General features: G+C 43.2%; 2 protein-coding genes and 1 long non-coding RNA gene across 4 annotated transcripts; 2 read left to right on the top strand and 1 right to left on the bottom strand.

Annotated features, from left to right (window-relative positions):
* The first annotated feature begins 15,611 nt into the window (after window positions 1–15,611).
* LOC117502348 lies at window positions 15,612–27,251 on the top strand. Its single transcript, XR_004558275.1, has 4 exons — window positions 15,612–15,624; window positions 16,664–16,667; window positions 21,665–21,669; window positions 27,146–27,251. It is a non-coding gene; the product is annotated as an uncharacterized LOC117502348 (long non-coding RNA).
* Window positions 27,252–68,393: 41,142 nt separating this feature from the next.
* dld (deltaD) lies at window positions 68,394–84,758 on the bottom strand. Its single transcript, XM_034187472.1, is given in 13 exon segments — window positions 68,394–70,121; window positions 72,722–72,905; window positions 73,031–73,769; window positions 73,876–74,055; window positions 75,943–76,122; window positions 76,125–76,158; window positions 76,260–76,429; window positions 76,513–76,643; window positions 76,775–76,835; window positions 80,874–81,131; window positions 83,234–83,294; window positions 83,880–84,179; window positions 84,291–84,758. Coding segments are annotated over 13 exon segments (2,358 nt in total). The 5' UTR covers window positions 84,345–84,758; the 3' UTR covers window positions 68,394–70,115.
* A 15,389-nt stretch (window positions 84,759–100,147) lies between these two features.
* fam120b (family with sequence similarity 120B) lies at window positions 100,148–196,471 on the top strand. 2 transcript variants are annotated; one of them, XM_034187484.1, is made up of 15 exons: window positions 100,148–100,245; window positions 106,718–106,865; window positions 109,138–109,328; window positions 109,836–109,969; window positions 110,186–110,308; window positions 117,351–117,542; window positions 117,817–118,093; window positions 118,780–118,960; window positions 120,490–120,591; window positions 124,159–124,331; window positions 136,214–136,306; window positions 159,747–159,953; window positions 160,165–160,318; window positions 195,626–195,905; window positions 196,023–196,471. In XM_034187484.1, the coding sequence occupies exons 2-15, from the start codon at window positions 106,730–106,732 to the stop codon at window positions 196,051–196,053; spliced, it is 2,274 nt and encodes a 757-aa protein (XP_034043375.1). In that variant the 5' UTR covers window positions 100,148–100,245; window positions 106,718–106,729; the 3' UTR covers window positions 196,054–196,471. The 2 variants fall into 2 exon arrangements, with proteins under 2 accessions (XP_034043375.1, XP_034043381.1); XM_034187490.1 differs by lacking the exons at window positions 100,148–100,245; window positions 106,718–106,865 and having other exon boundaries at window positions 109,215–109,328; window positions 109,812–109,969.
* The last annotated feature ends 91,887 nt before the right edge of the window (window positions 196,472–288,358 follow it).

The raw sequence follows: 288,358 nt of genomic DNA, 5'->3' as shown, positions 1-288,358 counted from the left end.
CATCATCTGGGTGGCTCATCTAAACTTTCTTTCTTCTTCCTGATCCACTTCTCCATTTCTTTCTCTCTGTTATTCTGTTGTTCTCCTTTTCACTCTCTCTCAGATTCCTCTATCCCCTCTTCCTTCCCCATCCAGTGCACAGAGGGTGGATACTGGTAAACACTTCCTTTCTCCACGAAGTTACTTCCTGTCTCTGGAAATCCATTTTCCTCTTCACAGCTGCTACAAATGGGGCAGCACAGCGGATTAGTGGTCAGCACAGTTGCCTCACAGCAAGAAGGTCATGAGATCTATTCCCAACTGTGGAATTTGCATGTTCTGCCTGTGTTTGCGTGGGTTCCCTCCAGGTGCTTCGGCTTCCTCCCACATCCAAATACATGCAAGTTAGGTGGAATGGAAACTTTTAATTGTCCGTAGGTGGGTGTGAATGCATTTGTTTATCTGTATGTGATCCTGCGACAGACTGGCATCTTGCCCAGGGTGTACCCTGCTGCTGGGATAGGCTCCAGCCCCTGTGACCTTTAATTGGAGTAAACAGTTGAGTGAGAGTGAGTGAGCTTCTACAAACGACACTGAGAATTTCTTACGTCTGTCACAAGACATATTTCATATGTGGCAGCAAGCTTTTAAAAAACTGAACACTATTTCCATCTTTTTGCCTTCTCTCTTGACACAAAACATTCAAGTCTTCCACAACATTTGCAAATCATTACAGTCTGAGCAGTGTTGGTTCATTATTATGGTGACCTTTGCCCTGGAGGTCATAAAACCAGTGAAGGGGAGCATGAGCTGGTGAGGTGAGGTCCAGGGGTGTGTGCGCATACCCCATCTACTAAACTGTGGAGCTGCCCTATGTCCTGATTGGCATCCACCCAGGTAGACCACCGGTCCGTCTCCATCTGTTTGCTGCAACCAGGTGATATGTAGGCATCCCCTTTGACCTTTTCCAGCTGCTGTGGTCTGATTCATGCCAGAATAGTTACACAATGCCTGTTTAGTTTATTTCAACATATTCTGTGTACACTGTTTTTGTTCTGTGTGTGCCCGGAAGCAGACAGACCAGATGCCCCTTTAATTTTTAGAAGAGTGCTCCCACGCCCAATAAAAATAAAAATAGATGTATAAAAATTTCAACTCTAACTGTAAAAGCATGCATCAAGTATCTTTTTCGTCACTTTGGTTCAGAGGTCCAGCTCTGTGATCTCCAAGAAAATGAGTTTTTCACCAGTGCTCCCTCTACGACTCAGGCTCACGTGTGTGGTGTGTCATGCACCTCAGGCACTAGCGATTTTTAGATACCTTTAAGTAACTTCTGCTGTTAAAGTCATTACAATTAAAATAATAAACGCTACCTTAAAAGCTCTGCTGAACAGGTAGAAATAAAAGGCAGAGTGTTGTGATGCATTAAAAGGTTAGTTAAAGTCCTCCAGGCAGAAACCTCTTTTTGTGTTGTTAATAATTCCATTAATACCCAGCGGTGGATTGGCTATTGAGAGTACTAGGATTTTTCCCGGTGGGCCAATCAATACATAGGCCGATGGCTGCCCTTTTTTTCTTGGTAACTCTCCCGGCCTGCAATATATTTTTTGTAGGATACTTCTGGCAATATGTACATTTCTCAACCAATCAGAAATACACAAAGGGGTGGAACATGCATGGCTCTACATGTGACGAAAGATGCCTGAACATGACTCTATGAAGTCTGAACCACCTAACCTGGGTTTCGGGTGTTTATTAAGTCATATTTGTAGGGACGGCGCAGTGATTCTCCTAATGGTTTACTTTGTTGTGGACATTATAAGTTATGAGCTGCGTATTTTTCCAGTAATGATAATTAAGTGGAGCTAATGGGTGAAGGTACCGAGAGCTGCTAAAAGTGCAAATGCCATTACCATGCAACATTAACCCTCTGGAGTCCAGGGTATATTGGGCATTTTTGACTACTTTTGGTTTTACCTTTATAATTTACCTTTAAAAAGTGTTTACCTGGTCTTGTTTGGTGTCATTTTTTTTTCAGCACAACCTCACCTGTTTGACTTTACAGTTTGTCATTCATTCTGACCTACTGTATTAACACAGTGAACCTAAAATCATACAAAATCATAAAATCCAAGTAGAAAAAAGTTTGTTTTTTGACTGAAAACCACAAACTTGTTTAACAAATCACTTTCATAACTTAAAATGTAAATATAAATTGTAAATTTCAAAACATATGTACAAATGTAGCAAAAAAACAAAGTTAAATACAACTATTTACATAAATGCATGTTACATGCATTTATGTAAATCGTTGGCATTTCAGGCATTTTTTGTACAATTATTTACAAAACAGTCAGATTGTTGTGTGGGCCGCTGAAGAGGAGGTACTGCTGGCCCACCACCACCAGATGGCGCCCTGCTTGGAGTGCGGGCTTCAAGCACAAGAGGGCGCCAGAGCCACTGGGAGTGACAGCTGTCACTCATCCTCAACACCAGCTGTCACTCATTCATCTCATCACCATCACCATAAAGGCCGGACGGCAACTCCACCTCCTCGCCGAGAAATCTTCTACGACTAGAGGTAACCTTCTCTGCTGTGATTACTGTTAATCTAATATTGTTCTGTGTGCAGTCGCATGCCCGTGAAGACCCAGGAGAGGGACAAACGGGAGCTGCACGAGTAAAGACGTTCCTGGAGGTGGAGGTTATCCCTCCCGGAGGAATTACTTATAAAGGTTGCTGGGTGTGAGGACTCACACTCACCACCTTCTGTTTCTGTCTGCCAGCAGTACCAGGGCCGACAACGGAGGACAGAGACCACCTGGGGACTCAGGGCTTGGCGGCTTCGGTGTTCTTCAGGCCGTTGGTGGTAGAAGCAGTGTGGCCCCCGGCTCTTCGTTCATCCGAGGTCTCCTATCTTCAAGCCTGCCCGCAGTCCTCCTGTGTATGATTGGCATCATTATTCTTGTTTATATTCCGTTGTGTTCTTTCGCAACATTAAATTGTTACTCCTTTTCTTATCCATTGTCCGTTCATTTGCGCCCCCTGTTGTGGGTCCGTGTTACGACACCTTCCCAACACAGATATCACAATAAGATTTAGAATGTAAATATAAATTGTACATTTCAAAAACATATAGTACAGGAAATGCTAATGCTAATCTATTTACAAAACAATCAGATGTAAAAATAAGATGCAACACAAATTATTTGTGCCATTCAGAAAAACAATTCCTGTCCAACACAACACAGAGGGGCACATCGCAGGCCTGACACTTCCACAGTGTGTCACTCCTCTTGTTGTCCACCTGAAGACACTGTTGGTGATCAAACACACGTAGGGTTAGAGAACAACGTGTGGTTAGTGACTTCTGATTGGTGGAAAATTCACGAGCCAGCCAACCAATGAGGAAGAAGGAGGCATATTTCTTCCCACCACGGTCGCTGCTACAGTAGAGAAGGAAATGATGCTTTTGGCTGCGTGTGGAGAGGGAGTTTTTCCTTACCACTGTCACCTGTGTGCTTGATCTTGGGGATGGTAAGGTTAGACCTTACTTGTGTGAAGTGCCTTGAGACACATTTGTTGAGATTTGGTGCTATATAAATGAAATATTCAACTATTTAGCCAGTCAGCCAGCATCCTCCTTGTAAGAGCAATACATTTACTTTCCTCTTTTCTTGGCTACCACACTCACTCATCTTCAACCACTTACTCCAGTTAAGGGTCGCGGGGGGATGGAGTCGATCCTAGCAGACATAGGGTGTGAGGCGGGGTACACACATACAGTTAGTTGTATGCAAAGGTTTGGGCACCCCTGATGATTTCCATGATTTTCCTTTATAAATCATTGGTTGTTTGGTTCAGCAATTTCAGTTAAATATATCATATAGCAGACGAACACAGTGATATTTGAGAAGTTAAAGTTTATAGGATTTAGAGAAAGTGTGCAATAATTCTTTAAACAAAATTAGGCAGGTGCATAAATTTGGGCACAGAAAAGATACATCAATATTTAATAGATCCTGCTTTTGCAGAAATAACAGCCTCTAAGTGCTTCCTTTAGCTTTCAATGAGAGTCTGGATTCTGGTTGAAGGTATTTTGGACGATTCTTCTTTAAAAAACATCTCCAGTTCAGTCAGATTTGTTGGTTTCCGAGCATGGACAGCCCGCTTAAAATCACACCACAGATTTTCAACAATATTCAGGTCTGGGGACTGAGCTGGCCATTGCAGAACATTGTACTTGTTCCTCTGCATGAATGCCTTAGTAGATTTTGAGCAGTGTTTAGGGTCGTTGTCTTGTTGAAAGATCCAGCCCCGGCGCAACTTCAACTTTGACACTGATTCATAAACATTGTTCTCAAGAATCTGCTGATATTGACTGGAATCCATGTGACCTTTTAACAAGATTCCCAGTACCTGTACTGACCACACAGCCAATGCCCCTTGTTATGTCCAAATAACTCATTTTGAGTTTCATGAGTCCACAGCACCTTATTCCAAAATGAAGCTGGCTTGTCCAAATGTGCTTTAGTATACCTCAAGCGACTCTGTTTGTGGCGTGTACGCAGAAAAGGCTTCCACTCCATTACAGCATCTCTTTTTGCAAAATGCGCTGTATAGTTGTACGATGCACAGAGACACTATCTGCAGCAAGATCATGTTGTAGGTCTTTGGAGCAGGTCTGTGGGTTGACTATAACTGTTCTCACCATCCTTCGCTTCAGCTTATCTGAGATTTTTCTTGGCCTGCCACTTCAGGCCTTAATTAGTACTGTGCCTGTGGTCTTCCACTTCCTCACTACGTTTCTCACAGTGGAAACTGACAGCTGAAATCTCTGAGATAGCTTTTTGTATCCTTCCCCTAAACCATGATGTTGAACAATCTTTGTTTCAGGTCATTTGTGGGGTGTTTAGAGGCTCCCATGTTGCCACTCATTAGAAGAGATGTAAAGAGGGGAAGCATTTGTAAATGGCCACCTTAAATACCCTTTCTCATGATTGGATTCACCTGTGTAAGGAGGTCAAGGGTCAATGAGCTTACCAAACCAATTTTGTGTTCCAATAATTAGTGCTAAATGTATTCAAATCAATAAAATGACAAGGGTGCCCAAATTTATGCACCTGCCCAATTTTGTTTAAATAATTATTGCACACTTTCTGTAAATACTAGAAACTTCATTTCACTTCTCAAATATCAGTGTGTTCATCTGCTATATCATATTTGATATATTTAACTGAAATTTCTGATCCAGACAACCAATGATTTACAAAAGGAAAATCATGAAAATGATCAGGGGTGCCCAAACTTTTGCATACAACTGTATAGACAAACAAACACAAGCACACCTACGGACAATTTAAAGTATCCAGTCCACCTAACCTGCATATTCTTCAATGTGGAAGGAAGCCAGAGCACCCATGGAAAACCCACACAAACACGGGGAGAACATGCAGACCCCACACAGAAAGAAAGGCCACAGGTGGGAATCGAACCCATGACCTTCTTGCAGTGAGGCAACAGTGCTAACCACTCATCCACCGTACTGCCTTCTTAGCTACCTATTATACATTTATTTTAGTTAAGACTTGACAACTTGCATGGATCTTGTTCAGTAATCACTTAAATAGTGGATACATCTTTTGTTGTCTGCCTTTCAAAGGACTCTCTATTTGTACCTTGCTGCCAGCCTGCCAATGCCATGACAGTTTCACTGTCTATGAGTGAGACAGTGATAAATAAACACTCTTAAATCTTAAATCCTTTCTCTACCATCCTTCTTAAGACCAAGTGAGCAAGATACTGTGTATTTATCATTTATTTTATTCAAGGCTCCAGAATATTAAAGGATTATTTACTGAGGGCAAAGTCTGTACGGGAAAATATCAGACCGAAGTTTTGACAGTACGGACCGAGTGTTAGTGAAAAACACAGAGATCTAATATTCCCGTACAGACCAAGCAAGCGAGGTTAATAATTTGTTTATTATATGGCTACTATATATAAATAAACATGCAAACTTACAGTATCGCCCGAATATGAAAGCTGCTGATGGCTTGTAGTCAGTCCTGTTTGCTTCACCTCCATGTCGAACTTGCTAACAGGTGGTCCGGTCGTTAGCTGGTAAGCTTTCAATCTGTGTGTTTTTTATGAAGCTGTTTAGATATTTATGGAGTATTTTCATGACCAACTTGGTTTTTCTAATCGTGTTTTTAGCTTTCTGGTTTGTAACAAATGTGATACGCCTTCTGGTGTTGCTGACCGAACGGTCCACTCTAAAAATCGGTCCGTCCTGCCTTCACTGCGCATGTGTCATATCTGTGCGTCAGCCGTGGTTCACCAATTATCGCCTTGTTTCTGCTTAAAACTGCACCCCAGTCATCATCTATCATCAATCATTTCCACATAAATTCAGCATTATTTCAACATAAAAGACAGAGGAAGCGATCAGAGTGATGTAACCAGATGAGCTGCTGCTGCTGCTGCGTTCACTGCGCCTCCGTAATTTCAAAGCGTCAGTAGTGACTCACTGATTATCACCACGTTTCTGCTTAAAACTGACTTTAGAATGATTTAAGAAGTTTTACTTTATCATCTGATGGTTAATAATCACATTATTCCCTTTGATCACTTTGGGTGTAGAGAGTCAGTCTCAGACAGCTGCTGTGGTCCCAAATGACACATGCGCAGTGAAGGCAGGACGGACCAATTTTTAGGGGGGGAACCGTTCACTCTGCAACACGGGATATCAGACCAGAAATCAGCCAATTAGAACGTGCATAACTTTGCAGCCATATAATAAAAAGGGATATTGTTCAGTATAGTAGTGTTATTAAGGGCTTGTGTGATTAAATATACTTCAACAGGGGAGGTTGGGGGTGGGGGTGAGTTGGCACAATATCTGCACGTGGATTGTAGTGGTGGGCCAGTCTGGACCAAAAAGTGCAGGGCCAGTCCCAGTCCAGCCCTGTTAGTACCTGATTACATTTTTTTGTGTTCTGTGTTAATATTTCATTCAGTTTACTAAATATTTTTGATGCAATTACCTATTGCTGGATTGATGCAGGTGCGTAGTTTGTCTTAATTTGGAAGTGTTGTGGGCTGTGTTGTCTACAGTACTACAGAGCTGTTTCTTCCCGTTTGTTCCAACTGAATGGGGGTGGCCATAGTGCAATTTTATATAAAACTGTGGTCAGAACCCTTTGCAAGAGGTTTGGTTGTATGTATTTGTTTTAGTAATGGGGTTGTACCAAACTGTGGTTGAGAGAGTGGTTGATCATGGAGCCAAGGAATCCTTATGTTTTCACATAATAACAATAATGATAATAATAATGACTGAGCAAATGAAGCTTAACAAACAGCTTTGTTACAGCTGATAAGCTGTAATAAAATGCAATATGTCTGTACAGGACATTCATTAACTGTCAGGAAGTGGCATATGTGCAGACAGCCTTTAAAGCTGATGTAATTCTACAGCATACATTCAATATTCACACTGTCTTAAGGAATGCATGAAGACACCCGGGTCACACAGTAACATCACAATAAATGCAATTAGGCACTTTGTCTTTGCTATCACAACTCAATTTGTCATAATTGTTTCCGGGATATTGCTGTTGTTCCTTCCCTCCAAAAAAGAAAAGTACAGTGTCAGTGTTTGTGTCCAAGGAAACACTCCCTCCAGGAGGGTGTATTTGGTCTCTTTTATGTTGGATGTCATCCGATGTGTTCATTGTTGGTCCGGCCTCCTCGCTCCCATCTGCTTCTGCTCATTAGCATGGAAACAGGACGAGGAGTGTTTTCACACATACACACACTAGCCATTAATCAACAATTCAGAGCAGGGTCCATTCCCACACATACACGCCGCACTGATCAAAACAAAGGCCATACACACACAAACACAATGTCTAATCACAGAAACATTGTGGTACACAATTTCCTCGGCCTTCGTCATGCCCTTCTCCCCAAACATTTGTCTAACACACTGGCCAACCAAGAGAAGACTTGATGACATTTTTTAAATGTTAATTAATGATGACGTTCCCGTATTGGCCTGTCAGTAGATATTAAGCTGTACTTTTTTCCTCTCCATTTTATCAATTTGCAGGTATTGTGTAAATTTGGTATCAGATATGTCCCAGTATTATGAATGTGTTGTGTGGGCCACTGAAGAGGAGGTACTGCTGGCCCACCACCACAAGATGGCGCCCTGCTTGAAGTGCGGGCTTCAAGCACGAGAGGGCGTCGGAGCGACCAGGAGTGACAGCTGTCACTCATCATCCGTACCAGCTGTCACTCATCCACTACTCATCACCACCACCATAAAGACCGGACTGCAACTCCACCTCCCCGCCGAGAAATCAACTACCAATCAGGTAATTTTCTCTGCTGACTCGAACGTCGAATAATAATCTGAACTTCTTTGCAGCCGTTTTCCTGGTGTTTACCTTATCTGTGGGATTGGCGTTTGGTGTGACAGCGACGGCTTCGCCTCACACCCCAGACCAGATAAGTGGTTAATCAGGAGCTGCACGAGTGTGTGATTGGAGGTGGAGGTGCTCCCTCCTTACTGCATACAGATTGTGGGATTACTGAGTGTGCGTCCTCACACTCATCTGGACTGTCTTTGTTCTCTGCCAGCAGTACCGGGTCTGACTGCTGAAGACAGCGGCCACCTGGGGCGCAGGGCTTGGCGGCTCCGGTGTTCTTCAGCTCCGTTGGTGGTGGAAGCTGTGTGGATCCGGCTTCTCTCTCGCCAGGCGTCTTCTATCGTCGAGCCTGCCCACACGTCACCTGGTGTATGATTGACAGTCACTATATTGTTATTGTCTGTACATCGTTGTGCGATTCACAACATTAAATTGTTACTTTTTGGCTTATCCATTGTCCGTTCATTAACGCCCCCTGTTGTGGGTCCGTGTCACGTCACTTTCACAACAGGATTTCTCGGCCAGCGTCATGGATCCCGAGGGGCGTCAACCATCGCTTGAACAGCCAATGGGAGAGCGAGGTGCACAGGCAGGAGGCGTGTTGGGTGAGCTGCAGCACATCTTAACCGCCTTTACCGCTCGGTTGGACTTAATTACTGAGCAGAGCAGTGTTCTCAATCGTAGGATGGAGGCTCTCACCGCCCAGGTGGAAGCGCATTCTCAGGGCGCTGCTGCAGCACCTCCTCCTGCTGACCGTGTGCCAGAAACAGACATTCCGCTGGTCGTTCAACGAACCCCCCCACCTTCCCCTGAAGCATACATAAGCCCTCCGGAGCCGTACGGAGGCTGTGTGGAGACGTGCGCGGACTTCTTGATGCAGTGCTCGCTCGTCTTTTCACAGCGTCCCATCATGTACGCAGCAGACGCCAGCCGGGTGGCTACGGCGCTTTGGGAGCAGAATTCACCGCTCCTAACGGTTTATACTGAGTTTGTGAGGGAGTTCCGACAGGTGTTCGACCACCCTCATAGAGGCGAGACCACTTCAAGTGTGCTGCTGTCGATACGGCAGGGGCGTCAGAGCGCAGCAAAGTATGCAGTCGACTTTCGCATCGCGGCAGCACGAGCCGGCTGGAATGCTGTTGCGCTCCGCGCCGCCTTTGTAAATGGACTGTCTGTGGTCCTTAAGGAGCACCTGGTGGCGAAGGACGAGCCGCGGGATTTAGATGGGCTTATTGACCTGGTTATACGGTTAGACAACCGATTAACGGAACACCGACGGGAACGAGACGAGGGGTGTGGCCCGGCTCAAGCCGTCCCTCTTCCTCCTGGGTCCGAAAGGAAGCCGACTTCCCCACGCTCTGCTGCCAGGGCTGTCCACGTGACAACAGCTCCCCCTGCTGACGTTGCTATGGAAACAAGCAGGGCCAAAAAACGATCAGATCAGAGACAAAGGAGGCTGATCCGTGGAGAGTGTTTTCTCTGCAGCTCTCCCGAGCACATACAGAGAGAATGCCCCAAACGGTCACAACAACAGCACTCGTCCTTAGAGACTGGGCTAAGGGTGGGTCACAACACCCACGTGGGGAAACCCCGACGATCTGCACGAATCCCAGTCACGATCCTGAGTGGGGATCTAACCCTTCACGCCCCAGCACTGGTGGACACGGGGTCAGAGGGGAATCTGCTGGATAGCAGATGGGCAAAGGAGGTTGGGCTCCCTCTAGTGGCCTTACTGTCACCATTGTCGGTGCGGGCGCTAGATGGCACCCTTCTTCCACTAATCACACACCAGACACAGCCAGTGACATTGGTGGTGTCTGGGAATCACAGGGAGGAGATTGTGTTTTATGTAACACCTTCTACCTCCCGAGTGATTTTGGGTTTTCCATAGGTGTTAAAACACAATCCCCGGATTGATTGGCCGTCTGGGGTTGTGGTTCAGTGGAGCGAAACCTGCCACCGGGAGTGTTTAGGATCCTTGGTTCCACCCGGTGTGACAGCTAAGGAGGAGGTTTTTGTCCCTCCCAATCTGGCGGCGGTGCCAGCCGAGTACCACGACCTTGCTGACGTCTTCAGCAAGGATCTGGCACTCACGCTGCCCCCGCACCGTCCGTACGATTATGCCATTGATTTGATACCGGGCGCTGAGTACCCGTCCAGCAGGCTGTACAACCTCTCACGTCTGGAACGCGAATCAATGGAGACCTACATCCGGGACTCGTTAGCTGCCGGGTTGATCCGGAACTCCACCTCCCCGATGGGTGCTGGTTTCTTTTTTGTGGGCAAGAAGGACGGCGGACTCCGTCCATGCATTGATTACAGAGGGCTGAACGAGATCACGGTTCGCAACCGATACCCGTTACCTTTGTTGGATTCAGTGTTCACGCCCCTGCATGGAGCCCAAATTTTCACGAAATTGGATCTTAGGAATGCTTATCACCTGGTTCGGATCTGGGAGGGAGACGAGTGGAAGACGGCATTTAACACCCCGTTAGGTCACTTTGAGTACCTGGTCATGCCGTTCGGCCTCACTAATGCGCCCGTGATGTTCCAAGCATTGGTTAATGACGTCTTGCGGGACTTCCTGCATCGGTTTGTCTTCGTATATCTAGACGATATACTCATCTTTTCTCCGGATCCTGAGACCCATGTTAAGCATGTACGTCAGGTCCTACAGCGGTTGTTGGAGAACCGGCTGTTTGTGAAGGGCGAGAAGTGTGAGTTCCACCGCACTTCTTTGTCCTTCTTGGGGTTCATCATCTCCTCCAACTCCGTTGCCCCTGATCCGGCCAAGGTTGCGGCGGTGAGAGATTGGCCCCAACCAACGAACCGTAGGAAACTACAACAGTTCCTCGGTTTTGCAAATTTCTACCGGAGGTTCATCAAGGGCTACAGTCAGGTAGTTAGCCCCCTGACAGCCCTGACCTCCACAAAAGTCCCCTTCACCTAGTCGGATCGGTGCGAAGCTGCGTTCAGGGAGTTGAAACGCTGGTTCTCGACTGCACCGGTTCTGGTGCAGCCCGATCCCAAGCGCCAGTTTGTTGTTGAAGTGGATGCCTCTGACTCAGGGATAGGAGCCGTGCTGTCCCAGAGCGGGGAGTCCGACAAGGTTCTCCATCCATGTGCCTACTTTTCCCGCAGGTTGACCCCAGCTGAACGGAACTATGACGTCGGCAATCGGGAACTTCTTGCGGTGAAGGAGGCTCTTGAGGAGTGGAGACACCTGTTGGAGGGAGCATCGGTGCCATTTACGGTTTTCACGGACCATCGGAACCTGGAGTACACCCGGACCGCGAAGCGTCTGAACCCCAGGCAAGCCCGCTGGTCGCTGTTCTTCGGGCGTTTTGACTTCCGGATCACCTACCGCCCCGGGACAAAGAACCAACGATCTGACGCCCTGTCCCGGGTGCACGAAGAGGAGGTCAAGACCGAGCTGTCAGACCCCCCTGAAACCATCATACCCGAGTCCAATGTCGTGGCCGCCCTTACCTGGGACGTGGAGAAGACCGTCCGGGAGGCCCTGACACGGAGCCCGGACCCGGGGACAGGTCCGAAGAACAAACTGTATGTCCCACCAGAGGCCAGGGCTGCGGTCCTTGACTTCTGTCATGGTTCCAAGCTCTCCTGTCACCCAGGGGTGTGAAGGACCGTGGCAGTGGTCCGGCAGTGCTTCTGGTGGGCGTCTATGGAAGCCGACGTCCGGGAGTATGTCCAGGCCTGCACCACCTGTGCCAGGGGCAAAGCTGACCATCACAAGGCCCAAGGCCTCCTCCAGCCTCTGCCTGTGCCTCGTCGCCCCTGGTCTCATATCGGCCTGGACTTTGTCACGGGCCTCCCGCCGTCCCAGGGCAACACCACCATCTTAACAATAGTGGACCGGTTCTCCAAGGCAGCCCACTTCGTGGCCCTCCCGAAGCTCCCGACGGCCCAGGAGACTGCAGACCTCCTGGTCCACCACGTCGTGCGTCTGCATGGGATTCCATCAGACATTGTCTCGGATTGTGGTCCTCAGTTCTCCTCCCAGGTCTGGAGGAGTTTCTGCAGGGAACTGGGGGCCACCGTCAGTCTCTCGTCTGGGTACCACCCCCAGACGAACGGGCAGGCAGAGCGGACTAACCAGGAACTGGAGCAGGCCCTCCGCTGCGTGACCTCCACGCACCCGACGGCCTGGAGTGACCATCTGGCCTGGATCGAGTACGCTCATAATAGCCAAGTCTCATCTGCCACCGGCCTCTCCCCGTTTGAGGTGTGTTTGGGGTACCAGCCCCCATTGTTTCCACTGGTGGAGGGAGAGGTCGGGGTGCCCTCGGTCCAGGCCCATCTGAGGAAGTGCCGTCGGGTGTGGCGTACCGCCCGCTCTGCCCTGCTCAGAGCCCGGACGAGGGCTAAGGCCCATGCAGACCACCGGCGTTCCCCGGCCCCTGCATACCAGCCCGGGCAGGAGGTTTGGCTATCCACTAAGGACATCCCCCTGCAGGTGGAATCCCAGAAACTTAAGGACAGGTACATCGGACCATTTCCAATACTCAAAGTCCTCAGTCCGGCCGCAGTGAAGCTGAAGTTGCCAGCTTCACTGCGGATACACCCCGTGTTTCATGTGTCAAGACTCAAGCCCTGCCATACCTCCCCACTGTGTGCCCCAGGACCAGCGCCGCCTCCTGCCCGGATCATTGACGGGGAGCCCGCGTGGACGGTACGCCGGCTCCTGGACGTCCGTCGAAAGGGCCGGGGGTTCCAGTATCTGGTGGACTGGGAGGGTTATGGCCCCGAAGAGCGCTCCTGGGTGAAGAGGAGCTTCATCCTGGACCTGGCCCTCCTGGCCGACTTCTACACCCGTCACCCGGACAAGCCTGGTCGGGCGCCAGGAGGCGCCCGTTGAGGGGGGGGGGTCCTGTTGTGTGGGCCGCTGAAGAGGAGGTACTGCTGGCCCACCACCACAAGATGGCGCCCTGCTTGAAGTGCGGGCTTCAAGCACGAGAGGGCGTCGGAGCGACCAGGAGTGACAGCTGTCACTCATCATCCGTACCAGCTGTCACTCATCCACTACTCATCACCACCACCATAAAGACCGGACTGCAACTCCACCTCCCCGCCGAGAAATCAACTACCAATCAGGTAATTTTCTCTGCTGACTCGAACGTCGAATAATAATCTGAACTTCTTTTGCAGCCGTTTTCCTGGTGTTTACCTTATCTGTGGGATTGGCGTTTGGTGTGACAGCGACGGCTTCGCCTCACACCCCAGACCAGATAAGTGGTTAATCAGGAGCTGCACGAGTGTGTGATTGGAGGTGGAGGTGCTCCCTCCTTACTGCATACAGATTGTGGGATTACTGAGTGTGCGTCCTCACACTCATCTGGACTGTCTTTGTTCTCTGCCAGCAGTACCGAGGTCTGACTGCTGAAGACAGCGGCCACCTGGGGCGCAGGGCTTGGCGGCTCCGGTGTTCTTCAGCTCCATTGGTGGTGGAAGCTGTGTGGATCCGGCTTCTCTCTCGCCAGGCGTCTTCTATCGTCGAGCCTGCCCACACGTCACCTGGTGTATGATTGACAGTCACTATATTGTTATTGTCTGTACATCGTTGTGCGATTCACAACATTAAATTGTTACTTTTTGGCTTATCCATTGTCCGTTCATTAACGCCCCCTGTTGTGGGTCCGTGTCACGTCACTTTCACAACAGAATGTACACAAAGAAATGCACAATGTGCACATTTCTAAAGTGTAAAGGCAAGAAAAGAACATAACAAACAGCCTCCATGATGGAATGAATTCCCTCTGAATTCCACAGGTTTAAAGTCGTATAGTAAGAATATTATTGCTAAAAATGACATTGATACAGAGAATATAGCCTCATACAAAATGCATAATATGATGCAAAAAGAAGCTTGAACTGTATCGTGGAAAGTAAAGGAACATTTACAAGAAAGTGGTATATAAGACTGCAACAAAAATACATTCTTGAAATGTGTGTAATCACATTAAATACAATGTAGAAATTTAAATTCTCCCCACAGTGTCATAGGGCACTGTGAGATCTGTAGCATGTTTAATGCATAGCTCCATTTTCAAGGTATTCTCTTGAAGCACTTTACAGATGTCTTTCAAAAAGTTAAAGTGCATATCTCTGGTAAATGAAATGTCAAATGAGCTACCTTTTATAAATAAATAAAGAATTATGAAAATATTTAGGAGAAATTTAAATAGGAGAAATTAAATAAGAAACCTGGGGAATTTAGCTTGATTTCATCTGCCGCTGATAAAGGGCAGATGAAATGTCACTCTGTGACAAAAGTAGACTTCTGTGACATTATGTGAGGCACTGCCCCCTCAAACCCATACATTGAAATGGTTGGAAAGCCGGAATATTTATAGCTTGAAATCTGTTTTTTTATATACTTTGACAGTGTATATGTCGATATGGTGAGCAGGTGTGTTTTGGGAGCATGCAGCAACAGCACTCGTGATTTTATTAGGTGGACAGTTTTCCCAAAGATAAGATTTTGAGAAGGAAAGTGGGAGCCTTTTTTAAGTGCTTCTCAGACAGACTGCACAGATGAAGCCAAGCACAGCGTGGGAGTGGTCTTCAAAAAACGGATCTGACCATGGATTCTATCCTATGCATTTGTGTGGCCAAGAGAACTCAAAGCCTGTTGCCTCTCCTGAAAGCGTGGAACTGGCCTTGTTAGTGGTTGGTGCCACCGCGTTGTGTCATACTGACCTTCATCTTTGATCACGGAGACTCAGAGCAAACGTGACGACGAATGACGACTGTGACCACTGTTAACAGAAAAGGCGTGGCGTGGACCAGCTTCCAGCTGCTTGTGTTATTGGTGTGTGTATTATGGACCACCATGCTAATAGTTATCGGGAGCCAGCGAGTCTGGTGGAGGAATGGCGTTTACTGTGGACAAATGAACAGTGTCACTCAGCTGAACATTAATTCTACATGACTCTGCAAACACAACAGGAGTAAAATCAGCAGCGCGGCTTTGAGGGTGTGTAATTATTACTATTATTATTATTATTATTCAATCTTATTGAGACATACAGTGTGTGATGGTTTTTTGTTGCTTTGTTTTTGTTTTTTTTTCTCTGAATACACCAACAAGTTACAAAGAGCCAAAGACAGACATATGTTGATCGTAAAATACAAAAATTTGAGTTGAACGCCGTATTACATTTGTAGACAAAAAGCAACCTGGATTCATGGTGTAAGCATGAAGAGGACTGTACCTGGATGCAGGCGGGGTGACTTTCAGACAGCTATAAGTCAGTTGCCGACTCTACATAACAATTGAGGATAAAAAATGTCTGAATCTGTCGTGCATTTTTCAGACACACTCTGGCTTATTTTACTTTAATAAATTATATCAGGGTCTGCACAAGTTGGAGTTGGAAGAAATGATCTGTAATCTGTTATATAATTTTTTTTAAAAGACAGTGTTGAGTGAGAAATGCCCTTTCCTACACACTTCCACGCACAACACGTACATTGTTTTGTTTATTTGTTCGTTTTTTTTAAGAAATGTGGATTAAAGTTGCGGTAAGAATAAGACCAATTTTGGTCATGTGAGCACAGCCACCAGCCACCGAATACATGAGAAATGTGTGAATTTTTGTGCATTACTTTTTTCGTATGCTTAACTAAGGGTTTTTCCTGAGGATAACTTGCTAGGTTAGTTTACAATTAAGTACAATACAATACAATTAAATAATACAGAAATTATATTGATCAGAGCAGTAAGCAGTCAGGACATTAGGAAATTGTGTATACAGTGTCTTGCCATCTGTCTTCCTCTCTACCAGTATACCTACTGTACCTACTAGTCTGCCTCCCTTCCTGTCTATCTAACCACTCACCTAGCTTCCAACCCAACTACCAACATACCTACCTTCCTATTTATCTACAGTTAACAACAAATATACCTACCTTCCTATTTATCTACCAGTTAACAACAAATATACCTACCTTCCTATCAACAAGTACGAGGTCTGTTAGAAAAGTAACGGACCTTTTTATTTTTTGCAAAAACCATATGGATTTGAATCACGTGTGATTGCATCAGCCAAGCTTGAACCTTTGTGCACATGCATGAGTTTTTTCACGCCTGTCGGTTGCGTCATTTGCCTGTGAGCACGCTTTGTGGGAGGAGTGGTCCAGCCCCCTCGGCGGATTTTCATTGTCAGGAAATTGGCTGAGTGACTGCTGCTTTGCTGCATCAAAATTTTTTCAGAAACTGTGAGAGACAGCCAGGTGGAAACCATTCGGAAAATTCAGATGGCTTTCGGTGAAGATCTTATGGGCATCATACAGATTAAGGAGCATTACAACCGGATTAAAGATGGCCCACAGCTACTGAGGGCGTGCCGCGCTTCGAGCGGCCATTGACAGGCTGAAATGACCAGATCATTTCCAAAGTGAAGGCTGTGTTCATCCGGGACGTTGTCTGACTACCAGAGAAATGGCAAGAGAGGTGGACATAGCACTTTTTCGGCACATTACACTGTTACAGGAGATTTTGTAATGAAAGACGTGCGGCAGAATTCGTGCGTCAGGACGGAGCCGCTAATGGCGTAGAATAAAAACCACCTCCGTGTTGGAAGTCTCATGGGACATGCCCACCTCTTCCACCATTCGGAAGATTCAGACGGCTTTGGGTGGCTTTTCAGTCGAGTGAGTATCCGAGAAATTGTCGAAGAGCTGGGCATGCCACAACATGTCCTGTGAGACCAACATGGAGGTGCTTTTGTTCCACGCCATTAGCGGCTCCGTGGCGGATTCCTCTGCTCCTGTTTTCATGACAAAATCTCCTTTAACAGTGGAATGTGCCGGGAAAGTGCTATGTCCACCTTTTCTGCCATTTCTGTAGTAGTCAGATGACGTCCCAGATCAACACAGCATTCAGTTTGGAAATGATCTGGTCGTTTCAGCCTGTCGATCGCTGCTCGGAGCGCGGCGCGCCCTCCGCCATTGTGCGCCGTCTTTAAACCGGCTGTAACACTCCTTAATCTCTGTGATGCCCATAAAATCGTCCCTGAAAGCCATCTGAATTTTCCGAATGGTGTCCACCTGGCTGTCCTCTCACAGTTTCTGGAAAATTTGATGCAGCGCTGCTCCAGCCATTCAGACATTTCCTCACAATGAAAATCCGATGAGGGGGGAGGACCAGTGCTCACTCAAAGTGTGCTCACAGGCGAATGACGCAACCGACAGGCGTGAAAAAACTCACGCATGCGCACGAAGGTTCAAGCTTGGCTGATGCAATCACATGTGATTCAAATCCATATAGTTTTTGCAAAAAATAAAAAGGTCCGATACTTTTCTAACAGACCTCGCCTGGGCTACAGCGCTCTGGGAACAAGACTCACGGATCCTCTCCACTTACACTGGGTCATAAGGGAATTTCGACAGGTGTTCAATCATCCCAACAGAGGCGAGACTGCTTCAAATATGCTGCTGTCTATGAGACAGGGACGACGGAGTGCAGCTGAGTACGCAATCGACTTCCGCGTTGCGGCAGCGAGGTCCGGTTGGAATTCAGTCTCACTCCGCGCCGCCTTTGTAAACGGGCTGTCTCCAGCCCTAAAGGAGCATCTGGTGGCTAAAGATCAGCCGGTTAGACGGGCTTATCGATCTGGTTATTCATCTTGACCATCGGTTAGAAGAATACAAGCGGGAGCGAGACGAAGGGCGTGGTCGGGTACACGCCGTCCCTCTCCCTTCCAGATCTGAAGTAGCGCTGTCCTCTCCCCGCTCCAAAGCCAGGGCTCTCCACGTTGCACCAGCTCCCCCTGCTGACGAAGCTATGGACACGAGCAGGGCGAAAGTGAAAGTAAAAGAAAGACAAAAGAAGCTGGCCCATGGAGAGTGTTTTTACTGTGGTTCAAATGAGCATGTGCAGAAGAACTGCCCCAAACGGGTAAACTCCAATGCTCACCCTTAGAGATTGGGCTAAGGGTGAGCCATACTAACCATACGGGCGTTCCACAAAAATGCGCACGACTCCCAGTCACAATCCTCTGTGGGGATTTAACGCATACTGCTCCAGCACTGATTGACACCGGATCGGAAGGGAACCTACTGGATAGTAGTTGGGCTAAGGCAGTGGGGCTCCCTCTGGTGGCCGTTCCTTCGCCATTGAAGGTGCGGGCACTAGATGGCACCCTACTACAAGAAATCACACACCAGACATGGCCTTTAACCTTGGTCGTCTCTGGTAATCACAGGGAGGAGATTGTGTTTTATGTAACACCTTCTACCTCCAGAGTTATTTTGGGCTATCCATGGATGATGAAACACAATCCCCGGATTGATTGGCTGTCTGGGGTTGTGGCTCAATGGAGTGAAACCTGCCACCGGGAGTGTTTAAGATCCTCGGTGCCACCTGGCGATGAAGTTAAGGAGGAGGTCAGAGTCCCCCCAATCTTACGGAGGTGCCAGCTGAGTACCATGACCTTGCTGACGTCTTCAGCAATGATCTGGCCCTCACCCTGCCCCCACATCGACCGTATGATTGTGCCATTGATTTGATTCTGGGCGCTGAGTATCCGTCCAGTAGGCTGTACAACCTCTTACGTCCTGAGCGCGAATCAATGGAGACCTACATCCGGGACTCTTTCGCTGCCAGGCTAATCCAAAATTCTTCATCCCTGTTAGGTGCAGGTTTCTTTTTTGTGGGCAAGAAGGACAGCAGTCTCCGTCCATGCATTCATTATAGAGGGCTGAATGAGATTACGGTTCGCAACCGATACCCATTACCTGTCTTAGATTCAGTGTTCACGCCCCTACATGGAGCCAAAATATTCTCGAAGTTGGATCTTAGGAATGCTTACCATCTAGTTCGGATAAGGAGGGGAGACGAGTGGAAGACGGCATTTAACACCCCCTTAGGGCACTTTGAGTACCTGGTCATGCCGTTCGGCCTCACTAACGCCCCAGCAACGTTCCAGGCTTTGGTTATTGATGTGCTGCGGGATTTCCTGCACCGATTCATCTTCGTATACCTAGACGAAATCCTCATCTTCTCCCAGGACTCTGAGACTCATGTTAAGCATGTCCGTCAGGTCCTTCAGCGGTTATTGGAGAACCGGCTGTTTGTGAAGGCCGAGAAGTGTGAGTTCCATCGCACCTCTCTGTCCTTATTGGGGTTCATTATCTCCTCCAACTCCGTCGCACCCGATCCGGCTAAGGTAGCTACGGTGAGAGATTGGCCCCAACCGGTAAATCGTAGGAAGCTGCAACAGTTCCTAGGGTTCACCAATTTTTACAGGAGGTTTATTAAGGGCTATAGCCAGGTAAGTAGCCCCCTTACAGCCCTGACCTCCACCAAAGTCCCCTTCACCTGGTCGGATCGGTGCAAAGCCGCGTTTAGGGAGTTGAAACACCGGTTTTCAACTGCACCAGTTCTGGTGCAGCCCAGTCCAGTCCCTGTTCTGGCATGCCCGCCAGTTTATTGTTGAAGTGGATGCCTCTGACTCAGGGATAGGAGCCGTGCTGTCCCAGAGCAGGGACTCCGATAGTGTTCTCCACCCTTGTGCTTACTTCTCCCGCAGGTTAACCCCCGCCGAACGGAACTATGACGTTGGCAGTCGGGAACTCCTGGCTGTGAAAGAGGCCCTTGAGGAGTGGAGACATCTGTTGGAGGGAGCTGTGGTCCCATTTGTGGTTTTCACTGACCACCTGAACCTGGAATATATCCAGACCGCCAAGTGGCTGGGCCCCAGGCAAGCCCGGTGGTCATTGTTTTTTGGACGCTTTGACTTCAAGAATGTCCAGTCTGACGCCCTGTCCCGGGTGCATGAAGAGGAAGTTAAAGCAAGGCTGTTGGACCCACCGGACACCATCATACTGGAATCCACTATCGTTGCAACCCTCACGTGGGACGTGGAGGGAGTTGTTAGGGAGGCCCTGATACGACACCCGGATCCCAGAGGTGGACCATCCAACAGACTGTACGTGCCACCAGACGCTCGGACTGCCGTGTTGGACTTCTGTCACGGTTCCAAGCTCTCCTGCCATCTGGGGGTGCGAAGGACCGTGGCAGTGGTCCGGCAGCAGTTCTGGTGGCCGTCAGTCGAAGCCGACACCAGGGACTACATCCTGGCATGCACCACCTGCTCCAGGGGCAAGGCTTCCCACCAGCCGGAGAAGGGGCTCCTCCAGCTGTTGCCTGTGCCTCGTCGCCCCTGGTCCCACATTGGCTTGGACTTCGTCATGGGTTTCCCTGCCTCCCAGGGGAAGACAGTCATCCTGACGATATTGGACCGGTTCTCGAAGGCGGCCCACTTTGTCGCCCTCCCGAACCTCCCGACTGCCCAGGAGACTGCAGACCTCCTGGTCTACCACATCGTGCGTCTGCATGGTATCCCCACGGACATTGTATCAGACCGTGGTCCTCAGTTCTCCTCGCAGGTCTGGAGGAGTTTCTGTAGGGAGCTGGGGGCCACGGTGAGCATGTCGTCCGGGTACCACCCACAAACTAACGATCAAGCAGAGCGGGCTAACCAGGACTTGGAGCAAGCCTTGAGATGCGTCACATCTGTGCACCCGACGGCCTGGAGTCAACACCTGGCCTGGATCGAGTACGCACACAACAGCCAGGTGTCGTCATCTACCGGCCTCTCCCCGTTCGAGGTCTGCTTGGGGTATCAACCCCCGTTGTTTCCGGCCATCGAGGGAGAGGTCGAGGTGCCCTCGGTCCAGGCCCACCTCAGGAGATACCGTCGGGTGTGGAAGAAAGCCCGTTCTGCTCTCCTGAAGGCCCGGACACGGGCTAAGGACCATGCGGACCACCGACGTTCCCCGGCCCTAACATACCAGCCGGGGTAGGAGGTTTGGCTCTCCACAAAGAATATCCCTCTGCAAACAGACTCCCCAAAACTAACCAACCATTACATTGGACCCTTCAAGATCCTTAAAGTGATCAGCCCGGTTTTTCATGTTTCCCAGATCAAACCTTACCACACGTCGGACCTCTGCTCCACGCCGCCTCCTGCCCAGATCATCGATGGAGAACCTGCCTGGACGGTGAAGAAACTCCTGGATGTTCGTCGGAGGGGCCAGCGGTATCAATATCTGGTAGACTGGCAGGGGTATCCCCAGAAGAGCGCTCCTGGGTGAAGAGGAGCTTCATTCTGGATCCCGCCCTCCTGGCGGATTTCTACCGGGAGCACCCAGACAAGCCGGGGCGGGTGCCAGGAGGCACCCGTTGGGGGGGGGGGGGGGGGGTCCTGTTGTGTGGGCCGCTGAAGAGGAGGTATTGCTGGCCCACCACCAGATGGCGTCCTGCCATGTTGGCAGCGTTTGGGCCCCCTCTAGAGGCCCAAACGCTGAGAGGAACAGGTTTTACAGTGGTAAGTTCTGTGGATCCGAGAAAACTGATTTGTATCTGTAACACACAGATCAGTGTCCGTGGACTTATAAAACTTGCTTGTCGTAAAGAAACAAACCGCTTTGCGATAAGCATTTAAAAAACCTCAGTGACGATCACGATTACAGAGTACACACTAACACCCCCCCTCCGCCCCCCATTATTCGCGGAGTTTTCACAGCCCTGAGTTTATAACCATTAATGGATAGTTTCTGCCGAGTGCAGATAAAATTGCTCATCGTTATGCTAACCCCATGTTCCTGCCACGGTGCTGTGATGCGGACCACATCTGTCCCAGATCCGTGACAGATATGGGCTGTAAATGGTTGGTCTTTTGCGGATCTGGTTCAGATCTGATCTGGATCTGTTCCAGAACTGTAAAGTGGAGCCGTACCAGATCTGGGCCAGGGTGCAAAAGTTGTCTGGACCGGATGTGTTTTCAGGATTGGTACCGGATATTGGACTACATCCGGCCCGGATCCATTTGCTGTCTGGGATTAATTCAGCTGTGGTTTTGTCGTACTCGTACTTTCCTACCATCATACATGCCTACCTACACAGTAAATTTTGCAGAGTAAAATTTACTCTGCTGGGATAACATTTGGTCCCAGTCCAAATAGAGTTGCTAAATCAGCTCTATCACAGTGTAAAATCAACTCTTATTGGAGTAGGAAACACTTCATTTCACAAGATGGTAGAGCTGATTTCACTCTAGAATAGAGTGTATTTTACTCTATTTAGACTGGGACCAAATGTTATCCCGGCAGAGTAAATTTTACTCAGCAAAATTTACTGTGTATCTACCTACTGGGTGACAAAAGACAAACCAGCATACAGAGTCAAATTTTGGGCCACCATGTGCCACCAGAATACCTTTGATGCTCCTTGGCATTGATTCAACATGTCTCTGGAATCTTGCTGGAGGGATGAGATATGATTATTCCATGATGACTTGTGGAGAGTGCTGACACACTGGTCCAAAACCAACTGGGTCTGGTCAGCATTTTTATACATGCTACAGAGCACGGGTAGGTGTTAAATGTTTAATTGTACCTTGCAGTACACTCATGTAGCAGCATCGACATTCATCTTTTTTCGTCTCATTTATGCCAATTTTCTTGTAATGTGTCACTGTGAGTGGGTATATTGTACAACCTGAGCACAACATATTTCAATAAAAATATGAATATACCTTTAACACATCTAAATAATTGCATTCATAGCCAGACAAAAGAAGACAAATAAAGGGATGATACAAGAAGATTTCCAGTCACTCAATATCTCTTGGAGTTCAAATAAATGGAAACAGCATGGTACAGTATGCTCATTTTGATGTAGACTCACTTTGATAACAGAGTGATAATATGCAAAACATACTAGTAAGGGAAATGTCCAAGAACCCAGTGACAAATCTGAAAGAGTTGCAAGTGTCTGTGGATGTGTAGTGGCTCCTGTGCATTGTTTTTGACTCCTCCCACTCACTTCCCTTGGAACACATACTCTCATTCTCCGGAATGGAAGGCAGACACTCTGACCAGTCGGCTAAAACCCGGGCTCTGGCTTTGGCTATCAGGGGAGTGAGGCCTCTTGACTACCGCATGCACAGTGACTCCTGCTGGCCTCTGTGTCACAATTGGAATAACTGGTGCTTTTGTCTATTGCTGCAGAGTCGCATTTACAAGGACTGGGGGCATCATAGTCTTGATCCACTTCCTCACTCAGCTTCTCAGATACTGCAATCACTCCATCCACTGATTCCCCAAAGATCGCAGCACTGACCACAAAATCAACCTCTGTAAATTTTTCCTCTCCAACAAAGGCACCTAAACTGCTGGTCTCCATAACTCTACCCTACATACAGTCTATATACAAGCACGGAACAGGCTACGAACCAGAACACATCCATTATGAATGCAAAATTCACTGGGAAGACATCTGAGACTCTGCCCCCATCCTGCACAGCACTCACAGTACCTGTATATACGCCGTCTATGACATCCAACAAATTTTCAGCATGTCCCAATGAGCAGCCCAGTCAACTAAATCAAGCTTTTAAGAAAATCAGCACAGGCTACAAAAGAGCACTATCATTCAATAAGCACAAAGAAAAAAGAAAGCTTTAAAAAAAAAAACCCTGAAATTTCAGCTGTGGTCTACCAGAAAGCAGAGAGCCAGGTCTCTCCTTTCTCTGCCCTTGACCAAGGCGGTGTCTCTACATTTGGAGTTTGGCATACACTGTACATTTGGCAGCACAGGGCTTAGTGGTTAGCACTGTTGCCTCACAGCAAAAAGGTCCTGAAATCTTGGAAACTTTATCATTTCCAAGGTCTCCCTTGCAAAAGAGATCTCGATCTCAATGGGACTAACCTGGTTAAATTAAATTAAATTAAAACCAAGATCTGGAGTTAAATGGTAAATGGACTGCATTTATATAGAGCTTTTCCATCTGCATCAAACGCTCAAAGCGCTTTACAAATAATGCGCCTTGTATGGCAGCACCCTCACATTCACCCCGATGTCAGGGTGCTGCCATACAAGGCGCTCACTACACACCGGGAGCAATAGGGGATTAAAGACCTTGCCCAAGAGCCCTTAGTGATTTTCCAGTCAGGCGGGGATTTGAACCAAGGATCTTCTGGTCTCAAGCCCAACACCTTAACCACTAGACCATCACCTCCCCTAAAGTTGGTCCCCAGGTGCCAGACTGTGGCTGCCCACTGCTCCTAGTGGTTGGATTGTGTCTAACTGTAATTAAGATTGGTTAAATGCAGAGGAAATAGACAAAGAAATATTGTTGTATGTATGCACAGTGACACCAAAAGGCTCTTCTCTCTCTCTTTTCGTCTAAGCCTGGATTTCATGTCTTTGGGTTGAAAAGTACTTCTTTGTACCAAGTCATATCTAGGAGCATGTACTGGTGCAATGCTTCACTGTATCCATAACACCACAGAACCACCTTGAGTCCTGGATAGCAACCACCCAGACAGACAACTGGTCCATTTGCACATTTCTAATATAAACATCTGTTTGCCACAGGCAGGTGAAGTGCGGCCATCCTCTTGGCCTTCTCCTGCCAATGAAATCCTCAATACTCAGGAGTCTATGTGCTGGATCATGCATAGAGGAATGTGCTAAATGACCAATATGTCCTCATCTTAGTCTCCCAAAGTAATTGCTCCTTTGACATAAAGTCTTTCCTACAGCACTCAAGGATACTCCAACAAGACACGGTACAAAAGACATCCAGTCCTTGCCTTATTATATAATCAGTTATTACAATGTGTTTAATGAATGTTGAAAACAGAATTGGACATTTATCCTTCTGTTTCAGCCTTCGGTTGGTCCTGGTTCTTTACCTAGAGCTATTTTAATGTATAGCCTCATGTGTTATTTTCACTGAATTGTTTCATGGCAGAGCTGGTGACTTTCTTAAAATGAAATAGCTTATTGATGCGATGAAATGACATGCTATGTGTCTGTGTTGTGTGTGTCATGTGGGAGCCTATGGGCAGTTGTGTCATGTGCCTTTTGAGATTAAATAAATAACACAGAGCCAAAGATTACTGTGAGTTGACATTTTTTTTTTTTTTTTAAAGATTGTTCTTTCAGAATATATGCAAGTTATGTGTCAATCACGTAACATCCAAACGTGTAGCCTTTATTCCTGCATACGGTATGTGCTCACATATATATATATATACACTATAAGCGACGGCTGTGGCTGAAAGTTTGGGGGGCCTCCTAAATCTCCATGTCTCAGCGGCCTTAAGTGGCATTAATGTGCTCCTGTTTGCGATTGTTCGTTGGAGTTAACACTCTACATCTGGCGTGTCCAACCAATCGGTCGCGATCGCATGAAAAAATAAAAAGTCTGTCACTGGACTCGAGAGGTTTTAGTGCTGCTATAATGGACTGATGCAGAAGGTGGCAGCAATGCAGCAATAAGAATGCCGGCTGCTGTTAAATACCAAAGAAGAAGAAGAAACGCCATAGAAGACGGAGAGCGAGGTAATCAGTATTGCCAACTTGGCGACTTTCTCGTTAAATCTGGCGACTTTCCAAACCCTCTTGACAACTTATTTTCTCAAACACTACTAGCGACAAATCTAGCTGCTTTTCCTTGCATCACTGGAGACTTTTCTGGTGTTTGGTGACTCAAGTGAAAGTGAAAACACGTATTAATCTAGTGTCTGTTCTCACTGAGCGGCAACAGGTCTCCCCACCTCCGCTGCAGCTGCAAAGCACTGAGCAGAGGGACAGCTACAATCCTCCGCATTCAAAGTGCAAATGAAATGCATGCACGATGCCTCAGCAGCTGTTCCCGCATTGAATGGCAAACCTTGATCGGACTCAGTCAGCCTACTATCTGCGCCGTGCACCTCTGTGACTAATTAGTCTCGACATTGAGAAGCCCTGACCTTGAGAAGTTATTTTATTTTGAGAAGTGATGGCCAATTTTAATGACAAAAAAAATAAATCAAGACTCAAGCACTACTGAGGTGTAAATTAGGATTTAGTACAATTCTATTTGCACCACATTCATCTACACAAATTTAATTTATATTAGAAACATCTACTACTGTGGTGCAAATTAAAGTTGAATATCCCCTTATTTGCACCATCATTGTGCAAATAAAGATTTGGTAGTTCTCTATTTACATCACTGTGGTGTAAATAAGGATTTAGTGTGACCAAATTTGCACCCCCTGTGGTGTAAATAACCAGTCTGCATGCAGACAGAGACATGCTGCTGCACACAGGGGTAAATTTCTGGAACGGTTTTCCAAATTGTTGTCCGAAATTAAAGAATTTCTGAAATGAATGAAGAAAAAAAAAAAATACAGGGACACCCTGTAGCTACAAGAATACAAGGAACTTGGCTCTGGTTTGAACTGTATTCTTTCTGTACAAGTAAGTCCCTTCAGCTGCTCCCTTATTTTTGCACTCGGGGTCGCCACAGCAAATCCAAGGTGGATCTGCATATTGAATTGGCACAGGTTTTACGCCAGATGCCCTTCCTGATGCATCTCCACATTACATGGAGAAATGTGGCAGGGGTGGGATTTGAACCCGTAGCCTTCTGAACTGAAACCAAGCGCATTAACCACTTGGCCACCAGCATGTATAAAAATACACTAAACACTCACATCCACAATAAAAAAATGTGCAAATAAAATGTGTGCAAAGGAAAAACAGACAGAGTGAGTTTTTTGTCAGGTTAAATTGTTCATCAGTGTGATGCCTGTGGAAAGAAACTGTTCCTGTGTCTGGTAGTTTTGATGTACACAGCTCTTTTCTGCAGACCTGACAGTTTGTTGAAGTCTGTGCCTGTCATGTTTGGAGGCAGAGAGAAAGCAAACAGATGGAGATACACAGGACAGACTGGGTGATGGATGTGTAGAAGATGATGAGCAGTTCTTGGGGCAGGTTGAACTTCCTGAGCTGTCTCAGGAAGTACATCCTCTGCTGTGCCTTTTTCCTGATGTGTCTATGTGAGAGGTCCACTTCAGATCTTGGGAGATAATGGATCCCAGGAACTGGGAAGTGTCCACAGTAGACAGTGTTGTTGAGGATGGAGAGGGAAGGAGTGATGGCGGGGGTGGGGTGTTCTCCTGAAATGCACTATCATCTCTACAGTCTTGAGCGGGTCCAGCTCCAGGTTGTTCTGACCACACCAGAGGACCAACTGTTCCACTTCCTGTCTGTATGCAGCCTCATCACCATCCTGGATTGTGATGGTGGTGTTGGCCGCAAACTTCAGGAGTTTAACAGAGGGGTTTCCTGAGGTGCAGTTGTTTGTGTGTGTATACGTATATATATATATATATAATATAACAACTTGCTCTGCCAGTTTTGGCATATACCACCATCACTATATATATGCAGACAGGTGAAAAAAAGAATGACAAATGATGGATCAAGGAGTGGCTATGATGCTTCAAAATGTAGCCCGATTTGCTATTCGGGATGAACGAGAAGGAACGGTGCTCTGTGTAATAACCCTAATACGTAGCTACAAAGGATCAGCTACTGCTTCATTCAGATTGGGACTCTCAAAGGCTCACTGTTTGTTTTAACTTTGTATTTTAGTTGGTAAATAAATCCCATCCAGGGAGAGTTGTAGACTTACATCCCCTTCAGGCTACAGTATACTGATATGAGCACCATCACAGATCAGCCTCAGGGCCTGGACAGGACTCAGGAGAACCACCTGCAGGTTCAGAATTAGGTTTACCCTCATACCCAGGATGGGGCAGTTTGTGGTCCTGATCAAAGTCACTTTGACACACAGACAGGAGTAATGGGGATTTCATCCTCTCACCCTTTGGTTGCTGGACGACCCACTTCACCTTCTTATTGATGGTGTGTAATAATGTACAAATGTTTGACCAATTTCATGTCTACAAAGGAAAATCAAAAGCAGGTTGAGCAGTTTCCTCTTCTCACCTGCTGCTAAAGAGAAGGTTCCTGATAAAACCCAACGGAGCGAGAGAGATAGAGAGACATCTGCTGTCTATCTCGCTCTCTCCCCTCCTGTGTCACTCTGTGGCAACATCTGCTTCCTTCGCTGCTCTTTCCCATCATGAAGTGGGCGTGTCTTTTGTGTTGCCCCCAGCACCATTGTTCTAGCCAATCATTGTCCCAACCAAGTTGTTCCCACGATGCACCAGTAATGTCCAGAAGGCGCTGATAGAAGCTGGTGTCTGTGAAGGAATGACGGTCGCTTTACTACTTTAGCCCCCAGGGAGAAATGACAATAAAAACAACAATTTCTCATTCATCTACTCAAAGAAAAGTGAAAAATGTCTTATTTTCAAACAGGTTGGCATCAACTCGCGTACTAAGACAAAAAATGTTGCTGTTTTGAAATTTTGTAGGAGTCCTGCACACTTCAACACAGTCAAAGAGGAAAGCCAGAAAAAGAAAGAACAGAGGGGGCAAGAGAGAAGGTGATTCATGAAGGAAGATGGAGCTCTGGGAAAAGATCAGAGCCCGGTCCCTGGGGAGCCGCAACAGATGAAGTCGCTGAATAAGCTGTCCGTCATTGTGTGACTTGGGCTGCTGTGGTCACTTCGTTTGTTCAAATGCAACAATGGAGGATGGCTGAGAGAGAAATCTGTTTTCCCACAAGATTTAGCCAAAAATCTGTAGTGGCTAGTGCTGTGTGCAGGGATTAGCCCTGGTGACAAATTGTAATGCTAAATAAAAACAGAGGAGAGAGCAAAAATCAGCCACTGTGATGATGGTTTCTTTTTTTCACAACAATTTCTTGTATGTGCTTTTTTTTAATGAAAATGTGAATACAAGAAGTGGGGAAAAATAATTCATTAATTTTCTAAACCCACTTATTCCAATTAAGACTCATAGAGGGAACCTGCACAAACACAGAACATGCAAGCCCCACACACAAAGAACCAGGCATTTAAACCTCATACTTGTGAACCACAAAGCCACCGTACTGCCCATTGCAAGAAATATTTGTTCATTAATTCATATTCTATACACACTTATTCCAATTAAGAGTCATGGGGGGAGCTGACGCCTATCCCAGCAGTTATTGGGTGAGAGGCAGGGTACACCCTGGACAAGACACCAGTCTATCACAGGGACAACACAGACAGACAAACACATTCAGATTCTCTCTGACACCTACGCTAAATTTAGAGTCAACAATCCACCTAGGCTCCGTGTCTTTGGAAGTGGGAGGAAGACAGAGCACCCAGAGGGAACCCATGTAAGCACGGGGAGAACATACAAACTGCACACAGGTTGGATTTGAAGCCGGGTGCTTCTCCTTGTTAGGCAACTGTTAGGCACTGCAAACTGTCATTGGCAACACCATGAAGCCACCGTGCTGCCCGTACTAAAAATACATTTTGAAAAGTGAGTTTAAAAAGGGATGAATGAGTGCAAGCAGGACAGCTGTCATGAATAATAGTTCCACAATATGAAATCCATCAGACAAGTCATAAGAACGGCAGAAAAGATCATTGGTCTCCCTCTGCCCTCATTGGATGATGTTTTTAGGACTCGCTGCCTCCACCGAGCAAGCAGTATTCTGCAGGATGGAACACACCCCTTACATCACCTTTTTTCTTTGCTTCCATCCGGCAGGCGTTATCGGGCCTTTAAAGCCCACACCACAAGGCTGAAAAACAGCTTCTTTCCTCGAGCTGTTACAGAACTGAACAGACACGCCCAAGCTTCAGTTGAAACAATTGCATTATTCTAATTAAAATAAGGATGGACATGTGCAATTATTGTTTTAATTATTTTTTAATTTTAGGTATTTTATTACTGTTTTTATACTATTTAAGGGGTTTTATTAAGTTGGATATTTTTACTGTTAATTGATGTTTTAGAGGGATACGTGCAATATGGGACATGTGCAGCATGGGATAAGTGTAATATGGGATAATGACAATGTGGGTTTAGTGCAATACGAGTTATGTTTGTCTCCGAGCTTGACACCCCCCCCCAATCTCCTGATGTCTTTTTTCATTGGTCATTGTTTATGAGGATGCACAAGCAAATTTCGTTGTGTTGATCGCTGTGCAATGACAATAAAGGTGATTCTGATTCTAAGAATTACTGTGCATCCAGAAAGTTTCACAGCACTTCACTTTTTCCACATTGTGTTATGTTACAGCCTTATTCCAAAATGGACTACATGTTGTGGTTAGCTCCCCCATCTGTGTACTTTTAATTATGTTCTGTATGTATTCAGTTGTTGGTGAATAATTTTAGTATTATTATTTTCTGTATGTGTTCATTTAGTGATATTTTCTGTATAGCTTCAATGGTTCATTTCTGATCTCTGTCTGTGTCCTGGTGGTCTGGTCCCACGCATTTCACCCCTGCATCCTCACCTATCAGTCTTGTGTCTTCCTGTTGCACTCCTTCGCATGTTTGAGTTCCACATTGCTTTTCTGCTTTAGCTTTGTTTTTTGGTTTTGGTCATTATAGTTCTTAGTCTTTGTGTTCTGATCACCTCCTACCTAACAGGGGCGTAGGCAGAAATCATAAAATGGGTGGGCCCAGAAAAAATCAGACGGGCCCAACCTTTGGGGTTGTAGGTAAGGTGTAGGTATTATAATACACCGTTTGAAAAGTATGCCTCGTTTGGACATCGCAAGCAACGTTATCACTTAGCCTACAGCACTGGCAAAGTGAGCACACAGACGTGACACGTCAGACACAAGTATTCTTCATGGATAATGCAAGCTGCAGTGCAGCCCCCCCCCCACACACACACATTCAGTGCAAGTCTGGTAGCCTACTTGGCTCGGCCTAAACCCAAAATGTCAATAGGCATTTACATAAGGCATTGTTTCAAAAATGAATTCCAAGTTTAATGATGAACACATCTCAGCCAACTGCACAGACACTGTGTGCACAGTTACACAGACGCAAAGTGTCAGACACAAGCACCCCATGGACAATGCAGGCAGCAACTCTTAAAGTCCTTTAAAATAAAAACTCAAAATATATCTGCAACATGAAAACAGGTTGGCTCGGCGGCCAAATTATGAAATTGATAAACGATAGAAACGATGGCTCGGCAGCCACATTAAAAACCATCAGAATGGATACCAACATGATTCGTGGCAGTTGCAATATAATATTAACAATTAGGCCTATTTAGAAGAAAAAAGTAATTAATGGTCTCACACTTACAAGGTCTGTTAGAAAAGTATCCGACCTTTTTATTTTTTTCAAAAACCATATGGATTTGAATCACGTGTAATTGCATCAGCCAAGCTTGAACCTTCGTGCGCATGCGTGAGTTTTTTCACACCTGTCGGTTGCGTCATTCACCTGTGAGCAGGCTTTGTGTGAGCACTGGTCCACCCCTCTTGTCGTTTTTTTATTACGAATGAATGTCTGAACGATTTGGAGCATTGCTGCATCAATTTTTTTCCAGAAACTGTGAGAGACCTCCAGGTGGACACCATTCGGAAAATTAATATGGCTTTCAGGGACGATTTTATGGGGATTACACAGATTAAGGAGTGATCCAGATGCGCGGAACTCCTCCGCACGTCTGTCTCAATGTGCCGAAAAAGTGCTGATGTCCACATCTTTTCACAATTCCTATGCTAGTCAGACGACATACCGGATCAACACAGCGTCCAGTTTAGAAATGAACGACACATTCCACTGTTACAGGAGTTTTTGTCATGGAAAGAGGAGCGGAATTCCGCGCATTGCGGTGGAGCCGCATGGCGCAAAGCAACGCCGTGATGAAGCCTCACAGGACATGTTGGGGCATGTCCAGCTCATGCTGAATTTCTCGGATAATCACACGACTGAAAAGCAACCGACAGCCGTCTGAAATCCACCTGAAAGCTGTCCTGTGAGACCAACATGGAGGTGCTTTTGTGCCACGTCATGAACGGTTCCGTGGCGCGTCCCTCCGCTTTTCTTTCCATGAAAAAAACTCCTGTAACAGTGGAATGTGCCGAAAAAGTGCTGATGTCCACGCCTTCTGCCTTTTTGTGAAAGTCAGACGACATCCCGGATCAACAAAGCCTTCACGTTGGAAATAATCTGGTTGTTTCAGCGGGGTGTCAGCCTGTCGATTTGCGCTCGGAGCGTGGCGCACTCTCAGCAGTTGTGGGCGGTCTTTAAACCGTCTGGATCACTCCTTAATCTGTGTAATCCCCATAAAATCGTCCCTGAAAGCCATATTAATTTTCCGAACGGTGTCCACCTGGAGGTCTCTCACAGTTTCTGGAAAAAAATTGATGCAGCAAAGCTCCAAATCGTTCAGACATTTATTCGCAATAAAAAAATGATGAGAGGGGTGGACCAGTGCTCACTCAAAGCGTGCTCACAGGCGAATGACGCAAAATGACAGGCGTGAAAAAACTCACGCATGCGCACGAAAGTTCAAGCTTGGCTGATGCAATCACACGTGATTCAAATCCATATGGTTTTTGAAAAAAATAAAAAGGTCGGCTACTTTTCTAACATACCTCGTACATTTGATGAATCCTTTTAATGCATGCTACAGCAGGAGATGACGGGGTTTTTGTTGAACTCTCTTATCACATCATCATAGTCCAACATTTCGGTCAGTTCTCTTTCAAGGGAAAGCACGGAGAGTGCATTCAGTCTGTGAGTCAATTTGGATGTTCTGGTGGACGTTTTTATCCGATTAACAATAGAAAACAGCTGTTCGACAGTGCATGTTGTTATTGGCATTGTGATGAGGGCCCGCAGAAGACTATTTATTTGAGGAAAAATGTGGTCCCTCGATTATCGCGGGAGTTACATTCAAAAATAACCTGCGATAAACGAAATCCGCGAAGTAGTCAACGTTATTTTTTACAATTATTATAGATGTTTTAAGGCTGTAAAACCCCTCACTACACACTTTTCTCAAACAGGCATTAACATTTTCTCTCTTTTCTCTCCTGTGTGAACACTCTCTTTTCTCTCTTGTGCAAACACTCTTTTTTCTTCTGTGCGAGAAGATTATAAACAGACACACGCAGAACACAATGCGCGTGCTCTCCCTTCGCTCACTGCCTCCCAAGGTACGGATGTGGGACCCGCAAAGAATCCAAGTCCTCTCTCGGTGGCCACGGAGCTCTGCGGCTGCGATCAACATCCGGATCAAAACAGCGAGCATAGTCTCTGGACCTGTTGCCAGATTTGGCGCAATTCCGCACAGCAGACAGGAGGGCGGTGGTGTGATTGGCCCACTGCGGCGTTTACTGAGCCCGCAGAAAGCACATCGGAGGCAGTGAGAGCAATCACGGTGATGCCGACCGGTACCGCGAATGGCCCGCCTGATAAGGAGGCAGAATACAATGCGCCGTTTAAAAAAAAAAGCATGCAAAATTGCACTAAAAAAAATCTGCGAAACTGTGAGGCCACCAAAGGTGAACTGCGTTATAGTGAGGGACCACTGTACTCTGAAAATTAATTAATAAAAATCACAGAAGATGAACCAGATTTTTTTGACAAAATTTATTAATTGTCGCTCAGTGCTAATGCAATACCATATCATAGGAATACAATGAGGCAACAACAGGTGACTGTCGAGTGTCGACTCAGCCTTCTTATTGGATGGGGCGGGCCCAGGCCCATCCAGACCCACCTTTGGCTACGTGTAAGCCTCTTAATGTCACTATGTTATGTCTTTCACTCTTGCACTTTATCAACTCCTGAGTTCTATATTGGTTTGTGGTTTTATGATTTCTCCCCTCCTTCAGTTATGGTTGGTTATTGTTATGTTTTATTTTTGTTCACTCACCTTCAGATGTGTGTTCCGTTGTTTTTGCACCATCAGTATTCTGTTTCATGGTAGTCACCTTTGTTGCTTTTTTTAATTAAACATTCGGATTCCCCTGGTCTGCATCAGTTCTAAGTCAGCTGCTAGGTGCCAGCCAAGGCTGACTTTCCATGTCTATCTTCTATTCAGAATCAGAATGAAATTTATTGGCAAGTGAGCAGAGGTGTAAAAGTCTGGCTTCAGAAAGTAAAAGTCCAGCCACATATTTGTTCCATCTTCCTAATAAACCAGCTGACTGTAATTAGTTCAGCTCTTCAGGCAGATGGATGAGGTAATTATTGAGATCACCTGTTTTAGTTCTACAGGAAGAAGCAACATATGGGAGGGTTTTTACTTTCTGAAGCCGGAGTTTTACACCTCTGCAAGTGAGTGCTCACATACAAGGAATTTGATCTGGTGTTGTTGGTGCATAAACAAGAATAAAAAGAAAAGTAAAAAGCACTTCGATAAGAAGTAAAAGATTCAAACAGTCAATTAGGCAAAACTCTATGTTCACTGTAAAATAAATAAATATAACATACTGGAATGGGACTGTGCAAAAGCATGTCACTGGTGTGCAGATGTACAGTACCTTTCAGTGCAGGGATGACCAATCTGTACTTGGTGGAACTGGGGGAGGAGGGCAGGGTAAATGGGGTCTCTGGCATTATTTATTAGTCTAGCTTCAGATGGAAAGAAGCTGTTTTGTGTCTTGAGGTTTTAGTTCTGGTGGACCTCAGCCATCTGCCAGAAGGGTTGGTGACAAAACGTTTGTGTCCTGAGTACGAGGGATCATCCACAATCTTCCTTGATCGCCTCAGGGCCCTGGAGGTATACAGGTCCTGTAGGGATGGCAAATTGCAGTCGAGCACCTTCTCTGCTGTGTGGATGATACGCTGCAGTCTGCTCCTGTCCGTAGCAGTGGCAGCAGCATACCAGACAGTGATGGAAGAGGACATGATGAACTCGATGGCAGTGTAGAAGTTCACCATCATTGTTTTTGGCAGGTTGAACTTCCTTAGCTGCCGCAGAAAGTACATCCTCTGTTGTGTTCTCTTGATAAGAGAGCTGACGTTCAGGTCCCACTTGAGGTCCTGTGTGATGGTGATCCCCAGGTAACGAAAGGACTCCACAATAGTAGCTGGAGAGTCACACAGGGTGATGGGGTTGGCCAGGACTGGGTTTTTTTCTGAAGTCAACAACCATCTCCACTGTCTTGAGGGCATTGCGCTCCAGACTGTTCTGTCTGCACCAGGACACCAGGTGATCGATCTCCCGTCCATAGGCAGACTTGTCCCCATCATAGATGAGTCCGGTGTATCATCCGTGAACTTCAGGAGCTTTATGGACTGGTGACTGGAGGTGCAGCTGTTGGTGTACAGGGAGAAGAGTAGAGGGGAAAGAACACAGTGTTGGAGAAATCAGTACTGATGGACCGTGTGTTGGAGTCGTGCCCTCCCAGCTTCACATGCTGCCTCCTGTTGGACAGGAGGTCAGTGATCCACCTGCAGGTGGAGTCAGATATGCCAAGCTGAGAGAGCTTGTCCTGCAGGAAATCCGGGATGATCGTATTGAAAATAGAGCTGAAGTCCACAAACAGAATCCTGGCATAGGTTCCTGGGGAGTCCAGATGCTGGAGGATGAAGTGGAGGGCTGTGTTGACAGCGTCGTCTACAGGCCTGTTGGCTTTGTAGGCAAACTGCAGGGGATCCAGGTGTGGGTCAGAGATGGCCTTGAGGTGTGTGAGGACAAGGCGCTTGAAGGTCTTCATTACCACAGAGGTCAGGGCAACGGGTCTATAGTCATTGAGTCCTGAAGTTCTTTGTTTTTTGGGGTCAGGGATGATGGTCTAGGCCTTGAAGCATGTTGGCACCTGCCATGTCTCCAGTGATGTGTTGAAGATGTCTATGAACACCGGGGACAGTTGGTCTGCACAGTTCTTCAACATGGACATGGATAGAGAGATAGAGTCAGGTCCGGCTGCTTTGCGTGGGTCTTGTCTCTTGAAGAGTCTGTTGACATCCATCTCATAAATGGAGAGAGGCATGGAGGTGGAGGAGGAGCTGGTGGGTTGGAGCTGATGGTTGTCATTGGGAATGGTAATAGGACTGTCCCATTGTCTTGTTCTTGAATTACAGTGTCACATTGTCTGTTCTGTTCTTGCCCTGATTCCCTGCACCTGTCATCAATTAGTTGATTCAGTATTTAAGTTCTCACCTGTTAATTAGTCCCTGCGGTTTCATTCTCTTTTGTCTGCTCCCTGCCCTCTACATGAGTATTGTATATTTTGTCATGCTTACCTGGGGTCTTCAAGTGCGTTCAGCCCTAGTTAGATCAGCTGTCTCCTTGTTTTTGGGCTACCATTTTTGGATTTACTTTTGAGTGCCATGTCTTTACTTCCTGAAATGATTTGGTCTGTTAGCTCCTGTCTCAGCCCAATGAACCACATGGATTTTTTTGCCACTTTGCTCTGTCTGCAATTTTGGGTTCGTCATTAACAATGCGTCACAACAGTGCATTCATTTTTTTTCTTCAAAATTCTACTAACAACACCCCATAATGACAACATGATAAAGGTTATTTTATTATTTTATTTTTGCAAATTAAAAAAAAAAAGGAAGAAATTACATTTACATAAGTATTTACACCCTTTGCTCAATACTTTGTTGATGCACCTTTGGCAGCAATTACAGCCTCAAGTCTTCTTGAATATGATGCCACAAGCTTGGCACACCTATCTTTGGGCAGTTTTGCCCATTCCTCTTTGCAGCACCTCTCAAGCTCCATCAGGTTGGATGGGGAGCATTGGTGCACAGCCATTTTCAGATCTTTCCAGAGATGTTTAATTGGATTCAGATTTGGGCTCTGGCTGGACTGCTTAAGGACAGAGTTGTTCTGAAGGCACTCCTTTGATATCTTGGCTGTGTGCTTTGGGTCACTGTCCTGCTGAAAGATGAACCGTCGCCCCAGTCTGAGGTCAAGAGGGCTCAGGTTTTCATCCAGGATGTCTCTGTACATTGCTGCATTCATCTTTTCCTCAATCCTGACTAGTGTCCCAGTTCCTGCTGCTGAAAAACAGCATGATGCTGCCACCACCATGCTTCACTGTAGGAATGGTGCCTGGTTTCCTCCAAGCATGATGCCTGGCATTCACGCCAAAGAGTTCAATCTTTGTCTCACACCATGTGCCTTTTCCTCAGACGTGACTTCCATCTGGCCACTTTACCATACACTCTGATTAGTGGATTGCTGCAGAGATGGTTGTCCTTCTGGAAAGTTCTCCTCTCTCCACCAAGGAATGCTGGAGCTCTGAGAGGGTGACCATTGGATTCTTGGTTACCTCCCTGACTAAGGCCCTTCTCCCCAGTTGCTCAGTTTAGACGAGTGGCCATCTTTAGGAAGAGTCCTGGTGGACCCAAACGTCTTCCATTTACAGATGATTGAGGCCACTGTGCTTATTGGGACCTTCAAAGCAGCGAAATGTTTCTGTACCCTTCCCCAGATTTATGCCTCGAGACAGTCCTGTCTCAGAGGTCTACAGACAATTCCTTTGGCTTCATGCTTGGTTTGTGCTCTGACATCCACTGTCAACTGTGGGACCTTATATGTAGACAGGTGTCTTTTCAAATCATGTCCAATCAACTGAATTTACCCCAGTTGGACTCCACTTAAGCCATAGACACATCTCAAGGATGATCAGTGGAAACAGGATGCACCTGAGCTTAATTTTGAGGCAAAGGCTGTGAATACTTGCGTACATGTGATTTCTTAGTTTTATTATTATTATTATTATTATTATTATTATTATTATTATTATTATTATTAATAATAATTTTGCAAAAATCTAAAAAAAACTTTCTCACATTGTCATTATGGGGTATGATGTGTAGAAAGTTGAGGGAAATAAATGAATTTCATCCATTTTGGAATAAGACAGTAGCATAACAAAATGTGGGAAAAATTAAGAACTGTGAATACTTTCTGGATGCACCATAAATACACTGTACATTAAAAATAGTAACAAAATGATGCTAGTAGCCTGCTTTGTAATTGTCAGCATGTTTGTGGTACAGTGTTTGAAGAAATATGACCAGCTAGCTGTATTTTCCCCGCTGAATATACCTGTTCATATTAACCCTGCAAAAGTTAGTGCCAGTTTGAACAATGACCAACAATGGCAGACTTGCAATCTGAGGTGATGTTTAAAGCACAAGTACCAACAGTGGGTCACAGTTGCAGCTGTTCTCATTTGTGGCCACTTGAGCCAGTCAGATCTCAGACGTGAAGCAGAGTAGGTCCTGCTTGCCGCAATACTTGGATGGGAGACCACTTGGGAACACTATGAGCTGCACGTTTCTCCATGTAGAACTGGAACTGTGTCAGGAAGGGCATTTGAAGTAAAACTTTTGCTAAATCACAATGCAGCTCTGTACTGGATCCACTGTGGTGACCCTGAATAACCAGAGGCAGCTGAAAGATAACAAACACTGGGTAATATGTCACTTAATAATGCAGTTATTGCCAATTGCAATATATATTGTACATAGCAATAATAATATGGATGAATGCATTATTAACTACATGATGCAATTTTAAAGGAAAAGCCTGTTGGGAAAGTGTAGTGACACACACCCACAACAGGGGGCGTAAATGAACGGACAATGAAAGAGTCGAATATGAACACTTTACTGTTGTGAATGAGCACAACCACAATACAGAGGACTACAGAATTTGAGCAAACAGTCAATCCACAAAGGTGACGTGTGGGCAGGCTCGAGGATAGAAGACGTCTGTCCTGAGAAGAACCGGAACCACACGATTTCCTCCGCCACCGAACCTGGAGAATACTGGAGCCGCCAAGTCCCGAGTCCCCAGGTGGCCACCGTCTCCGAGTGTCGGATCTGGTACTGCTGGCGAGGAGCAGAAACAATAAGATGTGGGTGTGTGTACACCCAGTAACAACAATGGTGGAGATTCCACCTCCACCTCAAACACAGAAACACAGTAACGTGCAGCGCCTGAATGACTACTTATCGAGTTTCATGTGAGGAGTGAAGAGCGTCAACTCCTCCACAATCCGCAAACCCCAGCTCCAGCTGTGAGTAATCACCAGGTAAGTCTGCAAAAAATCTCAAGAACAGATTACGTGCGTTCGGCACAATAACGGCTGAGAGTTTTACCTTAACAGGTCGATGATATCTCGGCAATGAGGTGGAGATGACGTCCGGGTTTTATGGAGTAGTATGATGAAGTGAAGATGGGTGACAGCTGTCATGAGTCCGTGGCGGCAGCGCCCTCTCATGCCTGAAGCCTGCACTTCAGGCAGGGCGCCCTCTGGTGGTGGGCCAGCATTACCTCCTCTTCTGGTGGCCCACACAACAGCACCCCCCCTCAACGGGCGCCTCCTGGCGCCCGACCAGGTTTATCCGGGTGTCGGCGGTAGAAATCGGCCAGGAGGGCCGGGTCCAGGATGAAGCTCCTCTTCACCCAGGAGCGTTCTTCGGGTCCATACCCCTCCCAGTCCACCAAATACTGGAACCCCCGGCCCATTTGACGGACGTCCAGGAGCCGGCGCACTGTCCAAGCCGGCTCCCCGTCAATGATCCGGGCAGGAGGCAGCGCCGGACCGGGAGCACAGAGGGGTGAGGTGTGGTGTGGTTTCAGTCTGGACACATGGAAAACAGGATGGATCCGCAGTGAAGCTGGGAGTTGGAGCTTCACTGCGGCATGGCTGAGGATCTTGAGGATTTTGAATGGTTCAATGTACCTGTCCTTCAACTTAGGGGAGTCCACTTGGAAGGGGATGTCCTTTGTTGATAACCACACCTCCTGCCCGGGCTGGTATGCAGGGGCCGGGGACCGCCGGCGGTCTGCATGGGCCTTAGCCCTCGTCCGGGCCTTCAACAAGGCAGAACGGGCGGTGCGCCACATCCGACGGCACCTCCGCAGGTGGGCCTGGACCGAGGGCACACCGACCTCTCCCTCCACCACGGGAAATAATGGGGGCTGGTACCCCATACACACCTCAAACGGGGAGAGGCCGGTGGCAGAAGACACCTGGCTGTTATGTGCATACTCGATCCAGGCCAGATGGTTACTCCAGGCCGTCGGGTGCGTGGATGTCACACAGCGGAGGGTCTGTTCCAACTCTTGGTTGGCCCGTTCTGCCTGTCCGTTCGTCTGTGGGTGGTACCTGGACGAGAGACTCACGGTGGCCCCCAGTTCCCTGCAGAAACTCTTCCAGACTTGAGAGGAAAACTGGGGACCATGATCTGAGACAATGTCAGTTGGTATCCCATGCAGATGGACGACGTGGTGGACCAGGAGGTCTGCTGTCTCCTGGGCTGTTGGGAGCTTTGGGAGGGCCACGAAGTGGGCCGCCTTGGAAAATCGGTCCACTATCGTGAGGATGGTGGTGTTGCCCTGGGACGGCGGGAGGCCCGTGACGAAATCCAGGCCGATATGGGACCAGGGGTGATGAGGCACAGGAAGCGGCTGGAGAAGTCCTTGGGACCTTTGGTGGTCTGCCTTGCCCCTGGCACAGGTGGTGCAGGCCTGGATATACTCCCGGACATCGGCCTCGATAGACGCCCACCAGAAGCGCTGCCGGACAACTGCCACGGTCCTTCGCACCCCTGGATGACAGGAGAGCTTGGAACCGTGACAGAAATCCAATACTGCAGCTCTGGCCTCTGGTGGGATGTACAGTCGGTTCTTCGGCCCAGTTCCGGGATCCGTGCTCCGTGCCAGGGCCTCCCGGATGGTCTTCTCCACGTCCCAGGTGAGGGTGGCCACGATAGTGGACTCCGGAATGATGGGCTCCGGTGGATCCGACAGCTCAGTTTTGACTTCGTCTTCGTGTACCCGGGACAAGGCATCCGATCTCTGGTTCTTGGTCCCGGGGCGATAGGTGATCCGGAAGTCAAAACGTCCGAAGAACAGTGACCAGCGGGCTTGCCTGGGGTTCAGCCGCTTGGCGGTCCTGATATACTCCAGGTTCCGATGGTCAGTGAAAACCGTGAATGGCACAGACGCTCCCTCCAACAGGTGTCTCCACTCCTCAAGAGCCTCTTTCACCGCAAGGAGTTCTCGGTTGCCGACGTCATAGTTCTGTTCAGCCGGGGTCAACCTGCGAGAAAAGTAGGCACACGGGTGAAGAACCTTATCGGTCTCTCCGCTCTGGGATAGCACGGTTCCTCTCCCTGAGTCAGAGGCATCCACTTCAACCACAAACTGGTGGCTAGGGTCGGGCTGCACCAAAACTGGTGCAGTCGAGAACCGTCGTTTCAACTCCTTGAACGCGGCTTTGCACCGATCCGACCAGGTGAAGGGGACTTTTGGAGAGGTCAGGGCTGTCAGGGGGCTAACTACCTCACTGTAGCCCTTAATGAACCTCCTGTAGAAATTTGCAAAGCCGAGGAACTGTTGCATCTTCCTACGGCTTGTTGGTTGGGGCCAATCTCTCACCTTGGCCGGATCAGGGGCGACGGAGTTGGAGGAGATGATAAACCCCAGGAAGGACAAAGAAGTGCGGTGGAACTCGCACTTCTCGCCCTTCACAAACAGCCGGTTCTCCAACAACTGCTGCAGGACCTGACGTACATGCTGGACATGAGTCTCAGGGTCCGGAGAAAAGATGAGTATATCGTCCAGATATATGAAGACGAATCGGTGCAGAAAGTCCCGCAAGACGTCATTAAGCAAAGCTTGAAACGTCGCGGGGGCGTTAGTGAGGCCGAACGGCATGACCAGGTACTCAAAATGACCTAATGGGGTGTTAAATGCCGTCTTCTACTCGTCTCCCTTCCGGACCCGAACCAGGTGATACGCATTCCTAAGATCCAACTTTGTAAAGATTTTGGCTCCATGCAGGGGTGTGAACACGGAATCTAACAAGGGCAACGGGTATCGATTGCGAACCGTGATTTCATTCAGCCCCCTGTAATCAATGCATGGACGGAGTCCGCCATCTTTCTTGCCCACAAAAAGAAACCTGCACCCATCGGGGAGGTGGAATTCCGGATCAGCCCGGCAGCTAATGAGTCCCGGATGTAGGTCTCCATTGATTCGCGCTCAGGTCGTGAGAGGTTGTACAGCCTGCTGGACGGGAACTCCACGCCTGGAATCAAATCAATGGCACAATCGTACAGACGGTGCAGGGGAAGGGTGAGTGCCAGATCCTTGCTGAAGACGTCAGCAAGATCGTGGTACTCAACAGGCACCGCCGTCAGATTGGGAGGGACTTTGACCTCCTCTTTAGCCTGTAAACCGGGAGGAACCGAGGAACCTAAACACATCCGATGACAGGTTTCGCTCCACTGAACCACCACCCTAGATGGCCAATCAATCCGGGGATTGTGTTTCAACATCCACGGGAAGCCCAAGATCACTCGGGAGGTAGAAGGAGTCACAAAAAACTCGATCTCCTCCCGATGATTTCCAGACACCACCAGAGTTACAGGTTGTGTCTTGTGCGTGATTAAAGGGAGAAGGGTGCCATCTAGTGCCCGCACCTGCAATGGCAAAGGGAGCGCCACCAGAGGGAGCCCTACCTCCCTAGCCCATCTGCTGTCAAGCAGATTCCCTTCTGACCCCGTGTCCACCAGTGCTGGGGCTTGAAGGGTTAAATCCCCGCTCAGGATTGTAACTGGGAGTCGTGTGGAAATATGTGTGTGTCCCACGTGAATGTCTTGGCCCACCCTAAGCCCAGTTTCTAAGGGCGGGTGTTGGTGTTTTAACCGCTTGGGGCAGTTTCTCTGCAGATGCTCACTCGAGCCGCAGAAAAAGCATTCCCCGCGGGCCAGCCTCCTCTGTCTGTTAGGTGGTCTAAATGTGGCCCTGCTCGTGTCCATAGCTTCGTCAGCAGGGGGAGCTGTAGCCACACGGAGCGTTGAGGCTGTGGAGTGTGGGGAGGGCGGAACCTTTTTGGACCCGGAAGGGAGAGGGACGGCGGGTGCCCGGCCACGTCCTTCATCTCGCTCCCGACGGCGTTCCTCCAACCGATTGTCTAACCGTATAACGAGATCAATAAGCCCATCTAAATCCCACGGTTCTTCCTTTGCTACCAGGTGCTCCTTCAGGCCCGACGACAGTCCGTTTATGAAGGCGGCGTGGAGCGCAACGTTATTCCAGCCGGACCTCGCAGCCGCGATGCGGAAGTCGACTGCATATTTGGCTGCGCTCCAGCGCCCCTGTCTCATTGACAGCAGCACTGTTGAAGCGGTCTCTCCTCTGTTAGGGTGATCAAAAACCGTTCTGAACTCCTTCACAAACCCAGTATAAGTGGTAAGGAGCCGTGAATTTTGCTCCCAAAGCGCTGTAGCCCAAGCGCGTGCCTCACCACGAAGCAAGTTAATTATATAAGCCACTTTACTGGCGTCAGACGCGTACATTACGGGACGCTGTGCAAAGACGAGCGAGCACTGCATAAGAAAGTCCGCACACGTCTCCACACAATCCCTGTACGGCTCTGAGGGACTTATGTATGCTTCAGGGGATGGTGGGGGGGGTCGTTGAATGACCAGTGGAACGTCTATATTCTGCACTGGGTCGGCAGGAGGAGAAGCTGCAGCAGCGCCCTGAGCGCGCACTTCCACCTGTGCGGTGAGAGCCTCCATCCTGCGATTAAGGATGAGGTTTTGCTCAGTCATCAGATCCAACCGAGCGGAAAAGGCGGTGAGGATTTGCTGCAACTCACCAAGAGTCTGCATCCTGCAGACGCCTGTGCACCCTGCTCTTCCGTTGGCTGTTCAACAGATGGGTGATGCCCCTCGGGATCCATGACGCTGGCCGAGATATCCTGTTGGGAAAGTGTAGTGACACGGACCCACAACAGGGGGCGTAAATGAACGGACAATGAAAAGAGTCAAATATAATACAATAACGGCTGAGAGTTTTACCTTAACAGGTCGATGATATCTCGGCAACGAGGTGGAGATGACGTCCGGGTTTTATGGAGTAGTATGATGAAGTGAAGATGGGTGACAGCTGTCATGAGATAATGAGTGACAGCTGTCACCCCCGGCTGTGTCCGTGGCGGCAGCGCCCTCTCATGCCTGAAGTCCGCACTTCAGGCAGGGCGCCCTCTGGTGGTGGGCCAGCAGTACCTCCTCTTCTGGCGGCCCACACAACAAAGCCAAACAGTTGCTTATTTCCTTTTCAGCAATTTACAGTATATGTTTAAGAAAATAATTTTATTTGAAAATGAAGATTGTAACTTGATAACTATTTCATCTATCAATAGGTACAGTCGGACATCCGGGTCCCTGATGCGCGCGCACATGGCAGCGCACATAGTAACCAGCGAGCCGCTGAAAACAAACTGCTGTCACGTTCATTTCCTACTTGACACCCATCACGCTTGCAGCGTTCTGCCATGGCTTTTTCTACTTAATATACACCAGCTTTCACACAGAATGTCACAATCGTGTGTTGCAGTTGGCTGTACCAACCACAATAAGTTAAAAGATCAAAAAGTGTGTTTTTTTCAAGCTCCCAAAGCACCACATTCTGCTTCTCTCCTCATTCAGCTCGGCTCGCAGGAACGCATTCTGTCTTCAGTTGTGAGTTCTCCACTCTCAGGCGTTCCAACTCTTCCTTTTAGGACACCTGTTCCATATTTAACGTAATCATGTGACGTTGGACAAGGCGAGTCCTCATGGTCACTCAGGACAGCTGGAGGCAGGAACTCTCTGGGTGAGGTTACTGCTGTAGCAGGTTCACCAAGAGAGGCAGCTGCAGGAGGTGAGCCGAAATGAAGCTTTGACTTCGCCCTCATTGGCCTGGGGCGTGGCTGGTTGAGACACTTCACATTTCTGCTTTGGCTGCGGCTGTAGCGTTCAGCGGCCTTTGAAGCACTAGTACTGCCGCACACGATGGTGGCATTCCTTGTGAAAACAGGTGTATATTAAGTAGAAAAAATGTGGCAGAACGATGCGAACGTGATGAACGTCAAGTAGGAAATGAATGTGACAGCTGTTTGTTTTCAGCGGCTCGCTGGTTACTGGAAAAACCAATGCTGAAGTTCTCAATGAAGTGATGTCCCAGATATGCCAGTCGATTGCAGAGCTCTCTTCTGTGACCATGGTGATGGCAAGAGTGGAACAGCCTGCAGACACAAAAAAAACCTGAGGTGCAACAAACTCAATCAGAAACCCAAACTAAACCATCTGCTGTTACAGTAGTGTTCAGAATAATAGTAGTGCTATGTGACTAAAAAGATTAATCCAGGTTTTGAGTATATTTCTTATTGTTACATGGGAAACAAGGTAACAGTAGATTCAGTAGATTCTCACAAATCCAACAAGACCAATCATTCATGATATGCACACTCTTAAGGCTATGGCATTGGGCTATTAGTAAAAAAAAAGTAGAAAAGGTGGTGCTCACAATAATAGTAGTGTGGTATTCAGTCAGTGAGTTCATCAATTTTGTGGAACAAACAGGTGTGAATCAGTTGTCCCCTATTTAAGGATGAAGCCAGCACCTGTTGAACATGCATTTCTCTTTGAAAGCCTGAGGAAAATGGGACAGTTCACAGTGAAGACAGTGAAGCATGGTGGTGCAAGCATCATGATATGGGCATGTTTCTCCTACTATGGTGTTGGGCCTATATATGGCATACCAGGTATCATGGATCAGTTTGGATATGTCAGAATACTTGAAGAGGTCATGTTGCCTTATGCTGAAGAGGACATGCCCTTGAAATGGGTTTGTAGCGTCAACAGCAGATGCTACTATTATTGTGGACACCCCCTTTTCTACTTTTTTTACTAATAGCCCAATTTCATAGCCTTAAGAGTGTGCATATCATGAATGCTTGGTCTTGTTGGATTTGTGAGAATATTCTGAATCTACTGGTACCTTGTTTCCCAGGTAACAATAAGAAATATACTCAAAACCTGGATTAATCTTTTTAGTCACATAGCACTACTATTATTCTGAACACTACTGTATGTTTCCTCCCTCATTGCCAGTTCCTGTTCCACCAAGGTTCCCTTCTGCTGCTGAAGCACAAGACAGAGAGAGGTGTTCCCTCTGCATTTTGACTGGTGACCTCAACCCTCCTGAAGTACAATGCTATGTGGTTGAGCATGTTGTTAGGAGTGGGAATAGCTCTGTGCATGTATCACACCGACTGAGAGCATTTTCTGGTAAAATGTCCCAGCCAAATCATGAGACAGACTATGACACATTAGTCCTGCGAGATTCATCCATATCAGACCTGCAGTGCACCAGACTAATTCATGACAGTCTATTGCCTCCTGCCTGTAATATGGTGAAACATCTGAACCCTGACACATTACCTGAGGTTTATGTGCAGCATCTTGACTCAGCTTATGGAACTGTGCAGGATGGAGGAGCTATATGCTAAGTTCATGGACACCTACCAAGACCATGGGGAAAAACCTCCTGCTTACTTGTACTGTCTCCAGGTGGTGTTGCAGCACACAGTAAAAAGAGGTGATGTTCCAGAGAGGGATATGGACAAACGACTAACTCAATTCTGCAGGGGATGTTGGGACAGTAATTTAATATCAGAGCTTCATCTTAAACAGAAAACCTTTGAACCACCTACATTTGCTGAATTTTTGCTACTGCTTAAGACTGAAGAGGACAGAGAAGCAGCAAAAACACTGAGGATGAAGCTGCACTTGGGAACAACAAACCAGAGAGGCATTAAACATGCCCAGTTTGCACATACCAGGGGAGAACATAACCTTTGTACTGTCCTAACCACTTTGACTAGGCAAATGGAAGCTATGAAACAACAACTTGCTGTTTTAACTGCATATCAGACCAGCAGCAAACCATCTTTTGTTAGCAGCCCCACTCCAAAGGCATGTGAGCAAAAGAAAACTCGTAAAAATATGAAGCCTGTCACCTCCAACCTTAAGCCTGGGTTTTGCTTCCACTGTGAAAAGGACCCCAATGTGACAACGAGCCCAATTCATCATTACTCCGTGCAAAGCAGAAACAATTCAGTGAAAAACAACAAAAATAGCAAAACTGAAATCCCTCTGCCTCAGAACATTTACACTAGTTACAATTCCTGTTGAGCGGCAAACAGGAGCTGAGCTGGATCAACCTCAAAGAACAAACAGACTGTTAAGTGTGCAGAGTTACAGTCAAGGACAGAGACAAAGACTAGAGTGTCAGAGGGATTAATTGGATCCAGATGCACAGCAGAGGTCTACATTGCTGGTCGCAACTGTCAGTGTCTCCTGGATACTTGTTCCCAAGTCATTACGATTCCAGTTTCATTTTATAATGAGCATCTTGCAGATCAGCCAGTCCACTCACTCAATGAACTGCTTCATGTTGAGGGAGCTGCTGGTCAGTGTGTTCCATACCTTGGTTATGTCAAAGCCACCATGACGTTTCCAAAAGAATTCCTTGGGAGTGATTTCACAGTTTAAATGCTTGCTCTTTTTGTTCCTAATGTGAGACCTGAATTTCCAACTTCAGTACTTACTGGCATGAATACACTTGAAATCTTGTATGAACAATTTCAGACCACTTCCTCTCAGAGTGATGCACCAGCAAACCTATAAGGACGATCTTGGTGTGGTGACCCTACTCAGTAAATCTCCTGTGCTCATTCCAGCAGGTCACACAGTTGTGGTTGAGGGCTCTGCCAAACTGTCCAGGCCAGCTAGTCAGTGTGCTCTCATTCAGCACTCGGTTTCAGGCCTGCCGGGTGGCTTATGTGTTAGTACCTGTCTGGTTGCTCTGCAAGCTGGATCACTCAACAAAGTTCCAGTTGTTGTGTCCAATGAAAGGGAGCAAGACACCTTCATACCAGCTCTGAGTGTCATTGCAGAACTGGGAGCCTATGAGTGTATCCTCTCGGAGCACCATGTGACCAGCTCTCCTGCTCATGAAACATCAACGGCACCCCTGAAGTTAAATTTCGGTGAGTCACCAAAGCCATCTGAGTGGAAGGAGAGGATTAGAACTAAACTGAATGCCATATCCCAAGTTTTGTCACATCATGACTTGGACTTTGGGTGCACCAATCATGGAAAAATATCACATTAATCTTCATGACAACACCCCTTATAAACACCGTGCAAGACCCATCCATCCACAAGACCTGGAGGCTGTTCGTAAACGTCTCTGTGAGCTTCTGGACATTGGCGTCATCAGGGAATCAGAGACACATTCTCATCGCCAGTAGTTGTTGTCAGGAAGAAAAATGGAAACATTTGTCTATGTTTTGACTACTGCAAACTTCACTTGCAAACAGTTAAAGATGCATATGCTCTGCCCAACTTGGAAGACTCATTTACAGCACTCACTGGATTAAAATGGTTTTCTGTGCTTGATCTCAAATCTGGGTATTATCAGATAGAGATGGAAGAAGCTGATAAAGCCAAAAACTGCCTTTGTTATGCCAATTGGATTTTGGGAATTTAACCGGATGCCCCAAGGGGTTACAAATGCACCATAAACATTCCAAAGACTAATGGAAAAGAGCATGGGTGATTTGCACTTAAAGAGGTCCTAGTGTTTTTGGATGACTTGATTTTATTTTCTAACACCCTTGAGGAGCACGAAAACCAGCTGAGAGTGCTGAACTGTTCGAAGGAGTTTGGATTAAAGCTTTCTCCAGAAAAGTGCTAATTCTTTCAACCCTCTGTACGGTACTTGGGACACATTGTTTCAGAAAAGGGTGTCAAGACAGACCCAGAAATGGTTGCCATCTTGAAATCACGGCCAATTCCAACTAATCTGAAGACCTTGAGATCTTTTCTGGGATTTGCTGACTATTACTCTCAACAATCCCACCCGTGAGTATTCACCAACACATAACCCCATCAGAATGAAAACCAAGAGCCCACAGTTCAATCCCAAGCAGTCATTCGGTTCCAGGTGGAGTCCTGAGTGTTAGTTGGCTTTCACCACACTAATAGATAGACTGACCACTGCACCAGTCCTGGGTTTTGCTGATCCTGTGTTGCCTTTTTTTTTCCAAGATGGCGCTGTCGATGCAGCTGCCTGTTATTTCAGCTCTGCCCCCTCTTTTCCTACTTTTGCTGTTTTTAATACTTTTTAATAGTGCTTTATTGTTTTTATTTGCAGTGGGTGGCACCCTGTGCAAGTGTGCACATGGTAAACCCACTTTTGTAACTCTTGTGATTACTTTTCTGCTTCTTTCGGCAATTTTTGAGGCAGCATGGGGAAATCCTTTTGTTCCCGGCTCCGGACGTCCCATTGTTTACAGCCAGGATCAGCTGCTTGGTCCAAGAGACTCTATGTACAGTGGGCCGGGTCCCCTCTATGCTGAGCACCTGGACATACCTGCAGACATACGGAGGAGACGGAGAGGCTGCAGGGGTGGCTGGACGAAGTGGTGAAGGACTTATATTCCGTCTGTGGTCATGGGGAATGTAAGATCCCTCCACAACAAGACCGAGGAGCTAGCGGCGCTAACCCATTTCCGAAGGCTGTATAAAGGCTGCACTCTCATGTGCTTCACGGAGACGTGGTTGGATAAACATGTACCGGACTGTGTTATCAACATGAACGGCTTCACACTTATCTACGCGGACAGGACGTTAGCGGAGAGCGGGAAGAAAAGAGGAGGTGGGCTCCCGTTTATGTGAGTGATAGATGGTGCAATGCAGCTCATGTTCATGTGAAGGATCAGATCTGCTCCTCGGACATGGAGCTACTCGCAGTGAGCATGAGGCCGTACTATCTCCCACGGGAGTTTGGAAGTGTGATTGTGCTCTGCGTGTATATTCCTCCCTCTGTAGACGCCACCACTGCCTGTGAGCGGATCCACAGCACAGTGACGCAACTGCAGACACAACACCCCCGCGCGCTCCTCCTCATCACAGGGGACTTTAACCACACCTCCCTCTCTGCCACCCTCCCCATGTTCACCCAGTATGTCACGTGTAAAACCAGGGACAATAGAATACTGGACCTTTTTTATGCTAATGTGGAGGAAGCTTACACCTCCACCCCCTCCCCCCACTCGGACGCTCAGACCACAAACTTGTCTATCTGCTCCCCCAATACACACCCAGGGTGAGAAGAGAGCCACTGCAGAAAAGGTCAGTGAAACTCTGGACTGAAGAGGCCACTGAGAGGCTGAGGGACTGTTTCAGAACCACAGACTGGAGCATGTTTCAAAACTCTTATGGTGAAGACATCAATGGCCTGACCCAGTGTGTCACTGACTACATGAACTTCTGTGTGGAGAGCACTGTGCCCACCCGGAGGGTACGGTGCTTTCCCAACAACGACTCCTGGGTGACCCCTGAGCTGAAGGTCCTGATGAACCAGAAGAAGAGGGCTTTCAACTCGGGAGACAGAGAGGAGCAGCGTAGAGTCCAACAAGAACTCCAGTGGAAGATCCGGGCAACCAAGAATGAGTATGGAAGGAAGAAGGAGGAGCAGCTGGCCCAGAACAACGTCAGGGACGTGTGGAGAGGCCTCAAGACTGCCTCCGGATTTGGGCAGGGTGCCAGCAGGACTGCAGATGGAGATTCTTGGTTTGCAGAGGAGCTAAACAGTTACTTTAACCATTTTCGCTCCTCCACACCTGTCCCCCTGCCTGATCCCGGCTCTCCACACGTCTCCAGCAGCCAGCCCTCCAGTCCCTCTGACCCCTCACCTTCTTCCTCCTGGTCAACTCCACTGCACCCCGGACTTTGTCCCTCCTCTCCGTGGACTGTATCCAGCACCAGACCACTTCAGCTCACACCTCCCTCCCCCTCACTGTAACTCCATCTGAGGTGAGAGGCCAGCTCCTGCTGCTGAAGCAGAGAAAAGCAGCAGGACCTGATGGGATCTCCCCGAGGCTGCTGAAGACCTGTGCAGATGAGCTCTGTGAAGTCCTCAGCCACATGTTCAACAAGAGCCTCAGCCTGGGGGTGGTCCCCACCCCGTGGAAGACCTCTCGTGTGGTCTCGGTTCCCAAAACACTGCACGCCAAGGAACCAACCCACTACAGACCAGTTGCCCTGACTTCCCACCTCATGAAGACCATGGAGTGGCTCGTCCTGTCTCATCTCCACACCATGGTGAGCGATATCCAGGACCCACTGCAGTTCACCTACAGGTCCAACACTGGGGTAGCTGTCATCTACCTGCTGCAACGACTCTTTCATTGGATTCAGGTGTGTTGGAACAGGGAGACAATTAAGAGTGTCAGGAAGGTAGATCTCGAGGACCGAACTTGGGCACCCCTGACCTAGAAGATTTCAATATGTAACATTAGACAATCTGCTAACATCTGTTATTCAAGCCTTAATGCACAGTCTGTCGTGTGCTATGGCGACCCATCCTAGCCCTTCGGCCATCTATATTGTGTAATATTAAGATGCAGCGGGACGTGCATGGATTTAAGGAGGGAGGGTGTAACACAGGGTAAAATTTGCTTAGTACTGGTGGCTTAGGTTTTTCCTACACTCTTCTAGCCCTTGAACGTATCAACATCATTTGATTCTAGTCATAGGGTAGTGTTCAGCCAACCAGATTGCGTGGAGCGATAATATAAGCCTGTTCTGGCTTCCTCTCATGAGATGTGTGAAGTGGAAGCCAGGTAACAGAGTTACTGCCGATAACAACTATCTGGGAAGCTGGAGCTGTGCAGTTTGCTGTGCAAAGTGGATATTTTGCTGGATACGGCAAACACGCACCTAGCGCTATTTGACCGAATCTTCTTGCTGATTGGCTAGTTCAAATGACGTCATCGCAGAGGGTATTTCAACATGGCGCCGTCCTTGGCATTGGGTGATGGTGCTAATTTTTCATCTTTAAATGCCATTTTGGGTGCCATAAATTCGTTTGAATCGGAACAGAAAATCACCTACTGGCGGAGGGATTCTATGCCGTTTTGGGTGGCATGCAGTTGTTTGAATCGGAACAGAAAATCACCTACTACCGGAGGGATTCTTGGACACTAAAAGCAGCTCACTCGAGGGATTCTCGGACGCTAAAAGCAGCTCAAAAATGTGGCATAGCTGTGCCCAAAATTATTTCCACCGTGTGGCGAAAAGTATTTCCACCGGCGCTTTTCGCCACGCAGTGGAAATCATTTTGGGCACGGTGGAAATAATTTTTGCAGTCTTGGTAATTTTATGTGTTGGGCGGGGATGATAAATAAAACCTGCAAATTCAAGACAGAATAAAAACGCAAATACAGAAGTCCACGTGGCACGTGTGTTTTTCCTGTTTTTTCTCTGTCAGTGTCATGTCTGCAAAACCTTCAGTCAGTCCACCCCTGAAAATAGTGAATGGTAAAATATGCCAATTTTCAATAATGAAAATCAATATCCATTATCGAGCTACTATCATGAAATAAGGAGATCTTAAACTCCTATCGCTTTTAAGTTCCCACTGGCCACGGCCGTTCCATTCCGTCGTGAATAAATTTAGATGGCCGGCAAAACATCTCAACCCGCCATTTTGCCTGTGCCGCGTATGGCGAAATATTGTCCAGTTCAACTTTGCCGAGGGCGCCGCCATGTTGAAATAAACTCTGTGATGATGTCATTTGAACTAGCCAATCAGCGAGGAGATCTGGTCAAATAGCGCTAGGTGCGTGTTTGCCATATCTGGCAAAATATCCACTGCCTTTGCTGTGCACTGAACTGTGTTGGAATTGGTGAGTGTTGGACGGATTAGCATTAGCGGCTAATGCTAATATGTTATGAGTTCATGTACCCACAGAAGTGCTAATGTCTGTATTTTGCTGGGGCGGCCCTGTGAATGGAAGAATTTAAAGCACACCTGTGGATTTAAATACCATGTATTTATTCATTTGATTTATTGTGATTTAGTTGTGTACACAGGAACATGAAGTGAACTGTAAGATTAAGCTAGCTAATTAATCTTACCTTGAACTCCTACTGGTCCTGTTTATTTAATGCAGGCCATGTGACCCTGTTAGGGTTGGAAGGGTGGCTTTTGCCAAATTAAATATTTGTTCCATTGAAAGAATGTAAAAACATTCATTATTTGTTTTATATAATGGCTAAAACAGATCCTTGTCATTTGATATTTTATTAATTCATAAACAACAAAAAAGGGACTTACATTTTGGTACGTCACTGCACTGAATTTGTGTACTTCCAGAAAAAGAAGAAAAAGAGTTTGTGTACGATCCTCACTCCAGCAAAAAATCAGGTCTGACATCAACAATCCAACATGAACTTTAAATATGAGTCCAAAAATATTCTGATGATGTTGTCCGTGATGCTGTGCACCAAATTCGTGGTACTTAAAAAAAAAAAAGACTGTGTACTTCCTCACTGCTGTGAAAAAAATCACATCAGAAATTAGTCCAGCTATTTCATTCTAACTCCTCTGCCTCAAATGGCTTAGAGCGCAATGGATTTGTTTTGCATGTGAGCATGTTGTGTGTGTGCACACGAGCGTGTGTGTGTGTGTGTGTGTGTGCAGAGTCCAATGGTACCAAACGTATGGAACCAAATTTGCACCCTAAAATATAAGATGCATAGAGACACATTTTTAACATCTGAAAGATATGTATTGCTACAGGTTAGATTAGAAAAACATTATTAATCCTCAAGGGGAAACTTAATTGCCACCGTACAGTTCATACATTACTGTCAGGATTAGGACTATGATGTCTTGATTGCCTTGCTACATTTTTGGACCTTCTGCATGTTTTTGGACCACGCCCTTGCCTGATGTTTTTGATACCGTTACTGTTTTTGGTCTGCCTTCTTGTGTACCGAACCCTGAAAGTACCTGCAGTAAAACCTTTTCAAAGTGACTCGCCTGTGCCTGAGCCTTGCATTTGTGTCCTGCCATTTCGTGCCACTGATATTTTGATAGACAGGAAATAATGGCGGCACGGTGATCTTGAAAGAACGACCTGGCCAAACATGGACGCAGCAAGCTCACCCCATTTCAATTGGCAGTGCGTGCACACAGTCAGCAGCGGGAAGACGTATTATCCACACTGTGCACCAGACTTGGTGAACCAGCCAAGCACCAAGATACCATGGTGTCTGCGTTAAGCACTCAGGTTGAACAATTGATGGCCAGACTAGATCAGCAAGTTTTCGCAGTAATGCACATTGCAGCTCCTGACAGCCCCCTTCCGGGTTCATCAGTTCCGCCGTGGTTTTCTGTGGAGTCAGGAGACATCACACCATTCATCACTGTGTGAGTTGCATTTTGAATTAATGGCATCTATGTTTCCATCTGACAGAACGAAAATCGCTTTCATCATATCTCACCGGATGGGACGGGCGGCAGCCTGGGTGACAGCAGAATGGAGCAGGCAGTCAGAGTCTTGTCAGGCTCTCAGCTCATTCACCACAGCTTTGCGTCAAGTATTCCAGCATATGTCACTGGGTCGAGAGGCAGCATGATTGCTCATGAAGATAAAGCAGGGCACACAGATGGTGGCAGATTACACGGTAGACTTCTGCATCCTGGGTATCCAAAAGTGAGTGGAATCTCGCTGCTCTGAATGATTTTGTTTTTCAAGGACTCGTTGATCATATCCAGGACCAGCTGATCGCTGTGGAACTCCCCGATGCTCTTGATGCGCTGATCGCACTTGCTATCAAAGTGGACCAGAGGATGGTGGACAGGGTTTGGAGGGAGACCTGTTCTCTCCGCAAAATGCCCACAAGAACCAAGCTTTCGTCCCGTTTGCATGACCCAGTCAAGTTTCAGTCCATCAAGCGTCACAGGTAACGAGTTCAAACAGGTGCAATTAAGACAGGTAAAGAGTGCAGAATAGAAGAGTTTCTTACAGAAAAACTAACAGGTCTGTGAGAGCCAGAATTCTTGCTGGTTGGTAGGTGATCAAAGACTTATTTCATGCAATAAAATGCAAATTAATTCTTTAAAAACCATACAATGTGATATATATATATATTTTTTTTAAGATTCTGTCTCTCACAGTTGAAGTGTACCTACGATATAAATTACAGACCTCTCCATTCTTTGTAGGTGGGACAACTTCCAAAATTGACAGTGGATCAAATACTTATTTGCCTCAATGTATGCAACAGCTAGAGCAACAACATCAGTATCTGTATCAACTGTCCTTATCAGTATTTTCCTGCTCATCATCTTTTACACATCCATCATCCAGTCTGTCCTGTGCATCTCCATCTCTGTTTGGGTTCTCTCTGCCTCCAAACATGACAGGCACAGACTTCAACAAACTGTCAGGTCTGCAGAAAAAAATCTTCGGAGCCAGCCTGCCCTCCATCCAGGGCTTATACCGGTCCAGGACCAGGAACCGAGCTGATAACATCTCTACAGACCCCTCACACCCTGGACACACACTGATTAAACTCCTCCTCTGGTCGACGTTAGAGAGCTCTGTATGTCAAAACAACGAGACACAGGAACAGTTTCTTTCCACAGGCCGTCACACTGATGAAAAACTTAACCTGACAAAAAACATCACTAATTCATATACTTCATGTACAACTTCAATCTGTTTGTCTGTTTCACACATTTTTTTTTCTTATTGCACTTTTTTTTTTACTTTCACATTTTATTTACAGATTTTTACTGTGAATTATTCAGTGTTTAGTGTATATATTTATACATGCCGTACAGAGAGAGTGCAGCTCATACCAAAGTCAAATTCTTTGTATTCTTGTGAATACTTGGTGAATAAAGGCTATTCTGATTCTGTGGCCTTGAGCAGAAGCCTTGTATTAACTTCTTCATGATCAGTTGGATCAGTGCCAACAGAAGCCATGTAACTTGGTCTGTTGCTTACATTCACATCTGAAGTTGAAACAAACAAGACACCTTCCAACTCCAGAGAAGCAACTTCTCTCCCAAGGAACTGGAGTAGCTCCACTTTGTTTTCGATGCAGCGCAAAGAAATTCTGCCAGTTAGTGGGAACAACAATGTCAGGAAGCAACCTTCTTGGGATATGTGGGCCTCGGAACACAACAGATTTGACCCTTGTCTCTTGGTCTAGAAGGGCATGTATGGTTATCTCAGCCATTATGTAACAATTTCTCGGCTCTGGTCAGCAGTATATCTGGAATACACATGGGATCAGGTCAATATATTTCAGTCCTGAAACTCCCACTGCTGTACCAGAAATAAAAATAGCATGATTAAAGTGCACATTATAAGTGTATTTGCATTACTGTGATTACTTGATTAAGCTATATGTCAAGAACTGTTTGCTGTACAGACTTGGTCTTGGGCTCAAAATGTGTGGAATGTCCATGTTTATATTCATCAACAATACATTATTAGGTCCTAAAAGGTCACAATTTTGAGTTATAAGCAAAAATGTGTTTTTCTGCGGCAATGTTCTTGAATAATGAAAATACCAAGGAAGATCCCAGGTGGGTCTTGCTCTTATATGAAAGAGGACATATTTGACTACATTTGTGCCAAATTTCATGTGTCTATCCAGAGGTGAACAATTCTTATCTAAATTGGCCCTTATCTGCTTGACTATGAACTTGGTCCTCTTTCGCTTTTCTAGAATGGCTTGAAGTGAGTTCAGATTAATGCCTGTCACAGTCAGTTTTTTAGATCAATTTTAAGGTGTTAAAATACAGATTCTGCATCAGAATGACGTGATTGAAAAACATTTTTGGTTTGAAGCTGTGACCCAAACTGAATTCTTTTTTTTTTCTGGACATCGTTTTGCTCACACTATCTCAACACAGTCTGACAATGACATTTGAAATTATTTGAAAACATAAAAAACTTTCAAGGCTGTGAATCTTTCTTTTTGGCACTGTATAAGAGACACACAGACAGAGAGGATAAGAGTGCGTTCAAGTGACCGGAGGACAGCCTGGCAGCAACAAAGCGCCAGAGCCTAAGCCTGTCTCCGGTGATTTTTCGACTCAGCAAAATGCTATTGTTGCACTGAAAATAATGTAGTTTAAAAAGCTTAACTCGGTATGTGCAAACAACTGCCCACTGCTTGTGTAATACAAACAAATACTTTTTGGTGGTCGCAGTAGCTGTTTTTGGAAGGCTTGCTGTCTCTTTGCCTAAAACCACAAGACCGGACGCTGCTCCTCTCTGTGGCTTCTAGTTTATCATTTAAGACCTGCAAGATATACCCACCCTGGTAATAATAATGGTAATAAGTTACCATTTTTGAATCAACAAACTATTGGTTTCTCAAATTCTTCACAAATATTTGGCTCTAATTTTACTGACTAAGTTTTGAGCTGCATGTGAACTATATATGTGTTCCATGGTGATGCTTAATGTCGATTGTTGTGGCTTCTACAAAAAAAAAAGTGGTGATAATGACATACATGCTGGTGACTTTGACAACTCAGCCTTTGAATGATATGCCTGTGGTTCGACTATAACTTAGTAAACTATCTTTAAATCTACTACAGCAGTACAATGGTTGATTTAATTTTGACTTTTCATTGTTAAAATCATGTTATTTATGCCTGCGGTTCTCAAACTGTTGAATGGACAATACAGATCCATTGCAGGGAAGGGGGTGCACAAATGACTCAAAGCGGGGATGTGTGGGGTATTGTTATAGGTCCTGTGTGTGCATTTGACCATCCGTCTTTGTCTAAACAACTCACAGTTTTAATGTGATTTACACCAAACATGGTGGAATGATTGAGGATCAGCCAAGGACAAGTTAATTTTATTATGAGAAAAATCAGTTAAAAGTCAAGGTGATGAGCCAGGTTCAAGGTTTTGGCCCACTACATATAGGAATATTTAGAATGGTTATTTTAAGGAATCGATTCAAGAGACACCTGGTTACTATTAAACATTAATATGACCGTCAAACATGACATTTCTTTTGGTCACATAACCTTTGACCATGGTTGACTTTGGGAAGTCAAAGTCAAGGTCTTAACTGTTTAACTCAAACAGTTTGGAGCCATCCCATGATTTATTGGAGTAACCAGTTGAAGATGAGTGAGTGAGTTTGACGCCATTATGGATTAAACATGGTGGAAGGGTTGTGTGTTAATAAAGATAAAATGCCTCGATTTCAAACAGACTTCATCAAGTGTCAAGGCAACCCATAACCATACGCAGCCCAGTCTCACGTTTTTTGTTTTTTTTTGTGCTCCCGTGAGAAATGAGTCAAATTTTCGTGACGGAGCTTTTTTAACTCACTATTCCTAACCCTACTCCCACCCCAACCCTAACCTTAACCATAACTTAATCCTACTCCCCCCCCCCCCCCCCCCCCGCTTCACTTTTAATTTCATGCAGCCATCACGGAATGAATGACAATGAATTTGTGCTGCCGTGACGAAAATGAGGCGCTTTTCGTCACAATATCACGAACCAACAGATTAATGTATATTTCGTGCTGCTGAAGCACAACTTGCCATGAGACCGGGTTGCCACATGTGTATTATGGAATAATGAAATATTTTGTATCTTCATGGGTGTTTCACTCTGAGTTTTGTTGTTAATTTGTGGAATATTGTTAGTGTTTCATAAATATTAAATCATACCTTATGTGGAGTGGGGGGGGGGGGGGGGCTTTTTGTTTCCTGAAGCAATAGCAAAAGAAACTGTTTCAAAAGGATTAACTTAAGCTGTCATGTTGCTACTTTTGTTTTTTAATTGACCAACTTTACTGTTTTATGAGGCATTGGATTTGATGGGCAGATGTTTATGTTACAGGGGCACTGGCAGTGCCTGCTTCTCCTTACAACTGCCATTGGCAGTTCAAAGTAGGGCTGGTCTGATGGTCTAAACAGTCTGATGCCACTGGAAATAATATCTGTGAATGAGAGTCACCATGTGTGGTCATAATTTTACTTTTCGGGAAAGCCTTGGCTGTGCCAGCTGCAATTTTTGTATAAACATTAGTTATCAGTTGCCCAGTTTTGATTTTTTTGTGTGTGTGTGTTTATGTGAGACTGTGAGCCACATGAGTTCACATACTCACATGCAAACACATAATGTAGTCAGGCGGGGGCCAGCTGGGACTAAATCCAGACTAGTGGTTTCTCTCTGCAGCTATAAATACCCTCTTCTTAACACAGACACGTGTATGCTTTGATACTCGTGTACACATGCTCAGAGGAAAACACATTCATTCACAAACACATGAAGACACAAACATATGCGCACACACAAAGAGATGGCCTTAAAAAGGCGGTTAGTTAAGTGGTCTGTAATTACGGGGTGTGTCTTTGTCTCATTTAGTGGTTCCACAAGGAGACAGTCTTCTGCTGTGTTAGACCAACACACGTGGACACACGGATACTAATACAGTATCACTTTGTGACAACAAAATCCACATCCATAACTTAAGATTTTGTTCTTCGGGGCACGGGTGTAGCCAGAATTCTCACATGGAGGTGTGGATGGGTGGTACATCTTTCTGGTTAATGAAATGTCAAATGACTTTTCCAAATAAGCAAAGAATTATGAAAATATTGATGTATTGTTTTTTTTATTTTAATTAGCTTGAGTTCATTTGCCGCTGATAAACGTTCAGAAATGTGAGCACGTGAGAAATGTTGACTTTGGTCACATTTATTAGGGGCCGGCCCTCAGACCCATTCACTGAAACAAATAAGAAAACAGGATCTTTTTGCAGTTTGTAGTCTGTTTTTGTGGACTTTGATGGTGAATATTTGGAAATGATGAAGGTGACGGTGTTTTGGAAAGGTCCATCATAACCAGTTGTGGAGTTTATTAGTTGTACAGTTTTCCCAATAATAACATTTTTGAGGGAGAAGTGGAAGTGTTTTGCACACGCTTCCCAGAAAGATTCTACATGGCTGCTGTGTGTGAACACAGGAAGAGAACTCAATTCAACTTCAATTTAGTTTTTTTATTTATTTAGCGCCAAATCACAGCAAAGCTACCTCAAGGCACTTCACATGGGTAATGTCGAGCCTTACCAACCCCCCTGAGGTAGCACACAGGCAACAGTGGTAACTGAGGAAGAAACCAGATTCAGAGGGTGGCCCATTGCTTAGGCCATCCTAAAGGCACCTTGACACTTGCACGCATTTAACCCCCACACTGCTGTGCAATTTGTTGTGCCGATGCCATCCACTTTGTGCCACTGGATGCTGCATTATATAAAATAATTATTTTGTAGCAGATTCATCATTTGCTCTCAGAGCTTGGCTGATAAAACATCTCTAATTGCACACAGTTTAGTTTACTCTGGCGTGCCAGATTGCATGTCCCTGCAGGGATCAAATTTGTGCATGCGTCAAGGTACCTTAATAGACAATCGGATGAAAAATCCTTCATTACATTCCATTCCAGTAAAATCATTCTAAATGATCTTTACACAAAAATTTTGTTAAAAAAAAAAATACAAAAGCACATTTCACAGAGATCAACTCAAAAAGTCTGCATAACAGCGAGATATAAATGCGAGAAACAATATATTTTCACTGAGATGTGGAACCCCACGTGATCCATCTGGACCAATCACTGCTCAGCTTTCACATCCTAGCAGAGTGTAAACAACATGGTGAGTGGCGGCTCTCTGGCTAGAGAAGCGGTAATTAAATACTTTTTCCACCTTGAATCCATAAATAACGAGAAATCCGCCCCGATGACAACAACGAGGTGAATTAAGCTTGTCGATTGCTGTAAATCCTGACGAGATGGAGGGAAGTCCTTTCATGATGTCGCGGAACACCGTGACTTCGGGTTTCATCCAGTGTGTTATTGTCGATTCACCAACATAAATTTGATTACCGAGGTACATTAGGAGAATATTTCAGAATATTTTTGGGCTCACTGTTGATGGAGTACTTGAAAGGCCCTGTTTACCTGTTTACAGGGTTCTTCCTTTACATGTACATGGATGCTTGTGGTCGCTGTACACAGAGAACATACATACATGTACATTTAGTGTGTGTTTAACAGAATACATTTGTACCCAGTCGTTAAATGTGAGTCTCCTCACTCCTCAGGATGAAAAGCGTGTAGCATTGAAGAGAGCCAAAGGTCAAGATGCTGCTCCAACGAATGAACCACCAGACAAAAAAAAACACACTACTTAAGAAGTGGCAGGACCAGCCTGATTCAGAAGTCAACTACTTTGCCAGCAACCTGTATCATATGGAATAAAGTGAGCAAGGAGATAACCACAGTTGTTTGTTACAGTTCATGGATTACATGTATTCCCTGAGTTTGTCTTGATAAGAGTTAGGCCCCGCCTACATTGAGCCCATTACCTTATTAACATCAAATATTTGAGATGCTTATGTGTAAAATCAAAACACTCTGCAAGAGTTTTATTCCTAACTTCTGCAAGTCGTGCCAAGAAAACTTTGCAGCTGCAACAAAACTAACCTGATATATTGCTAATGTTGGTATGCTAGTACATGAATGAACATAAAAGGCACAAATATTTAGCATTTTGCCAATTTCTCAACATTATGACATCTCTTTGTATTTACTTTTCCAAGGATTCTGACATTGAAAGCTATCTTTTTTAGTTTGCAGGTTTTCCTAAATTCAAAACAAATTTTTGGTCTACCACAGCATAAGAGGACATGTTTATAGTCTTTGAGGTGATTCAGTTGGTGAGCTCCATCTAATCATTATTGTTCTCATAACAATTAATTTAAATTCCCTTTTGTAAGGAGTAATGGAAGTTGGCATGGCAGCAACAGATGGAGAACATGCATGGAGACAACTTATTTTGAATTATGTGCTCAATGTCTGCCCCATAGACAAGAAAAGCATGGAAAGCTTGATGATGATGATGATGATGATGATGATGATTGCTTTGGGTGTTTGCTGTAACAGCAGAAAAGGAAAACAGGAATTTAGAAATTAATGTGAATTGCAATAACATTTATGACATGTAATATACTTTTGGGGGGTATGCTTCTATCAACATGTAAAAAGTTGATTTTTTAACCAGATTATCAAAAATAATTTGCAGTATGTAAATGGATCAGCAAAATTATCACATTTGTTTGAGTTGAACATATACATATAATTGCTATATTATTAGTTATAATTAATTATTGTATTATGTCCAGCGCATGTGAGGCTGTGTTGAACCCAATGACAACACAGGAAGCCAGTCTGTCTGCTGCTGTCAATAAAAATTGAACAGGTAAGGTAACTGAAAGGCAGGTCAATAATACACATCAATCTGCATGAATTGGCATGTCTAATGTAACATTTTCTATAATATGTAATACAATGGAACGCTGGCACCACCCATGCATGCCATTTTCATTGATTTCTTGCCATACTTTTTCCAAGTTCCACTACCGATTTCTCCAGTTTGTGCATCTTAAATGTGTTGAACTTTTCAAATTACACATGTTCGTATTTTAATGTACAACCAGTTATTTTCAAATAGACTGATTTTACTGGAAGGAAAACTTGTTTCTCTAAGAGATTCTACCGTTGATCCGATTGCCTATAACAGTTGCAAGGTTTTTACAAAAGATGAAGAAAAAAAAAAACAGGAGCAACAAAAACAGTCCATTATTGAGAAAATAAAGCAGTCCATCTTGGTGCTTAGTCTCTGTTTCCTAGTCTTAAATCGGGTAGGGTTGTCTTGAGGTCAGTCTGGTGCCCTAGGGTGCAGGGCCAGGGTCCAGTGCTAGTCCCTTGGACAGAGAGAAAAATCAACAGGGAAGCAAAGAGACTACTAAAGTGGTTGCCAGTAGCTAGCCCTGTTCTTCACCAACAGACCCAGTATTGAGATGTAGTGAGGTTGAGACCTGTTCCGTTGCTAATAATATGAAATAAAATGAGAGGAAACATAATTACATACTACACCAGTATGGTAGCCATACGAGAGGGAGAATGGATGTATCTTTAGTCTGGACTTGGGCATCTGTATGGAGTCTGACTGTTATATCTCTGGAGGAAGATCATTCCACAGGACAGGTGCATGATAAGAGAAGGTCCTGTGGCCTGTCGATTTTTTTTTAAGCTTAGGGACACACAAAGTAGTCCTGTGTCCTGAGAACACAGAGCATGGGCCAGTATGTAGGGTGCAGTTAGGTCAGCTAGGTAGGGAGGAACTAGTCCATGAATAATTTTAGAAGTTAGCAACAGAACCTTAAAATCAGCCCTCACAGAGACAGGAAGCCAGTGAAAGATGCCAAAATGGGTGTAATATGGTCAAACTTTATGCTTCTTGTCAAAATTCTGACAGCAGCATTTTGAACCAATTAGAGACTCTTAATGCTAGACTGCATTACGCCAGAGAATAGGACATTGCAATAATCCAGTCTAGAAGAGACAAATGCATAGATCAGAGTCTCTGCATCAACCATAGACAGGATAGGATGAATCCTCGCTATGTTATAAAGATGGAAGAAAGCAGTCCTAGTAATTTCTCTAATGTGTAGGTCAAAGGAAAACATGGGATCAAATATTGCATACGTATGACGCATTAGTCAAGGTTAAGCGTTAGCTGGTCAAACTGGTGTCTGTGTCTCGCTGGACCAAGGACCATCATTTCAGTCTTCTCTGAGTTTAAAATTTAGAAATTGCTCGACATCCAGCTTATCACAGAAACAAGGTAATCCTTGAAATTCTTGATGTGTATGAGATTACTAGCAGTTATTGTCATGTACAACTGAGTATCTTCAACTTACAACCCCAATTCCAATGAAGTTAGGATATTGTGTGAAATGTACAGTAGTGTTCAGAATAATACAACCCCTGGCAAAAATTATGGAATCACCGGCCTCGGAGGATGTTCATTCAGTTGTTTAATTTTGTAGAAAAAAAGCAGATCACAGACACAAAACTAAAGTCATTTCAAATGGTAACTTTCTGGCTTTAAGAAACATTATAAGAAATCAAGAAAAAAAGATTGTGGCAGTCAGTAACGGTTACTTTTTTAGACCAAACAGAGGAAAAAAATATGGAATCACTCAATTCTGAGGAAAAAATTATGGAATCATCCTGTAAATTTTCATCCCCAAAACTAACACCTGCATCAAATCAGATCTGCTCGTTAGTCTGCATCTAAAAGGAGCGATCACACCTTGGAGAGCTGTTGCACCAAGTGGACTGACATGAATCATGGCTCCAACCGAGAGATGTCAATTGAAACAAAGGAGAGGATTATCAAACTCTTAAAGAGAGTAAATCATCACGCAATGTTGCAAAAGATGTTGGTTGTTCACAGTCAGCTGTGTCTAAACTCTGGACCAAATACAAACAACATGGGAAGGTTGTTAAAGGCAAAGATACTGGTAGACCAAGGAAGACATCAAAGCGTCAAGACAGAAAACTTAAAGCAATATGTCTCAAAAATCGAAAAATGTACAACAAAACAAATGAGGAACGAATGGGAGGAAACTGGAGTCAACGTCTGTGACCGAACTGTAAGAAACCGCCTAAAGGAAATGGGATTTACATACAGAAAAGCTAAACGAAATGTTGTGTGGGCCGCCAGAAGAGGAGGTACTGCTGGCCCACCACCAGAGGGCGCCCTGCCTGAAGTGCGGGCTTCAGGCACGAGAGGGCGCTGCCGCCACGGACACAGCCGGGGGTGACAGCTGTCACTCATTATCTCTTGACAGCTGTCACCCATCTACACTTCATCATCCCACTCCATAAAGACCGGACGTCATCTCCACCTCGTTGCCGAGATATCGTCTACCTTAGGAGGTAACCTTCTCAGCCTGCATATCCAGATAAGTGGTTACTCAGACACTGCACGAGTGTGTGTTAGAGGTGGAGGTGGAATTCCCACCGTTGTTGTTACTGGGTGTTCACACACCCACATCTGATTGTCTCTGCTCCTCGCCAGCAGTACCAGATCCGACACGCGGAGACAGTGGCCACCTGGGGTGTTCGGGATTTGGCGGCTCCAGTATTCTCCGGGTTCGGCGGCGGAGGAAATCGTGTGGTTCCGGTTCTTCTCAGGACAGACGTCCTCTATCCTCGAGCCTGCCCACACGTCACCTTTGCTAATTGACTATTGTACATATTCTGTAATCTGCTGTGTTGGTTGTGCTTTTCACAACAGTAAAGTGTTCATATTTGACTCTTTCATTGTCCGTTCATTACGCCCCCTGTTGTGGGTCCGTGTCACTACACTTTCACAACACAAAAGCCATCATTAACACCTAAACAGAAAAAAACAAGGTTACAATGGGCTAAGGAAAAGCAATTGTGGACTGTGGATGACTGGATGAAAGTCATATTCAGTGATGAATCTCGAATCTGCATTGGGCAAGGTGATGATGCTGGAACTTTTGTTTGGTGCCTTTCCAATGAGATTTATAAAGATGACTGCCTGAAGAGAACATGTTAATTTCCACAGTCATTGATGATATGGGGCTGCATGTCAGGTAAAGGCACTGGGGAGATGGCTGTCATTACATCATCAATAAATGCACAAGTTTATGTTGATATTTTGGACAATTGAAAGGATGTTTGGGGATGATGAAATCATTTTTCAAGATGATAATGCATCTTGCCATAGAGCAAAAACTGCAAAAACATTCCTTGCAAAAAGACACATAGGATCAATGTCATGGCATAGGGTCAATGTCAATGAGCAGATCTGATTTGATGCAGGTGTTAATTTGGGGGATGAAAATTTACAGGGTGATTCCATAATTTTTTCCTCAGAATTGAGTGATTCCATATTTTTTTCCTCTGCTTGGTCTAAAAACGTAACCGTTACTGACTGCCACAATCTTTTTTTCTTGATTTCTTATAGTGTTTCTTAAAGCCAGAAAGTTGCCATTTGAAATGACTTTAGTTTTGTGTCATGTCTGTGATCTGCTTTTTTTTCTACAAAATAAACACACCTGAATGAACATCCTCTGAGGCCGGTGATTCCATATTTTGCAGGGGTTGTAGTACTGCTATGTGACTAAAAAGATTAATCCAGTTTTGAGTGTATTCTTATTATTACATGGGAAACAAGGTACCCGTAGATTCTCACAAATCCAACAAGACCAAGAATTCATGATATGCACACTCTTAAGGCTATGAAATTGGGCTATTAGTAAAAAAAAAAGTAGAAAAGGTGGTGTTCACAATAATAGTAGTGTGACATTCAGTCAGTGAGTTCGTCAATTTGTGGAACAAACAGGTGTGAATCAGGTGTCCCTATGTAAGGATGAAGCCAAGACCTGTTGAACATGCTTTCTCTTTGAAAGCCTGAGGAAAATGGGACGTTCAAGACCTTGTCAGAAGAACAGCATAGTTTGATTAACAGTTGATTGGAGAGGGGGAAAACGTATACGCAGGTGCAAAAAAGCGGTTGAACATAGTAGTTTTGAGTTTGTAGCGTCAACAGCAGAGATGCTACTGTTATTGTGAACACCCCTTTTCTACTTTTTTTTACTAATAGCCCAATTTCATAGCCTTAAGAGTGTGCATATCATAAATGTTTGGTCTTGTTGGATTTGTGAGAATCTACTGAATCTACTGGTACCTTGTTTCCCATGTAACAATAAGAAATACATACAAAACCTGGATTAATCTTTTTATTCACATAGCACTACTATTATTCTGAACACTGCTGTAAATAAAAACAGAATACAATGATTTGCAAATCCTCTTCAACCTATATTCAATTGAATACACCACAAAGACAAGATATTTAATGTTCAAACTGATAAACTTTGTTTTTGTGCAAATATTTGCTAATTTTGAAATGGATGCCTGCAACACATTTCAAAAAAGCTCAGACAGTGGCAACAAAAGACTGGAAAAGTTGATGAATGCCTCAAAGAACACCTGTTTGGAACATTCTACAGGTGAACAGGTTAATTGGAAACAGGTGAGTGTCATGATTGGGTATAAAAGAGGCATCCAAAAGGCTCAGCTGTTCACAAACAAAGATGGGGCGAGGATCACCACTTTGTGAACAACTGCGTGAAAAAATAGCCCCAGTGTTTCCCAATGTTCAGTTGCAAGGAATTTAGGTATTCCTCATCTACAGTCCATAATATAATCAGAAGATTCAGAGAATCTGGAGAACTTTCTACATGTAAGCGGCAAGGCTGAAAACCAACACTGAATACCCGTGACCTTTGATCCCTCAGGCGGCACTGCATTAAAAACAGACATCATTGTGTAAAGGATCTTACTGCATGGACTCAGGAACACTTCAGAAAACCATTGTCAGTTAACACAGTTTGTCGCTACATCAACAAGTGCAAGTTAGAACCGTGTAAAGTGAAAGCCATACATCAACAACATACAGAAACACCTTCTCTGGGCCCGAGCTTATTTGAAATGGACAGAACGCAAAGTGAAAAAGTGTGCGTGTGGTTGATGAGTCCACATTTCAAATGTTTTTTGGAAATAATGGACGTCAAGAGGAAAAGACCATCCAATTGTTAACAGTGCAAAGTTAAAAAGCCAGCATCAGTGATGGTATATGGGGGTGTGTAGTGCCCATGGCATGGGCAACTTACACATCTGTGATGGCGCCATCAATGCTGAAAGTACATCCAGGTTTTGAAGCAACACATGCCTGCATCTAAGCAACGTCTTTTTCAGGGACGTCCTGCTTATTTCAGCAAGACAATGCCAAGCCACATTCTGTACGTGTTACACAGCGTGGCTCGTAGTGAAGAGTTGCGGGTACTAGGACTGGCCTGCCTCCAGTCCAGACCTGTCACCCATTGAAAATGTGTGGCACATTATGAAGTGCCAAGTACGACAACCAGAGACCCCGGACTGTTGAACAACTGAAGTTATACATCAAGCAAGAATGGGAAGAATTCCATCTACAAAGCTTCAACAATTAGTGTCCTCAGTTCCCAAACTCTTATTGAGTGTTGTTTAGAAAGAAAGGTGATGTAACACAGTGGTAAAACATACCACTGTCCCAGCTTGTTTGAATGTGTTGCAGGCATCCATTTTTCAAAATGAGCAAATATTGCACAAAAACAATAAAGTTTGTCAGTTTGAACATTAAAATATTTGTCCTGTGGTGTTTATTCAATTGAAAATAGGTTTGAAGAGGATTTTGCAAAAATTGTATTTCTGTTTTTATTTACATTTTACACACCTATCCGGCTTCATTAGAACTGGGGTTGTAGTAGTGAAAAGTACATCACATAGTGTGCCAAGAGGTGCTTTAAAATGGAGAAAAGCAGGGGGCCAAGACGGACCTCTACGGAACCAGTATTTCATGGGATCAAGTTTGAGGTGACGTTATTGTATAGGGACACAGTGAGAGCGACTGGTAGGTAGGATGTTCAGCCATGCAAGGACATTCACAGCAATGGCCAAAGTGATCCAGTCATTGAGTAGCTATACAATGATCCACCTTATTGAATGCAGCGCACAGATGGATGGACCGGACGGATGGACGCAAGGCCTTCGCAGTAACCGATGGCCATATTTTGGCCTTGGTTAAAAATCACATACAGAAATAACAGCTTAACACCACAAATCTTATATTTCATTTGTTTTTAATTTTGGAAAATATTTTGATGTGTTTCCAGTAATAAAAATGAAAGGCTCTGTACATATGTTTTTTTTCTCTTAAATACAACACAGTCACAGTGGTCTCAAGTGCCTAACACATACATGCATACATACTTATATACATACATTATCTGCAAAATAAAAACAACCCAACTTAAATTATAGCAGATTTATCCCCGTCTGCCCCCAACATAAAAAGGAAAAAAAATCACACAAATTGAACACAAATAATTACATAATTAAGTTAAAGGAATACATCTTTCTTTAGATAACAAACACACACCTCCTTAGTGCAATGAGGTCCTGGCAGGTAAGACTTGTCCGTTAAGAAACATGACAGCATCAGACATCAGAGCACTAAAACAAAATTCTGTCAAGCAACTTTGGCCAAATGAATTGTTGGAGCGCTGTTGCACTGATTTCAAACAAACAATCCCAGAATGATTTGTTAAATGATGAAGCAACAAGCAAAGGGAGCAAAAGACTCATTTAATTACATCTAACTGAGTTGCTTGAAATGAGAGACCCTTCCCTTTAAAGAGGGCGTATGTGTCTGTGGGTGTGTTTCACACATCATTTGAGTGGGTGTGTCTCAGAGCAAGCAGGAGTCCAGATAAGGACTTCTGTTATATGCCAATGTTTTTGCTTCCAGTATGGGCTATCTGCATGCACAGACATAGAACCATGCAAAAACCCAACTGTGTTCAACTTTTAAAAGGCAGATTACATGGTTTTCATCAATATGACGTGTTTAAACAGCCCTTAAATTTGATATGCTTCACTATATCTCCCTTTGTTTGTTCTCCAGTGCTGAGACTGTTTCCCAGGTCGCCCTGCTCAAAATGTTGCTCATTGTATCACAACGCTCATGGGGTCGGAGGCCAGTATGGCCCAACTGGATCCATGTTGGATCAATCTGTAGTCACTACTGGAGTATTTTCTGCTGAGAACCAGCTCAGCCAACACCATCTCTGGCAGTGCTGCTGCTGAAGTCCCTCTATCAGAAATGACAAATTTTCGTCAGGAAAGTCTAAATATTTGAGTTTCCAATGAAAAATTCGGCTCGTTTCTGCAGCACCACACAGAACAAGTATTTTCCAATATCTGTTACAGTTTTTACACTGCATGGTACAACCACATCACATAACAGTACTACAAACAGTACTTCAATGTTCTTAGTACTCCAAAGGTAATATACCATTCATTCAATTAGTACTCCATAGTACTACAATATATGTCAAAATCCACATCAATATTCCTTTAATTATAAGGATAAAATCATTCAGGAATTTGATTCATCCTGGTGTGAACAGTAGATCTTCCAGGACTGCAGCCAAGAGACTTGAAACAAGCTCTTTGTTAGTTCTCCAGCAGTCACGTTTCACTTCTCAAGTAAGGTTCTGCCCTAACTCTGTTTGTACCAGTGCAAGTGCTAGTACTACATCATGTGGTACTTTGTCCATAGCACTAGGTCAGTATTCAAACTGCAGTCATCAAAGGCCAAAAATGTCCATTATTCATCTGCAGTAGTCCTGGCCATGTCCATAGTGACTCAGCGCGCTTTCTCAGTGTCCTCCCTGCAATTCCCAAGAAACAGCAGCAAATAGCAGGAGACAAGCTGAGCTCTACTGCTCAGAGCTGGTCTGGACCGGCATCAACCACATGAACCTGGTCTTGTCTTTCCTGGTATCATACCTGTAATGTGGAAAGATGGTCAGTATTTGTGTGAGTTTACTTATGAGCAATCCCCAAAACAAATGTAAAATTGTATATTAAAAACAAACAAACAACAACAAAAACTCTAAACAGTGATCTATCTTGATGAACAATGTTTTCAGGGCACAGTTCTATTGGGCAGCGCAGTTTCGTTTGAGGCGGGCGCTAAAGGGTTAAAATATGACATATATGACGCAATAATCCTACATCCGGGGACAGCCCTCTTGGAGTTTTTAGGCAAATTACATGTCAAACAAAGTGAAAATGCAAAGAAAAAGTGACAATGCGGTGGAAAGTGGACGTGTTGCGGTTTGTTTATGACCCGGAGCTCAAACATGTCAAGGCGATTGTGCAGGCAAGAGAACAGAACTACTCTGGTTAGCTGTGGAGGCTAACACTTACCAACACGACCTCTCCTATTTGCCTAGCCTTCCCTTCTCCACTGGGAACCAAAAAAAAACCCCTCCATTTTTCGCGACTGCTTTGGTGATTGTAGCCGAAAACAAAACAGTACACCATTTATCCGTGATGCTGTGTTTGTACTGCGCAATGGGAAGCTGGCCCCATAAGTGGTCAAATCCCGTGATATCACGCAAAGGTTCAAACGAGACTGCGCTGCCCTATTATGATCCCTTATGAGCCAAAGAAAGTGCAAAAATTGGATGAAATGGCTTACTACGGCATGCCTCCTATAGGCTGGCTTATAAAGCACATATCTAACAAGCCAATCAAAAACAAAAAGTAAAGCTGCGCCCGGCTGCGTTCTCAACCAGAACCGCCATAAACGCTTCAAATTTTTTCCCCAGTGGAACACAGTCAAACAAGTTTCAAGCTGTACTCACTAAAACTACCCCGTTTAAACATGTTTGAACATGACTGAAGCTGGTAAGACTACAGATACCTGGAAGTGATGCATAATGATGCTGATTTGGTGAATCGGGATGAAATTTTTGAACAGCTCGAAAATTTCACCACAATTTCAAAACTGGTGTCAATGATGGCCATAACTACTGTGTACACCAGGTTTGTTCAAAATGAACAAAAAATGTAGCAAGTTACTGTGATGCTTCAAAACACACCCTGATTTGCTATTCGGGATGAAACGGGAAGGAATGACGCCCTGTGGAATAGGGGAATGGAAAGAAGTGGCTGCTTGCCACATCCCCTTCTCCCTTTAGAGAACAGACACATCCATCTTTCTCAGAGTCTGAGCCAATTCAGGCTGAAAATTTGTTGGTAAGAGACTTCTTACATGTACATTTACAGATTTCTGTGACTTTGTGTATCTGTATGCAGTAAAAGTGTCAAACCTGTACAGTGATTCATTTATTTCTACAGTGACATTCATGACTCTGAGTCCCCAAACTTTGAGATCAAGACACAACTGGTAAGAGCACATGGACTCATGAGCTCACTGGACAGAGATACAGTATTTGGCATAGCAGATACCTTTGCAGGAGAACAAAAGCCTAAGTGTCCTAGTGTCCTGGTATTTGGTTTGGTTGTAAGATTTAGATGCTAACCAGTGTGCTAAAACAACAACTGGATGTCTGTGGTATTAAGACTCTTTGGATAAGCATTAACTCCTACTGGAATGAATTTGTGACAAAGGAATGGTTGTTTGGGAGACTGGGAGTTTTGGATGAGATGCACCACTTGCATTTGTGAGGGAACATCAGCTAAGGAATTGTCACCATGTGGCAGAGGTGGGACAAAGTCATTATCAAGTCATGAATTAGCAAGTCCCAAGTCAAGTCTCAAGTCATAATGACCACCAAATGTTTACAAACTGACTTGAGACGTCACTTGAGATTTGCAGATTCATGACTTGAGAATGACTTGAAAGTGACTTTGTCGTACCTCTGCCATGTGGGGCGCACCTCTGGGCATTATCCAGTGTGCAGGTGCCTCAGTGTTGAGGTCACACATTTTCAATCCCAAGTCATCACATATTTTCAGTTAGTTACTGCCCCTTTGCATCACTATGTGATGAATTGTGAAGCCCCTTCATGTCATTTAATGACATATGGCTAAACATTTTTTGCAGTAGCATCATTTCTCTCAGATAACAGACAGAACTATCTGCTTGACGTCTGTGTCATCAGGGAATATTAATCCATTTTTGGGTAACCCTAACCCAAGCCCTAACCATGACCCAGCAAGATAAGATAAGATCTTATCTTATCTCTTATGATTATGGTCATGGTTAGGGCTTGGGTTAGGGTTAGCCCTGCATCAAAATGTGACGACTTGGGAGTGAGAATGTGCAGGTTGAGAACAGCAGCAACTTGAAAAGGCCAAGGGAATGCCCATGTTTTACACGACTACGGCAAATAGATGGTTACTTTCATGGTAGTGGATGGACTGATTATCTGGGTGGGTGGTTGGCATCCAGAACCCAAAGTAATTCTGTAGTGTAATGGAAGTATTGATGTGCAGGAGCAGTGCATGCTCCCCCACCTCACCTGACCCAGCTATATGTAACTGTAATGGCAGATACAAACTGATTTTGCACAATAAATCCCCTTTGAAATGACAGTTTATCATTTTGCCATGAGTTTTCAGGTAAGATAGCTCACCTCTGTAGCGATTATACACTCATCTTTCTGGTCAGATATGACATACACAGACTGGTATTTGGTGTCAGTGGTACTCTGGAATCTGCCATCGCTGGAACAGTGGTATTCAACTTCGCTGGTTGACTGATATTTTGTTTCACTGCAGCTTGCAGGATCATCTTCTTGTGTCATTTCTGATGCATCACTGTGGGTCATAGAGGGACACGGATTCAGAATGCCTCATTCATACAGTGTGTAACATTTACACTGGATCAATTCTACTTCTAAGCCGGGATGCTGTTTAAATCTTTACTTTTGATAAATGTGTACCTGTTTCGTCTCTTCCTGTGTGTTTCCTCTGTTTCATGGTCTTCTAGTATCTCACATTTGACCTCTGACTCCTCATGCTCCTCTTCTTTACATGCTGACAGTTCCTCGGGCCTAAGCTCATGGACCAAGTTGTACTCCACACTGGGGTAGCGCGATTTAAAGCCATTCTTCTCTGACCCGCTGAGCCCATTGAGCCCGCTGATCCCACTCAGTCCACTCAGTGATCCAGCAAGCTCTGAATGGTAGTCCACCTTCTTATTGGTGTTTTTAATCGATGCTGGCATCATAGCACCCAGCTCCTTGTCACTGCGGAGGCAATTGTTGGTTGTTGTCAGGTTGTTCATAGTTTCATGGCTGTCACTTTGGATACTGTCTCCATGGTGACTGTGCCTATCCTGCAGTTTGACACGAATGAAGACCACCAGCACAGAGCAGCCAATCAGCAAAACAAGAACAAGGAAGACACCGGCGCACACGGCTGTCCAGGGGAATCTGCCGCTGTCCCCCTCCTCATCTTCATTATTTCCACCTTCTGGGGAAGAATAGTGTCGGTCCATCTCCTCCACTGCTGGCTGACCCCTCGCAACCTCCGGTAACAGGAACTGGCAGTTGTGACCACCATAACCAGGCACACAAGCGCACACATACCGACTCCCATGCTCATGACAGGTAGCACCATTGTGGCAGGGGTTGTGATGACAGCGGGAGATGGGGGAACTGCAGTTTCTCCCAGTATAGCCTGCAGACAGAGTAGAGTTTAGGACTTCCAAACCTATAAAAGCACGCACCATACAAACAAATCCCAATAAGGAAAAGCAGAATTAAACCACATGGCTTTTTCTCACCTGGTGGACAGGAGCAAGTGTAGCCATTAACTCCTTCCTGGCATGTCCCACCATTCTGACAAGGGAAGTACAGACAGTATCCTGAGATACTACTGCTACTGCTGGCCTCACAGGTAGGACCTAAAAATCCCTCAGGACACTGGCAGAGATAGGAGTTAACCAGATCAACGCATTCTGCACCTGCAGAGTGAATCAAGAGACAAGATTAGTCTTCAGATTATCATTGATAGACTTGGGTAATGTTTTATATCAAAATCCTCTCAATAAGCATTAGTTAACAGAGAATAAGGCCTTCACAAGTCCCTATAAAATGGTTATCAACAGTAATGCACAATAAATCCCCTTTGAAATATCATTTTACCATGATAGTTTTTTTTTTCAAACCCAATTCATCACTATCATTGTCCTTGAACTTTTATTCTGTGTTTTTATTTATCATTCAGTCCATCAATATTTTGTTCTGTAATAACATCTGTGATGTCTTTTACTGAATGAGAATAAAAACGAGACTAACTATTTTATGTGTTAATAAGACTATATAGGTCACATGGATGAGCAGAGAAACAGCTTGATGACCAACAAGCGTTACTGGACTATACATGGCTGTTTCGCACATGTCTTTAACTAAATGTTTTGGAAATCCTGTGATGTGTTTTTGGTTTGCCTTGTTAGTATGTCCATAGCAAATAATCACCCTACTGAGTCTGGTCTGCTTGAGGTTTCTTCCTGTTAAGGTTCCTTCTGCTGTGGTCATTATGTGCTTGCTCGTGAGGAGCACATTGAGGTAGCTTGTGTTGCGATGTGGTGTTGAATAAATGAATTTTAGTGATTCTTACTGTTGCCTCACAGCAAGAAGGTCATGGGTTTGATTCCCACCTGTGGCCTTTCTGTGTGGAGTTTGTATGTTCTCCCCGTGTTTGCATGGGTTTCCTCGGGGTGCTCCGGTTTCCTCCCACATTTAAAGACATGCAGGTTAGGTGAATTGTAACCTTTATACTTTTCCAGGTCTACCTTACAAAAGAGATATCGATCTCAATGGGACTAAACTGGTTAAATAAAGGCTAAATTAAATAAAAATTAAAACTGAACTGAAGAAGTCCAGTTCCTATGGAGACTCTTCATCAACAAACTCAATAAATATGTTTGTAATGTTATTATAAACTATTATATAAGGGTATAACTAGTTTTTAAACTGTTAGCATTTGTCTTTTTGGCAGTTATGCATATATAACTGTGTAATAACAAAATATTATGTAATTATTAACACATCATGTTGCTAGCCATCTTATCTGCCTATACTATTTATTATTTTCTGTTGCATTCCACGTAACAATACCATATGCATGCCTTATAACACCACTGCTCCTTAATTAATGTGCAGTCTTAAACTGTGACATCGGATCCACTGCACTCCTGTGTGTTTCTACCTCAGTTTTTCTTATTGTTTGTTTTATTTTGATCTTTTTAAGGTACCTGGCTGCTATGACAACTGAAATTTCCCTTCAAGGATTAATAAAGTTCTTTCTTTCTATCTATCTATCTATCTATCTATCTATCTATCTATCTATCTATCTATCTATCTATCTATCTATCTATCTATCTATCTATCTATCTATCTATCTATCTATCTATCTATCTATCTATCTATCTATCTGTCTGTCTGTCTGTCTGTCTGTCTGTCTGTCTGTCTGTCTGTCTGTCTGTCTGTCTGTCTGTCTGTCTGTCTGTCTATCAGGGCCTTAATACAAATTATCTAAAGTTTTACCTCGATGGGCCTTAAAATGTACCACAGTTACAAAATTCTTAAATATTTACCCAAACCTAAATATAGCCACAATCCAAGTCTGAAGGGAACCCACGCAAACCCAGGCAGGTATCAATCCCATGACCTTCTTGCTGTGATGCAACGGTGCTAACCACTAAGCCACCGTGCTGCCCCTTTACCCACGGAATTAGTGATCAATTTTTTGAGTACCAGTTTCTCTCTGTCATATTTTTAGCCTTTTTTTATTCTCACAACTTCATGAAAGTAATTTCACACATATGTACAGACAGAACACATCTTACCATTTAAACAGGGATTAGAGGAGCAGTGGTCAATTTTCTTCTCACAGTTGAAGCCAGCGTATCCCATTCGGCACTGACAGAAGTAGCCACCTTCAGGGTTATCAACGCAGTGTCCTTCATTAAAGCAAGGCCCATCTGCGCAGCTATTAGCACTCAGCTCACAGTTGCTGCCGTAAAACCGGGCGGACATGTACACTTATAGCTGTTGTCTTGGTCCTGTTGGGGAAATAAATGTTTAAAGAAAAGTTGCTTAGAGACTAATTTGTATAAATGCTCATTTTTGCTCACAAACTGCCTTACTGTTATTTGATACTCACAGTGCAGCTGCCACCATTGAGGCAGGGGTTTCCAGAACATTCGTTGACTTGGACCTCACAGCTGGCCCCTGTATATCCGGGTAGACAGGAGCAGGTGTAGCTGCCCTGACCGGTGTTGGTGCAGGTAGCTCCATTCTGACATGGTTTATGGTGCGTGCAGTAGTTCAGGTCTGGAAATGCCAACATGAAATGGTTAAACTATGTTGCGTCACAGCTGACACGAGATGACTGATGCTGCTGTCGCTGAACTCACCCTGGTTGCAGAAGAGTCCACCCCAACCCTCCTGGCAGTTACACTGCCAAGGCTGCTGGCAGGTGCCGTGGAGACATCCTGGGTAACGGATACAGTCATCGCAGTAACGCCCGCTGAAACCCACACGACACCTGGGAACACAACATTTATAAACTGCAGTTAATAACTGAAACCATGGCTAATGTGTCAGGTCAGTGCATTTAATTGTACAAATCTGAGGCCCATCAGGACACTCAGAGTCACTGTATCTCCCAGAACTTACTTGCACTCTCCTGGTTTATCACAGAAACCGTGCTCTTCATCGCAGCCGGGAAGGCAGATTGCTGCAGAGAGAAAACATAGTGGCAGGTGAATCATGGGAACTTTAATGCTCACGAGCTAATGCCTACATCTGTCTATCTGCAGCCTGTTTATCTTGCTACAATCTTTTATTTATTCATGTATCTGCCTCATCCTCACCCTGGAGACCTTGAGATTATTTAAACTTTCTGTTTATGATCCAGTCATAAGAAATAAACATGGTGTCATGATAAAAGGGTCATTAACAATAACCCATTTTTGTTGTTAAATTGCTGGTATCATACTTGTATATCTTCTTCTGGGAGCCAGTGTATATTGCCAGGTGTGTGAAAAACATATTACATTAAAACATGACAATTACATTAAAATTTGACATTAAGGTGATCTCAGAAAAAAAAAAATTAGTACTCCAGGAAATGAGCTCTTTTTGTGCTTGCTGATTATAATGGAAAGGAGCTGCTAATCATCACACCCTCTCTGTTTGAAGGGGTGTGTCTCTCTCCTAACACAACAAACAGAAGTTCAGATATGGACATATGTCAGCGAGGACCCATTCCTGCAGGGGAAGTCGTATAATCAAATCATGTGACGTCTGGGAGTAGGCTCTGGAGCCACACGTCACCGCATTCAACACACCATGAAACTGTCCTGGATCCTGGATGAGAACCACCCAGCCTGACAACTGATCCATCCCCACCTTCTCAAAGGCAATGTGGTGTTCTAGTAACCTTAGAAGTCAGACGTCGTGACTACAAATGAAGCCATAGTACCCTCATTTAATGTGTTCCAGTTTCCACACAACACTGCAAGTGGGAAAACATTCTGGACACATCCAAGTGTTTGGACTATGGAGAGCTACAGAAACATGTGGCCCACCAAAGACATGCTATGGAAGAAGACAGATAGTGCAAAAGGTACACAAGTGTTTTAAATAACTGCTCAGTGTAGCCCGTTGTTAGCTAAATCTACCAGGTTGGCTAATATTAGAGGTATCAGTTGATAAACAACATAAAAACACTGTTACACACCATGTCCACTGTGGACAGTAGTCCTTTTTTTTTTTTTTTTTTTAAATTGAAAATCACGTGATACATTACGTCACACTTAACCAAATACCTTCTGTTGGGAACACCCCACTAGGCCGAAGGTTCACCAGTCCGTAGGTTCACGTCAATAAATGAACATATTTTGATGCCAAATTTAAGCAGGCTGCTCTTCTAGCTGTATACTTACATGTGCTTTTCATTTCAATTAAACATACGTTTCTTTCATCTATGATATGATAGTGAATGTTACTTTAATAATAAAAAAAACATGTCACTTTGTTTTTAGCTTTGCTGGTTATAAAGATGCACTGAACAATGTAAATCAATCAATCAATCAACTTTTTTCTTATATAGCGCCAAATCACAACAAACAGTTGCCCCAAGGCGCTCACACACAATATTCCATAATTAAGACTTTGGCATCTAATTCAAATGGCAATTATCCGTCCTTCATCGGCGACTCTTTAAATTATGATGTTTGGCTTAATTTGGAGTAAATACACACACAGAGTACTGAACCATCAGACTAGTGAACCTTCGGACTAGTGAACCTTCAGACTAGTGAACCTTCAGACTAGTGAACCCTTCCCCCTTCTGAATACAAGTGGAACTGACCATAACCAACATAATCATCTGTTGCAGCCAGGTGAAATGGGGCCAAAATGGACCCAAAAAGTAAATGTAGATAGAATCTGATTTTGCACAATATGACACCTCTATAAGAACCAAAACCAAAGCACAGCTTCTCTTTGTAAACTAGGTGGCTGGAAACTACAGCGATCTCAGGCACCATAAGAGGAACCAACCAACAAGCCCTCCTCTTTAACATGGTTGCTCTCCAACACAAAAGGGCCCCACACAAAGCCTCTTTTCTCCCCTTGACTGTGGGTCAGAAGTCTCTTTTCTCACCCCTCTCCTCCCCTCCTCCTTCTGATCCTCCTCTCCTCCCTCACTTTTCCATCTTCCTGCTTCCTTTCCTGCTCTTCCTCTCCTCCCAAAGCATTTTTCTTTTCCTCTCTTTTTTCTCCTCCACTCCTGTCTCTCACCTCACTCCCCACCTCCTCCCCCAGGGCCAGCTGGTCTGTGTGGAGCTAACCACCAGACAGCTGCTCCATTGTCTACTCTCACCAAGCAGCTGCCCCCTCCACAACAATACACAACCCCGCTCAGCCAATCGCGAACCTATGTGGCAACAATAAAGGAACCCCACTCGGCCAATCGGGGAGAAGGTTTGGGGCGAGGAGGCCCCAGTGGTCTAATGGAAGGCACGCGGCGTGTGAATTACTGAGGAGCCACTGCAGCTCATTAGAATGGAGGCCTCTGGTGCCATGGAATAACTAACTGACGCCTGTTGCACACGGGCCCCGCATTAAGAGGTGGAAAAGCTTCTAAACAATAAAGACACACAAGTGATTGTGAGGAAAGCCATGAAAATTACATTTCATACCAAGGGTAATTTACAGAAATCTTAAAATATCAGTAGCACAAGCCTGTCAGTGTTCACGTATATCAGTTTATATGAACTGAAACTGAAAAGCTTTTATCAACTGCAAAATGAAATGTATCAGACCAGTAGAATGGTCGACAACATATTTGCAAAGCTTCCTCACATTGCTCCCTGTTTCCTGAATATAGCAGATCTCAGGTCTGAGAGCATGTTGTGGTGCCACCCCATCCACCACTGTATGGAACCACCAGACACCCTGTCCGTCCCCACCTCTCAAATGTAACCATCTATCTCCCACAGCCAGGTGATTCCTAGGTGTACCCTTGGCATTTTCCATTTACTGGGTTTCCCTATACTGAGGCGCCTGCATGCTGGATCACGCCCAGAAAACCATTCCGCATAGCCAAAATATTGTAGCTCAAGTTCCCTCACAAAGCAAATGGTACTTCTCAAGTCCTTTCTTCAAGTCTACAAGGGATGATGCCTGTCTCCCAGATTGAAAGATGGACTGTTTGCAATACCAACAGGACAGCATCCCCACCCACTTGGAGTAGTTCAGCTCCTTGGAGCATGGCCTTTTACAAAGTCAGTGTCTGCTGCAAGGTTTACTGACCTTGACTTTCAGACAATGCTGTGATCTTTGTGGAATAAATAAATTCTCTGATTGCAGCACTTGAGAAGTTGGGTGAAGAGTTAGTGTGTCTGGATTTGTAGTTGTCGTAGATCAACACTAAGATCCATGCAGTGAGATTTGACCACTTCCAGATCTCTGAAACTCAGAAACTGCAGCCACTGCAATGTGGAGCTTTCCAAGCTTCCTCAACAGCACTGCAAGATGATCATCCTTACTGAGACAAAGGATCTTCAAGGTTCCCATTCACTTGAGCCACCATATCTTTGGACTTGGACACTGCCATGTTGCGGATGAATAATCAGCACCTCACAAGAGCCAACCCTCTATAAGTCCCTTCGGCTGCTCCCTTGTTTGCACTCGGGTTGCCACAGCAAATCCAAGGTGGATCTGCATGTTGAATTGGCACAGGTTTTACGCCGGATGCCCTTCCTGACGCAACTCCACATTACATGGAGAAATGTGGCAGGGGTGGGATTTGTGGTCCTGTTTTTCAGTTTTTATCAGAGATGAGGCTTGAAATGGTTTCTCCCCTTCCCCTTCGTAACACATGCCACCCTCCGATAGAAGGCAGCAGCAGAGATACTCTCACACAGTGTGGAAACAAGAAGTCTTCTTCTCCAGTGCCAAGCTTTGCAAAGAAAGTTACAGCAACTGAAGTACCAATCTCACCTCCAACCCCCCAAATAGGATTATCTACAGGCTGGAGGAGCACATACAGGCCCCAAATGCACAATAAGGTCATGCCCAGGATATACATAAAATCTAGAACACAGAAAATACAGAGCAATCAAGCCAATAAATAAATAAACTCAGCTTAGCTTTTGTCTTTTGTGCAGATAAATCAAACAATAAACAGAATATAACATTTATTAAAACATTTATACATTACTCTGAAAGCCCTCACTAAACAGAAGAAAAATCCAGTATGACTTACGTTCAGTGCAGTACTGTCCCTTCCAGCCAGAGTTGCATATAATTTCTCCACGCTCACCACAGGAGAAGTGCCCAAAGGCATCATCTCGGGGCCGGCAGAAGACAGAGCAGCCATCACCGTAGTAGTACTCATCACAGAGGAAGCGGTAGGAGTAACGCAGCTCAGTCCTGCCTGCTGTCTGGATGTCTTTGGACCACTCTTCCCCCACAGTCAGGTGACGCTGAGTGGTGATCCTGCTTATCAGGCGCTCTGGGTTGTCTAAAGAGTGAAAAGTGCTGATGTTATTTGTCATCCTGTCTGTATTCATGTTCTGTAGAAATATCATTTGTTACATTCCATCCTCTTGGAGAACATGTCTCTGTATCAACAACCAGTGTCATTTCATTTTGGGGAACTGACACTTAAAGCACGTCTGCAGAGTGCAATCTACAGAAAGTGACAATGTTAACTTTAGTAACGGTCACAGTCATCATTACCCTGTCCCCCACTGTTGTGCACATGCTGGTTCAGTATAGCCATTATGACCCAGATAAGACAGAGCAGGAGATAAAGATCACACTCTGGGTTACTGGTGTTACTCTCCCATAGATACCTCCTAAATATATGGGTGGTCTTTTCCCATGTGGACATAAAACTCCAGCTGAAGAGAGACTTATACACAAAATAACAGGTGTAACTACTAGGTGGATTTCAAATTAAACCAAAACATTATACACATAGCGAAGGAAGGAACTTTAAAAAAAACCTTGAACAAAATAAACCAGCTGCTTCAGAAAATGACTGGCCCAAAAACACTAAACTGAACCTGTTGCTTAACAGTATTTATCTGCCAAGGATATACTAAAATCAACAGCGTTTATTTATTTATTTGTCTGTAAATGGACTGCATTCATATAGCACTTTTCCATCTGCATCAGAACTCAACTGGTTCAGAAAGTGATTCATGCTTTCAAAATGCTGATAAAATAAAAGCTTGTGTCTTTTCAGTCCAATTCATTTATACAGTGCCAAATCACAACATAGGTCACCTCAAAGTGCAAGGTCAAGACCGTACCCCATGAGCAAGCACAGTGGAAACAGTGATAAGGAAAAAGGCCCTCTGCATTTTTTGATTTTTAGGAAGAAACCTCATGCAGACCAGACTTAATGGGTGACTATCTGCCTCAACCATATGACACAAATATTATAAATGAATTAGAAGGGTACTGATGATCTCCACCAATAAACCAAATCTCACCTGTTCTTAGATATTAGCACTGTGCATATGCCTATTTATTTATTTTACTTTTTTGCCAAGGAGGTCATGTTCTCAGTGCTGTTAGCAGGATTACACAAACTCTACTCAATAGGGTTTCTTTAAATTTAGTGGAATGGTGGGACATGTGCCAAGGAGGAGATCCAATTATAGGGCACAGATCCATGACTTTCCCCCACTTTCTTTAACACTGCAAGACAGGGCATTTTTAAATAAGTAAACAAAACAAACAAACAAAAAAATCTGTTTCTGCCCTCTTAACTGGACATTACAAAGGTTAATGGCTCCCCCTTGGCCCATATCCCACCATTTCACCAAATTTCAGGAAAATCAGTTCAAGGGGTTTTTTTTTCCCCCATAATCCTGCTCACAGGCAAACAACCAGAAAAACAGCACTGACAAAATAACCTCTGACGCAGACCAAATGGTCCCCCCTAAAATCAGTCCGCCCTGCCTTCACTGCACATGCATCATTATCACCTCTTTTCTGCTTCAAACTGCTCTCCAGTCTCCAGTCTCCCTCCATATCTGAGGCTTTTGTACAACAATTATTTCCACATAAATTCAGCATTATTTCATCATAAAAGACAGAGGAAGCTATCAGAGCTCCGCAACTACACGAGCTACTAGCTGATGCGTTCAGTGCGCATTTCAAAGCGACACCAAGTATCGCCTCATTTCTGCTTAAAACTGACTTTAGAATGATTTAAGAGGTTTTACTTTATCATTTGATGGTTAATAATCACATTAATCCATTTGATCACTTTGGGTGAAGAGACTGTCTCAGACGAGTGGCAGAGCACCAAAATGACGCATGCGCAGTGGAGGCAGGGTAGACCGATTTTTAGGAGCTGACCCTGCTACACCTCCTTTTTTGGGGTAATAAATGTTTCAGCATGAGACGAGTGATTTTGATGGAAGTGCCCCCCCACAATAAATAACAAAAATTTGGGCTAATTTCTCATCATTTTTCCATCTGCAGGATTTTGCACATTATAATTGGCATCCTTTGTGCATGGATGGATGGATGCACAGTGCATCTCCAAAAAGCAGACAGAACCGCTACTGCTGCGGTCCTCTGGTCCTCTGTGTGCCTGTAACCCACCTGTTGTCAGGTCATCCAAGGAGTCAGTGTGCAGGGCTTCAACGATCAGTGAAAATGTCCCCTGAAAGAGAGAGAGAGAGAGAGAGAGAGAGAGAGAGAGAGAGAGAGAGAGAGAGAGGAGTGAACAGCTGTTGGGCTTGCAGACCTCTTCCCTCCTCACAGCAGCACAGGGCCATTAGGAGGCCTCCCAATAAACTTCACAGCATAATTCCCGTGTTGATTAGGGGCCTAATAGGACCTGCTACCTGCCATCACTCTGACGCCTCCGTTAAACCAAACCAAGCGGAATTTCACGCTGCGTCGCCAATGATGTGCCAACTCAGAGGATGTTAAATTTCCCTCCACGCCTTGTCGGAGGAGAGAAGCCTTTGGTGAATCACACCCTCCCCCCTCCCCAATTCCCCTCCTCCCCCTCCCTATTTTATCCCACCAAAGCACACAGAAATACTACAATGGCCCCTCTCACACGCTGCTGACAAAGACCAGTGTTTGGGAGCATCTGTTGCCCTCAAATAATAACATACTTACAGTGCGCTCGGGCTTTTCTTTATGACGTATCAGAGCACATGACACAAACATAGCGCCTTGACATTTGTAAGCTCAGCATCTATAATCGGTGCGCGCACTTGCGTGATTTTTCACTTACCGGCCATGTGAAGCCGAGGGGGAACCGGATAGGGTTGGTGAAGCTCTCCGCGTTGGTCTCCGGCACCTGGAAGGAGTTGGAGCCCAGCACGGGTGTCACAGCTCCGCCGTAAGTGCAGGGAGGCTCCGGGGACACGCTGGCCTGATAATGCTTCAAACACACTCGGAAAAAAGTCTTGCATTCACACGGCTGGTGAGCCTGCGGACGCGCCGAGCCGGGGCAGCAGTTTGCGTTCCCCGTTACTCCTTTTTTGTTGAGAAACTCCTGCAGCTTCAGCTCAAACACCCCCGAGCACAAAATCTATAAAAGTGAAACAAAAATAATTTTAGAAATGTAATCATATTTCGCCTGTAAATACACATGCAATATAGCACACAACAACAAGGATCATCTGGTTTACTGGATCCGCACCTGGCAGGTGAGAAGCGAGAGAATCACAACCATGAGCGCACACAAGCGTGCCATTGTGGTGACAGCACTCCAGCAACCAGGCAAAGCTCCGCAGGTTTGTGCAGCCCGCCTCAAACACTCATGGAGAAAGTTTGCACAGTGTCCCGTCACAGTGGAGGTGCGCTCTTAACGCGCAGGAACTCCTTATTTGCGCGTATCTTCAGTCCTTTTGGCTTCCATACGAGGCGGAAGTTTTGGACAAGTTTTATTATTAATATTATTATTATTATTATTATTATTATTATTATTTAAACAAAGCAAAGTAATCCTCAGCAGATTCCTCTGGAGGAAGAGCGGATGAAATCCTCACAGTTAATTCCAGTCAGCTGGTGCAAAGACGCAGTTGTTTTTAGTTTCCAAGTGATCGATAATAAGGTGCTGGTCCGGAACTCCAGAAAACAAGTGGCTGTGTCGTGTTCTGAGCTCCTCTCGGTATGTCTGGTGGCTCTCCAGCCTCTGCACAGGGTTTTATACAGGAGCCTGCGGGAGAAGGGTAATAGGATGCAAATGAGCGCCTCTGCTCTTCTCCTTCCACTCCCTCCTCCACCACCACAAGTCCGCCCCGGGGCCATCACAAAGAAAGAGTGCGCGTGCGTGCGTGCGTGTGTGTGTGTGTGTGTGTGGGGGGGGGGCACACAACTTTTCAAAACCCGCCCCCCTTCTCTCAAAGGGGACAGAGCAAATGGCTCGTCGCTATTAAATGTGCAACAGCGCAGCTTCCACTGATCCTTTTTACAACAGAACGCACGGTGACCGTTCACGTTCACGTTCTGACAGATTCCTCCATACTCTGGTGCAATCCTCCACACGCCTCCATTTGATTTAATTCCAGCACCCAGTCCGCCGGTGGCTTCTGATATTTAATTGGGTTTATGACGCAGGCGGGCCCCTGCGTGCCTGCGCTCTGACCAGCCGTCCCAACTGGGTTTTAGCGGACCATCTGCTCCGCCACATTCCTATGGTGTTACCCCTGCCGTGGCTTTCACATGCTCAACCCCCACCCCCTACCCCGCCCCAAAACAATTAACTGTGCACCTTCGTTTATTTGTTGGACATAATGTACAGTATCAGAAGTTACCAAACGCGGTGTGCCATCGCGTAATAACGCAAAGAGGAGGACAAGTGCATGCACACGCCCCCTGCCCCAGAATAATATAGATATACCCTATCACTTTAAAACCACAAAGATCATTTACTGAAGGCTTTAAAAGAAACCCGTGTGCGTTCTCTGACTGGCCCTTGGTGGAGCATCAAACCTATACTTTGGTCATTCCCGGCACTTTGTATGCACTCTAAAAGAGGTAGTTAAAAAAAAAAAGACTTGGTGGTGTGTCACTCGCGTGGCTGTCATTAAGGGACTTTGTGAGGAGGAGGAGGAGGAGGAATACAGGGAGTAAAGTTTTTTCTTTGTGCTTTCAGCTGTATGGTAATTGGGTTGCGCCTGCAGCACCTGCTCTCCCACAATAATACAACACAACAGACACGCACAGAACCATACAGTAAAAAAAAAAAAAAAAAGAAAAGAAAAAAAAGAGGGCATTTGATCCTAAAATAGTTATTCCCCCTTACAGATACGCTTTAAGTTCAGTATCCTCACAGGCTCGACAAAGGGACCCCACAGCCTGCCTATATGTGTATGATGGAATTCATTTGTTGGTGTGTGATGTTATTTAGAGCTTCTGCTTACCTACTTTTTGTGTATCTTATGACAGCAGTTAATTAAATAAAAAAGGCATTAATCATGAATCACCATGTGCTACACAGCAAAATTCTCAGTGTTAACTCAAGTCTCAGTGTTAAATTTAACAAAATTCCTGAGTTTATATCATTCTCACAGTGACAAAGTAAAGTTACACTTCATATTAAATCTCTTTCCTCAGTGTTGACACTCACAGTATTACTTTATGACATAAAAATCTGTATTTTCTACACTATCCACATAATAAAAAGGAAGCAACCTCTGTGTGTTCAGGGGTGTTACCAAGGGGGGCAGGGGGTGCGCAGTGCCTACCCTGAGAAAAGCTCTGCCCACCCAATGAAAAGTCAAGTTAAACTGATTTACTACTATTTGACAGCAAATATGCAATATCCCATGTGATTCACAGTTGGAGCCATTCGGAGAGACCTTTATGTATGCATCTAGCGCTATTTGTGATTGGTGGATTCCTTTACCAGTCTATTCTGATGTCAAATTACCCAATGGGCACTCTTGAATTACCAGGGACCCTCACATTCTTAGTTCGACTGCCGTCTTCTCACTGGTGTTGTTGCAACAATAATTCTGAATCATAAGCACATTTCAATATTTTAAACATCTGCATCATAAGCACTTCGAATATTTGCCAAATTATGCCAATAGAAATGCACAGGTGGCTCATCAAAAAAACAAGCAGCTCCCACTCCCGCAAGTGCTGCCTCGACCAGCAGCCCTGCAGCCACTGAGCAGAGCATTGCATCCATGCCAGGGTCCGGGACTGCCTGTGAATCACCAGCAGATGCACCAGCTCTACACCCATGCTGGGGGCTCAAAATGTCTGTGCTCCCCATGTTCAGGCCCCCGACTCTGCTGTGTCCACTCCTCCAGACTTAAATATGGATCACCCATTTTAAGCAGTTAACCTAAACAACCATTTGGGCAAATTCAGAGGTGTTTTAACACATCATGTTATCAAATTCGGCCATGGCTTGAATATTCAGGACTGCGTGATGCCAGCTTCTGCTTCGCTTGTTGCAAATTTAGTTCTAATTCTTGTCGTGGGGACATATTTACTCAACATGGCTACACTGATTGGAAAAAAGAACTTTATATAGACGGTGGCTTTTACAAACACATAGCAAACGTCTCACACTCCAGGGCCATGGCCAGGCAGGACCAACACCAGTCAGAGACAGGGGAAAATCTGCTGGGACATACCCAAGTAGAAAAGACCAGATACCACATTAAAAGCACACTGTAAAAAAAATCTTGTCAAATTCACGGTGAATTTCTATCCATTCCACATAATTGATTACCCTATTTTATGGTTTATTCCTGCTAAAAACAACAGCACAATTGTGTGGCTCATCAGTATGATTGTTTAATTCACAGTTTGTAACTGTTGCTTTTAAGGGGAATTCCCATTCATTTCACATCATTTATTACCTCATTTTAGGGTCAAGTCCTGTTAAAATCTGAAATAAGATTTACAATGAATTACCAGCAACTGTGGATGCCAGAATATCACTAGAATGCAGGCAAAAACATTACACTCATTACCAGTGGTGGGCACAGATAACCAAAAATTTAACTACGATAACAGATAATCAGATAACTGAAAAGTTATCTTTGATAAAGATAAACCACCCAAAAATGTATCGGAAGTTACAGATAATCATTCACTCATTCATTCATCTTCTACCGCTTAGTCCAATTAAGGGTCGCGGGGGGCTGGAGCCTATCCCAGCAGTCACAGGGCGCGAGGCAGGGTACACCCAGGACAGGACGCCAGTCTGTCGCAGGGCCACAAATAGACAAACACAGACACACCCACACACACACCTATGGACAATTCTAAAGATGCCAATCCACCTAACCCGCATTTCTTTGGATGTGGGCGGAAACCGGAGCACCCGGAGGAAACCTACGCAAACACGGGGAGAACATGCAAAGGGGAGAACATGCAAACTCCACACAAAGGCCACGGAAATTGAACCCACAACCTTCTCACTGTGAGGCAACAGTGCTAAGCACTAAGCCACCGTGCTGCCCTACAGATAATCAATAACCGATAAATTCCAGTGTTTTTTCCGGTACATTTGCAATTACTAAGAAGCTGAAATTGACTTAACACAATCGCTTTTGAAAGCATCAAAAGCAACAAGAGACCCAAAGAATGAGCCAGTATTTCCATGTTTGACCATGTTGGCCCCTGTAAGAAGCTACACAGACAAATCCTGAGAGCACCCACAAAATCAGCTCTCTACTAATCACAATGCTCCGGTCAGGCGGAGGTCTTGAAAAATAAAGTCATACTAACTTATGGTTTTGTGAAAATACTGATAGAATAACTCCATTAATGTCAATTCTGTCATTTGTACAAAGTTAAAATATAACATATATCTTTTAATGTTGAATAATGCACTAATTCTGAGGTTTTGTAACAAACACAGATCGCAAAGCATTCTGGGTAAAAGTTCCTCTGCTAAACACTGATTGGTTCTTTAAAATTAGCACATTACTTTAAAACAAAAAGATATATCTGATATTTTCACTTTATAAATCTCAGACATGACAGTAATTTTAAATAACTTGTCCAAAATGAGTAGGTTAAAATTTGAACCATAAATTAAAAATGTATGCGTCTGGATGACTTGGGTAATATTGCGATTATATCAGTATGGTGTTAAAGGAAATTTTTTATTTTTTGGGGGGGTCACCAGTTCTCCTTTGCCTACAGAGGATAGAGTGGTTTCTTCTGAAAACAGCTCTCTTCTGTTTGCAGAGGGCAGAACAATATACCTATTAGGAAACTTTTAACAGGTAGGTCTCAAATGCTTTTAAGTTTTAAAAATGTTTTTCACTGTTCAGCTTGGTTTACTACGTTATCGGTCTAAAAGTTATTGGACGGCAATTCATCAGAATATAATTAGTCTGATGATGGTTTTTAAAGTTATCTAAGAACATAATCTGATAATGAAAACATTATCTTCAATAATTATCTGTTACTGGATTATCGGAAGTGTGCCCACCACTGCTCATTACCAGTATTAAACACAGTAGCCAGTGATTCAAGCAGGTTTTTTTTTATTGTCTCCAAACCTTGAGTAATCAAACAAACAAACAGGTTGCATGGGCATGCCCGGGCTAATGCCCGGGCTAATGCCCAGGCCTTACTCCAAAGTGTTTGGTCATCAGCAAAATCGAAATCCCTATTAACATGAACAGACAAATAGACCAAGGGTTAGTGAAAACGATACCTCATTCAAACAAATATTCACATGTATGCAATATGGCGATTGTTTGAAAACAATATCAAGAAGCAAGCAGCTCGATATTACCCAAATGATAAAGCTATTGCAACAGGAAGGATGGTGCAGAGAAATTCTACCTAACACTAGCAGTTTGAAGAAAAAAAAACGAAGTCTGCGCAATGTACACACCACCTTAGTTAACGGTATTGCATTTCATCATCAACAACAAGATTAAAATCTTTAGCAAAACAAAAGAAAGGCATATGGACGTGCTGAGAGTTTGTGGATTCCTCTCCTTTGAAAAACTTCTCCTTCAACACAAATATATTCTCCTTCAAAGTGAATATTCACCGCGCAGATGAGGGACTAGCTGCTTCTCTCTCTCATAAGTGATGTCCGATTTAGCTGGACCGCAGAAAAGTCCCTCTTCGTTGTCTTCTTCTTTTTTTGGGGGGGGGGGGGGGGGGGGGGTTTGAGGGTTGGTCGCCACCTGCTGGGCTGGAGTATGATTCAGGAGTATTAGGCCTAGACTGTATATGATTAAATACCATAGGCCTGACTATGGTAATAATACAGAAAATAGATAAAAGAATAAGGGAAATTATAAAAGATAGAATGAAAACAAATTCTATGAATTGGGCTAGTATTTCTCAGGAATCTAAAACAAAGCTAAATCTAAGGTCACTTGAATTTGTAATCACTGCACTATTGCACCAAGTCATAGCCGAATACGACACCTTTTTCTCCATACTGGACTATTATAGGACTATTGGAATTGTGGACTATTTATTTCTCTTAGCACTTGTTCACTGTAACACTGGACAATATTTTTGGTCAGTAGAATCCACACAGACTACCGCAAGGCACCTTATCAGAACACTTTGCACCTTGTGGGTTAAACGTACATTGTCTGTTTCTGCTTTTTTTTTATCTGTCGAATGTCTTATGCCTAAAGTAATTATACAGTAATATGCTGTTTTTAATATTACAATCTATTACCACTGCCATTTCAGTTTTTCACTCTATATTTCACATCTTAAAATAGTAAAAAATATCGTTGACAGCATGTTTTTTATTTAAGGTATTTACACTGTGAATAATACAGTAATGTGCTATTTTTAATATGACTGTCCAATGCTGTCACCATTTCAGCTTTTCACCATATATTTCACATGTTAAAACAATTAAAAATAACATTTTTGACAGTTTTTAAATTTATGGTAATTCAATGTTTATTCTACAACAATAAGCTTCTTCTTGCTTTACGGTTTATTCCTGTTGCCATTTCACAGGTTTTCACTGTAATTTTCACGGACATTTTTTACAGTGCATAGGTGAAGTCATTCAGTTTCTCACTGTTTGTGAGCTCGTTCTGCGTGGGCACAATCACAGGGATACGGATGAGGAGGGACTGTTTACTCGGCTCATTGATTTCATTCTCAAAAAAGATTCTAAACTCACAGATATTGCAAAATTCATCCCGGAGATTCCAAATATGCTCATTTTCCACATTGACCCACATGCTCACACCCCTCTGATCAATGCTGCATCCAAGGAAGAGAGATGTCATCATTTTGGCCCATAAAAAAGACAACATAAAATCTTGACATGAATCAATTTGTGTCAGAATTTGCCAAAGCTAGCCACAGACTAGCTCTGTAAATAGTGTCTGGGTTACTGTAAATATCTAGGTTCTTCCCTAATGAGTGCACATATCCTATTATTATGTGTTCTATGTTCTACATTATTGATGTTTACATTAGTTTGTTAGCTGTCACCTGCAGTCTGTATGTTCTTGTGTTCTACATTTAGTTAGAGGGGAAAAAAGTTTCAAGATGTTGTCCATGTTGTATTTTACGCCAATTTAGAGGTTCTCTTTGTTTGCCCAACCCCCTAAAAAAAGAGGACAAATGCCCACCCAAGCTTGGCATCCTGGCAATGCCTCTGTGTGTGTTTGTGTATCCGGAGCATCACTTGAAATCCAGAAAGAGCTGACTTTTGTCCTTTGGCATACCTACGTATGAGGATTCAAGTGATGAAAACAGCAAGGTGATCAGATCAGTGTTTTTTGAGAAATCAGTCATTTTTGTTTTGACTTCAAGCCTGTTTATGTCGCACTTCCACAATAAGAGCCTGTATTTCAAAATAAAAGCCTGTGAGTTTGCTGCAGACTTCAGTCTGCCTCCATCCTCTAACATTCCAGACAGCCGATTCAAATCTGGACATTTCCTGTCTGCATGTGACCTCAAACCCAGAATTAACATGTTCACACTCCGGAATTGTGAATTGTGTCTCAACAGCAGAATTTTGTCTCAGCAATGTCTCACACAGGCCAAAAAAAGAAAAAAGAAATTTGATCTAATGTGAATACTGTCACAATGAAAATATCAAACTTCAGTTATTTGCAATTCTTTACATGGAATATTGTTAAATGGTAAATGGACTGCATTTATATAGCGCTTTTCTATCTGCATCAGATGTTCAAAGCGCTTTACAAATAATGCCTCACATTCACCCAGATGTGAGGGTGCTGCGCTCAGTACACACTGGGAGCAATAAGGGATTAAAGACCTTGCCCAAGGGCCCTTAGTGATTTTCCAGTCAGGCTGGGATTTGAACCGAAGATCTTCTGGTCTCAAGCCCAACGCCTTAACCACTAGACCATCACCTCCCCCCTTGTTCTGGTTAAGCAGCTTTAGAAAAGCTTATTGACAAAAATCCATTTTAGAAAATTGAACACAACTGAAAATAGATTAAACCTTCAACAAAGACTTTAATAAAAGCCAAAAAAAAAAAAAAATATATGTCAATACTTTAATAATGTAGCATATAACTGTAAACAGATTTTCCCCAAAAGTCAGCTGTCCAATACTACAAATGACCACATCCCTGTGGGTCAACACTAGTAGAGAGTACTTTAATACTCTTTGGATTTGAAAGTTGAAAGTTGTTTGGACATTATTTATGAATGCTACAGAAAAAGTCTTCAGATTGGTTTTGAACCAACAACATTTTGGTTATGAGGTGACAGCATAGTTATAGAATTGACACTGAAAACTCTCCACATGGCAAAACAACCCTATTCATTCTCATTTTCCACTCAGTTCATGAGCAGGGTTAAAATTAATGACACATTCAGAGAGTTAAATAAATATGGACACAATCAACTCTGGAAACAACTTCACCACTGTACAAGGTATAAAACAAGCAGTCTTTAAAAATTAAAATAACTCTGAAATATATAACACTAAGCTTTTTAGTGTTATATCTTTAATCTACTGAATACTCTGCATTACTTTTTTTGCCCAAAAGGAAATTAAAGTCACCATACTGTACAAAACTACTGCTGTTTTTACAGTGCATCCAGAAAGTATTTACAGTGCTTCACTTTTTCAACATTATGTTACAGCAATATTTGAAAATGAGGTAAATACATTTTTTTCCCTAAAAATTCAACTCACAACACCCCATAATGATGACATGAAAAAGTTGTTTGTTTTTTTGCAATTTTTGCAAATTTATTAAAAATATAAAAACTAAGAAATCACGTGTACATAAGTATTCACACCCTTTGCTCAACATTTTGTTGATGCACCTTTGGCAGCAATTACAGCCACAAACCTTCTTGAATATGATGCCACAAGTGTGATGCACCTGTCTCTGGGTAGTTTTGTCCATTCCTCTTTGTAGCACCTCTCAAACTCCATCAGGTTGGATGGGGAGCGTCGGTGCACAGCTGTTTTCAAATCTCTCCAGAGATGTTCAGTCAGATTCAGGTCTGGACTCTGGATGGACCACTCAAGGACATTCACAGAGTTGGCCTGAAGCCACTCCTTTGATATCTTGGCTGTGTGCTTAGGGTCATTGTCCTGCTGAAAGATGAACCGTCGCCCCAGTCTGAGGTCAAGAGCGCTCATCTGGAGCAGGTTTTCATCCAGGATGTCTCTGTACATTGCTGCATTCATATTTCCCTCAATCCTGACTAGTCTCCCAGTTCCTGCCGCTGAAAAACATCCCCACAGCATGATGCTGCCACCACCATGCTTCACTGTAGGGATGGTGCCTGGGTTCCTCCAAACATGACGCCTGGTATTCACACCAAAGAGCAAGAGAATCTTTGGCTCTTAAGACCAGAGAATTTTGTTTCTTGTGGTCTGAGAGTCCTTCAGGTGCCTTTTGGCAAACTCCAGGTGGGCTGCCATGTGCCTTTTACTAAGGAGTGGCTTCTGTCTGGCCACTCTACCATACAGGATTGGTGGATTGCTGCAGAGATGGTTGTCCAGGGCCTTTATTAACCTTAAACCTTAAGGCTGTTGTCCGTGTGCAGATCGCGGTGTACGTGTTCAGCTATGGGACGCTGTTCATTTGATGTAACCAGTTGATTTCAGCCCTCCCTCAAAGGCCTGCATGCTCCTATGTGGCAAGCCGTAAAATCCCTCTCTTGAAACCTTTTATTTCCACTCATCCCGACTTTCAGAAGTCCTCGAGGCAGCTTTCTCTCTGTGTGTGTGTATCAGGCCAATATACTATCAGTCATTCATCACCATGACGTGGCACACATTTTCCCATTACGCCAGCAAACCGTGACTGAAAGGCATGGTGAGATGGAAAGTGACCCCCCCACCAAATCACCACCACACACACAAAAAAAGAGTTCAGCAGCATCAAAATGACATTTTCCTATAAAACATCTCCAGAGATTCATTTAAGAAAACAACGCAGAAACTCCTCCCCTGTGAGGGGTGCGCGCGCGCGCGTGCCTTCACGCGCTTGTGCGGGGGTTAAAAAATTGTTTAACTGGAGGTCGATTGTTTAACTGAAGTGCTTTATTGTCTATTTGTGTGCGCGCTTGCGTCCGCGCACACGCGCGCGCGGCCAGGAGCTCTGACTGTGACAAGCAGCGGAACAACAAAGGAAGAGGTCTCGCGCCCCGCCGCCCATTCATCTCTTTCTCTCTCCGAGTAATTCCCATTGATTCTCATAGAACGGCCAGTCGCGCGCCCCTCGGGGGAGAGCCGTGTGATTTGTGAAGGGTCGCGAGGACAGGACACGCCCCTCCTCGAGCCCGGCCATCTGCTCGCCAAATATCACACCACCAACCAGCGAGCCCAAATGGCTCACTTCAACCCTCTGCAAAAGCAGAAAATAAATAGTTAAAATTCCTCTCTGTTTGTCTGTCTTGTCCTCTTTTCTGCCCATCTTCTGTTCTTGTTGAGTACGCGCACGCGCGTGCGTGAAGCTCCACGCTGCTGGCTCGGAGCGTCCTCGTGCCAAATCGCAGTGGTGGCACGCAGCGGCTCTGAAGTGGCCATATGGCCGATGTGCGCGTGTGCCAATAAATGGATGGATGGCCTTCGTGGGAACCTCCAGAGCATTACCATCACACACACACACACACACACCACTTTACACATGATGTCAGCTATATGTAGGAGATGGACACAGCAAGACTCTGTCCTCATTCTATATAACACTTTATGTGCTAAGTTCTCATTATATGCTAATAGGATTAATAAATTAAATAGATTTGACGGTGTTGAATGTTTACTGTCCAAAGTAAAGGTCAAACAATGTCAACATCCATTGGATTCTATGGCATATGACATATGTCACCCTGTAACATGATAACTAAGTACGACAGATGAATAATGTGGTATACTTTTCAATATGATTGGAGCATTTGTAAATCTTGACCCCTGTGTAATTCTTCATTGACCCCTACTTGGCCGCCTATTGAACAATCAAGTGGATAGTCTGCTTTCTCAAAAGAGTAATGTTTAAAGAATATGTGTGCCAAATTTGGTGTTTGTGTCACCATTTGAAAGATTGTTTCAGTTATCTGCTGCACTATTAGCCTGAGTAAAATACTTAATTTTTGTTTGGGCTCAAAGGGTTTGAAGATCCTGAACTGCTATTGATATTAGATTAAAAGAATAGTTTAAAACTGTATGCACAATACATCAGATCACGTCACATGATCGATTGATTGTCTTAGACTCACACATATATTCTCTCTCACACAGATGGACGTGAGTTTCCCGTTACATTATCACTCACACATATTTTGTCGACAGTGTGGTGGCCAAATGGTTAGTGCACTTGGTTTCAGTGAGGAAAGTTCCCAATTCAAACACCACCCCTGCCGCATTTCTAGTAATGTGGAGTTGCAGGCGTAAAACTTGTGCCAATTCAACATGCAGATCCACCTTGAATTTGCTGTGGCGACCCTGAGTGCAAATAAGGGAGCAGCCGAAGGGACTGTCCTCACTTACGCACATATTTATAACTAACATGCACATTTTTCTTTACACATATATTCTCTCTTCAAAATACAGTAGATACTCACTATAGGCAGGTTTCCATTACTATTCAAACTGTGCAATTTCAAGTATTGAATTGAAGCTATGCTGAATGAAAGCACATGTACTTAAAAACTGCAGGGAAAAAAGTGGCTGTCTGCTTGGGTGGTTGCCATCCAGGACCCAAGATGGCTCTGTGGTGTGATGCACAGGCAGAATCACATGCATTCCGAAGCACATGGTGCAGAAGGTAGAGAGAGAGAGAAAGAGAGAGAGAGAGAGAGAGAGAGAGAGAGAGAGAGAGAGAGAGAGAGAGAGAGAGAGAGAGAGAATCAGAATCAGAATCACTTTATTAGTCCCTTAAAGGGCAATTCATTGCAGACCCCCTGGCCAACCATAAAAACACAGACATAACATTTACATAGGTATATGCTAAATAACGAGAGAGAGAGAGAGAGAGAGAGAGAGAGAGAGAGAGCTTATTAAGGCTTATATAAGATGTTTTAGCAATGTTGAATTTGAAAAAAGAAAGAAATGCCAATATTTTGCAGGACTTGCACATCAAATTATTTTAAAAATTCAGGGGGAAAAAAAAAATCTGATTTTGTGTCATTGTTACAGATAATGTGTAGTATCACGTACATGCTGGCGTAATCCATAACATTTACATTAAAAAATCCAAAAAGTCATACACAAATGTTGATATTATTGACTGCTTCACCATTTATTTGGTACTCCTCATTATCTGTAACAACGACACAAAATCAGATTTTTTAATGTGTGTGCTTTGTATACTAAAATGTATTTGATCATTGAATTACTTGAGATTATGTATTCAAATTATTTTCTGCAGTAGTCAGACCTGAGGGAGCTGCTCGGCTCTTTTCACTGCTTATGCACAATGTACAATATTTACTATACATACTCCCCCCACACACACACATTACACAGGTTTTGTGTTTGTGTGGGTTCTTATGATGGAATTGGTTAATAAAGAACAAACATTCTCCCTATACACTTTTGCTGCACACTGTAACAACAACAGCAATATAACTACTACCACTACTAGTACTACTATTGCAACTACTACCACTACTACTACTAATACCAGTACTACTACTACTAATAATAATAAAAACAATGCCAGCCTCCCTGTCAGGCCATTTGTACAAATCATTCTGAGCTCCCTGAGATCCTTGTTTTGTGGCTCCTCAGGGGTCCATGGCCTTTAGTTTGAGAGCCAGTGGCCTCCAGTAGTCAGATTAGCCCGGCCAGCTGCCCACAGAGACCCACGGCCCTGGACACTGACACCAGGCCTGACCCCAGTGGCCGCTTTCGGGGAGACAGAGAGGATTTAGAGCAGCGGTGGGTAAGTATGGGTTGTTCATTCAGCTGGACAACTGTCGAGCCAGAGCTGGGCAATAGTGTTCTCTCTCTCTTGGGGGGTTAACTGCTGATCCAGTACAAATGGGGGGTGTTGGGGGCTAAAGTTGAGGGCAGTCGTGTGCTCCTGGAACATCTGCCTCTGTTTCTCCTGAGTCAAGCTTTGGTCAGGAGGCAGAAGGAGGGGTGACGAGCGTGCACACAGACTCAAAGGGAAGGAAGAGGACCAGTGTTAGAGGAAAGAACTGTTAGTCTGCAAAACCAAACAGTCATCAAGAATTTCCATAACTGGCACAATAATTGAAGAATATTTAGATTTATTTATTTATTTTTAAAATGTAACATAAATTGTTCTCCAGTGCAACAGCTCTTCTCGACTGAACACTAATCTGTATCTTGGACAAAAAGAATAGAGCAGCTGTTTATCCCAGGCTCTGGGTCTCAAAAGAAAATTTACAGAAGCATTTGGAACTAAGGTAATTTTAGTGTTAGGTAAAATTTGTCAGTAGCCAAAATATGTTCCTCATGTGTACAGTGTCTGTAACACCTGGGTGGGTGATGGGCACTTATTGGTGGGTGAGTTTTACCCACCATAGCTCCCCTTCCTTGAGGATCAGTTGGTCGGTAAGCGTGGATTGTCTTCCCACCCCACAGAGCATGAGGAACGACAGATGCTGACAGCTGGACTGACAGCCAGCATATGTCCCTCTCTTTATTCCTGCAGACAATAGAGAGAGAGAGAGAGAGAGAGTGGGGGGGGGGGGGGGGGGGGTGCTGTTCACTGAAGATTGAACTAATAGTTTGAAACTTCAGAAAAGAGTCCATCATCCAGGACAGGCTGGGCAGCAATTACCTTGTCTCTGCATAACCGACCCCAGTCTGGAGAGCCTAAAGAAGTACTCGCAAAAAACTGTAATCATCCATTCTTGCACATCCCGAAACAGCAACTAACTTTCATCAGTGCCAAATCTGTTTTGCCCCATTCCACACACAGTGCATTTGGTGTGTGTGTGTGTGTGTGTGTGTGTGTGTGTGTGTGTGTGTGTGTGTGTGTGTGTGTGTGTGTGTGTGTGTGTGTGTGTGTGTGTGTGTGTGTGTGTGTGTGTGTGTGGTGTCACCTGGATACAGGATTTATCCAGATACCATAGCAGATCTGCATTAGTATTTGGTCTGTCGTGCCACAAAGGTCAGCAGTCTGGACCCATTTGACTGATCTGAGTCAGAATTTATGAATGCAAGGTTTAAGACACATGTTACAGTCAAGTCCAGAAGCATTTGGACAGTTACTTTGGACACACTACTTGTGTGTAATCTTAATGTTTGTCATGTAGACTTTCAGCTAAACCAAGGGGTTTAAAAAAAAATCACACGAATCATGAAGAAATTACAGCCATTTCTGATACACAGTTCCACCATTTTCAGAACTCATTAAGTCTAATGGTTTTGGCAGAGGACCCAAATGAAGAGAACCACAATGGAACGTAGATGAAGGTAGCTTAAAAAAAAAACCTGGGTTATTGTCCACAGAGAAAATGCACAGTATAGTGGACTGCATTTATATACGGACTGCATTTTTACAGACCTTTTCCATTTGAATTAGAAGTTCAAAGTGCTATACAATGATGCCTCACATTCAAACACACACACTCACACAACGATGTCCGGGTGCTGCCATGCAAGCCACTCACTACACACTGGGAGCAAATTGGGATTAAGGACCTTACCCAAGGGCCCTTAGTGATTGGTCAAAAACAGGCAGAGGTCAGGCACATGTCTTGGTCAACCAAGTAAAAGACATTTGGCCTAGAGGCCTATTTCGCCTACAAATCATACCATTTGGAGCAAAATTTGGAAAGAACATGACTTTGCAAAGCGACCAAGATAATTGGAACTTCAGGGAATGATCATACACAGACTGAAGTTTTTAGGATTTATTGCAATTTTTATGGGTTCTGTTTTTTTGGGTCACCCTGTGTGTGTGTGTGTGTGTATATATATATATATATATATATATATATATATATATATATATATATATATATATATATATGCCATATGCATTTTGGCAGGGTGTAGCTGAATTTTCACACCTTTTAAAGAAAACAATTTATCTCCTCTAATACCCCCCCCCACACACACATACACACACATTTGTTTGTCCACTCAGTTTTAGTAGTGATTATAAGCAGTTTTACCAATGAGAGCCAGATAGCAAGATCAGTGACAGCTATCTTTTGGCACGGACAAAAAAAAACATGATATTTAAAGACAAACCTTGAACTAAAAAAATAAAATTAATTCTGGTGTTTTATTTTTCAGTGCAACATGTGCATGATCCAGCACGCAGGTGCCTGAGTGTTGAGGACCCCATTAGCTGGAGAAGTTCAAGCTGACACTCACGTTTCACCTGTTTGAGGCAGATCGACGGTTGTTTTAGAGACATAGGAATGGACTGGTTGTCTGTTTGGTTGGTTGTTATCCAGGACCCGAGGCGGTTCTGTAGTATTGTAGATATAGCAAAGTGCAGCACCAATGCATGCTCCCAGACTTTTTTTTGTAATACCAACACAACCTTTTCAAAATATGTTTGTATTCCACGCAAGCTGTAAATCAGGACAAACTTCGACTCACACACACACGCTCATCTTCAACCGCTTAGTCCAATTAAGGGGCGCGGGTGGTTTATTTAATATTTCCAAATCTGACCGCCATTTGTGAAAGAGGGCTGGTTTCCAGTATCAGAATGAGGCACTAAACCTGGTGCATTTGCTGTCAAAAAAAAAACAAGCAAATTATTTGATCTTAAATGGTTCAAGGTTAGGGTTAAGATTAGGGAAAAGGCTGGGTTTGATTTTCTGAAATGCATAAAAAAGTTTGGAAATTTGGACAGTACTTCTGCTTCTGGACCACAGCTTTTCACGCTTGTGGAAATTCTGCGCAGCAGCAAAATTCTACTATGGTTCAGTACCAGAATATTTCACTTTCACACTCACTGTGGAGTTTTTCCATGCCAAAGCTTTCTTTTTCAGTTCAGGTTTTAGTTTTTTAATTTTATTTTCACTACCAAAGTTCGCTGTTACTGTTGTGGCTCGTGGAGTGGGCTGTGTTAGTTTGCTGAAAAGGTGCGTAATATCGTTACCCATTTCCATGCACCAAGCACGTGTGAAATGTTTTGCAGCGTGATGACGTCACATGCAGAATACAGGAAGTGCTCCGCATTTTCACCATGTAAACAACCTTTGTGGATTGCAGCCCTCTGGTTCTCTGTACGCAAGCTTCGAAAAGTAAGCGCGTAGCAACGTAGAGCGACAATGGAGGGTAAAATATTTGCAAACAAGATAGAATAGAGCTAATTGCTTTGGTACGGCTGGACATGTGTCTGAGGTTAGCAACTCGAAGCTAAGATAACTTTTAGCCGTTCATTCACTATCAAAAACTGATCGCATTATTTACTATCCTGGAAGAAGACTGTGAAATTATATGTCCGCACGCAAATACAGTCAGTTATGAGAGAATTACTCTGTGAAATGTAGTATGTTTCATGTTTTTGATAGCCATCACACAGTGTGTTTTTTTCTGTTACTCTGTAATTCTAATTTCCACTGTAAGCATGTAAAAATGAACTCCAGTTCAAATAGTGATTTTAGTGAGACATAATGTTACAATAACTATATTTTTACATGCATGCAGGTTAATTATTATTACTTGGGATTATTGTTTAGGTTGAAATGTGCACTAGTTCCAAACTGGAGTTGTTGGGTTGATTCTATCTTGTCAGGGTGAGCTGAGTAAACCCCATAAATATAGACACAAAAAGCACATGAGAATAAGTGCAAAAAAAGAAGTTTATTATAAGAACCATTGGTTCATCAAAATGAAAACATAGAGATGCTGGGCAGACAAATAATGAATAGAGGCCAGAGGAAAAGCAGAACAACATCAGAATAACGCGACATTGGACAGTAAGACAATGCCGTGTGCTAATTACCAAAATATCACCCAGGTGCTAAAAGAGAGATAAAACACAGGCATGAAGGAAAGGCACAAATTAAAGTGCATGCGCGAAAACAGATGAGAAACTCATGTTAACACTGAATCCAGCAGGCTGCAACAGGACTTTTACAGAACCACAGAGAACCATGCAAACACTGAGAAGGACCAGGGTGGTCAGTGGAACAAACAAAAGCAGGACTTGGGTGGTGGGAAAAGTGTAATGGAAATAAACAGTGCAAGTAAAACCCTCAAAATACATCACATACCGAAAAAGGAGAGGTCCATACCTTGACAGTGAATCCACACTTGGTGATGCTATACTTCCTTAATGAAAATTAGCATCTCTCACATGAATACAAATTGACCTTAGATGTGAAATACCTCTAAGTGTTAGCCTTTGATGGAATGGTGGTGACCTGTTCATGCCTGTCTAGTGTCCATGTCCAGTATAACTGGTTGCAGCATGAAACCAAAATTACCCCCTCTCCCCTGCTAATTTAAAATAGACAAGGTGGGTATAGCTGGATAGATTGGTACTAGCACCAGGAATTTCATTGTACAGTCTCAATTCCAATGAAGTTGGGATGTTGTGTAAAATGTAAATAAAAACAGAATACAATGATTTGCAAATCCTCTTCAACCTATATTGAATTGAATACACCACAAAGACAAGATATTTAATGTTCAAACTGATAGACTTTATTGTTTTTGTGCAAATATTTGCTCATTTTGAAATGGATGCCTGCAACCAGGACACTAATTGTGAGCGTCATGACTGGGTATAAAAGGAGCAACAAAAGACTGGGAAAATTGATGAATGCTCAAAGAACACCTGTTTGGAACATTCCACAGGTGAACAGGTTAACTGGAAACAGGTGAGTGTCGTGATTGAGTATAAAAGGAGCATCCCCAAAAGGCTCAGCCGTTCACAAGCAAAGATGGGGCGAGGATCACCACTTTGTGAATAACTGTGTGAAAAAATAGTCCAACAGTTTAAGAACAGTGTTTCTCAATGTTCAATTGCAAGGAATTTAGGGATTCCATCATCCACAGTCCATAATATAATCAGAAAATTCAGACAATCTGGAGAACTTTCTACATGTAAGCAGCAAGGCTGAAAACCAACATTGAATGCCTGTGACCTTCGATCCCTCAGGCAGCACTGCATTAAAAACCGACATCATTGTGTAAAGGATCTTACGGCGTGGGCTGAGGAACACTTCAGAAAACCATTTTCAGTTAACACAGTTCGTCGCTACATCTACAAGGGCAAATTAAAACTCTGTCATGCAAAGCAAAAGCCATACATCAACAACATCCAGAAACGCCACTGCCTTCTCTGGGTCCGAGCTCATTTGAAATGGACAGACGCAAAGTGGAAAAGTGTGCTTGGTCTGATGGGTCCACATTTTCATATTGATTTTGGAAATCATGGACGTTGTGTCTTCTGGACAAAAGAGGGAAAAGACCATCCAGATTGTTACCAGCACAAAGTTCAAAAGCCAGCATCTGTGATGGTATGGGGGTGTGTTAGTGCCCATGGCATGGACAACTTACACATCTGTGATGACACCATCAATGCTGAAAGGTACATCCAGGTTTTGGAGCAACACATGCTGCCATCCAAGCAACGTCTTTTTCAGGGATGTCCCTGCTTATTTCAGCAAGACACTGCCAAGCCACATTCTGCACGTGTTAACAACAGCATGACTTCGCAGTGAAAGAATGCGGGTACTAGACTGTCCTGCCTGCAGTCCAGACCTGTCGCCCATTGAAAATGTGTGGCGCATTATGAAGCGCAAAATACAACCACAGAGACCCCGGACTGTTGAACAACTGAAGTCGTACATCAAGCAAGAATAAGAAAGAATTCCACCTACAAAGCTTCAACAATTAGTGACGTCAGTTCCCAAACGCTTATTGATTGTTGTTAGAAGGAAAGGTGATGTAACACAGTGGTAAACATACCACTGTCCCACCTTTTTTTGAAACGTGTTGCAGGTATCCATTTCAAAATGAGCAAATATTTGCACAAAAACAATAAAGTTTATCAGTTTGCACATTAAATATCTTGTCTTTGTGGTGTATTCAGTTGAATATAGGTTGAAGAGGATTTACAAATCATTGTATTCTGTTTTTATTTACATTTTACACAACGTCCCAACTTCATTGGAATTGGTGTTGTAATTGTTTTGAACCAGGACCGAACAGCTGCTGGTTTTCTCCTTGTCCTTACTGTCTTACATATGGATATGAGACTTGGACACCAAACAGTGACATAAGGTGATGACTGGATGGTACTAGGTCTCTTCAGAGGATCCTTTGGTACCAGTGGAATGACTTTGTGATCAGTAGTATCAAATCAAATCAGTTTTATTTATATAGTGCCAAATCACAACAAACAGTTGCCTCAAGGCGCTTTATATTGTAAGGCAAAAGCCATACAATAATTACAGAAAAACCCCAACGGTCAAAACGACCCCCTGTGAGCAAGCACTTGGTGACAGTGGGAAGGAAAAACTCCCTTTTAACAGGAAGAAACCTCCAGCAGAACCAGGCTCAGGGAGGGGCAGTCTTCTGCTGGGACTGGTTGGGGCTGAGGGGAGAGAATCAGGAAAAAGACATGTTGTGGAAGAGAGCAGAGATCAGTCACTAATGATTAAATGCAGAGTGGTGCATACAGAGCAAAAAGAGAAAGAAACACTCAGTGCATCATGGGAACCCCCCAGCAGTCTAAGTCTATAGCAGCATAACTAAGGGATGGTTCAGGGTCACTTGATCCAGCCCTAACTATAAGCTTTAGCAAAAAGGAAAGTTTTAGGCCTAATCTTAAAGTAGAGAGAGTGTCTGTCTCCCTGATCTGAATTGGAAGCTGGTTCCACAGGAGAGGAGCCTGAAAGCTGAAGGCTCTGCCTCCCATTCTACTCTTACAAACCCTAGGAACTACAAATAAGCCTGCAGTCTGAGAGCGAAGCGCTCTATTGGGGTGATATGGTACTATGAGGTCCCTAAGATAAGATGGGACCTGATTATTCAAAACCTTATAAGTAAGAAGAAGAATTTTAAATTCTATTCTAGAATTAACAGGAAGCCAATGAAGAGAGGCCAATATGGGTGAAATATGCTCTCTCCTTCTAGTCCCCGTCAGTACTCTAGCTGCAGCATTTTGAATTAACTGAAGGCTTTTCAGGGAACTTTTAGGACAACTTGATAATGATGAATTACAATAGTCCAGCCTAGAGGAAATAAATGCATGAATTAGTTTTTCAGCATCACTCTGAGACAAGACCTTTCTAATTTTAGAGATATTGCGCAAATGCAAAAAAGCAGTCCTACATATTTGCTTAATATGCACATTGAAGGACATATCCTGATCAAAAATGACTCCAAGATTTCTCACAGTACTACTAGAGGTCAGGGTAATGCCATCCAGAGTAAGGATCTGGTTAGACACCATGTTTCTAAGATTTGTGGGGCCAAGTACAATAACTTCAGTTTTATCTGAATTTAAAAGCAGGAAATTAGAGGTCATCCATGTCTTTATGTCTGTAAGACATTCCTGCAGTTTAACTAATTGGTGTGTGTCCTCTGGCTTCATGGATAGATAAAACTGGGTATCATCTGCGTAACAGTGAAAATTTAAGCAATGCTTTCTAACAGAACTGCCTAAGGGAAGCATGTATAAAGTGAATAAAATTGGTCCTAGCACAGAACCTTGTGGAACTCCATAATTAACCTTAGTCTGTGAAGAAGACTCCCCATTTACATGAACAAATTGTAATCTATTAGATAAATATGATTCAAACCACCACAGCGCAGTGCCTTTAATACCTATGGCATGCTCTAATCTCTGTAATAAAATTTTATGGTCAACAGTATCAAAACCAGCACTGAGGTCTAACAGGACAAGCACAGAGATGAGTCCACTGTCTGAGGCCATAAGAAGATCATTTGTAACCTTCACTAATGCTGTTTCTGTAGTATGATGAATTCTAAAACCTGACTGAAACTCTTCAAATAGACCATTCCTCTGCAGATGATCAGTTAGCTGTTTTACAACTACCCTTTCAAGAATTTTTTAGAGAAAAGGAAGGTTGGAGATTGGCCTATAATTAGCTAAGATAGCTGGCTCAAGTGATGGCTTTTTAAGTAATGGTTTAATTACTGCCACCTTAAAAGCCTGTGGTACATAGCCAACTAATAAAGAAAGATTGATCATATTTAAGATCGAAGCATTAATTAATGGTAGGGCTTCCTTGAGCAGCCTGGTAGGAATGGGGTCTAATAGACATGTTGATGGTTTGGAGGAAGTAACTAATGAAAATAACTCAGACAGAACAATCAGAGAGAAAGAGTCTAACCAAATACCAGCATTACTGAAAGCAGCCAAAGATAACGATATGTCTTTGGGATGGTTATGAGTAATTTTTTCTCTAATAGTTAAAATTTTATTAGCAAAGAAAGTCATGAAGTCATTACTAGTTAAAGTTAAAGGAATACTCGGCTCAATAGAGCTCTGATTCTTTGTCAGCCTGGCTACAGTGCTGAAAAGAAACCTGGGGTTGTTCTTATTTTCTTCAATTAGTGATGAGTAGTAAGATGTCCTAGCTTTACGGAGGGCTTTTTTTTTATAGAGCAGCAGACTCTTTTTCCAGGCTAAGTGAAGATCTTCTAAATTAGTGAGACGCCATTTCCTCTCCAACTAACGGGTTATCTGCTTTAAGCTATGAGTTTGTGAGTTATACCACAGAGTCAGGCACTTCTGGTTTAAGGTTCTCTTTTTCAGAGGAGCTACAGCATCCAAAGTTGTGCTCAGTGAGGATGTAAAACTATTGACGAGATAATCTATCTCACTCACAGAGTTTAGGTAGCTACTCTGCACTGTGATGGTATATGGCATTGGAGAACATAACAAAGAAGGAATCACATCGTTAAACCTAGTTACAGCGCTTTCCGAAAGACTTCTACTGTAATGAAACTTATTCCCCACTGCTGGGTAGTCCATTAAAGTAAATGTAAATGTTATTAAAAAATGATCAGACAGAAGGGGGTTTTCAGGGAATACTGTTAAGTCTTCAATTTCCATACCATAAGTCAGAACAAGATCTAAAGTATGGTTAAAGTGGTGGGTGGACTCTTTTCCTGGTTCTCTCCCTCAGCCCCAACCAGTCCCAGCAGAAGACTGCCCCTCCCTGAGCCTGGTTCTGCTGGAGGTTTCTTCCTGTTAAAAGGGAGTTTTTCCTTCCCACTGTAGCCAAGTGCTTGCTCACAGGGGGTCGTTTTGACCGTTGGGGTTTTACATAATTATTGTATGGCCTTGCCTTACAATATAAAGCGCCTTGGGGCAACTGTTTGTTGTGATTTGGCGCTATATAAAAAAAATTGATTGATTGATTGATTGATTTACATTTTGAGCGAAGCCAGTTGAGTCTAATAATAGATTAAATGCAGTGTTGAGGCTCATGTGTATTGTGAGGAAACATGAGCTATGGTATTTTGTTGTACGTTTCTCTGAGCATGCTCTAACACACAGGTGCCTCAGTGTTGGGGAAAAAACTAAATGGAGGCCCATGTTTCACCTGGCTGCAGCAAGTAGATCACTGCCTTTGTGAAGCGGGGATGTTCTGGATCTGTGTCTGCTTGGTGATTGCTATACAGGACCGAAGCCAGTTTCATAGTGTGGTGGATGCAGAACTAATTCACTGCTTTGTACATTGTGCTGATTAGATGAATTACAATAAAGGAAACTGACTTGACTTCCAGGAACACGCAGAAATGGGAGTGAAAGGTCTTCAGTACTTTATAGATCGATGCTGTCCTGATGCCTGTGTGACTGTGAACCTGAGAGAAATGGCCAGACAGCATTCTGCCAAAATCCAGCAAGAAGGCACAACCTCATCCAAAACGACCAGTTGAGTATATGTCACTCTTTGTAGCGTAGCAATGTTGTGAAATCTCTTGCTTATAGTTGAAAAATATTGTAGTCCTCAAAGTGGAACACAGTGTAGTGACAGCATATCTACCTACCACAATGATTGCATTACCAGCATATAAAGAATTAAAAGAAGTTACTGATATCTAAGGGCGGTTTACCATTGCCTTTTCTTTGCCACACTTTCTGTCCTGATTTAAAAACAGAGGAAATTATTACCTACTACTGTATTTCCTTGATTAAAAGCTCGGGCGTTTATTTTTTTCAGACCGTGCGCAGACCTGGTGCCTAAACGAGGCAGGCCTTTATTCAAGGCTGACGATTATTAACAAAATGCTGCTTGTTGCCTACACTGTAATATGGTGTTAAGTTTCACACGTATCCCTGGGTGTGGCAAACAGAAGAGAACCGCTTTAGATCAGAGCCCTCTGTGTGGCTGCGAACCCTCTCCATAACCTGACATCCACCTCCCAAACAAAGGAGACCGCAAGGGCTGTGATTGGTCACTTTTCCGGTTTCACTCCTTCCTCTCCCATCATATTTTAAAAGTTTTCAGTGCGCATGCTGATTACATTTCGATCATGGACCAAATAGAGGAACATTTGACAGAAAAGTCTGCAGATATGACCTACCTTACAAGTAGGGGTGTCGGAAAAAATCTTTTCACGTCCGAATCGCAATTCTTATTTATTACGATTCTGAATCGATCCAAAATGTCCAAGAATCGATTTTTAAAAAGCATTTTTTTTTAAACATTTTTTTGCTTACTCGCTGCATGTACTGTTTGTCAGACAACGGCTTTCGTACTACAGCGTCCCCACGAGCGGGGGGTCCGGCGTGCTTCAAACACTCGTGAGCTGCAGAGTTCAGTGGCTGCAGCTTATCATGGCAGACGAAGAGGTAATTCAGCCAGCACAGTCTTTGCTGAAGGCAAATGTTTGGGCGCATTTTGGATTTTATTATTTGCTGCGTAAGAAGCAGCTTGACATGACTTGTCAAGCTGGCAGTGTGAAAAATCTGCAAAATGAAAGCAAGCCCACATGCGACGCTATCACCCGGAGCTAAAAGGAGCGGAGCAGCGGTATTTGCCGACTACTGACCAGTGTTTCGCTAAACTGCTAGCCAACTCCGAACGAGCAAAGCAGATAAGTAAATTTACATCTAGAATCACTTGATTAACCTTGTAAAGCTGCATTTTCTTAAACATATACATTTTTTAAGTTATATAACTATTTCTCAGAGCTGAATCGAATCGTCACCCCAAGAATCGGAATTGAATTGAATCGTGAGTTGTTGTACGATTCACATCCCTACTTACAAGATGGAGTCAAAAAACTGCAAAGATGCTTGAATGACCTGCAATTCATGGAGAGAAATTGTACATACCAGTAATGTTAGTTTGGAGGTTGATGAATGTATAAAGAAGTGGAGCTTGTTGAGTGACAAATTGATCTAGAAAAAACTACTGTTCCTGTGGTAAATTGAATTACAACACCCACCAATGCAACAGAGAACTTTAAAGGGTCATGCACACGTCAACTTCATTGCTTGGCCACAAAGTTACGGAGTTGTAGAAGCATAAATCAGGCTTTATGATTTTAAGGTACTACTCTATAGCTGACTTCGAAAAAAGAGTGACTCAACCAAATGTAATCCTTTTTAATGCATATAATTCCAGACGCTTATTTAATGCAGGCGTTTATTTTTTTCAGATGAAGTTTTGACCCGGCCAGTAAATGAAGTTGGCCGCTGTTCAAGATCAGGCATTTAATCCTTCCTTTTTATACTGTTATACCTATGCCTTTTATACTTTTGCTCCTTTCTATTTATTTACTCGTGAGCTCTGAACAAGAATTCCATTGTACCCAAACCTTGCGTGCTAGTACAAATGGCAAATGAAATATCTGTCTGTCTGTCTGTCTGTCTGTCTGTCTGTCTGTCAGTCAGGCAGTCATGGAGAAATGTGGCGGGAACCTTCCGCACCATAACCACTTGGCCACCACCCCCGCATTTGCTTGTATGGAAATTTAAACACACTGCCATTATTTTGAATGCAACTGTATTTATTGCACTAAAAATCGACACAATTGGTTGTTAAAAATTGGCAGTGGCAGATTACCTTAAGTCTTATTAGCCTTTCAAACAAATCTATAACCTGGACACTTACTACCTATCTTTATGGTACCTGTTTTGATCAGAGTGTGTTTACACACACGGCGACTTGCTGTTACTCCATCTTTCATGTTTGTAGGTCCCACACTCGTTGTCGATGGTATGGCCTGTCTGCGTCATTGGTACTCGTGTAAAGACTGGGTGTGTGGGGGGCAGTGGAAGGAATACATGACCATCCTGAAGAACTGGGTACAAGCCTTCACCTCTGCTGGCATTAGATTAGTTTTCTTCTTCGATGGGGTGGTGGAAGACCAGAAGCGACAGGAGTGGGTAACTATGCCACACTGTAAAACTGAGGTCCAACAAGCATTTTCTTTTTGGAAACATATTTACATTTATGGAATTGAATGCATTTTAAAATCAAATTACAGTTAATGGATAAACCGTTTCATTGCTTTATTATTTGAAGGAGAGTTTTACTGCATATAATTTTCAGATTATTTGTGTATGTGATCTTTTTGTCCTGTAGTGTAGAGATTAATGTCTTACAATGTTCCAGTGTGTGTTGATGTTTTACTGCGTTCCTGGACCAAGACCATAAAGTGTGTGTTTATAAGTGACATACTTTGTAAATCACTACAAATAAAAAGTATTCATGATCTAAAAGTGTATAACACCTCAGGAAATATTCTTCATACTATGGGGATCACAATTTATTAATATTAAATAAGTGGTATTCGATTTTTAAAATGCTATACATTGATCATGTATGCATCAGGTCCTGTACTTTATCAGGCTGCTGTATTTATACAGGACCATGCCATCTTCCTTCCATAGGTGAAGAGGAGGCTCAGAGTGAATGGGGATGTTGCTAAAATGTTTCGTTACATTAAGGCCCATGGTGAACAGCCTGGTGAACAGTTCTTTTGTCTTCCCTCTGCTCTGGCATCATTCACACCCTTTGCTCTGAGGTTAGATCATGAACTGATAACATGTAGATCTCTTACATTTAATCATGAACAAACAGTAATATATTACATGTAACTATACTGCATTAGTTGATTTTTTATTTTTTTTACAAATATGTAATAATGGTTATCCTTGGCACTGTTTATGGTGTAATTTTTGACTGTGTGTCAACATCTGGTTATTGTTTTCTTATTAGTGTAGCTTTCATTTGCCTGCAGGTCCTTGGGTCAGGAAGTGTTTTGCTCAGTGCAGGAAGCTGACTATGAGATTGCCAGCTATGCTCATCAACACAGCAGCATGGGCATTCTGGGTCAAGACTCAGACTTCATCATATATGACAGGTTCCTTATGTTTACACATCTTTAATTTGACATTTAAATGCATTGTATTATCCTGGTAGTTTATTATTTCTCGTTTTGTGGGATTACTAGTGATAACAAATATGAGGACCTTTACAAGTGTTTGAGTACTTAGCATCACAGAGTATCAATAATAAGTGCAATAATGCAATGGCATTGACTAGTTTCTTTTATTCAGATACTCTGTGAATGACATCAAGCCCAATCCGGACAGTCTGCAGTGCACAGTCTAAAATGCACAGTGCAGGGCTTTCAGGACATGTTCAGCACTTTGCTATTTTACACAGCATGTAATCTGAGTGCAAAGTTAGACACAGGGCACACAAGTGTTGTATTTTGTGTCTTAATTTTACATGGGTATGTAACATATCAGAGGGACACCTCAGGTGGGACGGTTTGGAGACAAAGTCAGAGAGGCGAGATTGAGATGGTTTGGACATGTGCAGAGGAGGGACCCAGGGTATATAGGGAGAAGGATGCTGAGGATGGAGCCACCAGGCAGGAGGAGAAGAGGGAGACCAAAGAGGAGGTTCATGGATGTGCTGAGAGAGGACATGCAGGTGGTTGGTGTGACAGAGGAAGATACAGAGGACAGGGTGAGATGGAAATGATTGATCTGCTGTGGCGACCCCTAACGGGAACAGCTGAAAGACAAAGAAGATGATGTTTTGGGGATAACATGAATTATATTCAGAGCATCATCTGTCATTCCCTATAAAATTTGTGTGCTTTTGAATCTGGTGCATTGCTATGCAAATGATGCACTCAGTAGCTCACAGAAGTGAGAGATTTTGGGGAAGGAGGGAACTGACCTTTGTAAAAAGCATCAAATTGCACAAGCAGATCACAAAGCAGCAAACACTACAGGTAGTGCAACAGATAACAGAATATCTACAGAGGACTCTTTTAAATGATGATACAAGCACAAAATGTGACACAAATACTCTTTAGACATTAACGCTTTTGAAAAAGTAGATGGGCCACTTGAATTTTCAATAGTTGGCCAGGTAAGGGTCAGTGAAGAATTACACAGGGGTCAAAATCTAAGAATGCTCCAATCATATGCAAAGGTATACCATATTATTTTTACTGATCATAAATATTCCAAAAAGGTATGGTTTGGAATATCTGTGACTGAATTCTGTTGAGTTATAGGGTAAAAATAGCAAAAATGGTGACGAAAGTCAGTTTGAGTTTGTTCATGGGTCAAAAGTTAAAGATGCTCAAATTTTGGTAAAAAGTGATGCAAAACAGGGTTTTAAAAACGAATAGTTTGCTCCATCTGTTGTGCTTAGTTATCAAGTTACAGGGTAACATATGTCATATGTCATAGAATCCAGTGGACATTGGACACCAAGCATTCAAGACGGTCAAAACAATTCTATTTATTAATCCAGTTAGCTCAATCAGTAATTTTCATCATTTTTTTTAAACAAAAGGTAGGTTGTGAGATGAAAGAAAAAGATTTCTGGAGTAAGTTAGAATGCAGGTGAATTTAGATTAGATTAGATTAGATTAGATAGAATTTTATTGATCCCTTGGGAAGACTCCCTCAGGGAATTTAAATACTTGGGATCAACTATAAAAAGTAATGGAGAGAGTGGTGAAGAGGCAGGGTAGAAAATAGGTGGCACAAGTGATTTGTGATCAAAGCACATCTACAAGCTAACAGTGAGACCAGCTGTGTTCTACAGCCTAGAGATGGGAGTGAGGTGGCATAGCTGAAGATGCTGTGATTTGTTTTTGTTTTTTTGGGTGACTAGGATGCACAGGTAAGTGACTACCTGCTGAACAGTGCTGCTTGCCACACCTCCGACGGTGCCATTTCGGGTAGCTGCAGAGTCATCAATCGGTAGCCACCCTTCATTGACGTTTCGCTCCATTAATCCCAGAACATCTCACGGTGGTGGAGCAACAGCATGTCTTCCTGCCACCCCTGCAGCTGACCATAAGACCCTTGCTTTCTCCACACTTGGTCCTTCTTTCTTAGCCAAAGCCAGAAGCTTCCCTGCTCAGCTTCCTCAGCTAGATCTTTCAGGCCTTTCTGAATTTGTGGTCTTTGACCCCCATGCTCTTGAGGAAGTGCTGGGTGGGGGGGGTTCCCATGATGCACTGTTTCTTTCTCTTTTTGCTCCGTATGCATCACTCTGCATTTAATCATTAGTGATCGATCTCTGCCCCCCTTCACAGCATGTCTTTTTCCTGGTTCTTTCCCTCAGCCCCAACCAGTCTCAGCAGAAGACTGCCCCTCCCTGAGCCTGGTTCTGCTGGAGGTTTCTTCCTGTTAAAAGGGAGTTTTTCCTTCCCACTGTAGCCAAGTGCTTGCTCATAGGGGGTCGTTTTGACCGTTGGGGTTTTTCATAATTATTGTATGGCCTTGCCTTACAATATAGAGCGCCTTGGGGCAACTGTTTGTTGTGATTTGGCGCTATATAAGAAAAAAAGTTGAAGTTGTTGAAGTTGGGTGGATGCTCCCACAAACCCCTTGTAGCCGATTTCCACCGCGTAGCTGGCAGCCAACCACCCAGCCTCTCTAGACTCAGCTGTGAGGTTGGGGTATCGGTCATTTTTCCTTTTAAAGGCTGCCTCCATTCTTCCCTCTCATGGTACAGTGAGCTCTGCCAATATCACTGCCCGAGCTGTGGCAGACCAAAGAATAATGTCCAGTTCAAGGTTGGTTGTAGTGATCTCTGTTGGAAACCTGAGCTGCCGATCGAGGTCCACTCTCGGGTTCCAGTCACAACTGCCTGACAGTGCTGTTCTCTTCAGATTGATGTTAAAGGCCCTTCCTCTCTCTCTGATGAAGTGGATCGACTGCCTTGCTGTCAATGGTAGGCGCTCCCTGGCTGTTTCCGCCCTATGAACCTCCAGGATCTTTGCCAGCTTCTGTAGGACTCTGTCATGGCGCCACCTGTAGCGACCCTGTGTCAGTGCTGTTGGCAGCTGTTGACAGTTGGCAGCTGTCTTCTGAGCCATGCCACAGACAAAGATTGCTGGGGTTTGGGAGGGTGTCGTTGGTGGACCTTATGAAGAAACTCAACCTGACTTGGGGGATCTTCTACATGTAGGCCCATCCTACGGTCCTTCGAATTACTCCCTCCCAGGTTGTCCAGCATCCTTGGTGGTGTTGACTAAGGGCTTTGATCTGATAGAGCTCCTTCTCTGTTCTGACCACCTCGGAGATCATGAGCTCTTTCCACTCCTTCCTGGTGGCTTTAGACCGCTTCTTCAGAGCAGTCCCCCAACCCTAGGCTAGTTCTCCCCGACTGTGCCCTGCCAACAATTGCTCGGTGTTTCAGCCTGCTGATGGCCTGGTGGACTGCCAGTCCTGCTGTCCACTTGCAACCTGTTCAGACTTGTGCTTTGATGTTCTGCACACATGGATCTGTAGCGAATTAACACTAGTGGTTAATTTTACCTCGAATTTTGGGGACACTACCTCTTGACTGAATAATTTTATAACAGTGTTATAATATCAATATTTTTAGGATCAGTTAATAGGAAATATTAAATCAGTCTCTTATCTTCCAGTCGGAAGTTCTACAGGGCAAGAGCCGATACCTCTGTTCAAACCACATAACCCAAAGACAATCGCATATGTTTAAAACATTTTTTTTTAACTCAGGCAGAGGTTAAACAGAACAGGACATATCACAGTAATGCAATTTTATGATAATAAAGTTCAACGTACAATTATTATATGACGGTTGTGTAATATGACATAGTTGCAGGAATTTAAGAATGAATTACGTCCTAGTTAGCAGGCGATTTATTTTGCTGTTTGTTAACATGAGATATTACTAATGACAAGGAATAGAATTAAATAAAGCTACTCCACTCAGATTCTGACAAAACCGCAGCTTGCGTTTGTTTGCCGATGTGCAGGTTGTCTGTCTCTGAGGTCAGGTGCTGGCAGCTGCCTTCTTCCACAGTCGATGACCCGTCCATCTCAGCAGCTCACTTGAAGTACATTCCTCCGAAACAGGCCAATGCTGGAGAGGCTCTGCAGTAAGCCCAGCCACTTTCTAATGTAGCTGTTGGCTTTTATGTCCATCTTCTGCACAGTGGAGGTGGTGATCTCACACATCTTGAGTGGCCTCATCAGCTACCTGTATAAGGTGAATTGGTATCACCAAATCTTAAATTTTCACAAAAGATGGCTCTTGTTGATCCGCATCAGACCGTCAGTAAGTTGTATCATTGCTGTATTAGCCATGTGCTTGTCTGACAAGTCGGCTGTATACAGTTTCCCAAGGCTCCGGATGTGCTCTGAACTGGTTGTTCTTCCAGTGTTGGGATCTTCCCACCATTCACTGTGAAGAAGATGTGATCATTTGCGTATGGAGAGAATGCGGGACTTAGTTGGTTTTATCCTCATCCTGGCCTAACTAAGGAATTCTTCTAACCTCTTCATTAGCCGATTGGTACATGCTGCTGTTTGAAGAAAGGCAGTTACATCATCCATGGAGCTCTGCAGGGCTGGCAGTCATTGGCCTGAATGTCCTCTCACCCACGGACCATCTGTCTCCCACCGATGAGGATAATTTCAAAAGCTGCTGTGAAGAGGATGGCAGAGCCTGAGCAGTCCTTTGGGATGCCTTTCTCTAGGTGGTACCAGCCTGTCATTATATCCTGTGTTGTGTAGCAAATGGTGAAGCTGCTGAAGTACTTGGAAATGAGGCTCCAAATGCTAGATGGTATGTGGAAGAATTCTAGGGCAAAGGTAATTAGCTGATGGGGAACGGAGCCATAGGCATTCTCCAGATCCAGCCATACTACGTGGAGATCTTTTTTCTTTCATGCTTGGCTGTCTGAATCTGATCCCGGATCATGGTTCAGTGTTCCACACAACCAGGGAACCCTGGGATGCCTGCCTTCTGGCAACTGGTGTTGATGTAACAGTTGTTCAAGAAGTAGTTGGTTAAACGCTTGGCCGCCACAGAAAGTGCAATGCCTCTAAACTGGCTGATGTTGCAGGAATTTTGTTCCTTTGAGACGAAGGTTGTCACAGCTCAGGTCCATTCTGAGGGGATGTTTTGGGCCTTCCATGCTACTCTCATCAGCTTCCAGAGCAGCTTAAGCACCATGGAGCAGTTTTGATAAACCTTGCAGGGCACACCATTGGGACCTGGTGCAGATGCAGACCTTGCCTTGTCTACCAGTAACTGGACTTCACACCATTTGGGTGGTGTTGTGTCAAATTCAGTGGCTGGCTCAGCAGGATGGGGCACATGCCCTGGTGATCCAAGTGAGATATTCTTTTTTTAGTCGGTTAGCTGTTTCTTGATGTGTTCCTCAAGCTCCTGCTCGGTAGCTTCCAGCCTTCTGCTCTTCTTCTCTTTCAACAGCTTCCGCGCATGTCTAAAAGGATCCAAAAAGAACCTCACCCGCTCCTTCTCTTTCTTCCCTTTCCTCTTCCTGATCCATTCTGCCCTTCTCGGGGTCACAAGTCTCCTTCTGATCTGATCCCAAAGCACTTTCAGACCCTGCTTTTCATTAAGCAGCCTGGACATGATTGTGAATGAACATATCAGTGGATCAGCACAGGTGGAACAGTTTGGTGACAAAGTCAGGGAGATGCTATTGAGATGGTTTAGACATGTGCAGAGGAGGTATGTAGGGAGAATAATTTGGAGGATGGAACCACTAGGCAGGAAAAGAAGGAGGGCAAATAGGAGGTTTGTGAATGTGCTGGATTACATGCAGGTGGTTGGCATGACAGAGGAAGATGCAGAAGACAGGGTGAGATGGAGATACATAATCTGCTGTGATGACCTCTTACAGAAGCAGCTGAAAAAAATATATGTAGAAAAAAAAGAAACTGTGCTTGACTTTAGACCTGGTTTTCAGTGGTATGTAATGCAAACTCTGCTGCCTCCTGATACCAACACACTGGCACTGTCCTTGACCACACTTAAATTTAAAATCAGCACACTCATGGGCCCACAAATGAGGGCAAGTGTACTTGCCTTTCAAACAATGTGTCCACTGGGCATCACTATGACAACTGCGCTGGTGAGAAATGAGCAAAAGACACTTGTACTGTGTACTGCTTTGCACCACATATAAAGTATTGGTAACGGAAGTGGAAGCTGAACCCAACACTGCAGCCATATAACATACCAGAGACTATTCTGTAAATTCTAGAATTTATTTACCATATGAATTGGAGGGGAGACACTTGTGGAAATTTATGGCTGATGGTGAAAAATCTCAGGGGACAGAGTGGAAGCAAAAGCAGACGAACCATCAAACACTGAGTAAAAAGCAGAAGGTCATATAGTGAGAGGAAAAAAGGCACAAACCCAAGACAGGCATAAAATAACTAAAGAGACGTGGAGGAAAAATTAGGTGGCTGCTACACAGAGAAGGAGACAGATGCACAAAAACAAAGATGAGAAACTAAAACAGTGCTCACATCGAAACCAATGCTCCAACAAACAAAAAAGTGGAAAAAGTACAAGACACTGAAATAAGGAACAGCTCCCAACCCTGAAATAAATCACAAACCACAAAAATAACCCCCCCCCCCCCCCAAAAAAAGAAAAAACAAGAACACATAGACAGGATCATAACAGATAGGGCCCATCAGGTTTAGTTTTCGTCTCTCACTGTCACAAAGGCACAATGTAGTCGCATGCATTTTAATCTCCACATTAGAAAAAATACTTCTTTTGTAGCTTGAACAAAACACTTACTTCTCTCGTCTGCTTTTCTGTCAATTTGCTACAAGGTTACTGTCCCTAAGGAAGGCAAATACAATTGCACATGGTACTGTAGTATCATAACAGAATACTCCATACTAGCTTCAACATCAGTCTTTGTTTTTTCCAGCAATAACAAAAACAATATATTTTGAACTTTAGAATAAATGATGTCTCCAATGTCCATTTATTACATGCTGATCACAGTTTAAATTGCAGATTCTTTTAGTGTATGTTTTATTGTCATGGACAATCTCATTGATTAAACCCTTTGCTTCTACCAGTTAAAAATGATGAATATATATTTTTATACTTTCAAGTGCCCCTTATTTGTCGGTGACAAAACTGCGACTGGATGGCCTCACCACTGTGTTGTACAACCGACAAAACCTCTGCCGAGCTATTGGATTGACTAGCAACCAGCTGCCGTTGCTGGCCTGTCTGCTTGGCAACGATGTGGTGTCAGAGGAGCGGATGCAGCACATTCGGAGTGATGCCATGACAACATACAGGTCACTGGAATTTTTCTTTGACTTAATAATTCCATTTTCTTCCATTTATGAAATCTGGAATTCAGTTTTGAATTATTATCATATTTTTTAATGAATATTATCAGAATCATGACTCAGTGCATTTTATTTTTAACATCAATAGTAGGTATTATATATTAAGTCAACATAATGCTATTTATATTTTTTAAAGTGCATGTGTGCTTAACTAAAAATGGCCTTTTCAAGGTCCAATAAACATAGTGTGTTGGTCCAATAAAAGTCTTGTGTCTTGCAGGAACAGCTCACTTTCCCCACGCTGTGGTGCTCCACAAGGGCAGATGGTTCTGGCTGTATCACAGCTTATCAACTCTCTGAGCGGCAGAGAGGAGGAAAAGCCTGTGCTTATCCCCCCATCTCTGAAACTTTCCGCTCCAGACAGGGAGCTCCTTGAGAGGGGAATTTGCTCCTACTTGCTGCCTGCACAGGACACTCTGCAGCGTGGTGACATCTCAACCACACGTGCTGGCTCTGCCTTTGTGATGGAGAGGGTTGTCAGTCCAGAGATTATAAAGGTATGTTTTGTACCTCATACATGTGCATGTGCTACACATATATCACAGTAAGAAACAGCTATACTGACTTAATAAAATCTCTGAAATACATATAACTGATTGTTTGAGTTGGATATACCAAATGAAATGCCTAAAAATGTAACAGTTCATTTTATCTTAACTTTACATTTATTTGAGTTTATTTCATTGAAATAAATTAGCATTTGATTAACAAATTCTATTTTTTGAAATATACTTAATTTGTTTGGTGAATTTCATTCAGAATATTTGGAAAGGACTTATATACTTAATATTTTTACTTAGTTACCAAGATCATCAATTATATTTAAATGATTTCACAGCTTTTTAATTTACTCAATATTTTTAAGTGTAAAAATGTTTCACCAAAAAAAACAAAACAAAATTGAGTACAACACAGTAACAGTTTTTGTGTATGCACAAAAATCTTTGGGCGCTATCCCCTCACAAAGCAGCAATGAACTGCACAATGCAAGTGTCATTCTCAGTGTACAACCAACACAGATTGCATTCTCTGAAAATAGCAAAATTGCATTAGACACTACCCAAATGCACCTGCACTGTGCTTGTGAAATCATGCACCATAGTTCTTTAAGATAGGGCCCTGAGTCTTTGACTGACCCAGATTGGTTAAATATGTATTTCAAAAATTTCTTTTGATTCTGTAGGCCTGCAGAGAGAAGCACATAGCAGCAGAGGGCTTCATGGTTTACAGTGTCATATGTGCAGGAGTCGTTCAATGTAGCAACAGTCTGGAGGATGGGGAGGACACCGAGCTGCTGCCCCAGGCTCTTGTCTACAAGCCCTGCAGACAGAACATTTATGGTCTTCTGCTTTGCAGCCAAGATGGTAGGGCAGCAAACAAAACATGGGCTAAGAACATAAACCTGCAAGTGTGGACACATTCATTTTAACCACAGCATTCACAAAGGCATCAGTAAAGCACATATTTGTGTCAGCATTTACGGTGCATCCGGAAAGTATTCAAAGCGCTTGACTTTTTCCAAATTTTGATATGTTACAGCCTTATTCCAAAATGGATGAAATTCATTTTTCCCCTCAAAATTCTACACACCATAATGACAATGTGAAAAAGTGTTTAGATTTTTGCAAATTTATAAAAAAAAAAAAACCCTAAGAAATCACGTACCGTATTTCCTTCATTAAATGCGTGATCATACGGGACTGCCTCATTTAATTGCCGGGTTAAAACTCTGCGGGAAAAACAAATGCCTGCCTTAAATAAGTGCTGGCCTTGTTTAAAGGCTGGATCACTTATGTTAGCTGCCAGACGTCTCTGCCTGGCTGACTGGCCGTGTGAGTAATTAATCCCTTGAGAAGACTCCCTCAGGGAAATTGATCTGATAGTGCTCCTCCTCTGTTCTCATTGGTCTTCTGTGTTTTCTGATAAAATAATGCTGAATTTATGTGGAAATGATTGTTGTACAAAAGCTTCAGATATCTGTTGCTGAGATAGAAGATGACTGGAGTGCAGTTTTAAGCAGAAACGAGGTAATAATTGGCGCACTGCTACTGACATGCAGAAACAATGCTGCTGTGATCTGAAATGACGCATGCGCAGTGAAGGCAGAGTGGACCGATTTTTAGGGGGTACCGTTTGGTCGGCGACACGTTTTTGCACACGGTTGGAAAAAATTAAATGCCCAGGCTATTAATCAAGGAAATACAGTACATAAGTATTTGCAGCCTTTCCCATGACGCTCAAAATTGAGCTCAGGTGCATCCTGTTTCCACTGATCTTCCTTGAGATGTTTCTACTTTTGATGGGGAAAAAATGAATTTACTCCATTTGACAGTAAGGCTGAAACATAACAAGATGTGGAAAAATTGAAGTGCTGTGTATACTTTCCAGATGCACTGTATGTACCATTAAAGGCAGATGCACATGTAAATGGCAAATGAACTGCATTTTTCCATCTCCATCAGACGCTCAAAGCACTTTCCAATAATGCCTCACATTCACCCCAATGTCAGGGTGCTGCCATACAAGGCGCTCATTACACACCGGGAGCAACTAGGGGATTAAGGACCTTGGCCAAGGTCCCTTAGTGATTTTTATTTCCAGTCAGGCTGGGATATGGACCAAGGATCCTCTGGTCTCAAGCCCATCACCTCCCCTGTAAAAGTACAACTCTACTTTAAACGCTTCTCATACAATACAAACCCTTCAAACAACACCCAGACGCACACCTGAGGAGGATTACATTGTCTGCAGTGGGATTTCAGCTGTTACCTTCGAATGCTGTGTGCATATTTAAAAATAAATAAATAAAGGTGCACTTGTTATTTTTGTGTGTGTGTGTTTTCAGGGATATGGAATGAAACCAAGTATAACTTTGACTTTTATGTCTTTTCAGGCAACAGTGTAGGCCATCCTGTAGTCAGAGAGTGGTTTGTCTACCCTGGAAATCCTCTGAAAGGACCTGATATTGTCCAGCCTGTGTCACTTCTTCTCCCATGTACTATACCTACTAATTTCGTAGTGCCTTTTTATCACCTGCCAGTCTTGAGGCCAGAAAGAGGGATATAGAAATGCGCTCTGTTATGTGTGCTTGCATCAGTCAGACACTATTTCCCATCATAATTTGAAAAATATTTATTGGATTGTTCACCAAATTTGTATTGAACATCCATAAGGAATGTATCTCAGACCACTTTTCCATGAATTTGAACATGATTGGTTTCAAACCTTTGCGATACCTCCCACTTTACTGAGTATAGATCATTATGCCCTTTGTAATTTGAACAAATATATATGATTGACACCAAATTTCAGCAGAACCTCCTAAATGATTTTATCTCAGACCAGTTCCAATTTGAGCACAGTCAGCCTTCACCAAGACACTCAAATGACCCATAATTGACAGAATATTGATTATTGTAATTTATTATCCCATGGCAGTCGTAGAATTTAGTTTGCTCTTTTTCATATCCCTATTCTAAGGGCCCCATCACACTTAGCATGAATGAAACCAAATCAGCCTGAATGGGCAAAAAAAGCCAAAGTTCGAGACACATTCGGGAGGGACAAATAATTGGCCACCTGTGTACAAATGCCGTGCAAATACCCAGAACATGGGCCAAAGTCACCTCGACTCATTCTTGCGCATTCGGAGTGCAGCAGCTCTCTGTCTCTCTCTCCCTCTCTCTCTCGCGTGGCAGTTGATCAAGCAGTACTCAATGAGGACGCTGGATGGCACGTGGTTCACGCCTCGTCCGTGTTGCGTTGGGGGAACCACTCGGGCCATTCGGCTCACAGTCATGTTGCGTTGTGGGGGGGGCACTTGCAACATTCGGCTTGCATCGGTGTTGGATTCGGCCCCACTTGGGACATTGTGGGGGCACTCACGTGCATTCCGGCTCATCCGTGCCACATCCAGGGCATTCAGCTGAGTTCTGTATTGGCTGGTCATTGCAGTATGTTGGCTGACCCCATTCAGGTGTTTCAAATGCTGAGACTGCAGTCAGACTGCACTTTGACTGCCGTTCGAACTTTCCCCACCTTGAACGCAGCTTGACAGTGGTGTGCATGTGCTCCACCGAATGTGCCCGACACACAGCCCAAGAATGCTGTACGAGGATTTCAAGTGCACCTAGAATTTGCCCGAATGTAGGTCGGATGTCCATTCATGTGGCATTCTGCCTCATTCAGCCTCTTGTGTGATGGGGGACACGATCGAGACATTTGGCCAGGATTCGACGTGCCTGAACATTTCGAACAGCCCCTCGAACACTCTCCGAATGCTTCGAATTGTGTTTTCATGCCGTACGAACATTACGACTGCAGTAAGATTGTGGTACGACTGCACCTCGATCGTCGTTAGATATGTTTTCCACCATGAATATAGAGTGCATGTTAGAGCTGGGTATTGATTCAAATTTCAAGAATTGATTCGATTTCGATTCTTAAGATTCAGAATTGATTATTTCGATTCAGTCCGATTCAATATTGATTTGGGTTAATGTTATTAAAACCGTTTTTGAGCTGTTACCTAATTTTCTAGTTATGCAACATAATACTAATATTATATTGACATTTGACAGCAAATTAATGAAGTATTGGTAGTTAACGATGGCCAATCTCCCTCCGAGAATGATAGTGTTTTTATTTTACAAACATACTGAAGGGCAGAATTACTGAACAGATCAGGTACTTTTCTACACCCTTCCATGTTTTGGCCTGATGTCTTGTTTCTTTTGGCTTTTAAGTAAGGCTGTAACAAAGATAAAAATAAAACAAACTATGGCTTTACTTCATAAAATTTGGCCCTCAGAATGCAGGAAAATAGTGTTTCAGAGAATTCTAAATTTAAAGATGTTCCGGGGGCAAACGTCTCCCCTACAAACACTTGCATCTGCAGCGCTGGCTGTGTGGCACACTGCAGGAGAACCTCTCCCATAGCCGCGCAGACTTTTCAGACAGTCTTTTCCCACAGCCAGGCAGCGAGTGCTAGTGGAAAAAACATACTGAAACGTCATTCCACACCAAAGAACCTTCGTGCGTGGTCCCACAGAAAAGGCACGTTCTGAGCAACAAAAGAAAAACAAAACCACTACTCTGTGAATTAAACAGCAGACGATTCTCTCGTCTTGCCCGCAGCAGACAAGAGTCCCGGTCATCATGATTGACATCTTTAAATGTTTTTCACAGAGGCTGATGGACAAGTGTTTAATGCGTTTGGTTTCAGTTCAGAAGGCTCCGGGTTCAAATCCCCCCCCCCCGCCACATTTCTCTTTCTGTAATGTGGAGTTGCGTCAGGAAGGGCATCCAGCGTAAAACCTGTGCCAATTCAACATGCAGATCCACCTTGGATTTGCTGTGGCGACCCCGAGTGCAAAACAGCAGCCGAAGGGACTTTATATATATATATATATATATATATATATATATATATATATATATATATATATATATATATATATATATATATATATCCCAGCACTAGTGCATGTGCTCTGGCTGCATGAATGTGCTGATTGCTCTAAAGGCACCTTGACACTTGCACGACTTTGATGCACGCACTTGCACGCACATCGTTGTGATGATCCCACCCGTTGTGTTCCCAGCTGGATGTCATGCTTTGTTCCACTGGCTGCCACGCGCTGTGCGCTGGACGCTGCTTATATAAAATAATTATTTTGTAGCAGATTAATCATTTTCTCTGCGAGTTGTCTGTTGACAATGGCTCTAATTGCTTCCTGAATCACAGAGGACCACTCCAGCCGAAGAATGCATTTGGAGCTGTCTTAAAAGGTAATTATTTGTCATGTTTATTTTGTAATGACTTGGTAAAACAGTTGCATGTTCTTTCCTTCTTGTGTGCAGCTGTAAAAGTATGTGATAGATTTAACATCTCGTTATAATCGTTTAGACTGATGCAACCACTCACACTATTCACTTCTTCTTTACTCGGCTTACTGAGCTGCACATAGTGTTGGCAAGTAGATTGCGTATCATTGCACAACATTTATGCGTGAAAGATTTTTTTGAACATTTCAAAATTCTCTTTGCGCAATTGCATGCACCGACGCCCCTCTCGCGTTACGTCTACACCCGTTAAAGACGAGTTTACTCTCCTGCACAACACGGTGTGCAAGTGCATGCATCAAAAGTTGTGTGGGGGCCTTAAGAATGCTGTATGAGGATTTTGAAAGCACCTTGAATTTGCTCGAATGTTGGTTGAATCCTCATTCGTGTCAGGCTCATTCGTGCTAAGTGTTACAGGGGTATAACCAATCAACTACAAAAAACACATTTGATCTGGGGAAATTGAATATTTGAATTTATAATATTGTTTTTCCTGGACTCTGATTAACACAAAATCTTGATTTCACTTTAGTTTGGTCATCTTATGCAAATTTAAAACAATGTTAGGGTCTTGGGGAATCATGTGTTTTTATGTCATTATGTAAAACAGTAGTTACAAAGTAAATTCTTCTGACTATAACAAAATTTCCCTGGAAAAGTTTGGCTCCAGTGACAGGGACATGACTCCACTGCATTGTTTCTGTATCTGAATTTTTAGGTGATTGGCCAAGTCTGGATTTATTATGGTTTGGCACTGATCCTGAAGTTTCTGGTCTTCGCCTGATGGCCTTCACATCAATTTTTGACTGTCATGAGTTCTCTGAGTTATGTGGATCTGTAGAAGATACCCTGCTGGCAGCACTCTGTCTTGTCACTTACATCATCCTTCAGGTAATGTTTTCTTTTGCTTTTATTTGACAGTATTCTGTTGGGAAAGTGTAAGTACACGGACCCACAACAGGGGGCGCAAATGAACGAACAATGGAATAGGTCAAATAACAACACTTTACTGTTGCGAACGTGCACAACAAACACAACAGATTACACAATAGATCAGAGGTCAAATTACAAGGTGTCGTGTGGGCAGGCTCGAAGATAGGAGACGCCTGTCTAAAGCAGAACCGGAACCACACGATTTCCTCCGCCACCAGACCCCGGGAATACTGGAGCCGCCAAGTCCCGAACTCCCAGGTGGCCACTGCCTCCGCGTGTCGGACCTGGTACTGCTGGCGAGGAACAAAAACACAATTAAACGTGGGTGCGTCTGCACCCAGCAATCTGCACGGCAGGGAAGCTAGCTACCTCCACCTCTCGTTGGAGAAAAAGTCTGTTATCACTCACAAAAATCACAAAAAGGGCTTTCTATCAAGCAGTCAGGCTGAGGATATTACCTTTCAGGTAGAACGATATCTCGGCAAAGAGGTGGAGATGACGTCTTGCTGATATACCGATGCAGATCAGATGAGTGGTGACAGCTGTCACAGGTGATGAGTGTCAGCTGTCACCCCGGCTGCTCCTGTGAGGCGGCAGCGCCCTCTGGTGCCTGGAGCCCGCACTCCAGGCAGGGTGCCCTCTGGTGGTGGTGGGCCAGCAGTACCTCCTCTTCAGCGGCCCACACAACAGGACCCCCCCCCTCAACGGGCCTCCTGGCGCCCGACCAGGCTTGTCCGGGTGGCGGCGGTAGAAATCGGCCAGGAGGGCCGGGTCCAGAATGAAGCTCCTCTTCACCCAGGAGCGTTCTTCAGGTCCGTACCCCTCCCAGTCCACCAAATACTGGAAGCCCCGGCCCATCCTACGGACATCCAAAAGTCGGCGCACAGTCCAAGCCGGCTCGCCATCGATGATCCGGGCAGGAGGCGGTGCCGGACCCGGAGTACAGAGGGGTGAGGTGTGATGTGGTTTGATTCGGGACACGTGAAATACAGGATGGATCCGCAGTGAGGCCGGCAGCTGAAGCCTCACTGCGGCTGGACTGATGACCTTCTGGATTTTGAAGGGACCGATGTAACGGTCCTGTAACTTGGGGGAGTCCACTTTGAGGGGGATGTCCTTTGTCGACAACCACACCTGCCCTGGCCGATACGCAGGGGCCGGGGTCCGCCAATGGTCTGCATGGGCCTTTGACCTCATCCGGGCCCTCAGCAAGGCAGAACGGGCGGCACGCCACACCCGACGGCACTTCCGTAGGTGGGCCTGGACCGAGGGCACACCGACCTCTCCCTCAACCACTGGAAACAAAGGCGGTTGGTACCCCAGACATACCTCGAAAGGGGAGAGGCCGGTGGCTGACGACACCTGGCTGTTATGGGCATACTCGATCCAGGCCAGATGGGTACTCCAGGCCGCCGGGTGCGCGGCTGTCACGCAACGCAGGGCCTGCTCCATCTCCTGATTGGCCCGTTCTGCTTGCCCGTTGGTCTGGGGATGGTACCCGGATGAGAGACTCACCGTGGCCCCCAGTTCCCGGCAGAAGCTCCTCCAGACGTGCGAGGAGAACTGGGGACCGCGATCTGAGACAATGTCTGTTGGGATCCCATGCAGCCGGACGACGTGGTGAACCAGGAGGTCCGCTGTCTCCTGGGCCGTTCAACTCCTTGAACGCGGCATCGCAACGATCCGACCAGGTGAAGGGAACTTTTGGTGAGGTCAGGGCTGTCAGGGGGCTAACTACCTGACTGTAGCCCTTAATGAACCTCCTGTAGAAATTAGCAAAGCCGAGGAACTGTTGCAGCTTCCTACGGCTAGTGGGTTGGGGCCAGTCTCTCACCGCCGCAACCTTGGCCGGATCAGGAGCGACGGAGTTGGGGGAGATGATAAACCCCAGGAAGGACAAAGAGGTGCGGTGGAACTCACACTTCTCGCCCTTCACAAACAGCCGGTTCTCCAATAACCGCTGCAGGACCTGACGTACATGCCGGACATGAGTCTCAGGATCCGGAGAAAAGATGAGTATATCGTCTAGATATACGAAGACGAATCGGTGCAGGAAATCCCGCAAGACATCATTAACTAATGCTTGGAACGTCGCGGGGGCGTTTGTGAGGCCGAACGGCATGACCAGGTACTCAAAGTGACCTAATGGGGTGTTGAATGCCGTCTTCCATTCGTCTCCCTTCCGGATCCGAACCAGGTGATACGCATTTCTAAGATCCAGTTTAGTAAAGATTTTGGCTCCATGCAGGGGGGTGAACACGGAATCTAATAATGGCAACGGGTATCGGTTGCGAACCGTAATCTCATTCAGCCCCCTGTAATCAATACATGGACGAAGTCCGCCATCTTTCTTGCCCACAAAAAAGAAACCTGCCCCCATCGGGGAGGTGGAGTTCCGGATTAGCCCGGCAGCTAATGAGTCCCGGATGTAGGTCTCCATTGATTCGCGCTCAGGTCGTGAGAGGTTGTACAGCCTGCTGGACGGGAACTCAGCGCCTGGAACCAAATCAATGGCACAATCGTACGGACGGTGCGGGGGAAGGGTGAGTGCCAGATCCTTGCTGAAGACGTCAGCAAGATCGTGGTACTCAACTGGCACTGCCATCAGATTGGGCGGGACTTTGACCTCCTCCTTAGCCTGGGAACCGGGAGGAACCGAGGATCCTAAACACACCCGATGGCAGGTTTCGCTCCACTGAACCACCACCCCAGACGGCCAATCGATCCGGGGATTGTGCTTTAACATCCATGGGATGCCCAAAATCACGCGGGAGGTGGCAGGAGTTACAAAAAACTCAATCTCCTCCCGGTGGTTTCCAGACACCACCAGAGTTACTGGTGGTGTCTTGTGTGTGAGTAAAGGGAGGAGGGTGCCATCTAGTGCCCGCACCTGCAATGGCGTAGGAAGCACCACCAGAGGGAGCCCTACCTCCTTTGCCCATCTGCTGTCTAGCAGATTCCCTTCTGACCCCGTGTCCACCAGTGCTCGGGCTTGAAGGGTTAAATCCCCGCTCAGGATTGTGACTGGGAGTCGTGTGGCAATTTGTGTGTGTCTCACTTGAATGTCTTGACCCCCCCTTAGCCCAGTCTCTAAGGGTGAGTGTTGACGTTTTGGCTGTTTGGGGCAGTCTCTCTGTGTGTGCTCTGTTGAGCTGCAGAGAAAACACTCTCCATGGATCAGCCTTCCCATTTTGGCCCTGTGCGTCAACAGGGGGAGCTGTTGCCCCACAAAGCGCTGCGGCTGTGGAGCGTGGGGAGGGCGGCCCCTTTTCGAACCCGGAAGGGAGAGGGGCGGCGCGTATCCGGTCACGTCCTTCGCCTCGCTCCCGACGGCGTTCCTCTAACCGATTGTCTAATCGTATAACGAGATCAATAAGCCCGTCTAAATCCCGCGGTTCGTCCTTAGCCACCAGGAGCTCCTTTAGGACCAACGACAGTCCGTTTACGAAGGCGGCGCGGAGGGCAGTGTTATTCCAGCCGGACCTCGCAGCCGCGATGCGGAAGTCGACTGCATAAGCAGCTGCGCTCCGGCGCCCCTGTCTCATTGACAGCAGCACGGCTGAAGCGGTCTCTCCTCTATTTGGGTGATCGAACACTGTTATGAACTCCCTCACAAACCCATCATATGTCAGAAGGAGCCGTGAATTTTGCTCCCAAAGCGCTGTAGCCCAAGCGCGTGCCTTGCCGCGAAGCAGATTAATTACATAAGCTATTTTGCTAGAATCAGTCGCGTACATGACAGGACGTTGTGCGAAGACGAGCGAACACTGCATAAGGAAGTCCGCGCACGTCTCCACACAACCTCCGTACGGCTCTGGAGGGCTTATGTATGCTTCCGGGGAAGGTGGGAGGGGTCGTTGAACGACCAGTGGAACGTCACTGTTATGCACAGGGTTGACAGGAGGGAGAGCCGCAGCAGCGCCCTGAGGGCGCGCCTCCACCTGCGCGGCGAGAGCCTCCACCCTGCGGTTAAGGAGGACGTTCTGCTCGGTCATTAAATCCAACCGAGCCGTGAAAACGGTGAGGATCCGCTGCAACTCACCGATCATTCCTCCTGCGGGCGCCTGTGCACCCTGTTCTTCCATTGGCCGTTCAACAGCCGGTTGACGCCCCTCGGGATCCATGACGTTGGCCGAGATATCCTGTTGGGAAAGTGTAAGTACACGGACCCACAACAGGGGGCGCAAATGAACGGACAATGGAATAGGTCAAATAACAACACTTTACTGTTGCGAACGTGCACAACAAACAACAGATTACACAATAGATCAGAGGTCAAATTACAAGGTGTCGTGTGGGCAGGCTCGAAGATAGGAGACGCCTGTCCAAAGCAGAACCAGAACCACACGATTTCCTCCGCCACCAGACCCCGGGAATACTGGAGCCGCCAAGTCCCGAACTCCCAGGTGGCCACTGCCTCCGCGTGTCGGACCTGGTACTGCTGGCGAGGAACAAAAACACAATTAAACGTGGGTGCGTCTGCACCCAGCAATCTGCACGGCAGGGAAGCTACCTCCACCTCTCGTTGGAGAAAAAATCTGTTATCACTCACAAAAATCACAAAAAGGGCTTTCTATCAAGCAGTCAGGCTGAGGATATTACCTTTCAGGTAGAACGATATCTCGGCAAAGAGGTGGAGATGACGTCTTGCTGATATACCGATGCAGATCAGATGAGTGGTGACAGATGTCACAGGTGATGAGTGTCAGCTGTCACCCTGGCTGCTCCTGTGAGGCGGCAGCGCCCTCTGGTGCCTGGAGCCCGCACTCCAGGCAGGGTGCCCTCTGGTGGTGGTGGGCCAGCAGTACCTCCTCTTCAGCGGCCCACACAACAGTATTCAGTCGGTTTTGACAGCACAGCTGGAAAGAAGGGTATGTCAGCACAATTCTTACAGCTGTTAATGACAGATGAGGTTGTGCAAAGTAGGTTTGTCACAATACTTGAATTTTGAACTCAATACATGCCCAGAAATGAATTAAACTAGATAACATTTTTGATATCATGGAGGGGGGATGACAAAAATTTAGGAAGCATTTTTGTAATAAAGTTGATAACAGTACAAACAGTAATGTCCATGACAACACTATTTTTTGTTATCCAAATTTACAGTAATATCTGTAAGATGTGTTGTGTATGCATATAAATAAAACTTTTAGTATATTTTTGTATAGGTAGTGCACAAAGAAAAGGCAATATTTTTAGGTTGTCTTAGGTAGTGTGTGTCAACTGGAGGAAGTAAAGACGGCACTGCTATTGATGCTACTGCAAATGAGTAATATCAGAGGGAGTTTTTCCTTACCACTGTCGCCTGTGTGTTTGCTCTAGGCGTTGGTAAGGTTAGACCTTACTTGTGTCAAGCACCTTGAGGCAGCTTTGTTGTGATTTGGCACTACATAAAATGAAATTAATTGAAAATTGAAATTGAGTATCTCATCTGCTAATTTTTAGTATCATTTACTGTCTTAATATAGATTTCTTTTCTTTTTTAAACAATCCTAGTGCAAGTCATCAAATTTAAATTGTACAGTGGGAACACTTTGTCCCTAAATTAAATCTGGCAGGTACAGTTGTGTGCAAAGGTTTGGGCACCCCTGATTATTTCCATGATTTTCCTTTATAAATCATTGGTTGTCTGGATCAGAAATTTCAGTTAAATATATTATATAGCAGACAGACACACTGATATTTGAGAAGTGAAATGAAGTTTCTAGTATTTACAGAAAGTGTGCAATAATTATTTAAACAAAATTGGGCAGGTGCATAAATTTGGGCACCCTTGTCATTTTATTGATTTGAATACATTTAGCACTAATTATTGGAACACAAAATTGGTTTGGTAAGCTCATTGAACCTTGACCTCCTTACACAGGTGAATCCAATCATGAGAAAGGGCATTTAAGGTGGCCATTTGCAAATGTTTCCCTCTTTGCATCTCTTCTAATGAGTGGCAACATGGGAGCCTCTAAACAACTCTCAAATGACCTGAAAACAAAGCTTGTTCAACAGCATGGTTTAGGGGAAGGATACAAAAAGCTATATCAGAGATTTCAGCTGTCAGTTTCCACTGTGAGGAAATGGAAGACCACAGGCACAGTACCGTTTAAGGCCCGAAGTGGCAGGCCAAGAAAAATCTCAGATAAGCTGAAGCAAAGGATGGTGAGAACAGTCATAGTCAACCCACAGACCTGCTCCAAAGACCTACAACATGATCTTGCTGCAGATAGTGTCTATGTGCATCGTTCAACGACACAGCACATTTTGCCTAAAGAGATGCTGTAATACAGAGGAAGCCTTTTCTGCGTACACATCACAAACAGAGTCACTTGAGGTATGCTAAACCACATTTGGACAAGCCGACTTCATTTTGGGATAAGGTGCTGTGGAATGATGAAACTAAAATTGAGTTATTTGGACATAACAAGGGGCGGTATGCATGGCTGAAAAAAACACAACATTCCAAGAAAAACACTTGCTACCTATAGTAAAATTTGGAGGTGGTTCCATCATCCTGTGTGGCCAGTGCAGGTACTGGGAATCTTGTTAAAGTTGAGGGTCACATGGATTCCAGTCAATATCAGCAGATTCTTGAGAACAATGTTCATAAATTAGTGACAAAGTTGAAGTTGCACCAGGGCTGGATCTTTCAACAAGACAACGACCCTAAACACTGCTCAAAATCTACTAAGGTATTCATGCAGAGTAACAAGTACAACATTCTGGAATGGTCATTATTGAAAATCTGTGGTGTGATTTTAAGCAGGCTGTCCATGCTCGGAAACATTAGATGTTTTATGAAAAAGAATGCTTCGAAATACCTTCAACCAGAATCCAGACTCTCATTGGATGCTATAGGAAGCATTTAGAGACTGTTATTTCTGCTAAAGTAGGATCTACTAAAGATTGATGTATTTTTTTCTGTTGGGGTGCCCAAATTTATGTACCTGCCTAATTTTTATTAAATAATTACTGCACGCTTTCTGTAAATCCAGTGGTGGGCACAGTTCAGCTAATCCGATAGCAGATAATTATTGAAGCTAATGTTTTTGCTATCGGATTAGCTTTTCAGATAAGTTTTAAAACCATCATTGGACCAATTATCTACCGACAAATTTAGTTCAGATAACTTTCAGTCCAGTAACATTTTCTTTGCTGGTAAAGATTAACGGTCCAAAACGTTTGTAAACCCTAAAATGACCCTAAGATGATGACAGTGTTTGGGGATTTATTTTTTTTTATTTATTCATTTTTCATGTGTTCATTGTGTTTGTGATCCGTGAATTTACCCAGCAGCCCTGCGGCACTTAAAGTGAAACTGGTTTATCAGAAGCCGACAGTGTAATCTGATGTGGCCACATCCAAATCAATACTAATAGTTATTGGTTATCTGTAATAAAGATAATTTTTTTTAGCAGTTTATCAGTTGATCATCATAAAAGACTTTTCAGTTATCGGATTAATGGTTATCGAAGCTAACTTTTTGGTTAGCTGTGCCCACCACTGTGTAAATCCTATAAACTTCATTTCACTTCTCAAATATCACTGTGTTTGTCTGCTACTGTATATGATATATTTAACTGAAATTGCTGATCCAAACAACCAATCATGGAAACCATCAGGGGTGCCCAAACCTTTGCATACAACTGTATTTATACGTGCAACAAAATAAGTTCATTATTCATTTTATGTCCCCTCTCAACTGGAATTTGAAATTAGTTACATGTAATAAGTTAAGATCACTGATGGCATGACTGTCTGGCTGGTGTTAAATTAGTAAAATGTGAGAGTGTGATTTTCTTTTATTTATTAGCATGTTGACTATCTATCACTTTGCGATTTCATATCACCCTTATGATACCACCCACCATGTGGATTTTTTTAACATCCCCATGACAACAGGCAACGCCTCGTTTTGACTCAACAAAATGGGGTTTCCAAAAGTGGTGATGTAATTCCCTCACAATTTGGGTTCAAGCACATAAGAGAATATCTACATCAAATACCAAAAGTTAAAGAATTACAATCATTAAATTAATTAAAGTATGTATTATTCTTTATGTTTATCAAATTTTGGGGCCAAATCTCATTCAATGTGAAGAAAATAATGAAATCATCTGGGGCAGTATCTGTTCTGTCCAAACATGACCCACATGACCCCTCTAAGTTTCAGTCAGAGCAAATGAGGCATTATTATGCAAATCTTTGGGTGCCTAGAGTGTGTATATACTGAGTAAATAGTGATTACAAAAAAAATCTGACAACAGATTTGTTATATACAGCAGCTGTTATTCTGTTTCTGTGATTTTTTTTTTCTTTTTTTGGAGAATCGTGATGACATCTTTCGTAACTGTCACAGAAAATTTTGACATTATTACGGTGATTGAACACAGTGATTGTTCATCATTAGTCAAGCTCCATGTGTTGCTTTTGTTCTAATGAATAAGTGGAGCTTCATATTGACACAGTTCAATACAAAGATACTTTTAGATAGGTTTTCAACAGAACGTGTTTGTGAAATAAATCTAAGCTTTATGATTAATGTAAAAAAAAAGACCAAATGCATTTTGTGTCGCTTAATCGTGAAAGTAAGCTTTTGATTTTGGATTTACGTCAGGAACACACATGCAATAATTATTTTGCTCTTTTGTCAACACATGAAGTTAAGCGTCACTTGTTTATGGTCTTTTTTTTGGTTGTGTTGTCATGGTTTGATGGTATCCATTGTTACTTAATGAATGCCCGGTTTGGTCACAGACACTTGTATTTGTCACTGTGTCAATAACGGCTCTGATATTAAGAACAAGGCTTTTCTTAATTGACTACAGAGTAGCTGTGTTCTTATACTTATTTTGAATATAAACCACAGAAATTATGCTTTCTGTTGTGGTGCTTTAACTGCAGAAGTGTGATTAGTAAAGTATATGAAAGAAGTTATTTGTTTGTTTTTTTTGGCTCTGCGTAATTTTCATTGACGTCATCTAATTTATCCTAAACACAACAGGCATCACTGAAACAGATCACCTGGATAAAGGTACATGCGTCAGTGTTCAGAAACTAAAGTAACGGACAGGAGGTAATTATACATAGATGTATCATCTGTTGAGTTGAAAACAGTGTGTTTACTCATTTCCCCATTTCAGAAAATGTCTTCTTCAAGAAACAAATTAATTCAGTTTGTTTATACAGCCCTAAATCACAAGTTGCCCAAAGGTGTTATACACAGTGGTGGGCACAGATAACCAAAAAATTAACTTCGATAACAGATAATAAGATAACTGAAAAGTTATCTTTGATAAAGATAAACCGATAAACCACCCATAAATGTATCGGAAGTTACAGATAATTGATAACCGATAAATTCCGGTGTTGTCTATGGGACATTTGCAGTTACTAAAGAGCTGAAATTGATTTTTAACACGATCGCTTTTGAAAGCATCAAAAGCGGTAAAAGACCTAAAGAATAAGCAAGAATGTTTGACCATGCTGCCCCTTGCAGGAAGCAGCACAGACAAATCCTGAGACCACCCACAAAATCAACTGTTTACCAATCATAATCATTTTTCTTTCAACATTCTGCCCCTGCTGGAAGCTCTTGTTTACAACAGCGCTCCCACCACAGAGACACACCAAGAGCAGCCATAAGGCCAGCTCCCTATCAATTTCAACACTCCGGTCAGGCGGAGGTCTTGAAAAATAAAGTCATACTAACTTATGGTTTTTTGAAAATACTGATAGAATAACTCCATTAATGTCAATTCTGTCATTTGTACAAAGTTAAAATATAACATATATCTTTTAATGTTGAATAAGGCACTAATTCTGAGGTTTTGTAACAAACACAGACCGCAAAGCATTCTGGGTAAAAGTGCTAAACAGTGATTGGTTCAGTAATCCATTATGTAAACCAACACTTTAAAGATAAATGTGCTTTTGTAAAATATTCCATTTTTATTTGTAAAAACAGGAATTTTTACGGAGCCCTGGAAGTGTCATCGCAATTGCATGTTTTAAAACTTTTATGATGTTGTAAAATGTGCACTCAATATTAGTAAGTAAGTAAGTAAATTTATTTATATAGTGCCTTTCACATACATAAGGCCATGTACACACGTTGTCGGGTATTTGTAAAACCGAATATCTTACCCTTTCAGTTTGGGGAAAAAACTTCATCCACACTACGTCGTTTAAAAAAAAAAAATCCATCCACATCGAACCGTATAAATGTGTTGTAATTAGTCTGCCAAACCTTTGGGTGGCGGTACTGATTAAAATTCTATCCAATCAGGAGCCTTATTCTCTTGTCGTCACTTCCACAAAAACTAAAAACATGGCGCCAACCTCGTTTGTGTGGACCGATAAGGAGTCGGAATTACTTCTAACCGTAGTTTTAGAATACAAAGTTAACAAATATATGCACACAAAAAGCGCCTGGACAATGGACAATACCAACACTTTGAGAGCAGCCATGTACCCAGACGTTTAATACTGCCATGAACACTCCAAAAACACGCCAAAACTCCAAAATCTCTCATCAGCCGTTAAAATTTTCACAGAAAACCAGCTGAATTTATCGAATGGTGTCCACTCAGTTGTGCCTTACAGGTTTTGAAAAAAATTTTTATCAAACAAAGCAGCAGTCTCTGAGCCATTCCTAAACAATGAAAAAACGACGAGAGGGTGGGCCACTCCTCACTCAAAGACTGCCCACAGGCGAATGACGTAACCGACAGGCGTGAAAAAACTCTTGCATGCCCACGAGGGTTCAAGCATGTCTGATGTAATCACACGTGATTCAAATCCATATAGTTTTTGAAAAAAATAATAAGGTCCGTTACTTTTCTCACAGACCTCGTACATGAGCAAGGTTTAAAGCTTGAGCAAATCCATTGCTGACAGTGGTAAGGAAAATCCATGTAATTTGAGAGACAGAAGTGTCTGCTACAGATACTTTCACACAAAATCCTTTCTGCAGGGTTGTGTGAACATGTGACCATGTTATTTTAAAATGTAACCACTTTTAAAACACTAAAAAATAATGGTTTGCTTCTCCAAATTTAAATGTCTATGCAGAAATCTGGCTTCTCTTGTGGACTCGATTCACTCTGTACATTACTTGACCATCTGTCTCGCTGTTTTTCGTTTGCAGCTAAATTCATACAAAATCTTTTATGCTAGATTATTTTGCCTTTCTACACCACTACAGTGGAGCTGAAATGAATATTAATGTGCTTGTTGTGTAAAATTCCAGCTTTAATTCAAGAGGTTTTTATTTTTTTATTTTGCATTAACTATTTAGGGATTATTGTAATTTTTGTGTATAGATTTTAACATAGGTGTTGACAAACTGGCTAAGTGAGGCTTAAGTACAACCTACTTCAGTTAGCACTTTTTCAATACCATTTTACTAATTACCACTTTGTTCAGATAAACAGAGTTAAACACTTAAATACACAAAGTGTGACATGCAGACTTTCTAGACACTCTGACAGACACACACTTGGAGCCAGTTATTTGAAAGGATGAAAGATCAGAAGACAGAAAGAAGACCAGTCTCTTAGATGGGCTGTTAGAGTAGACAAAGACAAGAAGACAGGCTGAGAAACAACAGTAGCTTTGTCAACTCTCCCATTCACATTCCCTTGTCACTTCTCTGTTTAACTTGCTCCAGGGTTTGTTTGTTTTGTACACGCAACTGGGCAGCCTTGTTTCTGAATTCAGCATTGTGTCTTTCTGTTGAATTGTTACACAGAGCAGACAAAACAAACTGACCAACACAGAAGATATATTGTGACATTGGGACGTGAGTGATTTGACTAACTCGGCGGGTGTATGCATGTGTCCAGGTGAAAACTCTGTCTTTAGAGGACATGGATGCTTACCTGAGCCAGGCTGTTTGTTTGAGACTCAAGTCTCATCAGGAGCTTCAGGACATCAAGGTCAGTTAAAAACACTAACATATTAACCCCGTCATTAAAAAAAATGTTGTTTACTAGTTTGAAAAAAAAAGTGATTGAATAACTTGGTTAACTCTGTATTCACCCCCATTTTTACATCAACATGTGCACCTAAAGACTGTTGTTGTTTCTACTTCTACAAGTCGATAGGCCTCCCACAGGAACATTTTTCTCTCAGAATTTTCACACTTTTTAAAGTTTTTATGTATTTTGTAGTTCAGTCAGCTCACACAAATATGACACACCAGATTCAGGGAATGTTTGTGTACTTCAGATTATTGCATAAATGATGCTACTTGTGAGAAAAAAACAGACATGTTCACACAGATAGTGAATTAGTATATATATATATATATATATATATATATATACAACCCCTGGCAAAAAGTATGGAATCACCGGCCTCGGAGGATGTTCATTCAGTTGTTTAATTTTGTAGAAAAAAAGCAGATCACAGACATGACACAAAACTAAAGTCATTTCAAATGGCAACTTTCTGGCTTTAAGAAACACTATAAGAAATCAGGAAAAATAATTGTGGCAGTCAGTAATGGTTACTTTTTTAGACCAAGCAGAGGGAAAAAAAATATGGAATCACTCAATTCTGAGGAATAAATTATGGAATCACCCTGTAAATTTTCATCCCCAAAACTAACACCTGCATCAAATCAGATCTGCTCGTTAGTCTGCATCTAAAAAGGAGTGATCACACCTTGGAGAGCTGTTGCACCAAGTGGACTGACATTAATCATGGCTCCAACACGAGAGATGTCAATTGAAACAAAGGAGAGGATTATCAAACTCTTAAAAGAGGGTAAATCATCACGCAATGTTGCAAAAGATGTTGGTTGTTCACAGTCAGCTGTGTCTAAACTCTGGACCAAATACAAACAACATGGAAAGGTTGTTAAAGGCAAAGATACTGGTAGACCAAGGAAGACATCAAAGCGTCAAGACAGAAAACTTAAAGCAATATGTCTCAAAAATCGAAAATGCACAACAAAACAAATGAGGAACGAATGGGAGGAAACTGGAGTCAACGTCTGTGACCGAACTGTAAGAAACCGCCTAAAGGAAATGGGATTTACATACAGAAAAGCTAAACGAAAGCCATCATTAACACCTAAACAGAAAAAAAACAGGTTATAATGGGCTAAGGAAAAGCAATCATGGACTGTGGATGACTGGATGAAAGTCATATTCAGTGATGAATCTCGAATCTGCATTGGGCAAGGTGATGATGCTGGAACCTTTGTTTGGTGCCGTTCCAATGAGATTTATAAAGATGACTGCCTGAAGAGAACATGTAAATTTCCACAGTCATTGATGATATGGGGCTGCATGTCAGGTAAAGGCACTGGGGAGATGGCTGTCATTAGTTGTCAGTTTATGTTGATATTTTGGACACTTTTCTTATCCCATCAATTGAAAGAATGTTTGGGGATGATGAAATCATTTTTCAAGATGATAATGCATCTTGCCATAGAGCAAAAACTGAGAAAACATTCCTTGCAAAAAGACACATAGGGTCAATGTCACGGCCTGCAAATAGTCCGGATCTTAATCCAATTGAAAATCTTTGGTGGAAGTTGAAGAAAATGGTCCATGACAAGGCTCCAACCTGCAAAGCTGATCTGGCAACAGCAATCAGAGAAAGTTGGAGCCAGATTGATAAAGAGTACTGTTTGTCACTCATTAAGTCCATGCCTCAGAGACTGCAAGCTGTTATAAAAGCCAGAGGTGGTGCAACAAAATACTAGTGATGTGTTGGAGCATTCTTTTGTTTTTCATGATTCCATAATTTGTTCCTCAGAATTGAGTGATTCCATATTTTTTTCCCTCTGCTTGGTCTAAAAAAGTAACCGTTACTGACTGCCACAATTATTTTTCCTGATTTCTTATAGTGTTTCTTAAAGCCAGAAAGTTGCCATTTGAAATGACTTTAGTTTTGTGTCATGTCTGTGATCTGCTTTTTTTTCTACAAAATTAAACAACTGAATGAACATCCTCCGAGGCTGGCATGAAATGATCACCAGATGCTGTTACAACCCAAGTAATCCACATATACAAGGAAATCAAACCATACGTGTCCATAAATTAAGTTATGTGTAATAATGTGAAATGACACATTGAACACCTGAGGAAAGGAAAGTGCAAATAGACACAGAAAGCCAAAACACCAGCTGAAATTAATCAGTAATTATAAAGCAGTCCTGCCCCTTGTCAGTGCAAATTAATATTAGCTAGTCCAGTCCTAACTGTTCACCTATAAAAAGGTGTCTCATTACCAAGGTGGGTAAAAGCAAAGAGCTCTCTAAAGATCTTCACAACCTTATTGTTGCAAAACTACTGATGGCATTGGTTACAGAAGGATTTCTAAACTTGTGAATATTTCAGGGAGTACTGTTGGGGCCATAATCCAAAAGTAGAAAGAACATTGTTTCACCATAAACCTGCCATGAACAAGTGCTTCTCAAAGATTTCTAAGAGATGTGAAAAGAATTATAAGAAGGGTTGTCCAAGACCCAAGGACCACTTGTGGAGAGCTTCAGAAAGACTTGGAATTAGCAGGTACAATTGTTTCAAAGAAAATAATAAGTAATGCACTCAACTGCCAGCACGCTCACCAGACAAGACTCCATTGCTGAAGGAAGAGCATGTTGACTAATCTGAGTAAATGAGTAAATGCTTCAGGGGAGCATTAGCATGGCAAAAACCTTTCAGCTTTTCCTTTATTTGCCTCTCACATACTTGGAAAAGCTCCTTGCCATCTTACCATGTCCTTTAGGTCCTTCAGACTTTTTTCAGTGAAATGGTTCTTGGGAGCATGAGCATGACTAAAACCATTTTCCTTATTTTGCCTTTCAGCTTCTGGGGGGACTCTGCCCCCATACTGTCCACCTTTTTAGGCATTTTTCATTTTTTGCTTTTCAGCTGTCCCCCCAATTACAGCCCCCTTACCCCCAGCCACTTTAAGCATTTTTTTTAATGTAGATGTAAATTAATATTCAAAGTGTTCAGCTAGTTGACAGTAACACTGTACAATATGGCCAAATTATTGTATCTCAATATTGTCATATAAATTGTCATGTAAATGTCACTTATATACATGCTGTTCATATTCGTGAGCCGCTTAGGTGAGTAGAGAGAGTTCCCATGGGATAAAAAAAGCTTTTCAACCGACCATCCCTGGTTCTCAAGACCAGACAACTAAGTGCCTCTACTCTCTCTCCTTTTTTCTTTTTTTTTTTAAGATATTTGTGTGTACCTTAGTAAACATGAGTAGAGTTCCACCTTAGATTTGGAATGTATAATAGAAGATATACCTTACTGAATTTCCATATCAATATGATATACGATATGACTATGATTTGATACAAAGTGCAGCAACTGTGAAAATTAAACATTCGTAAACAAAATAGTAATAATACCACACTCATTTTGCACTCATCATAAGGTTAGGAGGCTGTGCCTTCCAAAAGTATTGGAGCACTTGGAATTTCACACATTTTAATTTGTTTACGCCATTTTAAATACAAGAAATACAAAAAAAAATTAAAATTTATAAAATTATCTTAAACTGAAAGCAAATCTCTAAAACTTGATAAAACCTTTAAATAATCAGTTTTATTGCGTTTTCTTTAGACAAATCAGGGGATTGAAACATGAACATTTCCAAGTCACTGAATATGTCTTGGACTTTATTTACATCAATTATGAAGAAATACAAAAGTTTCTTTCACCAAAACATCAAATCTTGGCTTTCATCTCAAATGTACTTTCTGTCAAATTGTAGCTGAACTTTCAGGTCTTCTTTTTAAGAAAATCCTCCTTTACACCACGTCATCAGGAAGCTGGATTTTATATTTTTAATTCATTTATATCAAGTTGTAGAGATTTGCTTTCACTTTGAGTTACGGAAGATAATTTTAGAAAAAAATGTATTTGAAATGGAATAAACAATTAAGATGTGTGAAATACCAAGTGTTTCAATACTTTTGAGAGCAACTGAGGAACACTGAGGAGCAGCATGTTACATCTCATATATAGTGCAGCAGATAAGAGAATATTTAGAGTGGAATCCTGCAGATGGTGATACAAACATCAAATTTAGCACAAATAATCCATAGACATGAACTCTTCAAAAAAAAAAAAAAAAAAAAAGATTGGTCACTTGAATTTTCAATAGGCAGCCAGGTAGGGGTCAATTGAAGAATTACACAGGGGTCTAAATCAGGGGTGGGCAACTTGTTCCAGAAAGGGCCAAGAGGGTGCAGGTTTTCTTTGCAGCCACTGACTGCACTAGGTGATTTCACTGATTAGTATCACTTTGAGCAGATGGAATCAGTTAATCAGTGAAATTATTTGGTGGAATCAGTGGCTGCAAAGAAAACCTGCACCCTCTTGGCCCTTTCTGGAACAAGTTGCCCACCCCTGGCCTAAATTAAAAGATGCTCCAATCATATAGAAAACTACACCACATTATTTGCCTGATCATAATGATTCCAGAAAAGGTATAGTTTGGACGATCTGTTACTGAATGTTATGGAGACAAGAATGGTGACAAAGGTCAGTTTCAGTTTGTGCAGGGGTCAAAAGTTAAAGTTGCTCCATTAATTTTGCTCCAGCTGTATTTGTGCTGAATTTGATTCTTGTATCACCATTTGAAGGATTGTTTCAGTTATCTGCTGCACTAATAAGCCAACAACAATAAGCCACCCGAATTAAACAAGAAATGCTGATTTTAACAACCTGGACCTCATTTCTGGCATAAAATACGGTCGTTTATTCACCAATATAAGTTTGGTGTGATTACAATTCCATAGTTCAAACGACGTGTTCAGTTCACATCTGGAGCAAACATTTTTCTTCTTCTACTAAGGTGGATTAGAACTTTTTGTGGTACACAGCACAAACTACTGGACAGGAGGAACCGAGCAGTCAATGTGACTCACTGATTTGAAAATGCAGCTCTTTCAACCAGACGTGTGGTGCTGTGACATGTCAATCATCTGTGTCCAATCAGATTTCAGGAGAGTCCAGTGAAACCCCAGCCTCCGCTCTAGCTCCACCCATGCCAGGAAGTGTTTGACATTTGAACATTTCCTGTTTCACTGTGACTGAGGATTCGGCACTTCCTGTTTGAGTGTGAGCTTGCCACTGAGTTCCCGCGAGATTCCATGGGATCTCGTCTGTCAATCCAGGAAGTGTTTGACATTTGAGCATTTCCTGTTTTACTGTGGATTTGAAAATTGGCACTTCCTGTTTATGTCGTCCTGTACCATGAGTGAGCTTCGCGCCGCTGTGCGACGCTTTGCTCATATCACGACTGCGAAGCTACGCGCGCTCTGATTGGCTGATTACTCGTCAGATATTTTCCCATATCCGGACCGGTTTCCGTGACATTCGGTCCGAACGCGTATTTTCTTTACAAACCAGGAAGCTAAAAATGCACATGAACATACTCCATGAATATCTAAACAGCATCTGAAAAAACACACAGATTGAATGCTTTTTACCAGCTAATGACCGGACCATCTGTTAGGTTCCTGCTCTGCTCCGGTGTTCTGTCGGGACACCGGGTGTCGGCTCAGAGGTGAGCTGAGATGAGCCACTGCTCAGCAGCAGTGGAGGTGAAGTCATTCCTTTTCTTTCGGAGGTGAACTTCACTGCCACTGCTGAAGCGAACGGCTTCACTTCTGCTCTGACTATGAGCTCTGTCTACGAGTCATCAGCAGCTTTCATATTCAGGCTTTGCATGTTTTATATATATATATATATATATATATATATATATACACAGTGAGGAAAATAAGTATTTGAACACCCTGCGATTTTGCAAGTTCTCCCACTTAGAAATCATGGAGAGGTCTGAAATTTGCATCTTAGGTGCATGTCCACTGTGAGAGACATAATCCAAAAAAAAAAAAAAATCCGTAAATCACAATGTATGATTTTTAAATAATTAATTTGCATGTTACTGCTGCAAATAAGTAAGTAAGTTCGAGTTTTTGGAGTGAGCAGCAGACCCACAGCAGCGGGAGCGGACTTTCCTTCTCTTTTTATCTTGTGCGCGCGCGAGCAAATCGTCCATGGAGATTATTTTATTTATTAACTACACAGATGTATAATAAAACAAATGGTGACTGGTTTCTAAACACAATTATGACAGTTTTTTGGGGAAGAGCGAGCAGCAGCCCCACAGCAAGCAGCGGAGTTTCTTTTTTTTTTTTTTATTGTTTACATGTTCGCGCGTGAATGGGACAGGAGGTCCTCAAACTGGGTCCTGCAGAGACAGAAGGACCGCTGAAAGCGGCCGTCATCCAGACACAGCTCCTGCAGCAAATAATGATACTCCCCGAATTGGGAACGTCTCATGACGTTTGTCAGCTTTCCACAACAACTCGCTCCGTGTGATCAAGGTCCGTCATGTTAACTTGACTGACAACCGGAGCCGGCGAGTGGATTGGAAGCTCCTCCTATTTGATGATGCACCGGGCGAATTTTCGCAGCAAAAGCAGAGTGACACACCGGGCGATGGTGGCGCGTCCGTCGCCATGCGACCGATGCAAATTTGTGGCGTCTGATCGCGCCCGGTGTGAATGCGGCATAAGACTCCAACTACTAACATGGCTAAGACCAAAGAGCTGTCCAAAGACACCAGAGACAAAATTGTAGACCTCCACAAGCCTGGAAAGGGCTACGAGACAATTGCCAAGCAGAATGGTGAAAAAGATCAACTGTTGGAGCAATTATTAGAAAATGGAGGAAGCTAAACATGACTGTCATTCTCCCTCGGACTGGGGCTCCATGCAAGATCCCACCTCGTGGCGTATCAGTAATCCTAAGAAAGGTGAGGAATCAGCCCAGAACTGCACAGGAGGAGCTGGTCAATGACCTGAAGAGAGCTGGCACCACTGTTTCCAAGGTTACTGTGGGTAATACACTAAGACGTCATGGGTTAAAATCATGCATGGCACGGAAGGTTCCCCTGCTTAAATCAGCACACGTCCAGGCCCGTCTTAAGTTTGCCCATGACCATTTTGATGATCCAAAGGAATCATGGGAGAAAGTTATGTGGTCACATGAGACCAAAATAGAACTTTTTGGTCTTAATTTCACTCGCCGTGTTTGGAGGAAGAAGAATGCTGAGTACCATCCTAAAAACACCGTCCCTACTGTGAAGCATGGGGGGTGGAAGCATCATGCTTTAGGGGTGTTTTTCTGCACGTGGGACAGGGCGACTGCACTGTATTAAGGAGAGGATGACCGGGGTCATGTATTGCGAGATTTTGGGGAACAACCTCCTTCCCTCAGTTACAGCATTGAAGATGGGTCATGGATGGGTCTTCCAACATGACAATGACTCGATGCACACAGCCAGAATAAACAAGGAGTGGCTCCGTAAGAAGCATATCAAGGTTCTGGAGTGGCTTAGCCAGTCTCCAGACCTAAACCCAATAGAAAATCTTTGGAGGGAGCTCAAGCTCCGTGTTTCTCAGCGACAGCCCAGTAACCTGGCTGATCTAAAGAAAATCTGTGTGGAGGAATGGGCCAAAATCCCTGCTGCAGTGTGTTCAAACCTGGTGAAAAACTACAGGAAACATTTGACCTCTGTAATTGAAAACAAAGGCTACTGCACCAAATATTAACATTGATTTTCACAGGTGTTCAAATACTTATTTGCAGCAGTAACATACAAATAATTAATTAAAAAATCATACATTGTGATTTCCGGATTTGTTTTTTTTTTGTTGTTTTTTTAGATTATGACTCTCACAGTGGACATGCACCTAAGATGAAAATGTCAGACCCCTCCATGATTTCTAAGCGGGAGAACTTGCAAAATCGCAGGGTGTTCAAATACTTATTTTCCTCACTGTATATATATATATATATATATATATATATATATATATATATATATTAACCTCACTTGCTCAGCCTGTATAGGAATATCAGACCTCGGTCTAATATTTCCCAATACAGACCTCGCAGTCGGTTAACAATCCTTTATTGTTCACAGTAGCAGTCAGTGAAAGTGCTTCCTCTTACAGCCGAATAGTTTTAAACCAGTTCAGTCCAGATTATGTTTAAATTTTACCAAAGAATATTTTGTTCAAATTAATTTTTACATTGGTTTAGAGCTATGTGATGCAAGTTAAATATCTATTAGCGTATTATTTTTATAGCAGTTTATTCCATGCATGAAACAGTTTCACTCATTCACTCATCTTCAACCGCTTATCCAGGATCAGGACTGTTAAGATAGACTACAGCCCCCGTGACTTCCTATGAGACAATTTGTGTTTTTTTTTTTTTAAGTATTTTTTTTCATTGGTGTAAACATTTAAATTCAGTCCATGCCAGTAATCTAATAAAAAAGAGATCAAACGTGTAGAATCGTAAAAACTTTGTCAGTGTCTAAATATGTCTGGATCTCAGTGTGTTTGAATCAGCTGTGCTTTTACATTCTCTGAGAAAACAGCTGCTGTTTGCTTCCTTCATGTTACCCTACTTATTTTTGCTGTTTAATTACCATACTCTACGTGGTGTAATTTGTATTTTTGCTGCTCATATGTTTTGTACACAATAATTACAGCTGGGCATTAATTTAGCGTCTGGGAGAGATTCAGGGCTACAGAGGAGGTTAACTGAGGGTCTGGTGCATTGAGTTAACATACATACAAACTAAGAAATGAAATATACACAAGCTAACACCTTAATTTTGACACTGAGTCCAGATTGTGTGTACATGTTTTTGTGCATTGCTAAAAATGCAAAATCTTAACAAATATATTTGTATAATTTCTAGTCAAAATGTCTAATCTACTCATAAGACACAATCGCTTAAGTAAATTTTCAGTAAACTTTAATGGTTTGTTTTTAGATTATACATGTTAAGAGTCTTGGAACCATCTTGTTTTGAGTCATATCTGAGATGAAACAAGCTTTTCTGACTGAACTTTTTAAGATGCTATTTGTAAAATATACCTCAAAATGAGTTTTATAAGCTAATTTCTGTAATGAACCAACAACTGGTGACCCTAATGCAGAAAAGATAGCCAAGATAAGTCTAAAGTTCTATAATCAGAGCTGTGTCACAGGCCAAGTTTAGAAGCACAGGAGATTCATCGGTAGAGCTGTGTCACAGGCCAAGTTTAGAAGCACAGGAGATTCATTGGTGAGTCGAAGGCATTCATAAGGGTTTCTGCAGCAGAATAATCAACAGGCAAGCAGCATAATTCAGTATACAAAAAGGCATCAGACCAGGCAACGAACTCTGAAAGAGACAGGTGATGAAAATGGTGGAACACTGGAAGAAACACTGGTTGGCATTGAGGGTTCACTGGGATCACAAGACTTACCAGACAGCATTAAATTGTACTGACACAGACATATATGCAAGAGAGACTCCTATGTATATAGTGAAATCACATAAAATAACAAACCGGAATGTCCGTAAATAAAGAAAGCAAAAACAGATGCAGGAAAGAGTAGTCAAAACAAAACCGGATGTCAGAATGAAAACGGTTAACCCCCAAAGCGTGAATCAGTTGCAAATCGTGAATTATCCACCAACCATTATTGAAAATTTATGCAAACTGCAAACCATTAATAATTTTGCTGCAAACACTGAATGAAATATCCCACAAAATGTGTACGCAGATCTCACAAAACCTAAGTCACAAAATGTGAATATTATTCATGATATATATTTTCTTTCAGTTTAAGTAGTTTACGGATTTCAGTTTATGAATCAATTACTTCAGGAAATCTTGATTGCAAAACCTATCTCAACAAAAATATATTTTGGGGAGGGGGGGGGTCATTACACCCAGTGAGGGGTGGAGGAGAGCCTCAAGTGGGCTCTCGCTTTTGGTGTCAAGCGCCCGTTTGCGCTTCATCATGCCAGTGTGTCCCGCTTTGTCCTGCTTAACGCTATGCAATATAAAATAATAATTTCATAGCCGATGACGCATTTGCTATCTGAACTTGGCTGGTGAAACCATTCTCTCATCCAGTGGCGGTCCTAGAGTGATTTACTCCCCGGGCAAAACCCCTTGCATGCGCCCCCCCCCCGCGCACACTAACATGGCCACCACCTCCGCCCCACCACCCATGAAAACACTAACTTCGTCCAGAACACCCACAATCCCACAAATTAACTCACAACAGCTATTTTCAAGAACAAATTTCCGGTTTTAATGACTACTGCAATAACAAACACAAAGAAATTGGCACAGTCTAATGTGTCATCATCCATGGACTTATCTGCAATGATCATCTCAAAAGTTAGCAGGAGGGCATCATAATTGTTTGCCACAGTGCTCACTATCCGTGATGTGAAATTCCATCGAGTAGGAGCATTTCTGGGCAACCTTGAGCAGCCTGCAGACTCAAGAAAAGACATCCTCTTTGTGGATTTTGAGAAAAATGTGGCAAACCCAGAGAGTGATGCAAAAAATATTCTGCACTCAGATAAGCATTTAGCCCCCTGAGACAGAACCAGATTCAGTCTGTGTGCATAGCAATGCACAAACATTGCACTGGGGGCTATTGCTTTAACTTTGGCCTGCAAACCATTGAGAGCTGAAGCCATGACAGCAGCCATGGCTTCTTCGTAAGGAAGACTATCAAATGGCTTCGCCAAAATCCGGTCCACAACATTCAAATTGTCTGCCATTATGTGCAGCTTGCTACCTAACTAGCTCGCTAGCTGGGACTGGCGCGATGCAAGTGTGAAGTTTGTCCGCCTGTGAGTGCTTTGTGACGGTGGAGGAGCTCAGCAGCACCCGCTGCTCGGTAGGGACAGAAACTGCGATAGAAGTCAGAAAGAGTGATAGAAGTCAGTCTCCAAACACAAGCAGCTACAAAAAACCCACCAGAAATAGAAGCTCAATTTGTTGATAGTCGTTTTTAACAAAGAAAATGCTGCTAAGAGGATTAGGAAAGTCTCCGGTTCAACTCAGAACAGAATGAAAATGCTCCCACGGATGTTTACACCAAAAGATCGCTGATTCGCTCATTTCGCTGTCAATCAAAAAGGGATTCAGCCTCAGACAGATCATCCAATCATCATGCAGAAGCTGAGCGTCCGGGCCGGCCGAGGCCAGCCCACTGCCCCATAGACCCCCAGAGACGCTGAGCGTCCGATGGGCGGGACAAAGCCCAGCATTTATCCAATGACTCGTCTTGTTTCGCTGCATGCTTTGTGTCGCTATTGAACTCTGTGGACCATTTAAAGCACTGTGAAGCTGCGGGAATGAGTGAGGGGAAAGCTGCATCGTTACCAGTGATAAGAAGCTGATTCTGAACAAAAGTTGAGCGCGTTGTAACCACGTTGGGTTATGTGCTGCCCTGACATACCGGAGAATTTGCAAGACGGCTGCCACCAGAACAACAGCCCCTGATTAATGTCATGATTAATGAGTTGGGGAAGGCGATACATTCTCAGACTGCGTTAACCCTTGAACTCAGGCACAAGTTGGATAACATCTTGGGGCAAATGCACTCCTTGCAAAGGAAGATGTCAGAGACCAGGGAATACGCATAAATTGGATTTGGTTGTTCATGAGAGCTGCAGATGTGTTTTCACTGCGCAAACATAAACATGGCAGGCTTATCAGTATCTGAATGTCAAAACGCCCCATTGTTTTCCTCCAAAAGAATTTCTACAGCCTTGGTGAACTATTCAGCTGCCTTCTTATCTTTTGCAACTCCAGTTATTGCACACACGGACAGAAACTGAGATAAACTTAACTCATCTGCTACTCACACATGGACATTGACTAATACACATGCTCCCACCCCCTATCCCTCCTTTGTGTTCCTGTCCCCATCCCACACCCCATCCCGGTCCCCGCTGGCGCCACTCCCTTCCCCCTTCTGGGTGCAGCGCAGCTTTAGCTGCAGCAGCTCCCCATTCCCCCAAGCTGGCTGCGTGACCATGTGTTGCTGCGGCCCCCCACACTCACATTTCCTCAATTCGGATGATGGACTGTTTCAAAGTTTAGCGTACATGAACAATCAAATGTATATGTGCGGTTGTTTTAATTCCGATGTGGGCCATTATTACGTTCAACTAGTAATAATTGTGGATTAATTGCTGTATATTTGTCTGAGGTAATTGGATGTGAAAAGAATTGCCATATATATATATATATATATATATATATACATACATACATACACACAGTGGTGGGCACAGCTAACCAAAAAGTTTGCTTCAGTAGCAGTTAATCCGCTAACTGAAAAGTTATCTTTTATAAAGCTAAACCGATAAACCCCTAAAAAATTCACACATCTTCAGTAAAGCCCCTCTCTTTTGTGACGTGCTAATTGGAGGCAGAACTGAAGGTGGTAGAGCTGAAGATGTTGAGATTCTCTTTGGGAGTGACAAGAATGGACAGGATTAGGAATGAACATATCAGAGGGACAGCTCAGGTGGGACGGTTTGGAGACAAAGTCAGAGAGGCGAGATTGAGATAATTTGGACATTTGCAGAGGAGGGACCCAGGGTATATAGTGAGAATGATGCTGAGGATGGAGCCACCAGGCAGGAGGAGAAGAGGGAGGTCAAAGAGGAGGTTTATGGATGTGCTGAGGGAGGACATGCAGGTGGTTGGTGTGACAGAGGAGGATTTAGAGGACGGGGTACAATGGAAATGATTGATCTGCTGTGGCAACCCCTAACGGGAACAGCCAAAAGAAACAGAAGATAATTTTACAAGGACCACAATGGAAATAAGCATTTATGCTTTATTGTGTTATCCGTGTATCATTGATATATTCACCTAAATACAGACAGACAGATAACTTTATTAATCCCAGAAGGGAATTTTGAGTTGTCATAACAGCCAGGTACCTCAGAAAGATAAAAATAAAACAATACAAACACTAAGAATAAGAATACAAACAGACAATAAGAAAAACTGAGGTAGAAACACATATGTGCAACAGATAAATAGTAAATAGTATAGGCTTTTTAATCTAGTTTAGAGGCCACAGGTCTAGCAGAGGCAGATATATTAAAGGGTCTGATGGCAATGGGCAGGAATGATCTCCTGTACCGTTCCCTTAGGCAGCGTGGTTGTGTGAAGCCCTGGTCAGACCAAATAATAAAGGCATGAATAATGAGCCACGTATGGATTTGTCAGAAATTTCAGTGATTATTCAAATAGTGAGCCACGTATATGATGTTCTTTTGAAGGAATTGCAGGAAACAGATGTTTAAAAAAAGGCTACAAGGGCTTTCTCAGAATGCAACCTGCTCTGTTGCAGGTAGCCTGTCCTGTCCTCGTTCCCACCAGGTACTCGGATAATGGGCTTCTAACAGCCTCGTACTCACCACTAACATGTCTTTAACATGTCTTCGTAGTACCTCGCCCCACGCTATTTTTGCTAAATTTTGAACTTCACAAAATTAGCACCACACTCAGAGATGAACCTTGTTAGTCGAATAATCTGCCTCTAAGAGCCACGATTCTCCCATGTTACTTGAAAAACTCGACTCGCACAAAAAAATTCATGCTACGTGGCTCATTATTCATCATTCATTATTCGGTCTAACCAGGGCTTAAGTCTGTTGCTGAAGCTGCTCTTAAGATTGTCCAGTGTCTTATGGGAGGGTGTGAGGCATTGCCCTTATTTGCCAGCAGTTAGGGTTAGGGTTAGCAAGAGCGGACGTTAGCGTTGAGTTAGCATAAGTTAGCATGCACGCTGATGTCCACGAGATGTCATGTAAATCACTCCAAAGGTGTTATCAGGTTACAAAAATACCATTTTCATTTTTGGAAGTGTTTATTTCTCACTAGCTTTTACATAATATGAGAAACATATTTACACATAAACTAAGCGGATTTGGAGCGCCAGAGAGAGACCAGCCAATGATGTCACAGTGCTGTTTTACTGATTGGCTGTCACCCCTGCCCCTCAAAAAAAAAAAAAAACCCAGACAAACAAAAAAACAGATTTGCATGACTCATAGCATAAAAATATGAAACAATGTGACTTTTTAACCTCTGAAAATACCTCTTAAAATAGGTCAAGGTCATCTATGAACTTGTCCAAGGTCTGTGTCCCAAGAATGTTCCCAGTGAATTTGAAAACCCTGGCAGTAAGGACTTATGCTGAGCACAGACAGATGGACGGCTGGATGGATGGATGCAAAGCCTTCGCAATGCTTGATGGCCATACTTGATGGCCTCGGGTTAAAACGAGTCCTTTTATCTTACTGAAATGTTACTGAAGTGATTTTGTCTTATATTACATACGTGTAGGATATTTTGATGAGAAATTAGACACATATATTTGGAAGTTTTAGTGTGTGTGTGTGTGTGTGTGTGTGTGTGTGTGTGTGTGTGTGTGTGTGTGTGTGTGTGTGTGTGTGTGTGTGTGTGTGTGTGTGTGTGTGTGTGTGTGTGTGTGTGTGTGTGTGTGTGTGAGATTTGTGTTGATGTCTGACAGACATACACACATTGTGTCAGAGACAGAGCAGTTGCTGGCGACAGTGGCCTGTCTGTCCTGGCTGACGCTTACCACACCGATTTATTTACACCAAGCACACTGTGCCCCGCTTGCATGCAGGCACACGCACGCACGCATGCTCACACACACAGAGCCTTGCTGTCTCACTCAGTTAAACTTCATCTGTGTTTCTATCATTGTCTGTCTCTCTCTCTCTGTTATCTTATATTCGGTCTCACTTCACTTTAGCCAGTTTTTTGTTTGTGGTCGGTCTTCGTGTTGGTGTGTTTTGTGCGCCTTTGGGCTTTTGTGCCTCTGTCCATGGGTTCATTGTTTTCAGTAGGTGAAGCTGTGTTTGACTGGAAGCAGGTGGCAGGCAAGCAGAGTGGTGTGTGTGTGTTCGTATGTGCGTGCGTAATCACTGTTATCAGTGATATCTGCCAGAAGACAGGTGAGATCTCACACACACGGAGAACATCTGCCTCCAGTTATCCACTGCTCTCCAAACAGTTAGCATGTGCGTCCTCATCACACTCATCCTCCTTTTCTTTGACTAGCAAAATACCGGTTGGTTAGAACATATAATTCAGAAGAAAAAATAATAAATGCAGTGACCATACAAGGTCTGTTCGAAAAGTACCGGACCTTTTTATTTTTTGCAAAAACCTGATGGATTTGAATCACGTGTGCTTGCATGAGCAAACCTTGAACCTTTGTGCACATGCGTGAACTTTTTCACGCCTGTCGATTGCGTCATTTCCTGGCAAGCAGCCTTTGTGTGGGACGTGTAGCCAGGTGGAAACCATTCGGATGATTCAGACGGCTTTCGGTGACTTTTCAGTCGTGTAACTATCCGAGAAATTGTGGAAGAGGTGGGCATGTCACAGCATGTCCTGTGAGACTTCAACACGGAGGCCCTTTTGCTCCACTGTCAGAAGCACCATGAATTTCACCGCCACTCTTTTCATGGCCAAATCTTCTGTCACAGTGGAATGTACCAAAAAAGTGCTGATGTCCACCTCTTCCGCAGTTTCTCGGATAGTCACACGACGGTCCCGCATCACCACAGCGTTCACTTTGGAAATGATCTGGTCATTTCAGTATGTTGGTGGCTGACCGGAGCGTGGCGCGCTCTCCACCGTTGTGCGGCCGTCTTTAAACCGGTTATACCGCTCCTTAATCTGTGTGATGCCCATAGGATCGTCACCGAAAGCTGTCTGAATCTTCCAAATGGTTTCCACCTGGCTGTCGCCCAGTTTCTGGCAAAATTTGATGTGGCGCTGCTCCACTCGTTCCGTCTTTTTCCTTGAAATGAAAATCCGCCGAGCGCACAATACACGTCCCACACAAAGGCTGCTTACCAGGAAATGACGCAATCAACAGGTGTGAAAAAGTTCACGCATGCGCACGAAGGTTCAAGGTTTGCGCATGCAAGCACATGTTATTCAAATCCATCAGGTTTTTGCAAAAAATAAAAAGGTCTGATACTTTTCTAACAGACCTCGTATTATACGTATTATATTAGTCAGAGAATAAACTGTTTGAAAAAGACTGTAAATACTGACCATGGGTTCTGTCATTTATTATTTTTTTTTTCCTGCGAGAAAGCAATAGTTATTGTCATCATCTTTGGCCAATTATTCTAACATATTTATGACATGGTCACTTGAGTAAGAACTTGTGTTGTCACTGCTGTCGGTCAGAGACTGCTAGCTGCCTCTGTAAAAGCCTTTTTTTTTTAGCATTGTTTTACAAATATCTGTAATGTTAAAGGATTATTAACCGAGCAAGTGAGGTTAATAATTTATTTATTATATGGCTGTTTGGATCTGTGTTTTCATCTTGTTGATCTTCATTTTGCATGTCCATTTCAAGCTTGTTTGCTGTTAATCACTCCAATTTAAATTCGGAGAATGGTCCACTTCATCACTTGTTTTGTTTTATTTCGCACCGTGAAAATTGTAAACAACGTTACCGAATGTCAAGGTAACGGTCTGATATGGAAAAATATCAGACCGGAAATCAGCCAATCAGATCGCACATACTGTCATAGCCATATAATATAGCTTATTGTGTGGTTAGTTCTCCGAACGAGAAGTCTAAGACGTGTCCCAGTATTTGCATTGAGCCAAATTATCATGTGATGTAAATTTGGATGCTGCTAATGGTTTTTGTATTTTTTGTAGCTATTTGTAGTTTTATGACGTTAATTCATCAATCCATGATTTCTGAGGAAATCAGCAAGTCATAAGTTTGAATGGCCGGACCAAAGTAAAACTATTATGAAAACCTTATTTGTCCTGTCTACCCAGGTCATACATAGTCTCACCCACACACCACCTGTTTATCCATATGGGCTGTGGACACACACACACACACACAGATGGACAGAGGCCACACGTTAGGTGCATCATATATAGGATTGATATATGATTTCTTTTTTCTTCTTCTTCATTGTGAAAAACAGACTTCCCACTACCACTTATTTGGACAATTAATTGATTTTGTAGTGTATAAAATATCCTGATTATAATTTTCCAGAACCAAAGATAATACACTTATTGGGTTTTGTCCATGAATCAGGCCAAAACCAACAGTATTCACTGAAAAATTTAAACCAGAGACAGAAGCAACTACACACATTTGATGAGCTCAAATCCATCAAAGAACACACAAGTCAAGTCTGGGAGCATGCTGTGGTGCTGTGCTTTGCCACTCCCACAGCACCACGGAACTGCCTTAGGTTGTGGGTGGCAACCACCCAGGCAGACAACTGGTCCTTTCCCACATCTCTAAAATAGCCATCTGTCTGCCGCAGTGAGGTGAAAGGTGGGCGGCCCCTTGGCCCCACGTCATAGTATACCTTCAACAATTAATCAGTCATCGAAATAGTAGATAACTCATTGTCTACATACAGTAGAGTCCCAGTCAGAGTTATTGGTGCCCATGAATTTTAGCTACAAAATTTAAAATATGGAACTAGGCCAACAATGTATTGTCACAATATTTAATAAAATGTACAGTTATTTAACAACAAACAAAAATGTATTCATATAGTGAAATTAAAAAATACAGGTATAAAATGTACGTGTTACTAGGGTTGGGACGACCTGTCATAATAGTCGACTATGACTAGACCTGTCTAATTGATTAATTTGCTTTCAATCGACCATTCAGGTAATTTAGATTTTCCTTCACAGCTATCAAACACAGAGACAGGCCACCTTTGCAGACATTGTTTCACCGAGATCAGAGATCCAGCAGGAACCAACACAGGCCAACATCCACCAGCTGCCAACATTTAAGGGTTTTGAATAAATGTCTCGCATGTAGTAGCACCACAAACATTGTGTCCATTTAGTTCAGTGTTAATCAAGCCCCAACCTCTGGCAGTCAAAAATGAAGCCACCCAGAAAAGGGAAAAAGATGCAATTCCTTGAATGGCCACTTGAGGCTTGCTCCAAAAGTGAGCAGGTTCCCATAGCAGCCTGTGATAAGACTGAAGTTACATTGTGTGCATTTTCTCCAACCACATATACAGAAGTCTATAAAATCCTTCAGAGTTGTCATGGGTGTAGTGTCCTTACTCATTCACTCCCTCAGTTTTTGAGAACTCCCTATTCCAGAAAGATCTGAAGTAGCAGTCAGTACTATTTGTGTAGTAATGTAAATAATGTCCAAGACCTCTTCAGTGATTTGGAAATGTTTATGTGTCCATCCTGAACTTGTCTAAAGAAAACTGTCTGTAAAAGTGAAGATTTCCTCAAAATTCATCAGAGTGTGCTGATAACTGTTTCGTGCAACTTTTGCATCAGCATTTTTTATTTCCTTAAATTTTATTTATTATCCTTAACTGTATTTCCTTGATTAAATGCCTGACCTTAAATACAGGCCTGCCTCATCTAATTATTGGGACAAAACTCTGCCAGAAAAAAATTAAACGCCTGCCTTAAATACGCGCCGGTCTTGTTTGAAGGCCCGGGTCATGTATGTTAGCTGCCAGAAGTTGCTGCCTGGCTGGTTGACCGTGTGAACAGTCGCGGGTCCAAACGGCAGCCTCCTGCTCGAGTGTGTGGACATTACACCAGTAATTTTACTCCTGAGGCAGCGACTCTTTCAACCAGTGATGTTGCAAAAAGGAAGTACAGTTCCTACACCGTTGAGACAAAGCTGCAAGCTGTTGCATTTGCCAAAAAAAGAAACCGCAAGGTGCGTACAGTTTAAAATTAATTGTTATCATTAAATGAAGCAAAGGAAGCACATTGTTAGTAGATCTATTTCTTTAGCTTTGAAAAAATTTTCCATAAAATATTAAACTCGCACACACGTAAGTTGCGATTCGGCTTTACTTGCGGTCAAGTTGTGGACCCCGAAAATTTAGACTAAAAGTCAGTTTTGATATGACCATTTTTGGGAGGGATCGTCAATGCGGACGATTCTGGACGATGATTTCTTCCTTCTCCTCCAGCTGCTACAAGTCAGCAATGAGGCGCAGACGATTCTGGGTGGATGATTCCTGACTATTCAAAGTTTTTGGATGTAACTCTTTAGATCCTTACTGCTGCTTCAGAGAGGGCCGGAATTTATACACATACCCGCTACAATCATCAGGAATCATCAGCACCAACGAAGCCCTCATAGCTGACCTGCAGCAACCAGAGGAGAAAGAAAAAGATCCTAAACACACTCCAGATGAAGAAATCATCACCATCTAGGAAGGAATCATGCTTCAAATGTTCAAAACTATGGAAAGGTAAGCTGATCATGAGACTTGCGAACACCTAGCGAGACGCTACATGACAGATGTAAAGCGGTTGTCTTTGGTTCGCCACACCCAGCAATATGTGTGAAAAATACAACCCCAATTCCAATGAAGTTGGGACGTTGTGTAAAATGTAAATAAAAACAATACAATGATTTGCAAATCCTCTTCAACCTATATTCAGTTGAATACACCACAAAGACAAGATATTTAATGTCCAAACTGATAAACTTTATAGTGTTTGTGCAAATATTTGCTCATTTTGAAATGGATGCAACACGTTTCAAAAAAGCTGGGACAGTGGTATGTTTACCACTGTGTTACATCACCTTTCCTTCTAACAACACTCAATAAGCATTTGGGAACTGAGGACACTAATTGTTGAAGCTTTTTAGGTGGAATTCTTTCCCATTCTTGATCGATGTACAACTTAATTTGTTCAACAATTCAGGGTCTCTGTTGTCGTTTTTTGCGCATCATAATGCGCCACACATTTTCAATGGGTGACAGGTCTGGACTGCAGGCAGGCCAGTCTAGTACCCGCACTCTTTTACTATGAAGCCACACTGTTGTAACACGTGCAGAATGTGTCTTGGCATTGTCTTGCTGAAAGAAGCAGGGATGTCCCTGAAAAAGACGTTACTTGGATGGCAGCATGTGTTGCTCCAAAACCTGGACGGACCTTTCAGCATTGATGGAGTCATCACAGATGTGTAAGTTGCTCATGCCATGGGCACTAACACTGCCCTATACCATCAAAGATGCTGGATTTTGAACTTTGCGCTGGTAACAATCTGGATGGTGCTTTTCCTCTTTTGTCCGGAGGACGCGACGTCCATGATTTCCAAAAACAATTTGAAATGTGGACTCATCAGACGACAGCACACTTTTCCACTTTGCGTCTGTCCATTTCAAATGTGCTCAGGCCCAGAGAAGGCGGCGGCATTTCTGGATGATGTTGATGTTTGGCTTTCGCTTTGCGTGGTAGAGTTTTAACTTGCACTTGTAGATGTAGCAATGAACTGTGTTAACTGACAGTGGTTTTCTGAAGTGTTCCTGAGCCCACGGGGTAAGATCCAATACACAATGATGTTGGTTTTTAATGCAGTGCCGCCTGAGGGATCGAAGGTCACAGTTATTCAATGTTGATTTTTGGCCTTGCCGCTTACGTGTAGAAAGTTCTCCAGATTCTCGGAATCTTCTGATTATATTGTGGACTGTAGATGATGGAATCACTAAATTCCTTGCAATTGAACGTTGAGAAACATTGTTCCTAAACTGTTGGACTAGTGTTTCACACAGTTGTTCACATGGGCACAGTTTGGTGGGGGTTGGGGGACATGTCCCCCCCCCCCCCACCTTTTCAACCAGGGGGGACAGAATATGGTATGTCTCCCCCACCTTCTGACATATATGTGTGTATTTGAAACATGCTATGCCAGTCTTATGTGCATACCATGTCAGTCTTATGTGCAAAACCATGTCAGAATAGTATCTTTGTTTCTGCAAGTTTGTATTTTTAGCAGCATTAACTTGTTTACAACACCTGTTTCATGTTTGTCACATTCGGAATTTTCTGAGCCTGCATTTGCCCAGATTTGAAACCAGAAAGAGTTGCCTCTAGGGACTAGTGTCTACACATAAGTATCAATGGACCATATGCTAATTTACTGAATTCTGAAAGTTAGAAAAGTAAGTCAGAAAAGCTATCTGGGACCTCAGAAAGCCCATCTGCAATTATTGCTTGATCTCCAAAATCAGTCTATGCAAGCGAAATTATGTTCAGTATGAGTGTTTTCATTAGTGCCACTTCGAAAATTAAATTTATGATAAGTAATTTATCCTAAACTTATGATCTGTTGTTTTTTCAAACTTATGCAAAAACAAATCTTGAGAAAAAAAATACAGTATGTGATAGTTATTAATTATTAAGAGCCTGTTCTTTCATATTTATGAATACATTTTACCACATTGGAGTTTTTTTTTTTAATGAGAACTCAACCTATCATTCTTTTTGAGTTCTACACATGTGGTGATACCTTATTTACACCAGAATGTTAATAAAATCAATGCTGGTTATTCTCAGAATAAAGTACTTATAGCCACAGTTTCAAATTGCATAAGTCAAATGGTGTCCACTTTATGGTCTTCTCAAAACATTAAAATTACTGTTCTGGATGCTCAGAATGCATCTGAGCTTATCTAGAAACCATTGGCTTCTGGAGGCCTAAAGCGGCCCCCAGACCCCCAGCCTATGGGCTTCAGCCCTGCGGGCCTCGCACTTTGTCCCCCCACAATTTCTAGTTCTAAATTGCGCCCTTGGTTGTTCACAAAGTGGTGATTCTCACCCCATCTTTGCTTGTGAATGGCTGAGCCTTTTGGGGATGCTCCTTTTATACCCAATCATGACACTCACCTGTTTCCAATTAGCTGTTCTTTGAGCATTCATCAACTTTCCCAGTCTTCTGTTGCCCCATTGTTCCTTTTTTGAAATGTGTTGCAGGCATCCATTTCAAAATTAGCAAATATTTGCACAAAAACATTAAAGTTTATCAGTTTGAACATTAAATATCTTGTCTTTGTGGTGTGTTCAATTGAATATAGGTTAAAGAGGATTTGCAAATCATTGTATTCTGTTTTATTTACATTTTACACAACGTCCCAACTTCATTGGAATTGGGGTTGTAAATTACAGAGCAGGCATTTTGTTAATACTAGCCTGCCTTGAATATGAGGCTGCCTCGTTTAGGCACTGGGTCTGCATACGGTTTGAAAAAAATATATATATGCTGGGGTTATTAATCAAGGAAATACAGTATATGAATGATTGTTTGTTTGATAACGTTGGACATTTTATTGAACATTCTGAGTTTACAAAATTTGTCAGTTTACACTTATGTCTGGACATATTTTAAATTCAGGGGTGGCTTTAATTTTGCAAACTCATACAATTGCTCTGCAGTTTTTGAGTGCTGCTGTTAGTTTTTGGGTGCTTTTTGCCATCAGGCCACAGCACAGTGAGACACAGTGGGTGGTCTTGTGTGGCTTGTGTCAGGACTGTGCAGATAACATCGTGAAACACAGACCTGCAGACACCGGTTATTTTAGCAGCTGCAAATGAAATTTTAAGAATCTTCTTGGGAGGGGTGACACCAACCTTATTGAAGAAACAGATGGCTCCTCACAGCAGGGCCTGTTCAATAACGTGCAGCCATAAAAGGAGTTGCTAAATAATTACAAAGTATTAGAGGACATGTTGGTGTTCAATGTAATTATGTTTTGAGTTCATTTCAGACTGATAAACTTTAATACTGCCAGTAAATGTCTTGATATCAAACATTTTTAAAATGTAGCAAAGTTTACGTGCATCAGTAATTGAAGCATTGAACTCTATTCATGGACAGTGGAGTTGGTGGTCAGTTACTGTGACGGTCTAATAATTACAGTAGCCCTTTGGTTTGTATAACTCTGAGCTTAAAGAATTTATTTATTGTGGTGACGTCAGTTGGTGGCTGCTGGCAGCCCAGGAGAGAGTCCGTTATTGCTGCCAAGTTGTGGCTGTGACTTCAGTTTTGAAGTATATTGTGTAACCAGTCATTTGTGTACATGGTTTAAAGAAGAACACAGTGGTGGTCTGTGGTGTGCCAGTGCAGGCTGGCACTGAAATCATGTGTCTTGCAGCACTCAAGTCTGGTTTAGAAACATGCATTGATGCTGTGTCTTTCCTCATACACCTCTTTGGATTGCTTTGGGTCTTGACTTCCACCAATACAAACCTGTGGCTCCTCTTTATGTCTCTCAGGGTCTACTCGCACCAGGCCCAGGTGCCTTGGATCGTGTCTGAGCACAAGTTTACTCCCTCCCCACTCCCCAGCTGGCCTGCACTCTCACTGCACTGCACGCTGGGCTAGAATATGTCTATACCAATGCAATGCGAGAAAAAATAAAAGAGTATGTCATTGCGAGATTACAGAGCTTTGCCTTATTCTGATGAGATTAGTTTTATATGAGGTGAACAAATGTAATATTTATGATTGCCGAATTGCAAAGGATGTGGAAGCTCAATATAAGTGTTAGATGGACAAGGCAATTCACTATGCAAGCCCGACACACAGCCTCACAACCTCACAACAAAAAGTGCTCATAACCTCAGAACAACATGCACTAACTTTTTTCACTCGTCGCTTTCAGCTGCCTTTTCTCTCCAGTCGAGCGGTGCAACTGGGATCTCTGTATGTACGAGGACTGAGCCACCTGCTTGGTGCTAACTGTGCCAGCGGCTGCCCACTGCCCAGCGATGCCTTGATGCCCTGGCACAGCTTTGATGGTCGGCTATTCCACTCAAAGTACCTGCTGGCACACAGTGGGACAGAGGATACCGTGCTGTTAGATGGAGATGTGAGTGGAAAAACAATGAAAAATGAAACTGTGTGTTCCAAACAGGGCAAGTTACTGACAGAGGAAAAGTGGTGTCTCTTTGGTAATTTCTCCTACTCTGGGCCACAAACTTTAATATCTGTTTTTCAAGCATCATGTGACCTATATTAACTTGCTATAAGTTCATAATATAGCTCCTTTAACACTAACATCTTTACTGTGTGCCCTCCAGTCGTCCAGTCTGTCAGTGTTTCGTTACCTTAGGGAGAAAGTTACCGAAATTTGCAGGAAGAGAAGTAGAGTCCTGCAGTCCAGACCCAGACCCCCTTTCCCACAACAAAGTCGTGAAACTACATCAGAGCCCAGATGTTGGGACAGGCACTCAGGTAAATCTGATATTGGCTTTAATGTTTTTTTCAGACTGCCAGTTCAAATCTGATTTATTGCATAACACGTGAGCAGATATGATTTGGGTGTCCATGTAGCTGTCCTCATTTTCAGTCTTATTCACATCGGTTGTTATACAGCCCCAGTTCCAATGAAGATGGGATGTTGTGTAAAATGGAAATAAAAACAGAATACAATCATTTGAAAATCCTCTTCAACCTATATTCAATTGAATACATCACAAAGACAAAATATTTAATGTTAAAAACTGACAAATTTTATTGTTTTTGTGCAAATATTTGCTCATTTTGTAATGGATACTTGCAATGCATTTCAAAAAGCTGGGACAGTGGTATGTTTACCACTGTGTTACATCACCTTTCACACTCAAGCATTTGGGAACTGAGGACATGAATTGTGAGTGTCATGATTGGGTATAAAAGGAGCATCCCCAAAAGCCTCAGCTGTTCACAAGCAAATATGGGGCAAGGATCACCACTTTGTGAACAACTGTGTGAAAAAATAGTCCAACAGTTTAAGAACAATGTTTCTCAACATTCAATTGCAAGGAATTTAGGGATTCCATCATCTACAGTCCATAATAAAATCAGAAGATTCCGAGAATCTGGAGAACTTTCTACACGTAAGCGGCAAGGCCGAAAACCAACATTGAATGCAGTGACCTTCGATCCCTCAGGCAGCACTGCATTAAAAACCAGCATCATTGTGTAAAGGATCTTACCGCGTGGGCTCAGGAACACTTCAGAAAACCATTGTCAGTTAACACAGTTTGTCGCTACATCTACAAGTGCACGTTAAAACTCTACCATGCAAAGTGAAAGCCATACATCAACAACATCCAGAAACACCGCCGCCTTCTCTGGGCCTGAGCTCATTTGAAATGGACAGACACAAAGTGGAAAAGTGTGCTGTGGTCTGATGAGTCCACATTTCAAATTCTTTTTGGAAATCATGGACGTGGTGTCCTCCGATCCAAAGAGCAAAAAAGACCATCCAGATTGTTACCAGCACAAAGTTCAAAAGCCAGCATCTGTAATGGTATGGGGCTGTGTTAGTGCCCATGGCATGGGCAACTTACACATCTGTGATGGCACCACCAATGCTGAAAGGTACATTCAGGTTTTGGAGCAACACATGCTGCCATCCAAGCAACGTCTTTTTCAGAGACATCCCTGCTTATTTCAACAAGACAATGCCAAGCCACATTCTGCACGTGTTACAACAGTGTGACTTCGTAGTAAAAGAGTGCAGGTACTAGACTGGCCTGCCTGCAGTCCAGACCTGTCCCCCATTGAAAATGTGTGGCGCATTATGAAGCGCAAAATACGACAACGGAGACCCCGGGACTGTTGAACAACTGAAGTCGTACATCAAGCAAGAATGGGAAAGAATTCAGGCATTGACATTAATGCTTGTCCGATTGTCCGGGATAAGTGTAAAATGTGATCGGACAAGCAATATGCTCTAAATCGTTGTCCAACTGGACAAGTGGCATTTTTTTTGGTTTAAAATGTTCACATTCTTTATTTTCATTGCTCTGAACCAAAATACCTGACCGCCGCCTTCTTGTTTTCTTATTTACATCACGTCTTGTGTCGCACCTCGTGAGAAAGCGTCTTCAGTTTTTCCCGCCACTCTCCACGCAGCGGACAATCGGAAAACATGATATCAATGTGTGCGTGAGACCACTGTATGAAGTGTGTGTTCGTACTAGCATCGATTAACACGCCTTTTGAAGAATATATTGAACAGAATGTCTTTTCTAAAACCTCCGAAACCGGGCCAGATATCAGGGAAAGCGCCAGTCAAACACAAAGCATCAACCCGTGCAAGTGTAGAAGCTCCAAAGAAGAGGTATGAAGAGAAAGGAAGTTTGTGAGTAGCTGGACACAGGATTATCCGTGGCTGGGGCACAAGGAAGAGGACAACACAATATACTGCCATGTCTGTCGGGATTTTCCTTCAATTGCGGACCAGTAAGTCATTTTTAAATGTTGAAATAAAAGAATTTGATTTGCTTTATAAAATACATACTGGCAAATGATCATGCATTGAACAGTGATGAATTCAGAAAACACACAGGAGAGAAGCAAATGCATATTGGCATTTACCAATTATTTAAATTTTTTCCCCAATTATGAACAATCGCAGGAGACAAACATTATGAGCTATGTCTTGGTTAATGGATTAAAAGGCTAGAGGATATGCATGCAATATGTAATAAAATTTATTTTTTGGAAATTGAATTTTACCACCCACACAGGAGAGTGACAGTATTAACTTTTTCATGAAGTGATATGTCACAGCAAAGTAGATGTGATAAATATTTAATCTGAATCTCTGAACCAGAAAATGTTGAAATGTAATGATTTTTCTATTTCAGCTGCAATTCTTATGTTGGAATATTAAAGTTAAAGTACTTGCAAACAGAAGAAGTATGACAGGTTTTTATGAAGTGAAAAGTCAGAGCAAAGTACATGTGATAAATATTTAATTTGAATCTCAGTCACGGGTTGTCCAGACAACCAGCTTTTCCTATAGGACAAGTAAACTGCCAGGCTTACTTGTCCTATGGACAAGTACACTAAAAAGCTTAATGTCAATGCCTGGAATTCTACCGACGAAGCTTCACCAATTAGTGTCCTCAGTTCCCAAATGCTTATTGAGTGTTGTTAGAAGGAAAGGTAATGTAACACAGTGGTAAACATACCACTGTCCCAGCTTTTTTGAAACATGTTGCAGGCATCCATTTCAAAATGAGCAAATATTTGCACAAAAACTATGAAGTTTATCAGTTTGAACATTAAATGTTTTGTCTTTGTGGTGTATTCAATTGAATATAGGTTGAAGAGGATTTTCAAATCATTGTCTGTCTGTTTTTATTTACATTTTACACAACATCCCAACTTTATTGGAACTGGGGTTGTAGTAATGAATTAGCACCCACCAGGCATGTGCGTGGAGTGGGAGTAAGCGTGGAGTGGTATATTTGAAAAAAACTGGAGATATGGGAAATAGGGTTTTATTCAAGTCACAGACATAACAAAACACATGAGTGTTCAGAGTGGTCTGAACACTCATGTGACCTGAGTGTTCACATCAAAACGGATTTGCAAAAATGTGTTTAGAATTGCATTTAAACTACCTATGAATGAGGCATAAATTTTTTCAATTTCAATTTATTTTCATTTATATAACACCAAATCACAACAGAGTTGCCTCAAGGCGCTTCACACAGGTAAGGTCTAACCTTACCAACCCCCAGAGCAACAGTGGTAAGAAAAAACTCCCTCTGAGGAAGAAACCTCAAGCAGACCAGACTCAAAGGGGTGACCCTCTGCTTGGGCCATGCTACAAACATAAATTACAGAACAATTCACAGAATAATTCACGGACGAATATACAAGAAATGCTGTTGGTGCACAGGACAGGAGGGTCGCCAACACAAATACATCTCCCTTCTCTGGATGGAGCTGCACCTTAAACAGAGAGAAAAAACAGAATCAGGCATCAGAAAGACAAAAAATACTGTATAATTTGCCTGCATTAATCATCAAGAAAAACAGAAGAAATACTAAGGTGATCGCCGGCCACGAGCCCTGAGCTTCACTAAAAGACCCAGAATTTAGGTAAAGTTGAGGCCGCGGCCCGCTCCAATTACTAATAAAATGAATTAAAAGAGTAAAAAGCGTAAAACAAAACTGTACCAGTATGCTAGCCATATGAAAGGGAAAAGACGTGCGTCTTAAGTCTGGACTTGAAAGTCCACAGAATCTGACTGTTTTATTGGCCCAGGGAGACCATTCCACAGAACAGGGCCACGATAAGAGAAAGCTGTGTGACCCGCAGACTTCTTATTGACCCTAGGGACACAAAGTAGTCCTGCACCCTGAGAACATAAGGCCCGGTCCGGTACGTGCGGTTTAATTAGGTCAGCTAGGTAGGGAGGTGCCAGTCCATGAATAATTTTATAGGTTAGTAGCAGAACCTTAAAATCTGATCTCACTGGGACAGGAAGCCAGTGAAGAGATGCCAAAATGGGTGTAATGTGGTTGAACTTTCTGCTTCGTGTCAAAAGTCTGGCTGCAGCATTTTGAACCAGTTGGAGAGCCCTAATGCTAGACTGCGGTAAACCAGAAAATAGAACATTGCAGTAGTCCAATCTAGAAGAGATAAACGCATGGATCAGGGTCTCAGCATCAGCCATAGACAGGATGGGACGAATCTTCGCTATATTTCACAGATGGAGGAAAGCAGTCCTAGTAATATTTCTAATGTCGAGGCCAAAGGACAGCGAAGGATCTAAAATTATCCCAAGGTTCCTCGCTTTGTCAGTGTGATGTATGACACACGAGCCTAGGCTGAGCGTTAACTGGTCAAATTGATGCCGATGTCTCACTGGACCAAGAACCATCATTTCAGTCTTGTCAGAGTTTAAAAGTAGGAAGTTTCGAGACATCCAACTTCTCACTGCTGCAAGGCAATCTTCTAAGGATTTTATGTGAACAAGATTACCATCAGTTATTGGCATGTATAACTGAGTATCATCTACATAGCAGTGAAAGGTAATCCCAAAACACCACAATATGTGCCCAAGGGATGCTATATAAACGGAGAAAAGCAGGGGGCCTAAGACAGACCCCTGTGGAACCCCAAATTTCATGTCACTAAGGTTAGAGGTAGTGTTACTGTACAAAACACAGTGAGAACGACTGGTCAAGTATGACGTCAGCCATGCAAGGGCACTCCCAGTAATCCCAAAATGATTTTCCAGCCTATCAAGTAGAATATGATGATCCACTGTATCAAATGCAGCACTGAGATCTAACAGCAACAGAACCGTGGTGTCCGAATCTATTGTAAGCAGAAGATCATTCACCACTTCAGTGAGAGCCGTCTCTGTGGAATGATGTTTTCTAAAAGCAGACTGCAGTGGCTCAAAGTTATTATTCTCAGTAAGATAGTCCACGAGCTGCCGTGACACCACTTTTTCCAGAATTTTAGAGCAAAATGATAGATTTGATATCGGCTGATAGTTTTTCAATACACTAGGGTCAAGTTTAGGTTTCTTAAGTAATGGTTTAATCACTACAGATTTGAAACATTTAGGAACAGATCCAGAAGTTAAAGAAAGATTAATCATTTCCAGCACAGTCGGCCCAAGAGTCGGCCACAGGTCCTTAAACAGTTTTGTTGGTATAGAATCAAATAAACAGGTTGTGCTTTTTGTTGACGTTACGAGTTTCATCAGCATGCCTAGTGAGATACTATCAAATTCTGTAAATCTAGGTAATACCTCAGTAGTGGCGCCCACCTCAATAGCAGGATGTAGTGGCTGGGTTAAGGCATTCTGGGATATGTTTAACCTAATGTCTTCTATTTTCTTCTCAAAGTAATCCAGGAAATCTTGTGCTGTAAAAGGAGAGCGAACTACAGGTGGTTGTCCATGAATAAGTGTTGCCACCGTGTCGAACAAGAACTTTGAGTTATGCTTGTTTTTGTTGCTCAAACCAGAGTAATAGGTCCACTTTGTAGCCAATAATGCATGCTTATAGTCTAAGATAGCATCATGCCACGGAAGGTGGAATACTTCTAATTTTGAACGATGCCATTTCCGTTCTAGACCTCTTCTTTTATGCTTGAGGTCATGCAGGTAATCATTGAATCAAGGTGACTGTGATTTGGGGGAGCGTGATTTTAACACAGGTGGTGCAATCATGTCGAGTGTAGTTTTGAGCACTGAGTTTAAACTATCCACAAGTCTGTCTACTGACTACTGACTGGGTATTTGTCAAATGTGAAGCTAGGATATCAGGCAGTCTAGCTTCTAGTTCAGTCTTAGTTGAGGAGTTGATGCATCGCTGTAGTGATATATAAGGTTGTTGTAAACACGGCAGCGAAACTGTAAACTTGCAAGTGAGTGATCAGACACCACTGATATAAGAGACACGATGTCAATATTCATGACAGCAATACCACGTGCGAGAACCAGATCCAGGGTATTTCCACTAATGTGCGTTGAATCCCGACTGCATTGCCGAAATCCTAATGTATCCACAATTTCCATAAATGATTTGCAGAGGGCATCAGAAGGCTTATTTGTATGAATGTTAAAGTCACCAATGATCAGAATGTTATCTGTATTAGTTGACAAGTTAGAGATGAACGCACCAAATTCATCTAAGAATTCAGAATATGGGCCAGGAGGCCTATATACAGTGACAAAGTAATACGGCTGATTCTTATTCTTCTCACCTTGGCAATGCATAATATCCTGAGCAGAGCGGAGAATCAGATGCTCAAATGAGTTATATTTGTGACCCCCAACAGCTAATAAGCTAAACCTAGATTTATAAATAAGAGCAACACCCCCGCCTTGCTTGGCATCACAAGGGATGTGACTAAATGTATACGAGGTCTATTAGAAAAGTGTCCGACCTTATTATTTTTTTAAAAAACCATATGGATTTGAATAACGTGTGATTACATCAGCCAAGCTTGAACCCTCTTGGGCATGCAAGAGTTTTTTCACACCTCTCGGTGACATCATTCACCTGTGAGCACACCTTGTGGGAGGAGTGGTCCAGCCCCCTCGTCAGAATTCCTTTGTCTGAGAAGTTGCTGAGAGACTGGCGCTGTGCTTCATCAGAATTTTTTCCAAAACTGTGAGGCACATCCGAGTGGACACCATTCGACAAATTAAGCTGGTTTTCGGTGAAAATTTTAACGGCTGATGAGAGATTTTGGATTGTTTCTATCGCTGTAAGGACTTCCCACGGAGCGGGACGTCACGGAGCGGGACGTCACGGAGCGGGACGTTACGCAGCGCTCCGAGGCGACGTCGTAATCCTGTTTCAAGCTGAAAACCTCCAAATTTAAGACTCTGTTGACCCAGGACATCATGAGAGAACAGAGAACTTTCAGAAGAGGTCGGAATCAGCAGTTTATCCGGACATTCCACTGTTAAAGGAGATTTTTTTAATGAAAGACGTGCGGACGGATTGGCGCGTCGGCTCGCAGCCGGCGCAGTGCGCCCGCCACAGGAAAAACTCCTCCGTTGGAAGCCTTAAGGACAAGTTGGAACATGCCCTGCTGTTAAACAATTTCTCAGATACTCACTCAACTGAAAGCCACCAAAAGCTGCCTGGATTTTACAAATGGTTATCAACACAGAGGTGTTTTTCCTGTGGCGGGCACGCTGCGCCGGCTGCGAGCCGACGTGCCAATCCGTCCGCACGTCTTTCATTAAAAAAATCTCCTTTAACAGTGGAATGTCCGGATAAACTGCTGATTCCGACCTCTTCTGAAAGTTCTCTGTTCTCTCACGACGTCCTGGGTCAACAGAGGTTTAAATTTGGAGGTTTTCAGCTTGAAACAGGATGACGACATCGCCTCGGAGCGCTGCGTGATGTTCCGCTCCGTGGGAAGTCCTTACAGCGATAGAAACAATCCAAAATCTCTCATCAGCCGTTAAAATTTTCACCAAAAACCAGCTTAATTTGTCGAATGGTATCCACTCGGATGTGCCTCACAGTTTTGGAAAAAATTTTGATGAAGCACAGCGCCAGTCTCTCAGCAACTTCTCAGACAATGAAAATCCGACGAGGGTGCTGGACCACTCCTCCCACAAGGTGTGCTCACAGGCGAATGACGTCACCGACAGGCGTGGAAAAACTCACGCATGCACATGAAGGTTCAAGCTTGGCTCACGTCAAAACATATGAATCAAATCCATATAGTTTTTTAAAAAATAAAAAAGTAGGATACTTTTCTAATAGACCTCATATGCTGGTGGGCAGGCCTCATTTAAGGGGAGGACAGCTGTAGGTTTGAATCCAGGTTTCACATAACCCAATCATATTTAAGTGATGATCAATAATTAGATCATTGATCAACAGTGATTTTGAGGACAGTCATCTTATGTTAATGAGGCCCAGTCTAAGGACCTCAGTGGGGTTGACAGTAGAACTGTTTGGGTTTAGGTGGTTCCAGAGTAGCATATATAATATGCATAGAAGTAGGTTTAGGTTTGAGACATTCCACGCGCATTGTAGGTTGCAGACACGAAATCTTTGCTATTGCTGGAGCAACCACTGGGCCATCCTCAATTTCAGCATCATCCAATATAGTAATGGGTATTAAGTTTGGAAAGCATATCCCTCTATGATTTTTATGGACACATCTATGGAAGCAGGCCACAGTCTCAACTTGTTGAAATTCTGCACTAATTTCCCCGCTAAGCTAATGGATTCCACACCCACATTTGTCATAAGCCTTGCAGGGTCTCTAATCACCTGCGCCGTGGCCTGCTGTAGATTCCTAATGTTACCCTCCCTGTAGAGCTCTATCTATGTTCGCAGACAAGATGGCGGCGCCTTCCCCAGTAGGGTGGAGGCCGTCCGGCATCAGCAAGCCACGGCAGCCCCAGAACGAAGGCTAGTTATCAATAAAGCTAAAGCCAGAGACTATTAATCGATGCCGACACATCTTTCTGGCAAGGTCACAAGTCCTCTCTATGTCTATTTTTGTGACCTCTGAGTGCTTCATCCTGATATCATTGGTGCCGACGTGAATAACTATGTGACTATATCTCATGTCATGTTCCTTTGTCTGTCTTCCCTTCTGCAGCGTCAGTGCCCTAAGATGGGATGCAATGTCGGGAGCTCTGGCCCCAGGAATACATTTAATGTCAGCCGGCGTCTGTAACCTGACTTTGCGTGGGATAGAATCCCCTATCACTAGAGTCCGGTGTTTCGGCCTGGAGACAGGAGTGGAAGTCACTTGTGGGCACAGAGAATTCACATCAGGCAAATCCAAGGGGGAGAACCAATTCACAGTTCGCAGTGGCAAGTGTGATCGGGGTGCCACAACTGGGCACCAAGCCCTGCGGGGCTTCCTCCACCTAGCCACAGTCCGAAAGGTGTCCTCCACAGCCGGTGTTTCTAGGCTGATGCTAATGGGCTTGCTAGCCGGCCCAGCACTAACCTCATCTGGAGTGTCCGTAACATCTAACTCCACTGAGCTAAGAAGCTACTCTAACTTATGGACACGGCTCTCTAAGAGAGCCACCCTATCTTCCAACATCACACAGGATTTGCGGAGGGTGTAAAGTAGTGTACTTTGTGCACTAGGAAATTCAAGAGTATAGCCAAGCAAACATGAGCTAATCAATAATGGATAAGCTAACCACTCCTAAGGCTCACACAGAAGCAAATAAATGAATTAAAATTCACAGCAGTTACGCTGAAAGAGTAGCAGAAGTATTAGGCATGTAGGAACAGTAATAAATAAATAAAGAAACCACTCCTAAGATTAACACAAAAGTAAAGTACTAAGCTAAAATTCACAACAGTTACACTAAACAGTTAGCTAACTAACAGAAGTATTTAAAAAAAAATAAATAAATGAAAAAATGAAAACGGGGGTCCAAACAGGGGTCCAGTTGACAGGGATATTCTGTCATTGCCCCCTTCTTTGGAAAAATAATTTTTCCGGTCCAGTCTTTGATAATCTTTGGTAATCTCTTGCATGTCTGTGGAGCCCACAACTTACATGTTATCACATCACTGGGAGGTTTTCCAGAAGCACCAAGGGTCTGCCAAATTTTGCTACAGGCATGCTACTGTATGGTTGTTTTCCTACTTGTCACGTAGTATAATTTGAGTGTGTTATGTCATCAAACCACAGACTAGATCTTCTGGGATGCATATCCATGTAAATGAGAACAGGTTTTAGTGGCCGTTCGAAGATTTACTTGGACATTAGCCACTTAAGTTACTGCTGACAGATTGTGCAGACACTTAGAATTATTACATTGCTGTATTCACCACACCACAGAACTGTCTTGCACCCTGAATAACAACCAGTCCATCACCACCACTCAGAAGCAACCATCTATTATCACAGCTCGTTAATGCTGAACGACGACAAGTCACGAATGCCACGAAGTACACATTCTTGGCCGCTGATCACGAGTGTGATTATTCGGGGCACAGGCATCAGGTGTCCTCAGGAACTGCTGCAACCTGTTACCACACGTTACGATTAATGGCACGTGTTGCTGGAGAATTATCATGAACCATTACGCACGGTCAAGAATAGTGTTCCGCGTTGTTGTGCGTTATTGCGCGTAACAGCGCATCGTTAAGTTCTGTCACGTTGTGAACAAGGTGAATTGTCTCCACACACACACCCATTGTCATCCAACCAAATTCAGATCACTCCAGTTTTTCAGAAGAACTTTGTAACTGCATGCGTAGTTGGGCTCTGTGCCATGGAGTGGCGCAGAGAGGAGGAGGAGGATGACAGAGCCAGATGTGTGGCTTCATGCAGCTCGCGTCTCACGCATTTTACCAAACATCAGACACATGCAGCAGGTGGAACACCTGCAGGAGTGCGCTGAAGAGCACTGAAATTAGTCTTTTAGCCGACTTGGTGTCAGCAATCAAACTGAATGCAGTGCAGCAGGGTTTAATTGTGCTCGCGCTTCTTCCTCCGCCGGACTGGAGGAGGTGCAGAGATGTCTGGCTGCACGTGAGTCTCCTCTCGCTCCTCTGGTTGCTCAGACTCGTTCTCCTGCTCATCGGTTACAATAGCAGGTGGAACACCTGCAGGAGCGTCCTGGGGAGCTTCAGCAGGAACTGTGGAACGACACTTGGAGCCGAGTTTAATTGTGCGCACGTGACAGAAAACTAATTCGTTATGGTGCTTAGTGAAATGTGACGCCTTGTTACAAGTCGTGTCAAAACTTGACAGTTTCCGTGTCACTTCATAATAACGCGTGACAGTTTGGCTCCAAGAACCATCACAGGAACCACTACGAACGTTGTCACGTTCTATTAAGGATCACTACTCATCAAGACGGATCAACACGCTCAGTTGCGACCTCCACGACGTGAGACGAAATGAGGGTGGTGTGTGAGATTCGTGGAAGATTTTTTGACAGGCAAAAACATGCTCCGCGAATATCAAGAATATCATGCACCAACACGCACTATTAAGAAACCTATTCAGATGTGTTAAGTCACATTAAGAATGTCAGGAATGTGTCACGAATGACATTCGTAACGCGTCTTGGTTATGTGTAAACGCACCTTAAAACATCAGCGTCCTCTTGGCCTTCTCCAGCAAATGAGGTCCTTAGTCTTGAGGCAGTTGTGTGATGGATCATGCACAGAGGAAAGCATAGATGATGCTAAATCATAATACAAGTTGATACTCCTCATCTGACTCTCCCAAAGTAATCATACTTTCTAGCAGTACCCAAATATCCTCCCAAGAGAGTGCCAAAGACCTCTTGTCATAGCCTTTGGTCACTCGTTACTGTCCAAGTCTCACTGGAAGTACCAGCACCCAAAAGACTTGGACAAGAAGTGAAAATGTTTTAACGACTTAAATGATTTTCCTTCTTTCCTAATTCTTTCTGTTAATATTAACTAGCATGTTGCCTGTGGGAATCCACAGGCTCTAGATTGGGTAGTGTTTATAAAACAGGTAGCTGAGATTTTTCAAGGGTGAGTTGGAATGGTGTGTGATTCCAGAATACTTTTAGAACCGTAGACCTCAACAGGTTTTAGAAAAAGAACTCAACCCTTTTTTTTCCTGTTAATTATGTACCTTTTAAATGTTAATTTACTGTCTTAATGTATTTCTAAATCATTTAGGTTCTTGTTATCATGTCCATACTATTATGATTGTCATTATTATTTTCAGTATTCTTAATCTTATTATTATTACATTGTTTTTACTTCTGTTTTGTCATTTGATTTTTAAATGGACCACAATGAAAATAAATGTTTTCACTTTCTTGTGTCATCCATGTATTTTTAATGTATTTACATTTATATTATGTACTTACATTGAACTTATTAAATAAAATCACGCATGCACGCGCTCATGCTTTTAATATATAGATGATTTACTGCCCTCTGCTGGATTGGCATCTGAGGCCAGAATGTAAATATTAATGTCCATTGTTCAGTGTTGTTAGCTAATATATGTAGGTTCTCTAAAAATATTAGTCCTATCAATGTTTGGTTTTGGCACCATTCATCCTTGACCCAAAATACATAAACATACCAAACAGCAAATGTCAGCTCTCCCCAGTTTGTGCGTGATAAAATTTGCGTGCACGCACGCAGAGCTTTTTGTATTTTCTGTATTCTGCTGTAAGCAGGTGTTTTTTAATTTGACAAACAGAGACTGTGGCGGAAGACATTAAAAACACTACATTTTTCACTTTTGGTACCAGGAGCATGACACTTAAGTTACTCATGTAACCTCAATATAACACTTAACTAAACTGACTAAGTCAATTGAACTACTATTTCTCGAACAGACTATTGTGTCTGTTCCAGAAACCATCCTGTGCACCGGCAACATTTCCTGTATGTTTGTTTTATGAATTGTTTTGTAACTTGTGTCTGTAGCATGGCCCAAGCAGAGGGTCACCCCTTTGAGTCTGGTCTGCTTGAGGTTTCTTCCTCAGAGGGAGTTTTTCCTTACCACTGTTACTCTGTGGGTTGGTACGGTTAGACCTTACTTGTGTCAAGCGCCTTGAGGCAACCTTGTTGTGATTTGGTGCTATATAAATGAAAATAAATTGAAACTGAATTGAAATTGAACTATAAAAACACAATAAATCAATAACACTAACAACACTGTTAAACTAACACAAACCACAATAACAACATTTAAAACCTGAAAACCCTGAACTCCCACGGTGCATTATACAGCACAATGTCCATTGTTTACTGGTTAGCTAAAATCACAAATTTCTCAAAAAATATTTGTCCTGTCAACCTTCTGTTTTCGCAGTGTTCATCCTTGCCTCAAAAAACACAAGCATACCAAATGGCAAATGTCAGCTCTTCCCAATTTCTCCGTGATCAAAGCCATACACACGCACGCATGCATACAGGCACACAGAGGCCATTTGGCTATTATAATGTAGATTCTGCATTATATTTTTTTTTTTTTGACAAAGTTTTTTAATTCGGCACACAAAATATTCAAATAGAAAAAAATGAACAATTCCACAAACAAACACAGACAAAACTAGTGAGTCCGAAAGGGTGTGGGCTGAAGCAAAGCTTATTAGCGCCCACCCCTGCTAGTACAAGTCCAACAATTCTAATCAGTCATATTTACATAAATATAAATTCACTACTACATGTCGACACAGACATACACATCAATATACTATTCACTTATAATTATATTTATATAGTACCAGATCATAAGAAAGTCAAATCAAGGCACTTTACGCCAGTAAGGACTAACCTTACCAACCCCCAGAGCAAGCACTAGGCAACTGTGGTGAGGAAAAACTCCCTATAAGGAAGAAACCTCAAGCAGACCAAGCTCTTGGGGGTGACCCTCTGCTTGGGCTGTGCCACATATACCTATATACATACGTATATACTTTACAAACATAAATATATACATACATATACACAGTCACTTATATACATATACACCTACCCATATCTATATCTACATACGCATATACATACCCACACATTCAAATATACAATAAGTCCCACTTATAAATTGAACATTCCATATAAATCAAATTATATTTGCTTCTTTATGATACTTAGACATAATGTTATTTTTGAGTAGTTTCTTAAATCTCACTAAGGTACTACTCATTCTAACCTCTGTTGAACATTTGTTCCATTTCCTCACCCCAACCACAGACACAGAAAAACCCTTTACATTTGTTCTTACTGGTGGTTTCATAAAAATTGCACAACCTCTTAAACTATATCTGGATTCCCTCAATCGGAACAGACTCTGGACATGTCTCGGTAAGGCTTGGTTTTTCGCTCGAAATAAAGTTTGAATTGTAATGTAATCGACCAAATCAATGAATTTTAATAAATTTAACGACACAAATAGAGAATGAGTTGGTTCACGATATTGTTTATTGCAGATGATTCGTATGGCTCGTTTTTGCAAAAGGAATATTGGATTGGTATTTGATTTGTAAGTGTTTCCCCATGACTCAACACAATATGTCATATATGGTACCATCAGAGAATGATATAAAGTAAGTAACCCTTCTTGCTGCAGTAGGTCTTTGGCTTTATACAAAATGGCTATAGTTTTTGACAATTTTGATTTCACATAATTTATATGTGGTTTCCAGCTAAGTTTATTATCAATTATAACACCTAAAAATTTATTCTCTGTTACTAACTCAATTTCCTTATTGTTTATAGTTAAATTTTTACATTTGGGTGCCTGTTTATTTCCAAATATAATACATTTAGTTTTCCCAAGGTTGAGTGACAACTTATTAGCGTCAAACCAAACCTTAAATTTTTCCAGTTCTTTCTCCACTGTGTCCAGAAGCTGTTCAAGATTTTCACCGCTACAGAACACAGTTGTATCATCCGCAAAAAGGACACATCTCAGTGAACTCAACACCCAACTTATATCATTTATATAGATTATAAACAACAAAGGACCCAGCACTGAGCCCTGCGGCACCCCACATGTGACATCCCTGAGTTCAGAATTTGTATTATTGAATTGAACATACTGAAATCTGCCTTGTAAATAACTAGCTATCCATTCATATGCTAGACCTCTGATTCCATATTTCTGCAGTTTACTTAATAGTATTCCATGGTTAATTGTGTCAAACGCTTTCTGTAAATAAAAAAAAACACCTATTGTGTATTGTTTATTATCAATTGCAGTTGCAATACTTTCCACAAAGTCCATCAAAGCATGTGATGTAATTTGAGACCTTCTGAATCCATATTGTTCTTCACAAATGATGTTATGCTTCAGTAAATAATCATTTAATCTTTTAGCATATATTTTTTCCAAAATTTTGGAAAATTGTGGCAGGAGTGATATAGGTCTATAATTAAAAAATGTGTGTTTGTCACCAGTTTTAAACAGAGGAATTACTTTGGCTATTTTCATTTGAGAAGGAAATTTACCAGTACTTAGTGACATATTGCAAATATAATTGAACGGTTTTACTATACAGTCAATAAGTTTTTTTAATAAAGCCATATCCAAATTATTAAAATCAGTCGATTTCTTACTTTTTGAACCATGAACCAGATCAAGTATTTCCCTTTCATGAGTACCACCAATGAACATTGAAACAGATTTGTTAAACGTTGAATTATTTACCCAGAAGTTATTAGTTGATGAGTCAATCTTACTGGCAAGATTTTTACCCACATTAACGAAGTATTCATTAAAGTGTTCAGCAATAGACTCGTCGTTATCAATCGTGATGTAGTTGTTACTCTGAAAAAATGAAGGATAATCTCTAGTTACTCTATTCTTTTTTACTATTTCATTTAATATGTTCCATGTGTTTTTGATGTTATTTCTATTTTTGACAAGTAACTCATTATAATATGTTTTTTTACTGAGTCTCATGATATTGATTAACTTATTCTTATATGTTTTATACTTACTTTCAGCTTCCTTAGTTCGTAGTTTTATGAATTGTTTATATAGTACGTTTTTCTTTTTACATGCCCTCTGAAGTCCCTTAGTTATCCATGGTTTGTTGCTATATTGATTTCTATATATTTTGTCAACAAATGGACAGTGTTTATTATACAAACTGGAAAAAATGGAAATGAAAGCATCATATGACCTGTCAACATCATCAACAAAAACATCTGACCAATTCTGACTTGATAAATCCTCCCTTAAATTATCAATTGTTTCAGGTGTTACTTTTCTACTCATGAATTTGGTATTGCTTCGATACTTACAACAACCCTCCAATGCAAAGACTGAGAAAACTGGCAAGTGATCACTGATATCACTGACCAGTAGTCCCCCACTAAGATTACCGGATATAACGTTAGTTAAAATATTGTCAATGAGAGTTGTTGAGTCCATAGTTATTCTGCTAGGATGAATGATGGTTGGAAACAGCCCTAAACAGTACAAGGTGTTTATAAATGAGGTAATTTGTGGATGATTGTGAGGGTTTAAAAAATCTATATTGAAATCTCCACAGACAAATAAATGCTTATTTCTGTTGATTTTGTTGTACATTCCTAAGATAATGTCTTCAAAGGTGTCAATATTTGTCCCAGGAGCTCTGTAAATGCAACTAACAACTATGTTTTTGGAGTTTATAGATGTCATTTCTATGGTAACACATTCCATGATGTTGTCCACTGTAAATGACATGTTGTTAATGAGTTTACAGTTATAATCTGACCTTACAAACAATGCAACGCCTCCGCCCCTTCTCGTCTGCCTATTAACCAGGAACAATTCATAACCATCAAGATATACCAGATCTTTATTATCCTCATTTAACCATGTTTCTGAAATTGCAATAACTGAAAAACCTTTTTTGGATGTTTTCAAAGAATCATTAATAGTGGACAGATTACGAGAAAGACTTCTGCTGTTGAAATGTATAATTGAAAAATTTTCATCATTGATTTTATAATTTTTGAATTGTTCTTCTGTAAAATATTTGCACTGTCTCACAATATTCTCATTGAAAAAGGTATCAGGATCATTTTCAGATTCGAAGGGGTGGTTAGCAGAGTTATTATAATTAAATGTATCTAGACAGAGCTCCTGGGCAGAAATAAACGGATCATTATCCTTAGTCATTATGTCTCTCTTGTCTCCGGGTGTAGATGATGTGGATGAGTGGGTTGCTCCAGTCTGCATCATGGTGCTGTGATGTGTTTGAGTCCTCATACCTATTGTTCATATTTGTCCAGCTCCTCGATGTTCCTTATTGCCATGACTTTTGCTTGTTCTGGTGATCCGTTCAGTTTGATGAATATTTTACAGTTTGAAGTCCATGTGTGCTGGATTTTTCCCTGTTTCTTTAAGAAGCGTGCTTTCCTGGCGATGTCGGCATTCCGTTTGGTGAGATGTTCATTGATGAATACGTTTGTCCCTTTCAGTTTTCTTCCTTGTTTTAACAGTGCTGTTTTGTGTTTTCTGTTGATGAATCTCATGATGACGGTTCGTTTATCACCGTCATTTCTCCGGGGCAGAGGGTGGCACGCTTCAATGTTATTTAAATCCATTTCTATACCTTTAGATAGGAGGAAATCAGCAACCTGTTTTTCCACAGAGCTGACCTCCTGTTCACTGGGCTCCCCTCCGCTCTCATCTGTTACCGCCCGTGCGTAGGACCGTGGTTTGATGTGAAGACCTGTGATGATGACGTCGTTAATTCTGGTGTACTGCTCCAATTCAGCCACTCTATTTTCCAGCTGCACCAGATGCCGGTCTTTCTCGGCGTTCTGGAGCCGTAATGCCTTCACCTCCTCCACCAGATCCATGATTGATTTCTGTTGCTGCTTCACAACAGAAATCTCCTCTGATAGAAAGTCCAGAGATTTTTTAATATCGTCACCTTCCTCCGCTGTCAGAACCTTCTTAGGCCCCATGGTCGGCTTATGAGCAGCTTGTCGATCGCCGATGTTAACAGCCTGCGTTGTTTGTCACCGGGATGGATCTGCACTGCGCTGGTGCCGCGCGTCCTCGGTGTTTCCGCGCTGATGGATCCGCGGTGGCTGCACGAGGCCTCGGGGAAGCGGCACTCGTGACGCGCGGCTCTAATGACGCAGCGCGCGGCCTCAGTGAATTCACCACGTTGGGCCTCGGACGTTGTTGCTGTCCAGTCGCGGGGCTAAGTTGCCGGTTGAGGTGGTATTCCCACTGTCCGGGTTGGCAAACACCGGCGTGGCAGATGGCAACTACAAACACCACCTCTGAAAACTCAGGTACAAACTTTTTGCAGCTCGCTCTGACGACACGCAGCTCTGACTGACTGTGACTGACGCACAGCTCCAAACTACTATTGTGTAACATACACATGCTGCCCTTTTAGCCAGAACTATTTTGTAAAACAGTTTGGGAATTTAACAACCGATTCTGCAGTTTCAGAAAGATAAGCATACTCATGCAGTTTTTTTTATTTATTTAGCAGACAGTCCTGGGATTGGCCTTTGCTGTTAATCAGTTCTGGACAAACCACAGGGTACTGAAGGCGCCTTCACTGATCTGAGTGGCAGAAACACACTGAAGCTCATGTGAACAACTGAAGCAAAGCCTCCCACAGACAGATGGAGAAGCTTGGAGAGCAGCATTTTAATCTGTCAGTTGATCTGCGGTTGTAGTTCTCTGGTGCCCCTCGCGGAACCACATTACCCAGAGGGCTGTGCTTTAACAAACTCCATGTGTGCTGTGGCCTTGCGAATACCACTGTGTGCGTGCAAACACACATGCACACGTGCACATTTGGACTGGAGACTGTCAGAACACTACTAATAGTAGGTTTCTGTTTATAGGCTGGGAGCGCTCTATTTTAAGACACACAACAAGACTGACTGATTACAGGCCTCTGTCACTTTCTGTTCCCCCTCCCCTCTGTATTTCTACTCTATCTCACTCTGCAGCTTCAATTTTCTTCCTTCTCTTCTCCAACTCTGTTTTCCTTATATCTGTCTATTGTTCTTTTTCTAGTTTGCAGTGTGCATAGGTTTTAGACTCTTGTGACACTTCTCCACCTTCATACACAGATCTACACATACAGTCATGTACTACATTTGCAGTTGTGTTTTTATTTTGCACAAGCTGTGACGTGCCCATCTCTGAATAATGCTGTTTATTGCAGCTTTAAAGCTACAGTGTGTCAGATTTAGGGGTGTTTATCTGGAAAAAAGAGATATACTGTACTTAATCCCTATTTTGCATTTTATGGTGGTGCCGAAAGACTGGGGAAAAAAAAGAATGGATCTCAGTGGTTGCTCCACACTGTCTGCTGGTTGCTATTGAAGGCTAACATGTTTGGCAAAACTCATTTTTGTAAAGTGGAGGGTTAATACATGCTGCTTAAGAGAAGACAAGGCAGCACGACTCTCCGTTGCCAAAGAAGCGATAAGATGAAGGGAAACAAAATCAAGACCCGTGATGGCATAATTGACAATCTGCAACCTCATCACTAAGATAAAATCAGATTTTCTTTTATTAGTTCTGCATGAGGAAATTTTGCGGTGTCACAGCAGCAGTGATAATAGAATTCTGAAAATAGAAAGCAAACACAAATACCTAGGCATGGCAGATCAATGTTAGGAGGCTGAAAATACAGCATTGCACAGTTTGTTGTCTTGGGATACACAAAAGTAAATACATACAAATTGTGCAGTCTAACAGCAGCACGAGATGGCATTAAATCCTGCACACTTCACCTTTAAGGCAAGCTGCACACTTTGTCAAAGATCTGCCAGCTCTTTGTTAGGGCCAGCTTCAGAATATGAAATGACAGCCTGCAGTTTCTTTTCAGCTCTGTCACTAGCAGTAGAAGTTTTGTGAACATTTGTTAAAAAAAAAAGTAACGACATGCAGTGCCATACAGACACAGATTTGCGCCGAACTGTCTGCTTTTTGCCCAAGTCAACCCCTGTTGGTCTCATGAGGATGTTTCTGGGTTTTTTTAGATGGAAGGGTATACAGTCTTTATACCTCAGTGTTTTATTTCGACCAGACGCAGACACCAATCATTACGACAGAGCTGTGGGGATCGGGAGTGCGTGTATGCGAGAGAGACAGAAGGAGAGCCTGTGTGTGTGCGTGAGGGTAGTGGTGGCGCTATGTGGTATCATTGAGGGCCTGGGTTGGTTTTTGTTTGGAATCAGGCCTGATGTTTAGTCTCCTCAGCAAATATCTCCTCTGCCTGCTTGCCCCCCCCCCTCCCCCCAATTACACTTCAACAGAGAATCCAATGTAGCTGGTCTCTCATGTTTCTGCAGCTCAAAAGTCAATGAAAGGAGCCTGCTTTTCAGCTTCATGCGCAGGGGTTTATGAAATACATTTTGATATGGCTTCATGAGCTCAGGTAACTTTAATTTGTGGTAAGAATGATGTGTTTAAAATTTTCAAGATAACACCCTAAATAGTGGAATTCCTCTTCAGGTCACCAGGTACAAAACACAGCACAGTGAAAATGCAAGTGTTATTCCTCGTTTCCAACTAAAGCTGGGCAGACACTGTACGATATTTTCAATCGTTGTACTCAAACTGTGCGACAAAACCGCAGGGTGTAAAAGTTCAGAGCGCACTATTAATGTTCTCACACTGTACAGCCCGATGCTCTGATGCGATCTGACTACTCACATTGTACGTTCAAAAACCACACATCGGAATTGTGTTTCCGGAAGAAAAATGTAAACAGAAGCTTTTTTCTTTTTGTTTTTTCTTTTTGTTTTTTCTTTTTTTTTCAAACTTTATTTCCATTTGTTATTTTTACAAAAACTCTTGATGGGAGACATCAAAGTTAAAAAAAAAAAATACAAGACTTTAAATGAGTTGAAGACTAATGGGGAAAAAGAAACAGAAGCTGCTCTCACAAAGAGATGATCACTGTTTATGCTCTGTCCGGTGTTTGCACATGCACAGTGCGAGAGACGCTTGTAGCCCTGCTTCAACAGCGGGATACCCTCACAACGGCTGCCCAGAATATCAAACAGGTTTGATTTTCATCCGATCAAACGATTGCCGATCGGGAGGTGGTCGTGAGAGGTTAAACGCAGCTCGTTACTCCATGTATACTACACAATGCAGGACGCGCGATTAAGCTGAAACTCGGCGCAATCCAAAAAATTCTCGCACGAGTGAAAAATCGGCTGAAAAAGGACCAAAACTCACACAGTGTAAGCCCAACGTAATGCAGTTGTAATTTTAACATGCAACACCCATATTGTGCAAATAAGGAATAGAACTTTAGTCATTTATGCGCCCATGGTCTTACAGTGGGGTGCTGTGGACTAGTTTCTTGACCCAATGTCTAAAGACATGCTCCCTAGTAAAAGAGATCTTGATCTCAATGGGACTAATGTGGTTAAATAAATAACAGGACTGGGCCATGTGCTGGTTCTCCATGTCACAGCACATCACACTATGGAACCACCTTGGGTCCTGGATGGCAACCACCCAGGCAGTGCACAGTAAATTTTCCTGAGTAAAATATACTCTGTCGGGATAACATTTAGCCCTAGTCTAAATAGAGTAAAATACACTCTGTTATAGAGTGAAATCAGTTCTACCGTCTTGTCAAAGCAAGTGTTTCTACTCCAATAAGAGTTGATTTTACACTGTGATAGAGTTGATTTAGCACTGTGATAGAGTATATTTAACTCTGTTTGGACCAGGGCCAAATGTTATCCCAGCAGAGTAAATTTTACTCTGCAAAATATACTGTGTGGCTTTGGTTGAATAAAAACAACCATTAAATTGAATAAAAGTAAAGACTAGTGGAAAAGAAAACTCCTTACTGCTTCACCTCAGGGAGCTTTGGTGGCTGCTGTATACTGTGCATTGTGACGCCTTAGTAAAAATCTGTTAACTTTCCTAAAAACTTCTCACTTGAATCCACTTTCTAAATGGGAGGATGTACTCTGGATATTAAAGGAATGATGCTTTATTTCATGTTTATGCAATAGAGTTATTTTTTGATAAATTTGATTTAGATTTTATATTTAAGTTCAGTTTGTTTTTTAAATGGCTTACACTTTGGCACATCTGTGACCTTTCCTTCTGTTTCTCACTACAGGATTAATATATGGTGTTTGTCAAAACTAGCATAGTCAAGAAACTGTTGGGAAAGTGTAGTGACACGGACCCACAACAGGTGGCGCAAATGAACGGACAATAGAGGGAGTTAAATTTGAACACTTTACTGTTGTGAATGTCACACACAGCAGATTATAGAATAAATACAAGTCAATGGATAAAGGTGTCGTGTGGACAGGCTCGACAATAGGAGACGTCCGTCTGGAGATGAACCGGAACCACACGATTTCCACCGCCACCGAACCCGAAGAATACTGGAGCCGCCAGGTCCCGAATTCCCCAGGTGGCCACCGTCTCAGCGTGTCGGATCTGGTACTGCTGGCGAAGAGCAAAGACAGTCAAGTGTGGGTGTGTGTACACCCCGTAACAACAACGGTGGGAATTCCACCTCCACCTCTTAACACACACTCGTGCAGCGTCTGAGTACCACTTATCTGGTGGGACGTAGAACGAAACAGTCGCGGCCCACGCCGGTCCTCTGGGTAGACAGCTGCAACAAAGTAGCTCTTGAAATCAATTAGTACAATACGCAGGCAGAGAAAGTTACCTCCAAGAAGTACGATATCTCGGCGACGTGGTGGAGGTGTCATCCTGCTTTTATCCGGGGTGAAGTGCAGATGATCGGTGACAGCTGTCATAGTTGATGAGTGACAGCTGTCACCTCAGCTGTTCCTGTAAGGCGGCAGCGCCCCCTCGTGCCTAAAGCCCGCACTTCAGGCAGGGCGCCCTCTGGTGGTGGGCCAGCAGTACCTCCTCTTCTGGCAGCCCACACAACAGGACCCCCCCCTCAACGGCGCCTCCTGGCGCCCGACCAGGCTTGTCCGGGTGTCGACGGTAGAAATCGGCCAGGAGGGCCGGGTCCAGGATGAAGCTCCTCTTCACCCAGGAGCGTTCTTCGGGTCCATACCCCTCCCAGTCCACCAAATATTGGAAACCCCGGCCCATTCGACGGACATCCAGGAGCCGGCGTACTGTCCAAGCTGGCTCCCCGTCGATGATACAGGCAGGAGGCGGCGCCGGACCGGGTGTACAGAGGGGTGAGGTGTGATATGGTTTCAACCTTGACACGTGAAAGACTGGATGGATCCGCAGTGAGGCCGGGAGTTGGAGCCTCACTGCGGCGGGACTGAGGACCTTGAGGATCCAGAAGGGCCCTATGTATGGGTCCTGTAGTTTGGGGGAAGCCACCTGGAGAGGTATGTCCCGTGTGGATAGCGATACCTCCTGCCCGGGCTGATATGCGGGAGCCGGGGACTGTCGACGGTCTGCATGGGACTTTGCCCTCGTCCGGGCCCTCAACAAGGCCAAACGGGCGGTGCGCCACACCCGACGGCGTCTCCACAGGTGGGCCTGGACCGAGGGTACACCGACCTCTCCCTCCACCACAGGAAACAAAGGGGGCTGGTACCCCAGACACACCTCGAACGGGGAGAGGCCGGTGGCAGAGGACACTTGGCTGTTATGCGCATACTCGATCCAGGCCAGGTGTTCACTCCAAGCCGTCGGGTGTGCGGATGTAGTACATCGCAGGGCCTGCTCCAGCTCTTGATTAGCCCGTTCAGCCTGTCCGTTGGTCTGAGGGTGATACCCAGACGAGAGGCTCACGGTGGCCCCCAGCTCCCGGCAGAAACTCTTCCAAACCTGCGAGGAAAACTGGGGGCCACGATCTGAGACGATGTCTGTTGGTATCCCATGCAGACGTACGACATGGTGGACCAGGAGATCCGCTGTCTCCTGAGCCGACGGGAGCTTCGGGAGGGCCACGAAGTGGGCCGCCTTGGAGAACCAGTCCACTATCGTGAGGATGGTGGTGTGCCCCCGGGACGGCGGGAGGCCCGTGACGAAATACAGACTGATGTGGGACCAGGGGCGATGAGGCACAGGAAGCAGCTGAAGGAGTCCCTGTGCCTTTTGGTGGTCCGCCTTGCCCCTGGCGCAGGTGGTGCAGGCCTGGATGTAAGCCCGGACGTCAGCCTCCAGGGACGCCCACCAGAAGCGCTGCCGGACCACTGCCACGGTCCTACGCACCCCTGGGTGGCAGGAGAGCTTGGACCTGTGACAGAAGTCCAGGACGGCAGCCCTGGCTTCTGGTGGGACGTATAGTCTATTCTTCGGCCCTGTTCCGGGATCCGGGCTCCATGCCAGGGCCTCCCGGACAGTCTTCTCCACGTCCCAGGTAAGGGTGGCCACGATAGTGGACTCCGGTACGATGGGTTCCGGTGTATCCGACAGCTCGGTCTTGACTTCGTGTTCATGCACCCGGGACAAGGCATCCGACCTCTGGTTTTTGGTCCCGGGGCGGTAGGTGATCCAGAAGTCAAAACGGCCGAAGAACAGTGACCAGCGGGCTTGCCTGGGGTTCAGTCGCCTGGCGGTCCTGATATACTCCAGGTTCCGGTGGTCAGTAAAAACCGTGAAAGGCACTGACGCTCCCTCCAGCAGGTGTCTCCACTCCTCAAGAGCCTCTTTCACTGCTAGGAGTTCTTGATTGCCCACGTCATAGTTCCGCTCTGCTGGGGTCAACCTGCAGGAGAAATAGGCACACGGGTGAAGAACCTTATCGGTCTCTCTGCTCTGGGATAGCACGGCTCCTATCCCTGAGTCAGAGGTGTCCACTTCAACCACAAACTGGCGACTGGGATCGGGCTGCAGCAAGACGGGTGCAGTCGAGAAGCGCTGTTTCAACTCCCTGAACGCGGCATCGCACCGATCCGACCAGGTGAAGGGAACTTTTGGTGAGGTCAGGGCTGTCAGGGGGCTAACTACCTGACTATACGCCTTAATGAACCTCCTGTAAAAAATTTGCGAAGCCGAGGAACTGTTGCAGCTTCCTCCGGCTCGTAGGTTGGGGCCAGTCTCTCACCGCCACGACCTTGGCCGGATCCGGGGCGACGGAGTTGGAGGAGATGATAAACCCCAGGAAGGACAAAGAGGTGCGGTGAAACTCACACTTCTCGCCCTTCACAAACAGCCGGTTCTCCAATAACCGCTGCAGGACCTGACGTACATGCCGTACATGAGTCTCAGGGTCCGGAGAAAAAATGAGTATATCGTCCAGATACACAAAGACGAATCGGTGCAGGAAGTCCCGCAAGACGTCATTTACCAAAGCTTGGAACGTCGCGGGGGCGTTAGTGAGGCCGAACGGCATGACCAGGTACTCAAAATGACCTAACGGGGTGTTGAATGCCGTCTTCCACTCGTCTCCCTTCCGGACCCGAACTAGGTGATATGCGTTCCTAAGATCCAGCTTTGTGAATATTTTGGCTCCATGCAGGGGGGTGAACACCGAATCCAACAAAGGCAACGGGTATCGGTTGCGAACCGTGATCTCGTTCAGCCCCGATAATCAATGCATGGACGAAGACCGCCATCTTTCTTCCCTACAAAAAAGAAACCTGTTCCCATCGGGGAGTGAGGATGTGCTGCAACTCACCAATCACGCCTCCTGCAGACGCCTGTGCACCCTGCTCTCCCAATGGTCGTTCAATTGTTGGGTGACGCCCCTCGGAGTCCATGACGCTGGCTGAGATATCCTGTTGGGAAAGTGTAGTGACACGGACCCACAACAGGGGGCGCAAATGAACGGACAATAGAGGGAGTTAAATTTGAACACTTTACTGTTGTGAATGTCACAACCACACACAGCAGATTATAGAATAAATACAAGTCAATGGATAAAGGTGTCGTGTGGGCAGGCTCGATGATAGGAGATGTCCGTCTGGAGATGAACCGGAACCACACGATTTCCACCGCCACCGAACCCGAAGAATACTGGAGCTGCCAGGTCCCGAATTCCCCAGGTGGCCACCGTCTCAGCGTGTCGGATCTGGTACTGCTGGCGAAGAGCAAAGACAGTCAAGTGTGGGTGTGTGTACACCCCGTAACAACAACGGTGGGAATTCCACCTCCACCTCTAACACACACTTGTGCAGCGTCTGAGTACCACTTATCTGGTGGGACGTAGAACGAAACAGTCGCGGCCCACGCCGGTCCTCTGGGTAGACAGCTGCAACAAAGTAGCTCTTGAAATCAATTAGTACAATACGCAGGCAGAGAAAGTTACCTCCAAGAAGTACGATATCTCGGCGACGTGGTGGAGGTGTCATCCTGCTTTTATCCGGGGTGAAGTGCAGATGATCGGTGACAGCTGTCATAGTTGATGAGTGACAGCTGATGAGTGACAGCTGTCACCTCGGCTGTTCCTGCCCCCTCGTGCCTGAAGCCCGCACTTCAGGCAGGGCGCCCTCTGGTGGTGGGCCAGCAGTACCTCCTCTTCTGGCGGCCCACACAACAGAAACATTCAAATGTTTCATGCAGCTTGGTTATTTTTATGATCTGTTTGGAAGAGAAGTATAATTTGCAATTGTGCATTGTTGAATCCTCATGGTAGGACACCTGAGCACCACATTAGTGTTCACAGTCATGGTTGTGAACTGGGCAAATCTCTTTACAATGACTGGAGTCTTAATCCCACCACAAACCCCACGGGGGGATTATAAAGATAGAAAGTTCTTATGGAAGAAATAGTCATATTTTCCCTTTGTCTTGTTACTTTTTTTTTTTTTGCTAAATGAGGGCAAATGATCCAGTCTTTAGGAATTCACCATCATGAACCATTTTTCAATTTTTGAAGAAACCACTAAGATGACAGTGGCATTTGTTAGGGTTGATGAGTCTTCTGGGATATGGCATTTGTTTTGAACTGTTCTGTGGTCGGCCTTGAAAGAATTGAGGAGAGACATTAAATGAAATATGTGTGCGTGCGTGAAAAAGGATATGGCATAAGACGGTGCTTTTTGACTTTGATTTTGATTCAGAGTCTTGGGTAAATAATTTACCCAAGACTCTTTGAATGAAAATTGTATGCTAACTTTGGAACAGATAACTCGTTAAATTAAGAGCCCAGCCGTGTGTGAGACTAAATTCAGGTGCAAGTTCTCCTGTTTTATTAAAGTGTTATTCTTCTTCAACCTTTGGTGTTTTTCTTTCTTTCCACTGTCATTTTTGCAAGTTTTCGCACCAACAAATGGACGAGGTCTGTAATTTTTATCATAGGTACACTTCAACTGTGAGAGACAATATAAAAAAAAAATTCAGAAAATCACATTGTATGATTTGTAAATAACAAATTTGCATTTTATTGTATGAAATAAGTGTTTGATACAATAGTAAAACAGACCTTAATATTTGGTACAGAAACCTTTGTTTGCAGTTACAGAGGTCAGATGTTTCCTATAGTTCTTGACCAAATTTGCACACTGTAGCAGGGATTTTGGTCCACTCCTCCATACAGATCTTCTCCAGATCTTTCAGGTTTTGAGTTTCAGCTCCCTACAAAGAGTTTCTACTGAGTTCAGGTCTAGAGACTGGCCAGGCCACTCCAGGACCTTGAAATGCTTATTACAGAGCCCCTCCTTAGTCGCCCTGGCTGTGTGCTTCGGGTCATTGTCATGCTGGAAGACCCAGCCATGACCCATCTTCAATGCTCTTACTGAGGGATGGAGGCCAAAATCTAGCCCATCCATCCTCCCTTCAGTACGGTGCAGTCATCCTGTCCCCTTTGTAGAAAGGCACACCCCAAAATGATGTTTCCACCCCCATGCTTCACGGTTGGGACAATGTTCTTGGGGTTGTTGTCATCCTGACATGTGACATATGTTACCCTGTAACATGCACTAAGCATGATACATGATGCAAACTGTTACTTTTTAAAACCCGATTAACTCAACCAATAATTTGCATAATTTTCTACCAAAATTGGAGCAACTTTAACTTTTGACCCCTGTACAAACTGAAACTGACCTTTGTCATCATTCTTGCTCCTTTTACCTCATAACTCCATAACATTCAGTCACAGATTGTCAAAACTATACCTTTTTGGAACCTTTATGATCAGGCAAATAATGTGGTGTAGTTTTCTGTATGATTGGAACCTATTTTAATTTTGACCCCTGTAATAGAGAAGCTTGAAGTAGAGAAGCTTTGACCCCTGTGTAATTCTTTAATTGACCCCTACCTGGCTGCCTATTGAAAATTCAAGTGGCCAAGTTTTTTCAAAAGAGTTCATGTCTATGGATTATTTGTGCCATATTTGATGGTTGTATCACCATTTGCAGGATTCCACTCTAAATATTCTCTTATCTGCTGCACTATACAGTGAGGAAAATAAGTATTTGAACACCCTGCGATTTTGCAAGTTCTCCCACTTAGAAATCATGGAGGGGTCTGAAATTTTCATCTTAGGTGCACGTCCACTATGAGAGACATAATCTAAAAAAAAAAAAAAATCTGGAAATCACAATGTATGATTTTTTTTAAATAATTTATTTGTATGTTACTGCTGCAAATAAGTATTTGAACACCTGTGAAAATCAATGTTAATATTTTGTACAGTAGCCTTTGTTTGTAATTACAGAGGTCAAACATTTCCTGTAGTTTTTCACCAGGTTTGCGCACACAGCAATAGGGATTTTGGTCCACTCCTCCATACAGATCTTCTCTAGCAGAGGTGTCAAGTAACGAAGTACAAATACTTCGTTACTGTACTTAAGTACACTTTTTAGGTATCTATACTTTACTCCATTACTTATTTTTCTGCCTACTTCTGACTTCTACTTATTACATTTTCACACAAGTATCTGTACTTTCTATTCCTTACATTTTTAAAACAAACAGGCTCGTTACTCTTGGCTTCAGCGCCGGTGGATGTGCGCAGTGCAGCGCAGCGCATCCACCGGCGCGGCTCCACCTGAAGCCCGAGGCGCCAGCGCAGTTCCACCGGCGCGGCTTTACCGAGGTGCCAGCGCGGAGTTATCTGACCATGGGTCCGAAGAAGGCACTGACGGCGGAGGAGGGAGACGATATCAAGAAGTCCCTGGACTTTTTGTCTGAGGAAATCTCTGTTGTTAAAATGCAGCAGAAATCCATTATGGAGCTGGTGGAAGAAGTGAAGGCTCTCCGGATCCAGAATGCCGAGAAAGACTGGCATCTGGTGTACCTGGAGAACCGTGTTGCGGAGTTGGAACAGTACACAAGGATGAACAACATTATTACAGGAATTCATATTAAACCTCGATCCTATGCACGGGCGGTGTCAGAAGACAGCGGAGGGGAGGCCAGCTCAGTGGAACAACAGGTGGCTGACTTCCTGCAATCTAAAGGTATTCAAATGGACTGTAATAACATTGAAGCGTGCCACCCCCTGCCCAGGAGAGAGGATGGAGACAAGCGAGCAGTTATAATGAGGTTTGTCAACAGAAAACATAAAATGGCATTGTTAAAACAGGGACGGAAACTCAAAGGAACAAACGTATTCATCAATGAACATCTGACCAAAAGAAACGCAGACATCACCAGGAAAGCTCGTCTCTTAAAAAAGCAGGGAAAAATTCAACAGACATGGACATCCAACTGCAAAACATTCATCAAATTGAATGGAACACCAGAACAAGCGAAGGTTACAAATACGATCAATAAGGTATGAGGACACAAACACATCACAACACCATGACACAGACCAGAGGAACCTATTCATCTACTACATCATCTACATCTGGAGACAAGAAGGATATAACTCACAAGATTGCTGATCATGGAAAACTAGAACTGAGAACATTTAAATACACAGACCACAATGTACTGGACTTGGAGCACGATATAGACCCGGACAATAATTTCTTCTCAAATATTAATGACAGTTGTTGCTATTATACAGATGAACAGTTTAATCGTATCATTAAAACGGATAACAAGTTATCAATAATCCATTTCAACAGCAGAAGTCTGTATGCAAACTTTAACAACATTAAAGAATATTTAAGTCAATTTAAAAAAAAATTTAACATAATTGCTATATCAGAAACATGGATCAATGAAGATAAAGGAATGGATTTGAACCGATCGAAGCAGTGGTTCGCAGATTGAAGCAATGCTTCAACCTATTGTTTCGTTTATTCTTTCTTTCTTTCGCTTAATTTTCCCCCGCTAAAACCCTAAAGAGCATACTTCTGTGAGTATTATTTACCTTTTCTATGTTAAACCGACCTGTTATGGTCTTCTGAAACAGTTGATAGATGTATTTTATAACTTAAAAACGGGAGTGACGCTAACGCGTTAGCATGTCTATGGCATTTTCAATGTTAAAAGTTAGCATGAAGCAGTTCCAGCTGTTTTCACATTCGGGTGCATTTGTTTTCAAATTGGAATATTTCTTAAATTTAGTTTTGTTTATATATTAATAATCTAATGATTATTATATACAATTTCAGAGAAAGAGACAAAAAGAACCTGAATAGAAACACAACAGAAAATAAAATATAAAAGCAACTAACAATGAACATACATACATACAGAAATAAATAAATGTTTCCTGTGAACACCTAGTGACTCTTCCACCTCCATTTCATCCCTGTTTTATTTAAGTTTAATGACAGTTTGTTTCGGTCAAACCATATTTTCAGTTTGTTAATTTCTTCAGTGATTTCCTCCAGAACTATCTGACAAACTAGAAAACTGCTGCATCCTAGTAAGAGCAGAATACTACTGGAATGAATCTGAATAAGGAAAGTTGTTTTTTTTTTTCTCACTAAATGGATGCCGCACTCACTGCAGTTTATTGTCTGGAATAGTCCCAGATTGCATTTCAGAGCTTCTAGAATTGAAACATTTTCATGCAGGTGGTGTTGGGGGTAATTTTGGGTTTTGGGTCTTGGGCCACGTAGAACGAATCAGTTTTTAAATTAAGCTTTCAATTCATATAGTGGCATCTACCTTTTTTTTTTCTTTTTTTTTAAAGGTTACTTTATACTTTTATACTTTAAGTAGGTTTTGGAGCACATACTTTTTCACTTTTACTTGAGTAAAGAGGTCAAGTTGATACTTCAACTTTTACCAGAGTGTTTTTAAACTGCAGTATCTGTACTTCTACTTAAGTAACAAATGTGTGTACTTTTGACACCACTGTTCTCTAGATGTTTCAGGTTTGGAGTTTCAGCTCCCTCCAAAGATTTTCTATTGCGTTCAGGTCTGGAGACTGGCCAGGCCACTCCAGGACCTTGAAATGCTTCTTACGGAGCCCCTCCTTAGTTGCCCTGGCTGTGTGTTTGGGGTCATTGTCATGCTGGAAGACCCAGCCATGGCCCATCTTTAGTGCTCTTACTGAGGGAAGGAGGTTGTTTGCCAAAATCTCACAATACATGACCCCATCCATTCTCCCTTCAATACGGTGCAGTCGTCCTGTCCCCTTTGCAGAAGAGCACCCCCAGAGTATGATGTTTCCACCTCCATGCTTCACGGTTGGGATGGTTTTCTTGGGGTTGTTCTCATCCTCTAAACATGGTAAGTGGAGTTGATTCCAAAAAGCTCTATTCTGGTCTCATCTGACCACATGACCTTCTCCCATGCCTCCTCTGGATCATCCAGATGTTCACTGGTGAACTTCAAACGGGCCTGGACATGTGCTGGCTTGATCAGGGGGACCTTGCTACCCTGCAGGATTTTAAACCATGACAGCATCATGTGTTACTAATGTAATCTTTGTGACTGTGGTCCCAGCTCTTTTCAGGTCATTGACCAGATCCTCCTGTGTAGTTCTGAGCTTTCTCAGAATCATCCTTACCCCACAAAGTGAGATCATAACAGTTGTTGTCTTCTACCAAGCTGCTTGCCTGTTGTCCTGTAGTCCATCCCAGCCTTGTGCAGGTCTACAGTTTTGTCCCTGGTGTCCTTAGACAGCTCTTTGGTCTTGGCTATGGTGGACAGGTTGGAGTGTGATTGATTGAGTGTGTGAGCGGTTGTCTTTTATACAGGTAACAAGTTCAAACAGGTGCAATTAATACAGGTAAAGAGTGCAGAATAAGGGGGCTTCTTAAAGAAAAATGAACAGGTCTGTGACAACCAGAATTCTTGCTGGTTGGTAGGTGTTCAAATACTTATTTGCAGTAGTAACATACAAATAAATTATTAAAAAAAAATCATACATTGTGATTTCCGGATTTTTTTTAATTTTTTTTAGATTATGTCTCTCACAGTGGACATGCACCTAAGATGAAAATTTCAGACCCCTCCTGTTGGGAAAGTGTAGGTACACGGACCCACAACAGGGGGCGCAAATGAACGGACAATGGAGTAGGTCAAATAACAACACTTTACTGTTGTGAATGTGCACAACAAATACAACAGATTACAACAATAGACAAAAGTCAATTTACAAAGGTGTCGTGTGGGCAGGCTCGAAGATAGGAGACGCCTGTCCAAAGCAGAACCGGAACCACACGATTTCCTCCGCCACCAGACCCCGGGAATACTGGAGCCGCCAAGTCCCGAACTCCCAGGTGGCCACTGCCTCCGAGTGTCGGACCTGGTACTGCTGGCGAGGAACAAAAAGCAATTAAATGAGGGAGCGTTTGCACCCAGGAATCCGTATGACAGGAAAGCTACCTCCACCTCTCGTTGGAAAAGTAGTCCACGAAAAAACGCACAAAGTTATACAGAATACTGTCGAACAGTTAGCTGAGGTACGTTACCTTCCAGGTAGAACGATATCTCAGCAAAGAGGTGGAGGCGTCGTCCTGCTGATATTCCCCTGCTGATCAGATGATGGGTAACAGCTGTTGCAGGTGATGCGTGACAGCTGTCACCCTGGCTGCTCCTGTGAGGCGACTGCGCCCTCTCGTGCCTGAAGCCCGCACTTCAGGCAGGGCGCCCTCTGGTGGTGGGCCAGCAGTACCTCCTCTTCTGGCGGCCCACACAACACCTCCATGATTTCTAAGTGGGAGAACTTGCAAAATCGCAGGGTGTTCAAATACTTATTTTCCTCACTGTATATGAGATGTAAGATGCTGCTCTTCAGTGTTTCTCAATTTCCCTCAAAAGTATTGAAACACTTGGTATTTCACACATTTTAATTTGTTTATTCCATTTCAAATACAATTTTTTCTGAAGTTATCTTCCTTAACTCAAACTGAAAGCAAATCTCTACATCTTGATATAAATTAATTAATTAAAAATATAAAATCCAGCTTCCTGATGAAGTGGTGTAGAGGAGGATTTTCTTAAAAAGAAGACCTGAAAGTTCAGCTACAATTTTATAGAAAGTACATTTGAGATGAAAGCCTAGATTTGATGTGGTCAACGAAACTTGTATTTCTTCATAATTGATGTAAATAAAGTCTAAGACATATTCAGTGACTTGGAAATGTTCATGTTTCCATCCCCTGACTTATCTGAAGAAAACGGGCAATAAAACTGATTATTATTTAAGTTTTAGAGATTTGCTTTCAGTTTGAGTTTAAGGAAGATAATTTTAGAAATTTTTATTCTTTATTTATTTATTTATTTATATTTTTTGGGGGTCCAATACTTCCAATACTTTTGGAGGGCACAGTATCCTAACATTATGATGAGTGCAAAATGAGTGTGGTATTATTACTGTTTTGTTTAATAATGTTTACAGTAATTTTCACTGTTGCTGCACTTTGTGTCAAAACATAGTCATATCATATATCATATTGATATGACAATATTGAGATACAATAATTTCGACATATTGTACAGCCCTACTGTCAACTAGCTGAAAACTTTGAATATTAATTTACATCTACATTTAAAAAATGCTTAAAGTGGCAGGGGGTTAAGAGGGCTGTAATTGGGGGGGGGGGTCAGCTGAAAAGCAAAAAAGAAAAATGCCTAAAAAGGTGGGGGGTCTGGGAGGCAGAGCCCCGCCAGAACCTGAAAGCCAAAATAAGGAAAATGTTTAAAAAGGTGGGGGGCAGAGCTGAAAGGTTTTAGCCATGCCAGTGCTCCCCTGAAGCATTTATTCAAAAAAGTCTGAAGGACCTAAATGACATGGTGATATGCTGAAGAGCTTCGCTCGTTCTTGTCCATGACATATACATATTAGTGTGTATATGATAACCATAACTTAAACAATTTATAAATATACTAATACAGTAAATTAACATTAAAAATTACATAATTAACATGAAATAAAAGGGTTGAGTTCCTCTTTAAAATGGTTGAGGTCTAAGGTTCTAAAAACATTCTGGACTCTCATGCCATTCCAACTCATTATACAGTAGTGTTCAGAATAGTAGTAGTGCTATGTGAGCAAAAAGATTAATCCAGGTTTTGAGTATATTTCTTATTGTTACATGGGAAACAAGGTACCAGTAGATTCAGTAGATTCTCACAAATCCAACAAAACCAAGCATTCATGATATGCACACTCTTAAGGCTATGAAATTGGGCTATTAGTAAAAAAAAGTAGAAAAGGGGGTGTTCACAATAATAGTAGCATCTGCTGTTGACGCTACAAACTCAAAACTATTATGTTCAGACTGCTTTTTTAGCAATCCTATGAATCACTGAAGTAGTATTTAGTTGTATAACCACAGTTTTTCATGATTTCTTCACATCTGCGAGGCATTAATTTTGTTGGTTTGGAACCAAGATTTTGCTTGTTTACTAGTGTGCTTGGGGTCATTGTCTTGTTGAAACACCCATTTCAAGGGCATGTCCTCTTCAGCATAAAGCAACATGACCTCTTCAAGTATTTTAACACATCCAAACTGATCCATGATACCTGGTATGCGATATATAGGCCCAACACCACAGTAGGAGAAACATGCCCATATCATCATGCTTGTACCAAAATGCTTCACTGTCTTCACTGTGAACTGTCGCTTGAATTCAGAGTTTGGGGGTCGTCTCACAAACTGTCTGCGGCCCTTGGACCTAAAAAGAACAATTTTACTCTCATCGTCCAGAAAATATTCCTCCATTTCTCTTTAGGCCAATTGCTGTGTTCTTTGGCAAATTGTAACCTCTTCTGCACATGTCTTTTATTTAACAGAGGGACTTTGCGGGGGATTCTTGCAAATAAATTAGCTTCACACAGGCGTTTTCTAACTGTCACAGCACTTACAGGTAACTCCAGACTATCTTTGATCATCCTGGAGCTGATCAATGGGTGAGCCTTTGTCATTCTGGTTATTCTTCTATCAATTTTGATGATTGTTTTCCATTTTCTTCCACGTCTCTGGTTTTTTTTGTCCATTTTAAAGCATTGGAGATCATTGTAGATGAACAGCCTATTATTTTTCGCACCTGCGTATAAGTTTTGCCCTCTCCAATCAACTTTTTACTCAAACTACGCTGTTCTTCTGAACAATGTCTTGAACGTCCCATTTTCCTCAGGCTTTCAAAGAGAAAAGCATGTTCAACAGGTGCTGGCTTCATCCTTAAATAGGGGACACCTGATTCACACCTGTTTGTTCCACAAAATTGACGAACTCACTGACTGAATGCCACACTACTATTATTGTAAACACCCCCTTTTCTACTTTTTTTTTTTACTAATAGCCCAATTTCATAGCCTTAAGAGTGTGCATATCATGAATTCTTGGTCTTGTTGGATTTGTGAGAATCTACTGGTACCTTGTTTCCCATGTAATAATAAGAAATATACTCAAAACCTGGATTAATCTTTTTAGTCACATAGCACTACTATTATTCTGAACACTACTGTACAAGTTTTGCTTATTTTATTTCCACCTTTGAAAAATGTCACCTACTTATTTAATAAACACTACCCAATCTAGAGCCTGTGGATCCCCACGGACAACGCGGTAGTTATTGTTATCGTTATTATTGTTGGAGTTGTATCTGGTTTTATTTCTGTTCTTCAGGTCAGCCTTCATACTGTGGTCCAGGCTGGAAAGAGAGAGATGTTGAAGGAGGCCATCAATTTGGATGGAGGGAGAGAGGGGAGACAACTGGTTCAGAAAGCAGAGAGAATGTGTGGGAAAGAGGAAGACATCAGTTCAGAGCCCTACAACAGCATGATGTGCATTCTTATTTGAATCCTAGCTGCCATGTTGGAAGGGTTCACAATTCAACCCGTCCTGCAAATCAGTCCAGAGGTCGAGCGTATCAGGCAAATAGAGGAAAATATCGCCTTGCTCCAAGGTGACACCCACAAACCATCACATGAAGTTTCCTCAGTGGCTTTGTTCCTCTTCTGCAATATTTGTTTTTATCTGTTGTAGCACATCATACTTTCTCCTCTCCTTTCTTTCCTCTCAGATGGTCAGGGCCTCCTGCTCCAGGAACATAGCCCAGTTGTGATACAGAGGGGAGGAGGAAAGGATTAGAGAGGGGAAGTTGAAGATCTGAGTGCACAGGAAAAACATGATGAAAGAAGTGAAGGAATCAAATTCCTCTCAACAAACTGAGAAGCGACTTAACCATCAGGAATGTTTGTCTAAGGGATGCAGGAGACAGAATAACGGGACACAGGAGGAAGTGGAATGAATGAGTTAAGAATTCGTCTTTTAACCAGAGTTTGATTGTTTTTGTGGTTTTGTCATCGACATCAGAGATCCAACTTTTTTTCTAAACTATTGTGTTGAGACAGAAAGTGAACCATATAAAACAGGATCAACAAAGAACCAGAAATGTCACGCAGTAGACAGTGAATTAATGGATAATCTGTGAAACTGTTTAATTTCTTTAACAATAAAATGCAAATATCTAAAAAAGATGTGTATCTAGTCCCATAATTCTTTTAAACTTATGGCTTTTATAAGGATGCAGTAAAGCAGGTATCAATGGCACAGCCTCAGTCTCTAATACTGAAAGACTAGACTTCATTGTGACAGAAAAAAATGTATGAAGAAATGCCACTTGAGCAAATCCCTGATTCATTCAGAAAGTGGAGTCAGACACACACATGCCAGGTTAAACCTGGATTAACTGAAGTCAAGCTGCTTTTGCTGGAAGTGTAAAGACCGGGATCTTTACACCAGTGATCTTTGCAGAATCAGTGGATACTGAGTGCAGCACTCAGACTGTTTGGGTTTGCAGTTGTCTTGAGTCAAGACGAAGATTCAGACTTTCAGTGACTTTATGGACTAAGTCATCAGAAGTGTACTGTATCTGTAAGGTAGTAAAAGTGTTGAACTTGTACCGACAGTCTGTCTTAGCAGTGACATTCATTTCTCCGGGTCCTCAGCCTTTGAGATTAGAAGGCAACTAAAAAGAGTTTATGGCGTCATAAGGTCGCTGGACAAAGGTGTTTGATAATTCTGATATTTTTGCAAGACAACAAAAATCTTCAGGGTCCTGGTGCTTAGATTGGTTGGCAGATTTGGATGGTAACCAGTGACTTAATGCTACGATTAATCATCTTTGTTACTAGGTGTCCTCGGGGGACACTTGGGTACACTGGAGTGACTTTGTGTCAAATGTGGCAGTGTGGTGCGTTTCTTTGTGCACGATCCAGCACGTAGGTGCCTCAGTGTTGAGAACCCCAGTGGCTCAAGAAGGCTAAAGGGACACCAAAGCGTCACCTGTCAGCAGCAGATAGATGGTTACTTTTGAGAGGTGGGATGCCAGTTTTGTGGTGTAGTGCACACGGCAGCACACGGCGCCGGTGTATGTTTTTGATTACTATGTGGGTGTGTTCACAGGGATACTGGAGGGGTTCAGAACATGCCCACAAACCTGGGCACCTTCTCCCCATCTTAGTAACAATAAAGAAGTGATGCTTTTCTGTAAGACAGCGAGACACAAGAAGTGAGAGATGGAAAACTGAAGGAAAATAAAGAGGCAGTAGTGTAAGAACCCAAGGGAAACAAGAAATGAAGGTGAGACAGTGGAGGAGTGGATGATGATGGGCTGAGCAGCAGGAGGGGTGGAAGTACAAGAATAGAAAAAAAAAAACAGGATGAGAGGAAAGAGGGGAGGTGAAATTAGAAGAGAGGAAAAGGGAGAACACGAGAATTAATGCAAGCGTTCTGAGTCGAGTGTCTTGTAGTTTTGCTGCAACCACAGGAAACCCTGGTTGGCTGCCTGACAGATCAGCTTCCTGTATGTGTGTGTGTGTGTGTGTGTGTGTGTGTGTGTGTGTGTGTGTGTGTGTGTGTGTGTGTGTGTGTGTGTGTGTGTGTGTGTGTGTGTGTGTGTGTGTGTGTGTGTGGAGAGCTGGGTGTGGTCCGTCCAGCAGCATGGAGACAAACAGGCAATCAAGTCTTCGCCCTGGGACTGGTTTGGGCCTCTTTCCTCTCTGGTGGCACTCATTCAGCAGCCTGTCTGTTCTATTTTGTCCTAAGTTCCTTCTGTCTTATCTGCACCTTTGTGGGCTTTTCCTCGCAGCTGGATTTACACTCCGGCATTGTCTTCAAAAGTCCAGAGTGGGTGGGACCAAACAACCACTTCAGCAAACCTCACCTCAAACATACCCAATCTAAGCTTCACTAATCTGACTCTACACCTTCTGAAGGTAAAATGATAACAAAACCATTTTGTACAGCAGGTGAAGTTTTATGTTTTGGGTCTATGCATTTCAGAGGTGGGAGTAAGTCACTGTAAATCATTCTCAAGTCAAGTCTCAAGTCATAATGACCACCAAGTGTTTGACAGCTGACTTGAGACTTGACTTGGGACTTGCATATTCATGACTTGAGAGTGACTTGATGGTGACTTACTCCCACCTCTGATGCATTTTATACTCTGTGAGATATGTTTTCCAGTTTTCTGGTAATATTTAAAGCACTGTGTGATAGTTTAGACATCCTGGACTCAAAGTCAGACTTTACAGCCTCAGGGCTGTGCTCGTCAGGTGATGATATTCATGATAATAATAAAAGTATTGCCTGCTAGCAGTATAGTATGCTTGGAAAATCCTACACCAAAAAGATGACTCTTTAATTGCTTGTAAATCTTTTCACATATTTATATTTATGATTCCATGACAGTTAATTCATTTAAACTATTTAAATTTAAAACAGGACCTTTCATGTTCATCTCCGAGATAAGGGCCCCTTCACACGTAGTGTGAATATGTAAACTTTGGGCTCCCGTTGGAACAGCTCGAATGAGCGCACCATGAAACATCGTGCCGATGGGCAGGCGTGCACGAAGCCGGTGTGACGGTTCATGCACATGGGAACACAATGTCACCAGCTATGTGGTAACACATCGCACAGCTGCTGTGAAGAAAAAAAAAAAAACATGGTTGCAACGGTTTTGTGCACGTGGGAACACAGTGCGCGCAGCTGCTGTGAAAATAAAAAATACATGTCAACCATGGGATTTGAACACGCGTTTTCCAAAAGCACTGATTGCCAGTCAGAAACTTTACCACTAAACTACCATTCTTGGCCTGTGAAAGGTGCAGGAAACTGCCTGATATCAGGAAGGACACAGATGTATTTAAAAAAAATAAAATCACATACCATATAAAAACACCGTATTTTATTGAATCCCTCTTATCAAGCGGGTAATACAAATATGATCCATCTGTTCAGTCATGAAATGACATGAATGAGAAGCAGTTTGCTTGTCTCATCATGACGTGTGTCCAGCTGGCCCGCGCACGTGTCCTGCCTGACATGCCTGTCTTGTGGATGGCGCGCCTCAGGACTGACACTGCATCATGTGGAACAGAGCTCACCTGGGTGACGTGACAGTCAGATTGCCAGTGTATGTTTTTGCATGTTATGAGCTGATGGTCCATTTCAACCTGGGGGCAGCCTGTCAATGGGCTGCAGCATGCGTGCACCCGCTCGCTGCAGCCCGTCGCCACAGCGATATATGTTTTTATTTATGTCCACGTGATTACAGCAAGCAGACACACACGCGTCACAGTGGCCAGTTGTTAGTCCATGTCACGTCCAAACACAGTACGTGTTGTCCAGCTGGGATGTCCAGAACAACAGATCTCCACAGCCACTTCTGTCATAGCCACACACGTCCAGTCAGTTCAGCGCACTAGAGGCGGGCGATACTGGGAATTTTGGTATCAATCTGATACCAAGTAAATACAGGCCCAGTATCACTGATATCGATACTGATACTTTTTCATATTTAAGCTTCATAGATCCAAAGGATCCAAAAGACCTAGGATAGAATTTCGCCAAACATTGTACGTGAAAACAAAACACTTTATTATCACAATCAACATTTTTGTTTAAAAAATATCACTCAACACAACTTAAAACAAAATCTCCTGAGGTAGAGGGCTGACAAACCAGAATACAAGTGTGCGCTGCTCCGTTTTGTATGACACAGCGCAGCGCTGCTCTTGCAGACAAAGAGTAGACTTTGATGAATCTGCTTGCGCAGCAGTCAGTGCGTGCGGGAGAGAAAAAAAGCTTGAGCATCGATCTTTTTACACGAGGTTCATTCAATATCAATACCAGCGTTGGTATCGATATTATCAACATTAGGATCGATCCGCCCACCTCTACAGCGCACACACCAAAGCCACACTCGTGTGGCACTTAGACAAATTTCACTGCCAGCATGACTGATTGTCTGCTGACTGTTGTCATGTTAATAGTGCGAATGGCCACAAGTTTTCTAAGTGCCATGCAAGCGCTGTAAGATGTGTGTGCGTGTCACCTGGAATTTGGCCGGCACCTGCTGCGAGAGGGTTCGATGGGCTCGCACAGCACACATTCTTTCAGCCGCTGGTGTGCACAAATAGTTGTAGCAACAGGTGTATGAGGCAGCTATGATTTTACACATTTTGCATATGATTCCTGCTTCATGCGCACTTTATGTGCAAATTGACCAAATTCGCACTGTGTGTGAAGGGGCCCTAAATGTTGTGAATCATTACAGTGGGGTAAAAAAGTACTTACTCAGCTCCTGATTGTGCAAGTTCTCCTACTTAGAAAGATGAGAGAGGTCTGTAGTTTTCATCATAGGTACACTTCAACTGTGAGAGACAAAATGAAAAAAAAATCTAGGAAATCACATTGTAGGATTTTTAAAGAATTTATTTGTAAATTATGGTGGAAAATAAGTATTTGGTCAATAACAAAAGTTCAACTCAATATTTTGTAACATAATCTTTGTTGGTAATGACAGAGGTCAAACACCTGAAAGTCTTCACCAGGTTTGCACACACTGTAGCTGGAATTTTGGCCCATTCCTCCATGCAGATCTTCTCGAGAGCAGTGATGTTTTGGGGCTGTCGCTGGGCAACACGGACTTTCAACTCCCTCAACAAATTTTCTATGGGGTTAACGTCTGGAGACTGGCTTGGCCACTCCAGGACCTTGAAATGCTTTCTATGGAGCCACTCCTTCATTGCCTGAGCGGTGTGTTTGGGATCATTGTCATGCTGGAAGACCCAGCCACGCTGCATCTTCAATGCTCTCACTGAAGAAAGGTGGTTTTGGCTTAAAATCTCATGATACATGGCCCTGTTCATTCTTTCCTTAACACGGATCAGTCATCCTGTCCACTTTGCAGAAAAACAGCCCCAAAGCATGATGTTTCCACCCCCATGCTTCACAGTAGATATGGTGTTCTTGGAATGCAACTCAGCATTCTTCTTCCTCCAAACACAATGAGTTGAGTTTTTACCAAAAAGTTCCATTTTGGTTTCATCTGACCACATGATATTCTCCCAATCCTCTTCTGGATCATCCATGGGTGATTCTTTAACTACGGGCACTATTGGCCTTGTAAATGTAATTTCCACCACACCATTGCCTTACAATATAAAGCGCCTTGGGGCAACTGTTTGTTGTGATTTGGCACTATATACATGTGCTCTGATGTCACTGTTTATCTCCATAGAAACTACACAAACAGTCTTTCATACAAACTGTTTAAAGGGACATTACAGTGTTGTGGTGGAAATTACGACAATAGTGTGGGACTACTACATTTTGTTTAAAAAAATCACAACAGTTGTATGACATTGAATACCCCAATTATGTTTTGATTATTTTACTGATATTTTATTCAGAGATATTTTAAAACATTAGAAAAAAACGTTTCTTTACCATTCATTTTTATCATTGAAGATCAAAAGTCTGGGTGTGGGACAAGCACAAAACGGCAATATTTGCATATAATGATGCTGAGAAAAGGTGAAAAACTCATCATAGACTACTAGAACAAGTTTCTTAACACACTTTCATTGTAAAGATAACTATAAAAGTGTGAAATTTCCCCTTTTTTCTGTTTTTCATACAATATGATCAAAGGACATAATAAGTGCCCGTAGTCTAAGAATCACCCCCATATGCTCTCTGACAAACTTCAGACGGGCCTGGACATGTACTGGCTTAAGCAGGGGAACACGCCTGGCACTGCAGGATTTGAGTCCCTCTCTGTGTAGTGTGTAGCCTTTGTTACTTTGGTCCCAGCTCTCTGGAGGTCATTCATCAGGTCCCTCCGTGTAGTTCTCGAATTTTTGCTCACCGTTCCCATGATCATTTTGACCCCACGGGATGACATCTTGTATGGAGCCCCAGATCAAGGGAGATTATCAATGGTCTTGCATGTCTTCCATTTTCTTACAATTGCTCCCACAGTTGATTTATTCACACCAACCTACTTGGCTATTGTAGATTCACTCTTCCCAGCCTGGTGCAGGTCTACAGTTGTCTTCCTGGTGTCCTTCGACAGCTCTTTGGTCTTGGCCATGGTTGAGTTTGGAGTCTGACTGTTTGAGGCTGTGGATAGGTGTCTTTTATACAGATAACGAGTTCAAACAGCTGCCATTAATACAGGTAACAGGTCAAAGACGGAAGAGCTTCTTAAAGAAGAAGTTACAAGTCTGTGAGAGCCAGAAATCTTGCTTGTTTGTTGGTGACCAAATTCTTATTTTCCACCATAATTTACAAATAAATTCTTTAAAAATCCTACAATGTGATTTCCTGGATTTTTTTTTTTTTCTCATTTTGTCTCTCATAGTTGAAGTATACCTATGATGAAAATAACAGACCTCTCTCATCTTTCTAAGTCGGAGAACTTGCACAATCAGGGACTGACTAAATACTTTTTTGCCTCACTGTATATCAGGACCTCAGTGCTTGTAAGAAGTTTCAAATTTGGATTATTACTTTTCACACACTTTCATTGTCATATCAGCTGAAGCCTTTTTAATATAGAAATGCATTTACAGTATTGGTTGTGTGTAAATAACGTGAGGAGACGTAACGGTCAACCACAACCTCAGTACTGAATAACACATTTCCAAGTTCCAACCAGTTGTCTAAACAAATTATATAGTAAGTTAACAAGTACCTTCAGATACTGTGTTATTATGTGAGTGCCTCCCAATTGTTGTTTTCATTTTCTTACTTGCAGGATCAGCTTCTTGATCACAGATGAAAATTAGTTCAGCAAACAAATAATAATACAGAGCAATACTTGTTTTTAATGATTAAATTTAATGTCACCTTTTTGTGCCTCACATCGGGCATTTATAGTGTCACAGTTTGTACAAGCTATTTTTTTTCTATTAAGAGAGACATGCAAAGGAGAAAGTTTGTATTTTCTCTTATGCTCACGCGCACACAAAGACACACAAATCTTGGCTCCATTATTTTTTGTTGTTTGAATCCATTTTGTTGTGGCACGCCCAAAAGTGACACAGGCATCCAAAAATACACAGAACTAAAGTGGACAAATACAGCCTCTGAGTATTTACAGCAGACAATATAAATAAAAACTCCTTTCTTTAGTTGAGGCTAAAACGCAGAAAGAGCAACTCCCAGATTGCTGTTTTTTTTTGTGTGAGTCACCAGTCTGAGTGCACACGCTCCAGACAGGACTCAGGGTGATGGAGGAAGTCATTAAAAAGGGAAGAGAGAAAAATAACGACTTAAAAAGGGAGCAATTACATATTCTCTGTAAACGTGTTGAAGATTCTTCCTGCTGTTGAGCAGTATAATGCAAGCTACCTATCTTGATTTGTGTTCTTTGGTTCTGATCACTTATGTTTGTAACTAAAGGCTATTCTTTGATCTTTCAAACTCACTGTCGAGGTTGTTTTCATTGTCATTTGATCCTGTAAGAGGGATCAAAGAAATCGCGATCAAGAGGTATGATCATCTGTCACTATCACCAAACTTAGATCTTGATTGCTTTGATCACCAGTACCAAAACTGATCATTAATGACAGGATCCAAATCAGATACATCACTCAAGCTCAAAGCTCACACCTTGAGATTCAAAGGCCAGATCTGCTCCTTAATCAGGGTCAAAGGAGACTACATCAAATCCAGGTTTGGAATCAAAGGAATTGGTAACAAAGTTCACAACTCAGTGATTTGGACCAAAGATCAAAATTAAAAAGAGTCAGGTCCAAACATCATAAGTAAGATCAGAATCAAAGGAGTGAAGGCCATGTATGTCCTTAGAGCTATTTTACTGACCGACTGACGGTCAACCAGAACCTTTCACAGTCCATTTGTGTCCACAGTATACCGTTGAATAGTGGTGGAAGAAGAAAGCTGATGACTGTCACAGCTTCATCTGGACACAAAATTGTTCTATGTAACTGGGATTTAAAAATTAAAAGCTCATTCAAACATGTAATAATTCCACCAACAAGGTAGATGAACTTATCTCTACGGTGGAGGGAGTTACAGATTCTTTCAGTGGTTAAACAAACAAGGGCAAGACTTCACCTGCTCTGCCATTTATGAAGCCTATGTGGAGTTCTGACATAGACTACAGTGAAGCCAAAAAGTATTTAGTCAGTCTCTGATTGTGCAAGTTCTCCTACTTAGAAAGATGAGAGAGGTCTGTAATTTTCAACATAGGTACACTTTAACTATGAGAGACAAAATGAGAAAAAAAAATCCAGGAAATCACATTGTAGGATTTTTAAAGAATTTATTTGTAAATTATGGTGGAAAATAAGTATTTGGTCACCCACAAACAAGCAAGATTTCTGGCTCTCACAGACCTGTAACTTCTTCTTTAAGAAGCTGTTCTGTCCTCCACCTGTTACCTGTATTAATGGCACCTGTTAGAACTCGTTATCTGTATAAAAACACCTGTCCACAGCCTCAAACAGTCAGACTCCAAACTCAACCATGGCCAAGACCAAAGAGCTGTCAAAGGACACCGGGAAGAAAATTGTAGCTGTGCACCAGGCTGGGAAGAGTGAATCTACAATAGTCAAGCAGGTTGGTGTGAATAAATCAGCTGTGGGAGCAATTGTAAGAACGTGGAAGACATACAAGACCATTGATAATCTCCCTCGATCTGGGGCTCCACGCAAGATTTCATCACGTGGGGTCAAAATGATCATGAGAACGGTGAACAAAAATCCCAGAACTACACAGAGGGACCTGATGAATGACCTGCAGAGAGCTGGGACCAAAGTAACAAAGGCTACACACTACGCAGAGAGGGACTCAAGTCCTGCAGTGCCAGGCGTGTCCTCCTGCTTAAGCCAGTACATGTCCAGGCCCATCTGAAGTTTGCCAGAGAGCATATGGATGAGCCAGAAGAGGATTGGGAGAATATCATGTGGTCAGACAAAACCAAAATAGAACATTTTGGTAAAAACTCAGCTTGTTGTATTTGGAGGAAGAAGAATGGTGAGTTGCATTCCAAGAAGATACCTACTGTGAAGCATGGGGGTGGAAACATCATGCTTTGGGGCTGTTTTTCTGCAAAGGGAACTGGATGACTGATCTGTGTTAACGGAAGAATGAACGTGGCCATGTATCATGAGATTTTAAACCTAAACCTCCTTCCATCAGTGAGAGCATTGAAGATGCAACGTGGCTGGGTCTTCCAGCATGACAATGATCCCGGGCAACAAAGGAGTGGCTCCATAAAAAGCATTTCAAGGTCCTGGAGTAGCCAAGCCAGTCTCCAGACCTCAACCCCATAGAAAAATTGTTGAGGGAGTTGAAAGTCCGTGTTGCCCAGCAACAGCCCCAAAACATAACTGCTCTCGAGGAGATCTGCATGGAGGAATGGGCCAAAATTCCAGCTACAGTGTGTGCAAACCTGGTCAAGACTTACAGGTAATGTTTGACCTCTGTCATTACCAACAAAGATTATGTTACAAAATATTTAGTTGAACTTTTGTTATTGACCAAATACTTATTTTCCACCATAATTTACAAATAAATTCTTTAAAAATCCTACAATGTGATTTCCTGGATATTTTTCTCATTTTGTCTCTCACAGTTGAAGTGTACCTATGATGAAAATTACAGACCTCTCTCATCTTTCTAAGTAGGAGAACTTGCACAATCAGGGACTAAATAAATACTTCTTAGCCGCACTGTAGGTTTCAGAAACTGCACCCTAGTTGGCAAAATTTGAATTGAAATAAGCCTTCTTTCAAACAAGGTTTTAGTGAGGTGACCTTGTGCACCAGGTTTTACTTTCATGTATGAAGTCTGTAAAGACACTACATCCACAGTGTTTCAGAGACTGTTACCCATGGTGTCCACGCTGAGAATCAGAATGTGCCCAATGTCAAACTTATCCAAGGTCAATGAGGAGATCTTGTGTATGGTGTTTCGCCTTGAGACACAAAGTCTTTGTCAAAATATTACACATGGAGACTCTATCCCCTGGTGGCCACAAAAAGAATCGAAAAACAGTGTTGAACTTTTTTGAGGTATCTTTACTTGACCTTGTGTACCAAATTTCAAATCTTTGTTAAGATATCATGGACACAAGGATTCAAGCAGCCCTCTGGTGGCTACCAATAGAATTGAAATACAACCAACATTGTCTTAATAAGGTGACATTCACTCACTCATCTTCAACCGCTTACTCCAGTGAACCAAATTTCACCCTGATACATGAACTCTTTGTACACATTGACCACACACATACACAGACTCGGTCGGTTGTCGACCTGCTATGAAGCTGTTGGACACTTTCATTTAGATTTTATTTCTTCTGTGTAAAATTCTAGTTTTATTAAAAGGCATTACTGTCACCAAACAGTTCAAATTGTGACAGTCATCTGCCTGACTCTTTGCCTGCCTGTGTGTCTGTCTTCCTCTCAGTTAGTTCATCAGAAGCATATTACAAAAAAAAAAAAAAAAACAGATTTCAAGGAAATTTGGTAAATTTAACTGACTCAAGGAAGAGTCAGTTATATTTTGATAGATATTTGGATCTCCTCTTTGACCTTTCATCGTCCTTTGATACTAAATCAGAAATTATTTTGCAAAGCGATTACCGTGTATTAAACAGTTATTACTGCTGTTACTTCAAGTGCCTGCTCCTTCTCACTGTAAACATTGTACATGCACATAATGAAAGGTGCAGTGGTCTGAGTTTGGCTTTCATGAGTTGATTTGCAGAAATTAAGAACAGGTTTCTCAACAGAGTGTGCGTTTTTGTCAATTTGTAACCTGCTCCAATTCATGAAGAATGAAAGACAAAGATGTGGCCTCACTCTTTGACACCATGTCAGCAGCATCGCTCAGAGCGTTTGTCTCCAGCCGTGCGCAGGAGCTCTCTGTCCACTCGTTTTATCATCCCCCTTTATCTCTTTTCATCTCCATTTTTCCCTCCCCTTTTGCCTTTCGCCCATCTCCGTCCCTCCTCATTCCTCCCTCACTGTCGTTGGATGAATGGACTCTGACTAGTGGAACATATGCTACTGGTTGTTCAAAACCCTCCCTCTGAGAGCATGCACATCCATGTGTGTGTGTGTGTGTGAATGAGACAGTGTTGTGAGTGTGTGTGTGTGTGTGTGTGTGTGTGTGTGTGTGTGTGTGTGTGTGTGTGTACGTGCGTGTTCATTGAAACATATGCCTCCTGTTGCACATCGGCCATCTGTTCCCTGAATGGACTGATGGAGTGCTGCTGTTACCATGGTGATAGGCCATTCAGTCAGATTGCCCCTCACACAACTCCTGGCTCTGTGTGTGTGTGTGTGTGTGTGTGTGTGTGTGTGTGTGTGTGTGTGTGTGTGTGTGTGTGTGTGTGTGTGTGTGTGTGTGTGTGTGTGTGTGTGTGTGTGTGTGTGTGTGTGTGTGTGTGTGTGTGTGTGTAATTATGTTTCGGAATTGACTGGCAGAGTGCTGGAATTCCCACATGTTGATGAAATGAGGTTGACCGTGTCGAGACAACACAGCTTCTCTTTCTTTTGGTGTCTTGTCCAGCGGATTTTGGTGTTTCTCCAACTCTGTGGAGTTTTTTCCTCCACTGTGATGTTGTTGATTTTTGGTTGTGTGTTTTGTGCGTGTTAGATTGCTGACACAATGAACCAGTTTTTCACAAAACTTGATGGGAATGTTGGCTCCAACATGGAACGCCTTCTATGAAATTTTTGGGTGAATCTCCATAAAGTGGTGGAGTTAAGATTTTTTTGTTCCTCCCATTTTTGTCTTTCAGGCCTGGTGTTGTTGTCTTCTATAGTATGTTAGATCTTGCTTAAGAGGTGTGTGTAGGACATCACTAGGTGTTTTTAAAGCATACTGTACAGTTTTAGGCCTGCTTCCACAGACAGGTGACACGACCCTGACAACCTGCTGTATGAAACAACCTGTTTCTGTGCCTGTAACTTTAAACGGAAAGGAGCTGCTGTTTGCTGCACCTTCCCTACCTTCAGAGAGAGGGCGACATACATTTTATGGACACTCTCTTGGACAAAATTGTTGGTACCCCTATATTTTATGTACAGATTTTAATATATGGCTAGAAACAAATGCAAACAAAGCAATTTTGTTTAATCAAAATATTTTAATGTCCAAAGTTATTTGGTAACAACTACAAAACAAAATGCTTTCATAAAGTGAAACTAAAAAATTCTGACATAAAATGTATGCTGGATACAATTATCAGCACCCTTTTATAAAATTACAGTAAATCATCACTTTTACAGCCAGTTTTCTTTAGACAAGACAGGGGTGGATACATGAACATTTCTAAGTCACTGATTATGTCTGGATGTCATTTCCATCAATCTTTAAGAAATACAAACAATGTGGTGGTGGTGATTAGTGTGTGTGTGTCCGGGTGGTTATGGTTTGCATTTTCAGTCCAGCATGTTTTTGATTATGTGATATGATATGTGGTCATCGCCAGACCTGCTGTGTGTGTATGTGTGTGTTTGTCTGTGTGTGCTTGGGGGGTCTCATCTCCATGCCTCGTGTGTGTGTGTTTTTGGATGTTTGTTATAAGTCCCCTGTCTGTGTTGGTCTTCTGTTTCTGTCCCCGGTCCCTGTTTCTGTGTCTTTTCGTTGTCATCATGTGTGCACTGGCTATTCTGAGTTCCACGTTGCTTTGCTGCTTTAGTTCTGGATTAGGTTTTTGTCGTGATTGAGTTCTGATTCATGTTGTGATCACCTCCTGTTTTTGTTCTCAGTTTCACTATTGGTTTCTACCTTTTTGCTTTTTGTTCACTTCTGAGTTTTACATTAGTTTTTGTATTATGATTTCTCCTCTTCTGTGGTTATGTTTGGTAATTGTGATTATTTATTTTCCACTCACTCTTTGATGTCCACTAGGTTATTTATCACGATTTATATTTATCACGTTATTTATATGATTTGTTTTTTTTTTTTTTGTCACCTTGCTTTTTGGTTCCTGTTCTCATTTTGCGCACCTGTTTTGATTAGTCGTTTTGCATTTAAATCCTCACCGTTTTCCTGCTGGTTGCCAGTTCCTTTGTGTGGTTCCCCGTGAGTTGGCTCATGAGTAATTATGTTCCTCTGTCTTTACCGGTTGCTGCTTCTTTTGGTTTTTGCTACTTGTTCATTTTTTGCTCTGGCCCTTCATGTTAGTTTTCCTTGTTGAAGGTTCTCTGGGTTTTTGCTATTCACGTTTCATTCACATTGTTTGCTGTTTTGGTTTTGGGGATAATAACAAATCACCTTGTTTTGCACCTATCATCTACTCATCCTCTTCCTGCATCATTGGGTTTTGATTTGACGTTGCTAAAATGTAACAGTGGCACTGTACAATAAATCTATCTGACCATGTGTGATACTAGTGAGGGAAGCCACCAAAATACCAAAGACAACTCTGAAGAAATTGTGTACAATGCAACTTCTGTCTCTTCCACCACTGCTCATAGCCTCATAGTGAAGTGGAGCAGAGAAGGATTTTCATACAACAGTACAGATCAAATCTGGGCTTTCATCTCTCATGTACCTTTTGGCAGACTGCAGCTGAAACTGCAACTATACCAGTATCTACAGAGATTCACAAGAATATTCCTATCTTCATTTGAATCGAAATTTAACTATAATAGACACACTCGGTGATAAATTAAAGGACCCCCCCCCCCCCAATCTCCCACCACGGGGCATGAATGGTGACGAATCATATACCGTTATGGTGGCTGGGAAGTGCAAAAAGACGTTTGCAAACGGCAGAACACTTTTACAAGAAGTCCCAGAACAAATTTACAAATGACAGATTCTGACAAAAGGAGAATGTACCAAATGCTGCATGTGATGAAGGGGAATGTCTGTCATGTCTGAGTAGCACAGTTCCTGCAAGAATCTAATCTTACTTTCACCCCTGGGTGCATCCGTGTCTGATGTGATGTAGAGGAGAACAGGTAGAAGGAAATGAAGAAGAGGTCTTGCAGGAATGATAAACTCACCTGTTTCACCTCAGGGCACAGTGGATGCTGTGCTCATAATGTTTTATTTAATTTAACCTTTATTTAACCAGGTTAGTCCCATTGAGATCAAGATCTCTTTTTACAGGGGATGCTCTGCAATGTGTGCTGCATGCAGATCTGTCTCCTCACCAGAAAACCTCTAAATAGCAATAAATCAGGTTCCTGCGTGCACAATTCTGAAAGTGAATAACAGATAACATTCTGATTGGTTTAATTTCCACGCCTATTATTAATTAGCAGACTGAACAACGATCTCTTTGTACCCTGTGTTTTATTTTGCACTCAGATTATGCACTGTACAAATAGCACAGCTGCGTGGGACGTGCTACACATGTACTTGTGATATGCTCCTCTGAGCGTGTGCTACAGGTTGTTAAAACAGGACCCTTTATGCTGTTTTTTTTTTTTTCCCTTGCCTCTAAATTGTAGCCCTCCTGTCTGTTGTATGTGACATACAAACTCAGCCATGGACACAGAAACACAGTGACGTTTCAAAAGCAGCAGGACAAACAGTGAAACAGAATATTGAGTTTCAACTGTGTCTAACCACTGGTTCATTGATCGGTCCTCTCTGTCAGAGCTTTTAACAGCCCCACCCTCACGCACACACAGACACACACTTGGTTCCACCCAGTGCAGTGGTCTACTGACCATATGTCAGCCCGTTTGATCTGGGAAACTTCTCCTGAAACCCCTGCTGCTTTTGTGTGTCTGTATTTTTATGTTATATTTTCTCCTATCACTGTATTCGGGACTTTGGTGGCTTGTTTGCTCACAGGTTGTTTGCCAGTTACTTAAAACACCACAACATAAGAAACATGTCTCAGCACCCCCCCCCCCAATTTCTGTTTTCATCTCAGTATTGACGCATGAATATGAATGCATTAACTACAGAATGCTTCAGAATAGTCAGTGGCTTTGAACAGTTAACAAAGATGAAAATCTTGAAGTTCATTGCTTATCAAAAGTAATAAAACTAATTCAAGTCGAATTACATTTTTTCCACGAATCTGATTGGTTAATCGTGTGACATATCAGGCGTATAATATCTGTGGAATGGTGGCCAAAGATGTATTACTCCGAGCTCTGACCGGTGTTCTGATGAGATGTCATTACTGTTGAATGTCATTCCTGTCCTCTGCACGCAACTGCGCTGAGATGCACAATTCGTCAGAACACCGGCTGCACGTGCTGCTAGCTGTTAGCTCTTAGCGCTGTTAGATCAGAGTGAGAGAAAGTCGCGTGCCGCTGCCACCACCGAAATTGGTGAAATTAAAATACCGTCCGAAAGTATTGATGTGGATTCTTATACAGAATTACCGTTTCACGTTTGATGGTTTTTCATATTTTATGGATTACTCCCTGACCGCTGTTGGAGAGACGCTCACTGCTCCACGGTAAGCCTCGCTGACTGAATTACCTACAGAAAAATAAACCGTGCAAACAATGGAATTGGATTAGAATGGGAATAACCCCCTCGTGTCTGATGATGTGCTGACGTTCATACTGTTATACGGTCGAACATAGCCATTTTACCAGCTCTGCAAACGTGGCGCTGGTAAAAGTACTTTTTACCAGCTCTGCTACACATCGCCGGTAAAGCTGTATGTTCGACCGTATAACCCAGCATGAACGTCCACCCATCATCAGACACAACAGGGTTATTCCCTAATTATTGTTTTACACTTTTCAGGATAGTTTGTTGAGATTTAACCTAATTATGGTTCAGTTTCATTACACCAGGAACAGGGTGGCAGTTTTTTTTTTTTTTTTCTTTATTTCATGATTTATTCTTTAGTGAAAAAAATATTGATTTTTAATTCTCAGTTGCATTTGGGACAAAGGACTAGCTGTGGCTTATTTGCATTTAACATTACATTAGATACATATTTGTATCTGGCCAATAATTTAATACCAAAGTTAAAATGGTATGTCCAACTCGCAACTTATGTACATGCGATTTCTTAGTCTTTTTTTATTTTGAATAAATTTGAAAAAAAAAATCAAAATCTTTTTTTTTACATTGTCATTATGGGGTATTGTGTGTAAAATTGTTAGGGGGAAAAAAGAATTTCATTCATTTTGCTGTGAAGCTCAAAATTGAGCTCAGGTGCATCCTGTTTCTACTGATCATTCGTGAGATGTTTCTGCAGCTTAATTGGAGACCACCTGGTATAAATTACTTGGAAAGGTACACACCTGTCTACATATAAGGTCCAACAGTTGACAATGCATGTCAGAATACAAACCAAGCATGAAGTCAAAGGAATTATTTGTAGACCTCCAAGAGAGGATTGTCTCAAAGGCACAAATCTGGTAAGGGGTACAGAAACATTTCTGCTGCTTTGAAGGTCCCAGTGAGCACAGTGGCCTCCATCATCCATAAATGGAAGATGTTCAGATACACCAGGACTCTTCCCAGAGCTGCCCACACATCTAAACTAAGTGATCAGCAGGGAAGGGCCTTAGTCAGGGAGGTGACCAAGAACCCGGTTGTCACTCTGTCAGAGCTCCAGTGTTCCTCTGTGGAAAGAGGAGAACCTTCCAGAAGGACAACCATTTCTACAACAATCCACCAATCAGGTCTGTATGGAAGAGTGGCCAGACGGAACTGGGAGACTAGTCAGGATGGAGGGAATGAAATGATGATGATGAAAATCTGCTCCAGAACGCTCTTGACGTCAGACTGGGGTGACGGTTCATCTTTCAGCAGGACAATGACCCTAAGTACACAGCCAAGATATTAAAGGAGTGACATCAGGGCAACTCTGTGAATGTCCTTGAGTGGCCCATCCGGAGCCCAGACCTGAATCTGATTGAACATCTCTGGAAAGATCTGAAAATGTCTGTGCACTGACACTCCCCATCCAACCTGATGGAGCTTGAGAGTTCCTGCAAAGAGCAATGGGCAAAACTGCCCAAAGATAGGTACACCAAGCTTGTGGCATCATGTTCAACAAGATTTGAGGCTGTAATTGCTGCCAAAAGATGCACTTTCTGGATGCACTATATGTAAGTCAGGAAACATTTTACAACCACATCAAAACAAAGTTGGTGTGTTCAAACATTGTAGTACATTTCAAAATACTTTAATATATAATCTGGGTTGTAGCAGCTTTTAAAACTGAGGTGAGTGTTTTTTAACTTGCATGTGTTTAAGGGTGATTCTTTAACTACGGGCACTATTGGCCTTGTAATTGTAATTTCCACCACACCATTGCCTTACAATATAAAGCGCCTTGGGGCAACTGTTTGTTGTGATTTGGCGCTATATACATGTGCTCTGATGTCACTGTTTATCTCCATAGAAACTACCCAAACAATCTTTCATACAAACTGTTTAGGGACATTACAGTGTTGTGGTGGAAATTACGGCAATAGTGTGGGACAACTACATTTTGTTTAAAAAAAAATCTCAACAGTTGTATGACATTGAATACCCCAATTATGTTTTGATTATTTTACTGATATTTTATTCAGAGATATTTTAAAACATTAGGAAAAACGTTTCTTTACCATTCATTTTTATCATTGAAGATCAAAAGTCTGGGTGTAGGACAAGCACAAAACGGCAATATTTGCATATAATGATGCTGAAAAAAAGTGAAAAAGTCATCATAGACTACTAGAACAAATTTCTTAACACACTTTCATTGTAAAGATAACTATAAAAGTGTGAAATTTCCCCTTTTTTCTGTTTTTCATACAATATGATCAAAGGACATAATAAGTGCCCGTAGTCTAAGAATCACCCTTAAATGGAGTATCCTGCCTGTTTGGCTCACTGAGTCTTATTCCCTGTTGGACTGTTTTATTATCGCATTGAATTTATGTTCTCGGTTTAATGTCAAAGACCTAAATTCTTTCCCATTTGGTCATTCCCTCACCACTGTCTCGATTATCTAGTAGCACAGACATGCCATAAATATGCTTTTACTTTTCCTAAAGTGGTAATTTTGTCAATATTAATGCTAAGTGGTTGCCAGAGAGCCATACAGGAAATCCCTGATACCACAAGACATTGATTTTTGAAATGGAAATCTTTTTATGAAAGATGAATCTTTAGCAGTGCCTTCAAACAACAGCTTAAAGTAAATAAATGTATATTATTCAGTTCAGTTCAATGAAAATTATTGATATGGTATGACATTACAACACACACCATCCCAAGAATGCTACACAACACTTCAAAGTTATAGATCAGAGCTCCAGAGAGACAGATTGTGTAGAGTTTGTGAGTGTCATCACAGGTTCTCACTCATCCAAGTCGTAACAATTACACCAAGTGGATGCCTTCTTAATCTTCAAGACATTTCACACTCAACTGACTTATTAAATTTCTTAGAGAGTTTGTATATTTGTGATGTGGCAATTGGGGAATGTCTTCTCAGTGGGCAGTAGGTGGGGCGATACTGCAGTCTGGAGGTAGATGACAGCAGCTTGACCGATCAAAGAGGTGCAGTTCTCCCAGCAAACAACTCAGACAGGAAGAAACAAGACCGAGTTAAGTAAGAAGGCATTATCTACTCAGTATGTGGACAGTAAGCATACTTGTCTCCCAATAAATAAATCTGTTTCATATTGTACATTCAAAGTTGCATCAAGAAGGGCATTCAGCATAAACCTTCTGCCAAATCAATATCTGGATCCATACTAGAGCCGTTGTGGTGACTCAGCAAAATGGAAGATGCCAAAAATAATGCTGACATGGAGTCCGAAACTCAGGTAACACAACCTCAAACTAGAGCACAGCACTTATCGAGCACAAACCTCCGCCAACACTAGTTTCCAATTCCACAATTTTTTACCTTGGAAAAAATTTTCAAGTTCAAAGAAGTGACTTTTCATTAGGTAAATTAGACGTGATCAAATGTTGGGAGTATATATTTATTTCATGCAACTGAATCAAAGGGTTTTTTTTTTTGTGGTGTTTTGTGTGTTTTTTTCCAACTTGTTCAGTTTCTGAATTCTTTTTCAGGCAATTTTCACAGAACACTGGTTATCTCTGCTATGCACAATTTGTCATTGATTTATGGCACTTGGTTTCCAACCGATAACTGGAAAATAGACAAACAGGCATAAAATTGGAACCTCCATCCAATTTTGGTGGTGTAGGTGAATTCAGAACAGAAAAATAAGAGTAATTGAGGCACTTTTGTTTGAGATATAATGTAAAAAATATACACCAAATGGGCCTTTCAATATTATATTCAAATGTTCATAAAATCCACAAACCTAATCAGATCCGGATCAAACTTTGTCAGGTGATAGTGAGTGTCAGTCTGCACCACACATTCAAATATGAGAGTGACCGGGGTGTGTTTGATTAAGATATAATGTAGAATATACATTAAATGGGGTTTTCAGAGGCCAACAAAATCTGTAATCTGGATCAGACTTTGTCAGTCGATAAAGGACACCATCCTACATAATGGTCTCAAATATGAAAAAAATTTGGGTTTTTTTGATAGTTAAGAATTTTTGAAAAATTGTTCAGTGTTAAAGGATAGGGATTTTTCCAATATTTTCCTGACTTTGACCTTGAAAACTGAATCAGTTCTTGTTATCAGGATATGAATCTTCTATAAAAACGATATATAAAAAAATTGTGGGTTCCAAGTGTCCAAGTGTTCACAATCAAACAAACAAACGGGCAAAAACTTTTGAGTTTGATGAGACTGAACACACCCAGTGAGCACAAGATGTAATTTCAACGCTGATTTTTGGTTGAAAACTGAGAGATATCCGTCTGAACGTCTTTTAATACACTTTTAAACTAGTAAAAATGGGGCTACATTATCAACAAGTCACAAAATTTCTTTAATCAAATGGGTGATTCATTCAGTTGAAGCTTTAAACAGAGGTGATCCTGATTATTGTGGTGAAATTTCTCCAAATTAATTTTTCACTGGTTGGTCAAATCTGGTTTACAAAAGATATCTTTTCAACACATTTAATATTTCACATGAAATACCACAAATACAGAGCTGTGAGGGCTGCATGCTGTCAAAAAGAAATGTCCAGAACAAGATTCAAAGAATATTTTCTTATAAGAGTTTATGTTTATTGTTATAATGTGCATGTGCAAACACTTGAGTTTTTCTGGAGTTCGTGTTTTTGCACAGTGCTCAGTGGCTGTAGGAGGGGTTTGCCCTGTTTTCAGTGTCACAATGCAGAAAACTGTATGATTAAATGTGCTGTATTTTTTTGTTGTGCCTTTTTACTTGTTGCATCTTCTTCTGTTTCTGAGAACCACAGTGGAAAAAAGTAATTTCTTTGTGTGTTATCCTTTCTCAAATTGTGTTATGTACATGTAATATGGCCACATAAATACATGCAAATGTATTTACTTTACAAAAGTTTATCCTTAATTTGTATGTTAATCTGTAATTGCAGAAACTGCAGTTATATTGAAAACTCTCAATCTTTGATGTCAGTATAATTTTTTAATGTTTGTTTTTATTTACAGTGTCCACCATATCAAACTTGTTTTTCCATTCAGAGGGACAAAGTGAAAAGATACAGTGCATCCAAAAAGTATTCACAGCGCTTCACTTTTTTCACATTTTATGTTAGAGCCTTATTCCAAAATGGAGTGCATTCATTTTTTTTCCCCCCTCAAAATTCTACTCACAAAACCCCATAATGACAACATGAATCTTCTAGAATATGATGTCACAAGCTTGGTGCACCTATCTTTGGGCAGTTTTACCCATTCCTCTTTGCAGCACCTCTCAAGCTCCATCAGGTTGGATGGGGAGTGTCGGTGCACAGCCATTTTCAGATCTCTTCAGAGATGTTCAGTCAGATTCAGGTCTGGGCTCTGGTTGGGCCCCTCAAGGACATTCACAGAGTTGTCCTGAAGCCACCCCTTTGATATCTTGGCTGTGTGCTTAGGGTTACTGTCCCGCTGAAAGATGAACCTTTGCCCCAGTCTGAGGTCAAGAGCGCTCTGGAGCATGTTTTCATCCAGGATGTCTCTGTACATTGCTGCATTCATCTTTCCCTCAATCCTGACTCGTCTCCCAGTTCCTGCCACTGAAACCCCCCCCCAGCATGATGCTGCCACCACCATGCTTCACTGTAGGGATGGTGACTGGTTTCCTCCAAACATGACGCTTGGCCTTCACACCAAAGAGTTCAATCTTTGTCTCATCAGACCAGGGATTTTTGTTTCTCATGGTCTGCGAGTCCTTTAGGTGTCTTTTGGTAAACTCCAATCCACATGGCAGGCACATAGCCTGCCACTTGCCTTTTACTAAGGAGTGGCTTCCGTCTGGCCACTCTACCATATAGGCCTGATTGGTATATTGCTGCAGCGATGGTTGTCCTTCTAGAAAGTTCTCTCTCCACAGGGGAATGCTATGAGTGACCATCGAGTTTTTGTTCACCTCCCTGACTAAGGCCCGTCTCCTCTAATCGCTCAGTTTAGACGGGCAGCCAGCTCTGGGAAGAGTCCTGGTGGATCTGAGTTTCTTCCATTTATGTATGATTGAAGCCACTGTGCTCATTGGGACCTTCAGAGCAGCAGAAATATTTCTATATCCTTCCCTAGATTTGTGCTTCAAGACAATGCTGTCTCAGAGGTCTACAGACAATTCCTTTGACTTCATGCTTGGTTTGTGCTCTGACATCCACTGTCAACTGTGGGACCTTATATGTAGACAGGTGTATGTCTTTCCAAATCATGTCCAATTAACTGAATTTACCCCAGGTGGACTCCAATTTAGCTGTAGAAACATCTCAAGGAAGATCAGTGGAAACAGGATGCACCTGAGCTCAATTTTGAGCTTCATGACAAATGCTGTGAATACTTATGTACATTTCTTATTTGCAAAAATCTAAAAAAAAAAAATAAATAAATAAACAAAAAAAAAACACTTTTTTTGCCACATTGTCATTATGTGGTATTGTGTGTAGAATTTTGAGGAAACAAATGTATTTCATGCATTTTGGAATAAGGCTGTAATATAACAATGTGGAAAAAGTGAAGCGCTGTGAATACTTTCCAGGTGTGCTGTTTGCCAGATGCATTTCCACAATACACAATACTCCACAGTACATAGAGAAGTGTGGCAGGGGAGAGGTTTGAACTGGGAACCTTCTGCACTGAAACCAAGTGCAGTAACCACTTGGCCACACCCCTGCTTTTTGGAATAAGACTGTAACATAACAAAATGTGGAGAAAGTGAAGCACTGTGAATACTTTCTGGATACACTGTATACTATTAAATACACAACAGTATTTAACAGTTTTTGTTTTTGTTTTTTTAATAAATTTGTGAAAATCTAAAAAAAACACTTTTTTTGTATTGTCATTATAGGGTGTTGTGTGGATGCAACATAAAAGGCTGCAACATAAAATATAGCACAATACAAAAATACCCTCAACCATATGTGCTTAAAAAAGGAAACAGAATGTGACCTTTTGACCTCTCAAAATAGGTCAAGGTTAGCCATCTTTGTAAACAAGGTGATTTAATGTTCCACAAAATGACAAAACAGTTCAAACAAGTGACATGAAGGAACAAGGATACAGAGTCCAAACAAAAACTTGGGGTCCAGTCACAGAGTATACCAGGAAAAATTCAACACAATAATCTAGACACAGTAGCAACAGGAGGTGACAATTCTCAGTGTACTTTCAAATGCAGGAGGAAACCATGTGAGACGACCGCAAAAGAACCAGCAAAAACACAGGGGCAAACTCAGACTTAAATACAAACTGGGGTGATGACAGCCTGAAGAGAGGTGAGGGAAAGAAGTTAACAAACAAGACACCATAACAAAGGAAACTAAATTGCAGACAGTGACAAAATAACCAAAGACAACTATGAACACAGATTGTAACACAGACATCAAAGATCACATGGACTTAGACACAGACAACACTAAGAACGGTCACCAGGGGGAGTCAATGGACAATGACCAAAACAGAAATAAAACTCCAAACGCAAATATAAAAACACAAATAGGACTGAACAATGCATAAACACAACAGGAACCTCTTCCCCCAAAAGGCCGACAGCGATGGCCCAAAACAACCTCTCCCACCAAAACCGAATGGAAACAAACACAAAAACAGTGGGTATGGGACAAAAATAGGACAAAAACATCACACAAGAAAGCAACACAAAAACCACAACCAGAGCAGGAAAACCCGAGTGACACAGATTCAACAAAGCAGGAGAACAGAAAAGGTTAAATGTCCAAGCACAATCAAAGGTAGAGACTGCAGGCCGGCTGGGCGTCCAGCTGAAGCCAAAGACCGTCCATGATGCTGGCTGGAGTCCATGGTGATGTCCCCTGCGGCTCAGGGGAAGCGGCCCTGTGACCGTTCAGGGTGGAGTCTTGAAAGAGGTTGTTCGGTCAGCAGGAGTCCTTCGTGGAGTCTAGAGACTGGCCGTTCTGCCGGCAGGGGGTCTCAGTGGAGACAGTAGATTTGTCAGGAGGCAGGAGTCCTCTGCAGAGTCATGAGTGCGACAGCAGCACGGTCCCTTGGAGTGCACAAAAGTGAGCGGGGTGCACAGCCAACAGGACAACCCCGCCATATCAAGGGCAGAGACGAACAGCCCCGCCACAATGTCCTCAGAGGCGGGGGTGGAAAACCCCGCTGTGGGAGGTGTCTTTAGATGTGGCGGCATCCAGACCTGTGGTGACATCATCAGACATGGGGGCGGACAGCACCCCAGTGCCATCTTCAGCAGCGGAGGCACCCGGGCCTGCAGTGACATCATCAGACGTGGGAGTGCAGCGCTGTGAATACTTTCTGGTTGCACCGTAAGTCACATAATATGCATCACATTTTAAATCAGTTGGTCTGGACTGTGCAGGGTCCAAGGTGTGCAGAGGTGGAGGTGTCAATCTCTTTTGTTTGGTTGCATGTTGCTGTATGCCTGTACATCTCTCAGAGGATGTATAATTTTACAAAAATGGTTACAAATGAACCTCAAAGTAAATTTATATTTTCTGTCAACCGCTGACAGTTGTTGACAGACCATGGTGTGGTGAGTATGCACTCAAAATTAATAAGCTTTACTTTTATTGTTTTTGTTTTGTTTTTTGCAGTATACAAAAGCCCCTATATGCAACCGATCTGCTCTGTGTCAGCCTGATCCCTCAGATCTCATAAGATAAGCATTGAGGACCTGGTTAGTATTTGGATGGGAGACCTCTTTGGAACACCAGCGCCTGTGTGTGTTTCTCCAGGTAGAACTGGAGTTGTGTCAGGAAGGGCATTCGGCGTAAAACTTTTGCCAGTTACCAATGCGGATCTGGCTGTATCTGCTGTGGTGACCCCGAAGAAAACGGCATATTGACAGCGAATTGTATTGTTTTAGTGTTTCTTTTCCACATATGACTGGACAATTAGCGCTGTCAATATACATGTCGTCACCGCAGCAGATGTCAGGTGGAACTTTCACAGCCGTGCTATCAGCACAGTGTTTGAGCACAGGGAGGACCTCATTCACTGTGCTGAGACCATATGAGACTCCGGTGACTTTGACTCCAGTTCTGTTAGAGAAGCAGGAGCCTTCGCCATGCTACTGGAGCATCCGAGATAGGGTTGCCAACTCTGAAAAATAAATAAGGGACACCTCACCGCAAGGGCCGACCGGCCGACTGACCATTGCCTTCACCCTTCCCAGCGTCTGTGTGAAATGATTTTTAACCATTTGACTGTTGACTTGACCCTGAATTTAGGTAGATGCATACATGCATTTGTTCTGATATGAACACGTGGAAAACAAATTATTATTTAGCAATTTATTTTTAGTGCAAAATAAATTTTCACTCACAATTTCAATATGAGCATTCTGTCTTCTTTAAAAATAAATCTCTGTAGTGCTATTGCTTAACTTAAAATTGTATAAATTAACAAAAAAAAAACAATACAAAATTTGCATCATCCAAAACAATGTAACAGTGCACATTTACACATTTAGTGTAATAAAAAGTGCAAAAAATAAAGTCTGAAAAGTAAACAATACTGTTGTCGCGCACCTTTTCCACCCAGCCATTTTCCTTTTCTCATTCTCCCCTGTATTTTTGCATTCTTTTTTTTTTTTTTAGGAGGAGTAGTAACGACGTTACATTGCTGTCCGTAGGCATATCTGCAGTGCCAGTGTCGGTGTCTGTATCGATATCAGCCATGCTGCTTTGTTATTGTCCTCCAGCGACCGTCGTCGGCTCATGACGTCGGTATCTTCTTGCGAGCAGATGTCCCTCGACCAATGAGATAAGAGTGATTCTGTATTGTCAACTCGTGTCTGTCAGCTCATTGGTGAAAAGCAGGAGAGAGGCTGTGATCAAATTTACCGTAAGTTTCCATATAAAGCGCCAGTCAATTCCATTGACATTTTACAGACTTTTTGATTCTCACAGAAATACGGGACAAACTGCATCCCGTTTCAGGTCAATACGGAACGCACACTTTTATTTCCAAATAAGGGACGATTCCGTTTTTCAAGGGACGGTTGGCAACCCTAATCCGAGAGAAGAAGAGAGGAACCTCCAAGAGAGGACTGAGGATCACAGATTCATTTCATTTTCAACCATTATCATCATCACTTCTGTTTTTTTTTTCTTCTTCTTCTATTTTCTTGGACAGTCAACAAGTTAACTTGGCAGATACAAAAAGAAAACAAAACATACTTGATGAACACAATGTATGTTTTTGTACGTGGGATACAATATTGTGCAATCAAATCATAAAAAATATTTAGCAAACACAGCATTACTGACCACAGTATCATCAGCTAGTTGTGGTTAACCAAGATGCCTTTCTGCATTCTCTGTGTGAGCATGCAAACTGTTGTGTGTGTGTGTGTGTGTGTGTGTGTGTGCATGCAGTTTCGCTGTAAGCCCTTGTAGTCCTAAGCCACTTTTTAAATGTATTGTTTATATCTTCTGTTCTTTCTTGTTTGTGCATCTCTTCCTGTTGTGCTTTTCTCCTTAACATCAGCCTCACAGCTTTCACTTGTTTTCTATCATCTGTCCTGCATGGAGCAGCAGCAGCGTGTGTTTTCTTTTTGGAAAGTTTCTCTTTTCCTCTTCCCTGCTTTATTTTATCATCCTTTTCAGTCATACACGCTGTAACATGGTAAGAGTTATCTTGCCATTATAGTGGTTGCATTTTGACTTTCAACCGTGACAAAATTCTGACAGATTTAACTGATACGTTGTGTTTCAGGTAGAACATAGGACAAAAGGTATGAAGCACTTCTCAATGGATCTCTCTGCTCACACAGCTGACCTAAAAGTCAGCTAACCTCTAATCCACTGAGTCAACTGTGATAATGCTAAACCAATAGAACATTTTGCTGTAGCCATCAGTAGCCACAAACTTTTATTTTATGAATTTAGTAAGTAAGTTCTTTTGACTTCTCCCTTTTTTCACTCAAGTCACCGCAGCAGTTCCAAGCTGGATCTGCATATTGATTTACCGCAGGTTTTACAACAGATGCACTTCAGCATTCACATTAAATGGAGAGTGGGCAGGGGTGGGGTCTGGAACCAAGAACTTTCTGCTCTGGAAACAAGCACACATCCACTTGGCCACCACCCTCACCCTATTACATGAATTTGGCTTTGGCCCCGCCCCCAGAAACCCTGAAAAATAGACTGAAAGATCTGAAATTTTAATATGCTGAAGCGTGGAAGTTCCCAAAAAGGTTTAGCACAGCAAGATCAGATGATCATCAAGTTGTTCATAAAGAATTAAATCGACAAATAAAAATAAATAGTAATTTCCATTCAGTGTTTATTCACAGTACAGAAAGTATTAAGCAAATAAGAAATATAAGAAATAAAAATACACTCTCACTCACTTATCTTCAGCCGCTTTTCCGGCTTAGGGTCACGGGGGCAACAGCTCCAGCAGGGGACCCCAGACTTCCCTTTCCCATGCCCAGTGGAGGGCACAGTTCTGCTAACCGCTAATTATCAAAGATAATGTTTTCATTATCAGATTAGCTTTTCAGATAACTTTGAAAACCATTATCAGACTAATTATCTTCTGATATGTTTTGGTGCGATCATTTTTAGACCGCTAACGTATTTTTGCAGACATGGTAAACAAAGCTGAATAGTTACAAACATTTATGAAACCTAAAATCAGCTGAGCACCTGCCTGCTAAATGCTTTGTAGTAGATGCACAGTTCTATCCTCCATAAACAAAGGAGAGCTGGTTCTAGAAGAAACTGCTCTATCCTCTGCAGGCAAAGGAGAACTGGTCACAAAAAAGAAAAAAGCTCATTTCTTTTGACCCCATACTGATACGCTGGCAATATCACCCAAGTCATCCAGAGGCACAGGTTGCTTCTCATTATTGGAATCATTGCAATCGATTCCTGTTTGCTATTTAGAGTCCTGCTTATGTCAAACACTGTCTGTTGTCTTTGTTCCAGAGTAATATATATAAGATGTCTGCAATTCAGTTTGTATTTATTAAATTCCACACATCTTAAACGTAGCAGACACGGATTATCTGGAATTTTGTTTTGGTAAGTTTTCGCAGTCTCTACTGCCATCTACTGGCCAGTAGTGTTCATGGCAGTATTCGCCCGGCACCAGTAGATCATGGCAGTGTTCTATTTAGTTTGACACCGGTTATATCAGACAGTTATCTAATTACAACTTGGCTTTTTTTTTTTTTTTTTTTTTTTGAAAATGCCTTTTTTTAACAAATTAAAAAATGGCATATTTTACAAAAGCACATTTATCTGTAAACACCAACACACGACACACCTCACATGAATGCGTTGGTTTACATAAAATAAATGAGTCAACCAATCAGTGTTACCAGAGGCACATTTTACCCATAATCCCTTTCGCATCTGCCTGTGTTTATTACAAAACTTCAGAATTAGTGCAATATTCAACATTAAAAGATATATGTTATATTTTAACTTTGTACAAATGACAGAATTGACATTAATGGATTTATTCTCTCAGTATTAATTTTATTTATAAACCAAACCATAAGTCAGCACTGCTTTATTTTCCAAGACCACCAACTCACGGCAACGTTGTTATTGAGTAGAGAGTTGAGCTTTGCTGTGCCTCGCAACTGCCGGCAAGTGTACCAGAGACAATACTGGAATTTATCAGTTATCTGTAGCTTCTGATAAATTTTTGGGTGGTTTATCGGTTTAGCTTTACAAAAGATAACTTTTCAATTAGCTGATTATCTGTTATCGAAGCTAACTTTTTGATAATCTGTGCCCACCACTGCCCATGCCACATTAACCACCTCTGACTGGAGGATCCCTAGGCATTCCCAGGCCAGTATGGCGATATAATCTCTCCACGTAGTCCGGGGTCTTCCCTGAGGTCTCCTCCCAGATGGATGTGCCTGGAACACCTCCCTTGGGAGGCACCCAGGAGGCATCCTTACCAGATGCCTGAACCACCTCAGCTGGCTCCTTTCAACGTGAAAGAGCAGCGATTCTACTCCAAGCTCCCCACGGATGACCGAACTTCTCACCCTATCTCTAAGAGATAGGATAAAAGTACACATTTAAAATAAATGGAAAAACTCTGGCTTGACCTCCTGCTCCTCCATTTTCTCAAGCACAATGTATCAATTGAGCACATAGCACACATAGCAAGAATGTGCAGGAATCAGGCAGAATCAGCCAGAACAGGACAAAAACCCAAACCTAGAGGCACAGTCAGGCGGGACAGACAGTCGGACAGCTGTGTAGGACTGCCAGACAACCATGTGGAATGTGGGCGAATCCAGTCCGGACAGAGTTGTGCACACCCGTACAACTGCAGCCCAAACACAGACTGTTGTTAGACTGAACCAGAAACATAAATAAAGCGTCCAGACTGGTGGACGGCTGTGTTGATTCCAGTCATTCAGTCGCTCACCCACTCATACACCGATTTGCTCATCCACTCGCTCCCTCGTGTGCACTAACCTCTGAGCAGGACATAGCGGTAGCAGGATGGACATGCCTCTTCCACACATGATGAACTGTCAGCGCTGTGCTCATGGACACAGCATGGCACGGCGATGCATTGAGCACACGGAGTGTACGGAAGAGCTGTGCTACCGGTCGGTTCACTGGCACGCAGTGTGCCACAGGACAACGCCTGACATGGAATATTTTTATGCTATGATGGATGGGGCATTTGTGAGCCGGTGTCGTCAAGAAACAGAGTGCACGGGAGAGCTGTGCTTCGCTGTGACTGGTTGGATCGCCAGTGTGCGGTGCACTGCAGGACAGCGGCTGGCATTGGATATTTTTATGCCGTGATGGACAGGGCATTTGTGAGCCAGTGTCATCAAAAACAGAGTGCATGGGAGAGCTGTGCTCCTAGCTGACCAGTTAGTTCACTGGTGCACGGCGTGCTGCAGGACTGCACCTGATATGGGACATATTTATGCCGTGATGGACAGGGTATTTTTTGAGCCAATGTCGTCAGCATACAGCGCAGCTGGAGTGAGGGCGGCTTCCCTGGCCATTGTCTGCCCTGTGCTATGAAACGCATCTGAGGCTGTACTGGAGGTGAGTTCACATGCTTACTTATGATGTCATGGGCTGGAAAAACAGTTCCACCGTTATTCCTCCGACAGTGTCAGATGATAAATATGTCATAATCTGTGTATTACAGGGGTGACATCCTGTTCAGCTGTGTTCCGGGTGCTGCGCTGAGCCCCTGACAGACACAGTGTCGCATGGACTCGCAGCGATAGATGGTGCTTTCGGTTTGATTGCGCAATGTTCACATCCACTGCACATGATGGATGCGTGCCACATACATGGTACATATCAACATATCCTTTGTGCTCCCTGAATGGGATCCAGTGGAGGTGCAAGTTGTACGTGCCACAAGCGGCATCCAGTCATCAGAATCTGACGTGCCCGATCCATGTCGGGGTTCCGCTGACCACGATCAGATTGTTGTGACTGCTGTTATGACACCATACGAATATCTAGATTGCAGTGGGATCGTGCTCAGACTGCACATAGACTGCTGTTGGATGGGCATCCCACCTGGAATGTGTCACGAGTGTTTTGCACATGTGCAAAACATTCAAAGCAGCCCTGCGAATGGGCCCGCCCATATAGACTGCTCTAAGACTGCTGTCTGACATTTTCAGGCTGAACCTCGACACTTTTCAGATGTGGGCCGATTCGTCATTCTGACACCATTCAACCTCATTCGTGCTATGTGTGATGGGGATCTTAGTCTTTATTCAAAAAACATTAGCTAATTTAAAGTTAATAAGCTCTTTCAGCTTTTCACTTGATGCTTGGAGTCGCCACAGCAGAGCTGATATGAATCTGCATATGGATTTGACACAGGTTTTACACTGGATGATCTTCTCAAACATAATGCAACAGCGTGAAAATCCACTTTTCCGTCTGTTTGTGTCTTCACATTATTGCATTCTTGCACTCTGTGTGCTGCATCTATTTAGTGCAAAACATTACCACTTCAGACCACTTGGTGGTGCTGTATTTCTTCTAATTTATGCCCATTAGTAGTAGGGATGCATCGATCCCAATGCCAGTATTGGGTATCGGCCCGATCCCCAATTCATTTAGGCCTTGCTCTCACTGCCTCCGATGCGCTTACCGAGTCTGCGGGCTCGGTAAGCGCTGCAGCAGGCCACTCACACCGCCCCCCGTCTGCTGTGTGGAGCTGCAGCCAACTCCGGCAACAGGTCCGAAGACTATGCTCGCTGTTTTGATGCGGTGCACTCCGGCAGCCCGCAAGGATAGACTTCTTGTGGAAAAATAGCGCTGCAGGGTTTGGGTAACCGCAGTTGCAGAGCTCCGTGGCCACTGAAAGAAGTTTGTATCTTTTTAATTACTTGAATTCTCTGCGGGTCCCGCATCCGTACTCCGCAACGATAACACCGTAGGCAGTGTGAGCGAGGGTTTACTTGTACTTGTAATCATAAAACGTCTCCGAAATTCAGAGACCTGATACCCCTTTACAGCAGCGTGATATCAACCTCTCAATGTGGGATTTTCATGCACACACTCTGAAATTTACGGACTATAAGGCATTGCTTTTTTCATATGTTTTGAACACTGTGGCTTAAACAATGATGCAGCTATTTTATGGATTTTTACAGGCTTTCATGTAATTTACTCATTAACCGAAATACGTCCGTCAATGCTGTCCACTGATTGGCTGAAAGCTGCGGCCCATCATGCAGAGTAAATTCACACACACAGAGTAAATATAAAGTCTTACCCATTTGTTTCAGTAGAATTCATCATCATACGCGCTTGAAGAAAATAATCTCAGTTTGGAAAACAACATCTGAAAATACTTTAATTCTGAGTACTGATACGAATACTTAATGATACTATTACAGGTTTATCATGACTCTGAAATCATATTTTATTCATCAGCTGTTCCTTACCTTTTTGACTGTAACTGTTACCAATATCATTGGCTTTGTTGTTATTTACAACATTTCACTTAAATTATGTAACATCACTTTTTGACTACAACAAATTGTCCTTTAACATTAACTGTGCGTTTCTTAACGAACATGACACTGATAGACATCTCACTGAAATTTAACCTGAGGACTTCAGCACTACAAAATATACAACACCAGGAACAGAACTGAAACTGTCCATCAATAACTTATTAGAATGTATAACTATTGAAATATGTGAAGAAAAAAGCAAAAATGTATTAGTCAGCTGTATATATAGAGCACCAGGATCTAGTATTGAAACATTCACTGACTGTATGGGAAAAATGTTCTCAAAAACTAATCAAAAAACTGTGTTCATTTGTGGTGACTTAAATATTGATCTGCTCAATCCAAATAAGCATAAAATAACAGATGAATTTATCAGTATAATGTACAGTATGAGTTTATATCCAAAAATCACCAGGCTAAGCAGAATTACATCCCATAGTGCTACCTTAATTGATAATATATTCAGCAATGATATTGAGAATAACACTGTGAGGATTATTAATCAATGACATTAGTGATCATCTACCAGTTTTCATCGTTTATAATAGAAACCATCGGCGGAATCAGCCAGAGGAGAAAATAAAATACAGGCGAGTGCGGACAGAGGAAAACATGAACACACTAAAGAAGGATTTACAGGAGCAAAACTGGGAAAAGGTATACAGTGAAAGTGATGTTGATAGTGGACCAGAAGGTCTGCCGTCTCCTGGGCCGCCTTGGAGAACCGGTCCACTATCGTGAGAATAACGTGTTGCCCTGGGACGGCAGGAGGCCCGTGATGAAGTCCAGGCCGATGTGAGACCAGGGGCGATGAGGCACCGGCAGGGGCTGGAGGAGTCCCGTCGTCCTCCGATGGTCTGCCCTTGCCCCTGGCGCAGATGGTACAGGCCTGGACGTAGTCCCGGACGTCGGTTTCCAGGGACGCCCACCAGAAGCGCTGCTGGACTACTGCCACGGTCCATACGCACTCCGGGATGACAGGAGAGCTTGGACCCGTGACAGAAGTCCAATACGGCAGCTCTTGCCTCTGGTGGGACGTACAGTCTGTTCTTGGGGCCAGTCCCCGGGTCCGGGCTCCTTGTCAGGGCCTCCCGGACGGTCTTCTCCACGTCCCAGGTGAGGGTGGCCACGACAGTGGACTCGGGGATGATGGTCTCGGTGGGGTTCGACAGCCCCGCTTTGGCTTCTTCTTCGTGTACCCGGGACAATGCATCTGGTTTTTGGTTCTTGGTCCCGGGGCGATACGTGATCTGGAAGTCAAAGTGCCCGAAGAACAGAGACCAGCGGGCTTGCCTGGGGTTCAGCCGCTTGGCGGTCCGGATGTACTCCAGGTTCCGATGGTCAGTGAAAACCGTGAAGGGCAACGATGCCCCCTCCAGCAGGTGTCGCCACTCTTCAAGAGCCTCCTTCACCGCAAGAAGTTCCCGATTGCCAACGTCATAGTTCCGTTCAGCTGGGGTCAACCTGCGGGAATAAAAGGCACAAGGATGGAGGACTTTATCAGCCTCCACGCTCTGGGACAGCACGGCTCCTATCCCTGAGTCAGAGGCGTCCACCTCTACTATGTACTGGCGATCAGGATCAGGCTGCACCAGAACTGGTGCAGTCGAGAACCGGCGTTTCAACTCCTGGAACGCGGCTTCGCACCGATCCGACCAGGCGAAGGGGACCTTGGTGGAGGTCAGGGCAGTCAGGGGGCTAACTACCTGACTGTAACCTTTAATGAACCTCCTGTAGAAATTTGCAAAGCCTAGGAACTGCTGTAGTTTCCTGCGGCTTGTTGGTTGGGGCCAATCTCTCACCGCCGCAACCTTAGCCGGATCAGGGGCGACGGAGTTGGAGGAGATGATGAACCCCAGGAAGGACAAAGAAGTGCGGTTGGAACTCGCACTTCTCGCCCTTCACAAACAGCCGGTTCTCCAACAACCGCTGTAGGACCTGACGTACATGCTGGCATGGGTCTCAGGGTCCGGGGAAAAGATGAGTATATCGTCCAGATATACGAAGACGAACCGATGCAGGAAGTCCCGCAAGACGTCATTACCAAAGCTTGGAACGTCGCGGGGGCGTTAGTGAGGCTGAACGGCATGACCAGGTACTCAAAATGACCTAACGGGGTGTTGAATGCCGTCTTCCATTCGTCTCCCCTTACCGGATCCGAACCAGGTGGTACGCGTTCTAAGATCCCATTTGTGAAATTTGGGCTCCATGCAGGGGCGTGAACATTGAATCTAACAGAGGTAACGGGTATCGGTTGCGAACCGTGATCTCGTTCAGCCCTCTGTAATCAATGCATGGACGGAGTCCGCCGTCTTTCTTGCCACAAAAAAGAAACCAGCACCCATCGGGGAGGTGGAGTTCCGGATCAGCCCCGGCAGCTAAGGAGTCCCGGATGTAGGTCTCCATTGATTCGCGTTCCGGACGTGAGAGGTTGTACAGCCTGCTGGACGGGTACTCAGCGCCCGGGACCAAATCGATGGCACAATCATACGGTCGGTGCGGGGGAAGAGTGAGTGCCAGATCTTTGCTGAAAACGTCAGCAAGATCGTGGTACTCCTTTGGCACCGCCGATAGATTGGGGGGAACTTTGACCTCCTCATTAGCCGTAGTGCCGGGAGGAACCGAGGATCCTAAGCACTCCCGGTGGCAGGTTTCGCTCCACTGCGTCACAACCCCAGACGGCCAATCAATCCGGGGATTGTGCTTCACCATCCATGAAAGCCCAAAATCACTCGGGAGGTAGAAGGTGTTACATGGAACACTATCTCCTCCTGTGATTCCCAGACACAACCAAAGTCACTGGTTGTGTCTGATGTGTGATTAATGGAAGCAGGGTGCCATCTAGTGCTCGCACCTGCAATGGTGCCGGCAGAGCCACCAGAGGGAGCCCTACTTCCTTTACCCATCTGCTGTCCAGCAGATTCCCTTCAGACCCTGTGTCTATCAGTGCTGGGGCATGAAGGGTTAAATCCCCACAAGGATTGTTACTGGGATTCGTGCAGATTTGCGGGGTTTTCCCGCGTGCGTGTTATGACCCACCCTTAGCCCAGTTTCTAAGGACGGGCGTTGTAGTTTGACCGTTTTAGGGCAGTCCTTCTGCATGTGCTCGCAAGAGCCGCAGACGAAACTCCCCGTGGGCCAGCCTCCTTTGTCTGATGTTTGACTTTAATTTGGCCCTACTCGTGTCCCTAGCCTCCTCAGCAGGGGGAGCTGTAGCCACACGGAGCTCTCTGGCAGTGAAGCGTGGGGACGACGTCACCTTGTCGGAACCGGAAGGGGGAGGCGACTCATGCCCGGTCATGCCTCCCGGCCTGCTCCCGACGATGCTCGCTTAAACGGTTGTCTAAACGTATAACCAAATCGATCAGCCCGTCAAATTCCCGCGGTTCCTCCTTGGCCAGTAGGTGCTCCTTGAGGACCGGGACAGTCCATTTACAAAGGCGGCGCGGAGCACAACGTTATTCCAGCCGGACCTCGCTGCCGCGATGCGGAAGCCGACTGCATACTCGGCTGCGCTACGACGCCCCTGTCTCATCGACAGCAGCACGTTCGAAGCGGTCTCGCCTCTGTTGGGATGATCAAACACTTGTTTGAATTCCCTACAAACCCAGTATAAACGTTAGGAGCCGTGAATTCTGCTCCCAAAGCACCGTAGCCCATGCGCGTGCCTCTCCTCGAAGCAAATTAATAACATAAGCCACCCGGCTAGCGTCTGATGCGTACATGACGGGGCGCTGTGAAAAGACGAGCGAACACTGCATGAGGAAGTCCGCGCACGTCTCGACACAGCCCCCGTACGGTTCCGGAGGGCTTATGTATGCTTCAGGGGACGGTGGGGGGGTTCGTTGAACGACCAGTGGAACGTCTAATACGGGCCCAGGACCAGCCAGAGGAGTGGCTGCAGCAGCGCCCTGATCGCGCGCTTCCACCCTGGCGGTGAGAGCCTCCACCCTCCGATTAAGGAGGACACTGCTCGTCACAAATTCTAACCGGGCCTTGAAGGCGGTTAAGATCTGCTGCAGCTCACTCAACCCGCCTCCCGCTGACGCCTGCGCTCCTGGCTCTTCCATTGGCCGTTCAAGCTGGAGTTGACGCCCCTCGGAGTCCATGACGATGGCCGAGAAATCCTGTTGGGAAGGTGTCGTAGCACGGACCCACAACAGGGGGCGCAAATGAACGGACAATGAGTAAGCCAAAGGTAACAATTTAATGTTGTGATATTACAACGAAACGTGTCTTAATTTCACAGTCAATAAACACCAGGTGAAGTGTGGGCAGGCTCGAAGATAGAAGACGCCCGACGAGAGAGAAGCCGCGTCCCACACGGCTTCCACCACCAACGGCCTGAAGAACACCGGAGCCGCCAAGTCCCGAGTCCCCAGGTGGCCTCTGTCTTCGACTGTCGACCCTGGTACTGCTGGCAGAAAGCAGAAATATGAGTGTGTGAGTCCGCACACTCAGTAATCTATAGTCCAGATACCGTTAGGAGGGAGCACCTCCACCTCCAAATCACACACACTCGTGCAGCTCCTGTTTGTCCCTCTTCTGGGTCTTCACAGGAATGCGACTGCACACAGAACAAAGTTAGACAGCGTATTAGTCAGCAGAGAAATTACCTTGGTTCTGGTAGTCGATTTCTCGGCAGGGAGGTGGAGTTGCAGTCCGGCTTTTATGGTAGTGATGATAACGAGTGACAGCTGGTGCAGAGGATGAGTGACAGCTGTCACTTCTTCTGGGTCTGGCGCCCTCTCGTGCTTGGAGCCCGCACTCCAAGCAGGGCGCCCTCTGGTGGTGGTGGGCCAGCAGTACCTCCTCTTCAGCGGCCCACACAACAGAGGATCAGTATAGAAATGGGAAAATTGAAAATATGGTTTGACAGAAACAAATTATCATTACACTTAAGTAAAACAAAATACATGTTATTTGGCTATTGTAATACAGACATACAGGTTCAGTTACAAGTCGAGGGGGTAGATATTGAAAGGGTACATGAAAATAAGTTTCTGGGGGTGATAGTAGATGATAAGATAAACTGGAAGACTCATATAAAACATATACAAAGTAAACTGTCAAGAAGCATTTCAGTTCTAAACAAAGCGAAACATATTCTGGACCACAACTCACTCCGCATTCTTTACTGCTCACTGGTTTTACCATATTTACAGTACTGTGCAGAGGTATGGGGTAATACTTATAAAGGTACAACACAATCACTATCAGTAATGCAGAAAAGAGCTATAAGAATTATTCATAATACTGGCTATAGAGATCACACAAATCCACTATTTTTACAATCCAAATTCTTAAAATTCACAGACTTGGTTCATTTTCAAACAGTACAAATTGTGTATAAAGCAATAAACAATTTACTTCCAGCAAATTTAAAATATGTTTTTTAACAGATCAGGGATTACAGTCTGAGGGGGAAATTTAATTTAAAGCATCAGTGGGCATGAACAACATTAAAAGGTTTCTATATTTCTGTCTGTGGGGTGAGGATGTGGAACAGATTGGAAGTGGGGCTCAAGCAATGTCCAAGCATGAACCGGTACAAAATATGTTTTTTTCTAGGTATAGGGAGGAGGAAGGGTAATGAGGGTTAGGGTGTTTTTGTTTTTTGCTTCGGCTTGGCTTGTAAATATATAGTATTTTGTATGTAAGTAGGTATGTGTAGGTGTATATGTATGTATGTGTATATATGTGTATATATATGTATATATGTATGTGTGTATATGTGTATATGTGTTGTATATGTGTATGTATGTTGATGTGTGTATGTATATATGTGTGTATATATATATATATTGATATCGGTTTAGGTGTGTAGGAATCTATGTGTATATGTGGCAAAGGGTATTACTGGTTGTGGGGAAGAAGGGGTAGGGATAAATAAGCTGATGCTTCACCCTACCCCTTTTCGGACATGTTGGGTACACAGTAGGAACTTTTTTGTTGTTGTCTTTACTGATCTATCTTGTAATTGTTGTTGTATCAAATGTTCGAAATAAACAGTTTTCATTCATTCATTCAACTTTATGTCTGTGAGAACTAAAAGCCTTTTTTGAAAATGTGAGGGACAGATTCTTTTTGATGAAATGAAGCTCCTCTGTGTTATCAGCTGTGAGACTGTTTCTGTTTTTAAATCTACACTGTGTGACACTGAGCTAAACAGCTTTTCACTCTCTACACTATTTTTTAACTTTTTATTAAACATACAGGGAACATACACAAATACAAATCGTAAATGTCCCCCCCCCCAAGGTGGAACGTGTAATATTGATGAGCATGGCGTGCGTGCACATGCACACACTGTGTTGTGCGGTATCTCCACAACACACGGACGCAAATAATTTTAACATTATTTATTTTTTTTTGGTTCATGGGATAATTTCCTCGCATTCAGACAGAATAGCCTGTTGCCTGTGCTAACTGAGCCGTTAACGAGGCATAGGGACTCAATTTCTTGCCCAAACTGCGGCTTGTGGAGGCGAGCGGAGGGTCCGAACGCAGCACCACAGAGATTCCGTATTTGCAGATGTTGTTTTCCATACTCAGGAGGCTTTGTGTGGATTATTTTTCTTCAGGATCATATGATGATGAATTCTACTTAAAGGAACAGGTAAGACTTTTTATTTACTGTGTGTGTGCGTGTGTGTATGAATTTACTCTGCATGATGGACTGCAGCTTTCAGCCAATCAGTGGACAGCATTGACGGACGTATTTCAACTTATGAGTAAATTACATGAAAGCCTGTAAAAATCCATGAATTAGCCGCATCATTGTTTAAGCCGCGGTGATCAAAACGTATGAAAAAAGTAGCGGCTTATACTCCGGAAATTTCGGTGCACGTGTGTGTGAAAATCCCACATTGAGAGGTTGACATCACGCTGCTGTAAAGGGGTATCGGGTCATTAAGTATCTGAGGCATTTTATGATTACAAGTACGAGTAAATGAATACGGGATCGGGCCGATACCCAATACTGGTATCGGGATTGTGCATCCCTAGTTCTAATAGAAATTATAATGTAGTTTAACAAAAAAGGCATATCTCACTCCAATCAACACTGTCTTCAAAAAACAAACAAACTATGTACCAGATTATGAATCAGTACTTCCAACTCTTTAACTTGTGCCGGCACTGATGTAGCTGTTAAAAATAAAATTAGCAATTCATCGTCTGAAAAATGTACACCGATGCAGAGCTATTTTTTAGCCATAAAACTGACGTAACCTCAGGTGCTGACTATTCACTGCATGAAGGTCACTCCACCTGTGTCCACTTTGTAACCCATGGTGTATTCAGAAAAAAAAAATAAAAACCATACATACATCTCAATAAGATTGAATAATAATGATACATTGAATAATACAGTGAAAGTGGTGTCGCTGATTTTACTCCTGTTGTGTTCACGAATGGAACTTCACTCATCACTCATCTTCAACTGCTTATCCGGGGTCGGGTCATGGGGGCAACAGCTCTAACAGGGGACTCCAGACGGGGACTCCACATTGACCACCTCTGACTGAGGGATCCCGGGGCATTCCCAAGCTAGTGTGGAGATATAATCTCTCCACCTAGTCCTGGGTCTTCCCCAGGGTCTCCTCCCAGATGGACATGCCTGTAAGGGCACCAGATGCCCGAACCACCTCAGCTGGCTCCTTTCAACACCGAGGAGCAACGGCTCTACTCCGAGCTCCCCACGGATGACCGAACTTCTCACCCTATCTCTAAGGGAGACACCAGCCACCCTCCTAAGGAAGCCCATTTCGGCCGCTTGTACCCCCGATCTAGTTCTTTTGGTCATGACCCAACCCTCATGACCATAGGTGAGAGTAGGAATGGATTGACCAGTAGATCGTACTTTGCCTTTTGGCTCAGCTCCCTTTTCATCACAACAGTACGGTAGAGCAAATGCCACACCCCCTGCTGCGCTGATTCTCTGGCCAATCTCACACTCCATTGTCCCCTCACTCATGAACAAGACCCCAGGGTACTTGAACTCCTTCACTTGGGGCAAGACCGTATTCCCTACCTGTAGTAAGCAATCCATCAGTTTCCTGCTGAGAACCATGGCCACAGATTTAGAGGTGCTGATCCTCATCTCAGCTGCTTCACACTTGGCTGTGAACTGATCCAGTGAGTGTTGGAGATCGCTGGCTGATGAAACCAACAGGACCAAAGTAACTGGTATCGCTCCACCTCCCACACAAGCTCTGGCTCCTTCCCCTACAGCGAGGTGACATTCCACACCCCCAGGGCTAGCCCCTGCCACCCGGGTCTGGTCCGCCAAGGCCCTCAACTTTCACTGCCACCCATGGGACAGTGCACACGACACCAGTGATTCCCCCTGCGGGTGCTGAACCCACAGGGTGGAGATGGAAGGTCCATGTTGCCTTTTCGGGCTGTGCCCGACTGGGCTCAGTGGTAAGCCCAGCCACCAGGAGCTCGCTGATGGGCCTACATCCTACATCCAGGCCGGGCTCCAGATGGAGGCCCTGGGCTTCCTCCGGGCCGGGTCACATTTCCTCTGCCTCATTTTGTCATGTGTCTTGTGAACCATTCTTAGTCTGGCCTCTCACCTGAGAGCAATTTGTTATGGGAGACCCTACCAGGAGCACAAAGGCTCCAGACAACACAGCTGTCAGGTTCATAGTGGCACACAAACTTCTCCACCACGATAAGGTAATGGTTCCCGGAGAGGCAAATGGAACCATGTGGAATTATTGTTCCACTGTGTGGCACTGCCTTTTGTCCACAGAAAAATAACATTCATCCATCAAATTCTCCAGATTAAGTTGCTGGGGCTCCTGGTAGCACTTAGCATAGCCATCAGTTTAGCTCAGCTTAGCCAATAACTTAAAGGGCTGGGAGCTGATCCACGTCACAGCTGTCCTGTTAACAGCTGCCACTCATCATCGCCTTTCTGTCCGATTTCGTGATCACAGAAGCAGCTTCCTCAGTGAGACTCGCCACATCCCACATATAGCATCTTAGCTTGGGATGCACCGATCCCGATACCAGTATTGGGTATTAGCTTGATCCTGTATTCATTTACTCGTACTTGTAATCATAAAATATCTCCGATACTACATGACCTGATACCTCTTTACATCACTATGATGTCAACCTCTCAATAGGGGATTTTTAAGCACACGCTCCAAAATTTCAGGACTATAAGCCGCTATTTTTTTCATACATTTTGAACACTGTGGCTTAAACAATGATGTGTCTAATTTATGGATTTTACAGGCTTTCATGTAATTTACTTATGAGTCGAAATACGAGGTCTGTTAGAAAATATCGGACCTTTTATTTTTTGCAAAAACCTAATGGATTTGAATCACGTGTGCTTGCATGAGCAAACCTTGAACCTTCGTGCGCATGCGTTAACTTTTTCATGCCTGTCAATTGCATCATTTTGTGGTAAGCAGCCTTTGTGTGGGACGTGTGCTGTGCGCTCGGAGGATTTTCATTTCAAGGAAAAACACGGAACGACTGGAGGAGAGCCACATCAAATTTTGCCAGAACCACGACAGCCAGGTGGAAACCATTCGGATGATTCAGACGGCTTTCAGTGACTTTTCAGTCGTGTGACTGTCCGAGAAATTGTGGAAAAGTGGGCATGTCACAGCATGTCCTGTGAGACTTCAATATGGAGGTGCTTTTGCGCTGCTGTCAGCAGCAGGATGAATTTCGCTGCAACTCTTTTCATGGCCAAATCTTCTGTCACAGTGGAATGTACCGAAAAAGTGCTGATGTCCACCTCTCCCGCAATTTTTGGATAAACTGCCCAAAGATAGGTACACCAAGCTTGTGGCATCATGTTCAACAAGATTTGAGGCTGTAATTGCTGCCAAAAGATGCACTTTCTGGATGCACTATATGTAAGTCAGGAAACATTTTACAACCACATCAAAACAAAGTTGGTGTGTTCAAACATTGTAGTACATTTCAAAATACTTTAATATAAATCTGGGTTGTAGCAGCTTTTAAAACTGAGGTGAGTGTTTTTTAACTTGCATGTGTTTAAGGGTGATTCTTTAACTACGGGCACTATTGGCCTTGTAATTGTAATTTCCACCACACCATTGCCTTACAATATAAAGCGCCTTGGGGCAACTGTTTGTTGTGATTTGGCGCTATATACATGTGCTCTGATGTCACTGTTTATCTCCATAGAAACTACCCAAACAATCTTTCATACAAACTGTTTAGGGACATTACAGTGTTGTGGTGGAAATTACGGCAATAGTGTGGGACAACTACATTTTGTTTAAAAAAAAATCTCAACAGTTGTATGACATTGAATACCCCAATTATGTTTTGATTATTTTACTGATATTTTATTCAGAGATATTTTAAAACATTAGGAAAAACGTTTCTTTACCATTCATTTTTATCATTGAAGATCAAAAGTCTGGGTGTAGGACAAGCACAAAACGGCAATATTTGCATATAATGATGCTGAAAAAAAGTGAAAAAGTCATCATAGACTACTAGAACAAATTTCTTAACACACTTTCATTGTAAAGATAACTATAAAAGTGTGAAATTTCCCCTTTTTTCTGTTTTTCATACAATATGATCAAAGGACATAATAAGTGCCCGTAGTCTAAGAATCACCCTTAAATGGAGTATCCTGCCTGTTTGGCTCACTGAGTCTTATTCCCTGTTGGACTGTTTTATTATCGCATTGAATTTATGTTCTCGGTTTAATGTCAAAGACCTAAATTCTTTCCCATTTGGTCATTCCCTCACCACTGTCTCGATTATCTAGTAGCACAGACATGCCATAAATATGCTTTTACTTTTCCTAAAGTGGTAATTTTGTCAATATTAATGCTAAGTGGTTGCCAGAGAGCCATACAGGAAATCCCTGATACCACAAGACATTGATTTTTGAAATGGAAATCTTTTTATGAAAGATGAATCTTTAGCAGTGCCTTCAAACAACAGCTTAAAGTAAATAAATGTATATTATTCAGTTCAGTTCAATGAAAATTATTGATATGGTATGACATTACAACACACACCATCCCAAGAATGCTACACAACACTTCAAAGTTATAGATCAGAGCTCCAGAGAGACAGATTGTGTAGAGTTTGTGAGTGTCATCACAGGTTCTCACTCATCCAAGTCGTAACAATTACACCAAGTGGATGCCTTCTTAATCTTCAAGACATTTCACTCAACTGACTTATTAAATTTCTTAGAGAGTTTGTATATTTGTGATGTGGCAATTGGGGAATGTCTTCTCAGTGGGCAGTAGGTGGGGCGATACTGCAGTCTGGAGGTAGATGACAGCAGCTTGACCGATCAAAGAGGTGCAGTTCTCCCAGCAAACAACTCAGACAGGAAGAAACAAGACCGAGTTAAGTAAGAAGGCATTATCTACTCAGTATGTGGACAGTAAGCATACTTGTCTCCCAATAAATAAATCTGTTTCATATTGTACATTCAAAGTTGCATCAAGAAGGGCATTCAGCATAAACCTTCTGCCAAATCAATATCTGGATCCATACTAGAGCCGTTGTGGTGACTCAGCAAAATGGAAGATGCCAAAAATAATGCTGACATGGAGTCCGAAACTCAGGTAACACAACCTCAAACTAGAGCACAGCACTTATCGAGCACAAACCTCCGCCAACACTAGTTTCCAATTCCACAATTTTTTACCTTGGAAAAAATTTTCAAGTTCAAAGAAGTGACTTTTCATTAGGTAAATTAGACGTGATCAAATGTTGGGAGTATATATTTATTTCATGCAACTGAATCAAAGGGTTTTTTTTTTGTGGTGTTTTGTGTGTTTTTTTCCAACTTGTTCAGTTTCTGAATTCTTTTTCAGGCAATTTTCACAGAACACTGGTTATCTCTGCTATGCACAATTTGTCATTGATTTATGGCACTTGGTTTCCAACCGATAACTGGAAAATAGACAAACAGGCATAAAATTGGAACCTCCATCCAATTTTGGTGGTGTAGGTGAATTCAGAACAGAAAAATAAGAGTAATTGAGGCACTTTTGTTTGAGATATAATGTAAAAAATATACACCAAATGGGCCTTCAATATTATATTCAAATGTTCATAAAATCCACAAACCTAATCAGATCCGGATCAAACTTTGTCAGGTGATAGTGAGTGTCAGTCTGCACCACACATTCAAATATGAGAGTGACCGGGGTGTGTTTGATTAAGATATAATGTAGAATATACATTAAATGGGGTTTTCAGAGGCCAACAAAATCTGTAATCTGGATCAGACTTTGTCAGTCGATAAAGGACACCATCCTACATAATGGTCTCAAAATATGAAAAAATTTGGGGTTTTTTGATAGTTAAGAATTTTGAAAATTGTTCAGTGTTAAAGGATAGGGATTTTTCCAATATTTTCCTGACTTTGACCTTGAAAACTGAATCAGTTCTTGTTATCAGGATATGAATCTTCTATAAAAAACGATATATAAAAAAATTGTGGTTCCAAGTGTCCAAGTGTTCACAATCAAACAAACAAACGGGCAAAAACTTTGAGTTTGATGAGACTGAACACACCCAGTGAGCACAAGATGTAATTTCACAACGCTGATTTTGGTTGAAAACTGAGAGATATCCGTCTGAACGTCTTTAATACACTTTTAAACTAGTAAAAATGGGGCTACATTATCAACAAGTCACAAAATTTCTTTAATCAAAGGGTGATTCATTCAGTTGAAGCTTTAAACAGAGGTGATCCTGATTATTGTGGTGAAATTTCTCCAAATTAATTTTTCACTGGTTGGTCAAATCTGGTTTACAAAAGATATCTTTTCAACACATTTATATTTCACATGAAATACCACAAATACAGAGCTGTGAGGGCTGCATGCTGTCAAAAGAATGTCCAGAACAAGATTCCAAAGAATATTTCTTATAAGAGTTTATGTTTATTGTTATAATGTGCATGTGCAAACACTTGAGTTTTTCTGGAGTTCGTGTTTTTGCACAGTGCTCAGTGGCTGTAGGAGGGGTTTGCCCTGTTTTCAGTGTCACAATGCAGAAAACTGTATGATTAAATGTGCTGGTAATTTTTTTGTTGTGCCTTTTTACTTGTTGCATCTTCTTCTGTTTCTGAGAACCACAGTGGAAAAAAAGTAATTTCTTTGTGTGTTATCCTTTCTCAAATTGTGTTATGTACATGTAATATGGCCACATAAATACATGCAAATGTATTTACTTTACAAAAGTTTATCCTTAATTTGTATGTTAATCTGTAATTGCAGAAACTGCAGTTATATTGAAAACTCTCAATCTTTGATGTCAGTATAATTTTTTAATGTTTGTTTTTATTTACAGTGTCCACCATATCAAACTTGTTTTTCCATTCAGAGGGACAAAGTGAAAAGATACAGTGCATCCAAAAAGTATTCACAGCGCTTCACTTTTTTCACATTTTATGTTAGAGCCTTATTCCAAAATGGAGTGCATTCATTTTTTTTCCCCCCTCAAAATCTACTCACAAAACCCCATAATGACAACATGAATCTTCTAGAATATGATGTCACAAGCTTGGTGCACCTATCTTTGGGCAGTTTTTAACCCATTCCTCTTTGCAGCACCTCTCAAGCTCCATCAGGTTGGATGGGGAGTGTCGGTGCACAGCCATTTCAGATCTCTCAGAGATGTTCAGTCAGATTCAGGTCTGGGCTCTGGTTGGGCCCCTCAAGGACATTCACAGAGTTGTCCTGAAGCCACCCCTTTGATATCTTGGCTGTGTGCTTAGGGTTACTGTCCCGCTGAAAGATGAACCTTTGCCCCAGTCTGAGGTCAGAGCGCTCTGGAGCATGTTTTCATCCAGGATGTCTCTGTACATTGCTGCATTCATCTTTCCCTCAATCCTGACTCGTCTCCCAGTTCCTGCCACTGAAACCCCCCCCCAGCATGATGCTGCCACCACCATGCTTCACTGTAGGGATGGTGACTGGTTTCCTCCAAACATGACGCTTGGCCTTCACACCAAAGAGTTCAATCTTTGTCTCATCAGACCAGGGATTTTGTTTCTCATGGTCTGCGAGTCCTTTAGGTGTCTTTTGGTAAACTCCAATCCACATGGCAGGCACATAGCCTGCCACTTGCCTTTTACTAAGGAGTGGCTTCCGTCTGGCCACTCTACCATATAGGCCTGATGGTATATTGCTGCAGCGATGGTTGTCCTTCTAGAAAGTTCTCTCTCCACAGGGGAATGCTATGAGTGACCATCGAGTTTTTGTTCACCTCCCTGACTAAGGCCCGTCTCCTCTAATCGCTCAGTTTAGACGGGCAGCCAGCTCTGGGAAGAGTCCTGGTGGATCTGAGTTTCTTCCATTTATGTATGATTGAAGCCACTGTGCTCATTGGGACCTTCAGAGCAGCAGAAATATTTCTATATCCTTCCCTAGATTTGTGCTTCAAGACAATGCTGTCTCAGAGGTCTACAGACAATTCCTTTGACTTCATGCTTGGTTTGTGCTCTGACATCCACTGTCAACTGTGGGACCTTATATGTAGACAGGTGTATGTCTTTCCAAATCATGTCCAATTAACTGAATTTACCCCAGGTGGACTCCAATTTAGCTGTAGAAACATCTCAAGGAAGATCAGTGGAAACAGGATGCACCTGAGCTCAATTTTGAGCTTCATGACAAATGCTGTGAATACTTATGTACATTTCTTATTTGCAAAAATCTAAAAAAAAAAAATAAATAAATAAACAAAAAAAAAACACTTTTTTTGCCACATTGTCATTATGTGGTATTGTGTGTAGAATTTTGAGGAAACAAATGTATTTCATGCATTTTGGAATAAGGCTGTAATATAACAATGTGGAAAAAGTGAAGCGCTGTGAATACTTTCCAGGTGTGCTGTTTGCCAGATGCATTTTCCACAATACACAATACTCCACAGTACATAGAGAAGTGTGGCAGGGGAGAGGTTTGAACTGGGAACCTTCTGCACTGAAACCAAGTGCAGTAACCACTTGGCCACACCCCTGCTTTTTGGAATAAGACTGTAACATAACAAAATGTGGAGAAAGTGAAGCACTGTGAATACTTTCTGGATACACTGTATACTATTAAATACACAACAGTATTTAACAGTTTTTGTTTTTGTTTTTTTAATAAATTTGTGAAAATCTAAAAAAAACACTTTTTTTGTATTGTCATTATAGGGTGTTGTGTGGATGCAACATAAAAGGCTGCAACATAAAATATAGCACAATACAAAAATACCCTCAACCATATGTGCTTAAAAAAGGAAACAGAATGTGACCTTTTGACCTCTCAAAATAGGTCAAGGTTAGCCATCTTTGTAAACAAGGTGATTTAATGTTCCACAAAATGACAAAACAGTTCAAACAAGTGACATGAAGGAACAAGGATACAGAGTCCAAACAAAAACTTGGGGTCCAGTCACAGAGTATACCAGGAAAAATTCAAACACAATAATCTAGACACAGTAGCAACAGGAGGTGACAATTCTCAGTGTACTTTCAAATGCAGGAGGAAACCATGTGAGACGACCGCAAAAGAACCAGCAAAAACACAGGGGCAAACTCAGACTTAAATACAAACTGGGGTGATGACAGCCTGAAGAGAGGTGAGGGAAAGAAGTTACAAACAAGACACCATAACAAAGGAAACTAAATTGCAGACAGTGACAAAATAACCAAAGACAACTATGAACACAGATTGTAACACAGACATCAAAGATCACATGGACTTAGACACAGACAACACTAAGAACGGTCACCAGGGGGAGTCAATGGACAATGACCAAAACAGAAATAAAACTCCAAACGCAAATATAAAAACACAAATAGGACTGAACAATGCATAAACACAACAGGAACCTCTTCCCCCAAAAGGCCGACAGCGATGGCCCAAACAACCTCTCCCACCAAAACCGAATGGAAACAAACACAAAAAACAGTGGGTATGGGACAAAAATAGGACAAAAACATCACACAAGAAAGCAACACAAAAACCACAACCAGAGCAGGAAAACCCGAGTGACACAGATTCAACAAAGCAGGAGAACAGAAAAGGTTAAATGTCCAAGCACAATCAAAGGTAGAGACTGCAGGCCGGCTGGGCGTCCAGCTGAAGCCAAAGACCGTCCATGATGCTGGCTGAGTCCATGGTGATGTCCCCTGCGGCTCAGGGGAAGCGGCCCTGTGACCGTTCAGGGTGGAGTCTTGAAAGAGGTTGTTCGGGTCAGCAGGAGTCATTCGTGGAGTCTAGAGACTGGCCGTTCTGCCGGCAGGGGGTCTCAGTGGAGACAGTAGATTTGTCAGGAGGCAGGAGTCCTCTGCAGAGTCATGAGTGCGACAGCAGCACGGTCCCTTGGAGTGCACAAAGTGAGCGGGGTGCACAGCCAACAGGACAAACCCCGCCATATCAAGGGCAGAGACGAACAGCCCCGCCACAATGTCCTCAGAGGCGGGGGTGGAAAACCCCGCTGTGGGAGGTGTCTTTAGATGTGGCGGCATCCAGACCTGTGGTGACATCATCAGACATGGGGGCGGACAGCACCCCAGTGCCATCTTCAGCAGCGGAGGCACCCGGGCCTGCAGTGACATCATCAGACGTGGGAGTGCAGCGCTGTGAATACTTTCTGGTTGCACCGTAAGTCACATAATATGCATCACATTTTAAATCAGTTGGTCTGGACTGTGCAGGGTCCAAGGTGTGCAGAGGTGGAGGTGTCAATCTCTTTTGTTTGGTTGCATGTTGCTGTATGCCTGTACATCTCTCAGAGGATGTATAATTTTACAAAAATGGTTACAAATGAACCTCAAAGTAAATTTATATTTTCTGTCAACCGCTGACAGTTGTTGACAGACCATGGTGTGGTGAGTATGCACTCAAAATTAATAAGCTTTACTTTTATTGTTTTTGTTTTGTTTTTTGCAGTATACAAAAGCCCCTATATGCAACCGATCTGCTCTGTGTCAGCCTGATCCCTCAGATCTCATAAGATAAGCATTGAGGACCTGGTTAGTATTTGGATGGGAGACCTCTTTGGAACACCAGCGCCTGTGTGTGTTTCTCCAGGTAGAACTGGAGTTGTGTCAGGAAGGGCATTCGGCGTAAAACTTTTGCCAGTTACCAATGCGGATCTGGCTGTATCTGCTGTGGTGACCCCGAAGAAAACGGCATATTGACAGCGAATTGTATTGTTTTAGTGTTTCTTTTCCACATATGACTGGACAATTAGCGCTGTCAATATACATGTCGTCACCGCAGCAGATGTCAGGTGGAACTTTCACAGCCGTGCTATCAGCACAGTGTTTGAGCACAGGGAGGACCTCATTCACTGTGCTGAGACCATATGAGACTCCGGTGACTTTGACTCCAGTTCTGTTAGAGAAGCAGGAGCCTTCGCCATGCTACTGGAGCATCCGAGATAGGGTTGCCAACTCTGAAAAATAAATAAGGGACACCTCACCGCAAGGGCCGACCGGCCGACTGACCATTGCCTTCACCCTTCCCAGCGTCTGTGTGAAATGATTTTTAACCATTTGACTGTTGACTTGACCCTGAATTTAGGTAGATGCATACATGCATTTGTTCTGATATGAACACGTGGAAAACAAATTATTATTTAGCAATTTATTTTTAGTGCAAAATAAATTTTCACTCACAATTTCAATATGAGCATTCTGTCTTCTTTAAAAATAAATCTCTGTAGTGCTATTGCTTAACTTAAAATTGTATAAATTAACAAAAAAAAAAACAATACAAAATTTGCATCATCCAAAACAATGTAACAGTGCACATTTACACATTTAGTGTAATAAAAAGTGCAAAAAATAAAGTCTGAAAAGTAAACAATACTGTTGTCGCGCACCTTTTCCACCCAGCCATTTTCCTTTTCTCATTCTCCCCTGTATTTTTGCATTCTTTTTTTTTTTTTAGGAGGAGTAGTAACGACGTTACATTGCTGTCCGTAGGCATATCTGCAGTGCCAGTGTCGGTGTCTGTATCGATATCAGCCATGCTGCTTTGTTATTGTCCTCCAGCGACCGTCGTCGGCTCATGACGTCGGTATCTTCTTGCGAGCAGATGTCCCTCGACATGAGAGAAGAGTGATTCTGTATTGTCAACATCGTGTCTGTCAGCTCATTGGTGAAAAGCAGAGAGAGGCTGTGATGCAAATTACCGTAAGTTTCCATATAAAGCGCCAGTCATTCCATTGACATTTTACAGACTTTTTGATTCTCACAGAAATACGGGACAAACTGCATCCCGTTTCAGGTCAATACGGAACGCACACTTTTATTTCCAAATAAGGGACGATTCCGTTTTTCAAGGGACGGTTGGCAACCCTAATCCGAGAGAAGAAGAGAGGAACCTCCAAGAGAGGACTGAGGATCACAGATTCATTTCATTTTCAACCATTATCATCATCACTTCTGTTTTTTTTTTCTTCTTCTTCTATTTTCCTTGGACAGTCAACAAGTTAACTTGGCAGATACAAAAAGAAAACAAAACATCTGATGAACACAATGTATGTTTTTGTACGTGGGATACAATATTGTGCAATCAAATCATAAAAAATATTTAGCAAACACAGCATTACTGACCACAGTATCATCAGCTAGTTGTGGTTAACCAAGATGCCTTTCTGCATTCTCTGTGTGAGCATGCAAACTGTTGTGTGTGTGTGCATGCAGTTTCGCTGTAAGCCCTTGTAGTCCTAAGCCACTTTTTAAATGTATTGTTTATATCTTCTGTTCTTTCTTGTTTGTGCATCTCTTCCTGTTGTGCTTTTCTCCTTAACATCAGCCTCACAGCTTCACTTGTTTCTATCATCTGTCCTGCATGGATCAGCAGCAGCGTGTGTTTTCTTTTGGAAAGTTTCTCTTTCCTCGTCCCTGCTTTATTTTATCATCCTTTATCAGTCATACACGCTGTAACATGGTAGAGGTTATCTTGCCATTATAGTGGTGCATTTTGACTTTCAACCGGTGACAAAATTCTGACAGATTTAACTGATACGTGTGTTCAGGTAGAACATAGGACAAAATGGTATGAAGCACTTCTCAATGGATCTCTCTGCTCACACAGCTGACCTAAAGTCAGCTAACCTCTAATCCACGATCAACTGGTGATAATGCTAACCAATAGAACATTTGCTGTAGCCATCAGTAGCCACAAACTTTATTTTATGAATTAGTAAGTAAGTTCGTTTGACTTTCTCCCTTTTTTCACTCAAGTCACCGCAGCAGTTCCAAGCTGGATCTGCATATTGATTTACCGCAGGTTTTACAACAGATCACTTCAGCATTCACATTAAATGGAGAGTGGGCAGGGGTGGGGGTCTGGAAACCAAGAACTTTCTGCTCTGGAAACAAGCACACATCCACTTGGCCACCACCCTCACCCTAGTACATGAATTTGGCTTTGGCCCCGCCCCCAGAAACCCTGAAAAAATAGACTGAAAGATCTGAAATTTTAATATGCGAAGCCGTGGAAAGTTCCCAAAAAGGTTTAGCACGCAAGATCAGAGATGATCATCAAGTTGTTCATAAAGAATTAAATCGACAATAAAAATAAATAGTAGATTTCCATTCAGTGTTTATTCACAGTACAGAAAGTATTAAGCAAATAAGAAATATAAGAAATAAAAATACACTCTCACTCACTTATCTTCAGCCGCTTTTCCGGCTTAGGGTCACGGGGGCAACAGCTCCAGCAGGGGACCCCAGACTTCCCTTTCCCATGCCCAGTGGAGGGCACAGTTCTGCTAACCGCTAATTATCAAAGATAATGTTTTCATTATCAGATTAGCTTTTCAGATAACTTTGAAAACCATTATCAGACTAATTATCTTCTGATATGTTTTGGTGCGATCATTTTTAGACCGCTAACGTATTTTTGCAGACATGGTAAACAAGCTGAATAGTTACAAACATTTATGAAACCTAAAATCAGCTGAGCACCTGCCTGCTAAATGCTTTGTAGTAGATGCACAGTTCTATCCTCCATAAACAAAGGAGAGCTGGTTCTAGAAGAAACTGCTCTATCCTCTGCAGGCAAAGGAGAACTGGTCACAAAAAAAGAAAAAAGCTCATTTCTTTTGACCCCATACTGATACGCTGGCAATATCACCCAAGTCATCCAGAGGCACAGGTTGCTTCTCATTATTGGAATCATTGCAATCGATTCCTGTTTGCTATTTAGAGTCCTGCTTATGTCAAACACTGTCTGTTGTCTTTGTTCCAGAGTAATATATATAAATGTCTGCAATTCAGTTTGTATTTATTAAATTCCACACATCTTAAACGTAGCAGACACGGATTATCTGGAATTTTGTTTTGGTAAGTTTTCGCAGTCTCTACGCCATCTACTGGCCAGTAGGGTTCATGGCAGTATTCGCCCGGCACCAGTAGATCATGGCAGTGTTCTATTTAGTTTGACACCGGTTATATCAGACAGTTATCTAATTACAACTTGCTTTTTTTTTTTTTTTTTTTTTTGAAAATGCCTTTTTTAACAAATTAAAAAATGGCATATTTTACAAAAGCACATTTATCTGTAAACACCAACACACGACACACCTCACATGAATGCGTTGGTTTACATAAAATAAATGAGTCAACCAATCAGTGTTACCAGAGGCACATTTTACCCTAATCCCTTTCGCATCTGCCTGTGTTTATTACAAAACTTCAGAATTAGTGCAATATTCAACATTAAAAGATATATGTTATATTTTAACTTTGTACAAATGACAGAATTGACATTAATGGATTTATTCTCTCAGTATAATTTTATTTATAAACCAAACCATAAGTCAGCACTGCTTTATTTTCCAAGACCACCAACTCACGGCAACGTTGTTATTGAGTAGAGAGTTGAGCTTTGCTGTGCCTCGCAACTGCCGGCAAGTGTACCAGAGACAATACTGGAATTATCAGTTATCTGTAGCTTCTGATAAATTTTTGGGTGGTTTATTCGGTTTAAGCTTTACAAAAGATAACTTTTCAATTAGCTGATTATCTGTTATCGAAGCTAACTTTTTGATAATCTGTGCCCACCACTGCCCATGCCACATTAACCACCTCTGACTGGAGGATCCCTAGGCATTCCCAGGCCAGTATGGCGATATAATCTCTCCACGTAGTCCGGGGTCTTCCCTGAGGTCTCCTCCCAGATGGATGTGCCTGGAACACCTCCCTTGGGAGGCACCCAGGAGGCATCCTTACCAGATGCCTGAACCACCTCAGCTGGCTCCTTTCAACGTGAAAGAGCAGCGATTCTACTCCAAGCTCCCCACGGATGACCGAACTTCTCACCCTATCTCTAAGAGATAGGATAAAAGTACACATTTAAAATAAATGGAAAAACTCTGGCTTGACCTCCTGCTCCTCCATTTTCTCAAGCACAATGTATCAATTGAGCACATAGCACACATAGCAAGAATGTGCAGGAATCAGGCAGAATCAGCCAGAACAGGACAAAAACCCAAACCTAGAGGCACAGTCAGGCGGGACAGACAGTCGGACAGCTGTGTAGGACTGCCAGACAACCATGTGGAATGTGGGCGAATCCAGTCCGGACAGAGTTGTGCACACCCGTACAACTGCAGCCCAAACACAGACTGTTGTTAGACTGAACCAGAAACATAAATAAAGCGTCCAGACTGGTGGACGGCTGTGTTGATTCCAGTCATTCAGTCGCTCACCCACTCATACACCGATTTGCTCATCCACTCGCTCCCTCGTGTGCACTAACCTCTGAGCAGGACATAGCGGTAGCAGGATGGACATGCCTCTTCCACACATGATGAACTGTCAGCGCTGTGCTCATGGACACAGCATGGCACGGCGATGCATTGAGCACACGGAGTGTACGGAAGAGCTGTGCTACCGGTCGGTTCACTGGCACGCAGTGTGCCACAGGACAACGCCTGACATGGAATATTTTTATGCTATGATGGATGGGGCATTTGTGAGCCGGTGTCGTCAAGAAACAGAGTGCACGGGAGAGCTGTGCTTCGCTGTGACTGGTTGGATCGCCAGTGTGGCGGTGCACTGCAGGACAGCGGCTGGCATTGGATATTTTTATGCCGTGATGGACAGGGCATTTGTGAGCCAGTGTCATCAAAAACAGAGTGCATGGGAGAGCTGTGCTCCTAGCTGACCAGTTAGTTCACTGGTGCACGGCGTGCTGCAGGACTGCACCTGATATGGGACATATTTATGCCGTGATGGACAGGGTATTTTTTGAGCCAATGTCGTCAGCATACAGCGCAGCTGGAGTGAGGGCGGCTTCCCTGGCCATTGTCTGCCCTGTGCTATGAAACGCATCTGAGGCTGTACTGGAGGTGAGTTCACATGCTTACTTATGATGTCATGGGCTGGAAAAACAGTTCCACCGTTATTCCTCCGACAGTGTCAGATGATAAATATGTCATAATCTGTGTATTACAGGGTGACATCCTGTTCAGCTGTGTTCCGGGTGCTGCGCTGAGCCCCTGACAGACACAGTGTCGCATGGACTCGCAGCGATAGATGGTGCTTTCGGTTTGATTGCGCAATGTTCACATCCACTGCACATGATGGATGCGTGCCACATACATGGTACATATCAACATATCCTTTGTGCTCCCTGAATGGGATCCAGTGGAGGTGCAAGTTGTACGTGCCACAGCGGCATCCAGTCATCAGAATCTGACGTGCCCGATCCATGTCGGGGTTCCGCTGACCACGATCAGATTGTTGTGACTGCTGTTATGACACCATACGAATATCTAGATTGCAGTGGGATCGTGCTCAGACTGCACATAGACTGCTGTTGGATGGGCATCCCACCTGGAATGTGTCACGAGTGTTTTGCACATGTGCAAAACATTCAAAGCAGCCCTGCGAATGGGCCCGCCCATATAGACTGCTCTAAGACTGCTGTCTGACATTTTCAGGCTGAACCTCGACACTTTTCAGATGTGGGCCGATTCGTCATTCTGACACCATTCAACCTCATTCGTGCTATGTGTGATGGGGATCTTAGTCTTTATTCAAAAAACATTAGCTAATTTAAAGTTAATAAGCTCTTTCAGCTTTTCACTTGATGCTTGGAGTCGCCACAGCAGAGCTGATATGAATCTGCATATGGATTTGACACAGGTTTTACACTGGATGATCTTCTCAAACATAATGCAACAGCGTGAAAATCCACTTTTCCGTCTGTTTGTGTCTTCACATTATTGCATTCTTGCACTCTGTGTGCTGCATCTATTTAGTGCAAAACATTACCACTTCAGACCACTTGGTGGTGCTGTATTTCTTCTAATTTATGCCCATTAGTAGTAGGGATGCATCGATCCCAATGCCAGTATTGGGTATCGGCCCGATCCCCAATTCATTTAGGCCTTGCTCTCACTGCCTCCGATGCGCTTACCGAGTCTGCGGGCTCGGTAAGCGCTGCAGCAGGCCACTCACACCGCCCCCCGTCTGCTGTGTGGAGCTGCAGCCAACTCCGGCAACAGGTCCGAAGACTATGCTCGCTGTTTTGATGCGGTGCACTCCGGCAGCCCGCAAGGATAGACTTCTTGTGGAAAAATAGCGCTGCAGGGTTTGGGTAACCGCAGTTGCAGACCTCCGTGGCCACTGAAAGAAGTTTGTATCTTTTTAATTACTTGAATTCTCTGCGGGTCCCGCATCCGTACTCCGCAACGATAACACCGTAGGCAGTGTGAGCGAGGGTTTACTTGTACTTGTAATCATAAAACGTCTCCGAAATTCAGAGACCTGATACCCCTTTACAGCAGCGTGATATCAACCTCTCAATGTGGGATTTTCATGCACACACTCTGAAATTTACGGACTATAAGGCATTGCTTTTTTCATATGTTTTGAACACTGTGGCTTAAACAATGATGCAGCTATTTTATGGATTTTTACAGGCTTTCATGTAATTTACTCATTAACCGAAATACGTCCGTCAATGCTGTCCACTGATTGGCTGAAAGCTGCGGCCCATCATGCAGAGTAAATTCACACACACAGAGTAAATATAAAGTCTTACCCATTTGTTTCAGTAGAATTCATCATCATACGCGCTTGAAGAAAATAATCTCAGTTTGGAAAACAACATCTGAAAATACTTTAATTCTGAGTACTGATACGAATACTTAATGATACTATTACAGTTTTATCATGACTCTGAAATCATATTTTATTCATCAGCTGTTCCTTACTTTTTGACTGTAACTGTTACCAATATCATTGGCTTTGTTGTTATTTACAAACATTTCACTTAAATTATGTAACATCACTTTTTGACTACAACAAATTGTCCTTTAACATTAACTGTGCGTTTCTTAACGAACATGACACTGATAGACATCTCACTGAAATTTAACCTGAGGACTTCAGCACTACAAAATATACAACACCAGGAACAGAACTGAAACTGTCCATCAATAACTTATTAGAATGTATAACTATTGAAATATGTGAAGAAAAAAGCAAAAATGTATTAGTCAGCTGTATATATAGAGCACCAGGATCTAGTATTGAAACATTCACTGACTGTATGGGAAAAATGTTCTCAAAAACTAATCAAAAAACTGTGTTCATTTGTGGTGACTTAAATATTGATCTGCTCAATCCAAATAAGCATAAAATAACAGATGAATTTATCAGTATAATGTACAGTATGAGTTTATATCCAAAAATCACCAGGCTAAGCAGAATTACATCCCATAGTGCTACCTTAATTGATAATATATTCAGCAATGATATTGAGAATAACACTGTGAGGATTATTAATCAATGACATTAGTGATCATCTACCAGTTTTCATCGTTTATAATAGAAACCATCGGCGGAATCAGCCAGAGGAGAAAATAAAATACAGGCGAGTGCGGACAGAGGAAAACATGAACACACTAAAGAAGGATTTACAGGAGCAAAACTGGGAAAAGGTATACAGTGAAAGTGATGTTGATAGTGGACCAGAAGGTCTGCCGTCTCCTGGGCCGCCTTGGAGAACCGGTCCACTATCGTGAGAATAACGGTGTTGCCCTGGGACGGCAGGAGGCCCGTGATGAAGTCCAGGCCGATGTGAGACCAGGGGCGATGAGGCACCGGCAGGGGCTGGAGGAGTCCCGTCGTCCTCCGATGGTCTGCCTTGCCCCTGGCGCAGATGGTACAGGCCTGGACGTAGTCCCGGACGTCGGTTTCCAGGGACGCCCACCAGAAGCGCTGCTGGACTACTGCCACGGTCCTACGCACTCCGGGATGACAGGAGAGCTTGGACCCGTGACAGAAGTCCAATACGGCAGCTCTTGCCTCTGGTGGGACGTACAGTCTGTTCTTGGGGCCAGTCCCCGGGTCCGGGCTCCTTGTCAGGGCCTCCCGGACGGTCTTCTCCACGTCCCAGGTGAGGGTGGCCACGACAGTGGACTCGGGGATGATGGTCTCGGTGGGGTTCGACAGCCCCGCTTTGGCTTCTTCTTCGTGTACCCGGGACAATGCATCTGGTTTTTGGTTCTTGGTCCCGGGGCGATACGTGATCTGGAAGTCAAAGTGCCCGAAGAACAGAGACCAGCGGGCTTGCCTGGGGTTCAGCCGCTTGGCGGTCCGGATGTACTCCAGGTTCCGATGGTCAGTGAAAACCGTGAAGGGCAACGATGCCCCCTCCAGCAGGTGTCGCCACTCTTCAAGAGCCTCCTTCACCGCAAGAAGTTCCCGATTGCCAACGTCATAGTTCCGTTCAGCTGGGGTCAACCTGCGGGAATAAAAGGCACAAGGATGGAGGACTTTATCAGCCTCCACGCTCTGGGACAGCACGGCTCCTATCCCTGAGTCAGAGGCGTCCACCTCTACTATGTACTGGCGATCAGGATCAGGCTGCACCAGAACTGGTGCAGTCGAGAACCGGCGTTTCAACTCCTGGAACGCGGCTTCGCACCGATCCGACCAGGCGAAGGGGACCTTGGTGGAGGTCAGGGCAGTCAGGGGGCTAACTACCTGACTGTAACCTTTAATGAACCTCCTGTAGAAATTTGCAAAGCCTAGGAACTGCTGTAGTTTCCTGCGGCTTGTTGGTTGGGGCCAATCTCTCACCGCCGCAACCTTAGCCGGATCAGGGGCGACGGAGTTGGAGGAGATGATGAACCCCAGGAAGGACAAAGAAGTGCGGTGGAACTCGCACTTCTCGCCCTTCACAAACAGCCGGTTCTCCAACAACCGCTGTAGGACCTGACGTACATGCTGGACATGGGTCTCAGGGTCCGGGGAAAAGATGAGTATATCGTCCAGATATACGAAGACGAACCGATGCAGGAAGTCCCGCAAGACGTCATTTACCAAAGCTTGGAACGTCGCGGGGGCGTTAGTGAGGCTGAACGGCATGACCAGGTACTCAAAATGACCTAACGGGGTGTTGAATGCCGTCTTCCATTCGTCTCCCTTCCGGATCCGAACCAGGTGGTACGCGTTTCTAAGATCCAATTTTGTGAAAATTTGGGCTCCATGCAGGGGCGTGAACATTGAATCTAACAGAGGTAACGGGTATCGGTTGCGAACCGTGATCTCGTTCAGCCCTCTGTAATCAATGCATGGACGGAGTCCGCCGTCTTTCTTGCCCACAAAAAAGAAACCAGCACCCATCGGGGAGGTGGAGTTCCGGATCAGCCCGGCAGCTAAGGAGTCCCGGATGTAGGTCTCCATTGATTCGCGTTCCGGACGTGAGAGGTTGTACAGCCTGCTGGACGGGTACTCAGCGCCCGGGACCAAATCGATGGCACAATCATACGGTCGGTGCGGGGGAAGAGTGAGTGCCAGATCTTTGCTGAAAACGTCAGCAAGATCGTGGTACTCCTTTGGCACCGCCGATAGATTGGGGGGAACTTTGACCTCCTCATTAGCCGTAGTGCCGGGAGGAACCGAGGATCCTAAGCACTCCCGGTGGCAGGTTTCGCTCCACTGCGTCACAACCCCAGACGGCCAATCAATCCGGGGATTGTGCTTCACCATCCATGGAAAGCCCAAAATCACTCGGGAGGTAGAAGGTGTTACATGGAACACTATCTCCTCCCTGTGATTCCCAGACACAACCAAAGTCACTGGTTGTGTCTGATGTGTGATTAATGGAAGCAGGGTGCCATCTAGTGCTCGCACCTGCAATGGTGCCGGCAGAGCCACCAGAGGGAGCCCTACTTCCTTTACCCATCTGCTGTCCAGCAGATTCCCTTCAGACCCTGTGTCTATCAGTGCTGGGGCATGAAGGGTTAAATCCCCACAAAGGATTGTTACTGGGATTCGTGCAGATTTGCGGGGTTTTCCCGCGTGCGTGTTATGACCCACCCTTAGCCCAGTTTCTAAGGACGGGCGTTGTAGTTTGACCGTTTTAGGGCAGTCCTTCTGCATGTGCTCGCAAGAGCCGCAGACGAAACACTCCCCGTGGGCCAGCCTCCTTTGTCTGATGTTTGACTTTAATTTGGCCCTACTCGTGTCCCTAGCCTCCTCAGCAGGGGGAGCTGTAGCCACACGGAGCTCTCTGGCAGTGAAGCGTGGGGACGACGTCACCTTGTCGGAACCGGAAGGGGGAGGGACGACTCATGCCCGGTCATGCCTCCCGGCCTGCTCCCGACGATGCTCGCTTAAACGGTTGTCTAAACGTATAACCAAATCGATCAGCCCGTCAAATTCCCGCGGTTCCTCCTTGGCCAGTAGGTGCTCCTTGAGGACCGGGGACAGTCCATTTACAAAGGCGGCGCGGAGCACAACGTTATTCCAGCCGGACCTCGCTGCCGCGATGCGGAAGCCGACTGCATACTCGGCTGCGCTACGACGCCCCTGTCTCATCGACAGCAGCACGTTCGAAGCGGTCTCGCCTCTGTTGGGATGATCAAACACTTGTTTGAATTCCCGTACAAACCCAGTATAAGACGTTAGGAGCCGTGAATTCTGCTCCCAAAGCACCGTAGCCCATGCGCGTGCCTCTCCTCGAAGCAAATTAATAACATAAGCCACCCGGCTAGCGTCTGATGCGTACATGACGGGGCGCTGTGAAAAGACGAGCGAACACTGCATGAGGAAGTCCGCGCACGTCTCGACACAGCCCCCGTACGGTTCCGGAGGGCTTATGTATGCTTCAGGGGACGGTGGGGGGGTTCGTTGAACGACCAGTGGAACGTCTAATACGGGCCCAGGACCAGCCAGAGGAGTGGCTGCAGCAGCGCCCTGATCGCGCGCTTCCACCCTGGCGGTGAGAGCCTCCACCCTCCGATTAAGGAGGACACTGCTCGGTCACAAATTCTAACCGGGCCTTGAAGGCGGTTAAGATCTGCTGCAGCTCACTCAACCCGCCTCCCGCTGACGCCTGCGCTCCTGGCTCTTCCATTGGCCGTTCAAGCTGGAGTTGACGCCCCTCGGAGTCCATGACGATGGCCGAGAAATCCTGTTGGGAAGGTGTCGTAGCACGGACCCACAACAGGGGGCGCAAATGAACGGACAATGAGTAAGCCAAAAGGTAACAATTTAATGTTGTGATATTACACAACGAAACGTGTCTTAATTTCACAGTCAATAAACACCAGGTGAAGTGTGGGCAGGCTCGAAGATAGAAGACGCCCGACGAGAGAGAAGCCGCGTCCCACACGGCTTCCACCACCAACGGCCTGAAGAACACCGGAGCCGCCAAGTCCCGAGTCCCCAGGTGGCCTCTGTCTTCGACTGTCGACCCTGGTACTGCTGGCAGAAAGCAGAAATATGATGTGTGAGTGTGAGTCCGCACACTCAGTAATCTATAGTCCAGATACCGTTAGGAGGGAGCACCTCCACCTCCAAATCACACACACTCGTGCAGCTCCTGTTTGTCCCTCTTCTGGGTCTTCACAGGAATGCGACTGCACACAGAACAAAGTTAGACAGCGTATTAGTCAGCAGAGAAATTACCTTGGTTCTGGTAGTCGATTTCTCGGCAGGGAGGTGGAGTTGCAGTCCGGCTTTTATGGTAGTGATGATAACGAGTGACAGCTGGTGCAGAGGATGAGTGACAGCTGTCACTTCTTCTGGGTCTGGCGCCCTCTCGTGCTTGGAGCCCGCACTCCAAGCAGGGCGCCCTCTGGTGGTGGTGGGCCAGCAGTACCTCCTCTTCAGCGGCCCACACAACAGAGGATCAGTATAGAAATGGGAAAATTGAAAATATGGTTTGACAGAAACAAATTATCATTACACTTAAGTAAAACAAAATACATGTTATTTGGCTATTGTAATACAGACATACAGGTTCAGTTACAAGTCGAGGGGGTAGATATTGAAAGGGTACATGAAAATAAGTTTCTGGGGGTGATAGTAGATGATAAGATAAACTGGAAGACTCATATAAAACATATACAAAGTAAACTGTCAAGAAGCATTTCAGTTCTAAACAAAGCGAAACATATTCTGGACCACAACTCACTCCGCATTCTTTACTGCTCACTGGTTTTACCATATTTACAGTACTGTGCAGAGGTATGGGGTAATACTTATAAAGGTACAACACAATCACTATCAGTAATGCAGAAAAGAGCTATAAGAATTATTCATAATACTGGCTATAGAGATCACACAAATCCACTATTTTTACAATCCAAATTCTTAAAATTCACAGACTTGGTTCATTTTCAAACAGTACAAATTGTGTATAAAGCAATAAACAATTTACTTCCAGCAAATATTAAAATATGTTTTTTAACAGATCAGGGGATTACAGTCTGAGGGGGAAATTTAATTTAAAGCATCAGTGGGCATGAACAACATTAAAAGGTTTCTATATTTCTGTCTGTGGGGTGAGGATGTGGAACAGATTGGAAGTGGGGCTCAAGCAATGTCCAAGCATGAACCGGTACAAAAATATGTTTTTTTCTAGGTATAGGGAGGAGGAAGGGTAATGAGGGTTAGGGTGTTTTTGTTTTTTGCTTCGGCTTGTAAATATATAGTATTTTGTATGTAAGTAGGTATGTGTAGGTGTATATTTATGTTTGTGTATATATATGTGTATATATATGTATATATGTATATGTGTGTATATGTGTATATATGTGTATGTATATGTGTATGTATGTTGATGTGTGTATGTATATATATATGTGTATATATATATATATATTGATATCGGTTTAGGTGTGTAGGAATCTATGTGTATATGTGGCAAAGGGTATTACTGGTTGTGGGGAAGAAGGGGTAGGGATAAATAAGCTGATGCTTCACCCTACCCCTTTTCGGACATGTTGGGTACACAGTAGGAACTTTTTTGTTGTTGTCTTTACTGATCTATCTTGTAATTGTTGTTGTATCAAATGTTCGAAATAAACAGTTTTCATTCATTCATTCAACTTTATGTCTGTGAGAACTAAAAGCCTTTTTTGAAAATGTGAGGGACAGATTCTTTTTGATGAAATGAAGCTCCTCTGTGTTATCAGCTGTGAGACTGTTTCTGTTTTAAATCTACACTGTGTGACACTGAGCTAAACAGCTTTTCACTCTCTACACTATTTTTTAACTTTTTATTAAATACATACAGGGAACATACACAAATACAAATCGTAAATGTCCCCCCCCCCAAGGTGGAACGTGTAATATTGATGAGCATGGCGTGCGTGCACATGCACACACTGTGTTGTGCGGTATCTCCACAACACACGGACGCAAATAATTTTAACATTATTTTATTTTTTCTTTGTGGTTCATGGGATAATTTCCTCGCATTCAGACAGAATAGCCTGTTGCCTGTGCTAACTGAGCCGTTAACGAGGCATAGGGACTCAATTTCTTGCCCAAACTGCGGCTTGTGGAGGCGAGCGGAGGGTCCGAACGCAGCACCACAGAGATTCCGTATTTGCAGATGTTGTTTTCCATACTCAGGAGGCTTTGTGTGGATTATTTTTCTTCAGGATCATATGATGATGAATTCTACTTAAAGGAACAGGTAAGACTTTTTATTTACTGTGTGTGTGTGCGTGTGTGTATGAATTTACTCTGCATGATGGACTGCAGCTTTCAGCCAATCAGTGGACAGCATTGACGGACGTATTTCAACTTATGAGTAAATTACATGAAAGCCTGTAAAAATCCATGAATTAGCCGCATCATTGTTTAAGCCGCGGTGATCAAAACGTATGAAAAAAGTAGCGGCTTATACTCCGGAAATTTCGGTGCACGTGTGTGTGAAAATCCCACATTGAGAGGTTGACATCACGCTGCTGTAAAGGGGTATCGGGTCATTAAGTATCTGAGGCATTTTATGATTACAAGTACGAGTAAATGAATACGGGATCGGGCCGATACCCAATACTGGTATCGGGATTGTGCATCCCTAGTTCTAATAGAAATTATAATGTAGTTTAACAAAAAAGGCATATCTCACTCCAATCAACACTGTCTTCAAAAAACAAACAAACTATGTACCAGATTATGAATCAGTACTTCCAACTCTTTAACTTGTGCCGGCACTGATGTAGCTGTTAAAAATAAAATTAGCAATTCATCGTCTGAAAAATGTACACCGATGCAGAGCTATTTTTTAGCCATAAAACTGACGTAACCTCAGGTGCTGACTATTCACTGCATGAAGGTCACTCCACCTGTGTCCACTTTGTAACCCATGGTGTATTCAGAAAAAACAAAATAAAAACCATACATACATCTCAATAAGATTGAATAATAATGATACATTGAATAATACAGTGAAAGTGGTGTCGCTGATTTTACTCCTGTTGTGTTCACGAATGGAACTTCACTCATCACTCATCTTCAACTGCTTATCCGGGGTCGGGTCATGGGGGCAACAGCTCTAACAGGGGACTCCAGACGGGGACTCCACATTGACCACCTCTGACTGAGGGATCCCGGGGCATTCCCAAGCTAGTGTGGAGATATAATCTCTCCACCTAGTCCTGGGTCTTCCCCAGGGTCTCCTCCCAGATGGACATGCCTGTAAGGGCACCAGATGCCCGAACCACCTCAGCTGGCTCCTTTCAACACCGAGGAGCAACGGCTCTACTCCGAGCTCCCCACGGATGACCGAACTTCTCACCCTATCTCTAAGGGAGACACCAGCCACCCTCCTAAGGAAGCCCATTTCGGCCGCTTGTACCCCCGATCTAGTTCTTTTGGTCATGACCCAACCCTCATGACCATAGGTGAGAGTAGGAATGAAGATTGACCAGTAGATCGTACTTTGCCTTTTGGCTCAGCTCCCTTTTCATCACAACAGTACGGTAGAGCAAATGCCACACAGCCCCTGCTGCGCTGATTCTCTGGCCAATCTCACACTCCATTGTCCCCTCACTCATGAACAAGACCCCAGGGTACTTGAACTCCTTCACTTGGGGCAAGACCGTATTCCCTACCTGTAGTAAGCAATCCATCAGTTTCCTGCTGAGAACCATGGCCACAGATTTAGAGGTGCTGATCCTCATCTCAGCTGCTTCACACTTGGCTGTGAACTGATCCAGTGAGTGTTGGAGATCGCTGGCTGATGAAACCAACAGGACCAAAGTAACTGGTATCGCTCCACCTCCCACACAAGCTCTGGCTCCTTCCCCTACAGCGAGGTGACATTCCACACCCCCAGGGCTAGCCCCTGCCACCCGGGTCTGGTCCGCCAAGGCCCTCAACTTTCACTGCCACCCATGGGACAGTGCACACGACACCAGTGATTCCCCCTGCGGGTGCTGAACCCACAGGGTGGAGATGGAAGGTCCATGTTGCCTTTTCGGGCTGTGCCCGACTGGGCTCAGTGGTAAGCCCAGCCACCAGGAGCTCGCTGATGGGCCTACATCCTACATCCAGGCCGGGCTCCAGATGGAGGCCCTGGGCTTCCTCCGGGCCGGGTCACATTTCCTCTGCCTCATTTTGTCATGTGTCTTGTGAACCATTCTTAGTCTGGCCTCTCACCTGAGAGCAATTTGTTATGGGAGACCCTACCAGGAGCACAAAGGCTCCAGACAACACAGCTGTCAGGTTCATAGTGGCACACAAACTTCTCCACCACGATAAGGTAATGGTTCCCGGAGAGGCAAATGGAACCATGTGGAATTATTGTTCCACTGTGTGGCACTGCCTTTTGTCCACAGAAAAATAACATTCATCCATCAAATTCTCCAGATTAAGTTGCTGGGGCTCCTGGTAGCACTTAGCATAGCCATCAGTTTAGCTCAGCTTAGCCAATAACTTAAAGGGCTGGGAGCTGATCCACGTCACAGCTGTCCTGTTAACAGCTGCCACTCATCATCGCCTTTCTGTCCGATTTCGTGATCACAGAAGCAGCTTCCTCAGTGAGACTCGCCACATCCCACATATAGCATCTTAGCTTGGGATGCACCGATCCCGATACCAGTATTGGGTATTAGCTTGATCCTGTATTCATTTACTCGTACTTGTAATCATAAAATATCTCCGATACTACATGACCTGATACCTCTTTACATCACTATGATGTCAACCTCTCAATAGGGGATTTTTAAGCACACGCTCCAAAATTTCAGGACTATAAGCCGCTATTTTTTTCATACATTTTGAACACTGTGGCTTAAACAATGATGTGTCTAATTTATGGATTTTTACAGGCTTTCATGTAATTTACTTATGAGTCGAAATACGAGGTCTGTTAGAAAAATATCGGACCTTTTTATTTTTTGCAAAAACCTAATGGATTTGAATCACGTGTGCTTGCATGAGCAAACCTTGAACCTTCGTGCGCATGCGTTAACTTTTTCATGCCTGTCAATTGCATCATTTTGTGGTAAGCAACCTTTGTGTGGGACGTGTGCTGTGCGCTCGGAGGATTTTCATTTCAAGGAAAAACACGGAACGACTGGAGGAGAGCCACATCAAATTTTGCCAGAACCACGACAGCCAGGTGGAAACCATTCGGATGATTCAGACGGCTTTCAGTGACTTTTCAGTCGTGTGACTGTCCGAGAAATTGTGGAAAAGTGGGCATGTCACAGCATGTCCTGTGAGACTTCAATATGGAGGTGCTTTTGCGCTGCTGTCAGCAGCAGGATGAATTTCGCTGCAACTCTTTTCATGGCCAAATCTTCTGTCACAGTGGAATGTACCGAAAAAGTGCTGATGTCCACCTCTTCCGCAATTTTTGGATAGTCACACGACGGTCCCACATCACCACAGCGTTCACTTTGGAATGATTTGGTCGTTTCAGCATGTTGATGGCCGACCGGAGCGTGACTCGCTCTCCACCGTTGTGCGGACGTCTTTAAACCGGTTGTACCGCTCCTTAATCTGTGTGATGCCCAGAGGATCGTCACCGAAAGCCGTCTGAATAATCCGAATGGTTTCCACCTGGCTGTCACCCAGTTTCTGGCAAAATTTGATGCGGCGCTGCTCCATAGGTCCAGTCGTTCCGTCTTTTTCCTTGAAATGAAAATCCGCCGAGCGCAGAGCACACATCCCACACAAAGGCTGCTTACCAGGAAATGACGCAATCGACAGGTGTGAAAAAGTTCACGCATGCGCACGAAGGTTCAAGGTTTGCTCATTCAAGCACACGTGATTCAAATCCATCAGGTTTTTGCAAAAAATAAAAAGGTCTGATACTTCTCTAACAGACCTCGTACATCCGTAAATGTTGTCCATTACCTGGCTGAAAGCCACAGTCCTCATGAGGAGAAAATTCACACACAGAGTAAATAATAAAGTTTTATCTGTTTGTGGAATTTATCATCACATGACCCTGAAGAAAAATAATCCAAATAAAGCCTCCTGAGTTTGGAACACAACATCTGGAAATACTTTAATTCCTTGTGTGGCTGAAAGAAGTTACTCTGTGAGTTCGGCACTTTGTGCTGCAGTTCCTCCGTCAGAACTCAGATCAGGGTTTCAGCGGCAGAGATTGCCCATCAGGTTGGTGAGTTTTAGCCCTTGGTGTGGCTGTCCAGGCCCAGAGACTGGCTCAGTCCGCTACAATCAATCAATCAATTTTTTTTATATAGCGCCAAATCACAACAAACAGTTGCCCCAAGGCGCTTTATATTGTAAGGCAAGGCCATACAATAATTATGTAAAACCCCAACGGTCAAAACGACCCCCTGTGAGCAAGCACTTGGCTACAGTGGGAAGGAAAAACTCCCTTTTAACAGGAAGAAACCTCCAGCAGAACCAGGCTCAGGGAGGGGCAGTCTTCTGCTGGGACTGGTTGGGGCTGAGGGAGAGAACCAGGAAAAAGACATGCTGTGGAGGGGAGCAGAGATCGATCACTAATGATTAAATGCAGAGTGGTGCATACAGAGCAAAAAGAAAAAGAAACAGTGCATCATGGGAACCCCCCAGCAGTCTACGTCTATAGCAGCATAACTAAGGGATGGTTCAGGGTCACCTGATCCAGCCCTAACTATAAGCTTTAGCAAAAAGGAAAGTTTTAAGCCTAATCTTAAAAGTAGAGAGGGTGTCTGTCTCCCTGATCTGAATTGGGAGCTGGTTCCACAGGAGAGGAGCCTGAAAGCTGAAGGCTCTGCCTCCCATTCTACTCTTACAAACCCTAGGAACTACAAGTAAGCCTGCAGTCTGAGAGCGAAGCGCTCTATTGGGGTAATATGGTACTACGAGGTCCCTAAGATAAGATGGGACCTGATTATTCAAAACCTTATAAGTAAGAAGAAGAATTTTAAATTCTATTCTAGAATTAACAGGAAGCCAATGAAGAGAGGCCAATATGGGTGAGATATGCTCTCTCCTTCTAGTCCCCGTCAGTACTCTAGCTGCAGCATTTTGAATTAACTGAAGGCTTTTTAGGGAACTTTTAGGACAACCTGATAATAATGAATTACAATAGTCCAGCCTAGAGGAAATAAATGCATGAATTAGTTTTTCAGCATCACTCTGAGACAAGACCTTTCTGATTTTAGAGATATTGCGTAAATGCAAAAAAGCAGTCCTACATATTTGTTTAATATGCACTTTGAATGACATATCCTGATCAAAAATGACTCCAAGATTTCTCACAGTATTACTAGAGGTCAGGGTAATGCCATCCAGAGTAAGGATCTGGTTAGACACCATGTTTCTAAGATTTGTGGGGCCAAGTACAATAACTTCAGTTTTATCTGAGTTTAAAAGCAGGAAATTAGAGGTCATCCATGTCTTTATGTCTGTAAGACAATCCTGCAGTTTAGCTAATTGGTGTGTGTCCTCTGGCTTCATGGATAGATAAAGCTGGGTATCATCTGCGTAACAATGAAAATTTAAGCAATACCGTCTAATAATACTGCCTAAGGGAAGCATGTATAAAGTGAATAAAATTGGTCCTAGCACAGAACCTTGTGGAACTCCATAATTAACTTTAGTCTGTGAAGAAGATTCCCCATTTACATGAACAAATTGTAATCTATTAGACAAATATGATTCAAACCACCGCAGCGCAGTGCCTTTAATACCTATGGCATGCTCTAATCTCTGTAATAAAATTTTATGGTCAACAGTATCAAAAGCAGCACTGAGATCTAACAGAACAAGCACAGAGATGAGTCCACTGTCCGAGGCCATAAGAAGATCATTTGTAACCTTCACTAATGCTGTTTCTGTACTATGATGAATTCTAAAACCTGACTGAAACTCTTCAAATAGACCATTCCTCTGCAGATGATCAGTTAGCTGTTTTACAACTACCCTTTCAAGAATTTTTGAGAGAAAAGGAAGGTTGGAGATTGGCCTATAATTAGCTAAGATAGCTGGGTCAAGTGATGGCTTTTTAAGTAATGGTTTAATTACTGCCACCTTAAAAGCCTGTGGTACATAGCCAACTAACAAAGATAGATTGATCATATTTAAGATCGAAGCATTAAATAATGGTAGGGCTTCCTTGAGCAGCCTGGTAGGAATGGGGTCTAATAAACATGTTGATGGTTTGGATGAAGTAACTAATGAGAATAACTCAGACAGAACAATCGGAGAGAAAGAGTCTAACCAAATACCGGCATCACTGAAAGCAGCCAAAGATAACGATACGTCTTTGGGATGGTTATGAGTAATTTTTTCTCTAATAGTTAAAATTTTGTTAGCAAAGAAAGTCATGAAGTCATTACTAGTTAAAGTTAATGGAATACTCAGCTCAATAGAGCTCTGACTCTTTGTCAGCCTGGCTACAGTGCTGAAAAGAAACCTGGGGTTGTTCTTATTTTCTTCAATTAGTGATGAGTAGAAAGATGTCCTAGCTTTACGAAGGGCTTTTTTATAGAGCAACAGACTCTTTTTCCAGGCTAAGTGAAGATCTTCTAAATTAGTGAGACGCCATTTCCTCTCCAACTTACGGGTTATCTGCTTTAAGCTACGAGTTTGTGAGTTATACCACGGAGTCAGACACTTCTGATTTAAAGCTCTCTTTTTCAGAGGAGCTACAGCATCCAAAGTTGTCTTCAATGAGGATGTAAAACTATTGACGAGATACTCTATCTCCCTTACAGAGTTTAGGTAGCTACTCTGCACTGTGTTGGTATATGGCATTAGAGAACATAAAGAAGGAATCATATCCTTAAACCTAGTTACAGCGCTTTCTGAAAGACTTCTAGTGTAATGAAACTTATTCCCCACTGCTGGGTAGTCCATCAGAGTAAATGTAAATGTTATTAAGAAATGATCAGACAGAAGGGAGTTATCAGGGAATACTGTTAAGTCTTCTATTTCCATACCATAAGTCAGAACAAGATCTAAGATATGATTAAAGTGGTGGGTGGACTCATTTACTTTTTGAGCAAAGCCAATAGAGTCTAATAATAGATTAAATGCAGTGTTGAGGCTGTCATTCTCAGCATCTGTGTGGATGTTAAAATCGCCCACTATAATTATCTTATCTGAGCTAAGCACTAAGTCAGACAAAAGGTCTGAAAATTCACAGAGAAACTCACAGTAACGACCAGGTGGACGATAGATAATAACAAATAAAACTGGTTTTTGGGACTTCCAATTTGGATGGACAAGACTAAGAGACAAGCTTTCAAATGAATTAAAGCTCTGTCTGGGTTTTGGATTAATTAATAAGCTGGAATGGAAGATTGCTGCTAATCCTCCACCCCGGCCCGTGCTACGAGCATTCTGACAGTTAGTGTGACTCGGGGGTGTTGACTCATTTAAACTAACATATTCATCCTGCTGTAACCAGGTTTCTGTTAGGCAGAATAAATCAATATGTTGATCAATTATTATATCATTTACCAACAGGGACTTAGAAGAGAGAGACCTAATGTTTAATAGACCACATTTAACTGTTTTAGTCTGTGGTGCAGTTGAAGGTGCTATATTATTTTTTCTTTTTGAATTTTTATGCTTAAATAGATTTTTGCTGGTTATTGGTAGTCTGGGAGCAGGCACCGTCTCTACGGGGATGGGGTAATGAGGGGATGGCAGGGGGAGAGAAGCTGCAGAGAGGTGTGTAAGACTACAACTCTGCTTCCTGGTCCCAACCCTGGATAGTCACGGTTTGGAGGATTTAAGAAAATTGGCCAGATTTCTAGAAATGAGAGCTGCTCCATCCAAAGTGGGATGGCTGCCGTCTCTCCTAACAAGACCAGGTTTTCCCCAGAAGCTTTGCCAATTATCTATGAAGCCCACCTCATTTTTGGACACCACTCAGACAGCCAGCAATTCAAGGAGAACATGCGGCTAAACATGTCACTCCCGGTCTGATTGGGGAGGGGCCCAGAGAAAACTACAGAGTCCGACATTGTTTTTGCAAAGTTACACACCGATTCAATGTTAATTTTAGTGACCTCCGATTGGCGTAACCGGGTGTCATTACTGCCGACGTGAATTACAATCTTACCAAATTTACGCTTAGCCTTAGCCAGCAGTTTCAAATTTCCTTCAATGTCGCCTGCTCTGGCCCCCGGAAGACAATTGACTATGGTTGCTGGTGTCGCTAACTTCACATTTCTCAAAACAGAGTCGCCAATAACCAGAGTTTGATCCTCGGCGGGTGTATCGTCGAGTGGGGAAAAACGGTTAAAGATGTGAACGGGTTGGCGGTGTACACGGGGCTTCTGTTTAGGGCTACGCTTCCTCCTCACAGTCACCCAGTCGGCCTGCTTTCCCGGCTGCTCGGGATCTGCCAGGGGGGAACTAACGGCGGCTAAGCTACCTTGGTCCGCACCGACTACAGGGGCCTTGCTAGCTGTAGAATTTTCCACGGTGCGGAGCCGAGTCTCCAATTCGCCCAGCCTGGCCTCCAAAGCTACGAATAAGCTACACTTATTACAAGTACCATTACTGCTAAAGGAGGCCGAGGAATAACTAAACATTTCACACCCAGAGCAGAAAAGTGCGGGAGAGACAGGAGAAGCCGCCATGCTAAATCGGCTAAGAGCTAGTAGCTACGCTAAGCTAGCGGATTCCTAAAAACACGCAAAGCGAATAATGTGTAAATAATTTAGAGGTGATTCAGCAGAAGGAGTGCTTTAGTTAAGGCACGTAAAGATTACACTGGGAAACAAATCGTAATCTAGATAACTAGATCAATCTAACTGCGCAGATCAAACAGCTAACAGATACAGAAAAACACCGCTGTGCTCCGGAACAAGAAGTGATACAATACCGCAGTGAGAGCCGACCACCAGTAGAGTCAAGTAAAAAAGTAAAAAAAAAAAAAAAAAAAAAAAAAAAAAAAAAAAAAAAAAAAAAAAAAAAAATAAAAAGGTAAAAAAGTAAAAAAGTCTTGAAAAAGACTATTAGTTCAAAGTCCAAAGCAGCAGGTAGCAGTCTCTGTGTAAACAGTCCCAACAGAGAGCCAAAATTAACAGATACAGCAAAACACCGCTGTGCTCCGGAACAGGAAGTGATACAAGTGCTACAGGTGTAATCCATTTGCAAAATGTTTGTGGCCCTGCGTTCAGACCCTCCGCTCACCTTCACAAGCTGTGCTTTGGGCCAGAAGTTGAGTCACTGCACGCCTCATTTGTTAACGTCTCAGTTAGCACAGGTAACGGGCTATTCTGTCTGAATGCGAGGAAATTATCCCATGATCCACAAAGAAAAAAATGAAATAATGTTAAAATTACTCTGTTTTGCCTCCATGTATTGTGGAGATGCCAGGCAACAGCACGTGCGTGTGTGTGTGCACACGCGCACACCGTGCTCCTCCAATATTTATGTTTCACCTTTGGGGGAAAAAAACATTTACGGTTTGTATTACCTGTACATATTTCATTTAAAGTTTTTAAAATAGTGTAGAGAGTGAAAGGCAGTTTAGCTCAGTGTCACACAGTGTAGATAAAAACAGAAACAGGCTCTCAGCTGATAACACAGAGAAACTTTATTTCATCAAAATGAATCTGTCCCTCACATTTTCAAAAAAGGCTTTTAGTTCTCACAGATATCAAGTTTTTGATGGACAGTTTCAGTTCTGTTCCTGTTTTGTAGTGATGAAGTCCACAGGTTACATTTCAGTGAGATGTCTGTCAGTGTCATGTTTGTTACGAAACACACAGTTAATGTTAAAGGACAATTTGTTGTAGTCAAAAAGTTAAGTTACATGATTTAAGTGAAATGTTTGTAAATAAAACAAAGTTAATGATATTGGTAGCAAATACAGTCAAAAAGTAAGGAACAACTGATGAATAAAATATGTTTTCAGTCATCATAAAACTGTAATAGTATCATTATGTATTCTTATTGGTACTACAAATGTATGTACTTGTACTCAGTGTGGAAAAAGTGGTATCGGTGCATCCCTAATCTTAGTGTAGCTTAGCTTAGTTTAGCGCAACGCAACGCCGTGGCACAAACCGCAAACACAGCCAATGCCAGACTTTGGAGAGAAGAAACACACTTTGTTCACCAGATCATACAAATGTAAGCAATTAAACCTGTGATTCAGACCATCATGTTTTGAAGACCATTCTCGTGTTTGGCTTCATTTGTTGAGTCTCTTCCAAAGGCACTCAAAACTCATCCTCAAAATATTATATTTTGAAAATCTGTCCACCTAATAAGTAACACTCCTCATTTTACTGCATCCTCCTAAAACACATTTTAACAATTTTGATGTATTCGCCGTCAAAGTCCACAAAAACACTGATTTCATATTGTAAAAAAAATTCAGTTTTTCCCCATTTTTCCCCTCGAGGGGGCCTCGAGTCCAGTTCTATGAGAGGTTCGTGTTTCTGAACGTTTATCAGCGGCAGGTGAAATCAGGCTAAATTCCCCATGTTTATGACTTAATTTCTCAGGGCATATGGCACCAAAAATAAAATGCAATACTTCAATCAATATTTCCATAATTCTTTATTTGTTTAGAATTGTTAGCTCATTTGACATTTTATGTACTAGTGATATGCACTGTAAGTATTGAAAAATAAAGATAAAATGCAGGTTTCATGGGTTTCTGGTGTGTTTGAATATCTCAGCCCAATCTTACACTAATATTTAACAGCATATATTAGCACAAGGCCAAAATGTCCTAGGCTGAAACATCTGTGGTCGGAACATCCTAGGCTGGAATAACCTAGAATGCAATTCCCACCTTGTGCCTCAGCTGTTATTATTACATTCTTCCCTGCAAGACTATCACAATGCACCACAAATCATGAGAAGGAGACACCTGCAAAATATGTCGTATGTGAACACAACTTACTGGGAAAAAAATCAACCCAACAATGGCAAAGACTTTCCACTTCCCATGACTCACTTCTAAAGATAAAGATAAACTTTATTGATCTCACAGAGGAGAAATTCACATGTTACATCAGCTCTTAAAAAACACACAAGGTGGGTGCAAGTAGAGGAAAACATTCATCAAACAGTGTGTGCGAGGATAAGCAATAATAATAATACTTGGAACAGTGCAAGACATAAGAAATGAGGTAGAAATAGAATATGTATGTATATATATATATATATATATATATATATATATATATATATATATATATATATATATATATTATATAATATATATATATACGAGGTCTGTCCATAAAGGATAGGTCCTTTTTATTTTTTTCAAAAACTATATGGATTTCATTCATATGTTTTACGTCAGACATGCTTGAACCCTCGTGCGCATGCGTGAGTTTTTCCACGCCCGTCGGTGACGTCATTCGCCTGTGAGCACTCCTTGTGGGAGGAGTCGTCCAGCCCCTCGTCGGAATTCCTTTGTCTGAGAAGTTGCTGAGAGACTGGCGCTTTGTTTGATCAAAATTTTTTCTAAACCTGTGAGACACATCAAAGTGGACATGGTTCGAAAAATTAAGCTGGTCTTCAGTGAAAATTTTAACAGCTGATGAGAGATTTTGAGGTGATTCTGTCCCTTTAAGGACTTTTCACGGTGCGAGACGTCGCGCAGCGCTCTCAGGCGGCGTCATCAGCCTGTTTCAAGCTTAAAACCTCCACATTTCAGGCTCTGTTGATCCAGGACGTCGTGAGAGAACAGAGAAGTTTCAGAAGAAGTCGGTTTCAGCATTTTATCCGGATATTCCACTGTTAAAGGAGATTTTTTTAATGAAAGACGTGCGGACGGATTGCAGCGTCGGCTCGCAGCCGCCGCGACGCTCCGCCACAGGAAAAACACCTCTGTTGGAAGCCTTGAGGACAAGTTGGAACATCTCCAGCTGATAAACAATTTCTCATATACTCACTCCACTGAAAGCCATCAAAAGCCAACTGGATTTTAACAAATGGTTATCAACACGGAGGTGTTTTTCCTGTGCCGCCGCGCCGCGTCGGCTGCGTCCCGACGCGCGGACCCGTCCACACGTCTTTCATTAAAAAAATATCCTTTAACAGTGGAATATCCGGATAAAATGCTGAAACCGAATTCTTCTGAAACTTCTCTGTTCTCTCACGACGTCCTGGATCAATAGAGCCTGAAATGTGGAGGTTTTAAGCTTGAAACAGGCTGATGACGCTGCCTGAGAGCGCTGAGCGACGTCTCGCACCGTGAAAAGTCCTTAAAGCGACAGAATCACCTCAAAATCTCTCATCAGCTGTTAAAATTGTCACTGAAAACCAGCTTAATTTTTCGAACCATGTCCACTTCGATGTGTCTCACAGGTTTAGAAAAAATTTTGATCAAACAAAGCGCCAGTCTCTCAGCAAATTCTCAGACAAAGGAATTCCGACGAGGGGCTGGACGACTCCTCCCACAAGGAGTGCTCACAGGCGAATGACGTCACCGACAGGCGTGGAAAAACTCATGCATGCGCACGAGGGTTCAAGCATGTCTGACGTAAAAACATATGAATGAAATCCATATAGTTTTTGAAAAAAATAAAAAGGACCTATACTTTACGGACAGCCCTCGTACGTGCGTGTGTGTATATATATATATATATATATATATATATATATATATATACACAGTGAGGAAAATAAGTATTTGAACTCACTTTGTTGCATCCAAAAAAATAATATTTGTGCTTTAGCCCCTTTCTCATGGGGCCAGTGTAGAGTTGCGTAATGTGGCATACCGACTACACCAAGCTTATGCAACCCTACGTGACAATACGCAATACGCATCCAGTGCTCTACGCAATTCTATGCAACACTCTGCTACTGTAGGTAAGTCTACGTAACACTGCACTACTGTACACCATTTCTCCACAATTGTACACTACTCTATGCCAGTCCAGCAAAAATTCTTTTAGGTTTTTTTATCAGTACATACGTGCATTGCTAGATTTTATTCATCCTGCTGGACTCTGCTGAACTTTGTTGGCAGTGAAGCTTCAAAATCCCCAAAAAAAGAAGAAGCGGTGTGCCAAAGCTTCACTCCAACTGATGCAGCCATTCCTGTGTAATAGATATGCAGCACAATGCAACTCTACACAGTGTAAAAAGGGGCTTTTGCTGTAATATTACCAAGGTGCCAAAAATCACCACCAAATCTAAGACCAAATCTTAAATCTTTACAAAAAAAAACAAAAAAACAAGTGCTTTGGACTGTATAAAGGCACGCACACACACACAATAAAGGAAAATGCAGCGCAGTAATGGATGTTTACATGTTCTTATTTACATTTTCCTTCAGGTCCATAATAGTGGCACACATGGATTTACTTTTGGATTCTTCCTGCTGCATCAGTGGTCCCTCCCAACCCCCCACCACACCCCCTGCTGTGTTTCTTCCACTCCTAGGTGGCATTCCTGTGTTAATTCATGAATCATGACACTGACTGTTTTTTTTTCTTTGCTCTTTTTCAAAGTGCTCCCTTTCTCACTCATCCTCTCATCTTCTGTCGTCTGCTCTCTCCCTTGTTCAGTAACGGTTTAATCATCCACATGTGAGCTTCTGTGGGGACTTCCTCTGAAGTGCTGATGGGTCACATGCATGACGACCAGGTTAATGGATCCCAAGACAGTGAGCGGCAGCACCAAAATGCTTGTCCCTTCATAAAGTCAGTGCACGAGTGGCTGGTTCTGTCTGTCTTTGTCCCTGCTGGCTATCAAAGTGTTGTAATTTGCTAAATAAATCTGCTGCCCATCACTTTTTGTAGAATCAAGCGTGGACACAATCAACATCTACTTCAATAAATTACAGAGAAACATGACACATTTGTATTCTTTTACATATTTTAATTTTTATGGCATTAACTTTCCGCCAGAAGCACTGGGAAAGAAACACAATGGATGTTTCTATGTTAAAACTCACAGTGAAAACAAATGTCCTCAGTATTTTATAAATTAAATAAAACCATCAAGGCCAAAATAGTGGAATGCATAAATATGGGCACAGATAAGTTACTAAATTTTCACTTTTACAGCCAATTTCCTACAAGTCAGGGCACGGATGCACGAATATGTTCAAGGTACTCAATATGTCTTTGGTTTTACTTACATCAATCATAAGAAAAATAAATATTATGGTTCTGTAGGGTAAATCTATCTAGCACAAGCAGTTCTCACCAGCTGAGTGACTGTGCAAGAATGAGACAGTAAGGGAAGCCACCAAATCAGGCACCCAAAACAAATCTGAAGGAGTTATAACCTTATGTGCCTGTAATTATAAAAACTAGTGCAACTTTTGTTTGTTGCTCACAGGAGCTAAAATCTGTAGTTATACAACTTCATGGCAGAATGGAACCAAGCAGGAGTGAAATTTCATTTAAGTTTTTTTAAGTTTCGAGCCCATATGTTTTATTTATTTTCTAGTGACAGTCTTTCTCTCTTCTATTTAACTGTGAAACTAGAACTGGTGATGCAACAAACAAAAGTTGCATTATCATAGTTTCTACAATCACAACCACAAAAGCCTATAATTCCTTCAGAGTTGTCTTGAGTATCTTGGTGGCTTCCCTCATTAGTCTCTTTCTTACACAGTCATTCAGTTTTTGAGAACTGCCTCCTCCTCTTTCCAGTAACTTGGAAATGTTTATGTATCCATCCCCTGATTTGTGGAAAGAAAATTGGCTGTAAAAGTGATGACATATTTGTCAGTACCCATATTTATGCTTTGTATTATTTTCTTTGATGTTTTATTTAATTTATTGCAAAGATTTATTATCTTGTGCATTGACAAAGTGGCAATAGCAGAGTATGGTTTTCAGACGTGTGTGTGTGTGTGTGTGTGTGTGTGTGTGTGTGTGTGTGTGTGTGTTGTGTGTGTGTGTGTGTGTGTGTGTGTGTGTGTGTGTGTGTGTGTGTGTGTGTGTGTGTACGTGTACATACAAGATTGCTCAAATGCTGCTGGATGGATTAACTCCAAACTTAATGGAAATATTACACCAATAGATAGATTAGATAGATTAATATCTATAGGACTTACAGGTCTATAGTAGAGCTGGTTAGATTTTGGAGTAGGTTGACAAAGGTCATGTTTTCCTTGACACAATTGCATGTCATAACACAAAAATTCAGGTCCAAAAAAAACACACCTTTTTTGTATATCTCAACAACCAAGAAGGATAGATAGCTCAAACATGCTAAGAATATTACTTTGACAGATATTTTAGTGAGTAGATTTTGGAGCAGTTTACTCAAAGGTCAAAGTTGAGGAAAACATGGTCCATAAAACAGCTATTTGTGTATCTATCAACAACAAAAAAAACCCTAGAGAGATTATCTAAAACCAGCTCAGTCTCAGCTAATCAGAGCGTGCGTAGCATCACAGCCATATAAAATTAGGTTTTACTATAGAGCTGCAATGTTACACGCGCTCTGATTGGCTGATTTCCGGTCTGATAGTTTCTCAAATCAGAACGGTTACCATGACAATCGGTCCAGAACGGGTATCACATTTGTTACAAGCGAAAAAGGTAAAAACATGATTAGAAAAACCAAGTAGGATATGAACACACTCCATAAACATCTAAACAGCATCAGAAAAAACTTACCAGCTAACGACGGGACCATCTGTCAGCAAGTTCTTCATGGAGCTGAAGCGAGCAGGTCATGTCTGACACTGTGATTAGCAGCACTGGAGCACCCCAGGGGCACAGTGCTGGCCCTTCTTCTCTTCACCCTATACACCTCTAACTTCTGCTATCTGAGCTGTGTCACATCCAGAAGTTTGCAGATGACACAGCCATTGTTGGATGCATCAGGGATGACAGAGAGGAGGACTACAGGAGCCTATTGAAGGACTTTGCTGCCTGGTGCCACACAAACCATCTACAGCTCAACACGCCTCAAAGACAAAGGAGCTGGTCACTGACTTTGGGAAGTCAAGACCAAGTCTTCGACCAGTTCTGATCGAGGGAGCTGTGGTGGAGGCTGTGAATTCATACAAGTACCTTGGGCTGTGGCTGGACAGCAAACTGGACTGGACAACCCACACCAACCACCTGCAAAGGAAGGGACAGAGCAGGATGTACTTTCTGAGGAGGTTGCAGTCATTTAACATCTGCAGGAAACTCCTGTGGATGTTCTACCAGTACATAGTAGCTAGCGCCTTCTTTTATATCATGGTGTGCTGGGGGGTAGCACATCCAAGAAGGACACATCTAGGCTGGACAACCTGATCAGGCTGGCTATGTGGTTGGCATGAAGCCAGACTCTGGTGACGGTGGCAGAAAAAAGAACACTGACTGCTCCTTCCCAAGTGCAGAACAGACTGAAAAACTCCTTTGTCCCTCAGGCCATCAGACTGTCCAACTCCTCACTCAGGGGGAGGAGGAGTAACAGGAAGACAGAGGATGGGAAGGAGAGGAACAGTAGTAGCCAGTAAACCCTTGTTGATCAGTATGTCTGGTATTTATATTGTGTATTTATACTGCAAACTGTTTTTCTTTTTTACATTAATTTTTGATACTCTGTGTGCTTCTTACCCTGTGTGCTGCTATACAATGCTGCTGGAGCCTTAATTCCCTGAGGGAGTCTTCCCAAGGGATCAATATAGTTCAAATCAAATCACGTCAAATCAATTTTATTTATATAGCGCCAAATCACAACAAACAGTCGCCTCAAGGCGCTTTATATTGAAGGCAAAAGCCATACAATAATTACAGAAAAACCCCAACGGTCAAAACGACCCCCTATGAGCAAGCACTTGGTGACAGTGGGAAGGAAAACTCCCTTTTAACAGGAAGAAACCTCCAGCAGAACCACGCTCAGGGAGGGGCAGTTTTCTGCTGGGACTGGTTGGGGCTGAGGGGAGAGAATCAGGAAAAAGACATGCTGTGGAAGAGAGCAGAGATCAATCACTAATGATTAAAAGCAGAGTGGTGCATACAGAGCAAAAAGAGGTGAATAAAAAGAAACAGTGGGTGCCTCATGGGAACCCCCCAGCAGTGTAAGTCTATAGCAGCATAACTAAGGGATGGTTCAGGGTCACCTGATCCAACCCTAACTATAAGCTTTAGCAAAAAGGAAAGTTTTAAGCCTAATCTTAAAAGTAGAGAGGGTGTCTGTCTCCCTGATCTGAATTGGGAGCTGGTTCCACAGGAGAGGAGCCTGAAAGCTGAAGGCTCTGCCTCCCATTCTACTCTGCTGCTGCTGCTGCTGGGAGATTTGCAGTGGTCGTTTGTCGGCTTGCCTCGAGGGGTGCTTATACCGCGTCGGCCTGTTTTGAGGCCTACTAAATCTGCGGCTGCTGCTTGTTGGACCTCCTGCTGTCGGCGTCGTAGGTTCGCCTTCAGGACCCGTCAGCTATGGCTCCAAAAAGGGTACTGTGTTTATGGAGGAAGAACTTGAGGACATTAGAAAAATGTTAAATGAGATGTCAGCACAAATGAAGCCCATTAAAGAAGTGGCTGATCAACTGAAAATTATTTCACAACAACAACAAAAAATATTGGAATTAACAAAACAAGTTGTTGAATTACAAAAGGCAAATGAAGAGAAAGACAAATCATTAAAACTTATGGAAAATCGAATTGCAGAACTTGAACAACAGACTAGGTCAAATGACCTTCTCATTACAGGTTTGGACATTAAGCCTTGAAGTTATGCAAGAGCGGTGGCTTCAGGAAGGGAGCCCTCTGAAATGGACAACCTCTCTGTAGAGGAACAGGTGATTTCACTTTTGAAGGACAAAGGAATTCTAATAAACCCTAATGATATCGATAGTAGTCACCTTTTACCGCGGAGAGGTCAAAATCAACCTAAAGTCATATTATTGAGGCTTACAAACAGGAAACAGAAGATTGCAATTCTAAAACAAGCAAAGAATTTAAAAGGAATGAATGTATATATAAATGAATACTTGACCAAGAAAAATTCAGATTTAGGCAAGGACAGGCACGATTTTTAAGAAAACAAAACAAGATACAGGCTACATGGACATTTAACTGTAAAGTTTATATTAAATTAAATGGAACACCTGAAGAAGCTAAAACCTTATGGATTAAAGATGAACATGATCTTAGTAAGTTTAACTGATGTAAGTTGTGAAGTAATACATAAAGAAATGTACTGGTTGATTGTGATGATGGAGGAAAATCTGTATATAATATAATGAACACGGTTAATAATCAGTTTATTTCTGCCAAGGAGCTCTGTTTGGAAACATTTAATTATAGTCATCCTGCCTCTCGCCATTTTGAACTTGAATCAGATCCAGATTCTTTTTTTAGTGACAATATCGAGCGACAATGTAATTATTTTACAGAAGAACAATTTAATGATTATAAAATTAAAGATGGAGATTTTTCAATAATACATTTTAATAGTAGAAGTCTTTCTCTGAATTTTTAAAGGATAAATGATTGTTTAGATACATCTAGAAAAAGTTTTCAGTGATCGCTATATCAGAAACATGGTTAACTGATGTCAATCAAGATCTTGTACAGTTGGAAGGTTATCAATTGTTTCAGGTAAATCGACAGAAGAGAAGAGGCGGGGGTGTGGCATTATATGTAAGGTCTGATTACAACTGTAAATTAGTTCACAATATGTCATTCACAGTTGATAATATCATGGAATGTGTTACGGTTAAAATTACATCCATAAATTCAAAAAATACGGTTGTTAGTTGTTTATACAGAGCTCCCGGAGCAAATATTGATACTTTTGAAGAAGTAATTATGGGAATGTACAACAAAAATAAATAGAATTCACATTTATTTATCTGTGGTGATTTAATAGTGATTTTCTAAATCTCACAATCATCCACAAACCACTTCATTTATAAATTCTTTATATTGTTTGGGAGTATTTCCGACCATCATTCATCCAAGTAGAATAACTGTGAATTCAACAACCCTTATTGACAATATTTAACTAATGTCATATCTGGTAATCTCAGTGAGGGATTGCTGGTAATGATATTAGTGATCACCTGCCAGTATTTACTGTTTTTGCATCACATGATCGAGTGTTTCAAAGGATTGTAATAATTGAGTAGAAATGTCACAACCAATAACTGTTGATAATTTAAGGGTGGATTTATTATGCCAGAATTGGAAGGATGTTTATGTTGATGATGTTGATGAATCTTATGATGGTTTTATTTCTATCATTTCTAAGTTATACGATAAACACTGTCCTCTTGTTAACAAGATATATACTAACCGATACAGCAATAAACCATGGATAACCAAGGGTCTTCAGGGGCATGTAAAAAGAAGAACTTACTGTATAAACAATTTATAAAATCGAGATCAAAGGAAGCTGAAAGTAAATATAAAATATATAAGAATAAATTAATTCATATTATGAGATTTAGTAAGAAAAGATATTATAGTGACTTACTTGTTAAAAATAAGAATATATAAAAAATACATGGAATATTTAAATGAAGTAATAAAAAAGAACAAAAATGGTAGAGATTATCCTTCTTTTTTTCTTTCCAATAATACTGTGATAGAAGATAATGAGACCATTGCTGACCATTTTAATGAATATTTTGTCAATGTAGGTAAAAATCTTGCGCAGTAATATTGATTCATTGAGCTTAAATCTTTTGAAAATAAGATACATTTAATAAATCTGTGTCAATGTTTGTTGGTGGAACAAATGAAAATAAATAATTGATCTGGTTGCAGAATTCTAAAAGTAAGAAATCAAAGGACTTCAATAATTGGATATGGCTTTGTTGAAAAAAATCATTGATTGTATAGTAAAACCTTTCACTTAGATTTGTAATTATCATTAAGTTTTGGTAAATTCCCTTCACAGATGAAGATAGCCAAAGTATACCTTTGTTTAAAACTGGTGATAAACACACTTTTTCAAATTACAGACCTATCTCACTTTTACCCCCAATTTTCTAAAATACTAGAAAAAATTTTTGTAAAAAGACTGGATAATTACTTACTAAAGCATGAGATACTCTGTGAAGAACAATATGGATTTAGAAAATCTAGGACTACTTCACATGCATGATGGATTTCGTGGAAAATATAGCGACTGCAGTTGATAACAAGCAATATACAGTAGGTATTTTTTTTGATTTACAGAAAGCGTTTGACACTGTCAATCATGAAATATTGCTAACTAAATTACAGAAATATGGAATCAGAGGATTAGCATATGACTGGATAAATAGTTATTTACATGGTCGGTATCAGTATGTTCAATACAATAACATTGATTCCGAACTTCGGGAATTACGTGTAGGGTGCCCCAGGGTTCGGTGTTAGGTCCTTTGTTATTTATTTATATATAAATGATATATGTTATGTGTCACGGGTACTGAGGTGTGTTCTTTTTGCAGATGACACAACTGTATTTTGCAGTGGTGATAATGTTGAACAGCTTCTGGACACGGTGGTAAACGAACTGGATAAATTTAAGGCTTGGTTTGATGCTAATAAATTGTCACTTCATCTTGGGAAAACCAAATGTATGATTTTTGGAAATAAACTTGTGCCTAAATGTAAAAGTGTAACCATTAACAATATGGAAATACAGATAGTAACTGAGAACAAAATTTCTAGGTGTTATAATTGACAATAAACTCAGCTGGAAACCTCATATAATTATATCAAATTTAAAATGTCAAAAATCTATCGCTATCATGTACAGGGTCAAGGACATATTGTCCCAGGATGGGCTACTCAGATTATATCCTTCTTTAATTGTACCATATATGACATATTGTATCGAACTCTGGGGTAACACTTACAAATCAAATACCAATCATGTATTTCTTTTACAAAAACATGCCATCAGATCATCTGTAATAAACCTTATCTTGAGCCAACGCATTCTCTGTTTATGACTTTAAATTTACTGAAATTTAGAGATTTAGTGGATTATATCACCATACAACTTTGTACAAAGCTAATAACCAGGGCCTTGCCACTTTATGTCCAGAGCCTGTTCAAGATCAGGAAATCTGAATACAGTTTATGAGGATGTATGGTTTTTAAGAAGCCTCCCGTACGTACTAATGTCAAGGGTTTTTGTGTTTCAGTTAAAGGGGTGAAGATTTGGAACAAATGTCCTGTGGAAATTGATTATGTAGTTCTTTAGTCTGTTTTAAGAAACATTATAAGAATTAATAATTTCTGGATATAAAGAAAATCATAATTAAAAAAAAAAAAAAAAAAAGATGTATACATTTGTGGATGTATGTATTTAATTTGCTTATTTGTATATATAGGAGTGTGAGCATAAGTGTAATTATATGTTGGACTTGGACTTTTGGGATGGGGTATGAGGGGTGGGTAATTTATAAGCTTTGCTTCTTCCCACCCCCTTTTCAGGCACACGGTGTTAAATTTGGTCTTTTTTTTATTTGTTTGATATGTTGTCTTTATGCTGCTGTGTTGTTGCTGAAATAAATAACCTGTTTAGTTGTTTAGTTTAGTTTAAAACCCTAGGAACTACAAGTAAGCCTGCAGTCTGAGAGCAAAGCTCTGTATTGGGGTGATATGGTACTATGAGGTTCCTAAGATAAGACGGGACCTGATTATTCAAAACCTTATAAGTAAGAAGAAGAATTTTAAATTCTATTCTAGAATTAACAGGAAGCCAATGAAGAGAAGCCAGTATGGGTGAAATATGCTCTCTTCTTCTAGTCCCTGTCAGTACTCTAGCTGCAGCATTTTGAATTATCTGAAGGCTTTTCAGGGAACTTTTAGGACAACCTGATAATAATGAATTACAATAGTCCAGCCTAGAGGAAATAAATGCATGAATTAGCTTTTCAGCATCACTCTGAGACAAGACCTTTCTAATTTAGAGATATTGCGCAAATGCAAAAAGCAGTCCTACATATTTGCTTAATATGTGCATTGAAGGACATATCCTGATCAAAAATGACTCCAAGATTTCTCACAGTATTACTAGAGTCAGGGTAATGCCATCCAGAGGTAAGGATCTGGTTAGACACCATGTTCTAAGATTTGTGGGGCCAAGTACAATAACTTCAGTTTTATCTGAATTTAAAAGCAGGAAATTAGAGGTCATCCATGTCTTTATGTCTGAAACACATTCCTACAGTTTAACTAATTGGTGTGTGTCCTCTGGCTTCATGGATAGATAAAGCTGGGTATCATCTGCGTAACAATGAAAATTTAAGCAATGCTTTCTAATAATACTGCCTAAGGGAAGCATGTATAAAGTGAATAAAATCGGTCCTAGCACAGAACCTTGTGGAATTCCATAATTAACCTTATTCCATGAAGAAGATTCCCCATTTACATGAACAAATTGTTTTCTATTAGATAAATATGACTCAAACCACCGCAGCGCAGTGCCTTTAATACCTATGGCATGCTCTAATCTCTGTAATAAAATTTATGGTCAAAGCTGCACTGAGGTCTAACAGGACGAGCACAGACATGAGTCCACTGTCTGAGGCCATAAGAAGATAATTTGTAACCTTCACTAATGCTGTTTCTGTACTATGATGAATTCTGAAACCTGACTGAAACTCTTCAAATAGACCATTCCTCTGCAGATGATCATTTAGCTGTTTTACAACTACCCTTTCAAGAATTTTGAGAGAAAAGGAAGGTTGGAGATTGGCATATAATTTGCTAAAATAGCTGGGTCAAGTGATGGCTTTTTAAGTAATGGTTTAATTACTGCCACCTTAAAAGCCTCTGGTACATAGCCAACTAATAAAGATAGATTGATCATATTTAAGCATTAATTAACGGTAGGGCTTCCTTGAGCAGCCTGGTAGGAATGGTGACTAATAGACATGTTGATGGTTTGGAGGAAGTGACTAATGAAGGTAAGCAGTCGAAGATAAAGATATGTCTTTGGGATGGTTATGAATAATTTTTTCTCTAATAGTTAAAATTTTATTAGCAAAGAAAGTCATGAAGTCATTACTCGGCTCAATAGAGCTCTGACTCTTTGTCAGCCTGGCTACAGTGCTGAAAAGAAACCTGGGGTTGTTCTTATTTTCTTCAATTAGTGATGAATAGTAAGATGTCCTAGCTTTACGGAGGGCTTTTTTATAGAGCAAATATAGTTCTATCTAATCTAATCTAATCTAATAATAGCCATATAATAAACAAATTATTCACCTCATGTTGTGGGCTGCCTGCTGTGTTTACTGCTGCTGCTGCTTTCTCTCCTTTCTGCACAGGTGGCGCACCTCAAGCTGATCGACACACCTGTATCACATTCCATCAGCACGTGTATATCAACCCCGTCTCTTCACTCCATCCTCGCCAGAAACTCAGCTAATCTTTCACGGTAAGCTTGGCATCTCTATTTTTCCAGAAATAGAATATTTTCTGACTTTTTGGTGTTTCCACAGCTCACAGCTGACACATTCCTCTCTGCTCCCTGCTTCTGGGTTCGTCGTTCATTCACACCCGAACCGTAACAGGAGTTTCTGGCCACGTCATGGACCCAGCAGGGGTGGACCGTTTGCAGCAGGCATTACAGATCCAGGGTGAGTACCTTGGAAAACTCCAGCAAGCCGTGGACTCTATAGCGGATCATGTAAGCTCACTGACAGATCACATCAAACACTCAGACACGCGCCTCTCAGACCTCTCCTCCCAGATGTCACAGCTTGCACTCGGACACACACTGACACCACCTCCTGCCACTCTGGCTCAAATTATCACCTCTTCGTCCTCCGGCACTGCCTCCGCGGCACCACTTGAACCGTTTATTTGTCACCCAGAACCATTTGAGGGTAGTGTTGACACGTGTGGTGCATGTTCTCTGGTTTTTGATCAGTGTCCATCATAATACAGCTCCGATAAAAGCAACGTAGCATACATCATCAATTTACTCCGGGGAGATGTGCACGCCTGGGCGACTGCGCTCTGGAGCAATGACTCCCCACTCCTTAGTTCTTTTGCAGCTTTCTCCAGAGAATTTTGTTTAGTTTTTGACCATCCCGCGCGGAGGAATTCTGTGTTCCAACGGTTATTAAATCTAAAACAGGGTTCGTGCAGCACTGCTGAATACGTGGTGGATTTCCGCGTGTTGGCGGCAGAGGCAGACTGGAACAGCGTGGCACTTCGGAGTGTGTTTATTAACGGTCTTAATGAAGCATTAAAAGATGAACTGGTGGTCCAGGACGAACCGAGGGATCTGGACTCGCTTATGTTGTTAATCATTAGGCTGGATAATCGCATGAGGAAGCGGCGCTAGTGGTGTCAGGGAATCATCGTGAGTCCATCCAGTTTTATGTGATTCCATCCTCTTCCCTCCTGGTTCTAGGCCACCCGGATTTTCAGACACAATCACGGAATCAATTGGCAGACTCAATGAAGAGAAGCCTGTCTCCAGGGGTGCCTTCGTTCCTCGGGTTCCTCCCTGTATGAAGGCCACAGGAGAAGGTCAACACACCTCCTGACTTGTCTTTAGTGCCCCCAGAGTATCATGACCTTGGTGAGGTTTTCAACAAGGATCGCGCACTCTCGCTACCTCCTCACCGTCCTTACGATTGCGCCAGTGACTTGCTTCCTGGCACTCCTCTCCCATCTGGGAGATTGTACAACCTCTCCCACTTGGAATGTGAGTCAATGGAGACATATATCCGGGACTCCCTGGCGGCGGGATTGATCCGGCCCTCTTCGTACCCCTTGGGGGAAGGCTTCTTTTTTGTTGGAAAGAAGGACAATACCCTTCGCCCCTGCATCGATTTTCAGGGACTAAACGCTATTATGGTCCGCAACAGGTACCCATTACCCCTTCTCGATTCTGCATTTAGTTCTTTGCATGGGGCGACCATATTCACCAAATTGGACCTTCAAAATGCCTATCACCTGGTGTGTGTTCAGGAGGGGGACAAGTGGAAAACTGCCTTCAACACCCCACTGGGACATTCTGAATACCTGGTCATGCCCTTCGGTCTCACCAACGCACCGGCCACATTCCAGGCGCTGGTTAACGATGTTCTGCGGGATTTTTTGAATCGGTTCGTTTTTGTCTATCTAGACGACATTTTGATCTTCTCCCCCGATCCACTAACTCGCATCAAACATGTGCGTCTAGTTCTCCAACGACTGCTGGAGAATAGGTTGTTCATTAAGGCCGAAAAATGTGGGTTTAACCTCGACACCGTGTCCTTTCTGGGGTTCATCATCTCCCACAATCAGGTCAGACCAGACCCAGCTAAGGTCAAGGCCGTCGCTGATTGGCCAGTATCATCTACTGTTAAACAATTACAGCATTTCCTGGGCTTCGCGAACTTCTACCGACGCTTTATACGCGGGTTCAGTCAGATCGCCGCTCCTCTCTCCGCACTTATCTAAAACTGCATTTCAGTGGACTCCCCAGGCTGACTCCGCCTTCTCCATTCTAAAAGAACAATTCGCCGCAGCACCAATTCTTATCCAACCTGACCCGGACCGTCCACTCATAGTCGAGGTCGAGCTTCTGACACTGGACTACGAGCACTACTATCTCAGAGGTCTGAGGAGGACAATAGGGTACACCCGTGTGCTTACTTCTCACGGCGCCTTACCCCCGCTGAAAAGAACTATGATGTGGGTAACCGGGAACTCCGTCAGAGACTTCAGAGACCATCCTGCCTCGATCCATGGTTGTAGGGGCACTGACCTGGGATGTTGAGCGAGCCATCCAGGAAGCCCTCATCCATCATCCGGATCCTGGGGGGGAGGGCCCAGTCGGCTTTTTGTTCCACCTGAGGTTCGATCCCAGGTTATCCAATTCTGCCACTCATCCAAAATGTCATGCCATCCCGGGGTCACCCGTACACTTGATCTTCTTCGTCATCGTTTCTGGTGGCCCACGGTCCAGGCTGATGTGAGGGAGTACATCCAAGCCTGCTCTGTCTGTGCCCGAGGAAAGTCCTCCCACCGACCGCCTGTTGGACTCCTGCAGCCTCTCCCGATTCCAGGCCTCCCGTGGTCACACCTCAGGATGGACTTCATCTCAGGACTTCCTCCATCCCAGGGTAACACAGTTGTCCTCACAATCGTGGATCGGTTCTCCAAGGCAGCCCACTTCGTGCCCCTGCCAAAGTTACCAACTGCCTAGGAGACCGCCGACCTTCTAGTCCTCCACATCGTCCGGCTGAATGGCATACCCCAGGACATCGTATCTGACCAGGGACCTCAGTTAATGTCGCAAGTCTGGCGGAGCTTTTGCACTGCTCTTGGGGCCTCGGTCAGCCTGTCGTCTGGGTTTCATCCTCAAACCAACAGGCAGGCAGAACGGACTAACCAACACCTGGAGACCACCCTACGGTGTGTCTCCACCGCCCACCCGTCAGACTGGAGCCTACACTTACCTTGGGTGGAGTATGTGCACAACTCCCAAGTCTCTTCAGCTACAGGACTCTCGCCCTTCGAGGCCTCCCTGGGTTATCAGCCGCCTCTCTTCTCTTCTCAGGAGGCCGAGGTCTCTGTTCCGTCTGTGCAGCTCCACCTCAGATGATGCCGTTGGGTGTGGAAAACCGCCCGCTCTGCCCTGCTGAAGACCGGTGCCTGACGCAGGGCCATGCTGACCGGCATCGGACCCCCGCCTGTTGGCCCGGGCAGGAGGTGTGGCTTTCCTCTCGGGACATTCCCCTCCAGGTGGACTCTCTGAAGATGGCTCCCTGTTATATTGGACCTTTCGTCATCGACCGGGTGGTTAATCCGGTGGCCGTCCGGCTCCGGCTTCCCCACTCACTGCAGATCCACCCGGTCTTCCATGTCTCCAGACTTAAGCCAGTTCGTGTGAGCCCACTGTGTCCTCCTGTTCCTGCGCCACCCCCTTCCCGGATGGTGGACGTCACCTGGCCTGGACTGTCCAGAAGATCCTGGACATTCGTCATCGGGGATGACAGGACAGAGTAAACCCAAGCATAAAAGCAGAAAAAGAGACAACCCAAACACCAAAACCACCCCCACGACCCTGACAGATACTACTATATTGTGCCCCAAACATCAGCAGAAAGAGGAAGCAGAAAGTTGCTGCTGCAGTTATTTAAATTCCCAGAAGAAGATTTGTCATTTTAAATCTGGATGTAAAAGGATCAACCATACACAAAGGCTCGCTCAGCACAAACCTGTGGGACTTGTCATTAAACAATTCCTGAGGATAAAGGGCAGAGTTCTTAGCAGTGCTTAATTTGTAAAGTGGGAGGTCCCAGAGCGCAGAGGATGGGTGGCTCCGGTGCAGAAAAAAAAAGAAGGGTGGGGGGGGGGCTTGCGAACAACGCTGTGCGCCACACCAAAAATAAACTGGGCATGTATTGTAGGCCTAATAACACTAGTCATGCCAAATCCGGATAGAGTACAAATTCCTGTTTAATGATGTACAGTGGTCCCTCATTTATCGCGGGAGTTACGTTCTAAAAATAACCCGCGATAAACGAAATCTGCGTACTCAGCGCTATTTTTTACACTTATTATAGATGTTTAAGGCTGTAAAACCCCTCACTACACACTTTTCTCAAACAGGCATTAACATTTTCTCACTTTTCTCTCTTGTGTAAACACTCTTTTTTCTTCTGTGCGAGAAGATTATAAACAGACACACGCAGAACACAATGCGCGTACTCTCCCTTCACTCACTGCCTCCGGGGGTACGGATGCGGGACCCGCAAAGAATCCAAGTCCTCTCTCGGTGGCCACGGAGCTCTGCGGATACGGTCAACATCCGGATCAAAACAGCGAGTGTAGCCTCTGGACCTGTTTCCAGATTTGGCACAATTCCGCACAGCAGGTGGTGATTTATTTATTTATTTATTTATTTTATTTTTTTTTATATTTTGTTAGTCAAGAGAGGTGGCGGATCACGATCCAGTATAAATAGCTGGCGGAGCCAACGTCAGAGGTTCCGGAGCACGCTCCGGCTTGCTTCTCCTCTAATTAAGGCCTGGTTCTTAGTAATATTTACATCCTTTTAATCTCATCACAGATTTTAGACAATGTTTATGTCCTTTTTTTGTGATTGTGTATCCAACTACATCAGAACACAAAAGCTGAGGAGACATGACGGCTTGATTTTCCTCTGCCTGAGTTTTCTGTGAATGTGTGATTTTCACAGAAATAACTGTTATGCGTCGGACGCCGGACGGAGAACCGACCAGCGTTTGAAGGACCCAGTATGAAATAAGCAGAGCACGGTACAAAGGATAACAAAATTTAATAACATAACAGTGATGTGCAAAAGTATAACAAATTAGTGCGCGGACTGGCGAGGTGGATATACGGTGCGCTCCCAGCTGCACAAACGGTCCAGAGCCAGAAACAGTTCGGACCCAAGGACCCCACCGACACCCCCCAGGTGGCCGCGACAAACCGAGTCTGTGAAAGAAGAAATCATCATGTGAGTCCACACTCCACACACAGAGAGACCACTCAAAGGTGTACACAAACAGCAAACACTTCCTGGCTTAATCACTAATCAGCTTCCCACCCTGCAGGCATGGAACACCCCGTTCACATTATCACTGCAGTGGAAGCTGATTAAACGACTAACATAACAGCTCAATATAATAAGGTGTGAGGGACACCACATTTACTGACTGTACAAATGTTAGTCACAAAACCTGACGTACCTCAGGAAGTGTGCTGACGAGCGTGAGACCTCACCCCCTCCTCTTTCACAGACCATGGCATCAAACCTGGACGTTCTCTGCATCCATAATGATGAGATGGCTCTCAAGACGACGATCTCACCCGTCTGGTCACAAGGTCGAGTCTCTGGCAAATACACACTGTGTACTCCAGACTTAAATGCCACCATGCTCCAATCCGTGTAGATGCACCACAGCTGTGAGTCCTGACGAGCTGCACACGATCAGCCTCAGGTGATCAGGGTGAGGTCCTGATAACTCAGCCACACAGCCACTCAGTCCTAAACGCGTGCCACCTGGAAGGAAAAACAAAAGACAGAAAACAGAAGACAAACAAAAGCCAGCCAGGCACGTCAGGCACCCCAGCCACAACAATAACATGTTTTTGTAAACATTAAAGATAAACCAGTGTGTGATAACAGAACTACTTATCATCTTTTACCAAAGTTTGTCAACAATACAAAATGCAAAAATAGAGAACGCAGCAGCTGGACTCATTTAATAGATTGTCACACCGCAGTGACATCTTCCTCTGAAAGCAACAGATGTGGGTGGAAATAACTATTTGGAAACTCTTTGATCCTTGATAACACACACACACACACACAAAGATATTCTTATGGCTGGAAAAGTTGGGCTAACAATCTGCAAAATTTACACTGGCTAACTCAAAATGGGTTAAATGGTCTGAAGCATTTTCATGGTCAAAGCCCTTTACAATGATGCCTTACATTCACCCATTGATGTCAGTGTGCTGCCATTCAAAGCGTTCACTACACGCCTTGGACAACTATGTATTGGGGATTAAGGACTTTGTCCAAGGGCCCTGAGTGATTTTCTGGTCTGACAGAGATTTGAACCAAGGATCTTGACAACTTTAACCGACTGACCATCACGTCCTCATTAGTTGCCTCATGAAGCAAAATAAACGTAACTACTGACTAAAATGTTCATAAAATAAATTGAAAAGACTCAAATACATTGGAGTACATTTCTAGAGTACATTTTATAGAGTACATTTCTACATTTCATTTCTATCTGATGCAGAAGCTCAGAGCGCTTTACAGTGATGCCTTACATTCAGTTATTTGACTTGTGACATTTGGTCCTCTCCCATTTTGTCTTCTCTCAAATTTCACTCTTCTTGCCATTTTGTCTGCTTACTTTTTTAAATTAAATACACATTAATAAACCTGAAATAAAACTTGGTTAACAAAATTACATTCCTTTGATTGCTAAATAATACATAATTAAATTCTAAGGCTGTAACTGTAACCACTATCT

The sequence above is a fragment of the Thalassophryne amazonica genome, chromosome 2 (genome assembly GCF_902500255.1).
Source record: "Thalassophryne amazonica chromosome 2, fThaAma1.1, whole genome shotgun sequence".
NCBI lineage: Eukaryota > Metazoa > Chordata > Actinopteri > Batrachoidiformes > Batrachoididae > Thalassophryne > Thalassophryne amazonica.
The sequence above is the reverse complement of the archived record's forward strand: the minus strand, read 5'-3'. Positions and strand labels throughout refer to the sequence as shown.

Bases quoted from the DNA above. Each gene is read 5' to 3' on its own strand.
- fam120b (XM_034187484.1), top strand. From the start codon at position 106,730: ATGGGAGTGAAAGGTCTTCAGTACTTTATAGATCGATGCTGTCCTGAT. The intron at 109,970-110,185 runs GTTAGATCATGA...ATTTGCCTGCAG, and splicing joins TTCACACCCTTTGCTCTGAG to GTCCTTGGGTCAGGAAGTGT. The intron at 118,961-120,489 runs GTAGGGCAGCAA...ATGTCTTTTCAG, and splicing joins TCTGCTTTGCAGCCAAGATG to GCAACAGTGTAGGCCATCCT.